Consider the following 277,718-nt stretch of genomic DNA (forward strand, 5'->3'; position numbering starts at 1 on the left):
TTTTGTGAATTCTCTTTTAAAAAAGTGACTAAATCTGTAATTCTCATTAAAAAATATATTTTTTTTTAATGATAGGACTCACTTTTTTTCAAAATGAGTATGCAAGGCTTGTACATATTAAATTGTATCTAGCATTACTCGTGTAAAATATATGACCTTATATATATTATTCTGATATGAAATATATATTATTCATTTATCATGTCTAATTTCAATAGACCCACATTTTTTCCTTAAAAGGACATGCATAAACTCAATGTATATTTTGACCTTATATTTTGCTTGCAAGGATTCTTAAAATCGAAAACAAAGTTATTATATATTTTTAAGACATGGACGACTTGGTATTTTCATTCTATCATCAAATCTAATATCATTGAGATTTTTATACAAACAAAAATTTTTATAATATGACATCCTTGACCATATAGTGGGATTACCAAATAATTCATCTAATTAGAGGCATCTTATGTTTGTAAATGATTAAAGGCATTGTTGGGTATTACCAGGATTCTCAAAATTTATCATAATTTCACTTACAAAAATCACTCAAGCACAAAATATTTTTTAATTTCAAAATTTTTAATTTTTTTATCTAATTATTTCTTAATTATTATTCAAGCATAAAAATCAATACAATTTTACAAACTTCAAAATAAAAATAATATTTAATTAATTTTTTAATTTTATGATACATTTATTTAATTTTTTCTGTTTTTTTTTTTAAATCATATAAATATTTTTACTTAAAATATTTCACTATTATTAACAAGAATTAAACATGGCGTAATTGAATTTTGAGGAGAAATATTAGAAAACGAAATTATTATTCTTCTTGGGCCGGGCTGAGCAGGACCCCGGCTGTCGATCTTTGTTAGGCGTGGGTTTTAGCCGAAAAACAATTAGGGTTTCTTCGCATACTGCAGTCTCTTTCCCATTCCCTGCCGCCGGCTGCTGTGAAACTGTCACTCTTTCTCTCTCGCACAGAAAGGTGAGGTTCGGTGTTTCTCTATTATTTGCTTCTGTGAGATATATCTACGAAGCTGTTTCTGAATTCTAGGCTGTATTTTGACGTGTATTGAAGGCACAAGAATGGAAAGTGCGGTGGTTACTCCTCAGGATCCAACCCTGCTTTCCAACGAAGTCAAGCTCTTCAATCGCTGGACCTTTGAGGACGTTCAGGTTTTTCCCTTCTTCCTTTATATTTTTGGTTTTAATGTTGATTTTTTTTCAATACTACCCTTCTTACATTCCCAGATTAGTCTGCCAGTCTATTTTTTCTAATAGATTCTGCTTTCCCTATTTATTAATTTTGAGCCTACTTTGGTTGCTCAGAGGCAACTGGAATATGAAAAAACTTCAAACCTCTTACACTTTGTAAAAAATCTCCACTTCCGTTGTTGTCTGTATATGTGGTTCATGTCTTATATTTTTTTTTACTGTTGTATGAACTACGTATACATTTTTTTTTATTCTGTTCCAAATAAGTCCAAAACAGAGGACAATGTACGGCAAACCTAGCGAAACTAGACTTGTAATTGCAAAAAACTTCCACTGACAACTGAAGTGAGTGTAGTTGGTGAAATCTAATGCCTCTGCAGTTTCAAAAGGTTCATGAATGAAATATGTAAGGAGCGACGTTTCAATCTGTTGTATTTGGAGATTACTTATAACCAATGCAGTCCTGTGATTCAATATAATATATTCCACTTAAGAGAGACTGCTTTTTCTCTTTATTTTCTAGTTTTTGACCAAATCTACCAAGGTATATGGGTGTTGAGACTTCAATATCATGAAGTTTTGAGCTTCTTATATTAGTTTTATTTTATAAGCATAGCTTCTTTCTTGTCTCTTGTATACATCATGTGTCCCTCGGTTGCACCTTTTGCGCTTTTCAATAAAACTGATTACTAATAAAAGAGTACCTTTTCTCTCTTTGCCATCAGCTCCCGTAAAGAGTTAAGGATCTTTGATTAAGGAGTCAATACTTGATAAATCTTTCCTTGTACCATTTCTTTCCATTATGAGATACAAAAACCTGCCATTTTTATGAAAATTTTTCTTTCATAATTCATGATGGAGCCCTCAGGAGAACTATTATGATTGAAAATTTGGCAGATGGATATGTATCGTGATACTTTTAGGGGCATACTTATCCACTCTGCCTGAAGCATGACATTCTAAAACCCATGTTCTTCTCTTCTCATTGAAGTATTTGCTAGAGAAAAGAGGGAAACAAGTAGGGTATTTTCCTCCGAGGTTTTTGAAGTTTCAATTTTATCTAGGTTGCCTGTCAATTTGGATGTTGTTTCTGTTTTTCACAGCGCTCAGCTTGTAATTAGGTTCATCTCCTGTATACTTCCTGTGTACTTGGGCCTTGCCTAATTATGTGGTTTAATAGATTCTTCTTACTTGTAAAAGAAACAAAAAAGGATGTTGTTTCCTTCTGGTTGTATCAAAATTTGTTACAGACAAGTTAACAAATTTGTTCTTACATCAGTCACATGGCCAACTTATTGCAAAATAGTGACGTCATTCATAATTAGAATTGCTCATCTGAATCATATTGCCTAAATTTTGATGACATGTTTAATATGCTCTGTAGGTTAGCGACATATCTTTGAGTGATTACATAGGTGTTGTTCCAGCCAAGCATGCAACCTTTGTCCCACATACAGCTGGAAGGTACTCGGTCAAGCGTTTTCGTAAGGCTCAGTGCCCAATTGTGGAGAGACTTACAAACTCTCTGATGATGCATGGTCGAAATAATGGGAAAAAGTTGATGGCCGTGAGGATTATAAAGCATGCAATGGAAATCATTCACTTGTTGACAGACCTAAATCCCATCCAAGTTATAGTTGATGCTGTGGTCAATAGGTATACAAATGAGAAAGTATCAATTTGTATGGGTCTCTCAAGTGTAACCTTTCATGGTTGAATCATATTTATATTTACTCTTTCATATTGTTACGACAGTGGGCCAAGGGAAGATGCTACACGTATTGGCTCTGCAGGAGTTGTCAGGCGTCAGGCTGTGGATATTTCTCCACTGCGACGTGTTAATCAAGCTATTTATCTCATTACAACTGGAGCGAGGGAATCTGCTTTTAGGAACATCAAAACTATAGCAGAATGTTTGGCTGATGAGCTTATTAACGCTGCAAAGGGTTCATCAAACAGGTAACTGCAGCCTCGATTTTCTGCACTTCACCCATACATCTAGTAATATTTTGCTTGAAATTTTAGTTTGTAGTGTTAACAGAATAGGTTTGATTTTGTTGCTTCTATGATGTTCCTTGCCATATTTATTTTTTAGTAATCACTAATGGTATCCACTGATGTATCTCAGTTATGCCATCAAGAAGAAGGACGAGATTGAGAGAGTTGCCAAGGCAAACCGTTAGAAAACTCCTTTACACAAGAGGACGGTTTACATGTCATTACTAGAACTTTGTATCCTCTTTTCTTTTGTTACTCTGGAGCGCATTCACAATATGGATGTTGTTGTTTGGTGATTTTTGTGCCGAGTCTTTGTTTTATTTCGAGTTGCAGTTAGTTCTCCAGATTGTCTTCTATAAGCTTTTGTTGAAGTTTCTGAACTGTTCTATAAAAGAGAAGAAAACAACAGAAAAAGAAATAATGGAATATATTTGTGGGAATTTCGTAGTTTGTTTTATAGCAAAAAAGCCTATTTATTAGTTCATAATTTCTGGTTGGTGTCTTCAACCATACGCGTTAGAGCAAGAGACTGCAAAGTGCTAAGCACTTGCTGCCTGCTTGGTTATTTTTTTCCATATTTAAGAGGATTTTAATGGCTTCTTTATCCTATTTTTAAAAATATATTATTAAAATTCATTTTTTTATTATATATATTAACTTTTATAATACGTTATACATCAATTTATCTTTTTTTTTTTATATCATTTAAGTATTATATTTTTAATATTTTTTTATTTATTACAAATATTATATTTTCTACACAACGTATATTTTAAATATTATTCTATACATCATATATTTTGATATTTACAATATTTCTTTACGTATAACGTAATATTTTAAATTACTTAAAAGAAAAAGTAAAACGATAAAAACATATTATTATTAACAATATCAAAACTTCTTCATGCATAAAAGTTGAATGTACTATAATGGAGTACTAGAGAGTAGATGAGAGATAAGAACATTAGTATTGGATTGTGCATATGCAAATGTAAAATTTGTATAATATGACATGATTTTACATTTAGCTATTTCACTCAAAATTTATTTTTACATTGGATTATCCATCTATTAGTTAAAATAATAATAAAATACTATAAATTTAATAATATTTTTTTTTCCAATTTTTTTGTTCTATTAATTTATTTATTTTTCTAAATTAAGATCTACATGAAAATATTAATATTTTACAATATTAATTTTTCCGTTCTATGTCAATACTTGTTCTACTGGACTTGATGCACTTTGTATAAAGGTTGGACTGGGAAAACAACTACTTCACATTGAAAAAATCGAGGGAAGAGAGAGAGGAAAAAAATATTAAACAAACATTTAGTTGAACTAAAGGAGTTGAATCACTGGAGTTAAGAGTCATTTGGTTTTACACTTGAATAATCCAATGCAACCCGTTTTCATGTTTTATTAGTCATTTGAGTTTTGCATTGCAAATGCAATGCTCTAAGAGATTGGGGTTTGTACACAAGTAATAAAATGGTTAAAATGAAAATAAGATAAAAAGGAAAGATGATGAAATGAGAGAAATAATAAAAAATTATTTAAATGAATGAATAGTTATCTCTACATGTAGAAGATTTACTTTACTGTAACTAAATATAAAATAAAAATAAAATAGATAAGATAGCTATCCTCTTTTATATTTTAAAGAAAAATGCATTTTACAATAACATTAGGAGTGCTATGCTGATTTGCCGTTATAACTTCTTCATACTAAATATTATTTGTTCACCGGTGGCGTTTTCTATTTATTTATAAACAAATAAAAATTCAGTTCATACGATTATTAATCCATTAATTAGTTTTGATTGGTAAGGCTAAGCTGGCATTACAGCTTTCCTGCTAATAACTCTCGTTTACAGCCTCAGCTATTACTAAAGTAAAAGCCAAGGCTGACTGCCCAACCATCTGTATGACTTTTCTGCCGATGTAGAATTGGGAGCAAGTTCTCGTGTGAGATCAAAGTTGTCACGACTGAAGGATTTTGAGTCTTGACAGCATAAAATCGTTTCAGCTATTAGTTACTCTTTCGATGGAAATATAAAAATAGCAATAAATAATAATAATAATAATAATAACAACAATTCCAACTATTCGAGGCTGCAATTATGGTAACGAATCTGCCACACGTGATACCAATTGACCTAATATTCTTTTCTGAAAAATTGCAATTGGTTAAGGGTTGGTTTGTTATATAAAATTAAACTATTTTATCTTATTTTATATAATTATTATAATTTTTTTAAATTTTTACATAAGATATAATGAATAAAAAATAAAAATAATATTTTATTTAATTATTTAAAAAATATCTCATCCCTTCTTATCTAAATTACATAACTAAATAAGTACTTCTTTCTTGAGAGAATAAAACCAATTAATTTATAAATTATATTATATACAATCACTTTTATTTATATATTGACAATCATTTACATTATAAAAAATAAGCACAAAATCTTTTGGTTAATTTATTAAATCGGTTGAAGATTGTCAACGGTGGCGCCCGTGTGGTATTTTTCCCTTCCCTAATAAACAAGAAAGAAAAGCATTCCAAAACTAACGGCCCTGCCCTTGATTATCGCTTAGTGGAGTTTCCCACGGCACTGCATTAAATGTAAATATAAAGGATACCTTTCACGCTTTGAGAAATAGAGCGAGCCGTGACCTGAGCCAGGGGGAGAGTGACCGCAGAAGAAGCGCCGATATTCGAAACGAAGATCGGCATATCTGGAATGATGGGGACCAGAGGCGAGCAAAAGAAGGATCAGATTACTTCCAATACCGATGCCCTCACCGTTTCCGCACAAGGAGAAGCAGCTGCCGAGGACAAGGAACTATTGTCTGTTGAGAAAATATTCTCGAGCATGGAGGTGCCTCCATGGCAAAAGCAGCTGACGTTGAGGGCCTTTGTGGTGAGCTTCGTGTTAGGGGTTCTCTTCACCTTCATCGTGATGAAGCTCAACCTGACCACTGGGATTATACCATCCCTCAACGTGTCTGCGGGGCTGCTGGGCTTCTTCTTCGTCAAGACTTGGACCAAGTTGCTAGAGAAGTCCGGGATGCTGAGGCAACCTTTCACCAGGCAAGAGAACACCGTTATACAGACCTGCGTTGTTGCCTCCTCCGGCATTGCTTTCAGCGGTATGTGCATCTCTTTTCGTTTCATTGCTTTTTGGCTTCCGTGATGCGTTTATTACTATTGGGTTGATTTTTGTCGATGTCACGCTTTGGCGTTGGTTGAAGCTACAGAACTGAAATTCCATTTCACGGTTCTCCTAGAGAGTGTCACAGAATCTGGGGTGACGTGAGGGATGTTTTCTTTAAGAATTAGGGGTTGAAATCTAATTTGCAAAACGCTGATCAAAGATAAATCTATGTGCATCTAATTTGATATAAGTTAATTTGTTACGTGTGAACTCCCAAGTTGGCGGACCAATTTGTCGAGACGTTTGCACGAGGCGTTCTTTTCCTTTTCTTCTTCTCCCTCTCTCTTTTTTTTGGTTGTGGTTGTGATGGGTGGGTGTGGACTGTGGAGACAGCAGTCCACCAAACAATCATGATGCAGTGCCACAGCAGTCCACCAACAACTGCTCCAAAGATATGCTATTGTTATTCAAACTCAAACAGAGCATCCGGAAACCAAGTCAATCAGAGTCATCATCAACAAGTCACTTACCAAAAAATCAACAAGAAGTCTGGAGATGATGTATTTGAAACTGAAACCAAATGTAATCGTGTCTCATATTCAAATGATAGAGATAAGGATAGATAATATCCATTTGCATAGCATTTATTATAACAGATCTCTCTTTTTTGGTTGTGGTTGTGGTAGGTAGGGGTTTTCAGTTTTCATAAGAGTCCTTTATTGGCCTGTCCTATTGATCCCTCCCTTCTGGGTCTTTTTTCGGGACTCTATCCTCCGAAATATGTATCCAAATTGACCTGACGATTCGTTGCTTTTACAAGTCGATTGTCTTCTTTTCGCCGTATGATGTGACTGCATCTTTTATTTGACGGGGCGGAGAACTATATTCTTCGTTTTAAATTTCAAGTCAAATATTAACACAGTTGCGGCTATCCCACTTTCTTTGACCATGAAGTTATTTATTTTCTATCGGACTTCTGGGCTTGGAAAGTGACGCATACCGAAGCCTGATAACAGTTATTGTCATTCATACAAATCTTCTTTCGTCCTTTTTTTTTTTGTTTGTTTGTCATTATACTCTTTAGATTTCAAACAGAAATTATTAAGGATCTAAACATGTCTTTTTCACTTTCTCTCAACTTCTCCATGATCCTATCAATCTTAATTTCATCTCTCATCTTCATTTTGGCCCTCTAAGATTGTTGATCTGTTCCTGGCGAAGGTTACTGCCAAAGACAACTGTCCCTACTTTCGTTCTCTAGAGTATCCATCAAATTGTTTTATATGTTTCAATATATATATATATAAAAAAATTGTTTTACATGTATAAACTATTACATCTCCATATCCCTGTTACATGTTCAAACTATTTTGGACCTCGTGGTGTGTCCAGCAACGTGTTGCAGCTTATTTTTACCTAATAAGACAATGGATGTCAAGTGCATCATAGTGTGATGGAATGAGAGGACCAGCACATTTGATATTCCTTTTCTACTAACAAACTGGCCATATGTTTTCTTGCCTCCCCTCTTTTATTATACACATATAAACCTAACATCCAAGAGCTAGAATTATTGTCAAAGAAGTATGATGTATAAAAACAACCCAAAAGAGAACTATAATTGTTTTCAAAGAAGAATGAACAATAAAAACAACCCCCCAAAAGATCCATATATAATTGCCCTCTTATGTCATATACATAAGCTCTTGCCCTATGACTGTCACATTCTAGGATTTTTGCGTATTTGATGGCATTATTTGCACACTTTTTTTTTTTTTTATGCACTCCTTTACCACCATAATTAATACCATATGATGCTAGCACATACCTATTATAAACTTTGACTCAAAATGAAATATTCATTTGCCAAAATAGATAAGGAGATAATTAAAAAATAAGTGATAAAGGAGTTTATGTTAAAATTTTACAAAACGAATCAAATTAGCAGGCACCTGTCAACCTCTTAAATATTTTTCCAATGTCATATTGTTGTATATCTTATCTTTTGTTTGATTGAGCAGGTGGCTTTGGCAGTTACCTCTTTGGAATGAGTGAAGTTGTTGCCAAACAATCTACAGAGGCTAACAATGCACAAAATATTAAGAATCCAACATTGGGATGGATGATTGGGTTTCTTTTTGTTGTTAGCTTTCTCGGTCTGTTTTCAGTGGTGCCTCTTCGAAAGGTAACATACTAACAACCCCAACGCTTGTCAAGGGCCCTTTGTTGACCTATATACAGTCTACGACATAAACTTCTCTTCATCTATGTACAGATTCTTCAAGTACATATAGACTTTCACAATTTTTTTTTTTTTTTTTGGTGGCGTACAGAGTACATACGTATGCGCCATTAATGTATGTATACTATATATGATTGTGGCCAATTTATTGTATATTTCACCTCTCGTCATCTACCCAGTAAGGTTTTTAGTGAACAAAACGGAAAACTCCATAAAATTTTGACATTCTTATATGTGGTAGGGGGTGACTGGTGCAATGCATGTGGAACAGTGAATATGTGGAATAAAACAACATTAACATTCAATCAATCTCTTCTTTCCAACTTCTAAATCTTATGTCCATTTATGTTTTTTGATTTATCGAAAAATGTCCATATTGTTTTTTTAATACACTCACGTGTGATTTGGTACAGATTATGATTATAGACTTCAAGTTGATATATCCAAGTGGTACCGCAACTGCCCACCTTATCAACAGCTTCCACACTCCACAGGGTGCCAAGCTAGCAAAGTGAGGCCTTGACCCTTCTACACAATGCACTTTCCTTATTAGGATCACTGACACATTTTATCTTTGGTTCTCATAATTTTTCTATGATCCTTTCTTAACAGGAAACAAGTGAGAGCATTGGGGAAGTTCTTCTCCTTTAGCTTTCTTTGGGGCTTCTTCCAATGGTTTTTTACTGCAGGTGATGGCTGTGGATTTGCCAACTTCCCGACATTTGGTCTCAAAGCCTTTGATAACAGGTACATAACTCACCCTTAATGCATATATATTTAATATAAATCTATTTTTTATAGTTATATTTTGAATAAATCTAGAGCAAGGATATTTAATTATAGTTGTTTATTTTAAATATGTGGTAAATTGTTTCTACTGCCGAGTCAGCACCCCATCCAACCTTCTCTTTTGAATTATAAATATCAGCAATTAGCTATCTTTATTTAGCTAGATCGTTGGTTACTGATCAACAAGGTGTTCAAATATATGCTAAAGACTTGTGGTTACTGGGCAAAAAACCAGGTTTTACTTTGATTTTTCAGCTACTTATGTTGGCGTTGGAATGATCTGTCCATATCTAATCAACATATCTCTTCTTGTTGGAGCCGTTCTTTCATGGGGTATTATGTGGCCACTGATAGATGCAAGGAAGGGCTCTTGGTACTCTGCAGAGCTTAGCCCAAGCAGCCTACATGGCCTTCAAGGTTACAGGGTAACTCATCTTTTCATGCTCAAAACCCTAAGGTACTGTTGAACTTGAAAGGTTTATAATTTATGAACTTCTGCTTCTTTCCTTTTGTCGTAGGTGTTCATAGCTATAGCCATGATCCTTGGTGATGGCCTCTATAACTTTTTTAAGGTCCTCAGTCACACTTTATATGGTTTGTATCGCCAACTATCAAACAAAGACCCGGGCACAGTTATTCCCTTATCAGGTCGATCCCCCCCTGAATTGCCTCCATCTCTGTCTTATGATGACCAACGTCGGACAGCACTATTTCTCAAGGACCAGATTCCAACATGGCTTGCTGTTGCCGGTTATGTCACCATAGCAATTATATCTGTTGTCACACTTCCGCACATCTTTAGCCAGCTCAAGTGGTACTATATTGTGGTAATTTACATAATAGCGCCAACACTAGCCTTTTGTAATGCTTATGGTTGCGGGCTGACAGATTGGTCATTAGCATCCACGTATGGAAAGCTTGCCATATTTACGATTGGGGCATGGGCAGGGGCCTCTCATGGTGGGGTTCTTGCAGGTTTGGCAGCATGTGGAGTCATGATGAACATTGTATCCACAGCATCTGATTTGACGCAGGACTTTAAGACAGGCTATATGACGTTGGCTTCACCCAGGTCCATGTTCGTGAGTCAAATTATTGGAACCGCAATGGGTTGCGTTATCTCTCCTTGTGTCTTTTGGCTCTTCTACAAGGCATTCAATGATCTTGGAGTTCCTGGTTCACAGTACCCGGCTCCTTATGCGCTCGTTTACCGCAATATGTCAATCCTAGGGGTTGAGGGGTTCTCGGCTTTGCCGAAGCATTGCCTCACACTTTGTTATGTTTTCTTTTTTGCAGCCATAGTAATCAACGGGATCAGGGATTTAGTTGGAAAGAAGAAGGCTGGGTTTATTCCACTTCCCATGGCAATGGCAATACCCTTTTATCTTGGATCATACTTTGCCATTGACATGTGTGTAGGGAGCTTGATCCTATTTGTGTGGGGGAAGGTAAACAAGGCAAAGGCCGATGCATTTGGACCAGCAGTAGCGTCTGGGTTGATTTGTGGTGATGGAATTTGGACTCTGCCAAGCTCAATACTCGCTTTGGCTGGTGTTAATCCACCCATTTGCATGAAGTTTTTGTCTAGGGGAACGAATGCTAAGGTGGATGCTTTCTTAGGTTCTTAACTACGTTAAAAAGTCTCTTTATTTCCTTGTTCAGCAGTTCTTCAAACTTCAGCCGTGCCTCGCTCGTATGCGTAGCCGAGGCCTTTAACTGTATATGTATTTCCGTTTCCGTACTAAGATTTGATCCACATATTTTCTTTCAATCTCAGCCAACCAAGTATTACAGATATGTCGATTACAGCCACGATATTTGCATGATCAGTGGGCTTTCCTTGCGAGCGAAGCATGGGCAATATTACGTTATCATTAGTCTGTCTAGCTAGAAGACTTGGTAATCACGAAATTATGTTAAAACAAGAGAATCTTTCTTCATCTCCCGCTTAATTAGCCAATGAAGAACCCCGAATGAACGAACACCCAAGCTCTTAATAATTAATAGATATATAATTGTCTCAATTTCATGGGATATTTTGATCAAATCTACGGCGCAAGGTACACATGAACTTTTAATTAGTCAAGGATTATTTATTTATTCAACCAAATTAACTTTTATTCTATCTATAGATAGGAGTGCTTTTATTTTCGCTTGACTAATCTTTGTCTAAGCATCGTAAGAAAGATTGAAGTCTATTATTAAAAAAATTAATTTTTTCATAAAATTTTTTATATGTAATAACTTTTGCGTATTTTTTATACATTCTATTAATATGATTGGCCGCGATATTTTTTTAATATAAAATAATTATTTTAGTCTATTTTATTAATAAAATATATAAAAATTATATAAAAATAAATGTACGTAACATAATTCAATTATTTCTCTTGATATTAACAATGTGGTAGGTGGATCAATAATTGGTTTTTAAAAAAACATTTACTTTTTCTAAAAGAGGATAACGAATTATGGATTATATGCAAAAAACCGGGGGGAACGTAGAGCGGGCCGGACCCAATAAATTAAACTGCAAGCCCAACGGAGCCGTATAAGCTGTCTTGTTGAGTTCGTGCAGGAAAGACGTACGTTGGCTTTCCAAGCTCTCTTGCTCGCGGTGATTCAATTCCACTAGCGGTGGAAGAAGCAGTTTCAACGAAGTATGGTTTGGGGCCTTTTTCCCGTCGATCCTCTCTCAGGTAGGTTTCGTTTCGCATCTTAGAAACAGCGTTTATTTACTTGTTTCTGGATGACCTTATTGAAGGTTTTTGGAAACATGCTTTGGGTTTATGTCAGCGACACTGCGACAGGAAACACGTGGGCTAGCGGAGGAAAGGGTGGTATTCTTTTTTTAAAGGCAATGGCTGTAAAGAAGAGTGTGTATTTTGTGATTAGAAAGAGGATACTTTCTGTCACTAGACGTGAGACTGGAGGGATGACAGAGAAGATTAGTAGGAGTGTTTTATACACCTTTTGTGGATTGGTTTTCTCTTGATGCCATTATCAGTACTGATGGGGGTACTTCTGATGTGGGATAAAAATTGTTCTGGCGAAAGTAGATTTTGCCGTGGCTACTTTTTCTGCGTCAGGCTTGTTTTAAAATGTGGAGGCACTGACTTATGGAGACTGACTCAATTCATGGTTTTCTATAATCTACATATTTGGCATTATTTGGTTTTAGATAACATTGAGTACAAAAGTTTGCATTGTTATCGCTTATTTCACTGCTTTATACACTTTGATGGATTCTATGTCTTCTATATATAGTACTCATATGTTGTTCTATTGGCTAGGATCTGGTTTATATTGATGTCTAACTTAGTCTGATTTGTATGACAGGGGAAGATAAGTACTATATCTTTGCTTCAGGAACCTACAAAGTAGGTCGCAAAGGTATTCTAGAACTTGACCTGTAATAGATTTCCATATATCTGAAATTTGTATATATTTCAATAAAGATAACATACCTTGGCGAAACTGTAATGTTAAGGTCTGTTAACTACAAAAATGTTCTTAAATTGTATGCCTGACGCCCAGATGTCTAAATACCACTCAAAAGCATGCTGTCTCATAAATTGATCTATATCTGCCATATTTTTCATCGACCATAGCCATTGTCAACATTTTCTTGGCAGTGACCAAGCTATTCCCAGTCAAGGTAATGAAAAAAAAAAAAAAATTAGTTTTCACATCCGAATCATACTATCCAAAATTATGTTTTCCTTGTATGCATTAGTTTTAATTGTTTCCTACATTATACCTATCAAAAAATTTTTTTTTTCTAGATTATAGTTATCTTTCCAAGTCTCGTTCTCTCTTTTAACATCTGACTCATACTATCCAAAATCATGTCTTCCTTGTTGCAGGTTGTGAAGTAATTATTACCAAAGACAAAGGCGTATCTCGGATCCATGCAGAAATAGTTGTTGATGCCATGACTTCTAGTATTTTGTCCAAAGTCCGGATTAGAGATTGCTCCAAGTATGGAACAATTATTGACAAGAATCTTGGGCAAACGGAAAAAGTTCATGAGCTCCCAAACAAGGAAGCAACTTTAGGAGATGGGGACCTGGTGCGTTTTGGAACTGGTAATGCAAACTACAGGTAAGTTAATTCTTCCTAGTTAGCTACTGCAATTGTACATTTTGTGGAATCTTTTCACTTATTGAAATCTTCGAGAACTGCATCATGTCTATCTCTATGTTACTTATGTAATGTCTGTCTGGAGAAAAATATCTAGATTATAACTTGATGCTATGTAGTGCACCGGTGTGGCCTACTCTGTAGTCATTCCTCTGTAATTTTACTCTAAGCAGGTTTTCTTTCGTCCCAATCATATTTTTTGTGTGCTTGGAGTCCTTCCTTTCGAATCAACCCCTTCAAGACAAAATTTCATCAATTGGTAAGTGAGAAGCACTTCTTAGCTGACAAGGGATACGAGCTTGCTTTAATGTTGTAAAGTATCTCATGGTAATTTGATCTAAAATGTCCAAGTATATTTACTTATAAAAAAAAAAAATCTAAGTATATTTTGTTTGAATATGTTATTCCTTACATGATATCATGACTTTTATTGACATTACTTGTATAAAAAAAGTCATTACTTCTATTCACATTGCAAGAAAGGGAAAAAAAGAGTAGAAATGAAATGCTTTCTCGTTTATAGGTTTACTTTTTGCCATCAACAAATTGAGTCAGATAGGGTACAGTTTCACCTTCCCTTTGTTAGAGCAGCTATCACCTCTGTCTTATATGGTTCGGGTGTAGAGGGAATATGAGGCAGTAACTATGATGTCACTACATGATCAAATGCCTTTCTCCATGTGCTATGAATACTGTTGGTGGGGCGAATGTAATGCCTCAGTTATCCTGCATGTCAATTACTTGAATAATTGTTCACTGATGTTATTATTTTGGATTTATTATGAAGATTAAAAATATTTGGCCGTTATTATTTGCAAGGAATTATGGGTCTTAATATGCATCCAGATTTTTGTTTTTTTGTGCCTGGGTGGGGGGGGGGGGGAATCCAATAAGCTGTTTGCACACCTAACCATTGCGAGCAGTTATTCAAGTAATTCCCAATTTAGAAATGTAGGATAACCGGGATGTTGTACTTAACATTATTGTTCCAACATAGAACATCTCAATGACCTCTCTAAATTGAAGTTTGTCGGACCCTTTATCATCTTTTTATAATATTTTTTCCCTAATATTAATATATCTGGAAACATCATAGGTTTTTCTCAAGGCTGCATCTGACTCTTGTTGAATGGTTCTATCTCCTGCTTACAAAGGGATGTCTTCTTTTGATAATATTGTACATGCGTTTTATGATTAATATCCTGCTTTCTTTACAGGAGCTCGTGTTACTCAGAGTCTGACTCAAGAATGCACCCATGTGCTTGTTGATCAACTCATGCTGGTGAATGACGATATCATTGATGCCGTTGTATCGAAGAAACCTATTGTTCTTGATAGTTGGGTTGAGGTAAACTAACATAAAACATTCTGCCTTTCTTGTCTGGGGTATAATCATGTTGCTACCTTATATTTTGAAGTTATTTGTTTTTGTGGAGTATGCATAAAAAGTACTTCTCATTAAATGCAAACTAAATCAAGGGGTTTGCGGTGCCAAGAATTGGTGTGCTGTAGACAGTAATCTATAATGCCAACTAAGTTTTGCCTCCCCCAATTTTTTTTATACCAGTTTCAAGCGCATGGGTGAATGAGTGAATATGTGTGATACGCCTATAAACTCCATGATTGGACTCAAATGGGGTTCCGATTTTGGAATGCGACCCATAATTGGATTAGCATTTATGCAATTCAAATGTATTGGGCATAAATAAATTATGCATATGGGTCGCGTGGCTTTTTACTGGCATTTTTGTGTTCATATGATTATTGGCCAATAAACTCAACGCCATATTCTCCTATGTATGCACAGTAATTAGATGAAATGAAGAATCTGAGCGATAAGGTGTCTTTATATAAAACTCCAGCACACTTTGCCTCAATGATCTTGCCAGTAGGATGATGGTGTTCTCAGAAGGAATTGATGTTTCCTATGTATTTGGCACTTTTCCCATTTGGTTCTTCTCTTTCTCTTTTAGATTATATGCGACCATTAGTTCAATTAAGTAACATAGTACAAGTGATCATAAAATATGCTTTATAATCATTATATACTTAATTGTGTCCGTTCAATATTTATATCTGGAACCATGAGTAATTAATACTCATGGAATCATGTAGAGGCACCAATTCGTTATCTGTTTTTTTGGGCACTAGTGTGCTATTCTACGTGCATAACTAACTTGTGAAACATACCTGATTGTGCATTTTATCTAGTTTGTTGCAGAAAAGAAAATTCGCTCTGAAATTCCTAGCTTCAGTTTGTAAGTATTGTGTTTGATCTTGCTTCTCTCCAATCAGCTTTCTATGATGTTTTATGGAGACTAGCTTGGGTTTAGGTGATTAAAATGTGTTTTTTTCTTTTCAGATATGCCCCAATGCTGACAGTAGGAGGAGTATCAGTCAAAGTTGCAGACCCTAAATCTCGTGAAAACTGTTTGGAAGGATACACTTTTTTGTTGGGGTCAACTCACATGGTGATATTTGGAGTCCTTCAATCTCATTCTTTCTCTCATGCACACACAAGCATTCCCTCATTTGTGGTTCTGTTGCAAAATGAAATTATTGATAAATATTTTAATGTATATCTCCTGGATTTTTAGTTGGATATTTGCACTTACACGTGCATGTGAGCACATGAAATAAGTGTCTGTTATGGAATGAAAGCATTATATCATGAGACTAAAAGCTTTGCTAGATGTAATGGATAATCCAGTTGTTTCTTACAACGAGTTGTATTCATTTTTTAGAGAATGCAAAATGCTGAGAGCATTTGAAATTTCTCGGGTTTATTCCTTTTTTATCTGCACACAGTACAAGTTCAGGGATCGATTGCAATCCTTATTGGAAGTGGGTGGCGCGAAGATTGTTTCTATAAAAGGATTTTGTTTGAGTAGCCAGGTATGCAACTCATATTCTCTGTGTATGGATTTTTGCTTTTTTTTTTTTTTTCCCATATGATTTAAATGTTTTTATGTGAACCCTTTCTTCCTCCAAACTATTCTTGAATAGTTTGTCAGGTTTATAGATTAGAAAACAGTAATAATATTGATATTGTGCAAGTCTGCTTATGATATACTTGGGTCTTCCGTTGGGGGCGCCTTTTAAGGCTGGTGTTATTTGGGATGGGGTTATTGAGAAAGTTGAGAAGAAGGTTGGTTGGTTGGTTGGTTGGAAGCGGCTATATTTATCTAAAGGGGACAGGGTTACTCTTATTAAGAGTACCATCTCCAATCTTCCCACTTATTTTCTTTCATTGTTTCCATTGACCTATTTTTTTTTTAAATTTAGTTTTACTTATCAGAAAGAAAAATGAATGACCTGATCAAACACTAGCTAAAGAATGCAATACCCATAATCAGCTCAATATCCAATCTCTTTAAGTTGGTGATTGTTTCTTACAAGATTATTATGTCCTGGGTGGCCTATGTACTAAAATGATTCAATTGAATAATTTATTGCAGGACACGGAGCATGGAGACAATGATCGTATGGTTTGTGTTGTCCCTGGAGGATCAACAGAGGAGTATGATCAATTCCAAAATCTCAGTTCACTGTCGAGAGTAAATGAGATGGATTTAGTATGTGCTGTTTTATCCGGAGGGATGGATCCATCCATATTGATATCACCACGAAGTAAGTACTGGTAACACTACGGAATAGGTGTACCTTGTGGATCACTTCTAATAAGGATGCGCACATATCATTTGGAATTCTACACATGATTTTTCTATGTATGTAACCCGTCCAATGGGCTAGTTAATTTGCATTTAAAAAAAATAGAGAGCATATTGTCTTACATAATGACAATAATTAAGGCAAATCCAAAATGCTCTTACTTAATAGGTCCAAAAATCCTTGCCAGAAATTAGCATTATGGCCTTTTTGTTTTCACTTTTTTATGGGTACGCAATCATTTTATTAATAAAGGCAAGGCATAGCCCAAGTACAGGGATTGATACTTGTTTTCACTTACTGTGGCCTTTTATATATTTCTTATTATACCAAAGTGATGTAGCTGAATCTCTGTCATTTTGTAGTTCTTGTTTCATCTTCCTGCTCCACAGACGAAACAGTGGTAGCAGATTCTGACGTAGAGGAGGAAACAGCCACATCAATTCATGCAAATGCCACAGTCTGCGATGATGAAGCCATTAAATTTGTGAGCAAAGCTGAAACATCCATGGATCATGCTGCTGCCAAATCAGTGGATGCCCGTGTTATGAGCTGCATAGATGGTAGTTATGGCATGACAGTGGAAAGAGACAAGGTTGATGAGCCCGAATGTGGGAATGCAGATATAATTTACAGCCAAGATTTAGTTGTGCAGTATATGGACTTACCTTCTCGTGCCAATACTACTGCCAACAATGGAGTTCTAAATTTCAAACACTTCAGGAAGGTAATGGCCGTGATATTTCTATCTGAATAGAACAATCACTTTTGGCTTGTTGGAGGAAACAACCAATTTGTCCTGTCCTCTTCATTTTGTTACATGGCATTAGAAAAATGATATGTTAACTCTTAGATTGTGGTTCTTATTCATTATGATGGGTAACACAACTGATTAAACTCAAATTTTTCGGCTGGACTTCACATTGAAATATGTGAGTGCCATGAATTGCAACAAAACTTATCAACTCATTTCTAATATTGTAACCGGTTGTATGAAATGCCTAATTTTGTTTTGTATTTTTGGAATGGAATTGCAGACAAATACCCAATCTGGGAATAGCTTCAACAATTTAATCCCGTTTTCGAAGTACCCGTTCAAGTAAGAACTCAATGTCCTTAAACCTACTTCTAATTCTGTTTGGTTTGGACCATTCAATGGGCATAGGACAATCATTTTATTTTTGTTTCTTGATGTAGAGATTCTGACTACGGGAGTGAGGAAGTGGTTGAGTCCGTTATGGCTGAGAAAAAGCGAAAGCAAATGGAAGCCATTGCAGAAGACTTATTTAACAATGAGAAGGTGAGAAATGTATGGTATTCTAACAAAACTCGAAAAACTGAAGGATATGCCTTAAAAGTCACTCTTTCATCATATAGGGGAGGCGGCGCGGCGTTGCTGGTTCTCTCCGTGGGCTTCTTACTCAAGTTTAGCAAAGGTAATCTCTCTTGACTTCTTATTTTCTGTTATGGCTAAAGCATAAAGCATCATAGTTACAAATTGTGCTGAACTTCCATGCCTACAAGTGATCTAATAACTTTATTGGTTAACAGTAAGACGGGTTACCAATGGTAAATGGTGCTAACTGGTAAATATTCAAAGCATTGAGGTGAAAGGGTTGAAAAAGAAAAGAGAACATTGGGTTGCATATTTCACACTGAAAAATGTAACAGAGGAAATTTTGTCAGTTGCTTCTGTTATACTTGTGTTTTCGGTTTTTGTGGGGTTTGGTACGCATATTTCAATTGTCTATTCTCTGCCTTAGTTTTGTCAAATCTTCTGGTTCTTGTTTGGTGACCTTTGTGTTGAATTCAGTGACTGACGTTCATTTTGTTCAGACTAATGTTTCATCTTCTGTGAAGAAACCTCAAGAACTTGACATGGCTATCTTCTCTATTTTCCTTTTTTTCTTGGCATCTGCTTTCTCTTCCATGCTTCTGCTTGCCTTGTCACCATCTATTATCAGCAATTTAATTAGTTCTGAAAATGAATGCTATGAAGCTACAGGAACTGGTAACGACAAACATGAGGGCAGAAGCAAGCAGGGAGACTCACAGTCTCACATGCATATAAAGTATTGGATTTTGTTGACTTTTTCCTGCCTGCACCTTCATGTTTTGTTGTCTTTTACCATCTTCCATGGTTGATTGTAAACTATATATATATGACTAAACATACATTTCTAGCGCTTCCTCCAGTCTTCTAAAAGATGATTTGGAAAGAAATGGATGTTGGTCTATAATGGATGTTAGAAAGTAACGGTCTGTCTTTGTTCTCATTCGAGTCAGCTATGGATTCACTCTAACAGGTTGCAACTTGTAGCACATTTAGGGTAGGTTTGGGGAGTGAGATGAGAATTTTGTATTTTGTTTTAGTGTTTAAAATATTATGTTTTAGTATTATTATTGTATTGGGATTTGAAAAAATTGAATTGGGATTTGAAAAAGTTGAATTATTTATTATATTTTGTATGGAGATTTGAAAAAGGTGTAATGATGAGATGAGATGAGAATTTTATGTCTCATCCCACCCCCCAAACCTGCCCTTAATCCTCAAGCTTATGAGCACAATGTTTCCATATGTAAGCGACCCTCACCCTAACTTGTACTAATCGATACTGGGAAATCTGGAGTGGACAAAGATGGGTAGCATTGCCTTACAATGTCCTCGTCTGTATGCATGCGGCTCGCAATGTGCTTATAAGAGAAAATTTTATGGACATACCTACATATATATATATATATGTGTGTGTATAAACTGTGCAAGTATGGTGTTTCTGGTTTCAAGTGTAACTTGAACCTGCTTGTTAGGTCTTAAATTACTTGGTTTGCTATAAAATATGAGCGTAATAAGGCGTGAAACATGGTGATATGAGCGCTGCTTGCATGATCTAAAGCCATGCCACGACAGCTCCCTTCCAAAGTGGCATAACACTTCTATCCAACCGTTGCCAGGATCTCAAGTTTCGCGACTGAATTAGTAATACATCTTTGTGTTTTGGCTGATGAATGTCAAAACATAATTAAATATAATTAAATACAAATAAGCGGTCAAATAATAAGCGGTCCCGATCCAAAACTTCAATGGAGCGACACCCACATGCATGGTTCTTACTTTCTTCTTCTTCTTGTTTGTTTTTGGTTATTTTCGTGGTTGTTACTTTTTCTTGTTTGTGTCAAATAAAAGAAAGTTCATTTAATAACATCAACAAACTTTGGGACATTAATTTTCTGTAATTCTCTTTATTATGCATTAGAGATCCCAGTTCTTTCTTACTCGATCGTATTATATTCATAGCAATTTGTTTGAGAGAGACAGAGAGAGAGAGCTTGCATCTTATTAACAATCTATGAATACTGAGTTCGACAGAAAATATTATAGTAAAATGATCTGATGGATAGAATACAGGACGTATAATCTCAAAAAAAAAAAAGAATTACAGGACAAATATATATATATATATATATAGAAGTGTATGAGAATATTAGAACCTAAGTATATAATCATCCTCCACTTCTTTTAGGGAAAAGGGAAAAAATAAAACAAAATGAAGAATGAAAGAAGTGTGTGTGTATATATATATATATAGAAAATCAAATGGTCAGAATGATCTAAAGCCTAAGCCTGAACTTACAGCTACTGTTCCGAATAGTAATAGCATTATTAGCAGAAAGGCTATCCACCTGCAGCCTGCACCTTACCCTGAACTTTATCTTAAACAGCTTCAACTTTCCTAGCTTTATTCTCACTGGCTGATTGACCCTAAGAGTGAGCGGAATACTTCCCGTCTCTTGCTGCAGCTGTTGGAGCGTGGTCAGCAGCCCACTCGCGTTCTGCGTCTGTCCCGTCAACGGCACGTTCAGCACCGTCGTGTTCCGGTGGCCCTGATAGAACTTTGGCAAAGCCCCTTGGCATAGCTTTCTGTCCGTATACCACACGCCTATGCTGCTCCCGCCCTCATAGTATATCCCGATCTTCTTGTTTGGGTTTCTTGCAGTGATCGTCACATCGAACGCTGCATATAAGCTATCATCGCCGCTGAGATTGAATTGGGTAATTTGCATTTTGTCCACAGAGTACTTGGGAAGCTTTGGTTGGAACGCAAGGAATATTATTCCGACAATAATACCGATGATGATCAGTTGGAGCAATAGGAGGCATACTGTCCAACACAGGCACTTGCACCAGCAGCTTCTCTTCTTTGGTGGTTTGGAGTACGTCACCGGGATGGTACGCTGGAATGGTGGGTACCGCTGCCCCAAGGCCGTCGGATCGCCTCTATCGGATTTGGACGTTCCCCGTGGCACCAACGGAGCTGTCGATGCATGTGGTGCTTCAACATCGTGGACAGGATGGATTTTCTGAGGATCGGCCATTGATTAATGGCTTAATTAATTCGACAAATTTTGTGTTGAGTGATCAGAAGGAACAATCTTTGGTGATCACGAGTACTGAGATTGAACAAGAATAACTAATGAAGAATGAAATGCATCGTTCCTCTGTCTTGTATTATTAATAAGGGAATTTATTATAATAAACAAAGTCATTTTCAGCTATATATATAAATAAGTTTCATTCGTAGAGTCATGGACGGCTGAAGCATCCTTCTTTTGACTTTTGGAGCTTGGTTGATGTGCCGCTTTCATGGAAGTTTTCTACCCGCGTACGTTGGATTCTCAGTTCTCACTTGCTTCTGAATTTGTAGGCCAAAAGAAATAAAAAGTAGGAGCAGTCGACTAGAAACTAGACATGAGCAATAATTACTTTTCCTTTCTCTTTTTTTTAATTTAGATGAACACAACTTATAATTAATTAAGTCGCCACAGCATTGCCATATGATGTATTTTCAATAGAGCATGCATTAAATGATAGATATCTGTAATCGATTTGCGTGTAACGTGAGAATGATACTCTTGCTTTTCAAATAATGCGACTTTATATGTAGTCACGAGAACGTTGCGCCTACGGAGTTTATCATGACTTGCAAGCAATCATAAATCTTGCTTATATATGCAGATTTGCATGAAACCTGTTCAGATATTCAAAACTAGGCATTTATTTTTTTTCAAGCACTTGTTTGAAAAACTCAAAGGACCAAGTCAAGCACCAAAGCAAAGTGGGCGCTCCAAAGTTGCGAAAGTTTCATTACTTTTTATATATAAATTGATAATTACAGACAGTACTGGGTCTTCTTTATTTGTATTTCCAACTCTTGAGTTTGAAAGAGGAACGTTGGAATTCGAAAGATCAGGTGGAGGTACTGTAGGTGGAGGTTCAGTCAAGTCGTTCATCTACTCTTAACTAAACAATTAGGCATAGTTTGGATTTGAAAGTCATCTCATTTCATCGTTATAAATTTTTACACAAAATATAATAAATCATTTAATTTTTTTAAATCTCAAAATAATAATAATATTAAGAAATAATATTTTATTCAATCTTTCATCTAAAATCATTTCATTTCATCTCTAAATCCAAACCAATGCTTAATTTTGTCTTTTGGCAAAATGGCCGTCTAACATCAACATGATCATGATCATGGGTATGGACAAGGAATCATCTCAAAACAAAACTAAACTCTTGATGGAGATGCTGCTGATCATGCTTATCTCATCCATGCAGCATGCCACTGTGATAGAAGCTTCCGCCCCATGGATTTCATCCACGCGTTTTTCTTTTTTGATAATATATATTTATATTTTCTGCATTGATTCTAGAAATTGTAGTAGTACTGGAAGCGTGTGAATACCTAATATTTTTGACTTTAGTGTGGCCTCATTGACAATGCCCGCCATCGCTATCTTATTTTTCCTTTTTTGTTATTAAATTCTTTGTTTTCAAAAGAAAAAGTCTGCTGTTTATCATATGTTCTTCTTCTCTTCGGCTACCTCCTACCTTGAATCTTCCAAAGGCCTTCCTGTTGATTGAGCCCTGGGACAGGGTTAACATTTATTTGGCACTGTTTTACGTATCTATCACGACCTTTTCTGATGACCAGATCATGAGACTTTTTAGTGTATCTAGATGATAGATATTCAAGGAGCAATTAGGGATCATATGATCTTGCAAAGATCTGTATTTATATGTATATATTAACATTAATATTGGTGTAAGCTTTTGCACAATTGCATTTTATTTATTGGGTAAGTGAATTTATTACTATTCCCTTCTTCTATAAGGTTATTGGCACACAAATAGATAGAAGATTTGAACTATTTAAGAGGACCGACTGAAGAAATCAAAGATTTTATTTTGTTGCATAACACAACATACTGAAAAGAACTTGATTGATCCCCGGATATTGCATCTATTGATACCCACCCGATAATCTTTGGATTTGAGCATGAATTTGCACAAAACAACAAAAGGCTAAATCTGTTGCGAATGGAAGAATCACACGAAAAAAAAAGTTAAAAAGTAGACAAACTGAAAGACAAAGGAATAGATCTTTTGATTCAGTGATATTGGTTTAATTAATAATAGAACACGAGAAATGGTTGCAAAGTATGCAACCCACAAACACAAACTGGTGAAATCCTTTTCTATACAATCAAAGGGGTAAGTCATCCATAACATTTACGTGGATGCAGCAGCTGCAACCACAGGAATCCAGTGCAGATCTCTACTAGTGACGCCACCAAGCCTGCCACGCCCAATCCCTCGACTCTGCTGGCGATCACAATCTCTCTTTTTCCCGCTAAATCCCTTTCTTGCTTCATCCATGTTGCCGCTTGATTCAGATAAAACACTCCCCTCAATGCCCAGTGACATCTTTTGATCTTCCTCTCTGATCTTTAATCTTGAAGTCCAGCAGCTGGTTGAAGAATCAGTCGACTCGGGTTCCCATGAAGAAGAAGAAAAACCCCAATGCTGTTGACCACCGCTAACAAAACTGTTGCTACCCGAGGACTCTTGGTCCTCCGTATCTTCCCCACAACCCCTCCTCTCATCGTTACATACTTGTGAAAGCTCGGCTCCATCACATCGTCAGCAACGGCTATCTCAGATTCTATAAAAGGTTCTTTGGTGTCTGTTACCGTGTTCCCAACAATACTAGCAGCCAAGGAAAAATTGTAGGCAGTCCTGTTAGATTGATGCGTTGGGGGGCTTCTTCTGTCCTCAGAGAAAGCACAGGACAGATTAGAACTTCTAGTGGAGTTAAGGTCAGCAACAGCTTCCAGGATAGAGCAGGCCTTGCTGACGCAAGGTGGAAGGTAAACAGAAGTTGTATTGGTGTTCTTTTGGTGGAAATGCTGGATGTCTTCAAGCAACAGCGTAGCATAAGACGGATTTGGATTCAACAAAGTCTCCGGATTCAGGTCTAGGTCTCGCAATCTCCTAGAGGACCTGGTTTTTGTTGATGGTGTCTGTGGGTTCTGGCTTTCAGCGCCTGAGACCACCACGGTTTTAGTGGTGACATGTCTAGTCATTGATAGTTGTGGTTCTTCACCCTCTTCCACAGTCGATTGTCGCTTTTCCTTCGGTATGCAATTTACAGTCACAACCTGGTTGTCCAGAGTACCTCTGCTGCTGGTTTGGTAGTTTGCCCCTTGAACACCGGTTCTGTTGTTGATAGCAGTTTTTTTTATCTCAGCACTTGGTTTCTGCATTCGAGAATACAAGATGATGTACTTTGGCTCAATAAAAAAGAAAAAATAATGGCCCTTCTCAAGATGATGTAATATGGGTATGCAAATATTTTAGCCCAAGAAATGCATAAACGGATACATTACATGGAGCAAGTGCCTACCGGATTCAGAATATTTGTGGAATCCTTGACATCAATCCCTTGTTCTTCAGTTTCTTTTTTGTTCTTATTCTGTACCTTGCTGCTGCTGCTGCTGTTGCTGCTAATTGGTTGTGAATATGAGAGAGAGATTGGATTAATCTCACTCAATGGGTTTCTCCTGTAAGGAGATTGCTCTCCTTTCTTTGAAGAGCTGCGGCTAAGAGACGGCTGCAGCTGCTGATTATCATTGGAAATCTTAGCATGCACATTTGCTCTTGCTGGGGACTTGGACCGTGGCGATGCAGCATACCTTAAACCCGCCGTCACTGCCTCGTTTCCAACATTTTTCTTCTTGGCATCACTGGCTGTTGCAGATTCTCCTCCTCCACCACCATTGTTGCTTTTATCCATCACCAAGGATGAAACAGTAGCAGGGACTGAGACCATCTTTCCCTGCCTATTACCATTCTTAATAGCGTTGGCTCCAGCAGGTGCACTCCCTGCTGTAGTCCCAGCAGGAGTGGTGTTCTCAGATGATCTCCGACCAGGGGATCGACTCACTCGTCTCTCCCTGCTGCTCGAGCGCTGTTGTTGGTCTCTGTCTCTTTCTCTGCTGGGTGTTCTTCTCCTTCCTTGCGAAGATGAAGAAGGCTTAGATGATTGGCGATGACGTTGTCGGTGTTGACTCCTTTCATCCACCTCACACAAGTTATTGCTCTCAATGACATTGGCTTTCTTTTGATCATCATCAGCTGCAACAACTTCGTCGAAGTCATAGCTCCGCTTGGAACCCGAGTACTTTCTGTTACGGTCACAAGAAGCGGAAGAGGAAGCAGCCTTGCTGGATGGGCTTTGGCTAAGCCTTCCGCAACGAATTAGAATGGCATCCACCTCTTCTTTCGTGCAGCTCGATGCCCTTAGACCAACACCTACTGCTGCTGCTTGTGTAACCAGCTTGTCAACCATCGATTCAGCTGCCGATTCAATTGAAGATGTGGTACAAGTAGCCGCAGCTGTAGTAGAGGCAAGCCCGTGTGGTGCCAATGGAGCATCTTGTTGAGGAGGTGGGTTTCGAGAATCTCTACCTCTACCTCTATCTTCATGGCTCTTCTGGTTCTTGACGACGCTTATCTCCTTCACTAGGTCGCCTTCATCCTCTTCCACCTTTTGATCTTCTTGTGTTGCCGGCAATGTCTTGTCCCTCTTCAGCTTCATCATTGGCTCATTACTGTCCACTGTCACTTCGTGGGTAATACTATTTCCACATCCTGTATCACCATGGGTATGAGACTTGTTTGGATCTGCCATTGCTACTGAAGCAACAGCAGCAACAGAGGGAGAAAAAGAAGAAGATCCTCTCTTCTTGCTGAAACAACTACCCATGATGTTTTGTAGTAATTCAGCCCAACATGCCAAAGAAAGAGAGAGGTGTTTGTAGATGAATGGCAGTGACAACAGGGAAGTTGGGAACGATAATGACCGAGCAGTTGTAAGGGAAACAAAGAAGAAAGGTAAAAGGGAATGGCACAGAGAGACAGAATTTGAATTAGAGTGGTGCTACTCTGCCTTCTCAGAGCGAACTCCATCTTACCATTAGTTGAATTTTTTATTTTTTATTTTTTTATTATTTTAAAATATTTTTAAAATATCACTTTTTTAACTATTAAATAAAAAAATTTAAATATATGAAATGTCAAAATAAGAGGACAAATTAAATGAGCAAAGTAGTATTTTTCTTTGAATTATTGTAAAATTAACGGTACATAATATCCGAGCGAGAGAGAGAGAGGGTATTTTAAAATTTTGACAAAGGGGCGGGCTGGTAATCTCTGATTCTCTGCAAAGAAAGAGCCGTTAAGAGAGACAGGAGTCGTTGGATCATTGTTCTGTCCCTACTGTACTGTACTGACGCCCCACTTCCCCACACAAACTACAGTTCGTGTTCCTCCATTTCTGTTAAAACTATTATTATTATTTTGCCATTCAAATTTGTACAACGGCTATGGTGCATCCTGTTTGGGTTCCGATCAAGCCTGCGAATCCTGACAAGAATCTTGAATCCCCAACCCAACTCCAATTTTGATAGGTTTTACTTGCTTGATCTCTAAAATATACACATCTATGGCCTCAACTTCGCTTGCCAAAGAATATCAAAATAATAGAGTCGCGACCACCTGCTTCAAAACTCAATGTAAGCATATTGCTTCTCAGAGACAGTTCAATGTTTGTCTTGAACTATAAATCAGGCATCCATGGTAGCTTGGTGGGTTTGGCAATAACAGCAGCCGACAGCGCCGAATCAGATGAACTATAATAAACAAACCGACAAATTAACCTTCGGTAACAGAATCACTTTCAAAACACACCAATTTCCCAACTCTTGGAAGAAGTTGAAGCAACTGGCCATCCATAATCTAAGAGGATTCGAGGTTGTCTGTCTCTAAACTACTAAGTTATATTACTTAAATTGTAATATTTAAAGCTAGGATGCATCAAGCAAAGTACATATTCATATATATATATATATAAATTCTGATAAATGGTAAATATATTCGACAGAATATATCCCATAACCGAAATAGATAGCATACAGTTTCAGCAAAACAAAAACCATAACTAGAGTTGTAGAAAGTTTATGCAAGTGGCCTTGATCATCTTGATATTCCCAAAGTTGATAGAAGCAACTTTACACGACCCTTTCAAAGCAACAGCATAACTAGTACAGCATATTATTTATCATCCGGATGATCCACCCAGCTGCTCCATTCCCGTATCCGAATGAAATCACCATGCTAAGCTTGTCAGGCTCAAAACATTCCAATCCCCTTCAGGGAAGAAAATTTCACAAACAAAATTGACATTAGGTGAGCTACAGAAGAGGAAAAATAAAATAGTCCTACAGAAAGATGTTAGATTCAGAGAGAATAACTCAAGGAACGAAAATGAAACCTTGATTTAGACCTTGCAAAGTTTCTTGAAAGAACTCAGGAGCGGTAGAACCAAGCGCAATATCGCGCACACTGGTGCAGGCCTTTTTACCCCCATTCTCCTGCACCAGGATTGAGAAACAGTTGATTGATTGCTATTCAGAGTCATCATAAACTTCTTCATCAGAAAGCTCATCAAATGATCTTATGTCGAGCTGGTAACGCAGGATTCCGCCGATACCACCAAAACCTCTGCAGAACTGAGATCCCTCTTGAGATTTGTTGGTCACAAACTCAAGCGTGCAACCAAACTTCCTGTATTCATTAGCAAACCACTCAAGCAAAGATAACTTCTCCTGAACCTCCAATTCAGCAGAGCTGACAGAATCTCGAAAGTTGCTCTGATCTGCCTCCTGTTCCTTGTTCAAGTGCTTTATGATAATCTCCCCAGTTGTGCTATTCTTCAGCACGTACCTATTTATATCCAGATTTTCCCATACAATAAGCAACTCAACAGCACCCATCTCCAAAGCTTTCAATGTGTCATCTACACCAAAAACGTACTTCCCAGTGTCCTGACTAATCTCCTCGAAGTATTTTCCTATTAAACGCTTCTCCTGAATAAACTTCACATTAGACAGGATCTCGGATGACAGCTCAATAGCTTGATTGAAACCATTCTCCCCTCCATAAGAAACATCTACCACGTTTAATATTTTGGCTTGAAGGCGGGGATCAAACATGTCTGACTGACTGAGCTCAGTTTTGAAGTCAGCTGACCCAGCCAGTATCAATCCTGCAACATTGGGCTGGCTGGTGGCAGGATTGATAAAAAACTGAGTAGCAAGCTCCGCTGTCTTCCTAACGTAGTTGTGGCGCTTCTCCATTCGAAGACGAGCAAATCGCAGAGCTGATTGCCCTCCTCTTCCATGCTTCTTTGGGAGGTCAACGCTAAATTTATGAAGTACTTCTCTGGTATTACCACTTAAAGTACCAAAAAGGGTCCCATTACCATCCATGACAATAAAACCAAACTTGTCATCAGATTCTAGAAGTTCGTTCAGCGCTTCTGTGTGAAATTTGTTATCACAGAGATAAAGAGACGCATTAATGGGCCTGAATGGCTCAAAATCAATTGTGACCTTCTTCTCCTTTCCATCTTCAGTTACAATTGTTCCAGTATAAAGCACAAGCCCATTGGGAGGAACCTTGTTGTAAAGCTTAAGCCTTTGCTGAGCAGAAGTAATTGCACCAAGCACAGACTGACGATTAACCCTGCTTTTAATGTTTGAAGCAGTTCCATATTCGTCACCCAGCATCTTGGTAACACGAGATACTTGATCACGTGGAGGCATGATAAGAGAAATCATGCTGGTGCCATTGCCCCTAGCAGCTTCCAGTGCTTTTATCAATTTCTTGATCTTCCATATCTCAATGTTTCTATCAGTCTCGTGAGCATCTGCCATTGTAGATTTATTATAACCTGCAAAAGAGAGAAAAAAACAAACTAGCAGAGTTCAGAAGATAAAGCTGAAGATAATAGGTAATAGCACTTTACACTAGGACAAAGACTAACAAAACTAAAAGATAGTGCAGTGCAAGAAAAGGTAACATCTGCACAGGCATCAGTTCGGTCAAAAGCAGCATCACGAAACTCAATTATAGATTACACAGGGAACTCCAGTATATTCTAAGCAACAAGAATAGACAATCAGGTGAAACTATTATGAATTTCCTATGCCATGTGAAGCTTAAACATTCCAACAATAACATGTTTAATATAGAACATCTTTCAGTTAAGCTAGTGGCTGAATCAGGTATTATTGCCCATTACAAATTACTACGGCATATGGATGGATATGTAAAGAACACGTTCACCAATTCAGTTTCAATGATATCAGATATCTAAATCATATTAGAAATTTGTAGACCAAACTAAGGGCTTGTTTGGATTCACAAGTCATCTCAGCTCATCTCAACTCATCTCAACTCATCTCACTACTATTCATTACTATTCAGCAACTTTAACTCACAAATCTCACTACTATTCACAACTCATCTCATTACTATTCACAATCCATCTCAACTCATCTCAGCTCATCTCAAGTCATCTCAAGTCATCTTCGAATCCAAACATCTCCTAAGTAAAAGATGTCCACTGAATATTCTCAATTATTAGGAAGAAGAAATGTGACATATAATCAACATCCATAGCCATCAACACAATCCATATGGCCACTCTAGCAAAAATATGACCTAAATTTCTTACAATAAATAATTCTGATTAGTCGATTTGCAATACAAACAACGAAAGATGAAGTTATTGATGGTGATTGTACTCTATAATTTATTTTATAAGTAAACGATTATATTAATATTAATATGAATAGGCATAGCCCTACTCTATAATTTTGATATAACCACTTTTCTGACGGAGGGAATAAACACATATATGTTCTATATGCTGCTTAAATTTTACGGAAATTTAAAGCTCATCTTTCGAATAAAGGTGTCAAAAAAAAAAACTTTCTATTACTCATAAAAAAAAGGTGTACAAAAATCGTCCATAGGCCTTGTTTGTCACCATCAATATACTTATTATTATTGGAGGTTAATTTATTCTTTTCTAAATGAATAATATGGGCTAAGCTGCAAGTCGGAAGTCTAGGTTACAGAGGAAAAAAAAAGACTCCGAGGCAGTCGAATCAGTTAATTACTTAACTCTGATCAGATCAATCCAACAGCAGAACAGCATCAGGTAATATATATAAATCGAATCAAGAAAAGAAGAAGAAAGAAGCAAAAAATACAGGAATCTGCAAACAGATATCAAACAAAATAAAGATAGAAAACAAAGACAACACAAGCAAGGACAAAATCAAAGAAATCTGCAAAGAAATACCAGAGAAAATATTGGAAACGAAGATCTTCAGATCACAGAATCCGCCAAACAAGCAAAGGTATAAACAAATCAAGAGATTGAAATTGAAAAGAGAAATATGAATCGAGGAGAAAGACCTACAGGAGGAGATGGTAAGGGTTAGCGTGTTCTGGACTCTGGATGTGTGCGCGCCTCCAGGCTGGGACTAGGGGTCAAAAACTAGAGGTTGTGGTTGTGGACCTTCCGCGTTAAAAGACTTCCTTGGGGTTCTGTTTCATCTCCACTGCCCATTAAATATTTATATTTATATTTTTCTAATTTATTTTCTCTCTTAGTAAGATATATATTCCGAATAATATCAATTAATGTGAATAATTTTATGTGACATTTTATTTTATAATTCATGTTTATTTGCAAATATTTTCTTTCTCACACTTCCTTTAATTACGCAGTTCGATGATATGAGATAAAATATTTTATTAAAAATTAAATAAAAAATTATTATAATATAATTTTTATTTTAAAATTTTAAAAAATTAAATTATTTATCATATTTTATTTAGAAAAGTATTAATTTTTTAATTTTTTTCATAATTATTAACTCAATTTTTTAATTTTTCCTTTTAATGAGAAAAATAAGCAAAACGGTTTTGGGCTCGGTTAGTGAGCCTTGTACGAGTTAAACTTCGTGGGCTAAGGTTTGTGGCTTGGGCCGCCTACCCGCCCACGGAAAAATGGATTGCAGGCTTTTGCAGCAGCCTCTTCGAAAACGACGTCTCCTCTATATCGAGATTTGGAGGTTGCTCGTCTACTTTTGCAGTTTCCAGGATTGGTTTTTTCGGGAAAAAAGAAGAAAAAAAAGTTTCCAGTATGGGTGCGAATGGTATAGATAATACCAAAATCTAAGATGGAAATTCCGAAATAGTGCAATTGATCCTATTATTAATGATACATTGATTGATAGTAATTATAATAAATCCCAAGATTTGTACGTACAAGAATCGAACTAGCAAAGTCTGTTGCCTAATTTGGTATAACCATATTATATATAAGATCATAATGAACATCCTTCAAAGATGACAGATGATAAGTCTGAAAAGATCAAGGAAATTAATTACAAATTCAAAGCTAGCAGCCAAGCACACGGATCTTGTTAATAAGAATAATAATAATTAACGATCATAATGTAATTAGTATTTGATAATTATTTTAGATTATAGACATCATGATGTAATTAATTTTTTGTAACTAAACCGAACTCTCCTTAATCCTTATTGCATGCAAATTATATGCCCATACAATATCCAAGTTTGAGTTTTAAGGAGATGCATGCCATGCATTGAATTAGAAAGTACGAATTAGATCAAATAGAATAATAATAACAAAAACTCTGTACGCATTGTGCACTATATATACTAATGTGATTAGCTGCGTCATTTTTTTTAATATAAAATAATTGATTTGACCAATCATATTAATAAAGTGTAAAAAGAATACGTAAAAATAACTGTATATAATAGAACTCAAACAGCTTTTAATTACCAATTGCATGCAACATGTGAAGATGTAACAGATCACGTTGTATGAGTAATTTAAATTATATGTATGTGGTTAAAATTAGAACATCGTTCAAGAAAGTTAACTTCTTTTATTAAATTTCTATAACACACGTACATGATCCTCAATAATAGTTTTAGAGTTCAGAGTACGAACTGGATCGAACAAAAAATGATGAGAATATATTTAGTCAATCATTGCATGCAGATGATCAAAGCTAGCTAGCGTGCAGTTTAATCAAGCGAATTTCTCAAGGTCATCCTTACACGTGCATGCATGCCCAAGCTAGCTATGGCGACTGCATCTCAGGCTGGCCAACTGTATATTATCAGGAGGAGGCCAGACCCAAAGTCCCTAAATTAATTATTAGAGTTAACAAATGGCTATAAAAGTCCATACAATATTTCCGCCGCCCAATCAATTAGGAAAATCCCAAGAAAGTTTGATAGCTATTCTTTTCTCCAGATCATCCTTGCTTTCGGAACAATCAAACATCTCAACTCTTTTATTATCTTTTAGTTTCTCGGGATCGTTTTTAGAGCATAAAATAGTTCCATCATATTAATTTACTAGGTAGTCAGAACAATCACCCCCACAGCTTTATGCACAGAGCGTGGATATAGAATACCATCAACCGAGCCCAGAAATTATATTAATCTAAAAGAATTGCTGTTGGCATCGAACAGTTTGTTCGACACGCTCCATATCGGCATGTAGAAGAAGCATTTCCTCCATGGGAAACTATATTAATCTAGACTTTCATCCCGGTCTCATTCCTACCTTAGGCTTGCTTTTTACGATAGCTTTATCCATTCCCGCCGGCGTAGTGACCGGCCGTCAACTTTTTTCACATCAGCCATGCCCCCCCGTTGACACTTCACGGTGGTATATAAGTCTAATGACGGCACACAATATCGTAGAAACAACTTTTAGAGATAAAAATTAAGTTTGAGAGAGATCCATCTATCGATCGAAGTGAATTGAAGCTAGCTAGCTAGAGCTAGTTAATTGGCGTTCCTGTACGTTGTTGCCGGATCGTAGTACATAGTTGGGGTTCTTGGTAATGGCTTCATCCAGTGGCGGCGGTGTGCCTCCAGGGTTCCGATTCCACCCAACGGACGAAGAGCTGCTTCACTACTACTTGAAGAAGAAGGTATCGTTTCAGAAGTTTGATATGGAGGTCATTAGAGAGGTGGACTTGAATAAGATGGAGCCTTGGGACTTGCAAGGTGAAATTTATTAAGCTCTACGTACGTACGTCCATATATATGATGTTTTGATGATCATGTACGTGAATCGTGATATAGTACTTAATTAAATTGTGTATGTTGCTAGAATAATATTCCCGACGATTCTATTAAGTATTAATGCATTTACGAAAAAAAAAAAAAAAAGGAAAAAGAACAAGATCAGATAGTGCAATATGCGTGGCAGTCTGCAAATTAATTAATTAGAGTCTTGAATGTTATTAGTCTTAAGGTTGTAATTAACCAGCAGCTAGGCTTAAAGATTTATCTCAGAGGTATATCTCAATTTAAATTATATAATATTGGAATTAAATTATAAGGCGAGTCTAATATTATTAATTCATTGATCATCTTATATATAATACTTTGTTAATTAACCTACAAACTAAATATGAATCGAGCCATTAATTATTCTTTACCAGTCAAATTAATATCTTTCCGATCTAATAGTTTGATTATCTGTGCTCGAAGTTCTTGGCAAATTTCTTGATATACATACATACATATACATATACGTTGGAGTTATATATATATATTTATATAAGTGATGATAATTGAATCATGAAAAAGAAGCAATGGATCTAATATGCATGAATAACTTCAGGAACATATATAAAGACTTAATTTGTCGGTGGATCTCTTCCTAATTTGGAGTTACAAATTATATGGGAAAGTTTATATATTTTCTTCGAGCGAGGGATGTCATGAATCATGATCATGTGCTATTTAGATCCGAACTCTTAGATGAACAAAAGATATGATCTATAGAATTAATAAGTCGGGAATGATCACGACATTCAAGGAAATTTAGTCTTCAAACTGGAATCATGATCAAGAATACATGGCATGATTTAATTATATATATATATATATAATATATTGCTTCTTCTGATTTTTCGAGGACACTAAAACGTAAAATAAAGCGAGTTGCCCTTCCTTCAAGGGCTTTCTCATGTGGCGATCGAACTTAATTAAGTGTAATATATATATATATATAGATAAATAGAAGCCAAAGGGTAATTAAATTAATATGGTAGCTAGCTATATATAACGTATAATTAAACTACAATTATATGTATGCATGTTTCATGCATGCATGCCATATATGATCATAAAAATAGAATGGGAAATAATCATCATTCTTAATTCAAACTACAGTACAACTGCTTTTTATAAACACCCATCATACAGGTACGTACTACTACTAATTTGTTCATGGCCGCAAGCAGCTGTTAATTTTCTTATCCACAGCTTAACTTATCCCTGATTAAACATATAACAGTAGATCACTATTTAATTTGGTGTTGCTGCTTCTCTGGTTATGTTTAGAGAGATGTAAGATTGGGTCAACACCACAAAACGAGTGGTACTTCTTCAGTCACAAGGACAGGAAGTATCCAACAGGATCAAGGACGAATAGAGCGACAAATTCTGGCTTCTGGAAGGCAACAGGGAGGGACAAGTGCATTAGAAACAGCCATAAGAAGATAGGTATGAGGAAAACGCTTGTTTTCTACAGAGGTAGAGCTCCCCACGGCCAGAAGACTGACTGGATCATGCATGAATATCGACTTGAAGACAGTGATGATCCTCAAGGAAACGCCAGTACTGTACGTATCTCTCTCTCTCTCTCTGGTTGTTCATCAATCGGAACTCATAATATGGGAGTAATTTGTTAGAAAAGCATTTTCGCTTGGGTTAAAGGTGAAAATTAAAGTGAAAGAGAACAACTCAAACTAACTACTCTTTGTTTTAAGTTTTAAATGATAAGCTTATAATTCAGATTTTATATTGCATGCGTTTGTATAGGAAGATGGTTGGGTGGTTTGCAGGGTGTTCAAGAAGAAGAATCTATTCAAGGTTAATGGGAATGACGGAGGCTCTGGCATGAACTCGGGTCAACAGCTCAACAACACGTTGAACACCAATCAGCCACGCACCTTCCTGCACAGAGAGAACCAATATCTGCCACGTCAACAACACAACAGCGGTAACCAACCAATCTTTGAGCCTGAACTAGCACTCCATCAATACTCCCACATGCCATCCTCTCACTACTCGCTTTTCCAATCCCAACCCCTTCTTCCTACCCACAAGCCCCTCGGCTATGACTACTCGAGCCTCCCTTCGGAGACACCTATCATGGTCAAGCAGCTCATGACAAACCCTAGAGATTGTGAGAGTGGCAGTGACAGCCTCCGGTACCAAGCTTGTGAGCAGGGTTTAGAGGTGGGCACGTGTCAGCCGGCTCCACAATTGGTAACAGGAAGAGATCATGAGGGCATGAATGAATGGGCTATGCTCGACCGGCTTGTCACTTCTCATATTGGAAATCATGATCAAGAATCGTCCAAAGAGGCCGTGAGGTTCGAGGAGGATCCAAACACATCTTCTGCACCCCAAATTAATCAGCTTTCATTGCGAGGAGAGATGGACTTTTGGGGCTATGAGAAATAGCAGAGAACAGCTGGAAATATTGGAGTTAACCATACAATTACATGGCTCTAATTAGCCATGCGAAAACTTGAAAAACAGAACGCTTAAGTTGATGGTAATTATATATATGTTTGTTTGATTTCGTAATTACGTGACTCATTTATTATTTAAAATTATTTAATAAACATTTAAATACTGAACTTGATGCAACGAGTGTAAGATCTGATCTAATCCCCCTCCCCCACTTCAATTTTATTTTTATTTATTTATTTTTGTTTTGGGACGTGTTACGTCCACTGCTCCCAGCTGGGAGCTACCATTAGGCAATTTTTTTTTTTTTTACTTTTTTTATATGTATTTTTTAACACTTTTAAATATTTTTTAAAAAATTAAAAAAATCACAATATTATTAAAAAATACTTCTTTAATCATTAAGTAAAAAAAATTAAAAATAAAAAATCACAACGGTAGAATAGAACAGAAAAAATGAGCGATAAGAGTACATTTTCCATATTGTGAAACCCTTAATTTGTAGAGGACTTGTGATTGGCGAATTGGCCATAATCAATCTTTTGGAAAGAAGAATGTGGCATGGAGAAATAGTCTTCATGTTACAACCATATAAGGTGAACAACGCTAGGTCTGTATAAATTAATTGAAACACAACCGGACATTCAACTTTCAAGTTCAAGGATCAAGGTTAAATGCATTGAGAATATCTCAGTGGCATGTACAATTAATGCACATCTAAGCTGAGTGCAGAGCAAGAGGAAACTTTAAAATCACAGGGTTGGAGCTCTTTCGGCAGATCCAGCAATAACAGTGAGCAAGTTGTTTCCAAAAGGATCACTGAGATGCTTTGCAAGGTTTTCAACAGGGCCTTCTCCAGTGACATAAGCTTGAATAAAGAAACCCAGCATGGAAAACATTGCAAGTCTACCGTTTTTTATCTCCTTCACCTTCAGAATTGCAGCCTGGTCCGGATCCTTTGCAAGCCCCAATGGATCAAAAGGACCACCTGGGTGAAGCTTGTCCTCCAAATCCTACCAGCAAAAAAAAAAAATTATATATATATATATAACCACCTCACATTAACAGTTTTCTTTTGTCATGAATCATGGTTAAGGTAATCTACCAGAATCTTGGTGAATCTTTTTATATGAAATGGCATAACTGTTGATGGCACCAATACATATATTTGATAATAATAAAAAAAAAGGGAGGGTAGTCACAGAACAGAATCCTCACATACCAAGCCATTGATAATTCTGTAATATTCTGCACCACCAACGAGAACAACCTCAGCAGCGACAGCAAAAATAAGATTGATGGGGATGTTCTTCCCAAAGTAATTCAATGTGTTCCCATCAAGGAGTAGTGCTCCTGTCTGCATTATGCGCACAGAGTAATTCAATGTGGGGGAATCTCTTGCTAAATGGATGTCTCTGTTTAAAGTATAGAAGGGCAATTAAAAGAAACCTTGAACCAGACAGCCTCAGGGCCGCAGTTAGCACCAAATTTGTTGAAGGCCTCTGGGATAATGAATCCAGCAGCTCCAAGCATGGCCCAACGGGCGTGAATCAACTCGTATGCCTGATATCTGCAATCAAAGTGTCCCCATTAGTACCATACGACATTTATATTATTGATGGATTTGTTTACTTTGATTAAAGGAAAAGTATCTGGGAAGTTTTAACATACTTGCTGAAGTTCTCTGGATTCTTGCTAAGCCCAAAAGGATCGTAACCATAACTGCATCGAAATGAATAAGCAAGATTATTCACCCAAACGAAATTGCAATCTATGACTTTAAAGGCCAAACTTAGCACCATCCAATATATTTCTGAAAGAGACAAGTTTTAGAGGAAGAAACGTCATACTCTCCAGGAACTTCTCCGGTCAAATACTCTGGGATCTCGGATCGATCCAAGAGGCCTTCCGGCAAAAAAATCCTTCTGTCAGGACCTGACCAAACCGCCAAGCAGAATGTTGACAAGGACAAAAAAAACCAACTCGATCTCCATGCATTGCAAGCCAGCAGCACAGAGCACTGCGTGCATGAGTTAATTAGTAAGGAAATGAGATCAGGTTTCAGTTGGTCAACTTACCATACCACTTGGCGAGCTCCTCGTCGGAAGGAGAAACAGCAGCAGGCTTTGACTTAGGCGGTGCCGCCTTCTTCTTGGAGAAGAGAGCAACAGTCTTAAATGTGGCGGGGCTGGAGGCCGTTGGAGCTGATGTCCTGGCGGCACCGCTGAAGTTGAGAGGGTTTCCGAGCATTTCCGACACGCCAAGAGAGGCAGCCGCAGTGGATGCAGCCAGAGAAGCCATTTTCTGGGTCGCCGGAAATGAAACCTTTTGTGGCTAGCTAGAAGTAGGATTGGCGTGGTAGTGGAGAATGCAAATGATCGAGAAATGAGATACTATAAGCTTGAGTTGGTGGACGTGGGCATTCCATGTAGGATTAGTGTTCATGGGTTTTGATTGGTTGATTTGCATTGTGAAAATGCGCAATCCATTGCAGCGATATGATAGGGCGGGTTGAGATAATATGGCAGACGATTGTGATGACGTGGAATGCTCCTGATCCTGAACTTGTAGATTGCATCGATTTGGATAACATGTCCCATCCAATGTTCCGTGGAAATTTGCTCTCGTCCACAGCTGCTAATCGTACATAACGGGGTGACTTTTGTTTTTCTTGAGGTTGTGAGTGTAACCCCTTTTAATTTTTCACACCGATTTTTCCTTTCTTTGCTGGGCAAATTGGAGCTAGCATGTGCTTTTGCACCCACCTCCCACCATATATCCTTTTCACGGTTCACCACGGTGCCTCTGATGCATCTTCCCCTTTAAACTTTGCTTCCCCTAGAATCGGCACCAACAGTCCACATCGCATATGTGATATGTTTAAGTTCTATGCACTGCAGCTCATCTGATTCCGAACAAAATGAGTGCCATCACCCAGAGAGAAATACGTTTCGTCCGAATTGTGTTTTGCATCTTAAATATCAATACTCATTTGGGTTTTAAAGATCTAGAAACAGCTTTTGAGGATCTTTCACCCTCAAGGAACCGCGTTTCCAGTCAAGTGTGGGTGGGACAAGAGTTTCTCTCTATAATATGTATAGCAGAGTCCACCATAAGCACTCTCTTTTTTCTAGATAACCAAATTGGGAAGTAATTAATTTCACATTAACTCAAAGAGGGGGTACATAATATGCATGCATAGAAAAAGGTTTTTATATTTCCTTGTGGAAATGCATGTGTACAGAATCTATCTAGAAACCATCATGGTTCGTTTGATTATACAGCAGGAGCTTGACCTCATCTTCTCCACTTGTCAACCTCTCTGGAAGTTGCTCGGATAAGTTTCTTGGTATTAATGACAATCTCATCAACAAGTGCACCAATCTCATCCCTGGCAGCACCAGGCTAAATGAGCAAACAATCTATAGACCGAAACTCGAAGGAAAAATAATGGCCAAAAATAATAGCAAGTCATAATTATGAAACTTTTAGCAGTCTCGATGCGACAAAATTCATATATAGATTCTCTGTTCGAATGCAGTAGATATATACCGAACAATAGAACAAAGCAAATTGGAGTATCTCAGACTCTCGTAGTTGCAAGATTTGTATCTCACGACATCCATGAGGTTTATCCGACCTTTGAATATAAGGAATGGACCTTGAAAGTTTCTGAGCAATATTCACACTCCTGTGGAATTTTATGAGATGCGAGCTTGGAATTTTGTTCAAGGGGTTTGGGAAGTTTAGCTTTCATTCTTTTGCTTGAATTTGAAACTTTTTAACTTGTTTTCACAATAATAATAAACTTCTATATTCCTCCTATGTCATTGAACCACACAGTTCTCCAGTGAATATTATAATTTGATTTTAAAGATCTTTACATTGCCCAATCAAGATTCTTGACTCTTAAAACCATGAAATGAAAGTGAAGTAAGGCAGTTCAGATCAGTAATCATGAATAGGTCATGATATGTTAAAGACTGATACCAATTACCATCATTTATATCTATAACTTGTCTGCCTTTTGTGAAAGAGAAGACATCAAAGACAATTCTCCCAGTTATTCTTTTCTTTTTTGGTTCTGTCCTCTCCTCATTCCTTTTTCCTTTTTTCTTTCTTTCTTTTTCTCGCCATTTTGGTTTTCTTTCTGGAAGTGAGTTTAATGCATTTTAAATGGAAACACGCCAAGTATAACTAAAGAATAAACTTACTGAGAGGGAAAATTCATAGAACCATGAGAAAGATGCCCAACATTAGAGTATCTCCCGTTTTCATCCAAAGCAATGCCCCTCCCCATACCATAGCCAAAACCTAAGCCAATCCCACATCCAGCACCAAATCCAATGCCAACTTGTAAGCCGGGAATCCCAGGACCAAATCCTGCACCTGGTGAGAGGAAAACCATCTTACACCAAAAAAGAATATTTGAGTTTTATTTTTCTTCTTTGAGCCAAAAAAATATCTAAGTTTTATTGTTCATTTACATTTTATTAATCAGCAACATATGCAACATAAGGATTGATAAGCCTAATACCAAATGATAAAAAAATTTGGCAAGGTGGACGGGGATAAGAAAGCAAGAATGACACCTCACTCCCCCGCTATTATATATAATGAGAATGGGAGCTATTATATATATAACACTTTCCAAACGAAATGTAACACACATAATGTATCTTAAAAGGCTGACACAATGAAATTTGGTGCATCCAACATCTTCCTTAACACCGTCTTCCTAGTTATCGCAAATCTTCTAGATAAACTGGATAAAGGACTAGAATACTGCCAGGTGTGAAAATCCTCAATCAAATTTAAAACTCTATTCTTTTTCAATTCCAATGACGCCTTCTGAACATTTTTTGGTCAAAAATTGAAAGTATGTTGGCGTACCCAAACTGCTGAAGATCAAGCTCCTTACATCAACCTATAATAAAATCCAACCACGAGGACTGTATAAATAAAAAGGCCACTTTACAGTAATATTCACATCTCATTAAAATCCGACCCCTCTCTGAACTGAAATGATAAATTATACGCACAACATTTTGTTCGCAGTGGCTTCTGACAATTTAGCATGTAATATTGTAGTCCCTGCTAAATTCTAGATAATTGTTCAAATAGCTATCGTAATTCGAGAGAATCCCATATAGCATCATTGACAGAAACAATAGCCGAGGGCGGAGTTGATCATGGACAGAGGTTGAAAGTGAAGGGCATATGTGGGTAAGTGTTTACAGAACTAGGTCCCCAAGAATAAAAACCTCATATAGATTAATGATAAATGATTTATACAAGCTTCAAATATCCGGTAAAAAAGACCTCACCTTGAAAAAAAGAGTAAAAAAAAAACAATTCTTCATTAGTGAGATCATTTTTTAAAAAACTAGTATAACTTGTCTGTCTATTTGAGCTTCTACCTATCATTACTCTAAATTAATAGAGATCTGTGGGCAAAAAGGCAACAAGGAAAACGGTGAAGTACCACCGAGAAGACCGATGCCGAAACCAAAACCGCAGCCAGCGCCGAGGCCGAAAGCGGGACCCAGCTTACCCAGTTGCTTCGAGTTGACATGCGGAAGCTTCCAGGCCAAACCCTTAAGCTCTCCTCCCTGATTTTTCATGCCTTTCTCCTCGACACTCTTCCTGGGTTCTTCTATTCTTTTCGTTTATACGAATCTCGACGGTGTATTTGGTGCAGGCTATTGCTAAATAGGCTCGTGGGCTGTGGCCGACAACTTAAAAGCCCCTCCGGATTGGACTGGACTTGGCTTGTCAGCTTCCAACTTTCATAATTAAAGTCGATAAATCTCATGTTATATTATTTTATTTTATTATTAAAATTTTTTAAATTTTTTATATAAAATATAATAAATAATTTATTTTTTAAAATTTTAAAATAATAATATTAAAATTAATATTTTATTTAACTTTTAATTTTTATTTCTTCAAATCTCATCATCCAAATCGCATCAATTGAACCTTTTCGTTTTTATTTTTGATTTTCTGGACAATTCAGCTATCAGCCAAAAACCACTTCAATAACCTGTATATGTCCAAAATGAAAAACTTTAATATCACAAATTATATTTTATGATGTAATTTTTATATTATAAATTGTTATAATTAATATAATACATTAAATTATAAAATAGATTTGACGTTTTAATTTTATTTTATAAAATATCTTTCTTAAACATTAAAAAGAGAGAGAGAGAGAAATCTTCAAATAGGACGTTTTGTTTATTTGTGTTTTACACGAGCCAATAAAAATTTGACGCTTATGCAATTTATAGAACCAACTATAGATGCCCCGTCCGTAACCTTAACCTCTCCCTTTCTCTGGTTGTCTTGATGCTTGAATTGCTTTCATTACACATGAAATCAAATGAGATATTCTTTTCTTAAAGAGGAATTAATTTCCTACACGCTAGTATTTTTACACTTTTAAAAAAATACACGTCATATCGAAGGGTGTAAATTTACCGTAATCACCGCGTCCGGTCCTTAGCTGCATTAAAAAGAAAAAAACTACAAACCCAATTACTTACAATGTTTGTTTGTTAATATGGAGTTTAGGACTTTGTTATGGACATTAAAGAGAGAAAGCAAAGTCAAAGGTTCCTTATTTGCTCACTATCTCGTGGGATATTTGGAAGTATAGGACTTTGCGGACCGGATGCTCTCTTTGAAACGTCCACCCGTGGGTAAGGTTCAATTGAACTTTGATGGAGCTTTATTTCAATATTCGTTATCTCGAGGTTATTTTAAGGGATGCTAAAGGTAAAGTGTTAATGGCATTGAATACGAGGGAAGTGGATGAATTTGCAGTGAATGAGATTGAAGCCTTAGCTGCCCTAAGGGATTTGTAAATGACTCTTCATCTTAGTATAACTAGTTTAATATTGGAAGGTGACTCTTCCTCTATTATTAAAGTTGTAAATTCTAAATAAACGAACCTCATTATTCTGGCCCTTTGATTATTGAAATTCAGATTTTGGTTAGAAGATTTCAGGATTAATTATGCAGTTCTAAGACGAGGTAAAATGTTTTATTTTATTGAATAAAATATTATTAAAATATAATTTTTATTTTAAAATTTAAAAAAATTAAATTTTTTATTATATTTTATATAAAAATTTAAAAAACTAATAAAAAAATGAGAGATATTTTGTGGATTGATTTCTACTTTTGCAACGGGAATGAAAAGATATTCGTATCAGTCGGAAGCCGCAGCCGCACACTTAACATAATGAATGAAACAAATAAATATATATATATATAGAGAGAAAATATAAATCTCACTCTACTGTATATAACAATCGCTGCACATTAAGTATATTGAATAAAAAATAAAAAAAACACAATACGGATGTACTGCAGCTATAGGCTAATGTCCATAATAACTCATATATATATATATATATATATATATATATATATATATCCGTGAGGTGCGACTTCCGGCTGATGCGCAGCAAACCTCAACGGGAATAGTCTCACTCCCGACCTCAAAAGCTTTCCATAGCTTGAAACTCCGAAACCTTTCCAACCCGGCAAATGCGCTTGCAATGGTGATGTCACATTTTCAATGGAATCGAACGGTTATACTGCTACTGGTAGCGGTACTCCCTCTTTTTCTTCCCATTATTATTACAAAATCCAAACTGAAGGAAATAATTTTCGCTCGATCTGATCAAGAACAATCTCCCATGGCCATTGAAATATGTGGAGTGAAGATTGAGAGGAATCCTCCCCAGTCCAGACTCGTTGAACTTGGTGTTACGGCATGGCGCACGTATGACTCCCAAACCTTTACCTTTACCTTTCACTTTTGGATTTGTTTTGTCTGATCTCCTTTTGTTGTTCACCACACGTTCAATTTTCTTCGCCTCAAGTTTTGTGGGTTTTTAAAATCTTGAATACATAGCGAATGTTGTGATGAATCTGGTGGGGTTCTGTGATATGCATACTGGGAAACCTTGTTGGGTGAGAAGTGAGAAGTGACGGGGATCTGCTTTAGGAAGTGAGAAGTCCTTTTTTAAGCTCCAAAAAATTAAAGGATATCGTATCATTCGGTCTAATCAGTATCAGTATAAATTGATCAACAGGTCAGAGCCAAGTTAGATGAAACACATGTTTTACTTTATGTATTGGTTAACTACGGGAGAATGTTAGACAATCTCACTATCAAAGATTGGAGTGAACTACTAAGTTTTTACTTATATAAAAAAAAGTGAACTGCTAAGTTTTTAGAATTGAGCGAGCATTAAACGTCTTGGAAACCCTGTTAGAATAGAAAAGGGGGTAAAGAATGGATTTTGTTAACAATAAGGAACAGAGGGATGATCTAATATCTTAAAGCAAGCCATTGGACAGGGGGATTTTTCCTTTGAATTAACTGAGGTGCACTTGCGGGAAATTCCTTACCGAGGGCCTATGCACCCCCGGGATTAGTCAGGACGCTGTTCCGGACACCCGGTGCCAATAAAAAAATATATATATATATATCTTGAAGCAAGATCTGAACACACCCTGAAGCTTTATTACGTAGATTATCAAGTTCAATGGCTAAAATTGGTTTGGTAGCACCATCATCCAAGTTAACTCCAAACCTCCCTCGGGATGATTGTGTTTGGTGAACATGCTTGCTTGATCATTTTGGATTTCTTTAAGAATAAAAAAAACTATTTCCAATTTCAGTATATTGGCCAATTGACTTAAGGGCTAATCCTTTTAAAGTGATATATTACCTGTCTTTCTTCAATATATTGTTAAAGATCCAACCATTAATCTAAAAGCTCTAGGACTGTTGGATACTAATTTGGTTAAACATTTAACTCTCAGGATCATAACATTCCACCACACTTCTGAATATGATGTCCATGACAGCCCACTTATAGACTCTGACCCGGTGGTAGCCCTTTCCCTTTTGGCGGCTTCACTCATCTATATGTATTCAATGACTTAACACTATGTCCATACATAACTCCAAGGCATTTTAATCCAGTCTATGTAGGTCGTCCCTCCGTGACTTGAACTCGTGATGTGGTCCCTGGATTAATACCAATTATTAAAGACGCAACCATTGATCCAAAAGCCCTAGGCCTGTTGGATACTAATTTGATTAAACCTTTAACCCTTAGGATCATAACATAGATAAAGCTCCATTGGACAGAATATAATCAAGAAAGAAAGGCACAGGGGCAAAAAGGACTTTAGGGTTCCCCATGAATGTGACCCTTTGTGTGCCATCTTGATTACAAAGCTTGGTATACGGGACTTATACTTGGAACACACTTGACTTCGAAATTTTCGGCTACATTCAAATACGTCAAGCTCTTTTGTCTTACAGTTCATGCTAAACCTGCTCCCTCCAAATAACTCTCCTGACTATCTAATATGAGCTTTTTTAACAAGCTCTGGACTGGTGAGTATGATGAGCCTATAATCTACACCAACACTGCAGTAAGATTGCTGTCACCAACACTACAACTCTACCAATTACCTAGCATCCCAACTCCTAAAGGGACACCCTATTTCAGTGTTTCTCCACCCTTGCTCCCAATTTATATGAAAATCTACTGAGCCGCTTAAGTTTGGTTTTATTTATTTTTATATATTTATTGTTGTTCTTATTGTTATTTTGGTAAGCTATAGATATTTTCTTTACCTAAAAAAAGTTATAGATATCGCTCTTGGTTCTTGAACCGACAAGTTCTAATAACTGGAGGATGTGCCAGCAAGATTTCATTGGCATACCGAATTTTCCACTTGATTATGTTTAATGGGAAATTCATTTATCGGATGGCGAGATTGCCACTTATTCCAAACTTCAAGTTTGACATACAGTCACTTGTGATGTGGATAGGTGGGAAGGCGGTCCAAGCAAATTTCCATGGGAATTCACTGCCACGGAGACTATGTATCTGCTGGAGGGGAAAGTCAAGGTTTATGTTGATGGACATGACGAATCGTTTGAAATTGGTGCTGGCGATTTGGTCGTGTTCACTAAAGGAATGAAGGTTACTTGGGATGTTACTGAAGCCGTGAAGAAGCACTATAGCTTACAAAAGTAATGCATCTTTTTGTTGTTTTGGCATAGGAAAGCAATGTATCTATCTAAACGTTCAAGCAATGTTGCTTTAGAATGTCTTTTGTGGACCGGATATTACGGTGCCAAGATAGTTTTTACTACCCAAGGTTTCAACTCAATAACTGGATGTGTTGGATATTAAAATGTTTCCAATTATTTTCATGTCTTTCAGTGTGGGGTTTAAAAGAGCCATTAGAAGCATAGGATTTGACTGCTGAGAGCTAAAAATCATCCTTGTAAAATTCTCCCTCGCATGCACCACACTGAATATTCCCTTGTTTCACCCCTGGATGCCTGCCGTTCGGGCTGAATCTTTCTGGGTTAATTTGACTGTTCATGACAGCTTATTTACCAATATAATAGATATCTGCAACAGTTTTTTACAAGAAGCTTCATAAATTAGCAATGCTGCATTTTTCTTTCATTATTTCCCTCAAATGCAATGTACATGAACCACAATTTATTTTGTTTTACAAGGGGTTAATTACACCAAACTATTGAGTGTGGTTTTTACAAATCTTTGCTGCATCCTAACAATAACTATGTTTGTAATGATGTCACATGCTCATGGCTCTTGATGACAGCTCTGATTCACCTTCCTGCGACTCTCCCTCAGCCGCCTCAACATTATCCTGCAAACATGCAAAGACCGGTCATGTAATTACCAAACTCACTCTAAGACTGCTACTGATCCTAAGTTGGGTACGGGCCCAAAACAACCAGATTAAAATTGGCCGTGAGGCTATTATTACGTTTTGATTTATAAGTCACATATCCGAGTCCTGAATCCTGTACTATACCCCTCCCCACCGTTCTTATAATGGAGGAAGTGCCATGTTATTTAAAGCTCGCTGGCACCATCAACCGATGCTAATAGGAATCATCATTAGAAATCATCTACTGTTCCATGGGAGGGGATGCTATTCTCATGGAAAACATTGATCTGGTGACAAAATAATCAGAATTGGGTTATCCTGAAAACCAATTTCGAAAATGCAAGTCCAGAGATATGGACTATCACACCTTTGATAAAAAAAAAAATTTTATATATGTGGGTGTCCGGGCCAGCTTGCGCGCACCTCGACTAATCCTATGGGACCCTGAAGTTAACTACCAGGTAAACCTCCAGTGGCCCTAAGGGGACTCGAACTAGTGACCATTGGGGAGCAAACCTAAGGCCGGACCAGCTGAGCTACCCCTTGGGGTTATCACACCTTTGATAATTTAGAAAAGAGTCCTAGAAACTAGGCAAATGCATAGGTGGGAATATGCCCCCACACAAAAATAATAGGAGTGCCCATACCACTGAATCCTTCAACTTTGTTTCTCCTATGTAATGCTCCAAGGCACCATCTCCACGAAGAACTTTCCCTCCACATCCAGGGGTATTTGCTGAACCCACCGACTCCTCATCAACCACAACAGCATCTATTCTATCATTGCCTGTCTTCACATCTGGAATCTGAAGAGTACATGCATTCATTTGATTCTATAAGTCAATAAAAGAGTTATATAACAGTAAATCCAAGTAATTAAAACAGACAAGTCATTCAGCTTCAGCAACAGAGAAAAGAGACAATTGCATACCTCATACATGGCTTCTGTAAGAATGCTTTCCAGTATGGACCTTAAGCCCCTGGCACCAGTATTCTTTGCCATTGCTTTCTTGGCAATCAATCTCAAGGCTTTCTCAGTAAAATGTAGCTTCACCTGAAATTGGGAGAAAGATCATTCATACTATTAGCATAGAGGTCAAACTCCAATTCTGTAAAACAAGCTGAGAGAGGGAGAGAGAGAGAGAGAGAACATATGTAGGAAAAAAAGAAATAGATACTTGCATTGTTCATGCTGAACAATTTCTTGTACTGTTTACCAAGAGCATTTTTTGGTTCAGTGAGGACCTGTACAACCACAGTAGAACACAGAACTCTTTGAGATTCAAACTAGGAGGAATATACTATCCATTAACTGAAATCGTGCCGATTATAGCCCTAAGCTTGGCCTGCCATCTCCATTTAAAACTAAGCATATAATTCCACAACATGCAGAAGGAAAGCAGAGCACTAACTTGAGTGGTGAGCTTAGGAGCTTAACTTCCTGTTCTCAATACCAAATGTGATAACATACCATAATTAAAAAAACGAAGCTTTTTTCCAATTCACAGCTAGGATTGAAGTCTTGTATATCATATTAGTTTTGTTTTGGGATTTGAAAAAGTTGAATTGTTTTTTGTGTTTTGTTTAGAAGTTTGAGAAAGTTGTAATGAATCAATGATTAGGTAATGATTAGATGAAAAAGTTGAAGATTTGAAATTGAAAAGTGTTTGTGGTGTTTGGATGGGATGAGAGCATCTTGCAATCCAAACGGGGTCTAAAGTTCATATGCACAGAACAGATTTTTTTTTTTTTTTTTATCACAAAAAACCAAGAATAGGCCTGCCAAGACAAAAGGGGGGTCACACCTCTTAATCCTAAAAATGAATGACTACATTTCTATTAGTCTTTCCATGTATAAAAGCCCGCCAAGACAATCACAGTACCAGTCCCAACTATGCACCTACAAAGCTTTAAACCGGAAAGAAAAAACATAAATAAGTGTAATGAAGCATTACCTGAACAAGTTGGTCCTCAGTTAAAGCTGACAAACTAACTAAAATAGGAAAACGTCCAATAAACTCTGGTATGAGACCATATGCAATAAGATCAGCACTTTCAACCTGAGATTGAAAAAGCAACTTTCATACTCATCTGGACAAGACGAATTTAACAACAGACAACAAGAAAAAAAAAATAACATAAAAGAGAAAAATACAAACTTTAAATTCCCATGTCAATGACTTTAAAGGGTCTTGCTTCTCACCGACTCAAGTAAGGATGATGTCACTGCAGCATTGGTTACTCCACCAGTTCTCATGTTTGCACGAACAGGCGCCCCAAAACCAATTGAGGAGTCTTGCCGCCTGTTTAGTTTTGTGATTTCATGGTTACACTCTCAAACACCAAAAGAAAAACAAAGGGAAGAGGTATTCAGCAAGAGAAAACTTATATAAGGAACTACCTCTCTGAAATTGTTTTCTCAAGATCAACAAATGCTCCACCACATATAAAAAGGATATCTTTTGTATCTATCTGCAAATCATGTAAATGAATTTGGATGATGATATAACCAATGCAATAGCTAAACTAAAAAAATATACAAACAAGGTGGTCCTACGGATGAAAACAGAAGATGAAAGCCAAAAGATATCATTTTGGCTTGAAAGGAAGGAATGGAGTTTTGAAGATCGGGAGTGCACTTTGGATGAGCTAAGAAATTTCTTTTTCCACACCTTATTTCTTTGGGCTTCTGTTGGTGTATTCAATGGATCTAGCTTTCATGACTTTCCTATATCATTTTTTAGCTCCTAACTTGTAACACTAAGTGTTCTTTTATGTATACTTCTTGTGCACTTGGTCTACGCCTATTTACTTGATTCAAAAAACTTTATCTTACCTATAAAAAAAAATTTCGCTTCTAGCAACTAATAGTCATTTTGGTTCTCATTATATAGCTTTGCATGATGAGGAAAGGATTATATCTACGCATTGCCATTCCTAGTTCTCAAGGAAAAGGCATGACATAGGGATCCTAACAAAAATCTGTAAATAACAGTTGAACTTTCACTAGTTGCAAAACAGTTTTACAGCTGTGGCAAAAAACATTCGCAAACATGTGCTCTGTAGACCATCTCCCTGGTTAATTGAAGTTTGACATATAATTTTGACCTCATCCATCCTGCAACGACCGTGCTCTCTTCTATGTTCATTTCCCTATCACGTTTTCCTTGGGGAGTACATCGGCTAAAATACAAGTGATACATAGGTATCAGCATAATCAAACCATAATCCTCATATTTGTAATTTTAGCCCATTGGTAAGCTCGCATCAATCTCTGTATCCTCGTTGCATGGGTCTTTAGCTTCCGAAAAATGAAAAAGACAAATCTTTACCTCCAAAAAGAGCTTAGAGACAATCATCTGGGATTTGTATACTGAAACCCTACAACTACACAATCTCTTCCTCTTTTGATAAAATTACCAGGACCACAATATCTCAAAACAAAAATCTTCTACCTTGTCTCTCAACATGAATTTTAAAATTATTGAGGGAAAATAAAATGCTTTTAGATAGCTAAACACAAATAATGTACCAAAATGGCACTGAAACAATGCCAAAATGGTCAATCTTCTATGAAATATCTGTAACAAAGCACACAATCTGGAATGATGAAACATAAAAGAATATATTTAGGCCTATTATACCTGTATGTTATCACCCCGAGGATGCTTCCTTGCCCCCTTCTCAGGTACATTAACTATCTAGACAAGAAAAAAATGTAATCTGTGTTTAGACCACTAACAAAGATAGTGCTAATACTTGCCCAAAAAATAAAATGCTAACAACTGTACAAAACATAAATTGAAGGAAATTGGGTAAATTAAAATGAAAACTCGGTATGAACGAAAAGACATTAATTTTTTTTATAAGTAAGAAGATATTTATTAATATTGAAATAGGCATAGCCCAAGTACACATGAAGTATACAAGAGAGAACGAAAAGACATTAATTACAAGGGACCTCTAATACAATGTAAAAACATATATAATCAATGCTTATAATAAACGATGAGATCATGGGGACAGGAAATGCCTGGGATCCTTACTTATCTGGTAAACTTAAAATCGATTGTTTTTTTGTGTCTTTACTCTAACATGCAGCTTATTTGCTACATTCAATACTTCCACTGGGTTTTAGGGCCACCACTTCATATTTTATGATTATATGTACACTGCAAGATTTGCCTAATGAACTCAAGCTGTTCTACAAGGCTCTTCAACTCCCACCCCACCCCCTTTTTCTCACCTCACTTGCATTATCATCCCTCTCAATAAACATATTGTTGGGTTTGTGGCAAGCAAGGCTTTTTTTTCTAGCTTCACCTTCTCCAAGGAATCCCTTAAGATTTACTCAGTCCTCAAAGTGTAACTTGAAAGTCTCTCTGAACAGGTTCCTCCGACCCTTTTGGATGCCAAAGAACATGGGTTCCATTGTATCAATGAATGTTTCTAGTCCTCTATTTAGCTGTGTCTTAAAGCAAAACTAGCATAACCACATGGATTTCTTACTTATCAAAAAAGAAAAAAAAAAAAAATCCTTGCACAGACCATATTATTCAAAACTTAGTGATCTATGATAACTTGATACAGTCATAAGCATCATAAGAAAGAATCTCAATATTGTGTATATAGTTTGTGTCATAAACATCACAAGAAAAAAGCTCAAAAATGTGCATATAGTTTGAGAAGCCTATACGGGGCCAGGGTGCATATTAGATACCTTCTGTGTCATTAGAACCAGAGTAGAAAAACCAAAACCGAAATTCCTTAAAAGTTTCAGAAAGATATTTTTTTAAGTAATAAGGAAGAACAAAAATGCATGGATAAGTAAAAAAGATTTTAAAAGTGCATAATAAATAAACTGAAGAGAATGACAGCAGTGGAGAAATAATTGACTTACTGTTCCTTCTAGCATTTTCAATAAAGCCTGTTGGACGCCCTCACCAGAAACATCTCTGCTAATGTTTAAGCTCTCAGCCTGAAAAAAAAAATGAAATAAGAATATTCGAGCATAAAAATATGTGCACATTAAATAAATTAAGATAAAGCCTAAACATCGTAGAACCTTCTTAGTTATCTTGTCCACTTCATCTATGTAAACCATCCCTTGTTGAGCTGCTTGTACATTGAACTCAGCTGCCTAAATGCCAATAGATAAGCACAAAAAGGTTAGTCAAGTGATAATGAAACGCCAAGCAGATAGAGACGGGCCACATAAAAAACATACAGCCAAGAAGCATTCAAAAGAATGTCAGTCTGCAATCTAAAGAAGAAAAATAGAAATATACCGCAAGTAATTTGTACAAGATTGATTCAACATCTTCTCCAACATAACCTGCCTGCAAGATTAGAACAGAACATAAACTAATGCATTAGTTGCCTCCTTCAGTTTATTGTAGTAAGTAAATAAAGGAATAATCCACACAGGAAAAATTTAGCCAAAAAAAAACATCAATACAATACTAGAGCAGGCAAACTTTTTCCTTTTTCCAAAATACAATTCACTCACAATTGAGCAGTTAGTTATAGATAACAAGCATGGTAAAAAAGCACTAATTACCGTTGCTGAAAGAAAATAACTACTAGTGTGTAAAGGGGGAAAAAGTCACAAACAAACTCAACCTGATGCCCATATTATAAGTTCAGGAAACTGATGTTCCAAGTTGCATATTTTCAGTAATTTCTAATGATGCATCAGTAAGAAACAGACTTACCTGTGTCAAAGTTGTTGCATCAGCTATGACAAAGGGCACATTCACAAATCGAGCTAGTGTTTTAGCAAGTAGAGTCTTCCCTGATATACAACATGCAGATCAGAATGGCAGCTTGATATTAAAATTCAGAGGCTCCATACACAGCTTTCAAATAAATAATGCGGAGCCCAGAGGTTTTCAGAGAATGTCACAGAAGAAACAGCTTTCAGTTGTACCTGAGCCAGTCGGGCCCATCAAAAGGACGTTGCTCTTTTCTAGCTCCACACTATCGTCATCATCTATTCTCTCTGGAATTCCTGATTCTGCTCCAGACCTAACATGAATTAAAATCAGAAGTTCAGTTCTCTTAGTTAAATCCCAAACGACTATAAAAGGCTAGAAAACCATTCCCTCAGCGGTGAAATAAGAATAGGGGTCACGAAAAGAGTAAATAAAATATCATTATGAAAAACTAACCCTTTTTGCAGGGATGCATGATATATTCTTTTATAGTGGTTATGAACAGCGACTGCAAGCACCTGCAGTATAGACATGAAGCAACCATGTCATATGCTTCGGAGAAAGTGATCGAGATAAAACACAAAATTGCTCGAATACGCATTGTATATCTCACAAATGCCAAGGATGAAAAAGTACCGCGGACACTGAAATTCAAGGAATAATCTTCTCCGTGCAGAAGATGCGAATAACAACCAAAGAAAGGAAACATGATAGCAAAAGAAAAAGCTCAGCGGACCATCAATGTGAAAACAAAGCCTCAACATCTTTCTTGCATTTGATGAACATTTTATGCATTGGGAGGAACTCAATTACCGAAAGAACAAGCGGATGTGAATTGGTATGATTATACGCAGAAAGGGTAAGGAGAAGAAACAAGACCTTTTTGGCTCTATCTTGGCCAATAACAAACTTGTCGAGACCCTTGCAGATCTCCTTTGGCGTGGGCAAGTTCTTGCCTAAATTCGACCCGCCCCATCCGCTTCTGTCTCCGTCACTTCTACCATCACCGCCACCACCGGGCCCTGACGCCCGAACCACATTAACCCCAGGCGTAAAAGGCGGTCCAGGAGGAGTATGCACGGCCAAGTCATTTCCCGAAGGCGGGGGCGCCCAATTCTCTGGCGGGTCCCCACCAACATCAGAACTGTAGGATCTTAAAGTGTCCCAGAACGAGGCTATAAACCTACTATTTGTGTTAGCAATAGTGTTATTATTTCGATTATGCTCGTCTCCTCCGCCGTTGCCATTTTCATCAGCTCCGTTGCTGTTCCTAGGTCTTGTAGGAGTGTTATTGAGCCTGCCAATCTCGACGAAGCTGCCCTGGAGAGGGACAATCCTGTCGGGGCGGAAGTAGTAAGCCCTTTTGCAATTGGGGCAGAGATTGGCGGAAGCTCCGGTGTTAGCATGAGCATCATCGGGAACATCAAGGGCACCTAGAGGAACCGGAGGAGCTAAATTGTGGCGATTGGGGAAGGAAAAGAGAAGATCCATGTGCTTGAAGCAGCGGGGGCAATTGGCATCCGCACGAATCTTACGGATATTATGATGGTTGAGGCCATCGGAGTCGGAGCCACTGCGGCCCCACTTGTAACGCTCTTGGACTCCGATGAGGGATTCGCGCCGGCGGTGAGGGCCGAAATGGAGGTGGTTAAGATGGGTCGAGATGGAGGACAACTGAGTTAAGCGGTGGGGGTGGTGGTGGGATAGGAAGGTATCTGAGGTCAGCAGCAGCGTCATTCGCTCCACCTTGTTCCTCCATCGCAAAATTCCAGACATTCGCTTCGCTTCGCTTCGAGAGAGAGAGATGAAACAGTGTTTATGTTTATTGGTTTTATTTTGCTTTTCTGGAAGGGATACTGCTTTTATTATTTATTATTTATTATTATATTGTTAGTAATGAGGGAGAGAGTCGAAGAGTGTGAAAGACAGAACCAGATAAAACAGTTTAGATGTTATCTATGTATATACGGGAGAGAGAGAGAGAGTCTTGAAGGGAAGGAAAGGCCGAGGAAAAGAATGAGAATGGGAAGGTAGGGAGATAATTAAGGAACAAGTAATAAGATAAAAGGAAAATGATTAATACATAATATATTTTATAATTATATTTTAAATGAGAAATATTTTTATAAAATATTTTAAATGAGAAATATTTTTATAAAATATTTTATAAAAATAATATTATTTTATAATAATATTATATAATGTATTGTGTATATATGATTACTCTAAAATAAAAACTGGTAAATCCGTGCGTTTATGAGATTTCCCTTTAATAAAAGAAACAAATTTTGTTTAGATACAAAAGAAACGATTTTTTTCTATCTCATTTTGTAATTATAATTTTTTTAAAATCTCACATAAAATATAATAAATAATTTAATTTTTTTAAATATTAAAATAATATTAATATTAAAAAATAATATTTTTTTAAATTTTAATTTTATTTAAAATTATTTTATCTCATTTCATCTCACTCTTAATAAAAACTTATTTCCTAACGTACAATCTTTGTACTTTTCCTCGTATCTTAACCAGGTTTTGTTTCGGGTTGGCTTCGTAACTGTATCAGTCTGTGTTCCTCTTTGGTCAAAAGTATTCCGTGGAGTCTTTACCTAACAGTATAAGGAACTTGGCAGACTTGAGAAATCTGGTGCATCTGCCCAAAGTTTCAGATAAAGGACCCCCCAACCCACGCCTCTCTCTGTTGCGTGAGTGAACCAACATGAATTATTAGGCGCAAGCGACGGACCTTATAACAAATAGAAAGTACATAGGCCTAAACCATTCATTCTCTCACGCCCATTCAGTTTACCTATTCACCATCACCATCGCATCACGCCCATTCAATTTTACTTTACCACTCTTCTCGTCCGGTTCTCGTACAAGTTCTGTGTAAAAAAATGACTTTTACTGATAAATTTTTTTTTTATTTTCTTAAATAAAATCTTTTTTTTATAAAAATTTATATAAAATTTATCTACTTAAAATTTAGACGAATAATTTCTCCCATATATATAAAATTTTTAATTTCCCAACTGCAAATGGTGAAAGATTTATAAAAAAATTTCTATATTTAATCCGAGATATTTTTCTCATGACTGCGAGTTTGCATTTGGAAAGACTTCTCTCATCCCAAATATTTGCAAATGGCAATTTATCTAGTCTAAAAGTATTAGCAATGGCCTAACCAAAATTAAATTTTGATCAAATTATAGTTAAGTTGCTTAAAAAACTTTCTACACCATATTCAACAAATGTATAGTAAATTTAGCCCTTTTCTTTTTTAGTAGCCAAATTTGACCAGCCCAAACGGCTAGTCAAATAATTTTTCTTGAATAAAAAATTGTTGATTTTGCTTGTAATAATTAATCATGTCACAACAATTGATTGATTTTCCTTCTAATAAATAGATCACTACCTTTCAAAACGGTCTTATACCAGACCTGGCTAGTTATCTCGAAAGTAAGATTGAAGAGGTATTTGGATGTTAAAGTGAATTGAGTTAAATTGAATTGAGATGATAAAATATTGTTAGAATATTATTTTTTAATATTATTATTATTTAAAAATTTTAAAAAATTGAATTGTTTATTTTATTTTGTATTGAAATTTGAAAAAATTGTAATAATGAATTGATATGAATTGAGATAAATTTGAGATCCAAACTCACCCTGAATGTTTTTCCATAATGAGGTTCATTAATTAGCCTTTTTAAAAAATTAAAACAAAAATAAAAAATTATTCAAACTCTTTCAAGTGGATCTTTTTATGTCAAATATTTCCTCTATATTGCATTTTTGATTAATACATCCAATAATTAATAATTAGGAGATAGTCGTTAAAAATATAATTGTTGGAAAAAATAAGCCTGAAAAAAAAAATCCATTAGTAAGATATGACTGTTAAAAAAATATATCAGTTAGAAGAATATGACCGTTAGAAAATTATATTCGATGGAATAATATGATCCTTAGAAAATTAATGTGTACTTTTTCAATAACAAATAAATATTCAAATTACAATTAGAATTAAAATAACTAAAAAGTCCAAAATAAATATTTTAATAAAATAGTAATAGATTTTAAGAGTTTGTTATTTGATATTGAAAAGTGATCAACTAAATCTATAAAAGTGTATTAGTCAAATTTTAATACTCTAAGACAACAAAAGTCATTCTTGATAATTGAACGAAAAAACTAAACATTATCGGATTATTCAATTGCATCATTTTTTTCGAAAAATGAGGCAATACTAAGGGTGGGTAGCGGGACCAGCCCTCTCTCCGCCCCGCCCCACCCCTGCATGGAGGATCACAAGTGTTGGGGCTAAACCCAGCGAGGCCCCGCCCGGCAGCTCTCCCATATTTATAGTAAAAAATATTATTTATATGAATAATTATATAAATATATTGTATATATATACAATTTGTTAAAAACTTGAAGTTAAATTCAAGTTAATGGTGTTAAATCTCATATTACTTAAATATGACTATTGTATTGTTTTGACCTCCTATATAAAAGTTGGCCTAAGAGGTAAAGGAAATCCAAAATACAACTCTAATGAATTTATATTCATTTGAATGTAAAAATTTTAATTTATAATTTGGATCAAAACAAAATTTAGACCCAAAAAAAATTTATAGACCCAATAGAGCAGGGGGGCAGGGCTCAGTTTCAACCCACCCCCAGGTATCGAGGCGGGCGTCGGGTTGGAAACCCACCCTTCGCATGGCGCAGTGAGGTATGGTGCGTGTAGCACCCTAGAAAGCCAAACTTACCACCAACTGCAAGAGTACAATTTTGCTGCAGAAGACTGGCTTTGTTTGGATACACATTATTTAATATTTTATTATTATTTTTAACTACTTTTTACCACTATTCAATATTTTATCATTATTTTTTTATCAATTTTTTACTACTATTTACAGATCATTTGAGATAATCTACTATCCAAACATAGCCTTTTATAAGGCATCTTTCATCATACAACTATAATATATATATATATATATATATATATATGCAATATGTCAAAACCATGCCAGCATATTTGATCCAATTATCAACATGGTGCCGCCTCCCAATCAACCTTAATACCGAATTTGAGAGCCCCACTGTGTTAAGAACATCTAGTGCTTTCCGGTGTGCTTTCTGAACCAAGAAAAAGTGAACAGAATTAGCATCAGCTGCAACATTCATCTCAATGCATCATTGCCATTATTTGTTAAGGAAATGAGCTGTTCCAAACAGTTTAGACATCGGTTTACCTTTTCAGATTTCTACTCAATCCAAAAGAATAAAATAACGTAGTACTTTATATCGAATCATGCATAATGATAAAAAGAACCCTCATACAAAATCTCAATGATGCCCAATTAATAATTAAAATCTCAAACCTACTGAAACCACAACATTACATAATCATATACCAAATGACAATGCAGATATACGAAACTGGCATACCACATATTTTGAAGCCAACTGAAGGCTTCTTTCTGAGGAGTGCTTAAAAAAAAAACATATCTCTGAAGACACCTTCACGAAACCATTGATTAGTACAAGAGAAACTTAAGTTAAGAATTGAAGGTTTTGTTTGGTAAATGTTTTCAAGAAATTTCTTGGTGTTTTGGGGTCATAGAATCTTAAAAAGTGTTTTGAGGATATTTCTGAACTGTAGGCTCAAAGAGAGTTTGGTAAGTGCTTTGTGAAATGTTTTTAATAGGGCTCCACCCACCGTGCGTGGCAGCAAAGGGATCCCTTCCGTGCAAGGCAGCTGAAGGAGACACCTCCATGCTACACACCGCCGGAGGGGATACCCCCTCAACCATGGAGGCACACTGCTCCCTCATCCCTGCCTTTTTTTGACATGTAGGGTGCAGGAGTCTGTTTTAATGAGTTCGAAAAATTTTGGAATTGTTGTTTGCATATTTGGCAAAAAAGTAATCGGGAACCATTCTCAAGAACAATTTCTTTTTTTATGTTCTTGAGAATGGTTGCTAAGCAGAGCCTAAAAATCTTAATTCGATGGTAAAAAAACAAAGCAGAACTGCTATCACCACCAAATCTCAAAGCAGCTGCAGTAGCAACTACCAGATTTATCACCACCAGAACATTGAGAACCTTTTTTTTTATCGGTCACCAGAGCATTCAGAAGTGAAAATAGAATTATTTTACCTAATGACCTAAACCTAAAATGTCAAGCTAGCCTGTAATGATCATAGATATCATCTTGATAAATTTTGTTTTTCTTTATATAAGTAGATACCATCTTTGTTTACCGATAAAAAAAAAAAGAAGTAGATATCATCTTGATAAATTCGAAGCAGAACCCAATGATAAAGCTGGTACGCAAATTGTCTTGCTTATATTGCAACTTCACAGGCACATTTTTCGTCAGCAATAGCTTATTGTATGAACTATATGTGCACATTATGTGTATGTATGAGCACATGTGGGTACATGGGGGCTTGAGTTACAGATACCTTTAGACGTTCCCTTGACCCTGACATTGCAGACAGGATGGCCTCTCCAGTTGAACTAGCTTCTTCCAACATCCGGGTAGAATTAAGACATGACTGCATTGCTTGTGCTTCCTCATCAAATATTCTCAAAACGTGAGATTGCCCGTTCTATAAGATAAAAGTATTTCTGTAAGATACTGAAGCAAAAATAATTCAATTACCAAACCATAAGGGATTTCATTGCAGGCTTACTGCACTAGATACAGAAAGAACTACATACAGCTCTTCCAAGCAATTCTGCCCTCTCTTTGGCTTCCATCAACCTCTTCTGATTTCTTAAAGAATGCTTATCCAAACTTTGTTTCAACGATTCAGCCTCTTCTGCTACTTGTTCAACTTTTCTGCATGAGACATGACCATTAAATTGTATCAACACTACAATAGTTATCGTGTATACACAAGCTATGGATCCTATCATCAGATTGGCCCAAGCAATCATGGTATACAATAAAGTTCCTTACAAACTACAGATGTACTGTTCGTAGAAGTACAACTAGCACATAAATTTTTGAAGGATCTGACCTGAAGCTCAATCACATAAAAAAATGATTCCTTTACATGGAATTTTAGTCACCCAATAAAAAATGACTTAGAATGAGTCTTTCGGATGGTACTAAAAAGTGAATCGATTTCCAAAATAATGGATTAGGATAAAACCAAACAAAAAAGAAGAAGAAGAAGAAGAAACCCAAGCCCTAGCGATAATAACAAGTAAATCCCCGTCCCCAAAATGAAGGGAATCGGAACACGTTTTCATTGGAGAAATAGAAAAGAAACGTTACCGTTTCCAGAGATCACGGTGGGACTTGGAGGGAAGGGAGCGGCAGAGGCGGTCCACCTCGACGCAGAGGGATTGGATTTGGGTAATGTCCCTGGTGATCGAGGATGAGAGTTCGGGAGAGTCCATCCCAGCTTTACCGCTCGGGTACTCGAGGCGCTCCAGGCGTTCCACCGCGTCCCTTGTCCTCAACACCACCTTCTTCGCATTCTGGTATATTTCCGACACGTACTCCCCACTCCACCTCCTCCTCCTGCTTCCATTTCCATTTTCCACAGTAGTATTTCCTGTTTTCTGGGATTGTTCTGTTTTCATTTCACCGTCGCTTCGTCGTCTGATTTTATATGGAGAAATGATACTTGCAGTCGTGAGCGTGCAGTCGTCGTGCAGTCGCTTTGAAAAAAGTGAATAAATAAGAGACCCATCTGAAAAGAAATTAATTTTTTAATAGTGAACCTCACTTTTTTTCAAAACGACTGCACAGCGTTTACACATTCCACGACTGTATGTAGCATTACTCTTTTACATGTATACACGTTGGATTTCACTTTCCTCCTAATTCTTTTTTTAACAATCTTCAATTACATTTAATTTTATTATTATTATACAACACATTTTAAATTACTTAAATGTCACTAAACAGGATGATCAATTTTTTTCACAGTCTCGATTTAAATTGAAAATTCACCTTAATTCATTTCAATTTATTATTATAATTTTTTAAAATTTTTATATAAAATATAATAAATAATTTAATTTTTTTATAATAAAAATATAATAAGATTTTATTCTACAAGATCGATAGACAAGTTAAAATTTAAGAAAAATTGTCTATTTTCTTCTTTTCTTGGCTTTAAACAAGGATGATCAGTAGGTACATTTTTCTCACAGTTCCAACTGGCGCTCAACTTGTGCATAGCATTAGCGACCCTAGAATTTTCTGGTTACTTGACTTCTCATAATTGAGCATGCAGTATATGTAGTTTATCATTTGAGGGGGAAAAAAAAAGCATGCAGTATATGAATTGAAGAATTAATATCAATTCTGTGCAATTCTGCTACTATTGAGTCTTGAATTGATTCGCTCGACCCAAAACTCAATCGTTTCTAATGTAATATTGATCTAGCATTTCTTTTTCATTCAATATATATATATATATATATATATATATATCGCCTGAAACTAAGCGCAATGCTGAAGAAATTAAGGACTAGAGAGGAAGGGAGAGGTGAAATTCACACGAGAAAATATTAGGATATTTAACTATAAGATATTACATCATAAGATGTTGCAACAACACACAACAAAAAGAAGAAACACACAGTCAAAACTCAAACCATTACACACACTACTAGTGACAACCATATATAGTTTGGTCACTCAGAACTTGTCCAAGACTCCAAAAGGTTTAAAGCTCCTGCTTGGCCTCATTACCGTTCTTGATGAGCTTGGGAGGCTCATTCTCTTCTGCAATATCAATGCTGACCACCCTGGGACCCTTGATCTTGTCAGGGGACAACTTAGGCAATTCCAATGTGAGCACCCCGTTCTCCAACTTTGCCCTCACAGAATCCAAGTCCACGTTCTCAGGCAACCGGAACTGCCTCCAAAATTTGCCATACGATCTCTCCACCCGGTGCCAATGATCCCCTTTCTTTTCCTCCTCCCTCTTCCTCTCTCCGCTTACTCTCAGCACCCGGTTCTCCACCTCGATCTTCACGTCTTCCTTCTTCAATCCCGGCACGTCCATCTCTATAACGTGACCTTCCGGCGTCTCTTTCCAGTCTACCCTTGCTGGAGAGCGTGTCACGGCGTTGCCGTCCTTTTCAAGGCCAACTGGGATTTGTTCCAACACTCGGAACGGGTCTGCCCATATATCACTCAACATACTCCCCGGACGCTCTACGAGCGGCAGCAAATACCCATTGGAAAACTGAACAAGACAAAGGGAGACAAACAAAGCTAGGACAACGTCTTTTAGGCTTGCTCCCATTGTTCTTCTTCCTGCGAATATACTACGTGCGTTTGGTTCTTTTACTGATGTTGATGGATGGACGGTACGTACTTGGTAGCGTGCTCTTTGTTTATCTTACTTTCGGATGGGGAAGATAATGGGGATGTATGCTATTTATGCAATGCGGGGAAGGGACAAGCAATTAGACATTATGGGGATCGGTTGGTGAAACTTTAGAAAGGTATAGAGAAGTAGGGAAGGTTCCAGCTTTTGATTTTCAGTGTGGAAATGAAGCTGCCTCTGACAGTAGGCGAGGGTGCAAGATCTTTCCAACATGTTCCAGACGCTTGCGGAAACTGAGCGGGCTCAAAGCTCTTCTACGGGACTTTGGGCCCTTCCATAGCAATTTTCCGGCCCGGGCCCTATCCTCCAACTTGGGAAAAGACCATCGTATGAATTGCACAAGCTGGGACTGGTTATGCTCTGGGAGAGCGTCATGCCTGGCTGAAAATTGAACTCATCCAGCACTCCGAAATTAAAAAAAAATATATGGATAGGGGGAGAAAAGGAGGAATGTATTGGTTTCAAAATCGGATGTTTTAGAGTAGAGTTATTCCTTACAACTCGTGGATGGGATGGGTTTTTTTTTTTTTTTTTTGGGAGTTGGAGAGGGAGATTTTGAACTCCGGACCTCTCTTTTAGAAGTTGAGAATTATGTCAATCAGGCTACATACATTTGGCATAGGATGGTGTTACTATATTGATTATGCAAATAAAATATGATGGTATAAATGCTATCTGCCACTTGGCATCATTAATTATGAATTATTATTTATTATTTATTATTCACTATCCCATTTAGCAATTGATCACTATATATGTCTAATTATGAATTATTTTTCGTTAAGTTGCATCGATCTTCATCTACTACATATGATCATGTAAAGTTGTTTAGATAACTTCACAATGCATTTATTAATTAATTGCTAGTCAAATATGCATGCCACCTATCTAAGCGCCATGATCTCTTCCTAGCTAGTCATGATTATTAATTAAAGAGGCGATTCCTTTTGAGCAACTGACATTATCTGTTTTCCAAGCCATTGACAATGAATGCATAGCCCAAATCAACCAAGCATGGAGAAGATCCTGAGGATTATTCCAATTTATGGTTCAAATGGGAATACTTTATCATTTGCGCTGTTGTCTTCATCATCATCTGGTTGTCATTCTTTCTTTATCGTTTTTTTTTTTATTAATTTTCGATTTGTTTTGCAAATATTTAAGATTAGTGGATGACTCTCAAGTCTTATCCTCAAACTCTCCTCTCCCACTGATTGAATCGGAATGTTCCCACTTATAATTAACATTGGCCCACAAAGTCTGGTGTTGACATCTTCAGTTATCATTATGCCTACTTTTTATTTGCGGTAGTATTAAGCAGCTGTTCGACAGTGAAATGAGATGAAATAAAATAATTTTAAATAAAAGTTAAAAATTATATAAAATATTATTAAAATATTATTTTTTAATATTATTATTATTTTAAAATTTAATAAAATTAAATTATTTATTATATTTTATGTAAAAATTTAAAAAATATATAATAATAAAATAAGATGGATTGAGAGTGTTTCTCAATCTAAACTTCTCCTAATTCCTTTTTCTTTTTCTTTTTTTCATCTTTTTCTTCTAAAACTAGGCGACCACTATGTTACTAGGTCTAAATTAGATTCTCTTCATGACCACTATGTTACTAGGCGACCACTATGTTCATTGCTCAAACATGCACCCTCAAATTCCCCCTTTGAATCGAGAAGCTAGCAAGTACCGTGCAAGAACGTACTCCGATTAAAAGTACAAGAACGGAAAATTAATTGAGTTGAATGCACCAAACCAGTAAGGTCACTCCTATTATGAACAATAACTTCTTGGTTGATCGGAGTTCATATATAGCTCGGGCACCATGCTTGTAACTAGACGTGCACGTTGTAAACGGGTTTAGAAAAACCAAGGCCGACAGTCATGTTCATTAATCTCATTAATATGCACATCCCCTAGATTACATCCCCTAGATTAATATGCTTGTAACTGATCCTTGTGATTGGTTGGGATCATCTTCATCAAACACAACCCATACCATGCTTATTTTGGTCTCCAGTGCGCATGAGAAAAGAGTACTTGAAGAAGAACTGATATCGTTGTTGTTGTTCTCATTCATTTTGCCTTCTTTCGCTGCTGTTGCCACTTGGGTTTTGGTTGATTTTGATAGACAGCCCAAGACATGAGCAGCTGAATCACCAGTAGTCTTGTAGAATACAGAGCCATGGGAGATAGCCGGACGTTGGAGGTTTTGTGAACAGGGCAAGCATTGTTCCAATGCCATAACATGCTCCATGGTGATAATTTGAACAGAAGGGTACTCCAAGTTCTTGTTTTCAATAATCCTTTTGGAATTCTCGTACAAATCATGAAGCTTTTGACTTTGCTGGGAAGCCCTCTTGAGTATGTCACAGGCTAAAGCTCTCGCCGGCCTTGTTAAATCAAAGAACATGTTAACAAGAGCCGCAACGCCTTCACAAAGTGTCAAGCATAGTTGAAAGCTCTCTTTCAAGGTGTTGCTCATAGCTGCTTGAGCCAGGTTATCAGAAGGCAAGATATCCAATGGTGAACAATCTAGGACCCTATCTAGAAGTAGTTGACATTTTGGCAATTTACGAAATACCATGCCGATTGACTTCTCTTCATAATATCGAAACTCCAAGCCTTTAGGCATAACGGGTTCAAGTTTCCCTGCTTGGTTGATGAGCCAGCCCATCCTTTCTTCCAGGTATGCCGCATATTTGTGTAGGAAACACACCGAAGGGTCAGGATTCTTGGTAAAACAACGGGTACTCATTTGGAGATGGCCCGATACATGTGCGCCGCGTAGCTGTTTCTCGAAGCTACGGTTGCCTCCGCGCAGGAGGCGATGGATCAGAACAAGGGTTTTCAGGGCCACCATGCGGTCTCTGGTTTTGCAAAGACGACGAGAAATTCGTTCAGCAAGAAAAGGAATGGATCCGGGAGAGTTAGAGACAAGGAAGAGGATTTCATGCATGTGCTGGTCGTCGACGGGGCAATTATCATGGCCAGTGGCTCGCAGGACTGCAATTTCTATGTCGGAAAAGCCATCGTGGTGATTGTGTATCATGGCCTTTCCGATTGATGCATGATCCTTTACGGAGCCAAGAGCCAGCCGGAGCTTTTCCTGAATGTCTACCCTCATCTTCTTTCGCTAGCTAGAAATGCAGCGATAGGAGCAATTTGTGTGTGTAGAGAGCAGCTGGGCCAGGAGTGCACATATATAAAGGGGTTAGAGACAGATACAGAGACACTGAAAACGGACAAGAGATGAAGAATCAAATCTTAACATTTTAATATGATAAGAGTGTCTCGTCTCGTCTCGTCTCCCCAAAAACACAGAGACAATATGTGGAAGAATGTTCGTTTCAAAATAAAATTTCCTAGTTTTGAGGCCCTACAGGCTACAACTCTATCATTATTATATCCTAGAAAGAATACAAGTCAACGAGGACAGTAGAAATGAACAGATATATACGGTTTAAGAGAAATGTTTAGGCATTAATGTTAAACTATTTTTATTATAAAATAAATCTAAAGTATTACATTAAACCACGTGTATATAAATTATTTTGCATGAAAATTTATTTATAGACCCAACAATTATCTATCGTTAATCAATGAGCATTTTTTAGATATGCAAGAGTGATTGGGATTATTAAGTACTGGAGGGATCTAACAGACCTCTTAAAAGGGTCCATTCACTCTCCCGAACCTGCCCGCCTCCCTTAGCGCCTCGAACCCGTCTCTCTCGAGGGGGTGGGAGTTTCGGCTCCTTCCCCCTCTCCCTCCTCCGTCCGCTCTGTGCACACAGCCGCTCCGTTTTTGTATTTTTTTGTTTTGTTGGCTAAATAAGGGGGAACACCGGATCTGGTCTTTTCGGCGACAATAGATCAGCACGCGCCTCTCCATGGTGTTGCCCAGCCGCCGATCTTCAAGTCTACCGAAGGCGATGCCATCCGGAGTGGCGAGTTGCTTGCACGCGCGGCCAAAAAACTCGTAGGCGTTCGGCGAGTGGCCTTCTCGCGACGTCGAGAGGCCCTCTACCGTCGCGACGTGCGGCGCCGCTGGGGTCTGTGAGCTCAGAACTTCCAAGATCGGTCGACGGTTTTCTCCCAGGGTGGCGCGTGTTCTGCAAGCGCCTCCGCAGCCGTTCGGAGCTTTTTTTCTGCTGTTGGTTTTAATTGTGTTCCAATGTATTTTCTTGTGTTCTGTTTTTTTTTTTTAAAAAAAAAAAACAAAAACAAAAATTTAGTCCCCGCGGACCGTGGTCCGAACTGGTGGTATGTCCCCATCTCCGCTTTGGCGGTGTATGGGATTGGTGTACCCTACCTCGCGTAGTCGGGGTATGGGGTTTGTTTACTCTGTCGGGGACAGAGATGTGTACGACGAATCTCTTAGACTTCGGTCTTTAGAGTTCTGTCGTCTGAGCTAGACCATGTCAGCCACGAAAGTGTGCTGAGGTGCTATTAACGTTTGTAACTGACTTTTTAAGTCAAAGTTGTATGTCCTTTTTTATAAATGGAATGTGATCCTTTATTATCAAAAAAAAAAAAAAAAGTGTCCATTCACAGATCCGATCACTGATAGCACAGCACAATTAGCTTTTGCTAAAAAAGAAAAAAAAAAAAAAGGAAAAAACAATGATTGTACTGAGTTTGATGAAAATGTACTGCATGCAGTTGTTTTGTACGATGAAGGGATGAAGCATATGCTTCCATGAGAGAAAAATGACAGCCCCTGGCCAACAAGCTCAACGAGAATTGATGGATAAAGAGACAGTTTTATTTTATACAGAGAAAGAAGAAAAGGTACACTTTATAAATTTGCTCACTGGCCACGTACATGTACACCACTAAAAAAGCCTTGGATTCTCTTTGTACAATGTACTCAATCTAATTAATTGTGTTCATCCACATTTCCACTTCTAAAAGGGCGACTTGGATGGTTATGAATGTGGAAATCAAACAAAAAGCAAGTGTAAAGAGAGGGAATAACAAAGAGTGCCTTACAAGGCTTTCTTTCTAAACTTTCTTGGATATGAATAAATCAACAAGCAAAGAGTCAACGAGGCAAAAGTACTTAATAGTGGTGGGGAGAATTAAAGAACCTCGTTCTTCAGGAATAGGATTCTTCTGCATCCAACTCTCTTCCCATTCGCAACATCACGGCATAGACAACATTTTTTTCACCCTGAAAGTTCTTCTTCTTTTTAAAATCATCCACAGGTTCTTTCATCATGATACTTTTTCTTTCCTCCTGTAAGAGGAGGTTGGAAGCCCCAGTACTTAACTTGCATAGAAGGGAGAAAAAAAAAACAAAGAATAAATGCTTTTCCATATTATATTCTAGCAATTATCCAAACAGGTGCTGTATAACTAGTACTTGAGTCGGTATTAGCAGCACAGTCTCACTATAATGTCCCTAAAATGCACAAACAGATCAAACAATGATGCCTTATATATATATTTTGAGAATTTTAATTACTAGAATGACTGATGTAAAGACTCTTGACTCTGATATGGCACCATCTTTAAAACAAAGCCAGCTAGCTACCTGTGTCGTAGTTTATTAGCATATGCAGCTTTGCCTGGGCAGTAACAAAATCGCCAAGTCATTCGGCCAACTACCTTGTAAATCAATCGAATGCATAGTTGCTCACATCTGTCAGATTCTGATAGTTGGAGATGAATGTTGTGGTTGATATTCTCTTGCTCTAACCGGACAATTCGTTGTGTGATCAAACCCCAAGAGGTTGCGCAGCCCTTTAAAAGTATACTTTTGGCTTTGGATATAGGCTAATTTCAATAGGGCAAGTGCAAGAGACTGGAGGCAAAACGAGTACCCGTATGTAGCCTCTCGCTGGTTGTACAGGCTGAGTGTCAATGCGCACGCGGGTAATTAGAGTAAAATAGAGGCTTGCATTTTTTTTTTATTTTTTTTATTAGCACCAGGTGTCCAGGAACAGCATCCCGACTAGTCTTGGGGGCGCATTGGTCCTCAGCAAGGAATTTTCTGCAAGTGCACATCGGATAATTCAAAAGAAAAATCCTCCAATTCAATAATCCCTAGAGATTATTTGCACCCAAGGAAATTAAACCTTAGACATGGGAGAAACATACCCCCAAACCCAAGACCTTTACCACTTGAGCCAACCCCTAGGGGTTAGGCTTGCATTTTTTTAAGCCAATAACAAAAAAAATATACCTGCATGATCTAATTATAATTTTTTTCAAAAAATTAAAAGAGGAAAGAATAAGTAAAATATCTTGCACGAATGCTTTTTTAAACGCTGCCTTATGATTCTTGAAATACAGACAGAAAAACTTAGTAAAATAAATAAAATATAGCATAGTATGACACGGACAATACTCATCACATATAATTTAAATTCGGAATATATGGAATATAGCATAACCTCCGGCAACCGAACAAAATCTGAGAGGGAATAGAATAAATATGCATTGAATCAATTTCGAGATTTTTTGTAATAGAGTTTCAAAAGGGAATTGCTGTTGGCAGCCTAACAAAAATATTCTATATCATTCAAATTTGACTTTACAATACAGAATAAGCTATAACTGAACCCGCCATTGTTCAATTTCAATCACACGCATTCACCCATTCACCACCCATGCTCCACCGCTTTGAACCCGATCACCATCACTGACATTGTCACTGATACTGATGGAAAAATAACCTTCCTCTAGCTTGACACATTTAACTAAATCTGAATGGCATCCTACCATGTCTGCCTCTCTAATTTCGAAGTGTTAGTAGCAATGCAGAACATCAGAGTCAGACAGGTAAGAATTCCACCATATACGATTTCCCCGTAGTATACGTGCTCTGACTGCCGCACACAAGTTTTTTCAATTTGGAGTCAAACCATATATAAGACGATGCCATAGCAACCTCTTTCAAAGTCCTGCATTAGATGGAAGCTCCCACCAAGAAGAGAGACTTTACATACATTTAAGGAATGAAAGGAAAACTACACAATAAGGGGTCAAAGGGGGTTGAAGCAAAATCGACAAATCCTGCATCTGTTCTATTTTCAGTAATTAACCTAGATGTAAATGAGGAGCTTAAAAGCAGCTTTCGAATTCCACATTCATGTAATGTAAACAGTAAAGCTGATATGGGGTTTTAAGCAACAAGACCAATTTCCGTGCAGAGAGTTTGTCTTAGCATGAAAAGATCAAAAATAGAGAATTGCACCTGACATGTGCAATTAGCATCCAAGAACTCCTACTTGAGAGGCTTCATACCCTGCACAAGTACGATAATAACTTCGATTATTGCACTCAGAACATTTTTTTTTCATCTTCCTTGTAATTGAAAAGTAGATTCTTTTCTGCATGTATAAGAACAAAACAGAAGCACAATAGTAGAATGATGTATTCCTTCAGTAGAAAAATGAAATTTACTGAATTCAAGAAGATATACATACTTTGATCAACTAGAATGAATGACGAGGCAGTAGACAAGTGATGGAAGCACACAACCATAAAATGTAAGCAACAGTGAAGACAGATTTCACAGAAACTTCTCAGTTCCCTTTTCATTCTTTTTAATACTTCTGTACCCAGCTTACACATTCAATCGAAAATTGATGATAAGAAGAGAGACCAGCCATTCTTCTTAGTACTTTGGACACATTCATCGATTTCTTTTAACTGTTCCCGTACCCAGCTTACACATTCAATCAAAAATAGATGATAAGAAGAGAAACCAGCACAAGACTTCATTTGTCACAAGGAGAAAAACAACCATGCCTTGATTTTAGAGGAATACTAGTAATCAGGAATATTTGAGGTCAACTTCAGAACAATTTTCAATATTTCACCGTCCAAGGAAGATATACCATGGTTAAATTAAAGATTCCATCTTTAAAACCTTTCTTAGCAATTTTTTAATTCTAATTCATTTGGTATGGCAATGGTAGGTAATGTTCAGCAGATGATGTACCTTCGAAGTCCTCAGTTCATTGATGGCCATTCGAAGAGAATCATTGGAGAGTATTAAGCGTGATAGTGCACCGGTGCTTAAGCTGCGAAATATGGTAGAAAGGCCAGACCCGATGTGCCAGGCCAGTGTTAGCAAGGAATCATCCATATTTATGCCTCTATCAAGTTATTCATAAAAAAGGAAAGAGCCTTCTAAAAATTTAAGCCTAACCATATACATCAACAGGGCAGTGATGGAGGTTGGAGAAGAAAGTTGGATGGATATACCATTTTTATAGCACAAAATAAAATGAAGAATAGTCGTAGGACAAGATGTCATATACCCAAGAAACTTGGCCGCTTCTGCTACAGAACCCTCAACTGCAAAAACTACATCCAAGAGAGCTTGCATTCCCTGCGAACAAATATGGTTATTGCCGATCAAATTCCTCTAATTGCAATTTAAAAAACAAAGAAGGAAGCAGAATTAGAATATATACCAAAAGGTATTTGGGGTTGTTTGGTCCAATTTGGGGACCAGAGTCGGAGGGTCTGACGGTGGACTTAGGAGGAAGAATCCGAAGGAGTTCCGGAGGTGGTGAATAAGCCTCAAGGTCCACACTGCTCCTCACTAAAATGTATTTGAAAAATAAAATGCTTAGCGATCAGTAGCCATTGGGAACGAATGAATGTAATCTCCGCCAGTGTTGGCCTACATACCATTAAGTGCCAAGAGAGTACGGAGGCGCGCTAAAGCTGAAGCGCGGTTCATGTGCTGCGATCGATCCTCAACAGCCTTCATTGCAAACAAAAAACGAACTTTTTCAAATACCGATAAAATTATTAAATAATTGAGATATAAATTTAATAAAAAAATATAGGGAGGAAACCTGAGCAATAAGACCGGTGGGGAGGTGCTTGAGACGGACGGCGGACTCTCGCTTGTTGCGGTGCTGACCACCGGGGCCCGATGACTTGAAGGTGTCCATTTCGCACTGCCTCATCAGCTCCTGGTCCGTCATTTCCAGGTATTCTTTCCCCTTCCAATTCCCATACACCTTCTTATCACCATCATCATCATTGTTCAGGTTATTATTAGCTGTCGCATATGTATATCGTTGCTCTTGCTGCGAGCACACCCACGTAGTTCCTCTTCCTCTTCCCGTTCCTAAAATTCTCAGTGGTGGGGTTGGGCAAGAAGCTTTATGAAAGACTAAGCTTGGAGATGACGAAGAAAAAGGATAATTATAAAAGGAAGAACATGAACGAACCAAATGATATCCCAAACCGATATGCCATTTCCAGAGCAATTGGCTCCCCATCTCACCTTCTCTCTCGGGTTTCTTTCTTCCCCTCAGCCTTTCACTAATATCTGCGCTGCGGCTGCATTAACTGGCACTGCACTGCATTGCATTTGGGACAGACCCGGTCTAGGCTTCGAGCCCAGCCCCAAAATTATTGGGTACGATCACCAACATAAGCCCATTAACCCGGACCAGTTACCATATTACAATATTAGTTTAAACAAAATATTGGTCGGTAAAGAAATCTTATAAAAAAAATCAATTTTTTTTTTTTTAAATGTGGATTGGGGGAGGGTCTAACCCATGATCTCCATCTTGGAGATGTGGATTTTGGCCGTTGACACTAGATTAAATTGATTTAATAAAATATATTAGATTATAAAATTATTTTTATTATAAAATAAATTTAACATATAATTTTATCAATTTGTGAATTTTATTTTATATTAAAAGACTTGAAGAGTTTCTAACTTTTTTTGTGTAAAGAAATTACACATTTAGGCCATTTGGTTCACCCTTCATTGTCATGGTGTTAGAGATAGACATAAATATACCTTGAATAATATTGTTTTGATAGAGAAAAAAAAAAATCAACATTTTCTATCAAGAAGGTTATATTATTTCTAATCATGACGTATTGTTATTTTTTTATTTATTTTTAGAAAATATTTTATCTCATCTAATCATTATAATTTTTTTAACTTTTAATATAAAATAAAATAAACAATTCAACTTCTTTAAATTTTAAAATAAAAATAATATTAAAAAATATATTTTAATAATATTTTATTCAATTTTTAATTTTAATCTTATCTCATCTTTAAAAATAAACAATCCTTTAAGATTTCGTTGAGAAACTTGGCAGATACATAAAGGAAATGATATATTTTCTTTGACACGCGACATTTATTTATTTTTGGGAAGAATTTTTCAAATCATACTTTATTAATTTATTGTATAAAATTGATAAAAAAGAGAACTTATGAAAACAAAATCATATTTTCATTTTGATCATTGATCCACACGCCGCCTTTGGAAATCGGGTGGTCTGCAAGAACGTACTCTCCACCAGAAAAAATAAAGACGATTCACATTGGTCAACATGCCAACTTTGAATACTTCAGAGTCAGGGGGACAAATTAATGGCATGGATAATGCCCGTTCCACCAAAATCAAGTAACGATTGGCTATGGATACTTTTCAAGATATTTAAAGGAACAATTGACAGAAAATAAAATATAATATAAAAAAATAAAGAAGAGAATGAAGACAAGAAACTTTTGAAAGCTACATTTTACTTTTTCAATTATTACTAAATACAAGATTTACATTCTAATTTATAAAAAAATTATATTGAGATAAGATAAATATTTTAAATATTATAAAAATTAGATTAAGATAATATTTTCTAATTTGAGGGCTACATCTTTATATTTTTCAATTATTACTTGATAGAAGATATATATTTCAATTTATAGAAAAATTATATTAAGATAAAATAAGATAAATATCTTAAATAATATAAAAATCAAATCAAAATATTACCGTCGATAGCAGGATGGCCCTCTCCTCTTAAACGTCTGTGCAAGTTGCAACCCGGTTTGTAAGAACTAAGAAGAGAGATACAGAGAATTATCATTGACGGAGAAAACAGAGGAAGGAAAGATCTTATGGACGCAGTTGAAGATATAGAGATCGTAATAGTCGGCGGTGGCCTCTGTGGGCTTGCTACTGCACTTGCTCTTCACAAAAAGGGAATTAAAAGTGTAGTTTTGGAAAGATCAGAGTCTCTGAGAGCAACGGGAGCAGGTATTGCCGTTCACGCTAATGGTTGGCGTGCCTATGATCAACTGGGTATTGGTTCAGACCTCAGAAAAACTGCCCTCCCTCTTCAAGTGTAAGCCCCCAGCTCAGCCTCATCTCCCTTTTCTGATACCGCAAATCTGTACATCTTTCATTTACTGTTTCTACTGATGAACGCAGGGCACGGACTGCATGGCTTGACAGTGGGAAGCAACGAGAAACACCCATCTCGTATTTACTTTATAAGCTTTTCATTTTCATTATTCGTGTGTGTTGAACCATGGTTAGTAACAAAGATATATTGTTCAAAAAAGAGGGAGGAAGCATAGACCTTACATTTGGAAGTGATTACAAGGTTCTATTTTTTTTTTAATGGTTTTTGGCAGGGAAGGAGAAGCTCGCTGTGTTATACGGAGTGAATTGATTGAAGCACTAGCCGCTCATCTGCCGCCTGGCACTGTTCGCTTTGGATGCCAAATAGTTTCAGTAAAATTGGACACACTGGCTTCAAGTCCAATACTTCAGATGCATGATGGAAAAATAATTAAGGCTGAGGTAGTTCTTTAATTAATTTAATTTCCAGGATAACTTCTCTTTAATGGGTATGATCATTCGCTATTGTCCATTTTAATATTCAAATTACTGATGGGTCGTATAGATTGTGATTGGATGTGATGGAGCCAACTCTGTCATTGCGGATTTTCTTGAGCTAAAGCCCCCGAAGCTTTTATCTGCATGTGCACTGAGAGGTTTTACAAATTATCCAAATGGTCATGGACTTGCCCCTGAATTCATCCGCCAAAAAAAAGGGCAAGCCCTGCTTGGGAGAGCTCCTGTTACTGATACGCTGGTTTTTTGGTTCGTAGTTCTGCAAGCTTACCCTGAAGGTACTGTTCATAGATTTTCTCCCTCTCCTCTAAAAACTCAATCATTTCCAACCTTGATGTTGCGCTTGGCGGCTTGAGGTTGGAACTGTACTTCTTCCGTAGCACTGTAATGCTATTTCATAGGTTTTTCTCCCACAAGCTCTCATCTCCAACCTTAATATTGTAATGTTGGAGGACCAAAATTGTACTTCTTCCATGGCAGTGCTGGTAAGTTGTGCCGTTCGCACCTACGTCAATTTAATGGGTAGCTAATGTGGCTGAAGACCATTTCTTTTCTTATGTAGCAGAAGATCTACATTTGTTTCATGATACATATGGTTATTATTTATTATTTATATCAACAGATTCAAATGTCTGGAAAGATCCAGAGCTCATTAGGCAACTTGCTCTGGAGTCAGTCAAGGGCTTCCCTACTGAGATGATAGAAATGATCGATGGCAGTGACCTAAAGTCATTGTCCCTCACGCACATGAGATATCGAGCACCTTGGGACATCCTATTCGGAAAGTTTCGGAAAGGAACTGTGACAGTGGCAGGAGATGCAATGCATGTTATGGGTCCGTTCCTTGGTCAGGGTGGCTCAGCAGGTGTTGAAGATTCCATTGTGCTTGCTAGATGCCTAGCACCAACGTTGCTGGAGGTAAATTTGGAAAAGGGTGACAGGAGCAGGATGGTGCAGAAAGTTGGAGAGGCACTGGATGCATATGCAAAGGAGAGGAGGATGAGACTAGTGCGGTTGTCTACACAAACTTATCTTATGGGAACGCTTCTAATAGACTCTTCGCCGATGGTGGTGAAGTTAGGTGTTATCATCGCCATGGTGGCTCTATTTAGGGACCCAATCGGCCACAGTCGATATGACTGTGGCCGCCTTTAAAACCTACCGTTATAGAGCTCAAGTTTTAGAGAATAGAGATATCTCTGGTTGAATTGAATAAATCCTACATATGTTGTTGATACTTTTATTGCCAGTGTCGTCAAATGTTCTTCTCTAGTATTGATCAATTTTATTGGTGTTGTTATATGTACTAATTTCTACCAGGATTGCATCATTCCTGCTTTTCCAGATGAGAGATCTTTGTGTGATATTTCACTTGGGTTCTTGCTTTTTACTAGGTTGTGAGGGGTAGAAACAAGAGATGTTCTGAAGAAAATTCTGTAACCTCGTGGGGTAGAAACAGAAATGCTGTAAAGAAATGAAAAAACTTGTTTAAAGAAATTGTGTAGAAACCTGCAAACTTTAAGCAGACATTAAATGAAATTTAAGGGTTTCTTTTGCCATGAATATAATAATAAATAGGGACTGTGGAAAGACAGAGTTACCTACTTTTGAGTAAAAGCGAGCAGAGTTTCAACTAACAATGTGCAAATTCATCACCAATCAATGAGTTTATCAATTGTCTTGGGTCGCGGTGGACCCAATGGGAAAAGCATTATTGTGGAGAGAAGTTTATTGCCGATCCAATTTCTGACTGCTCAAAATTAAAGAACGAAACTTTTTTCTGTGACTCATCAAGGAGACGTTAATCCGTTCAACGTTGTCTGTGTAAAACACTAACAAGGTAGGGTAATGTGGACCCGAAAGTGGACAGTTCTAATGAATACATTCATCGCCTATCTATCAAAGCACAAGGGAGATTTCAAAAATCAAATGACGAATGGTGTACAGTAGCATAACTTTATGTAAGGCGATGGCGGACTCTTGGTTCAAATTCTTGCTAAAGGTTGGAAAGCATGGGAAAAAAACACCGAGGGTTGTTGTGTACCGAAAGTTAATTCTGTCCACCCAAAACAAGTACCTCACTTCGATCTTTATAACGTGGCAAAGTTCATTCACTCTCAGGTTTTCAAGAGTGCTCTCTGTTTATCTATCTCTTCTGTTTCTCTCTCTCTCTCTCTCTCTCTCTCTCTCTCTCTCTCTCTCACGATGTCAATGATTAATGACACTACCATTAGTAACCTTGCTAGTGGAAGCACTCTGTGGCAATATGGTAGTGAATTCCAATTCCATCAAGCAGTGGCCACTGCGGATGATTATCACAGATGGAGGTCAGTGGCATCAAGGCTTGCATTTGACAATGAATTGAGAATGGCAGAAAGATATGCAAACACAGATGATGATGGTCATTGTAGAAAGAATCATTTTCCCGACATGTTACTCAAGTTTTCTGACATGAAAATCCAGCATCCTTTTCATGTGCAGCAGCCTGATAAGTGGCACAAGACGCTGCCCCCTGCAGAAGTGCTGCCGAGGAATGAGGTCTTGGGAGGCTTCATTTTTGTATGCAACAATGAAACAATGCAAGAGGATCTCCGTCGCCAACTCTTTGGTAAGCTCACTAGTCTTGGTGTCATTGTTCTGTAAGACTTCATGAAGCCTACCTCGGTCACCAAATCTTAGAACTTTTTGACATGTTTTCTATCGATTCGGCTCAAACTGTAGACATTAAGCTGATTTAGCTACCATGTCATCCGAAACAAATCTGAATTGAACTCGACCAAAACAAAGCTGTCCAATTTAAATTTGATACTTCGACAGTTATACCTCATAGATCATAGTAGCAAATGACAATTTTAGAGATCATACTGACCGTATAATAATTTGATCTAATCTTCTGACTAGTCTAATTTTGTTTGCAGGGCTGCCTCAGAAATATAAGGACTCTGTTAGGGCAATAACCCCTGGCCTACCCCTTTTCCTTTACAACTACACAGCACACCAGCTGCATGGATTGTTCCAGGTTTGCATGCTACAAATCTATTTCAATGCCTAGTTTATTTTCCACTCTCAATCATTTGCTTGGGCCTTGAAAATCCAAAATTATGAACTTTTTCTTTCATCCTTCTTTTTAATTTTTTGAAATGAAAAAGGCTGTGAGTTTTGGAGGGTCAAACATTGACCCAACAGCATGGGAAGACAAGAAGTGCAAAGGAGAATCAAGATTTCCAGCACAGGTAAGAAAAAAAATCGAAAAAAAATCAGGCAAAATGATCAATAGATTGATTATCTTAACAACTCTCTGTGAAAATAAGTTTCAAACAAATGAGATCGTTAACAATTCTAATTCCAGGTTAGAATTCGAATCAAGAAGAAATGCAAACCATTAGAAGAAGATGCATTTAGGCCAATTTTGCACCACTACGATGGCCCAAAGTTCCGGTTGCAGCTCACGGTGCCGGAGGTAAGCTTCTATGCTGAAATCCTCAGTACCCACAAAACGTTATCTATCAGTTTATACATAAGTTCTGACAGTAATACTTATTAAATTTGAGATCTCATCTGTGGCAGGCACTTGGATTGTTAGACTTGTTTACAGAAGAGGATCTTTACAAGGATACATAGCAGAATTGCTGCAAACTGGAGCTCCTTAAAGATCACTTGACATCTATATATATATAGGAATAGACAAGGATCCTCAAGGACTTGTTAAAGAACTACTACACATTGAGTACCGGATCATGATGTTCAGAACTAAAGACTGAAGCAAAGTCAGCTATCTGTCAGACTTGTAGAATTGAAATTTTGAATTGAATTAGTGTATTATTGATGTTATCATGTGCTGCCACAAAGTCAACAAAGTAGTTTTTACTTTCACTGCCATACATAGCAAGAGATTATTGGGCGAAAGAGTGCTTCAAAATCTCAACCATCCAACTTAAAAAAACAAGACAAAAAGAAATTGCAGTTTGACGAAGAGACCGAGGCTTTGTAAAGCCGAACCAATGTCATGTACGAGGCCCAAGCAAAGCTACTCTTCTAAAATTTGGGGTATCTATTTCAATTTCATGCCGGTAGAATAGAAAGAAAATATCATTTATTTACAAGTTTTATTATTGGCATACCAATCATGAAAAATTATACTTATCATTTCCTACACCACACATCAATAGACGATTTATCATTTTAACCTTTCTATTTAAATAAATACATATTAATATATAAATATGCATGTTTAAATAAAAAGATAAAAATCTTAAATCACATGTTGAAATGTGATGTAGTGTGGTGTAAGGATGATAAATAGCATTTCTCTACCTATCATACTTCTATTGTAAAAGCTTGCAATATCAATCTATAATATTTGTAAGCTGACGTGTTAAATATTAAATTTGTAAATAGGATAATTCAAGAAAGAAATGTGAGAGCATATAAACCATTTTTCGAAAAATACTATAAGGAAGTCTTACACTATATATTTTCACTTAATCAACATGTAATTTTTTATTTTTATTATTCTATTTAAATATACACATATTTAAGTATTAAGATAGATGGACAAAAATAAAAAATCACGTATTGATTAGATAAAAATATATGATATAAAACTTCTATATAAAATTTATGTTTGACTGGAATTTTGTCATAGTTGATAATGTTTCGAAATACAAATGATCAAGTATTATAGTCAATTTAAATAATCTTTTAATTACTATTTTTTATATAATTATTTTTTACAATAAATTTTATTATTAATAATTTTATAAATCTTAGTAAGTTATATTTTATATTAAGTGACATTTTATATAAATGGTTAATTTCTAAAATTACATAAAACGTGTTTGTGATATCGATTAATGAGTCGAGAAATTAAAATGAAGAGGAAGTTGTAAATATATGAACGTAGTAAAATATATTTAATGTATTTGATGGATGATCATTAGAATTCTTACACATTCATGTATTCTTATTTCTCATGTTCATGTATCTCATTGATTCATATATTTTCATTCCCTAAATTCATGTATTCATTTAATATCATGTATCTTCTCATGCCTATAAAATGATGTCTTGATGAGCATTTGTTGGAGACACAAAACAAGGAAGTCGAGAGAAATAATATTTAATTCCTGAAGAACTAGTTTAAGATATTGTGGTCTTTTAATTGATCTCTTGATACTTTTTTTTTTAAAATTTTACAATACATTATCAGCACGAAATTCTAGCCATTGTCGCGTTCTTTTTATCTTTGACGTTGAAAGTTATTTGTGAGATTTCTCCGATCACTGTAAGTCTTTCTACAATTTTATAAGGTCACTTTCTAATCATCATGTCAGCATGATGTGTTTATAAATATTGATATTATTATGAATGATCTTATAACATATGTTCTATGCAATACTCTTTTGAGTAAAATATTATAGTATCAATGCAATTCATATGGCTTCATAGAGTATATAAGTCTTGTATATTCTTTTTTTCATTTCATAATATCTACTTATTCGATTTTTAATATATTTTTTTATAGATAATGTCAAATCTTATAAAATTAGAATTTGTTGCTCTTGACGTTTCTGGCAACAATTACTTTATCTCGGATCTTGGACGCTGAAATTCATCTTGATGTAATGAACATTGAAAATACTATCCAAGAAGAGAATGAAACGTCCTTACTAGATCACATCAAAGAATTTATTTTTATTCCCCATCATTTACATGAATAATTGAAAACTGACTACATCACTATAAAAGATCTCTTATGCTATGGAATAGTTAGATGGAGAGATACAAGCACAAAAGACTGTAATCATTCCAAAGGCTTGCTATGATAAGATGTACTTGAGGTAACAAGATTTTCAAACAGTGTCTAAATACAACTTTGCACTTTTCAAAATAAGCTCACAGTTGAAATTATGTGGAGAGAAAGTCACTGATGAGAATATGTTAGAAAAAACATGTACCTCATTTTATGCCTCGAATGTGCTCCTGCAGCAGCAATATTAAGAGCGCAAATTCATAAAATATTCTAAACTAATATATTTTTTGTTAGTGGTTGAACAAAACAATGAGCTTTTAATGAAAAATTACCAATCTCATCCAACCGTTTCTACTACATTCTCTGAAGAGAATTTGAACCTCATTTTATAATCATAAAAGAAATCGTTGACGTGACCATGATAGAAAAAGTTATAAAAATCAAGGAGACATTACTCAAAATTACTCAAAGAGTAACTTAGTATATCACCATAAGTGGAACAACACTAAGACAAAAAATGATGAAAATAAAGGCTTCTAGAATAAGTATGCAAAGAACTGTGAGGATAAATATTATAGGTGTGGTATGAATGGACATTGATCACATATTTGTTGTACACTAAAACATTTGGTAGACCTATATCAGGCCTCCATTAAAGAAAATGAAAAGACGGTCGAAATGAATTTTGCTGATCACAAGAATCTAGTAAATCCAACTTATACCCCAGATAGAATGGATCTCACCCATAGGGGTGTACAAAATTTGGTCCGGACCGAATACTATACTGGTCGGTCTCTATAATGAACTCATTCTATATAAGTTAATGATGTAATTTTTATCTAATATATTATCATTGACTATATGAAATATTAAATAATATATGCTATCAATTAATAATAAATCATAAATAATGTGATAATTTATGTCATTATATGTAAATAGTTAATACATTATACATTCATACATACTCTACTATTTACAATTAATTAAAGTAATTAGGTTTTTTTTAAAATACTTAAGTTGCAATTAACCATGAATAATATATGTACAATGAAATATATATAAAATATATGACATTATTAATAATTATGCATACTAAAAAATAAAGTCAAGTTAGCAAGCAGTAACTATCAACATCATAAATATAATTATAATTAAATATTTTTTTATTGAGTTAGTTACATAATCTATATTAATAATTCATTTAATTCTAATTTAAATAATTTTTTATTACTTTATTTACAAGAAAAAGGATAAAATAAAATAATAAAATAATTAAGTCGGTCGGACCGATAATTATCCTAAATGAAATCTCTAATTTAGTGATCAGGACAGACGATTATGGAAGTGGATGGTACTACTCTTAGCACAGCCAGAAGGAATAAATACAAAAACTGTAAGGTAAGCGTCCCCTTTTTGTTTTGTTGAAATTTGAATTATTTTTTATATTTGGTTTAAAAGCTTGAAAAAATTATAACATTAGATGAAAAAATTGAATATTTAAAATTAAAAAACGTGTATTTATAATATTTAGATATTGAGATAAGATATGAAAAATCTTGCAATCCAAATGTGGCCTTACTTACATCTATGAACAGGCACGCAAAAATTTTGCTTCTTTTAAAGCTTTTATAAATTGGTCAAAACTGTTAAATAGCATGTCATCGAAAAGAGAAACTGTACATATACAAGTTGAACCACTAGTACACTACACTGTCAACCTACACTAGTGTCAAAGTTATGGAGGCAATGGCAGGGCCATCTGTCGCCACAACTTCCTCCTTACAAGATGTACTGGGTAACAAATCCCCATTAGTTTCACAACAAAAATTAGTGACCTCTTTATATTCCTTGCTGTATAATTTAAAGCAACTCAGGCAAACAAACTTTGTTGGGATTGCATCTGAGTTGTCAATTCCAGCACACCTAGTGTGCTGCCAAACACCACAAGTATCACAAGCCAGCATTCTCTCCCCATCATCGTCCTTAGCCCCACATGTGCAATCAACCGTCCATTTCTCCATTCCCCTCTCCATCCGAAAGCGGTGTAGCCCTTGTTTAGCACGGCATCCTCCTTGAACTCGAATTGATGCACTCAATCCAACCAAGAATTTCAAAGTAATTGAATCTTCTATGAAGCCAAACTCGGGTAGTTTCTCAGCCTGAAACCTTCTAAACATGGCATACACTTCTTGGAAAGCTTTAGTTGTTTCACTTTTAAGGTCTGCAACAGTTGCATTCAAGGGCAAGACCACTAGCTCTGGAGGTAGTGCTAGGTCATCTTTAGGCCGATCAGAGAGCTCAACATGACACCAGAGCTGTATGGCAGAAGGGTTCTCGGCTGCAATTCTATCAGTCTCATAGTCCTTCATAAATTGCTTGCAGTCAAGAAGCTTAGTTGCAGAGTCAAAGAGACGATCCCACATTGCTTGGGGTTTAAAGTTCACCATGGTATCTGGGTGTAGAATTGATTCATATAAAAATTTCAGATCACAAACAATTTGCTCCTCCGATGGATGGTTTGAATTCAAATCAAATCCATTGTGCACAAGACTAGAAGGCTCAAGCCTGTTTGTCAAATTCAGGTCAGAATACAATTTAGTGCATGCATGGAAATATTGAAGCAACTCAAACCAAACAATCTTTGCCCTCTTTACCTGAACTCCACGGCACTGGAAATGGGATTGTACCGAGACAAAACCACCATGCCATTGGCTGCCAGCTTCCCTCCCAAGTGCTTAAGGCAATAATCAAGAAGCCCCGGAGATGCCGACTTGCACATTGCACCCTTAAGAGCACGACTTGTCACCCAGTTGGCCTCACCAGCTGCTGCAAGTAGCACCTTAATAATAGCTTCTTGCACACGTACAACATCATTACTTGTCCATGCAACCAACACATTTGAGGTGCTGAACTCAGGCTTCTCAGATGTACTTGGCTTCAGTTGCTTACGAACTTTATGGATCAAACTCAGCAAAAAAGAGAAAAGATCCTTGACTGTTTGTAGTGGGGTGTCCGATAGGGACTGGTAAAAAGCAATAATGGCCTGCAGATGAGTTCGAGCTCCCCTCCCCTGGAACAAAAACGAGGACAAGGGCATGCACGATATTGTATCTACAGCTTTCTGGTAAGCCTCCTCTGTGAGAGCATAGCTCCCTGCACCAAATTTGTAACCCCATTCACCATACCAAGGATGACCTTTGGTAATTGCATGAAGTACTCGGTACTCCATCCCATATTTTTTTGATACGTCCATAACGCTAACCTTCCTGATCAACAAATGAATTTCATTTGTGCTAGTCAGTTAAAATGTCAATCATGCAACAATTGCGAGGAAAGAATGAGGTTGTCATGAAAGAAACACGTGGAAAAGTTTTCCTCCTGTTCTGGAGTGTTGATTATTTTTTATTACATTTTGTTTCTTACTTTTTTCTACAGTTTGAATAGCAGTGGCAACGTTATTAAGTGTTAATTTTGTTTCTTTTTGGTTGTCTACTAAGGCCAAAGAAAAGTTTTGCATGTTTATAGCAACCAACCAAGGGTTGAAACAAATGCATGAGCATTACGTCCCAGACTAATTTTGCCTGTAATACAAAAGTTAAAAGTGCCCCGCTGCCCATAATAAAGACAGTCCTTGTCTCTGTCTTAGAGCACACCCTCGCCACATTGTGTTAGTTTTTTATATTTATTTCTAGATTTTTTATTTTTATTTTTATTTTTTTGTTTCTCTTGGCAGCATCTCGAAAGCTTTAGTTATATATAAATATATATATATATATATATATATATATATATATATATATATATATGAATGTGGGTATCAATTTGGTCGCTCAAACTCTCCCTGAACAGGTGGAAATTTTTATGATGAAGTATTGATGGTGGTGTTGACAATGAATCCAACACGTAGAACGCATTCCAGAAAATTGGGTGCAATGGGCAATGAATCCAAAACCAAGAGAAAGTATTAGGCATGAAATAGAAATAGAATGCCACCTGACGGCAAGTGACGTACAGAGCCTGCCCCAGAAGTCCATAATGTCACGCCCGGATAGGAACTTGGAGCCTCCTTCTTTGCCATTGAGTGTAAGAAGGTGGGCATAGCCATTGGAGTGAACAACACCATGCAGAAGATGAGTAAGATCTTCAAGTTGACGATGCACCCAGTCTTCAGAATCATCATCCACTGTAATCGCAGAGCTCCAACATTTACATATACTCTTTGATTCAGAGAGCTGGTTTCCGCATCTCGAACACGACCTTTGGTATCCATCCATCGCAAGCCCACTCTCTTCACTTCTTACTATGAAATGGTATCGCTTTCGGCACACTGGATGCCCACTCCATCCTTTGGAAAAAGCAATCCAGCAGAAAATAATTTTAACTCGAATTAAAAACAAAATACTAGATAATAATTAAATAGTTACTGTTACGTTATCCTCTCGATAAATATATATATTTAATATTTTGAAGAATCACATGCGAGTCGACTCACCAACGACTCGGCACTGGTCACAGTAGACGGATCTCCGAGTAGATCCGGTGACGTCCTCCTCCACCACGTAGAGGACCACGACAACCGGATCCGGACAGTCGGTTACTCGAAGAAGGACCTGCCACGTCAGCAGGCACGGTAGCACTGACGGCGTAAGCATGAGCCGCGCGTGCTTCTCCAGAAACGCCCGCACGCTGTCCCTGAAGGGCTGCTGGTGGTGGTGGACTCCGACGGTCGACTCCGACTCCTCCGCGGCCGGGAAACTGAAAAAGTCATTTAGATCTGCGAATATTCTTCTTTTCATCCTCTTCAACGGCCTTTCGTTCACAACCATCGCTTGGCGGCTCGCCCGTTCGCTGTTAACCTACGGATGGATCTATAAGGTTCAAGACGAGATGGGAGAAGAGTCAAAAGGGTTTTCCAAAGCGAGTATTGAGGAACGTAGACTGTAGGGTGGTTCTTTTATCGAGGGCTCTCAATGGCGGTTTGGGTCTCTCTGCACTTTCCTTATACTCTGCTTTTTCCTTTTTTTTGTTTTAATTATAATTCCTTTGTTAATAAGAGTTACCCAGTGGCACTATTTCTGTTCTTACTTATTACCGTTCCCAGCTTGAGACCACCTCTTATTCTATTATATTTTGAGACACAAAATTATATTTCAATTTCTAAAGAGAAACAGATTCTATAAAAATATATTTCTTTAGATAATTTATTATTGAGGGAGACATTTTTTTATTTTGTTATATATATTTTCTAAATCTAAAACTTGGAATTAAGGGGAAAAAAAAAATAATGATCTTTGACCCTATCTGCTTTGACTCACAAATTACAATCACATCTTTTGGGTTTGGATAAATCTACACTCACCGAGGATCGGGATGGGTCCCGACTCCCGATGCATTCTTTTTTATTTAGCGATTAAAAATAGACTGCTTCCTGTTCCGGTTTCGGTCTCGGTCTCGATCTCGATCCTCTTATATATTTTTTTAATTTTTTAATAATTTTTTTTACTTAATAATTAAGTAAATATTTTTTAATAATAGTATAATTTTTTTTAAAAATATTTTATAATATTAAAAAATATATGTATTAAAAAGTAAAATAAAAAAACATAATATTTTATACTACGGTGGCTTCTAGCGGAATTGGGAGCTATAGCGGTAGCCACCTATAAAAATATATTTTTTAAAAATTTTTGTGAATTATTTTTTAAAAAAAATATTTAAGAATATAAAAAATAATAAAAAATAAATAAATTATAACTTGTCGTAGCGATCCTCGTGGTAGCACGGGCCACGGCTTTTGGTTTTTTTCTTTTGTCTTTTATGAATCGGTAAAAATCAAATCCAGATTCCACTTTTGCCTTTTCTTTCTTGAAAAGACTTCGCCTAGTGCCAACGGATTAACGTGGAGAGACTCGAGGAGAGAGATTGAGTTGATAAAGTTGATGGGAGAGAAAAATCAAATTGATGAAAGAGAAAGATCGAATTTATGAGAATGAGAGACCGCTGATAAAGGGAATATGTATATTTAAAAAAATAGTAAATAATTTATTTTAAATTTAATATGGCAAATAAACATATCGCTGGGTCAGTATTTATTCAAGCAATTATTCAAGCAATGCTACCAATGCTATGAATGTTTTCTAATTGCCAAAATATCTGTGTAAGAGTATTAGTATTGGTCTATATATATACATATGTAAAGCTCTATAAATCATATTTAAATAATTATTTCTCTCTCCTTCAACTATCTTTCACATAATTTTTTCATTTTCTCACTCCTTCAACAACAAAACAAATATTCATTTACACATTCATTTTATTATTATAATATATTATATATTTTTTTTTTCATTTTATTATATTTTTAATATATTATTATTAAAAAATTATATTTTTTATTATTATATTTATATTATTAATATCAAATGTATGTAGTGGATGATAATTGTAAAATATATATAAAAAATTAATTTTAGCAAAAAAGTAATATTTTGTGTCAAATATGTATAAACTAATGTAAAAATTTTATTTAAATGATAAAATAAATATATAAAAGAAGTAGTTTTACATATGCATGCGTATATAATGCTCTGACGACTTGTTGTTGTCCACACAAATATATTATAAAAAATATTATATCTATCATTACTTATCATGTTTTCCGCCTACACAAATATTGAAAAGATGTAAAGTCGTTGTCCACGTTGACTCTTAAGTTCTGTATTGGATAGGAGTTGTTGGTGATTTAATTACCAGTTTCATTCAACTAATTTTGGGATCTTTAAAGTTTTTATCAATAATGAGAGAGATGTAGAGTCTGCAGGCAATAAATAGATGATAAAATATTTATTAAACAATTAATATTATTTTATTGACACGAATAACAATAAATATTCTAATTTCAGCTCTATGTATTTATCATTTTTTATTATTACAGGTCAGTTGATATTAAATTTTATTACAGGACTTTTATAATCATAAAGAGATTATATAAAAATAATCATATAAATTAATATAATTTTATGTAATATGTTAGATCTATTTTACAATAAAAATAATTTTATAATCTGACGAATCACGTGAAGCCACATCAGTATATAAGATTACTTTTATATAATTCATTTATGGCTAAAATATTTCTCATCAACTAAATGAATTGTTTGATTTTTTGTCAAGGCTAATTTCTTTTCACAACTACTCTCAATTAAATTAATCTCATTTTATTTTATATAATTATTATAATTTTTTTAAAATTTCACACAAAATAAAATAATAATTCAAATTTTTCAAATTTTAAAATAAAAATAATATTAACAAATATTTTATAATAATATTTTATTCAAATTTTAACTTTAATCTCAATTAATCTCATCTCATATCCGAAAACGAACTAGAGATTAGTTTTATTAGGTTTAAATTTTTGTGTCTAAACACATCACTTATTGTAAAATATGTTTTGATCATTGTAGAACGCCCTTGATGTTGATTTTGTAAGAAATTAAGACTTTTTTTTTTTTTTGGTACAAAAAGTAATTGTTTGGACATTTAAGAGGGGCTGTTAAACAATTCAATTATTTTAAATTTTAAAATAATAATAATACTAAAAAATAAAATTTTATTCAATTTATTTAAAATCATTTCATCTCATTTTATTGCACTATTCAATTGAAACCATAAACAACGAGGTAGATATCCTCTCGCTCATCAAGTTTCAATGAGGAAATTAAGGCGGGTTTGAAAGTTGGACGAAAAATAAGGCGGGAGGCCTCTGCCTCTCAACCAAAATTTTTAAAATTAGAATATTACATCCCATTGAAAGTGTGTGAGTGCGAACCCCACCCCGGTCGGCTTTTCGTCTTTTCTCGAACTCTTTTGGATTGGCCTCAGGCTTATAATGGACAAGCCGATTGTTTCCGTACAATCAATTTGTGCGTTATTTATTAGAATAACGATAGAGTCACTGCCAGTTGTTGGGACTTGGGAGGTACTACTGGCTATATAATATATATTTTATATTTTTTTTTTTAACTTTATTTTTATAACAATGTTAAATATTTTTAAAAAATTATAATATTATTAAAATATACTTCCTTAATCATGAAATAAATTTTTTTTTATTACTTTATTATTAAGGAAATATTTTTTAATAATTTTTTTTACTTCATGATTAAAGAAGTGTTTTTTCATAATATTATAAATTTATTTTATTTTTTAAAATATTTAAAAATATTTAAAAAATTTCTATAAAAAATAATTATAAAAAAAACAAATAAAAAAACACATACTATAGCCAGCGGTGGCTCTAGGCTCTAGCAATACTCTATTTATTATTACTTGGCCCTGTGATCAATAAATAAAAAAATATTTTTTTATTAATAATTTTTTATTATATCATCATAGAAAATAATAAGAAAATTTTGGATTATAGTGACAACATTATTTTCTATGATAAGAATTATTAGGAATACTTTTTTTAATGTTATTTGCTTGGGTGAATTGGTGAATGCCAAATCCTGAAAATTGCTTGAATCTTCAGATGTTTGGGGAATTTTTTTGGCGAAATTTTCACCACATGTCCTTATCCATTTCCTCATACGTTAAATCATAAATGTTTATTTTAAAATACATAAACCATGATTAGATGATAATGTATGTGTTGGACTTCTTTGCGTGGAGCTTGATTGTGTTTGTTACCGTCTGATTTGATGAGCTATGAAGTTTAAGTTTGGGTCTATCACTTCAAGTATGAGCGCTCATAAACAAGTCTAATGAAGATCCACTAGTTTTGCTTTAATGACAAAATGGTGATCTTATATATATATATATATGCATAAACTAATGTTAATGCTCTAAAAATTATAAAACATACAAAAATTCAATTGCAAATAGTTCAAAATACTATACATCATTTATAATTTGCAACTCTTTTATGATGCACAAGTTCCTCTCCCAATAAAATAAAATAAATAAAATTCCAAAAATTAAGTTGAGGATACAAATAAGAACTCCACAAAGTTAGGAGGCCCGTTAAGCACTTCAAATGTGGGTTTTTTTAAAAATATAATACTAGTTTTTGACATAGTTAGTTAGGTTTAAGGTATGTTTGCATTGTTGGGATAATAAGATGAGATGAGAATTATATAAATAATAATGAAGTGATTTGTGAATAATAATAAAATGATTTGAGTTAAGATGTTTTATTGAGTTTTAAAAAATAAAAGAGAAAAAAATGAATATAAATATTATAAAGTCGAAATATTATTTGAATATGATTTGTTAATCTAGTTTTTGTTTTAAAGTTTTAAAAGGTTGTAATGTTTTTTATATTTTGTTTGAAAGATTTATAATAATTAAATAATTATTAGATAAAAAAATTTAAAATTTAAAATTTAAAATTTAAAAGTATTTTATATTTAAATGATTTTTGAAAAAGAACTTACAAAAAATGTATGCCACCGCACATGGAACAGTGGTCATCCACGTGCTTGACTTCCAATCCGAGAAATCAAGAGTCCTAAGGGTGCTACTCGCACCAAACGATGCGGGGTAGCCGCCTTCCCGCCCTGCATGTTGGACTAGGACATGCTTAGATTTTGAATTAGATTTTAAATCTTGTAAACTTTGATAGTATTACTTAGTCACTATTCAATGTCAATATTTTTTTATTCTTGATTATTTGCTTGGAATTTTTACTCGATTTCTTAGTCTACTGCTTGTGCTTTCGACATGTTTATATTACATTCATCAAGTTGATTTTGTCACCAATCCGACAAATGGGGAGATTATAGATGCAAAAGTTTGGTCAGGACTAGATAACTAAGTTGATAAGTGTGGATATGACTATGTGACTAAGATAATTGACTTCATCTTATTTTTTGGTTTTGTAATTTGGATAAATGTAAAATATTTTGACTTTATCTATAACTACTTTGAGTTTATCTATAAGTTATTATGAAGTGTTTTAGATAAGTCAAGAGTGTGAAAATGAAGTTTCAAGGGTTTTATAATTATCTAGAGAAGAGTTTGAATGAGAAATTGCTATTGTTGAGAAGTTTAGAGTTATGTATTAGCATCCTATCAGAAGAGTCTCTCGCGATAGAGTCGCTCCGTCAACAGAGTCCTACTGCAATTCAAACTATTTTCAAATTGTTTATTTAAGGAATCATATTGGTTAGTTTCTGTAGAGATTCAATTTTGGAAAATTTTGTAGAGCATTGGAATTTGGTGAAAAAATTCATTAAAAAATTTTCATACTGTTTCTCTCAAAGATTGTGATCGTTGATCTAAGATTGAGATTGAGTGATCATCATTCAGCCACTGGAGTTATAGGAGAAAAGTCAATATTTGAAGATCGTCAGAGGTTTTGACTGCTATTGCGGTAGAGACAAATGAGTCATTTGTCTGATCAAGTAAGAATGTCAATTGACAAAGATTTTGTAATTGAAACTTGCTAGTAATTGATTTTCAAATAATAAAATTGACTTTTATGAATTTGGCTGCTCCGTAGAGTTTTACCTTTAAAAATTTTTTTAAAGGGTTTCCCTTCGATACTAAAATTGATGTTATGCAATTTATTTATTTTGTATTATTATTTTATTATTAAATAATTACATGATTGAAGACTAATAAATTTATCTAGTGAATTATTAAAACGTTGTGTTAGCACACATCTCCTCACTAGACTTAAGGTGACCCACATGCCACATCTTGGTGTTTTAAATTATAATATTATTAGCATTACTATTTATTTTATTAAAAAACCATATCTAGGAGTTGAGATTTTTAAGTAACGGCTTGCAACCACTAAGTCAACAAATGTTAACGTAGGAAATCATGTTAACGTAAAGTGGTCTCCTCACTTCCTTAATGGTAGGAACGTGAGAGAGAATACGCCAAGTAGACATGGGTCTTGGTCAGTCTATAAATTGCCTGTGATTAGCCATTAATTTATATGCACACGGTGAAAGAGACTTGGCTGAAAATCATGTTCTTTTACTCTTCATACAGACAGTGATCAGAGCATAGAGAGTTTATGAAATTTCTCTACCTAGTCTCATAAATCTCTCTGTCTTTGGTTTTCAGATTTCTTGGTTGGATTCTTAAGCAACCATGACTGGAGGTTAGATCATCGTTTTCTTCCGCCTACAATAAAATATATAATATGTTCTTTCTCCCATTTATGATTACATTATTGATATCAGAACCAGGTTTCCATGCCATATTGCTTAGTATAACATTGTTTTCCGTCTTCATGCTCAGTTTAGATTTTTTATTTACGCATGAAATTTTATCTTCAGTATTTCATCTTGCTGTGATGTTTGGATTTTGATGGAGGGTGAGATGAAAATTGGGGGGTGACATGAAAATTTTGTGTTTTATTTTAAAGTTTAAAATATTGTGTTTTAATATTATTATTGTTTTGGAATTTGAAAAATATGTATTGAGATTTAAAAAAATTAAATTGTTTATTATATTTTATATAGAAATTTAAAAAATATATAATAATGAGATAAAATGAGATGAAAATTTTATATTTTATCCTGTATTCCAAACCTACCCAAATGATCTTTTGAAAAATCTTCTCTTTCTAACTTTGGAGGTTTTGAAATCTTTTGAGCATTTAAAGGACTTCATTTGTCCGCATCTGCATCTATTTAGTTTAAGTTTTACGATTTACATTTCAAGTGTAATGATGATTTTTATTCCATGTGCTATGGGCCCTAAAGTGTTTCTAAACAATGTTTTGAATATTATTTCAATAGTCCTCTCGATAAAGTTACAAAATATTTTAATATTAATATCGTTTTGAAATAATTTATATATAATAAATAAATTATATATATATTAATTATATTTTAAAATAACATTAATATAAGTCTTAAAAAGTTAAAATATATATTTATAAAAATCAATAGTACTTCTAAATTCTCAATCAAACTATTTAAAAAAATAACTACTCATCATAATCACAAAAAGAGAAGTAGGGATTTGATTTTCAGTCCTCGAGAAAATAAAATTAAAAAAAGTTAAAAAAATAATATTTAGATGTGAAAAATTAGAATAAAAATTATGAAAAAATCAGAATTTTTACATTAATTATAAAAAATAATAATTTCGGCTAGTATATTGAAAATCAGCCGGTATTCATCGAAATGCACCAGTTCGGCTGATATTTGACTCAATATAAAATATATATATTTCATGTACTAATCACTATTCTAATACGATAAATACTGGCCGTACCAATTAGTATGATACGAAATTTAAAACCTGTTTCTAAATCTAATTTTCTTTTGAATTTGTATGACGGGATAAACAAGTTTGACATAAATTTTACTTGTTGAAATAGTCAAACGTAAATGACCAGTTTTCTGGGACAATGCTTTTGTTGAGTATTGAGATTCCGAATTTTAAGTACTTGAGATTAATCTTTAAAAAAAAAAAGTACTTGATTAATCGGAATCGTAATTTACACACAACGACAACACAAATAACGGAGAAAGAGATTTGCTTTTCAGAAACGAGGCTGTTGTGTTTTGGGTCGTGTCTGTAAAATGGCCGATTTTTATGTAAACAAAATCTGATAAAATTTGTTTAATTTGCCGTGTGTTCAGTTTTGCAATCATTTCTGTATGAATTAATTTGTGGGTAATACGCGGTCTGTGAGTAATGAATCTCATATTCCACTTTTGAATTGTGAAAATTTTTCGGATTGGAAGGACAAAATGCTCATGACATTAGGGTGCATAGATCTTGATTTAGCACTCCATGTGGACGAGCCGGCAATGCCTATAGAATCAAGTTCTGCTGCAGAAAAATTGACCCATGAACGATGAGAGAAATCCAATCGTCTAAGCCTAATGCTCATCAAGCCGCACGTTAGCAAGAGCATTAGAGGGTCAATTCCTGAGTGTGAGAAAGTCAAGGACTACATAAAGGCCATAGAAGAGCAATTTGCTAGTTCTGACAAGGCATTTGCAAGCACTCTTATGAACAAGTTAATGGGGATCTTAAAGAAAAGGTATACATGAAAGAGCTAGAAGGATTTTGTTCTGATCAAGGTGATATTTGGTTTGCAAATTAAAGAAGTCGATGGTGGTATTTAAAGTTTCATGATATTATTACTTCATTTGGTTTTATGGAGAACATTGTGGATAATTGCATATACCTCAAGGTCAGTGGGAGTAAGTTTATTTTCTTAATTCTATTTGTTAATGACGTCCTACTTGCAACCAGTGATTGGGCGTTACTGTATGACACGTAACAATTTCTCTCCAAGAATTTTGAAATGAAGGATTTGGGTGAAGCCTCTTATGTCATTGGCATGAAGATTCACAGAGACAAATCTCGAAAGATATTGGAAGTCTCATAAAGCCTACATTGAAAGAGTTAATTTAGGATGAATGAATGCAAGCTGAATGTGGAGGGTGACAAATTCAGTTTAAGACAGTGTCCAAAAAATTCCTTGGAAAAGAAAGAAATGGAAAACATTCCTTATGTATCTGCGATTGATAGTTTGATGCATGCACAAGTTTGTGTAAAGACCTGACGTAGCATTTGCGGTGGGAATGCTTGGTAGATATCAAAATAATATTGGAATGGATCATTGAAAGGCTACCAAAAAGGTTATGAGATATTTACAAGGAAACAAGGATTACATGCTCACTTATATGCATGTAGACAATCTGGAAGTGGTTGGATATACAGATTTAGATTTTGCCGGATGTCAAGGTTCTAAAAAATCCACTTTAGAATATGTCTTTATGCTAGCAAGAGGTGCTATATCTTGGAAGAGCACCAAGCAGATGATAGTTGCATTGTCCACTATGGAAGCAGAGTTCATAGCATGCTTTGAAGCAACTTCACATGTGAAATGGTTAAGGAATTTCATCACAGGGTTTCAAGTTGTGAACACAATATTGAAACCATTGAGGATTTATTGTGATAACTTAGCATCAATGTTCTATTCGAAGAACAACAATAGTAGGAGTCGAAGTAAACATATCGACATAAAGTAGCTTGCTGTTAGAGAAAGGACCAAAGAACAAGAAGTGACCATTGAGCACATAAGTACTGATTTAATGGTGGCTGATCTTATGATAAAAGGGCTCTCAATTAAGGTAGTGTTTGCAAAACATGTGGAGGGCATGAGATTTTTAAGTAATTGCTTAATTGTAACCACTAAGTCAACAAATGTTAACGTTGGAAATCATGTTAACGTAAAGTGGTCTTCCCAATTCCTTGATGGTAGGAAGGTGGGAGAGAATATGCCAAGTGGACATGGGTCTTTGGCCAGTCTATAAATTACATGTGATTAGCCATTTAGTTATACGCATACGGTGAAAGAGACGAGACTGAAAATCATGTTCTTTTACTCTTCATACAGACAGTGATGAGAGTATAGAGAGTTTATGAAAATTTTCTACCTAGTCTCGTAAATCTGTGTCTTTGGTTTTTAGATTTCTTGGTTAATTGGAGACTTAAGCAACTATGACTGGGATTAAATGGACATGAATTATAGTCATGAAGGTTTAATAATTGGCAGATATGTAGCTAGCATGGCGAGAGAACTCCAATCTAATCTACTACCTTGTATATATTCTATGCGTTGCATGCGTATATTAAACTCTATCATTGTTGAGATTGACGGCCTAAGAGCATTAGCATTGGTCTATGCATATGCATATGCAAAGTCATATTTGCATAATATGACCCTAAAATCTTCCATATTGGCTTATGCATATCTAAATATTTAGCTACCTATGAATAGTGCTTATCCAAATTTGGATAACCACTATTCACCCTACAAATCATATTTAAATAATTATTTCTCTCTCCTCCCACTCTCTCTCACACAATCCTTTCATTTTCTCCCTCCTTCAACACCAAAACAAACTTTCATTTGCACATTCATTTTATTATTATAATATATTATATATTTTTTTTTCATTTTATTATATTATTATTAAAAAATTATATTTTTTATTATTACATTTGTATTATTAATGTCAAATATATGTAGTGGATGTTAATTACAAAATATATATAAAAAATTGATTTTAGCAAAAAGGTAATAATAATAAAATAATAATATTTTATTATTATTTTGTCTCAAATATGCATAAGCCAATGTGGGAATTTTGCTTGAATGGTAAAGTGGATATGCAAAAGAGGTAATTTTGCATATGCATCTGCATAAACCAATACTAATGCTCTAAATAAGCAGGTTATTACATGCAACTGATCCACTTAACTTGTCCAAAAACATAAAGAATTATAAGATCAGGAAACAATTTAATAACTATTGAAATATTTTTAGTTTCTATGTATGTTTTCCTATGTTATACTACTTATTGAACTTAATTGAGGGTCTCAATTAGTAGGCTTTACAACATTATTATTGTTTATAGAAATATTTTTTATATCATTAATTAAATGAATAATAAATAAATAGTGTAGCACTTTACTTGACGTATCTCTCTTTTTTTTACAAACTGATTTCTTCCTTTATTTATTTAATGATTGATATGTAGTTAGAAAGAATATTTCGAAATGATAATTTCACTCGATATCGTGGTAATTTTACATGATCATCCGGTAAATAAATACCAAACGAAGGGAAATATCCAACAGGGATCTAGGGAGACCGATTATAAATTTATGAACAGTTATTTTTTATTCTATTTTATTTTCATAAACTTGCACTTGGAAAGAGGATGCCAGTAAAAGCTCATCGTCCATAACTTGTAATTAACGACTCTTCAATGGCTGCGTCGTCAAACCCCAGTAGTGGAGTTAGCAGAGGAGCTTCTTTCACTTCTACAAACGGCGTCGTACCCAAGTCAAAATCAACATCAATATCAAACTCGCACCAAAAGTCTTCTGAACCCGAGATTTCTGGTTCAGCTTGGGTCATCATACTAGGAGGATCGTCCGCAACCTTAAAAAGAGCCGCTTTAGCGGCCGCCGATTGTATATCTCTTCTCGAACACGATTCGGGCCGAGGCAACCATTCTGCCAAGTCCGGGAAGTTCAGACACGCCGAGTTTCCTTTCAAGAAGAAGGCGGCCGAGTCGTAAGCTCTAGCTGCCATCTCCGGTGAGCCGAAGGACCCTAGCCAGATACGGGTCTTTTGTCGGGGCAACCGTATCTCCGAGACGTAGCGGCCCCAGCTCCTTTTACGGACCCCACGAAACCGGGTGTCCGTTCGGCGTTGTCGAATTGGCTTCTTGTCGTTGGAGCCCCGTGAGGAGGACAAATCGGAATCGAAGCGGCTGGTTGGTTTGAACTGATGAGTAGGTTCTGGTTCTTCTTCAATGGTTGACATAGTGAATGTGCGCGTATGTCATCTGTTTGAGGGAATGAATGAACGAGAACGGACTGCGAGAGGGAGGGTTTAAGTAGAGATGCTGGCTAGGTGGGCTGATAATGAGGGGGATGGGAATAGCTGGCAAAATTTGTATCTTCTGGATTTGAAAAGGACGTGTCAAAGAGTAAACACACTGACGTTACATTTAACTACACAATGACCGTAATGACCTACCTACCAAGTTTTATTTTCTTTCATATTTTTCGCCTTTATCTTTTTTTTTTTTTTTTTTACAAAGCCTTTATCTCTTTATTAAATGTAGAATGAACACAATTTTTTTTCCCCCTGTAAATAATATTAATAGAAGAAAGGACAAATCATTCATCCCAATGTATCTATCTCTTTTTATTTTTCTTTGAACTGAAAGCATATAGGTTGTTTCTTAATGTATCATTCAAATTAAAAGGAGCAGCCCCATTTAGGATCCGAGGACTTACTTTTTTTTGTATTATTTCGTGAACAGACTAATAGGTGTTGAAGATCCTCTTAAATATCACTAATTAAATTTTTGTTGGATAGAGGAGTATATGTGAAAAGGGCAAAAAAGTTGGGGCCTTACAAGTTAAATTTAGAGCATCATTAATATTGTGCGACAAAAAAGAAAGTGCATGCATAATCGGCGCCAGTCATGAAATGCGTAAAACCAGCTGTAAATGGGGTAAGGTGGCATGCAATATACATATAAGCCATTCATGGCATGCAGTGCAAGTACTAATTTATATGTGCAAAGTGATCTAATGCTTCTACCATTGGACGCGCACATTGACTCTTTTCACTCGCCCATTGTATTTGACGCCCCCGCAGCGTGACTATATGCTTAGCTGGTCCAACTTTTAACAACTTTCTGTTCTCTCTGTAATCAGTTTCTTCTCCAAGCAAAATTGTTCATAGAAATATTAATAGGAATCGAGAACAAAGTATTATAAGTAATTATATATGTATTGATTTTACTATGGAATGGCTCCTAATAATTGGTTCCACTGTGATCAAATATATTTGGGTTTCTCTCGTTAGAAGCTATCTCAATATATATGCACGCACGTATGTGCGTATGTGTCACACGTTTGTGACTATGATAATAGGGATCAAATTCATAGTGGACTTGGTTTGGATAATGAGAAATGTTACTTATCATCTTACTGTACATTGCACTCTCCACACACCTCACATAATTTTTTTTTTTCAACCCAGCACGTTGAGTGTGCTGGGGCTTCTCCCAACAGTAGACTGCAAAGAAGATTTTTTCTTGAATAATAGGAGTTTAGTAGTTAGATTCAGCCTATAGCCAGAGTACTCGTCTCTTTTATTTGTAGGACTTTTGTTGAAGTAGGGTCATGACCCATTTACTTGCTGTCTATTTGGCCTTTTGTTTGAGAAATTGATCATGTGTTTTGACCTTTGTTATAATTGTTATTTTAGATGTGGGCTATGGCCGTTGATTAGTGAAGGAGTATATGTAGTAGAATGATAGAACTGTATGGGTTTCAGAACCTTAATATCATATTTTTCTATTATGCTTTCTATCTCTCTTCTCTTGGAGGCTAGGTTAACCTTGAATTTGATCAATTTTCTTGTATTTTCTCTCATATCTTCTAGTCATCCAAACACCAACTATCAAGTGTTATAGCATGTATGCTTAATGTTACTGCATCTAATTCATTTGTGTTGCATCTCGATAATCCTTCAAGTCTAGTCATATGAGAAGAGATAGCTTTAAATATCATTCAATTAAGATTTTAACACTCTCTCTCATGAATAAGTAACTACTTTCTTTAATTAATAGACTCAACAAGTCAAATATTTAATTTACCGCAATCACAGTGAAGAATGAAGTATGAATTTGAACGTGGAATTACTATAATGACATCATGGTCAGGAAGTACTCCCTCCTCAAAGATTTGGTACCATACATAAGCACCTCATGAGCAACCCATTAAAGAAAGGTGAGGATAGTAAGCCTTGGATTCTTTGTTGGAGGCTTGGAGCATCATTTCATTTTCCTCATAAATGCACATGAATAACAAGTTTCAGTGAATATAATGGATAAATTATAGAAAACATTTGGATTAGAAAACAATCTTGATTAAAAACTTGTATCATCACACAACGGGACAAGGAAAATTCTGTAAGATTGGTATTTCTTGATGGGTTAATGAAATAGAACTGGACTAGATATTGTCCAATAAGGCCCAACTCATTTCGGCAATTGTAGTTAGGCCCACTGACTGACCCAAGTACTGTTAAAATAAGTGGCGCTATTGCCCTAACTCAGACAGTGCTGTAATGAAATTAAAAGAGGGATTTTGAACTCTCTCTCTCTCTCTCTCTCGTACAGAGTCCTTGGTATCAGACATAAAATGGCATTTTCTATTTGTAGGGGAAAATCAGCACTTCCCTTTGGTTCTTCCTCTTCTTCTCCGTTGAAATCACTTCTGCTGGTGTTCTTACGATCACAAAGTCCTTGCAAACATCGCTCATGGTCCAGTTCCAGTTCGAGGTCCTCGTCTTCTTTTTCTAATGAAGCGGCGGAAACGGACGACGACGTCGTAGCGGCTGGGAGTTCGGGAATCAGCAGGCCGCTCTCTGAAATCCTCAAAGAACTGAACAAGAAAGTCCCTGAATCCGTCGTCAAAACGCGCTTGGAAGATGGCTTCGCCATGAAATACATTCCCTGGTACCACTACTTCTACTACACTTTTTTTGTTCTGTTTTTTTTTTGTTCCCTTCTTTTTGCGTTTTTAATTTCAAATTTTTTTAATGTCATTGACTGCAGGCATATTGTGAATCGTATAATGAATTTGCATGCTCCGGGTATGTTAGTTTTACTTGTATATACAAATTGATCATGGTTTTAATTCATCTTGAAAAAAAAAAAGTCTACGACCACATTATTTATAGTGCTGGATCAAGAAACCCTCTGTTGATTTTGTCGCCACCTGCTGTAGAATGGTCGGGCGAGGTCCGAAGCATTACGTATTCAGCGGACGGCAAGACTGTTTCTGTTGTTTACCGTGTGACTCTCTATGGGACTGATGCTGAGGTATATTATTAATTACCATCCCATTCATTGCATGCCTGCTTGGTCTGTTACCCTTCATGTTCTTGCATTCGCATTTAAATAGCTACTCTAGTTTGGTTTGGTTAATTTTGTCATTTTGAAATAATCCAGTTGCACATTTGAGCTTTAAAAGGCGTTGGGATCTACAAGTTTTTAGTAGCAGAGGAACTAGAGTATTCCATAAACGGGAACTTAAAGACCCGGGAGGTTATATCTTCTCGGGAATTTCAAAATGTTCATGAAGCATCAAATTAATAAGATTTTCATTAGAAATTGATTTGCTATGTGATATTATTTTGGGTGATGAAACCTTAAGGATCTGTTTGGGAACACAATTGTTCAGATATTTTAAGATTAGTTCACTACTATTTCAATACTATTCACTATTATTTACAAACTATCCACTACTATTTCAATACTATTCACAAGATCATCTTAGATACTCTTTGTTGAAGATGTATTGGGTAGTTAGTGACTATGATGTTGACAAAGACCGCTTGCAAGTTTTGATTGACGACTTTCAGACCAATGACTTGTTCGGACTTCTCTATCCTGAGGTTTTAGAGGCTACGTTTGGCATAAAAGGCTCACATTTCATTCAGAGATGCACAGTATTATCCGTACAATTTATTGAAAATAATAACTTAGAGACAATCATGATTTGTATTCAGTTGGTACATTGTGGTTGTGGTAGAGTGAGTGAGGGTAATGAAACAAAAGAGAAGCTGACTTTTGTTTTTTCCTTTTGCTTTCTTTCTTCCATAAGTTATATAGGGAGTCGACGGGAACTGCTTCGGTAGCTGACACAAATTATGGGGATCCTATTCAGAAGGCAGAAGCAATGGCATTTCGTCGAGCTTGTGCACGCTTTGGGCTTGGACTTCATCTTTACCATGAGGATATGTCGTAACAGGATATTCAACTTGTGCCTTGAAGGTTCGAATCACGTCTTTCTTTTTGTTGGGGAAGTCCTGCTCAATGTCGCTCGATTGTTTTAGTTATCAGGGTAGTTGTTTTGTATCATGCAGGATAACGGTTTCCATGGAAACAAGAAGAAAAAGCCCCCTTTCTTCCCTTTTCAGACTGACAATTGGCATGGAAGAATTAGCCCCTTGTATAAGTATTGAAGCCGGCATTATCAAGTACGTTTTGGTTGATAAAATTATCTTTTGGATAGCTATTCAAATCCCAAATAGATATCTCTGGAATTTTTCTGGTCATTAAAGCATATTGTTCTTTCTGTTAACATGCTCGCTCCCGAATGGATTTTGAGTTGTTCGGATCCTTCCCAATAATTTTGCCGGACCTTCATTATCTGAAGTATAGTCCAATCTTGGCCCGCTTAAAACATGGACTGGGCAGTAAGGTTTCAAATGGGCAAGCCATAAGTACTGACTGTTTGGGAAGTAGCCCAAAGTCAGCCCACACATGAAGACCGATGATCCGTAAATCAATGGGCCATGTCTTCATTGATGTCTTATCTGAAAACATAAAATCTTGATGAAGAAACCTTCTTTCAACATCCCTCGGTACTATAATATAAACAAGACGTGGCTCTTTATCATTCCAAACACCCAGCTCTATTAGGGATCTTATTTCCATATATCTTCAGTATATATGGTTGATAATCATATTATTTTCCTTATCTTTTTTTTTCCTTTTTCGTTCAATCACATATATATCTTCCGTCTATTTTTCAACAAATAAAAAATATAAAATAAGGGATTTTCCGGAAAATCACTAAAGTTTTTTATTTTTTATTTGGTTGATAATCATGTTATAGTATACAGTACGGAATATTTATTCATACCAAAACAGTGAAAAGCTGGACAGAATTCACAATTTCTGGTAGACTACCTAAGTTTTTGGCCCGAAAAGGAAAACTTCCCGACAGAAACTAAAAAAAAAAAAAGAGAAAAAAAGAAAGGAAGAAGCAGAACAATTATGGTAGAAACTGAAAGAGCAAGTGGGTGTGAGCGAAACCGAGCTGGCAGTGGGCTCCACAGAAGTGTGAGAAGAGATAAAGCTGATAGACAGGCATGTGGTATGAGTTGGTTACACTTACAAAACACAGGCACAACTGTACCTCTTTCTCTCTCCCCTTACGGACATAAAAATGGAGAGAGAGAGAGAGTGAGAATGTGCGATGTTGCATTGTCGTATGGATAATTGTCGCTTTCTTTGGTCAAAGAAGTTGGAGACAGCTGCCCCAACTGCCAGATACAGTCCCCACAGTCCCCCCCTCCCCCTGGCCCTCCTCCTCTTCTCCTCTCTCATTCCCTGCTCTCTCACGTGCAGTTCCTCTTTTCGCATACGCATTAAACACATTAATTGATATTAATAAAAGAAATATAAATATTTTAAATTTCTTATAATTATAATTAAGACAAACTAATGTGCTTAATTAGAATTTAATTATAAATATAAAATAAAGAATTATAGAAATTTTACTTACAAAATTCATGGTCCTGTGTCTTGAATCATCTGAGAATAGCTACGAAAAATATGAAGGAATGTGGAGTGTAGATATCCTTGGATGTGTAAGCTTTGATTGTTACCGTAATATTGAAGGGACGTCTGGTAGGCATGTCTCCACTGTGAATGGAAGGAGGGTACCCCCATAAAGCTCCAATCAACTTTTCCTTTTAGCTAAAACGCACTTATTTGTTTCTTTTATTTCGATACTGCCATTCTCGTTCGCTTTCCTGTCCAAAGCACGTGGCTCTCTAGTATTGGACCCTTCCGACCAAAATCATCACCCAAAACCTTAACGTCCTCGATGAAACCGACAACGTAATGGTTCCACTGTATATTCGAATTATTGTTGTTACAAGTCGTTCTAACTTTATGAAATATGTAAGTTTTTTTTTTTTTTTATATAAATCTTCAATCCTTAATTATATATAAAACTTTTTAACACAATTTACAGGGTTTTATTATGTTCTCATTGTTTCATTTTATATTTATATATATAATAAGGAGCGCATGAAAGTTACTAAAAGATGAGATCCTTGATCGATCTCCATGAATATGGCCTTCCATTAATTCATGTAAACCAGCTCCAACATGTAAACTTTGAAATGGGCACTAAAAAACTCATTTTGTTTGGGTTCACATGATGAGTTGGCATGGGTTAAACCTCATGTCATCTACGACAAGTACTGCCCACCAACTTTTTCTCAAAACAATTGGAAAATATATTTTCGTCTCTTTTTATTATTATTTTTAAAGAAATGGCCCGCCCAGTAATGGACGTCGAGTTTATTCACTGTCGGCCACATTCAGTAATTTCCAACATAGTATATAATTTGTTCCATTTCCGTACTCAATAAAATTAAAAATTAAAGAAGTTGATTATCATGTTTGAACTTTGCTTATCGATGTATACATGAATTGATGGCGAACTCAGCAGTGTTAATGTTTGCAAGATCAAAAGTGATAATAAAAAACATATATAAAATAGATGTGCGATCGTCCTTACGGGACATGACTGATCATGATCAGAATTAGAAATCCTGATGGCGCATGCATGATGCTATCCAATATCTATCGATCTCTTTTGATGGGCAGTGGACAAAAGGACGGGATACATGACTTTGTAGTCAGTACCCAACATGATGGGCAAAGAGAGCTAGCGATCATCGATACTCCGGTCCTAGCTACTTGTTATAACCTATTATATTTCAGGCGCACATTAATTAATAAGAGAAATTCTATTTGCAGTCTTCAAGTGGGGACTGTATGTGCAAGCACATTGTTAAATGAGAGAAAACATCATTTTAAGAAGGATAATTTTGTAATTTTAAAAAATTTTAAAGTTAAAATAGCCTAGGCTTGCATTGCAGTCCTCAAATAGGGACTGTATCTAACATTGCTCAATTAATAATATTGTTAGTGAGTCATGTGCGCGCGATTATTATATATGTATATACATATTTAAATATATACATATATATATAGCCTGGAAGAGTACTGATCTTCATGTGGCTCAATCATGCATGCAGCTGGAGGAACTATATTATATATATCAGAAAGGCCGGGAGATTTGGCAGAATTTTCATGAGAAGGTAACATGAAAAGGATAAGTTAATGCATGATCAGAACAAAGGCTGCTTGATGTATGAAACTGATGGTGCCGATGGATTTGAAACAAAAATTTAAGAAAAATATTAAAAGGATATTTGAGATAAGAGTACTACTAATTAATTAGCCGCACATAGCTATCCCATACGTTAAAAAGTGAAATAAAAACACCTATATATATATATATATATATTACTCTTATTAGGGATTCTCATGATCTGATGGCTAGGATTGCTTACGCCTACACAAGTACTTGTAAATTGATCAAGGTTATGATCAGGAGTCGATCAACAGCTAGACAAGAAAAAAGCTATATGTTTTAAATTTCTTAGGTGGGTTTGAATTCTTAAATAATTTGGTTGATTGATGTCATGAGGTGCATGTGGTGGTTGATTTTCAGATAACAGTAACAAACTAGATAAGAGTAAACTTTATGAATAAAAAAGTGAAAGGTGACATGTCCTTTTTACGCTTTCTGAATCTTTAATTACCAGATCAACCACCTTATATATATATATATATCATATATGTGTATGTAACTACTATGTATGCCCGGTTTAATTATAAACAAGACGATAATAAATTAATGATAATGTATTACACAACAAAGGGACATCTTTGGGACGCGACATATTCCTGCCCCGACTTAGGATAACCCTGACCCCATAGAAACATGTACAAGCACTGATCGATCGACTGCTAGCTAGCAAACAATATTATAATATTTAACCATTGAAATGAATAGGATGAAATAAATGTATGCTGCAGAGATAGAGAAATGAAAGTTTCCCACGTTCGTACGTACCACGAGGCTATATTAGTAGTACTGTTGCTATCAATATATGTGACATGCAAAATCCAATAGATAAGAGGGTGATCAGGACCATAAATCGATCATATTAATGGCTAGCTCCTTAATTAATGAGTAATAAATTAATTAGGTTTCGAATTAATTATTAACTAATTGGAATAGTTAGCTATATATATATATGTACGTTAATTAGTTCTTGTTTTGTAGTACTATAATTATGACAAAGGAGATCAGATAGAACTGACAAATGGCTCTCCAGTCCCCCACAGCCTAATAACAATACCTATATATATTAGATATATGCATGATCATGACATGCAGGACGATAACTTCCCATGTTCATGTTCATTTATCGTCTATTTGGCGAATTTAATAGTAATTTGTCTAATCTACTTGCGATTTTCCAGCATCTCTGCAACCGCATTTATAACTTTGATTCACATGTGTTTTCTTTTTTTATTATTATTGTTGTTGCTGTTGCTGTGGACGTGTTTCGTATCTCTGTTAACGGCTTCCTATAACCTGCAATTAGAAGATAGACGGGGCTCGATCGGTGCAACGGATATCATGCTAGATATTATTTGTCCGTTCTGTTATTAATTCGTGGTTAATATTTGTTGGTCCTTTCATCATTGGATCGCGGGCTGATCTTGACCTTTGATCCATGGGCTTTTAGGGTAGTGGGCTCAGCCCACTCTTTTATTATTATTATTATTTTAATTATACACTTAAGTTGATAAAGTAAAACTACTTTACTTTAGGCATGCATCCATCGTCATCTAGGATATATCGCGACCGCATGCAGAACACGTACGTAGTAGTAGGCCGCCTAGCTTAAACCAGATCGTTATATTTATGTAATTCTGAAAAATCGACTAAATAAACCGTCAAATTAATAGTACTGTAGTTGTACGAATGTGCTCTATGATGGATGGATAAATAGTACTACTTGTATAGTTTTTCCTCCATTTTCCCACAAAAATCCCTCTATATAATACCATAAAGTGGCTGCTAACGTAACGTATATATGATTTAAATAAACCCGTATATGCTACTTTTCCAACGTATATAAGTAGTCATGTTTATAATTGATTTGTAATTAATTAACAAGGCACAAGTTTTATGGTCCCCTACTCGAAGGTCATGTCGAACCAATTAATTAGGTGATAAAAAAATGCGTCTTCACAAGTTTCTAATTGTATCTGCTACAGTTCCGAATCGAGTGGTTGACCATTGACTTTCCTCCGTTGCCAACTTTTCCCGTTCCGTTTCTGCCACTAACCCCAACAGGGTGGCTCTGACCATGATCACAGTTCTGTATGTTGAGTTACGTAGTTGTTACAAAATTGGGAGGGGCTAATTGGTCATCGAAGTAATATACATATATATATATTTTCCTTAAAATAACCAAACATACAGCTAGCTAAAGCCTATGAGGGACATAATAATACTATGAAGCCCACTCCCACGCTCATCATTGAGCGTGTCTCCTTACACTTTGCTAAATAATATCAGTCAATCATATTCACGTTTCCAACACACGTTATAATGGCGCGTGAGTTGGTAATATTTTTTAAGGAAAATAATGCGACGAGGTGGGGGCTGGTGTGTATATAATTCATGTCCGTATTATGAGAGAGGGCCTTTCCTCTTTTTTTCCTGCTTTTGCTTTCTCTTCCCTCCCATTTTCTCTCTCTCTCTCTCTCTCTCACTTGATCTCTGACCTAATTGTCTCTCTGATCAAATATCAAAAACAAACCACACACCACCAAATTCACTGGCCTCTGGCTCTATCTAAAAATCCTCGAGAGATCCATTCATCTAGGTTTAGTGGGTCTTCCTCTTCATCGTCCAGCTTGTACCACACACCTGGCTATTCCTCCATCCTTCTAATTTTTGTGCCTCGCACACTGATTGAGTGCTTCTTCCTAGGACTCTTTAATTAACACAAAGCACACACGCACGCACGTACATATACACAGAAGTTTTTGCCGGCTCTGGAGCTAGCTAGGCCGGGCGAAAGATCGAGGAAGTATATATAGAGAGAAGAGAAGAGAGTTCTAGCTAGCCTAGCTGTATAAAGAGAGAGCTCTCGATCGAGGGTAGTGAGAGTTTTTTTATTTTATTTCGAGAAGTGACGCGGGCTGATCGATAGAGATGACTCCGGCTAATTTGGCAGGACAGTTCGGTGATACCACTTACACCAAGGTGTTTGTTGGAGGGCTGGCTTGGGAGACCCAGAAGGAAACCATGAAGAAGTACTTTGAACAGTTTGGTGAGATCTTGGAGGCTGTTGTTATTACTGACAAGGCCACTGGGAGATCTAAAGGCTATGGATTTGTATGATATTATTGCTTCCTTTTTATCTTTAATTTGTCATTCTTTTTTTCACTTTCTATTCACATTCTCTTGCTATATATATAAATTGTAGGAACTTATAATAATCTCAATATTCTTCCTTGCTGTATTGTATCGGTACTAGATCTTAAAACAAATGAAAGATCTAGTTATGGGTTTCTCAAAGAAATGGAAATACTAAAGAAACGTGAAACTAGATATTGCCAATTGGTAATTACATGTTTTTCGATAGTATTCATGTGATGTGATGGAGATCAATTCTTGCAATTTCTGTTTTAGGTTACTTTTCGTGAACCCGAAGCCGCCATGAGAGCTTGTGTTGATGCTGCTCCTGTGATAGATGGTCGGAGGGCTAATTGCAATCTCGCTTCTTTGGGTGTTCAGAGATCCAAACCTTCCACACCAAAGAATGGTATACCGCTCTTTTTGTTTTCCTTAATTTCTTCTTCTCTCTCTCTCTGAGAAACTATTCCTCACTATTGGGGTTTTATCATATATAATATTGATTTGATATATCAGATCTGGAAAAAGCTTCACGAAATCTTCCTTAGCTTTTTACTAGTTGATATGTTGAGATGAATTGATATCTGTAATATTTTCCACAATTATTCGTCTACGCTGCGACCACGCTTTGTTGTTATGGATATTCCTTACTAATTATCTGGACTGAATTAAAAGCGATCTCATGTGTAGTGATCTGTCATCCGAAAATATTCTGTTTTGAGAACGCATGCCTATAAATTAATATCAAATGCAGTATGAATATTCTTCCAAACAGAAAGGTGATATTCTGCGTTTCCATGCAAGAGTTCCACCATACATTTCACCCAAATACATTGCAGAAATTGTCTTCCACACGAACATCCGAAAAACCCAGTCTCTTCATCAAAATGATATTTTCCTGAAGCTATGATCTCTCATATATATGGTGTATTCAAATGCACATTCATGGTAACATATATACGCGCGTTCTCGGCCATGATCATGCATTTTCTTTTTGTTTTCTTGATCTTCTTCTTTCGAAATACATACAGGTTTCTTCTTTTATTTTTTATCACTGATAATTTTAGCATAAAAGAAAAGATGATATAAAATTTGTTATAATGAATTGAGCAGGAGGAGCAGGCAGGAACTTTAGGGTAATGGGCTCTTTTCAGACAGGGTTTGGAGGGGGAGTGGGAACAGCTTTTCCTTCAGCAGCAACCTTCCCTCATTATGCCATCCAACAAGGAATACCTTACAATCTTTATGGGTATGAATATGCTTTTTATTTTACACCTCTTTCTTCTCTTCTGTGTACGTATACATGGGAAGCAGCACGTGCATTGCCAACTTATGCACACCAACCCTAAGTCATTAAACTTAGCTTACTATATATCAAGCATGCTCATCCATCATGCTAGCCACTCTTTCATGAATCTCTCTCTCTCTCTCTCTCTACACACACACACACATTCATGTTCGCATGTTCATTCTAATTTTCCATTATCATGGTCCCTCCCTCCCTCTCTCTCTCTTTCTCTCTCTTCTTGAACCCACTTGTAAAGACTAAAGCGTGTTGTAACTACGATAGCATTCATGCATGCACATAAGCGACATCCAATATTTGCACTGTCATGACAGCACGCACCATCACATGTCATGTATCATGTACTTTAATTGCAAGAAACACGTCGAGAACACATGCATGTGCCTCGACTGTTCATGAATGCAAGCCCGGCCAAGCCCATAAAAAATTTTTAAAAAAATAAAATAAAACAAAAACAAAGCATATATGCATGTGCCTCGACTGTTCATTCTATGAATGCATGCAATGCATAACCCTAACCCATTTAAAAAAAAAAAAAAAAACCTCCCCCGACATGCATACGATGATGGTGGGTATGCCTCTCTCATCAGCTCTTGTTTTAATTATGTGCTTCGAAAATTTGAACTGCTTCGTTTGGAAGCTGTTTGAGTACTTACTTATTACAAAGTGATCTTTAGATTCCAGCAAGCTAACCTCTGCCTTTGGTTATTTATTTGATCGCTATTTCAGGTACTCTCCATACTCTCCAGATTACAGTTACCCCACGGTTTGTACAAACTTCACCCTTTTCTTCTATTTCTTTACCCGCACAGCACTTTTTAGTTAATTCTTAGGATCGATGCGTCTGGAAGCAGCGTACTACTTTTAGGATAGGAGACATGATTTACAGACACATGGGTACTTTTTCTTTATCAAAAGAAAATTAATCTGGCATTCTAACACCTAAAATAACCCTTCGGATCCTATTGGTGATATATATGAAGGAAGTATATATGATGACGAGACACATGATCATGACCTGCTTTGATGAACAGTCTAGAAAAAAGGATCGAGGACCATTCCCCCTGTAAAAGCTATAACGACTCTTAATTGGACAAATTAAAGCATCATGATTAATGTTCTTATCATTTTCTAATTAGAAGCCGTCTTCCCTTAAAATTCTAAGAATGCAAATTGATCCCGTGGTTCAAGAGATCATCACTATACTCTCTGACCAAAATGGTCAGACCGTTTTCGACCATCTTTCTTTTGATCTATTTTTTTTATTTATATTAATCTTTTTTTTAAAAAAAAAATTTCCGGCCGATTCATTTATAGTAATATAAATAGTTAGTAGCTATATAGGTCTTTAATTTCAACAGTATATTCATTAGAACTAGTACCTTTTTTATTTAATCTTTCAAAATTAGTGAAAATCATTAACGTACAGCGCATTGATCATTTAGGACGGCTATGAGTTAGGTTCAACATCCAATTAATTAATTCCACTTCATGAGTGACCCATGGTTTTATCTGCCAACCACTATTTCCACCCATAGATTTGAATTTTATTTAAGACCAACACCACAGCAACCTAGATCGATGTCTGGCCGGTAGCCAAACTGATCAGCAAGGGTCCACTTAGCATTTCTTTTAAAATCTCTCTTTTTTAAATCTCTGTTTTTTTTAAAAAAAAATATATATAAAAAATATCCTATTTAAAATATAATTTATTAATCTCCTATATATATATTTCCCATTTTTTACATGATAATTTGAAGTATAAAAGAAAATATGAAAATGTGAGAAAATGAGTCACTAACAAGCATAAACGCGGCAGTAGTATATGATGATTTATATAGAGCTAATTGAGTCCTTAATTATATGTAATAATAGTTAGCGGATTATAAATCAATGTGGTGACCCATGAATAAACTATATATACAAGTAACAAAGAATGAAGGAGAGATCAAAGATGTCTGTCTTTTTCTCTCTTCTTTATACATATTCATTATTTGAAAAATGATACGTCACTTTTTACAATATATTATATAATTATATTTAAAAATAAAAAATAATTTAATAAAATAATTTATAAAAATAGTATTATTATATAAAAATATTTTTATTTTTAAATATATATTATAAAATATATTGTGAAATAAGTTGTGCGTATGTTATTGCTTTTATTATTTACCTGTGGTCCAGTCTCTCAGTACGTAGCACTTTCACGATCTTCCAAAAATCCACTGAGCAGTGAACTCCATGATTGTTTTCCTCGATGCTGTGTACGTTGACTGGCAAGAAAACATAAGCGAACAAATTAAACTTTGGATTTTCTTCTAATTCTTACGTACGACGTAGCTGCCAACCAGACATATAAATAATTATCTCCAAGATGGTACAACCTAAAAAAAATATAAAATCACATGTGAAACTTGGTTAATTATAATCTTAATTAGTATTTTTTTCAATGTGACTCATCATGATCTTAATTAATTTGGACCCATAATTTATGGCGCCATGAAATAAATGACCAATAACGGCGGATCATCATCACATTTCATGACAACACTACACTAGTTAATATGTCAAAAGCGGAAAATGGAATATTATTGCTATATAATTATATATATGCTTAATTATATGTGAGAAAAACTAAGTAGCTGGCTTGAATTTTTGTTATCACGGGACAGAGCTACTATAGCGTGTATGGAGGTACAACAGCCCAATTTCCCATGTACGGAACCGGGCCTGGCGGAATGATCACCGGCGCAGCTGCATCGGGGGGCTTCTACCCGTATCTCCAGTTCGGAGAAGGAAGTGGTGGATCTGCCAATGGCTACGCTTCTGGACAGGGTTATGGTGTCAATTACCCACACCACTTGTTTCAGTACTCGGCCATCAACTCAAGTGGGGGTTACCCACAGCATTATGGTGCACCCATGTCTCTTGCACCTACGCCAGCCTCGCAATCAGGTTTTCACTCCATAAACATGATCACGCTTTTGTTTTGGTAATTAGTATTTTTCAAACTGGATATCATGCAAGCAGTCGATCTCCGTTGTGAAAATAAGCACTAGATGAAAAATTTAGCATTTTGCATGCATGTTAGTGATCAGAATTCCAAAACTTCAAAATTTTTTGTAAAAAATGTGTAAAAAAAATAATTTTTTTTTACTGAGATATACTTTTTTACAAAGGACATATGCAAAGTTTGTTTATTTGAAACTTGTAGTAACTAACTAGCGGACTAGATCTCCTGGACAATTCCCGGACCCTTTTTTTTTTTTTTGGTTTTTTAAAGTAGTTCATGTTAAAAGTTGTTTCAAATATATATATATTGTTAATTTTGTGCGTCTTTTTAATTCAAAAGAGTTTTTTTTTTTTGAAAGAAAATTCGAAAGAGTTACTAACATCTTTGACAGTGTGTTTTGCTGTGCCTCAGGCGTGACCATGGCACTTCCTGCACCAATACCTCATCGCTAGAGATTCATCATCTCAGTACTACATGCATCAGCTACATGTATCAAAATTCCCAGTTGCTCCTTGAAGTCTGAACTCAACCTTCGGCCTAACCATGGTTCTCTGTCACTCTGTCAGTGTCTAACATGCACAAGCCCATTGTTGTCCTTTGGGCTTTTGCACACATCAATGGCCCCCAATAGGGGCTATAAAAATCACCTCCAGAATTGGAGGGTGTCATGCATTTTTCCCCCTTCTGCATCTTTTTTGAAAAAAGGGTTCCATGAAGAGAACCAAAAGCATTTGTGTAATTACCACCAACTCAAGCTATTTGGAATTAGCTAAGTTGGGATATAGTTTTTGAATCCTTGGCCCTGGAAAGGCTGAGTAGAAAGAAAACTACTTTGTAACTTTAGCCCAGGAAAGGCTAAACAAAAATCACAGTATGGTTTGCAAAAACTGTAAATTTGAACAACTTATACTGCGAACCTTTCACTCTGAAAATTTTAAGTTTTGGAATGGCTAATCCCTCCAACTTCAGCTAATCGCCTCTGATGATCAAAGAGGCAGTTTTAGCAAAATCAGGGGCGCATGGAATGGCGCCCCGGTTTTTTTGTCTGTTAACATAGCTAGTGATCTCTTAAGAATTTAGTGCTAGGACCAGTGATCATGTCTTTAAAATTAGTGTTTTTATCAACTTCACTTCAACTTTTAAGTAGTGCGTCTAATCAACTATCTTCCCTTTGGGTAAGGGGAGGCAATCATTAACTCTAGTTTTTTCTTTTTCTTTTTTGTTGGTACTTGGTAAATTCATTGTGGCTAAACAAGGGAGTTTTAGCCCCATTTTAACTGAAAAAAAAAAAAGAAACTTTAGGAGGGATAGTGTTTGTTTTTATGCATTTAGGTTTTAATGTCATCCTTTTGAGAACTCCATCTATGGATGTGGAGCTAGCTCAAAGCATCTGCATGAAACCCGGGGAGATATTTGGGTTCCCTTGGGTTCTTCTCCACTGACCCACCAACCATGGTTAGGACTTAGGTCGACCTCCTCAATCTCTCCCATCTTTCGTCATTACCATCACCACCAGAGCATCACCATCCTCTCTCTCTCTCTCTCTCTCTCTCTCTCTCTCACTTGGAACGGAACTTGCTACTCTTTAATTATATGTATAAGCCTATGGATTGGATTGTAACTAGGGATGCTACTTAGGACGACTAAGGTTCATTCTCCATCCATTGCTGGTTGAGAGTGGATATGATACTTAATTCTACTATGCTTTTAATTTGAGACTGTAATGCTTACTTTTGCCAGGTGCTTATTCCGTCCATGATATTATAAAAAAAAACTTAATGTTCCTGAAAATGATCAAAATCTTGTCGTGGTTTTCAACTGAGAAAATGTTTTGTCTAGTCAAGTTGTTATGAAAATATGTATGAGAAATTCTTCAAGTTCTATATATTGATGTTTGCAAAAACCCAATTTATTAGTGCCCGATTTCTTGTCTTTTACTCTCCCCCAAAAAAATAAATACTATACGGGGTGGGGTGTGCAGAAGACAATATATATTCCTAAGATCTTTTAGACTAATGGTAAAAGGTCTTGGCTCCAAATGGGATAACCAGATTCGAACCCCACCCACGCCCCTATATATAATATCTGAAAAGATATTTGTAATCGTAAATTATGTAATCACCGTATAATCATTTTGAAAAAATTGAATAAAACATGAAATTCATATAAAAAAAATTAATTTTTTAATAATAAACTTCATTTTTTTTCAAAACGATTATGCGATATTTACACAAGTTACGATTGTATGTAGAATTATTCATTCATTTTTTTACAAGCTATTCAATAGAAACATTCTCTCTCAGCAGTTTCAGATTATAAAAAATAAGAGTGATCAATCTCAGCCACGCAGACTTTACATACTGTAAATTGGAATTTTCATTTTAATATGTAATAGGAGATCATGAAGTTCAAAGAATGCATGCAGCATGAGGTTTCTTAAAACAACATGAGTTTACGTACAGTATCCTACTCATGCAAATCTATACAATTATATTTAAAAAGATTTTAAAATTAAAATAATATATTTTTAAAAATGATATTTTTTTTTCCTTTTACCTATATTCATCAATGAAACTGCACACACAATCTCCCACTCAAGACTGTAAATAAATTTTCTCAAACATACCACTAAATGGTAAACGGCATCTTATGAGTAAAACTAAATATAATACATAAGATGTGGAATGCATGGTAGTAAATAGTGACTGATAATAAGAATTTTTATAATATAATATAGTGACTTTTGGTCCGATGACAACTACTGATGATCTCCACGTTAGTGTGGAAAGGTCATGTGAAATACCCAAATATTGCTTAATAGTTATTTGCGCGCGCACGCGCATGTCATGTGTGTTTCAGTACAAATATCAAACTACGTACGAATCCATCCCAAGGCTACATGACAAGATGTTCTACATTAATACATGACAAACATCTGCGGTCGTCACACGGACAAAATACAATTGACGTAATCAGAAGGGCTGGTAATTTTCCTTTACACAATGCCTCGTTTGCTCTAGCCGAATACATAAGAGTCCAAACCAGAGTTATATCTGTTTGCTTTACATGCACGAGTGTGTGCTTCTTTGCGCGCGCGCGCGAGAGAGAGAGAGAACCTTCTGAAACGGGATTGGAAAATTCAAAATGTAAGGCTTCCTATCCCATGTGTATATAAATACATGTACTTTTTTTTTCATAAAAAAAAAAGAGGGCCCGTACGTACCATCTCATTTATATAGTATTTGTTGCAGATCAGAAGAAATATTAACCCAAATTTAAATATTTTTAATCCTAAAAAATTGACCATCCAAATTCGATGGGATTATCAAAACACGTACAGCCAGAACAATGGGGAATTAGAAGGTCCTGGAGTATTTCCTAATTTCATACATGATTGAAGATATGGACACCAGATCCTTGTTCAGCGAGGACCCACCAACAATCCTCTTTATGCAGTCCGTGAGCCTCGTATAATAGAGCAGCAGCTGAGTCAACGCAGCCCTCAAAATCTCCATGCCACACAGTAAGTTGCTGAAAGAAGTTATGACATCTTTATGCATCAGCTCTATTGCAGCTTTCCATCTACTTCCAAAGTCCTTTGCAAGTAGCTCAACTTCCCCCACAGCTATGGCTTTCTCAGAACCAGAACTTGGGTCCTCCGCTGATGACAAGTTAACAACTTGCAAAATTAGTCCATTTCCTTTAAATGAACATTTTTTTTTTTACAAGTAAAAATTATATTGATATAAATAGGCAAAAGCACAGGTGCACAGGACGTTTGCAAGAGAAACACCTAGTTCATTTCCTTTAAATAGACATAATAAGCTATAGATACATTGCATCAGTTCATTCTATAAATACTTACAGGCTCGGGTCTTTACAAACTTTATTAAATCACTGAAATGCTCTAGTAGCAGCTCTTCCTGCAAGGAGAAACACAAATAAAAAAACAATTGCGAACCAAAAAAAGGCGGAAGGCAGAAAAAGGCATAAGGGCAGAAAGGCCTAAACAAAAGAGAGCTCCAGAATAGGCATTTTATTGTTTTCAAACTTTATGTCAGCTGTCAGCACATTTTGCACATATCAACTAGTTCCCACTTCCCAAGGAGCTTCCTGAGGGGATCAGTCAAGGAAGCAGTTCTTGCCACTGATGCAACACATCAATTTTGTTTTTAGTGTTTCAAGCAATACAATATTCTAAAAGAGGATTATGTTGAAAATATCAACCGTCTGTTGAGACAGGAATCAAGACAAAGGTTGCAAGGAGATGGGGACACTCCCTACTGTCTTAGAACACTACAAACAGTACATAGGCAGTCATCATTGAATTAGAAAAAATATTTAGTTTCTAAAAGTAATTATATCAACAGCATGGCTTCCCAATGTGTTTTAATAATAACCATACACAACAAAAACAAAAAAGGAAGTTTCGCTGGCTATCTTAATTAAAATTCTTTCAAGATCAATAACGAAGTTTTCCTTTTGCATCTAAACATTGTCTAAAAGCTATTGGTAAACAATTACCACAAATAACGCAGTGTTGCTCTTCAGCAGTTCCTCAAAGTGCATTTGAATTTTCCCAACATCTGGACTAGCTTCCTGAAATCCAACCAACATAATAAAATTCACAGTGACTTACAGCCCGACGACATTGCAAATTTATTGAGAAACATATAGGAGCGAATATGCTGTCCATCCAAAAGGAATTATAATGGAAGCAAACTTGCCCAAGAACATTATTGGAAAGAAAATTTGTCATAGGAAGAAAAGAAAATTTTCTTCCTATGACACGCCCAAACCACCACCTTTACCATTATGTAGATTTCATTTCCCAGTACAGAATGAGATGGTAATACTTACCTTCAAAACAGAAATTATCATATCGTAGTTGTTAATCAGAAACACAATTTGTAGTTTTGTTTTTGGGAAAATTTTTGCAAGCTTGATAAGCAAGTCATCAACTGCCATTCTCAGTCTTTCCAAATTCAATTCAAGCTGCAATGTTGAGGAATAACATGTTTTAGTAGCCGATCTCATCAGAAAACTAAACATGTATATATATTTCACAACTTCAGTTCTCAGTGCTAACCTGCCCATCTCCATATTCAACATTGAGGCGGATTAGTGAAGCTGTAAATTCAGCGTAACGCCTCATGACATAGTGAGGGTGAACATCATCTTCCCATAACGTCCTAACATTTGCATTGCGCAGGCTATTGAGATGCATGTCAAATACCATCTTGAAACGGGGCCATAGGGAAATATTGACCTGCTCAAGTTTAGTTCAGAATAGGTCAGCATTTTAATTTGTGGTGAGGAAAGTTCCAAGACACAAACCAAAAGAATTTCAACAATTTTCTACTCCCGTCCCATTTTGCAGGACCTCCTTTCCTTTCTTGGTGTCCCCTTATGCTTGTCCATATTGAAGACTTAACATTAAAGAATCTTAGATTTAGTAAATAGCCATTCTAGACAATGGATAATAGAATCAACACGAAAAACATTGAGGAAAATTGGCAAGTCAAAAGTCACAGAGAGCAACAAGAATACTCCCCAAATGGTTGGAACCAAACTAAAAAGTATTATGCAAGTATGACAACATCATACTGCCAATTCCATGAAGAACTCCCTGTTTTTGAATCCAAAATTTGGTGGCCGGAAAAATCTGAAGTGAGCCATTAGATCCAAATGGCCTAAAGTGGTACGAGAAAGGATATAGACCAATAAGGTCACCTGGTAGTGCAGCGATAGGAAGAGATGTTTTTTTGAGCTGGCTATGGAAAGGAGGTTTTCTAACTTGTTTAGAAGCATTGCCAGGACAAATAAAGGTAGACAAGGAGGCAAAGAAGACATTGGTTCTCATTTATACCTCTGTCAGTGTAGTTTATAAATGCAGCCAATAGGTCTTCACCCTACAACATTAGATCCTTAGGTAGAGTTCATTGGCAAAGAAAATGTCAATTCAAGAACCATATTTTCTTCCTCTTCTTTCATATCTGGTATGCTCTTTTACGTGCACAGGAGAATTTATCTAATTTATCTCTGATGGGAAAAAAATAAAATAAAAGCTAATGACCATAAAAATGGAGAAACTAACTGGAGAGAAGAAAAAATTATTTCAATGTTTTGGTCCTTGACCACTTTCCTAGTTATATTGCTCCTTTTCAAGTATCAGGGGCAGCCTCTTCCTAGTTACAAATATTGTGCAAATGTATCTATAGGCCGAACTGTGTAGCATCACAAGGAAGCTCAAAAGATAAACATGATATTCATATTAAAAGACAGTGACCTTGTCTAGATATAAATCCAAGCATGGAATCCGTCGCCGTGACATAATGAGCTGAGAAGGAAAACAATGTCAGTAAGCAAATTAACCACAAACAGTATCACTATTCAACACAGTTTGAGTAATGATAATGATAATTGTATTGGACACTCCGCTAAAATCAAAAGTACCATTTCTAAGACTGGCAGAAATATGTTTGAATAGGATAGTATGCAGAAAAAAATCACTTAAAAATATATTTGCCTTTCCAATATTTGAGTCCACACTCTGAAATCAATCACAGCCCACACTTATTTCAAGCATCATTTCCCACAGGATTTGTAAGTTTTTTGCAAAAACAAGTGCTTGAACGAGGATAAGGGATTCAATCCCCCCTGTAATCCACATACCAACATCAGATGGATGCTTAAAAGGATTTTTGTTTCCTTGGATAGAAGCATTAACGTGTATATGAAAATTTCTTAAAGATATTCTAATGTTATACGTGATTTGAAATTTCAGTGTAGCATATAATCCAATTATTATACAAGCAAATAATAACTCAATCGGATGAAGAATAGCAATGCCATGGCGATGCAGACACCTATATAATTGACTGGCAAGCAACTGAAACATCAGATAGAGCAGCAATGAAAATCAACTAGTCAACTTCTGAGGTACACCATACAGAATGCACATATACAGATGTGCCTAGGCCTCTACAGTACAAAAGGCAAATATCATACAATGACACAGCACCGGTAAAGAACAAGTACATTAGGCAACAAATTCAGAATCCCTTAAACATCTTGATACTTATTCTTCACTTAATAATAATAATAAGAAGAAGAAGGAGAAGGAGAAGGAGAAGGAGAAGAAAAAGTAGAAGAAGAACTCAGCATCAACCGTACAGAAGGCATGACACAGCACCGGTAACGAACAAGTACAATAGGCAACAAATTCTGAATCCCTTAAACATCTTGATAATTGTTCTTGACTTAAGAAGGAGAAGAACAACAACAACAGCAACAACAATAACAACAGCAACAACAACAACAACAATAATACTAATAATAATAATTAGAGTTTGGATCACTACCTGGTGTTGATGTGTTATCCGAATCATTAGCATTAAGCCAATAGCATCATAACAATTTGAAAGTATTGAATTGAAATGCTCATCAATGACAGCGAATGGACCTGATAATCTCAAAGACAATGTGAAAAATCACCAATCTATCTTATTTGCTTTCGGACAACAAATATAAGAAAAATGCCTTCAATGCATGTTCTTTTTTAACTATGGTTTTTTTTAATTAAACACATACACGTCATGGTCTCCAGTGTTTTTTAATAAATAATTCTAATAGAACGTGATAAGAACCACTGGAATTCATTTCATAAATTACCTGCAAAAATCTCATAAAACATGGATTCCTCAACAAAGAAATCATCACAGAAATGATACCTGTAGACGAGAGACAAAAATGTCAAAATGTTTATCATGAGAGGATTAGAATTCGTGATCATTTGGAAAACAGTATAAATGGGATGAGCAAACTCCACGGTACTCAGAAGTAGCAGTATCCATAAGCAGCTTGTGCAAACTCCTGAAGAGCACCTCATGAGGATACTTGCTGGAGCTGGCTTCCGCTATATGAGGAATTAAAGCAGGTTCATCAATTTCCTGATAATTTCAAGCCATGGCATCAGAAAGCAATTAAGTAACAGTGTCTACCACAACTGTCTTAGATGCATTTTTAAAATTGAAAATTATAACAAAAACAAAAAAAAACAAAAAGAAACAAATGAGAGTATGAAATATATGAAAAAGGATAAGATGCAAGTTCCAAAAATGTACCCCAAAATTGAACCATATAAACTAGTTCTTTTAGAACACAAGTTATACTATAAATTATTCTTTTAACAAAACTAATCAAGAAGTGCAGAGACTTAGTAAGTTTCTACATGTTTTTAATCCTCTGATGATTTTAATCCTCTTTTACAATTTTTCATCCTCTGATGTTTTTAATTAACTGCATTAAGGAAAAATGAAATTCATCATCTGATCACTAAGGTCCAAGAATCCAGCAGCTGAGGAGGAGGAATATTTGTCCAAAATAGTCCAATCTCCAACCAACCTCAAATTCCTAAGATGCTCAATGAAGAAATCGCTAACGTACACATATCTCTAGATCCAATTGAGCACTAAATATTTCACCAGATAAAAATAGTTCAATTCTTTAGATACAAGATCCATATATATGCAATCTATACCAATAAAAATAAAATAAAACCAAAAAATACTAGAAATCTAGTGAAAAAGGTCCAACTCAAAAAATCTCTATATAGAAGACAATTGGTTGAATAAGTGAAAAGTTACAGGTACACTAGAGCACGACTGACTTTTCCACAACTCATGTAAAGAATATAATGCATCTGTCTAAGAGTTTTGAACAAGTCACTAGAAACTGTAATGCTAATAAAAAAATTGAACTTGAGTTGAATTCACTTGCACTGAATACTGATATAAATCTTTTAATAAATAAAGGAATTTTTTGGAAAAAGAAGGAAACTTATATACGCTGGAAGTATGTTTGAATCATTCCCTTAAGCATTACAATGTAAAATTTAGCTACTAGGAATTTTAATGTGTGGATGAAATTACATTATATAAAGGAAGCAACTAATTATTGTCAATCTACAGAATAAAATTTTCATAAAGGAAAGAGATCAATGCCCAAAGAGTTGAAATTGAAATATAAGTGTGGGGTTGCCAAGAGAAGCTACATGCATTACTTCCACAGGAATTAACAAATCAAACCCTTTTCACAGCTGCCAGGGAAAAGAATTAAAAGTATATATTGAAAAAAAAAACCTTCAAAATTTTTATCCTCTCCCCCAAAGCAAAAATCGCAGACCGGTTCTTTAGGGGTTCCCTTCCTCTTAAAAAAAGACCAGTGCTTCTTGCCTCCACACCAATCAAATCACTTGATGTTGCTATATCCAACTGTAGTTTCTCCAGAGCCAGAATATAAGCACGGAAATGTGCACTTAAGACCTGAAAAGAATGAAGCTGCACTCAATACTCTACAAAAATATCAATGCCAAGGCATCTGCATGAAAAAATTACCGTGATCCTTTTAAGACATGCACAACTGGATTAGCTATCAAAATGTGCTAGAAAAGTTGAGAGTGATTAGGAGAGCTTAGGTGTAATATAGTAAAAATTCCGTAGAAAAAATTGAATATCCGAAGTACATCCACCACTAGGAACTTCCAAGGTAACAAACAGTTTAAAGCAAATGACCACTGCCAAGTCCTCATAAAGATAGAATTGGGTAAGTGAGCATTTAAGTCCTCATCTGAACAATGCTAGTTTAAAAGAGAGATGATTCATTAGCATTAACCTTGTTCATTGTGTCAATGTATGCTCCTCGGACCTCGGTATATACTTCATTGCCATGTTCTTTGAGAAAGGAAACAACATACCTACATAGAATATATAAAGGTAGAATAGTACACAGCAAACCATCATTGCCACGTTTCATATAATACTATGAAACGCCCATGATTAAACCCCCTTCCCTACCCAAAAAAAAAAAAAAAACCAGTGATTATATAATATAAAGTATATAAAGGTAGAAAAGAAAATGTGGGCTAAATTGGTCAGAATCTTGCCTAGGGCAGCTGTCCAAGTGAAGAAGAGTGCTTTGGGGGACACCTTATTCTCCAAAGTCTTCTCCATGGGAATTGAGTATTCGGTAAATGTGTAAGGGACTTATAGAAGGATCAAACCGAGAATGCCCCTTACCTGCAGGTGTCCACCACAGCTTATTGGCTCGTAGTCCATTCAGCTTCACGGAATACACTAGGCTGAAAAAAGCATCAAAACTGTCTACTTTCCAATCTTGGAAGGTGATGTTCCACTGGACTTGGTCCCCCGATCAAACCATGAGGTCCACCACTGAAGCTTCTTAATCACATGCCACCCGGAAAATAGATGGAAAAGAATCCTTTAGAGCCTCCTCCCCACACCATATGTCCCTCCAAGATTTTATCCGAGTACCCGCACCCAACACAAATTTAGTATGGCGAGTAAACACCCCCACCCTCATCTAATGTGCTTCCGAACCCCCACTCCATAGGCCTCGTTCACCTCTCTAGTACACCAACCTCCCCACAAGCTTTCGTGTTTGCAATCAACCATCAATTTCCATAGGGCTTCCGGTTCCATATTATATCTCCATAGCCATTTCTCAAGTAGGGCCCGATTGAAAGTTCTCGTATTTTTTTTATCCCCAACCCAACTGATTAGATGAAATTTGAATTCGTATCCCATCTCGCTCTATAAGAAATCACGATGGAGTTCTTCAACCCGTGCCGCCGCACAAGGTGAAATTGGAAATAAAGACAGAAAATAAGTTGGCAAGTTAGAGAATACTCTTGATTAGAGTCACCCGGCCTCCTTTCGACAAGTACAATCTCTTCCACCCTACTAATCTTCGTTCTATTTTCTCGATAACTGTATCCCAAATTGATAAAGCCAGTGAGGCAGCCCCCAACGGCAATCCCAAATATTATGCTGCTTCGAAGCATAATAAAAGTGCCTTCAGTGCCCTTAGCTGGTTTTGATTTGCCTCGTAGAAAATTAGTGTGTCATCTACTAATAATAAATGAGAAATAGTAATAAGGCTCCGATTAGGATCACCTACCGAAAATCCAACCACAAAACCATTACTAACCACGGCCAATAGCATCCTACCAAGGGCCTCCATGATAATAACAAAGAGAAGTGAGGACAACGGATCTCCTTGTCTTAGGCCACGAGAACTACTGAAGAAGCCAGATGAGTTGCCATTAATCAAAACTGAGAACCTTGCCGTTGAGATGCACCATCCGATCCACGTACACCATCTCACCCCAAAATCACATCTCTCCAACAAATAAAGAAGTACTCCCAGTTTACATGATCATATGCATTTTCCATATCTAGCTTACATATAATTCCTACGATACTAGACTTTAATCTGCTATCCAGACATTCAATAGCTATAAGAACTGAATCCAGGATTTGTTGACCCCTTACAAATGCACTTTGTGGCTTCATAATTATCTTACCCAAGGCCTCCCTTAACCTGTTTGTGAGCACCGTGGAAATAATTTTGTATACCCCAATAATGAGGCTAATGGGCTTATAATCTTTCACCTCCGATGCTCCAATCTTTTTTGGGGTCAATGCAATAAAAGTAACATTTAGGCATTTCTCAAACTTCCCATCCGAGAAAAATTCCTAAAACATGTTCATTATATCATCTTTCACTACCTCCCAACATGTTTGAAAAAATCTCATCGAAAAGCCGTCTGGACCTAGTGCTTTGTCTTTAACCATTCTTCTTACTACATGATAAACCTCCACTTCCTCAAAAGATTTCTCCAACCAAGATGATGTATGTGGCTCAATAGAATCAAAACCAAGTCCAACAAGCTTTGGCCTCCACCCCTCTCATTCTGTAAACAACTATTCAAAGAAATCCACCACATGATCCCGAATCACAGAAGCCTCCATGCAGTCTATACTATTGATATTCAACATCTCAATAGTATTATTTCTCCTATGAGAATTAGCCACTCTGTAGAAGAATTTTGTGTTTCGCTCCCCTTCTTTCAACCATAATGCTCTTGACTTCTGACGCCAAGAGATCTCCTCTAGAGAAATTACTCTTTTTTTTTTTTTTCTTTTGATAAGTAAGAGATAAACTTTATTGATGTGAATGAAATAGGCAAGTACCAAGTACACAGGAAGTATACAATAGAACACCTAAATACATTATAAGAGCGATGAACTAAGGATAAGAATTCATGAAATTACTCTTTCCAAAGCTGAAGCTAGCTCTACCTTTCGCGATAATTCTTTTGGGCAGAGGACTCTATCCTTAAGCATCATTTCAAAGTCCTGTAGCTCCTCCACCATGGTTTTCTTTCTCTCCCCTATGTCTCCAAAAGATTGAGAGTTCCAAAGCTTTAAATAATTCTTTAAAGCTTTTAGTTTGCCTACAAGTATGTAGGAGGGGGTACCATGAAATTGATAAGATGACTACCATTGCTTTACCCTGTCCACAAAGCTTTCACTTTTAAGTCACATGTTTTCGAACTTAAAATATCAGTGTCCGCCTTGGATACCACCACCATCCAACAAGATGGAAAAATGATCCGAGCAAAGGTGAGACAACCTCTTTTGACACACCTCCGGATAATGCATTTTCCAATTCGGTGAGATTAGGAATCTGTCTAGCCGAGACCACGTTTAATTATTGGACCAAGTAAAGGGGCCCCCTATTAGAGGAAGATCTACCAGGTTCAAGTCAAAAATACATGCTGAAAATTCTGTCATGGCTGGGCGCAACCGCCTGTCTCTGGATCTTTCACTAGGGAACCTTATGACGTTAAAATCTCCATCTATGCACCAGGGGAGGTCCCACCAGCTATGTATTCCAGCAAGTTCTTCCCATAATATTCTTCTGATACTGTCAACATTCGGCCCATATATAATTGCAAAAGCCCACAAGAAATTATCTTCCACAGTTTTAAAGTAACAAGCCACAGTGTAGTACCCTAAAAAATCTTCTATTTTCTCGACCACCCTTCTATCACACATCACTAAGATTTCACCCAAACCCACATTCGATGCCAGATAGACCCAAGCTGCATAAGGACAACTCCAAACACTTCGCACTATTTTCCTGGACACCAATTTTAGCTTGGTTTCTTGTAAACATACTATGTCCGCCTTCCATTCCCGAAGCAAGTTTTTATGCGAAGACGCTAATTTGCCTCATTCAATCTGAGGACGTTCCAAGACACAATTTTCAGCTTCATAAAGGAGATACAATCCCCTTCCCTTTAGATCTATCATGGCTTGAGCTGCCTTCATAGTTCAACGACCATTTAAGTCTCTTAAGCTCCCACTGTTTCTTGGTTCTAGATTTCTTAGACTGAGAGTGACCCACCTCTATGGCAGTGAGAAGAGCCATAAACTGTTCCTCAAAATCCACACACTCCATTCTCACATAGTGTTGAATTTCCTTTACTTTTCGGAGTACCCAGTCAAACACATTGAACTCGTTTGGTAACATACAATTCAGAGGAATGGGCTTCCATTCTCTAGAAACCCACTGCGAATTCGATGACATCCCTTCCTCCCCCCCCCCTTAAAAAAAAATATTTCTACCCTCCTATTCGACCACAGTACCCATATTGAACTCCACATCGTTGCCAGAGATTGGAGTTATTATTTGTGTTTCAGGAACCAGAACCACATCACTACCACCAATGGGGTTAAGCATTTGAGATAGCCCCTCTACAACAACCTTGACACTATCCTCAGTGAAATCCATCCTCATCTCGTCCCCTCCTTCCGACAGCAACTCAAAATGCTCCTCAGGTTGATGTAGGGCCTCCGCCTGAGAAAGTGGTTCTTCCAGGGTGTTTATTGGCGTTTTCTGGCCACAATAAACAGGGAATGCGAATGTCGGGGCTTTCTGGACCACCATCTATGGTAACGCAGCTGGTCGCGATGCACTTGATGGTTTCTTCGGCAAGGTTGCGAGGTTTCCGTTGGTGGTGGGCCGACGGTCACCCCCCTTACGAATCCTCCAAACTGGAAGAGGCCCGACGGGTTGAGGCCTTGAGCTAATGGCCTCAAGCCCAACTAATTGGGGCCTTACAGCAGTTGAGGTTTCCCCTTTTTTCCCCACTGGACGAGGCCTTGAGCTAACAGGCTCAAGCCCAACTAACTGGGGCCTTACAGCGCCCAATTGGCTAGGGCCCTGAGTTAACAGGCCCAGGCCCTTGTTACACTGATCTGATCCCACACTCAAACCCACACAAGGCACACTTCTTTCCAAGCCCACCTCCTCCCTTATAAGCCAATCCGCCTTATTTTGTAAAGTGTTCAACTAAGCCTTTATGTCCAACAGTGTACTAAGGACTTCCCCCTCAGCCACGCCACCTGCAAGTCTGCCACCGCCACCCTGCCACTGTACTAGACAAAAATCTCTGTCAGAGCCATGTCCGTTACCCTTCCTAGTAGCAGTACCTCTCTGCCCTTCCATGCTGTTGTCCCCTTTTCAAAATTCATTGGGTTGCTCCACCATCAGCACCTCCCTATATGAGTGAGGTTGTGGCTGGACCTTTGCCACCTATGATCTCTTCATTGCTCCATCACTATAAGTGATCCTCCCGTCGTGAATAAACTCCCACAAGCCTCCCCCATCCTTTTCCACCCTCTACCTTCCTCCTCAAGAACGAATATAAAGTTCCTCCTACCACCACCACCATATTCCACCACCGCGATATAGCGGCCTCGACCATTCGAACAGCGTTGCGCTATAAAACTGCGATTGCCTTCATTGACTATGGTGAAGAAATCTCTATTTTCTTACTTCATGCAAGCTTCCAAGGCCTTTGCCAGCCATTGCACCGTTGAGAGTCTCATAACCAACTTTGATACCACCCTTCAGCTTCTCTCTGTAATAACCAAGAGACCCCCCTCCTTCACAAGTGAAAAAAATTTTGATTCTATTGCAACGTCTTTTGAAAAACCCATTCTAAGCACACCAACACCCAGAACTCAGTCGTGTAACGTCGTCACAGACCACCCAAACTCAGTTGAGAGAACAAGTGTTTGTTTTCCATCGTTGAGAGAAAATGTACGGAGAGAAAATGTAAGAACTAAGAAAGTGATTTAGACACTACTTACTTGTACTTTAGAAGAACACTCTGTTGAAGGATCTGGATATTTGTTTTGGGCTTTCTCAATGCATAAAGCTTCTGAACAATGAAGTCAAAGACCTGCGGAAAGATCGGTACAGTATAAAGATTTCATATGTGATCATTAATCCACTGATAATATGGCAGAAAATGGAAACTGTAAAAATTTGATTCATTAAGCATTCGGCCCCAATACTTTACAATTTATATGTCTAATCCCCATTAAATGTGTGAAATTTTTCCTAGGTTTACCGACACCTGCAACTAAACAGGAGAAAAGGTGTTCAAGAGAGTCCTTAATTCCTGTCCTCATGGCAATCTTTGGTCTTAGCACATTACCTCAGTCTTCAACTTCTGTGCTAGAGGACAAAATAAAATGCTAGATTAAAAGTTGATGCAATTGTACTCTTTTTCGATGTAATTATGCTCGAGTATCAAACCTACATACCAATAACCAAAATGTCAAATTGTAGTATTTTCCAACATATGTTAGTATGATTGAAATAGACAACATGATAGGGTCAAACTCTACATGTCAACAAAGCTTTGGGTTCGCCAAGGACTCTAAGCTTCAAGACTTTGTTACTAAGGACGGTTGTTCTATTTATCTCCTCTTGAAGTTACAATGACTAGCTATTAGAAATTAATACTAACCAGTATAAACAAGGTATCATCCATATATAAATATCTCCATGGGTGAAAACAGCAAAGCAATTACAGATTCGTGTATATGATATGCATGATGTTGTAAAGGGCATCAAACTAGTCTTAGTAATATTGTAGAGATGTACAGTGTATATAATAAAGGGAAATAATTAATTATCATCAGCCTATGCATCAGGAAATCCTAGTCAATAACCTTTGAAACTGCTTTCTGCCGTAGTTTTTCTAGCTCAGGTTGAACATCTTTTAGAGCTTTTGAAGCCTTGACCATAGGATCCACTTCTACAAACTTCAGCTTCTTGCTTAGAATCTCAAGAGTTCTCATGAATTCATCATTGACCTGGACAAAAATTCCATTGCAAGTATGTTAACAGCAACAAAATGGACAGCACAGGTGTAGAATGCTCACAAATCACCTTCATCAATATTTGTTCCATAATTCACTTCCTACACATTAATAGTAACCAAGTCCTGATAATCGTTTTTGATAGGTTAATCAATGAAACTTCTTGATTTGAGAAAAGACAAGGACGGTTAAACAAGAGAGTTTTTGGATGACTACGAGAAGTCCCAAAACTAACACTAAGAAGGAACAATATCAATTATAACAAGAACGGAAAAAAAATTTTCATACAGAAACCAGTGATACCTCTCCATCAACAATTATGTCAACCATCCGTGGAGGAACTATAATGTCTTCAACAAATTTTGCCAATTTTGATTCAGCTACCTGTTCAAAGAACAGAAAACAATCCTTTTACTTATAGCACATGAGAAAAAAAGAATGGTTTATATATACTAACTTCAAAGATGCCACTTCGGAATTTTTTAATGACCCACCTCCAGGAAAATTGCTCAGACAAAAACTTCAAAACTGTTTTTGTCCTCAATTTTTACACTTTTTTCAGTTATGCACATGGTGACTACAAGAAACAGAGACCGTTATCAAGTACAATGACAAGCTGACAAAAAATAACTCAAAATAAATCCTAGAGTCCTGCCTCCCCATCCCATCCAAAATAGAAAAGAAAGTGAATGCAATCCAAACAGGTTATAAAACAATGCACCAATTGAAGAATCATTATTATGCCCGCTTCATTACCAAGATTCGGGATTTGAGTATCTAAGAAAAAGCACAAATTATACCTAAATGGAACTTTACATGAGTAGAGTTTTTTTTCTACTCTCGCGTTTATTGTCTAACTAAATTGGTTCACTTTCCTTCCACACAAGATATCTTGGATCAAACGGTTTACATGGACAAGTAACAAGATGAAAGCATCACTAAGATCTGATATGATCCACAAGCCATGTTCTTGTGATTCTCAAAATTGAAACTCCAACTAAACAATAAGTCATAGCTTCACATATAAACAATAATACCTTACGATTCTTAAGCTTCAGACCCATATCCATAGACTTCTCCTGGAGGGTTTTTATGTCTGAACTTATGGAACCGATTTCAGCCTAGAAAATAAAACGTCCATGAACACCACCATTGAAAAGTGAAAGAAACAAACCCAAGTGCTCAGGATTCAATGAAATAAATATAATGCAAGAATAGCAATGGATATGAAACAAAACATTATAATAACAAATCATGCTGAAAGAATCAATCCAAAACAACGTGTAAACAGAGAGTGTATATTATTTGAAATACATCAAAAGCTTTTTCATGGCATTTTAGTTACACATCTTACAGCTAAAACAAAACAACTATCATTGTTCACAATGGTTGTAGGAAACAAATGACCACGCCCTCCAACATATCCTTTAAGCAACAGCAAAATGAAGCTGGTGCCTACTATCCATGTTTTCTTTTTCACAGCCTGTGAATAGTCCACTTGCAAAAAGCAATCAGAGTTTCTAAAATGTATATTTTGTATATTCCACCAATTACTAATTATTAGTTCTTTACTCATATCTAACCCCAAGGTGTTGGCCCAAGTGGTGAAGGCCTTGGTCTTGAGGTATCACTCCTTTCAAGGTCCAAGGTTCAACACCTCATAGGTGCAAACAATCCTTTGGGACCACACCCCTGGTGAAAAGCCAGCGATTTAACTAGTTCCGTGTAGGAAAACTTCCGAGGGTGCTGTGCAAGGGATTGGGTTTATTCTGCAAGGGTGGGTCTGAAGGGCCCTACCTTGAAGAGGTTCCTCGACATAAAAAATAATTAAAAAAAAAAATTCTTTACTCATACAAGATGCTGGGTGTGGGATCCAAGTAGTGCTATCTAAATATTTAGGATATCCATAGACTATTGTGGGAAGGAACCTAGAGAAATAAACAGCTCATGCACTAGTCTGCTCTTGGACTTCATGGGCATAGTACGACTGTAAAAGAAGTTGGGTCTTATCCCCATTGATAAGGCAATGGGTTACAAGCATTTACCATGAAGATTAACTCTGCACATAAATAATAAGTTGATTGGTACCTCATATGCCTAATTATTGTTTGGAATACATTTTGGGTATAAGTCAAATGAGTCTTCGATCAAAAGCACCCATCTCCTTTATTGCTTGAAATATATGATTTTAAGTGGATGACAATGGTGAGATGTAAAATCAAGAAAAACCCCGAGCTTGAAAAATGATAGTTCTTTTTCTGGCAACGGTTTGGTGATTACATCAGTGAGAGTGTGATTGTTGTTAGAGGTTATAGGTGGTCAGGATGGAATTCCTTAAACATGTGGTGATAGAATCCAAGGTTTTTTCAATATCAAAGGTAGGAAGTTCTCTGTGTATTACTGAGAAAAGCTTGGAGGTGGTGAAGGAGTTGAAGTTGGGGCTGCCCATGGAGCAATGGGTTGCTAAATCCTTGGAGCAGTGTCAAAAGGAAGGAAGAAAGGACTTTTACACCATGGCAAGGGAAGGACATCCTAGCTTCATTGCACAGAGATGTTCAAATATTCGCGGTTGATAGATGGCGATTGTAGAGTATGGTAGTGGTAGCCGGCGCAGTTTTATATTTATACCTGAGGAGAAGGAGGGTCAGGGATGGAGGTTGGTAGAGGCACTGTGGGAGGCTGTGTTTGAAGGGAGAGGTTTTAATCAGGACAATGGAGGAACATCTCTATTTCCAATTCTAGCAAGTGTGGCAATCCGGATTGAGAAACTGTACAGGAACTTCCTTTGGAGTGGCATGGGGGATGACTTTAAATTCCATCTAGTCAAATGAACTAAGGTATGTATGTTCCTCACTTCCCATAGGAGGGTTGGGTATTAGAAATCTAAAGACTTTCAATAGGGCATTACTTGGAAAATGGTTGTGGCGATATAACACTGAACCAGAAGCTCCATGGAAGTCGGTGATTGATTATAGATATGGAAGTGGGGTAAGTGTAGTAAAAAGGTAAATGGGCCTCATGGAGTGGGGATTTGGAAGCATATTAGTCGGGGATGGGAGGTGTTCTCTCGTCACACTAGACTTGTGTTGGGAGATGGTTTTAGAATAAAATTCTGGAGCAACGTATGGTGTAGAAATAATACACTAAAAGATTTATTCCCTTCAGTATTCAGGATGGCATATGAGAAAAAAGCTTTAGTGGCTGATTTGATGGTGATAGTTGGGGATCAAATACAGTGAAACATAATCTTTAGCAGGGCGGCTCAAGATTGAGAAGTTGGTAATTTTGAGGAGTTCTTTCGATTTCTGTATTCTGTGAAACCGAGCATCCAAGGAAATGATAAGTTGTGGGTACCGGCAAGTAAAGGCACATTCTCGGTTCGATTGTTTTATAAGTTTCTCATACAGGTGCAGAACACTCAATTTCCATGGAAGAGGATCTGGCGTAATAAGGCGCCTCCCAAAGCGACTTTCTTTGCATGGATAGCTTCACTGGGAAAGATCTTGACGACGGATAATATGTGAAGACGTAGGGTGATCATAATAGACTAGTGCTACATGTGCAAGAAGAGCGGCGAAACTATTGATCATCTTCTATTGCATTGTGATGTTGCTAGAGCGTTATGGGTTGAGGTGTTCAACAGATTAGAGGTAGTGTGGGTTATGCCAGCCACAGTGGAGGCGCTCTTGGCTTGTTGGACAAATCTAGGAGGTATTCCACAAATCAAAGCCGAGTGGAAGATGGTTCCTATTTGTATTCAAAGACAAGGAGCGATCATTTGAGGATCTTAGATCTTTTTTTGTTAGAACGTTTTTCCTATGGGCCATATCTATAGATTTAATGGTTTAGACCTGCATGATTTTCTTATTTCCTTTTCTCCTTCCTAAATAGGTGTTTTCTCTTGTATATCATCTTGTGTACTTGGGTTATGCCTATTCTATTAATACAATCGCTTATTTATATAAAAAAATATATATAGTAGCACTGCAAACAAAATCATAATAAGGAAAGTTTTGCATAGCAATGTTATAATCTTGTTGAAATAGGCAGGATAGCCAATGAGTTCTTTTTTTTTTTTTTGTTTGATAAGTAGGATAGCCAATGAGTTCTTTTCTTCCCTTTTATGATTGGTAAGTTACATGCTAAGACAATGTGTCTTGAACTCACAATCTCACCTTCAGACAAATATGCTTAACAAGCCTTTTCATTAGTTTTAAAAAATATCTAACATATATTATATAAAAACAGTCTCACTGAAGAAGCTGCATGCAAGTTTTCATTAGCTCACTGCCAAGAAAGGGCCAACATACTTGAAATCCACCAAGGAGAGTTTCCATCTGTGACAAGATGCTGTCACATTCACGAATTTGATCATGAAGAGACACTAAATTATTGCTTTCTTGTATATAATCCTGCAATGGAGGAAATATAGAAGGACCAGAGCAGTCAAGAAAAGTGAACCTTCTAATCATCTAATTTGTCTCTTCATGATAAAAAAGGAATAGTATCTCTGCTACACAAAACTTTACAATGATTGAAAACAAATCACACTACATGTTTAAAGTCTAATCATCTAATTTGTATAGTGTTGTGATGGCAATACAGTAAGGATGACAACCATTCCAACAGGTAAAAAATATTTTACTCTTCATTGATGTGCATATACATGCTTGTTCGCAGTTCCAAATATACATAATACGAGATAGCCTGCAACATCAACAATGTGTCTGCAACTATAACTTAGGAGCTCTGAAAATGCAAGTGTAATGGCCAAAGCTTCACGAACGATAAATGAAGTACATTTTTTTTTTTAAGTAATGCAAATTTTATTAAGATCGAGGAGGGGCACAACTCAAGTGCACAAAACGATACTCCCAACTAGCAAGAAGAACAAAAAACAGCAAAATTCTTTGAAGTCTAATTGGCTGCAGAATCGAGAGCATTTGTGACATCCAAGCAAAATTCTCAAAGGATAAACCCAACTAAAGTCCATGTTTTTTTATAATCAAAATGTACATGTTATGAACGCTATCCTCTTGAAAAGTATTTAACATTGAAGCTATGCTCCGTGGCCCATAGGAACCAAGTTCCCCCACCCAATTATTATCACCTTACATTCAGGCTAGTTAAAAACTCTTCTTGTCTGTCATATAAGTAGCTCAAGTAGAGCCGACATAAAAGGTAAGGCTTATTTTGTAAACTCTAATGAAATGAGAAAGTGTCTCATGTACAATGATTGAAAGATGGGGGGACTAGGTTGAGTTATGGACTTGGACACCCAATGTTCGGTTCTGCACTAGGAGTTCCCTTGTGTTACCTTGACTTGGAAAGTGCATTAATTAGCCATCCAATAAGAAAGTGCCTTAAGAAGAAAATCTATATAGGGATGTAATGCTACACTACCAAAGTCTTTGAACAAAATTATCTGATAAAGAAGTGGAAATCAGACTATTTTGAAGGAGCTGACCTCCTAAGATAAAAGAGAATACTCTTTGCACCATATTTAGTAAACAAAGAATTAAAGGATTTATTGCAACAAAGCATCCGCTTTATGCTGTGAACACCATGGTAGTATGTGCTATATAAGGCAATTGTCAGACTGCCGTCAAGCAAAGCCCAGAAGATACAAATTTATAAATCAAATAATGATGAGGTGAAAGTATTTCTTTCAGTAAGCACAAACCTGAATAGAATCAAATTCGACTTGCCGTAAATTGTTCTCGACTCCCTTTGTATACTCCCTTAATTTCGCACCTTTTGATAGTATGTTTGCAACTACCTATGATGTTAAAGAGACCAAATACATGGGGAGGGAACAAGATTACATAAACCTATAAAAAGAACATAAGAAAACATTTTCTAGTAAACAAAACAAAATCAAGTTAAACAACAAAACAAGATGAAAAAGTACAAGGAGAAAAAATAAATAAATACAATTAAAAAATAGTTGCATCTTAAAGAAACATTGGTAAATGCATTGCTATTTGAGAAGGGACATCCAAAGTCCAAAAAAAAAAATGATAATGAAATTACTTACATCATCATTTTTACATTCTTCTAGCTCTTGTTGTAGGCCTTCCAATGATATGTCATCACTACATAACATGGCAACCAAATGTCTTCTCAAGATTCCATATTTCATATTTCGACTAGAAGCTCATGAAAACTGACATTGTATAAAAATAAAATAATGCACATAATCTATTTGTAAACTCATCAATGTGCTGAGACAAGATATCTGATCAATCATTTCCAAATAATGCACAAGTAACAATAATTCATGCAACCGATTATACCTGCTCACATCCTCCTCAATAGTCAAGTCCCCAACAAAAGCTCCTAAATCAAATACATTTTTCTGAGCATCATTCGTTTCTCCATAAGACTGCTCCTACAAGCATAAGACAGATAAAGAGAAAGCTGAAAATAGGCGAGTACATACTGGTTGCACAAAAATTGGTTAAGAAGGATAGCGGTGTACTGCTAGGCGCATAATCAAAGTTGATCCAACAAAAGGTTAGGACCCTGTGATATTCTATTTCCTGACTGCTCGTTCCTAATCCTAGTATTCGTGTACTTGTTGAATGGGTTAAAAGCTTGTATAACTTCTCTCTCAATTACCCAGTCGCTTTGGAATCTGGTGGAATGTTTTGAAGGAAGTATAGGCCTAAGACACGAAGATCCTCTGCCTTCTAATCTCTATACTGTGGCTATGTTGAATGGCAAAACATGCCATCGAAAATAACTTTGGTTTCCATTCAAAATGTAAAAGATTGAGATTATCAAATGAACCAATCGGTGTTTTCGGCTCTTCAATTCAGACTGTCAAGCTAGTGTTCGATGGGTACAAGGTGCTGCCCGGTCTGGAAACAAATGCTAGCAAACATAACTGGGGTTTCTTGAGAACTAATAAGAAGAACAATATATACTGGCTTCAGAAGGAGCACACAAATCTATTGGATCATACAACCAGTAAAAAATTTGGTTTCATGCGCATCCGAAAAGCTATGAATTAGTGTCAAACGATCAATCACTGAAAATTTTTAAATGTGAAGCCTAACCACATTGCTCATCGTGACATCGGCCATAATCATGAAGTGCCTCAGAGAATGAATACAAATGAGAGAGCTTCTTCAGTAGCAAATGTTCAGATTCTAGGCATTGAAGCCTTGAAGGTAAAGAGAATTTCAGATTCAGATCGGATAATTTGTTTTGTTCTTAACACTAGATTTAGATGGATTGCGTTTATACTTCCACGGCCATTTCACAGGCACTTTCTTACGCGCCGACGTGACTCTGCCACGTCATTAGACCAGTAAAAAGGGGTTAATTTTTTAAAAAGAAAAAATGAATCCCGATGCTTGTAAGTTTAGACCAGTCCATTTCAGCTCCCCCAACTCCCGTGGTTACGTCCTCCGGCGTCTTCCATTGGCGCCTGTTCTGAAGCCCCCGTTGTCTTCTCCGTTGAAGTGCCGAAATAACACGGTCGTTTGTTCAAGCTGAAACTGAGACTATATTCTCACAAAGTACTCTTCGGGAATATTTATATCGTTTACTTCGGATTCGACTTGGTTTGTTGGTAAAAGCAAGCATCTTCTCCGTTGAAGTGCCGGAATAACACGGTCGTTTGTTCAAGCTGAAACTGAGACTCTATTCTCACAAAGTACTCTTCGGGAATATTTATATTGTTTACTTCGGATTCGACTTGGTTTGTAGGTAAAAGCAACCATCTTTTTGCATTCTACAGGGATAACCAATAGAACACACTTCAAGAACCAGGTGTGTACGAACCCTTTATGTTCCCTGGGCTCATATTGATGACTATTTGTAATGTGGAGATATCTCTTGCAAAGCTTCATGCATGACAAATATGGTCGGGGTCACTATCTGTTTGTTTAAACGTCTATTAGAAATTAGTTTCCCACTCTGAGGGAGTAGGGTTCAAGCAGATTTCAGCGATTGTTTCCTGTCTTTGCAGGAGGAAATGTAATGACTCTGCTTCTTGGGTTTGTAAATGGCTGGGTGAGATTGTAAATAGATGCAGGTAATGAAGTGCAAATGCGCAGAAACTGTTTGTGAAAATGGCAGAGCCAATTTGATTGAAAATAAAAGATAAAAGGGTTCTTTCGAGGATCCCTCGACCTGACCTCCAACGTTCCAGTACGATTTTAGTTACAATGATCAGATAATTTCTTTTCCTTCCGTTTTACCACATATCCACGCAGGAATAAAAACTAAACATATAAAAAGATGACACGTGTCTTTTAAAATAACAGACTCAGACATAAAATAACAATTCATTAAGAAATGAAATGTTCTAAAAATAAAGTAGTTACTCGGAACGGTGTGTTGCGGTTAACTCCAATTGATGAAACGGTGTGCTTCATCCTCAGCAAAACGGTGCGTCTTCAATCGGTCTTCCTTCTTCTTCAAACGGTGCGTTCCCAGTTGAGTTATAGTCAAACACTTCATTGCTTCTGTTGGCTTCGAGTTCATCACTTCCACTCTCAGCCACCAGCCCTAGCCTCCATGCCGTGTTATCTCCTTCTTCTACAGTGAGGCCATGACAGGAAAACCTTGATACCTATTAGGCCGTGTAAGTTGTGTTGGTACGAGTTTATCGGTTTCTTTCTTCTTCTTCAGGTTCTCAACAAACACCTACACGGGTCACGAAGTGCGACGACCGTCACGACCCTGCATGAAACGACACCGCTCCATTATCATCAACTTTTCCATACTTTGGTCTCGGGCTTGACTGAAATTTCGGCTCGGGCTCACTCGATTACACATTAAGCCCAGCACGAACCTCAAAGACACTGACCGCACAGTTGGGCTTGTTGGGCTAGTGAGGCCACCCATTTGAGGTCCACATCAATATTTGACCCAAGCCCCGAATCTTGAGCCCATGAAGATCGTCGCAACCAACGGTCGTTGAGAAGGGCAGCAATGAAGGTTGCCTGGAGTTGGAGTGCCGCCACTGGACTGTGTCTCTGCAAACTGCAATACTAACTCAGAATCAGTGGAGCCGCAAAGTGTTTTGAGGGGTTACGCAACAGAGCCAATGAATAAGCACACTGATGCGTGGCAAATCCTTCACGTCCCAGACAAGCCTCCAATCCCGCCCGGCCAACAACCCACGGGTTGTTTCTCAAATCTACAACCCCCCCCCCCCCCCTCTTCCACGCTTTTATGCAGTTTCCGATTCTTTTGTTCCACAAACTTCTATAACGTCTTCTTTTCTTTTTCCTTTTTTATTTTTTGGTTCTCTTGTGTATGTACAGTTAATGTTTTAGCTTCAGTCATTGAGCCAAAGATCGCCAACACTCTGGTAAGGTTAGCTTCAATTTCCTTCTTCTTCTTCTTTTTTTTTTTTGTTGGAAAGATGGTGTGGCTTTCTTAATTGATTTCCGAATTTCTGATTGTATTTTTTGTTACTAATCCAAACATTTCGTGTATAATGGTATTTAGATAACCTTTCTTATTTCTTTGGCGTCTTCTTAATTTGGCACTCAGTGTCCATTTATTTGTATGTGGACATGGAGCCATTCGCATGGACATGCATAAACTGATATCATGTAGTTATATATTATTGTAATATTGTTAAGTAACGTCTTGTTCTTTGTCAGGCGTTTAAATCAAATAGCGCCTCTGGAGAATCTCCGCCATGTGAAGCGTGTGCAGAAGAAATATCTTGAAGGAGGTATGAGTTGCACAGGATTCTTCTTCTTTTTATATATAAATTTTTAGCATATCTCCAATATCTGCAGTTTATAATGGCAAATTTTAAATTTTTTGATAGGGAAAACTCAGTTAGCAGTAATCCTGTGTCTAGCATGTGAAAATGACAATCAGTTGGACAGCATGCAACATGATGTACGAGAGATAGTCAATGCCTACCGGCTTAGTGCTTTTATTACAAAAGTGGGTCGTGCTTTTGATATCTTAATTTGCAAGTGAATTCTTGTTGAAAACTATTTTCAAGCTTAGGGAAGAACTAGTAAAATATATTTTCTGATTAGTGCCATAGCTACATCGGTGGTGACCTGCGCAAAACACTTGCATTTAAAATACATGCAAGAGAAACATCATAAGCTCAAATTAGTGATTTGATTCTTAAACTTTCTCAAGAGAAACAAGTTATCCATCCATCGTCAAAGTGAAATTTTCTTAATCATTATCTTACCAATCAAAGATAGTTCCTATTATTCATCTTGTATGTTCTGCTGTGGGAGTAAGCATCTAGTTAAGACTCATAAGTTTTTCTCATGGGTTTATTCTTTTTTAGGTTAGCAAATCCGCTGCATCATCAAAAGAAGAGTGGGAAGAACAATGCAAACTTTGGCCAACATCATATCATCCACCAACCTAGTATGCTCTTTGCCATCATTTTAATTTATCGGTGTTTTCTCATATTATCCATCATCTCTTCATGGTTTTTTTTATTTTATTTTATCGTAAAAGGCTAATTGATATACATCCAGTGGTCTTTAACATTTTTTTTTTTTTTTAAAAGGGGGATATTTGATGTCTAGGGGTCTTACAGATGAAAATGACTAGTTATCCACTCTTATTGAAAGAAAACAAGTAATCACATCCTTGTTACATTGTTTTGTGTAATAAATTTATTTGGTTAAAGAAAATAAACTTGTTTTGCCAAGTGGTTTTCTAGCTTTACACATCTTTGAATCTTTAAGGAATTTAGAATTGTTTATATAATTCTTTTTAGGTTTAGGGTGTAGTCTTCTTGAGTTTGTAATAAAGAAATACAGCTTCAAACAAGCTGCTCTGAGCAAAGCTGAAGATTTGGCTCTTTGAGCGTTCTAAAAACAAATTGGTCTGCTGCACTAGCCAAACCTGGATGGAAACTTGTGAATGACTTGGCTTATTTGCAGCCTTAGAGGTAAATTGGCTATTCCACTGCCAATGATTCTACTGCTGAATGGGTATGCGGTGCATTGTATCTGTTGCAATGTACTTCGGGAGATTTACACTGAGAGGAGTACAAGACAATATGCATGTGGGTGTTTCCTACTAGTTTACTTTACTTGCTTCTGAAATGACATATATTTAGAATTTCTTTCCACATTTGGGTGGCAAGGATACTTACAACAACAAAAATGTGTGGCAAGGATATGTTGTTTCAGATCATATATTAACTTCAACTCGAACATCTATTGTTCTTTTCCTAAAAATGAGCTTTGATACATATTTGAATGCTGTTTGGAATTGGTAATCATTTTCTCTTTTTTCTTTAGGTAAAAAGAAATTTATTAAACCACGTAATTAGGCATAGCCCAAGTACAAAGGGAATATACAAGAGAGAATACCTAATTACAAGCTAGGAATTGGTAATCATTTTCTAGTTTTATTGTTCAGTATAGGCTCAATCGGTTGTTTTGATTTTCTTCTTTAGGACAATCCTAGGATATTTGTCAAGATTATTATTTGTTTTATACTATACTGAATTTTTGTGCCATTTATTATTTTCTTTCAATTACAGCAATATTGATGGTATTACTGGATTTAGTGAAGAGGACTCACAGTTAGTGTTCAGCTTCATGAGATTCGCTGTGGAGTTGGCAAAGTCTGATGATGGTTTGGTACTATTACTTGTCTTTTCCCAAACTAGTTTTTTCTATTTGGGATGATGAACTTTACTAGATTGGATTACTTGATTGAAGCCCATTCTCATGATTGGAGTGTTTCATCTGTTGGACTACTTGACGAAGCTTCTGCTCATGCCACTTAAGTCAAAAGCTAATTTTTTATTTGGTTTTCTCTAGCTAAGTTCAACTGCAGTAGATTTATTTGTTTGAGTTGGGGCTAACTGGTCAGTTAATCTAGAATAGGAGTATGATTCTTCTTTGTCAGCTGAGAAGCAAAATTGTTTCCACCGTAAAACTTGTATGCAAATCTCAACTTCCTTGAGTGGTGCTGGTGCCAACTGGTGGTACTAGGCTAATAACACTGGGTAACATATAAGGATGTTCATGTCCATAAAAAAATATAAGTATACAAGACAGTTATGTCAAAGAATAAAATAGATCACAGCAAAATTGGTGTTGGTTTGTGCAAGGTCTCAACCTATGAAGCTTGGGATAAGGTGTGCAGATCAATTCCTTCAGGTGGGTTGGGGATAAAGAATTTGAGGAACTTTTAATCGGGCATTGCTTGGAAAATGGCTTTGCAGAAAACAATTTGGAACCAGAAGTTCTATGGAAATTAGTGGTTGATTGCAAACATTTTAGGATTTGGGGGGGGGGAGGGGGGGGGTTTTCTCGACATACTAAATTTATGGTGGGGGAGGGCACTCGTATAAAATTTTGGAGGGACATATGGTGTGGGAAGGAGGCTCTAGCAGACGCCTTCCCATCCGTTTTTCGTGTGGCATGTGATCAAGAGGCTTCAATGGCGGATCTCATGGTTCGTTCAGGGGATCAAGTCCATTGGAATGTCAACTTTAGTAGAGCAGCTCAAGACTGGGAACTAAACAGTTTTGAGGCATTTTTCAGTCAAAGTGTACTCTTCGAGGATGTCTGGATTGCGTGAAGATAAGTTGTGGTGGAATCCGGCAGGTAAGGGTCTTTTTACGGTTTGCTCCTTCTATAAGTCCCTTACTTTGCTTCCAATCACTCATTTCCCTTGGAGAGGATTGTGGAGGAATAAGACGCCTCCTAAAGCACTATTTTTTACTTGGACAGTAGCTCTGGGCAAGATTTTGACCACTGATAATCTGCGGAAGCGCCGGATTATTATTCCAAATTGGTGTTGTATGTGCAAGAAAGCTAACGAGACAGTGAATCATCTTTTGCTACAATGCAAGATAGCTAGAACCCTGTGGAGCGACGTGTTCATTCGAATAGGGTTAATTCGGTGATGCTTGCTACAGTGGTAGAGTTATTGGCTAGCTGGGTAATGCTAGGTAGTGACAAATCAAAACTGTGTGGAAGATGGTTCCTATTTGCATTATGTGGTGCATATGGCGAGATGGACATTTGAAGATAAGGAGCAGACAATAAAGGATCTTAGAATTTTATTTTTCCGCACCTTATTTGTTTGGGCTATTGCTGTAGATTTTAATGGCCTAAATGTACATGATTTTCTTATTTCTTTTTTAGCAAACTAAATAGGTTTTATCTCTTGTATACCATCTTGTGTACCTGGGCTTTGCCTATTCTTATTTATACTACTGTTTACTTATAAAAAAAAAAAGATTATTTGAAACATGCATACCTTCAATCTTGGGTTACCCAATTGATGCATCGGATGGGTTTGGTGGTGAAGGTTTCTATGTTGGGCATTCTTTTCCCAGTTAGAAATAGAGATGAGCTTTTTCATTATTGTTATTAGTCTGGTCTAAAATTGATTGTGTATTTGGACTGTAGGACACCCTGATGTTTAGTCCCAGAGACTTTGCAGTGTATTAGTATTACTAAGTAAACTAATTGAGGTTATCTTGGAAGTGAAGCTATGATGTTAATTGAAGCACATATGAAGCACGCTCTTAGCACTACTGAAGTTGTGACCACTTCTTTTAGTTTTGCCTGCCTATTCTCTCCTCTGCTTTTTCAGATGGTGAATGCTGCAGTGATTGTGGATCCTTCAGTTAAGCAAGTAATTGCAAGTGCACGTGATGAAATCTGCTCTTGGAATACTTGTAATAACAAAAGCAGCATTCAAACTAGCTCCTCTCAACAGCTAGAAGTCTGCATTACCCGTTCCATTTCCAATGTCGTAACAGATGACTCTCTACTTTCAAAGGCTTCCACCAATGAACTCGGGCGATTTACTGGTGTTTCTTGTTTATACCCCTGGCGGTGGGCTGAGCAACAATTGTCTTCACCAAATTCTTGTTACTGGCACCCTTTACGACATGCTGCACTTGTGGCCATTGAATCCTCTGCTGCTAGGGACAGACTACTTTTCCATGGTTCGAGAGAGATTGAAGATAAGTCCTTTGACATGGAACATAAGTCTCCTTCCACAGGCTCTCCAGCAAAAAGACAAAAACTAAATATGAAAAATGTGAGTTACTATTATCTTTGTCAGGACTGGAGAACTTCATATAGGGCCTATTTTGGGATCCGCTAGTTTCTGTGCAGGTTGCACAGACAATGAAGCAGCTCAAAAGGTTCTCTTTTGTTTTTCAAAATTTCAAAAGCACAGTTATGTTTTAACCTGATATAGTTAAAAGAAAATTTCTTTTGTATAAAAGAATCCAAAAAACCACAGATCTTTTTGGCCTGTCTTTGACTCATTTATTGGAACCATATTTTTTGTTGCCACAGCAACAAAAAAATGTCCAAAATAATCATATCCCTTGAATAAATTGTTTGAACCTTCTTTTGGAAGATTCATACTGTTGAAAGGTATAAGTCGGTACTTTATTTCAGGTTGAGGATCATGCGAAACTGGATACTCTTGCTGAAGGTAATAGTTCTGTATCAGCCAGACCTTATCTATGCACTGGGTACGACATATACCTTGTTTGGGAGCCATGCACAATGTAAGCTGTAGTTCTAAACGTGTCTTTCCTGTCAAAAAATGCTTCTCTACTTCGCTCAACCTTTCTATGATTCTATCCTGTTATCAAGTCTTTTTTTTTTTTAAAAAAAATTTGAATGATATCTATTTTTCTGATTGTAGGTGTGCAATGGCACTTGTCCATCAAAGAATTAGGCGCATATTTTATGCTTTCACAAATCCCAATGCTGGTGCCTTGGGTAGTGTTCACAGATTACAGGGGGAGAAGAGCTTAAACCATCACTACGCTGTTTTCAGGGTCTTGTTGCCCGAAGAAGTGATGGTCTGAAATAAAGACGGGTAATGCCAAAAACCATTATTCAAGTTCCTCATTTGTAATAGCTCAAGGAGAGTGTGATCTTTTTGCTTGTGCTTTATAATTGAATCTTAATTAAATATTAACTAGAACGAAGGCCCTTGGATATTAACTAGAACGAAGGCCCTTGGATACTGAAATGCATTCTTTCATTGTATACGGTCGGTTTGTTACAGCCTTTTGCCTTTTTCCTTTGCAGAAAACCATTACTTTTTTGTTCCTCTTCAAGGATTGTGTTGATATCTTTTATTGATATTTCGATTAAGATTGGTACGTACCCCATTTATTCACGTCAAGTTAGAGACATTTTAAATGATGCTGCTGCTTCTTTGCATCCAAGCATATGTCTTCAAAGCGGTGTTCGTTGATTTTAATATGCATTAGGTGTTGCGTGGTATGGTGTCTGACTAAATTGAGCCGGTTGGGAGATTACTGAGGTAAAAATAAAAAATAGTCCATAACTGGCTGAATAATAGCTTCTTTAAAGTTGAAGATCACACGATGTACCAAACTTTACCAATGCAAATTTACTAACACACACGTGTGTGATGTTTGGTATATCAATAAACTGGCTTGTTAAGTATACTCTTCTCATCAATTACTTCATTTGGGTGGTGTTTTCCTTGTGAATTACTGAGAGTCTATTTAAAGGCCATGAATTCCTTCACACAATTTGAGATCAGAAGTTTCATTCAAACAATCAAGACCCGGTTCTCTCTATATTATCTCACTGAGGCTTGGCTGAAATGCTTCTGCTGCGATTTTCGAAAGAAATTGCTCCTACTCCTTCACACATAAACTGAAAGACACACTCCAATTAGGATGACAATGCAATGGTAGAACCAAGAGCCTCATGAAGCCAGTTGAACCAAAACAAAGATGAAAAAAAAAAAAAAAGCTCCTCTTTCGCACCCTAAATTGAATGCAAAGACTTGGCATATAGACAACAAACTCAGACGTCATAGACCCTTGCTGATGGATCATGTTGAAAATAGACAGTTAACAAGGCACTGCAAGAAGAAGAAATTTAATAGAACACACACACACACACCATAAATGAAGATGAACTTGTTACTGGGCCCCCGAAGGACATATTTCAAGCATACTGGCAATAAAACTTATAAAGCTCTGCTGTCAAGGAAATCTATTCGATGCCTCAATATAAAATTCAGAAAGGAAAGAGATAAACCTCTATGCTTCCCCAGCTCCTATCTAAGGGGGAAACAAAAGACAACAACAACAATTGGACCACCATTGATTTGGAAAAGGTATAAAAGATCATTCTCAATACACTTCTCCGGACCGCATCCAAAACAAAAACAAAAAATAAACTGCTTTGCCATGCCTGCCTGATTTTAATGAAGGCATACACCGTAACTAGGAATGAGGGGCGAACTGGTTGGCAGGCAGGCACATGAAAATTACCATCATAGTCAGGCTTGAATGCAGATCTTGCCACATGAATAATTTGTGTGCGCACGTGTGTGCTTTGACTATCGAATTCATGGTTCTACTTCTCAACAAAAGCTGTTAGTATGTCCTGTGCGCGCGCGCACACATTCTTAACTCGATGTCTTCGGTTCACAAGGAAAACACACTATCCTTAAAAAAAATAAAGAATGTCCTGTACAATGAATTTCATAAATAATTCTTTAGCCATCTAGCCCAAATAGATTTAAAAATTATTGAATATAATCAATAATAGACAAAACTAGATTAAATATTTAACATGAGAATTAACAGATTCATGATGATTGAAGAGAAGAACGAAAAAATGAAAGCATTATTAAGCCCCAAAATAAGTACGATGCTTCACTACAAGAAATAAATAGAAAGAACGTAGCAAAGATTGGAGGTTAAAGAACATCTCTCACTGTCTTAGCAATCAAAATATAGAATCATTAAAACCAACAACTTCATAATCTTACAAATAATTCACATACATATACAAAAACTATGAAGACACTGTGAGTTTCCCAGATCATACCTTCAGTTATACATTAAAATCTGATCAACAAGATTAGCACGTGGCTTTCCCTCATTCACTTTCTGCACGAGCCTATTATTCTTCAAAGAATTTGAAATTTGAATGGTTGTCTTCCAAATCATGATGGTGCCAATTTCGAACTTAACTTTGAAACTTCAACTAATCTTTAAAATCTGACAGAAACGACAAACCTTTTAATGATCGCAAGAAATACCGCGACAGATTGATAGCCAGATCACGAACAGTATTATACAGACAGCTGCGTCAATGGCAAGAACAATCCGTATTTGACGCCAATACTTCTTTCGAATGCTTTGAGAGCCTGATCTAATCCTCATAGAACCTAAATCCCTCTGTAGTGAGACCGAGGAACCTACCCCACCTTGATTATGAGAATCCAGACTGTCCAAATCAACCTTGACGACTCTATCTGTAGATCTTCGGTTCTCCTCCAACTCAATGTCTCTTATTGCAACCACACTATCCTTTGCCTTCTTATCTTGCTTGCTACATTTTCCCAACAAAGGGGATTTTGTAGAACTACCAGGTTCAATTTGTCCATTTACATTACTTGGTAATTGAGACAGACCTACATGAAGTGATGAGGTTGTTTCACCAGTCCAATCACTGCCACCATGAGAAACATTCTCCAATGTAGTGATCAAGCGCCTGATGATAGGCACTAACTGCTCCTGTAAGCCAATTGAGCTCGTACTTGAAAAACTTCCCCTTGAACCTTTTCTAGCAATCTTCTTAAATTCATCTCTCACACGTTCTAGAAATCTAAGTACACCTGAGTTACCTAGACCCTCATCAACAATTGTGAAATACACATACCCATCTTCCATAAAAAACCCAAAAGTTCTTTTACACACAGTCTCAAAATACCACCTGTGGAACGGGGGAGTCTTTTCCAAGCACAAAACAGCCAAGTTCTCAACTTCATGGTCTCCACCACTATAGGTGTACAAAACTCTGTTACCCCTTGAAACGCAACAATAATAAACTGTGTTCTGAATTGTATCCATTAATATAGCGATTAAAAACTCCCTCAGTTTGGTCGGCAGCCAACTCTACTTGGAAACCAAGTTTGACTGTGGATTATCCTGGTATCTTTCTTTCTGGGTTCTAGAACTTCAACAGCAACTTAAGTTTACAATGGACCAATCATTCTCATCATCATAAAAATTTGAGAGTCACCACTTCTGATATAAAGCTCTGTAATAACTAAAAAGCTATTACCTTTCCTGGATAATAAACAATCTAAGCAGCCAAGATTTTGCAAAAGAAAAAGACCAATAAACTCCTCAGCCAAAGAGGCAATAACCAAACAAAGTGCAAGTAATTCCTCTGCAACAAACGCAAAAGCCTCCTTAATGCCCACCCAGTTCCTCGGCAAAATATTCAAATCAGGAATCAAGTCCCTCGTGCCTGCATAGGGTTCTTCGCACACCCAAATAACAAAAACACTACACTGCCATGGCATGCACTCTGTAATCAGCAGAACAAAAAATACAGAAAATCAGCGAAAATATATCGTAGATTTGAACAAGCCCAATTGAGTTTTAATCGAAAATCAATTTCAAAAATTTTAATAAAAACGACACCCTGGGCTTTTCACAACCCAATACACGTACTGAATCCAACAGTGCCCACGACTGTAATCTATGAAACAAGCTGAAAACAATTCGACACAAACAATTACCAAAAACATCAACTTTTGAGGGAAACCGATCAAAATCTCTAAAGATCCAAAGGCAAGAATTTTATCTAAAGGAACGACTAAACAACAATCAACCTCTGATTGCCGAGAAATGTTGAGAGAGATAGAGAGAGAGAGAGAGAGAGAGGACTTAAAACTTCTGAAGTTGAGATACAAATTCATATATAAAATAATACTTCAGCCATGATCGGGGTTGCCAAGCAGATAATCTTAAGTTTCTCTAAGCACTTACCTTTGCAGAATCCTCCAAAGAGAATTGCATTAGAAGCTCAGCAGAAGAATAATAGCAGTATCCGAGCTTGGAGAGAGAGAGAGAGAGAGAGTCTTGACTCTTGATCATCAGTATTAGAAAGGTCATGCGATAAATGTTAAGCGTTGTCATGAAATAACGTGTTTTCGAAGGACAGTATTTGACTTGTTGACTTCCTCCTTGGTCCTTTCGTTTGTTTTTGGCACTTGCAATATCTAAGCTCTATAATTATTTTATAAATAATTTTTATTTAAGATTGAATTTATAAAAATATTGTTAAAGTGTGTTTTGTAACCACCGGCCTCGACTCCGAATGCCTGCAAAAGAGAAGAGTGCAGTGGTCCGGTTTGTCAGTGATGCTGAGAATACCAATGTCAAAAGATATTAGATGTTGGGAAAAAGAAAGTAAGAGCATTAATATTGAATTGATTATTTTATTTTTTAAATTTTGATTAATATATAATTTTTTATTTTTAATTAATTATTAAAAATTTAAAATCTATATTAGATTAATTATTACATTTTTTATAATAATAAAATATTATTATTATTTATTATTTATATTTTTTAATTAATTTTTATTTTATTTTTATAATCTTTAATAATTTTCAACAAATCATATTTATTTTTATTTTTACAATCTAATAATATATAATATAATAATGTCATATGTATATAGATGGTAAAATCTAATATGAATAAAAATCTCATATTTATAATATAATAATTTTAAAAAATATTTTTAGACTTGCTATAGTTTTTTTTATATTTGAAAAGAAGAATGGATTTACTGTAACTTATAATTTAGATGAAAACAATTTAACTAATTCAATGTGGAGCAAATATGGATGATATTTGCTAATTTGAAGAAGAAAATGTATTTGACTAATCCAATTACAATGCTCTAAGAGTAGAGAGTTTAGAATGATTAACCTCATTTTCTTATTGGCTCTCTTATTTATACATAGTTTCTCGAGGGTAGGGATGTTACTCGTCCCCTAGGAGGCGGGGGCATCCCTTTCCCTCACCCCACCCCGCATAGGGCAGGGGGTGGGGTTTTCACCCCCGTCCCCCACCTCCTTTTACTTAAAAAAATATATTATATTTTATTTAATTTAAAATTTATTTCTAAGTACAAAAGTAATTAAAAATACATTTTTAGACCTAAATTATAAATTTAAATTTTGTAAATATAACTATAATTTAAAAACTATGTAATTTTTAAATTTGCTAATGCATATTTTGTGTAAATTGTAGTGTATTAATTTTTAAACTATGTTGTTTTTAAATTTGCCAATACATATTTTGTGAACAAGTCTAATAAATTGTAATATATATTTATATATACACAATTTATAAAATATAAATATATATTTATGTTTATATTTATGTTTATATATATGTTTATAATATAATATATATATATATAATGTAAGCGGGGGTGGGGGTGGGGGCGGGGTTGGGCCCTCCTTGCCACAATCCTTGAGCGGTGCTGGCGAGTGGGGGGGCAAAAGTAATCAGGGGGGGCGGGGGACGGCCCACCCCTACTCGAGTGATCTCTGCATTTAATGTACTCTTGTTAGTAACAGGAACTAGACCCTAGTGTCGACCGTGTGACATTGCATTTAGTACGACTGACTCTGTCAGGATTAGGATCTAGATCGATCTTTTCTTTATTAATGCACCGAATTTGAGAGATGCTACTTGTTTCTCCCTTCTTGGGCCAACCTGAGCTTCCCTCTTTAATTCCATCACCTGCCAAGTCATGGGTCACAAGCTTTGGTGTTGCTTGGGCTCAACCCAGCTGGTTACAGAAACCCCCTTCCAAATAAAAAAGTGATTGTAAGAGTTAGTGACAAGCATTTCGCCTAAGTAAGAGCATGCGCAAATGCGAATAACTTAAGATGTTTGGTTAATAGAATTGAAAAATAGGCTGCATTGGATTATGCAAGTTTAAAATAAGATGATTTCTAACTACAGTAAACTACATCCTTTAGTTATATTTGATTGTAATTGTAGCTCGAACAAAATTAATAAAAAATTATTTCTTCCTCCAGAAATAGTCTCTCTCTTCCCTCAATTCTTCCTTTGTGTTTACCAAACTCCTTTTTTTTTTCCCTCGGTTTCTTCCTCCCCCATGAACTATCTCTTCGTTTTTCCCTTGTGCCTTTTCTCTTTTGTCAGGATTTCATTTCGTGCCTTTTCTCTCCCTTTCTTCGCACGAAAATGAGAAAAAAACCTCTGTCTGAATTTTAGACAGACCTTCATCGCAACAACAGCAGTCCTTCATTCGGTTAGTCTCCCATGGCTCTGCTTTTCTGTAAAAAGTAGAACTTTTGTTTTCTTTGACAGTTTTAACTCAAGATTTACATGAATTTATTGACTTTTTATTTTTTATTTTCATTTTGGTTTATGTCTCAGATGTTTTCATAGAGGATCTAGGATTGAGGAATTTTCTCATCGTCATCTGTGAAAAGTGGAGAGAGAGAGAGAGAGAGAGAGAGAATCTTCCACTTCGCAGTACGAATTAGAAAATAATGTTTCTCTATAGTATGATATAATTGTTAAATATCAACCCAAGTGTGAACAGTAACTCCTTAAAAGTCTTAGATAGCTGCTCCAAATATCAAGCTTGTCTCCAAAATATCAAATTTGTCTCTTACAACCCCTTTAATTTTCTGTTTGTCTTCTCCTATAAAAGGAGATCATCTTGTAAACGAAATAGTGTATGTCTATGTGGGAATTACATAGAAGAGGTCATTTATAGAGATAGATAATCTTATTAGAATTTGTATATTTTGTACAAACACTTTGAAATCTATTATTTCCGCTACAGTAGACATAGGCAAATTACCGAATCACTTATATATTATCTCTATCTTGTGTTTGAGTGTGTTTCTAGGTGGTTTTGGTACAACAAGAATTCCTTGTTCATACCAATCTTCCATCTTTGCCAATTTCTTACTTCTCTCTGAAATACTTCCTCTCCTCAACCTTTGTAAGCATCTCTCTTTTGTTGTATTTTTGTTCTTTGACATGCTACGGCGTCAGGAATCCTAGACTGCATGGGTTTGTTATTTTTTTTTTTAGCCTCTTGGTGTAATAGGGTTCTTGAGTGCCTTACAATCCGGCTGTAATGGTTGCCTGTATTTGCTGTGAAACTTGTCCGTTTGACTTGATTTTAGTTCCTTTGCCTTGATCTCTGAAGTATAAACTACATAATTATCATACCCTTTTGTTGGATTGTCTTCTTCTCATCAATTTTGACTCCATGCACAGATTGATTTGTGTTACCACATAGTTGTTCATAATTTTTTTTTTTCTAATATCTCAAATTTTTGTTTGAAAAAAAAAAACCATTCAGTCATGAACTCTGTAGAATTTTAAATGATCTAGATTTTTCTGTTCACTTGTACTAGCATAATTCGCTGCATATGAGCTACAAGGAGGGTGACTATTTTGTGGATTGATGTCATATTGATTCTAATTAAGCTTGTTGAAAGCATGACTCTCACTGAAGGTCAGATTGTATTTGTGAAAAATAAACCAATCTGAATTTTGGTATTCATTTCGTTCTTATGTTTCTAGAATAGAGTTATTAAACTTGTTGAAAGAATGGCTCTCTCCGGGGCTTGTCACGATAGAGGGTAGGGGTAGGTGAGGATCCATGAAAGTTTGGATGAGCTTAGCATTGATTTTTATAGTTTTATGACTTTGGTACTTCGTTTAACGACATGATTTCAGAAGCCACGCAAAATACAACCTGGCCTTTGTCTCATATTTGGTTACACTTCTCTAATCTATAAAAAAAAATTAAATTGCTCAATATTGAATTGAATCAATCATTTAAAGTGGATTTGCATGGTTGAAATGCAATGCCTACTGTGGCCCTTGGAAAATCATGATCTAGGTAGTCCTGTTTGTTTAATTTCATTTTGAACCGTTATATAATTCTCTGTTATTGAGTTTATAAAGATAGTACTGCATCTGAAGAAGTAATTCAAATGCAGAGCTATGAATTTGATGTAGAGATCTCCAGAGGGGTAGAGATTCTTGATCAGAAACCACTTGATGAGGCTCGACCCCAAGAGGTTCTTCCTTCATATGAACATAGGCAATAAAATTCTTCCAGATCTTAACAATGCTGTGAATTGTGGAATTGTAACACTGCTACATCCGAGTGTTTTAATTACCTCTTGTTGTTGTCTTGGAATTGTTTGGCAGTATTTTAATTGTGGAATGATGCAATGTTTTACTTATTGGTGCAATTAGATGTTGTAATTTTATTGTCTCTACTGTAGAAGAGTTGTTTTGTTATAATTTTTAGATTTTCTCTGCCAATCATACGTTAATTATAATTTGATTATTAATTAATATATGATTGATATAATTATAAAATATGACAAAAATAAATTAGAAAAAAATATTGTTATTAAATTAATAATATTTTTTTATTATTTTAGCTAATAAATAGATAATCTAACGTGTGAATAGGTTTTGAATGAAATAACCAAATGTAAAATTATGTGATATTATGCAAATTATAACTTTGCTGTCTCGTTTGCATTCAAAATTTACCTCAACTCATCTCATCTCATCTCATCTCATCTCATCATTACAACTTTTTTAAATTTTTACATAAAATATAATAAATAATTTAACTTTTATTCTACTATTTATAAATCATCTCAATTCATTTCTGAATCCAAACAACTTAAGTCAACGGTATAACGAGTGTGACATCTCTAAAAGAACTTGTATGTATCCTTTTCACGTGACATGGGGTGTCGATAGGGTTTAAAGGCACGAACTTGTATCCTTTTGACCTTTCATGGTTTTAATATTACATGAGTATTTTTTTATAAGAAAAAATTTATTCATCATTTAAATTCTCATTATTCTCTCATCATCTCATGATATGGTATTAGAGAATAAATTTACAAATAAAATATAATAAATAATTTATAATCATCTAATATTATATCATGAAATGATGAGAGAATGATATGAATTTAAATAATGAGTAGAATTACTCTTTTGACAAATTAAAAAACTAAAAACAAAAAAATGAACCTGACTGGTAAATTCCTAAGGAGGGTAAACAATACGGATCTAAAATATCCAACAGCCTTAAGGGGGCAAAAGATTGTTTTGTTTTATATTTTTCTGCTTCCTTGAGGAAAACTGACAAAGAACTCCTGGGACAGAGTTGTTCTTAACATGCATGCCACGTGGCACAATCCAGTTTCTTATTCATGACAGCCTAGTCAGTTTTACTGGCTCTCGGTCCATGAGATAGGTCAACCTGTTCAAAACAACCAAATGAGACAACGAAAAAAAAAAAAAACCTCTTAACAATATAATAATCATTACAATTTATTTCAATTAATCATTATAATTTTTTTAAATTTTTATATAAAAATATAATAAAAATTTTAAATTTTTTAAATTTTAAAATAATAATAATATTAAAAAATAATATTTTAACAATATTTTATTTAACTTTTAATTTTCATCTCATCTCACCTCTTTATTTAAATCTCATATTAAAAGAATACGCATTCAGACCTTTTGACATGCAAAAGAGGTTAGCATTTGTGGGAAATGCACATGAAATTATTTGTTTTGGCCCATTCTCTCCATGCATGCTTAACAATACCTACACACCAATTGACATCATCGAAAGGCACACGACAAATAATGTTCTCGAAAGCAGGGGAAGAATAAATTGTATATGCAATACTAATGCCCTTGATGTATGGTTAAGCGCTGTACGTACCGCGCGTGCTTCTTTCTAAATTCTAAATTGAATTAAAAATATAAAAATGTTGTGAGAAAGTAAACTAGACTAGTGTGGAAGAAGTTGGGAATTACCAGGAAATTATTCATCATTAGTGAAGCTTATAATGTCTTTCAGTGTCGACATTCCTTGAACGCGGCGGGCTCCCTAAATTCTTTCTCATGATTAACACAACCAGAGCTTGATCTTGCATCTTCTACGGATCGGAGTTGTTTTTGTAGAATAATTCTCACATGATCTCCATATATATACCTTCACTCAGTAACAATATTTCAAGTACAAGTCAGTCCATTTAGTTGAGTTGTTATGAGTAGATCGAAGTCAAGCTGGTCAATTTAATTCTGTTGAGTCCTAATTAAAGTCAAGACACAAATATTGTTTATTTATTTGTTAGTAATTATATTCCGGCCTAGAGTTAATTTACGTGTAGTCATAGTCAAGTCTTGATCAGTAGCTGTATTTCAGTCCTACTAGTTAGTGTCTAGTAATTGAAGTAGTAGTTTTACGAGGGATATATCGATTGAGTTTCATTAGAAGTTGTGTTCTTGTATTAATGATCTCATATTATATATATATATATATATATATATATATATATATATATATACACGAGCAATACTACACAACCTCCTCAATCTCCACACATCATATTTTTTAAAATTTTTAAATTTTTAAATTTTTTTTGAGTTTATTCTTTTTAAACTAATTCAATTCTTCTATTCATTGTTCATATATTAAATATTTAATAAAAGAAAAAAAATTAAATTAAAAAAAATATGATGTGTGGAAGTTGTGTGAATAGTAAGAAGTTGTGAAGATTTTTTCTATATATATTATATATATAGCTCACTATAACTCAGTTTTCATTTCGCCCTTTCACCAAATTAACACCCATCACGCAATATTCCATGATACGATGGAGCCTATACCAGAGTATCATGGTATGGCTCGTACGTGTTTCTTCACGAGCATGGAACCAGCTCCAATATATTGAATTCATGATGTACTTACACTCCTTAAAATATAATAATTTTACTTATGAATCTCAGTTTGAAGTAATTTTTATAGTTGATCATGTACATAAACTTCAGATATTTATAAATATATTCTTGGAAATATTAAGGAGTGGTTTGAATTCAGAGATAAGTTAAGATGGTTTGTAAATAATAGAATAAAAGTTGAATTATTTATTATATTTTATGTAAAAATTTAAGAAAATTATAATGATAAGATGAAATAAATTGAAGTAGATTGAGATGAATTAAGAATATAAACTAGACCTAAATCATAATAAAGTAAGATTTATTCCACACCGACATTAATTAACGTAGTTGGATTCGAACCTGAGATTATTGGATTTTTTATTATAATGCTAAACAGACATGCCAGGGTACGACCCGGCCTCATTAGTGCCCTCTAACATGAACAAGGTCCGTCTATCTTATGATCTCTTTCTTATTCCGTAACGTTAGTACCAAGAAAACGATAATGAAAGAGCCACAGATCATCATCATCGTTCACAAGTACGTACACCAATGCAGATTACACCTTTTCTTTGGCCATCTGCATCTCCATGAAATCCTTCACTTCCCGCAAGAACAAACAAGATTCGGGTATCTCCTTGAAACCTGAAAAACCATGCACAGCATTCGGATACTCCACCACATGCACTTGTTTCCCAGATTTCTTCAGCCCTTCGTAATACCTTACATTCCGATCACGTAACGGGTCACACCCTCCGATGAAAAGAAGCGTGGGAGGGAATCTCAATCCTGTGATGTCAACCGCATTAGGTCCGAATACATTTACCGCCGCATGGTCCCTGTCCGTCCCCTCCGGCAAGAAAGCCCTCCAATACCAGTCTATCGCATCCAATGTCAGAAAAGGACCCCGGGAAAATTGTTTCTCCGATTCAACTCGCTCCTCCCCTCCAAAAAATGGTTGTATGGCTATGAGCCCGAGGAGGTTCACCCTCTTGAAGTCGTGCTCGGCAGCTCTAACCGCCACTTGGTGGGCCAGGTTCCCTCCGGCACTCTCTCCTGCTAGGAAACAACGGCTAAGATCAGCATTGGCTGGTAAACCTTCGGTGTCCATTTCGTCGATGAATCTCAGCACGTCGAACCCGTCGTCGTACTGGCACGGAAGCCGATGTTTCGGCGCGAGTCTGTAGTTTACGGAGACAATGATGGCTCGAAGTTCTCGCGAGAGTCGGCGTGCCGCAGTGTCAACAATCATCGAGTTGGCGTGGCCAATGGCGAAGCCGCCGCCGTGGTAAAAGACGATGATGGGCATGCCGGATACGCCGTTGCCACTGCCAGTACTACCGGTAGTGGGGCTTGGGTTGAAGAGGCGGAACCAGAGATTGCGAGAATGGTCAACAGTGATGTCGGAGGAAGCAACGCTATCAGAACCGCGTCGGGGATTGGGAGAGGGAGGAATTTTAGGGTCGAAGAAGTTGATGAGGCGGCGGTTGACGGTCATATTGGGGCGGAGAGAGCGCTCGATGACCCAAGAAATTGCTCCTAAAAAGAGCTTCAGCTTCCATGGCAGGTTTGGTTTGGGCTTTGCGGTTTCTTCGTCCGTTTCACCCATGAATGACCTCTCGCTCTCTCTCCCCGCCTCTCTCTCTCGCGCGCACAAGAGTATACCAATGAATTGGTCATGATCCATTGCACAACTTAAATAAAATAATTTAATTAATGAAACCTTGGACGAAAGTGCCAGCAGGCCGGAGTGCTAGGGAACGTTTGGTCCAATATCAATCCAAACTCATTAAACTACAAAACAAATAAATAAAAGAATAACCGTCTCTTTGAACGAAACGAAGTACAGAACCCATTGATCTGAACGATAATGGAGTCCGGTCCCCGGAGTCCTGTACAAATCTGTTGATCATCTTGTAGATATCAGTGTCTTGATCACATGAATAATTATATATAGGCCATGATCTTGATCATCACAACAATTCTATATATCTCCAATGACGACAGCCAGGCGCCGTTCAATCATGTCTTGGCATGTTAGGCAATTGCTTGAAGCCCTCGAGGACTCGAGGCGCGCCTCTTGTGAAAATAAATATTAATGGCCTCTATTAAGAGAATTAAAAACCCTTAGATTCCGTAAGAAATTATACTGATCTTAAAATTACTAATTTAGGAAAGAAAAAATCTATTCATCATCTCAACTTCTATCATCTTCCTATCATCCAATGATGTGGCATTAAATGATAGGTTTACAAGTAAAATATAATAAATAATCTCCAATCATTTAATGACACATCATAAGATGATGAGAGGATAATGGAAGCTGTTGAGATGATGAGTAGCATTACTCTTCTAAAAAACGCCTAAAGCTAAAAGTAAATGTATGAAAATATAATTTTATGGACTCCAAACTTCTTGATTGTATTGTAATAAGTTTCTTAATATAGAATTCAAAGTAAAATAAATACTAGAATAATCATTTAAGATTGACATTAGTTGACAACTTTTAATTTTTAGATTTCATTAAGCAAGAAATAATTTATTTGAGGCCTCAATTGTAGCATTATATAATAAATGTGGCACCGAAACATCCATATTTAAAATAAATAAAACTTGTATAAACTAATTTACGAATGAAAAATGATTTTATAAAAAATCACTTGTTAGTTTTTATTGAGAACAAAATTTATAAAAATATATTTATAAAAATGATAATTGATGAATATTATTGCATGAAATACTATAATAGGAAATGTAAACGAGATTCTAAGTTGTGTTTTTTAGAATCTTATTTCTAAATATATATGAAAAACTATATATTTTTTTCTTCAAAATGAAAGCTCGTTTTAAAGATGACTTTACCCAGATGTAATTTTTATATATAATTATGATTTTAAGATTTACTGTGAAATTGAACTTCAAATTTATTTCTTTTCACGTTAAAAGATGCCGCCATGCACACAGAACAATGCGTATTCCGTCACTGGCCAACACATAGAATGCTTAATTAAATTGATGAAGCATAGAGTCAGCTCTCACATCATAGATCACCGCTCGTACTGTTTAAATTAATGTAATACATAAATTTAATTTTCTAAATTATATCTTAACTTTATGTTCCCGTTAATCCTATCGATGCTCATATGGTTTCCCGTCCAAGCATTTTTAGAGTTGCACTAATATTTTAATGAGACCAATATTGGTGCATCCACTTCTCTTTTTCCCGCCGGTGTTTTCTCCGAAAAAATTCACGCCTACGACCTACCTTTTTCTTAACGAGGAAAATAATGATTCAAGTCCCGTTTAGATTTAGAGATGTATTGATATAGTTTTATATTAGTTGAATAAATGTTATTTTTAATATTATTATTATTATTTTAAAATTTTAAAAAATTAAATTATTTATTATATTTTATTTAAAAATTTTAAAAAATTATAATGATAAGATAAGATAGTCTCGAATCCAAACAGTTATCCTTAATTCATCCTTACAACAAGTCAGCGTAGCTTGCCGTTGTTGTCCAGCTATTTGATGCATATTTTCAAGTCAGATTAGCTATCATCGTTTTTGTTTCAACACGTACAGTAAGATGTTGCATTGACTTCTTTTGTGTCATCTAGCAAATGCATCGACACTCTAAACAAATTTTATTTACTTTTTTTAAGTGGGTAAGTTCGAAATCATCGCTTGTCATGTAATTTGATGGTAAATTTAGATTGTATTTAGATGTTGAATTGAGTTTAATTAATTTTTTTATGAATAGTAGTAAATAGAGATAGTTGAATGAATTTTACAGAGTCTACTTGAAATGAATTTAAATGTGTTTGGATATTAATATGAATTTAGATATATTTATAGAAAGTTTTAAAATAAATTGGTGCCACATTACATTCAACTATTCATCTGACATATTAAAAATATTATCGGCGTCAAATTAACTAGGGACAAAATGGACAAAATATTACTTTATATTTTTTCCGGCCACCGGTTTGTAGGCATTATGTGCCCACGGCATAATTTCTGCCATTGGTTAGGGCGGTTACATCAAATAGTATAAACTCATTCAAGTTCTTTTCAGATGCAATTTAAATGGATGTTTGGATGGTAGAAGAGGTTTAAAATTGAACTATACTGAGTTGAGTTGGAGAACCGAATGGAGTCTTAATTATCTGTATTTTATCTTAAAACCCTTTTAATTATTCTTATATATGGATTAGACATTCTCTCAATAAATGAGCTAGAATTCAAATTCAAGAATTTTAGAAGTTGGGAAGATGATAGAAGTTGGGATGATGAATAGATTTTTTCATAGTAAATACATGATCTATATGAATTAAGTAAAATTTTGGACTATATAAAAAAATGGAAGAGAGGCAAATTCTATGTATATAATTTTTTTGGGGAGCCAATTTTCATATAAATAAAGTTTTGAGAAAAAATAGAAAAAAAATTTAAATTATGAAAAAACAACTTTGGGCCGAACCTAGCTCGGCCGCCATTGGTGTTGGGATCCACATATGAGATTAAGGCAGTGTTTGGATGTTGAGTCGAGCTCAATTTTTTATGAATAATAGTGAATTGAGTAGTGAATAGAGTTATGTGGGTCCCATATAAACTGAGTTTAAAGTGTGTTTAGATGTTAATATGAGTTTAATACTTTTTATGGGAATTTGAAAAAGGTTGTGAACTCTACGTATAAAAATGTGTTAAGTTAAAAAAAGTTGTAAGTCTCACATGTAAGGAAGTTTTGAGTTGAGTTGAGTTGAGATGAGTTTACTAATTTGAGAGTTGAGTGTTTATATTTTAGATTCAGTTTAAAATTAGTCTGAATTTAGCTGAGTCTTGCAATCAAACGCAGCCAAAATTTAACACTTCTTATTAGCTTGGCTTAGGGGTGGGCATCTAGCCCCTCAATGGGGGGCGGGTTGGGCCCAATCTTGGCCTGCATTTTTCCCTCACTACCCCCTGCTTATTGAGCCACACATTGATCAAGGATTCAAGTAAGACTCTTGTAATACATTAGCCTCTTATATAAAGGTTGGCCTAGGAGGTCAAGACAATGCAATCTTGTGAATACAAATCTAATCAATTTAAAAATTAGGTTATTATTTTTTAAATTATGGTTATATATATTTACAAATTTTAATTATATAATAGTCTGGGTCCAAAAACCATAAATAAGTTTTAGGTCCAATGGGCTATCGGTACCATTGGAGTGGGCGGGGGCAAGGCAGATGAGATGTCCACCCCTGCCCAACCCCTTGCATATGCGAGTAGCACCCATATCCTGATCTAACCTTACAACCTTTTTGGTGCGGTTTTGAAGTAGTTGATCAGGCCGTTGGAATAGAAGTATAGAACCATGAGATTAAGGGTGAAAGCCAAACCGACAACTATTATACATGGACAAAATCTACTGAAACCAACCGGTAAAGGAGGAGAAAATCGGTGACGTCAGTTTCGACGTAATCCCGATCAGTCGTCAATGTCGTGAATGTTTCAAAATTCAAAAATAGAGGTGCGAGACTGCGAGTCGCAATCGTGCGATGAGAGAGAGAGAGAGAGAGAAGAAGAAGAAGAATGGAAGAGGGGGTATTAAATCTTAAATTGAAACGACGCTGCTTGGTGTATTAAACCAAACGGCATTGTTTCATTCATTTTTTTTTTCTAAACAATACATGTAAAAATACGTCGTTTTATTTAATATATATATAATATAAATATATAATCGGCCAGTTCAGCGGTTTTAATCAGGTTCAAATCAAAACTGAACCAGCCGACATCAGTTTAAACTTATATATACTGCCAGCCGATTGGTTCTCTACCCATTTTGGCCGGTTCCGTACTCCAATGACTGGTCCGCATCGGTCCCGACTGGTTTAAATAGATGTTGTACACCCTTACATGATATGCTTGTGCCGTACGATTTTGAGAATGAAAGTGTTAGGCTTGAGAAGAGATCAAGCTGAGAAGAGAATCTTATTGGTGGTCTGCCAATTTGGTTTGAGGCTGAGTAGATTTGTTCCGGTCGAGATAAATATAAACGATAATGAGAATTAGTAGCAGAATTTTGGTGATCGAGGAGAAATAGCAAGAAAAAGGGAAGATTACGTATTGATCATAATTTAGGCTTTATTTGAATTCACAAATCAGCTCAATTCATTTTATCTTCATCATTATAATTTTTTTAATTTTTTACATAAAATATAATAAACAATTCAACTTTTTTAAATCTAAAAATAATTTTATTAAATTCTCATACAAAATATAATAAATAATTTAATTTTTTAAAATTTTTAAATAATAATAATATTAAAATATAATATTTTAAAAATATTTTATTTTATTATTTACAATTCATTAACTTAGCAAAATGAGCCGTCACCTTTTTTTTTCTCCACTGAAGGCATCACCAATTCCCCATAACCTAACTCTCCACCTCTCCTTGCTCCAAAAAGAGCAACATTTTGTCAGTTACAGAGATTTTATTGACAGATCTACGTTCTTAGCCAATGCATTGGTGCTTTACATCCATTTTAGGAAACGTATGAAAATAATTTCCGCCTTATCTTGTTTCGTCTCATTCTATCTCATTTTTTTTTTTATACATCATGCAAATATAAATATTTTTAAATTAATCATTATAATATTTTTAAGTTAATTAATCATTACCATTTTTTTTAATTTTCAAACAAAAAACAAAAAATAATTTAATTTATATGATAACAAGATTTTAACTTTATAATATAACTTTTTCTCTCTCATTTTTAAAATCTAATAAATACTTAACTCAAATTATCTCACTACTATTTATAAATTATCTTATTACTATTCAAAATTATAATCCTATCTCATTTCCGAGCATTCCCTAATCAACACTACGATACAAACTTGGTTAGAGCAATATTGACTTTTTCATGCGGTCCAAAATATGCGCGCTTCTTGAATTAACGGACCAAATGGTCAACGAAAATTACTTGTCCAATTCAGACCAACCACTTGACACAAAAGTAGTGATTAATTTAATTTAATTGGGGGATAGAATCAATTAATTCGTTGCCAAAAATCCTGATATGAAATGAAAATTAATGTGCATTGGCCCGGCAAAACAAATAGTCTTCCATGACATTCCAAATGGCCATTTGACCACTTACATTATGAGTTATGCTACATGTAAGCCTCACACTCTGCACACCACTTAAAAAATATGTGATTTTACTATTTTATCCTCATATTTCATATTTCATATTTCATGAAACATGAGGGTAAAAGAATAAATTCACATACTTTTAAGTAGTGTGCAGGAGTGTGAGGCTTATGTATATAATTTTTCTTACATTATATATGTTAGTTCATTTAACATTAATTTAGAGTCAAATACTTCCAACGGTCGTGAAAACCACGTTGCCACCCAAACCCACGTACGCTTTTAAACGACATGCATGCCCCGCACCCCCGCAATATTCAATATAATTAACAACCCTATATTCGTGATTTTCTAATTCAACTTGCATTATAGTTAGTTCGAGAGAACACGTCTCTAGGTAGCAACTGGGCTTTATTATATCATTTTATTTTGTGTGCATTGACAACGTGCATGTTTCAACAGAAGTTTTCAAATGTGAGATACGGCGTGATCGCTGCGTGCGTGTTTTGTTGACGGGATCTTGGAGACTCGCTCAGGATCACCTCCCTTTGTTGTAACTTATGGAAGCTTTTGACATTCTTCATGCGAAGAAGTATAACTTGCCGTGGTTGCATGGAAATCTGGAGTTTGGATAATCGATCTAGAACTTTAATGGGAATTTAATTTGCAGTATCTGCTAGCTGCAGCTGTCTATACTATTTTGCAGAATGCAGATAATCTTTCATGTTAATCTGATTAAACTCAACATATGAAATACTTCATCAAGCTAATTGATAGGCATAACAATATACTCAAAAAGATTCCTAGGTTTAAAGTGACTAAAATTTTATTGAAGTCCAACTGAATACGAGCAATCGATTTAAACTGACAAATCATGCATTCATCTAATGAGCAATGATGATGATACTATTTTGAGCACCCAGAAAACTTAAGAGCAACCATCGAAGGAAGCTTGCAGAGAAAGATAAGAAAATTGCTTCAAGGAGATCTGCTTGTTTAAAGATTTCAACCCCCTCGACTGTGAATCCACCATAAAAGATTGGCAAGGGAATTTCCATCGTCATGTACCTTCAACTTCCTGATACTGTTTATCGCACTGCCATAGTTGTATATTCCTTTCAAAGCATAGACAAAGTCCTTCCAGCTTTCTCCCACTCCACTCAAGCTCAAAGATGGGGATGCCCACTCAACAACATCTCTCGCAAAATCAGCATCAGAGAATAATACCTCTGTGATTGGTGATATGGGAAGGACCTGAATTCCCAATCTGCAAGCTTTCAACTCAGCTGGAGCAAACCAAAGTTTGGAGTCCCTCATGTTAGCCCACAAAATGCCTACCAACCTATTCTTCTTGGTGAATTCTTTCCCATACATATCGTCTCCCTTTCTCACATGCCACCATGTTTGAGCAGACAGAATCTCCAATGCGGCAAGTGTTGATCCAATACCCTTAAGATGGTTGTCTTTATAGGCTAATCCCAACAGTGCGGCTGAATAATATGCATTTACTGCTTCACTTGTGCTCTCCTGATTTCGTCCATCCGAAAAATTATACAGCCCTGCAGCCCAAGAGTGTAATTTCCACAGATCAAAGCATCTAACCTGAGGATAAAAAGAATAGGAAAATGAGCCGAGGCCTATGTTCATGTAGTCCGCCATGAGTGAATAAGCTAGCGGCCTATACTGCCTCCCCCATTCTGGGTCAATCTTTGCAAGCACTGCAATTGCATAAGCAAAGTAGCCCAAATGGAAATGATGATCATTATATATTCCAAACCCAAAGTCCTCGGAGGAATTTGAGGATCCTAATTTAGTGACAAGACCGCTCCATTGCCTTTCATACAAAAACCCATTCCTGCCATAGTTTCCATCTAACCAAGGTTGAATCGAATCTCTCAAGAACTTGGCCACCAGCGGAATTGCCTTGGGAAACCTCACTTCTTCTGCAATCAGGGCCAACCTTGCAGCTCTTGCAATTGATTTTCCATAGAAATAAGATGATGATGTTGATATTGTTGTTGAATTCAGCGCGTCAACGTCGTCTTGTAGTGCAGAAACAATTTCAGGGAAGTGTTTCCCCCTAATTCCTCCAATGGAATGCCAAGTAACTGGAACGGGTTTCAGTTTCAACACCCATGAATATCCTATAACACCCACAAGATCACCATCAATACTTTTGTACTTGAAACCCGCTAAGACATTGTTGCCTGACAACAGGCGGCGATGGAGAGGGTGTGCCAGCAGCAGCAGCTTTCCTCTCCCCTTTTTCTTCCATGTGTACTCCAAACGAAAAGGCATAGTCAATTCCACATGACCTGAAATTGGATAGCACGGGCTGTACTTATCAAGTATTGCCTCATATTTTGCGTTGGAATCAGGTAAGATAGCAATTCGTATAACTCCAGAGAAGTCCGAGGAAGTAATCTGAGATGTGCTATGAGTCAAAGGTAAAGGCACTGAAGTATGGAATAGCCATGTCTGGCCATTGTTGAGCTTGACAGTGTGTTTGGTGAGAGAATCAGTGGAAGAGAACGAGAGGATGGGATGGGTGGTTGAAATGGAAAGACCTGTGGTGCTGCGACTGATAGTACGAAAGGTCAAGAAAGGGCTTCCCCGAACGAGGAAGAAGCGGAGATTACTGGAAGTTAGATCCAAAGTGACGCTGAGATCACTAAAAGAAGAGATTCTATGCCGTGTGTTCCGAATAGATCGTGGGCTAGTTTTGTTCAAGGAAGTGATGGTGAGGTCAGGAACAAAGACCTGGCGAACGAGGGAGGAGTTGGACAAGCGAGATGGGTAGGACAGAGAAAGAGAGGAGGTTGTGGTTTTAACGAGATATGGATGAATGTATTCGGGTTCCTCACCTTTTCCGACCACAAAGTTTTGGAAAAACGAGTTGGTGGGAAGAGGAGCCGAGAGGAGATGGGGAGAGAAGAAACGTCGAGGATTTGGAACTACAGTTGCTTTGGTTTCAGGGAAGAGAAATGGAGCGGTTGGCGATGCATGAGATGTTGCTAGTGCATTGAACCAAAAGGAAAAGGACAAGAAAAGAAGGAATGATGTTGCTAATGCCATGATGCAGGTTGGTAACTGATTGAAGGACGTATTGAACCTGTGATATATTGTTATCATTCAGCGTTCTTAACCTCAGAGAGAGGAAAGAGAGAAAGGTGCAGTTTGACTATTCGAAAAACTGTGATTAGGTTGCCATTAGCAATAAAACACTCCCGTGTGGACAACCTACTAGTCGCGAGACTGGAAACCTACCAAGTCTTGACTTTGTTATCCTTTTTGAGCACCCAGAAAACCAGTCAACCACCTTTCATCTTTGGACAGTGGAACCAAGAAATTATTAAGGTTTTCCATCCGGGGTGGCAAGTTGAGCTGGGCATTTCGTCGAGCAACTCCTGTTCGGAAAATGAGCCAGAAAGACAATAGACCACCTGGATGGATTGGGATTTGGGAGTTCCTAGAGTCGGGAGTTCCACTATCCCAAAATATAAGTTGGGGAGTTCCGGTACCCGCACGAAGTTTTGGACTTTATAGGATTGGAGTGGAGAATCGAGATACAGAGCACAGAGATTGGGCAGTACTGTACTGATCCAAATTGGAAGAATGGAAACGAAGGGTGTAGACGGCACCTTCTTCTTGAAGAACTATCGTGTCAGTTCTTTCGTTTAAGCGACGGTTTCAATCTAAGCGAACTTGCAATTGTCAATTTGAGAGAATAGGATCACGCTTGTTGCTCAAGGGCCCCGTCCATTATTGGGCGCGAACAGAGCAATACTCAATTTGAGAACCTTTGGCGATTACCGAAGAAGGTTTTTCGTTGAGATGTATGTAACCCGAGAACATGGCAGCAATCAACGCTCAATCAATTGAATATTGCATACTCGTGAGAAAAATTCTCCGGTCCGTATACAGACTACTGAATTTACCTATAAAATATTTATAGGATATAATTTAATTTAAAAAATAAATTTTAAATTTTATCATTTAAATAATAAATTTAACACATCTATTTAAGAATAACCTCTCACTTATCATATAAGAACGCCCTTAATTTACATATAAACTATGAGGTGACAAGGAGTCCAAAACCAAACTTCTTGTCAAAAGAGAAGAGTTTCGTAAGAAAAATAATATTTATAGTTTTAAAGTAAACAAATCTCACGTCTTTTAAAAAATATGTATAAATCTGATATATATATATATAATTATTTTTTTAAAAGTACAAAATTTACACAATTTATTACCATATCTTATATCTACCATTGCCCTTGCTCGTTTCTTTGGCCTTGCTCGTTTACGAGCAATCCGCTTAAAGCATTTTCATTGGCTTAGACAAATACATCTTTAAAATTTAGTCAATATCACACTTTTTTACATTTACCTATTCTATTTAAATTCAATCCCCACATTGGATTAGCCATTCACATTCTATATAATACTAAAATATTATTATTTTAATAATTAATTAATTATTTTTATTTTTATCACATTTTATAGTTCTACCAATTAAATGTTAATAATAATTATATTCTAGTTAAATTAATATTAAAAAAAGTATTATTAAATGTTAATAATAATTATATTCTAATTAAATTAATATTAAAAAAAGTTTTATTAAATGTTAATAATAATTATATTCTAATTAAATTAATATTAAAAAAGTATTATTAAATGTTAATAATAATTATATTCTAATTAAATTAATATTAAAAAAGTATTATCAAATGTTAATAATAATTATATTCTAAATGTTAAATGTTAATTATATTCTAATTAATTTAATTTGTTTGCTTGGAGTGAGAAATTAGTATTTTAATATTTAGAGAACCAATTATGGTTCTCTATATTTGGCCAATGACTGCAGCAAAAATGTAAATTATTTTGAAGATAACCAATCCAATGTAGAGTTTTTTTATACAAGTTATCTAAATTTTAGATAATTTTCTTATTTGGCCAAGCTAATGAGAATGCTCTTACTAGGGACTCGCCCTGTGTAAACCTGTCACGTGAACCTCAATGTGTACGAGGCTCTTACTTTCCAACCACACTGGTGCGAAGGAAATCGATCTGATATGAATAATCTTGTTTGCTTTTAAGGGAGGTTTGAATAGAAAGTTGAATTGAGATAGTTTTAGAATTTGAATAAAATATTATTTTTTAATATTATTATTTTTATTTAAAAAAATTAAATTATTTATTATATTTTATATAAGAATTTAAAAAAATTATAAGGATTAAATTAGATGAGATGAGATTATTTTTGTATTCAAACGAGATCTAAATAAAATGAGAAAAAAATATTTTTTTTTTATCCAAGCTAGTATTAGTAAACTGGTTTAATTTTGTATCCAAAACTGCACAAATATAACTCAGTATGGCAATTTTGTTAATTTTGTTCTTCCATGCTGCGACTAGTGTCTGTGTCTTGCAATTTTTGGTGGTCCGATTCAAAAAAAATTTAAAACAAAAAACGAACCCTTTATTGATACGAGTGATGGAATGATGAGAAGGAAGAAAATTCTTGCTCCATTAATGTTGTCCCACCAAAGGTAGGCAAGACATGAATGGTCCAAATATGAGCAGTGTACCCCACAAATTGTAGCAAGCAAAAAAGATAGTATAGAAGGGACTTGGAATCTTAAGAGTTGCTGCATGAACGGTACATTCATGCCTTTCTACATTTTTTATTTTATTTTAACCAGCAGACACTTTATTCGTCAATCACTATAGCAAAGATCGAATACAACGAGGAATTTCCTCCAATACAATAAACTAATTCTGTTGCTTAAGAGCATCTTTGCTAAGGACATGGGCAAGTGTATTGTTATTCCTACCGGAATGAACTACTGACCAAGAATCAAAATTGTTCAGAACTGATCGTGTATCATACCAACATTGGTTCCAATCTCTTCATTGCAGTTAATGCTTTTAACAACTTGCAAAATATCACCTTCTAGGATAATATTTTTGAAACCCAAATCTTGACAAAACAGAGATTCTTGGAGAGCAGTTGCCGCTTCGGCTAAAAAGGAATCAGGGTAATTTGACACTTCCTTCTCAGTCACGAACGATGGCACCAATTCCTACCAAACAATGAGTTTGTCCATTGCTACATCCCCAATAAGAGCTTTGCCTCCTGAACTAGTTTTAGAGGATGTTGGAAAATGTCTTTAAAAATAAACTCATTTCTCCTCTTCCAAATTTTCCAGCACACTACAGCAAATTCTTCCATATAGTCTTGAGTTAAAAATAGCCAATAACTTCTCTATTTGCTCCTTAAATGCCTGACTTATTTGATCCACTCTTCTGAATGCTTCTTGCACATAGCCCCCATACATCACTAGCCGAAGGGTGTTTTAATAGTGCATGCTCCACTGTCTCAGCCCTTTGCTTACAGATGACACAATCAGGATTATCAACAACATTCCTTCTGTATAGGTTGACTCTCGTAGGAAGACCATCAAGATATGCTCTCTAGAGAAAAACTTTGCAGGCATTAGGTACTTGCAGATGCCAAAGTTTGGTCCACTCTTCTTGCTTAGTGTGTGAAGTTGAGGACTGCCCTTTCATCCGATCATGTATCTCCCCACTGAGGTGATATGCACTCTCAACTGTAAATGTTCTTGAAGTAGTGCATCTCCAGATTAATTTATCAGGCTTATTGCAAGCACTAATTGGAATGGCTTTGGTGAGAGCAGCTTCTTCAGCATTAAAAGTGATATTCGCAAGAGCCTCCTTCCACTAGTGTGTATCATGGTCTATTAGATTAGACACCTTGGTATCTGCATGTAAAAATTTGATGGAACTTTGGGGTTTAAAAGTTGTTGATGTAGAAGCCGCTTATCAATCCATACACTTACTTCTTTACCAATTTCCAATATGCCATATAAGTCCTTCTTCAAGAAGAGGTCGAGTCTTGAGAATGCTTTGCCAAATATAAGAGGGATTACTCCCCAATTTGGCTTTGAGGAAATCTGTTGCTGGGAAGTATTTGGCCTTAAGTACCTGTGTAGCAATGGAGGATGGATCCCTCTACCCTTGTTTGGCTAGCATAGCAATGTTGAATAGTTCAAAATCTCTAAACCCCAGCCATCCCTTCTTTTTAGCTTTCCCTATTTAATGCCAGCTTACCCAATGTATCTTGTGCTCTTGAGCTTGCTGTCCCCACTGGTAGTTTCTCATGCATCTGTTGAGCTCATCACATAACAACTGCTTGGAAATTTTGAAGAGACGCATGCTGTAAGTGAGAATAGCTTGCACCGCTGCCTTGATAAGGATTTCCTTGTCTGCCTGAAAGAGGAACTTGGTTTTCCAATTCCTCAACCTGTCCTTCACCTTGTCTATTAAGCTCCTGAAAGTGATGGCTCTTGATTTCCCCACTAGTGCTGGGAGGCCCAAATACTTCTTATACGAGGTTATGGCCTTTACACTTTCTATGTTGATGATGACCTCTTTTGTAGCCTCTCGAGTGTTCTTATTGAAAAAGATGGAACTTTTGTCCTTATTCAATTTTTGTCCCGATGCTTTCTCATAAGAATCCAACAGCATGAACAACCTATTCCATTCCATAGAGTTTGCCTTACAAAACAGTAATCTATCATCTGCAAAAAAAAAAAAGATGGTCAATAGAGATTCGACCTCTGGCCAAGAGAAAACCAGTGATCAAACCTACTCCTTTTGCTGAGTTTAATAAGCTATTGAGAACTTCTGAGCAAATAATAAAAATGTAAGGTGATAGTGGATCACCCAGACTTAACCCCCGAGATGGATAGAACTGCTCCTATGGGGCACCATTGATAATCAGAGAATAAGAAACTGAGCTGACACATCTCATCACCAGTGTTATCCATCTTTTCCATTACATGTTTTAGAAAATATCATTCAATTCGGTCATAAGCTTTACTCATAAGCTTTACTCATGTCAAGCTTAAGGGTCATGAAGCCTTCCTTCGCTTTCATTCGAGCCTTCATCCTTCGCAATTCACGCCATTCACATGAAAGCCCATCATACAACAAACTCTTTTCAAATTGCTTGACAGAATTAATTTGATGATATAATATAAGAGAAACGATACTTGCAATCGTGAGTGTACAAGCAATGTGCATTCACTTTGAAAAAAGTGAATAAATATGAGACTCACATGAAAAGAAATTAATTTTTTAATAGTGGATTCCATTCTTTTTCAAAGCGACTATACGACACTTACACATTTCACGACTGTATGTAGCATTACTTGTATCGTTTTCCATTGATATTCAAATTCAAAAGATTCTCTCTCTCCTAAAGAAAAGCTCTGATCGACGACCTGACGTTAGAGATTAACGAGGCAGATGCAACTCAAATACCCTAGCCTTAATGCAGACGTGAAACTTTGTAAATTGTCATGATTGTGAACGCCCAGATCCACTCGCTACTTCGTGTTTGTGGATACTGGGCTTGAGCCTGCCTGATCTTTTGAAGTTGGAAGTGGACATATTTAATGTATATAACCTCTTTCTTCCAATTGGAGACGTCATTTTCCAACGAAGCAGGACAACCAACTTACTTTTATTGAGTCACCCCATTACATACACCGACCATATTGAAAGCCAGTACTGCGAAGAAATCATTTTCATTGTTATTTACATCACGCCATCCAACGACGCCCACATACCTATTTCTTTTTTTTTGTTATTTTTTTCGCTTTGGAAACGCCCAACTAACTCCTCTGATGGATTCACATTTAACATTAATATTCAAGTTAATTTTGAAGATTGTAGAATCATTACAGGATGGACAAAGTAGCAATATGCCAATATATATGTGGAGGGCCTGGGGCTCCACCATTATGGATACCACTAACAACATCTTGACTTTTCATTTTTCACCTCTTTTTGGTCACTTTTCGCATAATTCTCAATTCAACTAATGCGAATGGCCTCTTGCACAATGCACGCATCTCTTTTATTTTCCAATCAGGGAAGAAAATTGAGTTATTGTGTCCGGTCACAGTAGCTTAATTAAAGATGTAACTTAATTAATTACTGTGTTCATATTCAGTAGCTTAATTAAAGATGTATTATATATTACGAGCTACTTGCATGTGTTTAGGGTACATACGTTTCGTTGAGTATCCAATAGCTAGATTGCCTAGTACTTGCGTGGAACCAGGAAATGTTGCTCTCGCAATGTGAGATGCTTGCATGGGGCTTGAGAAAATGCATGTATGAAGTAGTAACGGTCGTGATAGAGGTTGCGTTTAGATGTTGAGTTGAATTGAGTTATTTATGAATAGTAGTGAGTTGAGATGATAAGATGAATTTTATAGAATTCACCTAAAATGAGTTTAAATGTATTTGAATGTTAAGATAAATTTATACGTATTAATGAGAAGTTGAAAAAGGTTGCGAGTCCCACATGTAAAGATATTTTGAGTTAAAATGAGTTTAATAATTTAAGAGTTTGGTATAATTTAGACGTTAGACTTAACCTAAATTTAGACTGATAAATTTAACAACCAAATGTGACTTGTTTTCATGAAGTAACGGGCGCATGCATGCATGCATGACTCAACGGAATCAAAATACGTTTCTAATATTCGTTAATTAGCGTTTGGCAGGAGATAGTATAGGTACATCATCATATCACAATGATCATTCTTGCTTTATCTTCAATTGTTATACGGATGAGAGATTTTGGGTATGCTTTCTTATCTGATATTTGAGTTATGATATATTTTTTGTCTTGAGGGGAAAACTTGTAGCATGTGGGGTGTATTACATTAAAGTAATTAGTATATTTTTTTACCAAGGAATAATAATTGCATTTAAGAGTGAATTGGGTCGATGCATGGAAATGATCGAGTAGCTTCACAACTTTATAATAGAGCTATGCGTTGACGAAATGGAAGTTCCTTTTAAAAAAAAAAAAAAAATAGTTAACAATGTTTTTACAAGATTTTATTTTTTGGATTTGTAACGGCTGATATTTTCTTACTATACTAGGGAGGTTATATCAATAAATTTTGAGTTACTGTCTTATTTATATATAAAAAAAAATAATAATGAAAGGTTTTTGTGAGCCACTTAATTATTTATATTCTTGTGGATACAGTTCCTTTAATATATAGATTAGACAGGAATTTTCTTTATTAAATTGGATTGGGAAGGAGAAAGCTGGCTTGTCAGTAGTAAATGCTAATGCAGTGGGGGGTCTCTTTGGACGCTGATATGGCAGCACCCGATCCCAACCGCAAGAGTGAATTTTTAATGAAGGCTGAGAAAAATTAGGAAAACGTAAAGGAAAAAAAAGGGAGACAAAAAGGTTAAAGAAAGAGAAAAGAGAAAGAAAATCTAAAAATACAAAAAGACGGATCCAGATTACGAGTAAAATAAAACCGTAAAGAAAGAAAACAACAGAGTTCGGCAGACAGATTTAAAATTGAAAAAAAAAGAGGACCGACTGCAGAGTTAAAACAAGATTCAAAATTTAGAGAGAGAGAGAGAGAGAGGCAGTGGAGAGAGAGAGAGGGGGGTTATTCTTTCTTGAGCATTTCCTCTCGTCCTTCTTTTTTGCCTTCGATTCATCGAAATTCAAGCCCTAAATCTTCTAATCAAGTCACGAATAGATCTAATTCCCACAGATCTCTCTGATTCCGTTCCCTTCTGTTCGGGTTTCACTCGATCGATCGCCCTCGCACCTCGTTCTTACTTTTTATTGTCTGAAGGGGTTATATCTGTTGGAATCAGATCGTTGATCTCTGAAATATCGGGTCTATGGAGGCGATCGAAGAGTTGGCTCAGCTATCGGAGTCGATGCGGCAAGCTGCGGCTCTGCTTGCCGACGAAGACGTTGACGAAAACCCCGGGTCCTCATCCGGTTCTTCTAGAAGGGCATCTACTTTCCTCAATGTCGTAGCTCTTGGCAATGTTGTAAGTCCACCCGTTCATGTCTCTACTTCTGGTTCTGTTTTCGTGTCTCTGTGTGTGTATATATATTATATACTATATAAATGCGTAATAGTTGTTTTCTCTTCGAGAGAGGGAGATCGCATCGATTTTTCTTCGCCTAAGTTTGTAGATTTCGAGCTCTCTTATGTAAAGGAAGATATGTTTAATCTCTTGTTATATGTCTTAGTAGCACTGTCGTCTGCACGCTGACTGAATTCTCGTGGATGCTCTTACTAAGAAAAACTATAGTTTCATTACTCGAAAGCGTTGCTGGGGCTTTAAAAAATTATGGAGAGATAATTTACCTTTGTGATTGTTTAGTTGTGTTTAGCTAACTACTTTCAATCTCATCATGATGTTTTTTTATTTTTTATATATATATTTGCTTGAAATAACGGAGTTTATTTAATTCGGATTGGTGTAAGCTTATTTCATACTTTCACACTCGGTGGTTAATGCTGATGCCTACCAAATTTCGCGCTTGAATGCTCTGTGAAGTATTATACTCTGATTTAATTTAAGCTTCAAGTGTAATGTCCAAGTTGTGTTTCATTGATGATTATAAACTGTAAGAAACCATTGATTACTTATTACAAAAAAAGAAAAGAAACTGTTTGAAGATCAATTCAGACTCTCTGTGTTTTTTATAACCATCATTGCTGTGAGGTACTGCTTTTTTTTTTGTATGGAGATCCTGATGTATTTTCTTGTTATCTTTTGGTGCGCCACAACTTCTGTAGGGTGCTGGTAAATCTGCAGTTTTGAACAGTTTAATAGGGCATCCCGTTTTGGTAAGTGTGGAGTATAAGGTTTTTTTTTTAATTATTACTTCTTATAAAGCATAGAACCCAGTTGAGCTTTATCTTCGTTATTAAGCTTCCTTCCTCTTCTTTGTCCAGCCAACTGGTGAAAACGGTGCCACTCGAGCTCCCATAAGTATTGATTTACAGAGGGATGGTTCTTTGAGCAGCAAATCGATTATTTTGCAGATTGACAATAAGTCTCAACAAGTTTCTGCAAGTCAGTAACTTCAATTAGTAGTCATTACCATTAATTCATAAAGTCCACGCTAGGCAGATTTCATTGGTCATTCTAGAACTGCAGGGTCAGGTCAGGGTGACCAATGAAACCTACAATCTTCATGTTATATGGTGTTTAGTGAAAATATAACAAATAATGGTTTTTTTTAAATGAGCTTTTAAGTCTTTTTTGTGTTTATTTGATTATTGTGGTTCTTCTGCAGGTGCATTACGTCATTCTCTACAGGATAGATTGAGTAAGGGTTCCTCGGGCAAGAGTCGAGATGAAATATATTTGAAGCTACGCACAAGTACAGGTTGGTCTATGATTGATTGTCTTCGATCTATCTTTACTTATGTGCTTAAATGTTTAATTAGAAATGTTTGTCTTTTGGATGATTTCATACTTTTCAAAATGAGGAATTGTTCCTAAAATGATTGTATTGGTACTGAAAGAGGTTCGGAATATGCATAAAATTATGGAGCACCAGTCAACATTTTGATATTTAAAAGATATTAGTGTCCGGATATGCAATGGCTAAATTCTATCCTTTTGTTTTCATTTCCGTGATAGATGCATGAAATTTAATTAGCTTTGATATTGACATGTATTGACAATTTGACATGTCATTTCACATTAAAAGAATGTCATATATATGTTTGGTTGTTCTCAGTTACAAATTTTGTAAGGTACTCTGTATGCTCTGTTACCCTTTCTCCCTTTATGATTAGAAGAAGAATCTTATCTATGACATGTGACTCAATTCTTTTAACGTCATATTACAGTTTTTGGGGTAGATTATCTATTTGAAGAAAAATTCTTGAATTGGAAAATTTTGCATTGGACCTTCTATGATTGTGAAAAAGATATTTTTTAGTAAGAAAAATGGTCCCATCTATTTTCTTAGCAAGTGGGACTAAGACTCACTGCATTAAATAAAGGTTGCCCATATTACTTGTGCTTCATATAATTATATATGATTCTATGAAGTTTGGTTAATTTATTTTGATATTAAACTCATGCAACTGTGACAACTTGAAGACAAGAGCTTTAGGTGCTTCTGTGCATGGTTGTTACATTTCAACTTTGGGGTAAATCTTAACGCATTACATGTTAGATGCATATCTTGAAATATGGCCATTGGCTGATATTGTCTGTAGATGGTAAAACTGGATGTTACCTCACGTGGAGTTTATATTTGCATGAATCTATTTGCTATTCTTATGATCCACCATCAGAAGATTTCTTAAAGTTCACTCCATGTTATACAGACATCTGTCTTGGGTTCGTGCTTGGTTCATCTGATTCCCTGCTATCATATATAATTTATTAGTTGGTTCCTGTTATTTTATTTCATGAATTTCTATCTAATATGAATTTTCCTCAGCTCCTCCCTTGAAGTTGGTTGATTTACCCGGGCTGGATCAACGGATCATGGATGACTCGCTGGTGAGTAGTAGGAAGCATGTATAGACCTTTTTTTTAAAAATAGTTTTTAATATATTTTTTAAATTCAAGGATTTATGTGGCCTAGACTCTGGAGCTCATCATTTTGGAAATAAATTCTTTCCGATCTGTGTAATTTATTTGTATATATACTTTAGATAGTTTCTCAATTAGTCATTCTGTCATAGCGCTAGGGCATATAAATTTATATTAAAAACAGAGTAGTTTTTATTAATAATGTTTCAATGGTCCTTGCGTAGGTTAGTGAATATGCTGAGCACAACGACGCCATTCTGCTAGTTATAGTACCTGCCTCACAGGCACCTGAAATCGCTTCATCTCGAGCCATCAGAGTTGCCAAGGAATATGATGGAGATGGTAACTTGCTTTTTTATCCATGATCCTTTCCTGGGGGAAAGGAGGTTAAATTTGGTCTTGTTCCCTACTATGAATGCATGAGGCATTGCTGTTTAAATGTTTAATGCCCTTTGGTGTCTGATGCATTCGTCCTCTTCCTTTCCCATCCTATTTTATTTAATAATCATGTGATTAAATGTTGATTACAGGTACCAGAACCATTGGTGTGATTAGTAAAATAGATCAAGCTGCATCGGATCAGAAATCTCTGGCTGCAGTTCAGGCTCTCCTGTTAAATCAGGGGCCATCAAGGGCATCCGATATCCCGTGGGTTGCTTTGATAGGTCAATCAGTGTCAATAGCCTCTTCACAATCTGGTTCAGTTGGCTCAGAGAGTTCTTTGGAAACTGCATGGAGGGCAGAGAGTGAAAGTCTCAAGTCCATACTAACTGGAGCCCCACAAAGTAAGCTTGGGAGAATAGCTTTGGTGGATGCTCTGGCACAGCAGATTCGGAATCGCATGAAAGTTCGGCTTCCAAATCTCCTCTCTGGGTGAGAATTTTCCTGATGCTATATTGTCATTTTTTGTTGTGTTTTTTATGCATCTATTAGTTTTTTTTAAATAATAAGTTTAATTATTGGAAGGAATACGTTTTTAGTTAGGCGACTTTGTTTCCTCTATATTGTTAAAACTCCAGAAATTTGAGCTTTGGAGTTAAAAGATGCAAAGAAAAAAACTTGGCCAAGGAAGTTTTCAGATGCTATTATAATATTAAAATCAATTGATGTAAATCTCGCTCAAATTTCAAGCTGTCTACTTTGGCCAGAGTGGACACTTCCGAGTAACTACCAGCATGGAGGCTACATTGAACTGATGAATCCAGTTTATCAAGTGCTTTGCTTGTAGATATATGGATTCGATGCATATAATCACCAGACCACTTGCCTTTTTTTGAAACTACTCCTTTTGAGTGGATGCATATACTGTTTCTTCCATCAAGGATGATACATTGAGTTCCTATCAATGCCTGTCCTTTACATTTATGCAGGTTACAAGGGAAGTCTCAAATAGTTCAGGATGAGCTGGTAAGGCTTGGTGAGCAAATGGTCCAAAGTTCCGAGGGCACCCGAGCTCTAGCATTGGAACTTTGCCGTGAATTTGAGGATAGGTTTCTCCTGCATGTTACATCTGGAGAGGTGAGTATATATGTATTGATCAAATTTTAAATTTCGATTTGAGCATGCAGTTTTGCAGATTACTAATAAGGTCTATGAGTGATATTACACTAAGGCCATGTTTGGGAAGTGTGCAACTCATCTCATCTCATCTTAAAATTTCTCATAATTTCATTCTCAAACACAAAACACTTCTCAATTTGAAATTTTCAACTTTTTATCTAATCATTACAATTTTCTCAAACTTTCAAACAAAACACAAAAAACAATACAATTTTTTCAAATTTCAAAAATAAAAATTATATTCAAATAATTTTTAACTTTATAATATTTTTATTCAACTCTCCTTCCCAAAACTCAATAAAACATCTTAATTCAAACCATTTAATTGCTATTCACCGAATTCTCATCTCATCCCATCTCATTATCCAAACATGCCCTAAGATATTACATGAAATGGAAATAAAGAGTGATAAGGAGTTGAAGGCGAAAGATAAAGGAAACTGATGTCGCAGAGAGAAATAAACATTTTCCCTCCAAGGTGGATATAAGTGTGCTCTAAAACCTTTGTATGAAATATACCTTCTTATATTGTAGAAGCTCTCGTTACCATCAGTCAGGAAGTTTTTCCTCTCTTAAGGTTAAAGATCTTTGAAGTTGCGCCACACCCTTCACTATTTAAGAACCAAGCTTATCAACTTCAAATGGGTAGATCCCTGAAGAGAACCTTTGAGAAATGGAACAAATGCCACTCTCGTAAATTCTCGAAGCTGTTTGGTTTGGAAGGTGAATGTGAGAGGCATACATTTGAAAACTGCTAAAGAATTCCTCTAATTTAGGATTTGTTTGGACACTTAGAATATCTCGGAATATATGTGAATAGTAGTGAAATTGTTTGAGTTAAGAATTTTTATCGGGTTTTGAGAAAAGAGAGAAAAAGTTGAATAAAAATATTATAAAGTTAAAAAGTTGTTTGAATATAATTTTTGTTTTGAAATTTGAAAAAATTGTATTTTTTTTCTTGTGTTTTGTTTGGAAGTTTAGGAAAGTTGTAATGATTAGATAATTGATTAGATGAAAAAGTTGAAAATTTGAAATTGAAAATTGTTGTGTACGAGTGATGTTTGGGATGGAAATATCTAAGAATATATGAGAATACTTGAGATATTCTCAGTGTCCAAACTAGCCCTTAGTTAGGTGCACAGCAAGCAGTGATAAACACAATAAAGGTCCTTATAAGGCACTGAGTGAGTCAAGAATTGTTAGATGCAGCTTGTTTGAACTTTATTTGAAGACTTTTTTTATTAGTAAACAAGAATTTTATTGATGATATAGGCTAGTGCATGCGACAAATTTTATTGGAAGAATATTATGAAGAAAATTTTGTAATACTTGGGTATGCCTCTATTTTCTTTTTTAATCAGTTTTTAAAAAATTTAGACTGAGTGAAAATTACTTGGGTATGCCTCTGTTGATGAGTGGATTATCATGGAAATTATTACTGTTTGATTGTGTTAAATTCCTCCTGTTTTTCCTTTGTTTTTTTCTTCATGAAGCTGTGTATGATATGACAGTTCACTTCAAATATTGTAATTGTATTTATTGAAAGTAATTTTTCTGTTAAATTATCTGGTGACTCTGGTCTTGCATTCGTGACTCTGGTCTTGCACTTGGATAGCCTTTGGCAGTAAAACTTTCCTCATATTCTAAGTTGCTGAAGCTAGTTGTGGCATTCCATTAATTGTCATTGAGTTTCTTGAATACAAGTCTTAGCTGGTGCTAAAATTATTTTTTTGAAGGGTGCTGGTTGGAAAATTGTTGCCAGTTTTGAGGGGACCTTTCCAAATAGAATGAAGCAGCTTCCTTTAGACAGGCATTTCGATATTAACAATGTCAAGAGGGTATATTTTGGCCTTCCTCTTTTTCTCAAATTTTGTTATTGTAGCATACATTGTATTGATTTCAAGGGTTTTTTGGGTCTTATGAGCTTTTATTTTTTAAAAATGTTGTACTAGATTGTGTTGGAAGCGGATGGCTATCAGCCATATCTCATTTCCCCTGAAAAGGGTTTAAGATCTTTGATTAAAGGTGTCTTGGAGCTTGCGAAAGAACCGTCAAGGCTTTGTGTTGATGAGGTAAACTTGGGCTTTTGCTGCTTTTTGCTGTAGTATGATTTGAATCTCTTGTAGCTTTGGTATTGTTTATAATGGTGGACCATCTGGATTCTAACTTATGATCTTTAGTGGTTTCCCATACTCTCTTCTTCTACTGTATGTATGGTGTTGTGTCAACCCATTATGTTAATAGGTCGTGTTCATGTCGTGTCAAGGCATGTATATTATACTATATGGGTTAACCCGAACACGACCTGTTAAGCTTATCGTGTCAAAATTTCAAATCCTAACATGACACATTAGCATAACGGATTGACACGACATGACCCGTTTTGACCCATTAGTGAATACTAAGAAATAGGTTGACCCGACCTGTTTCGACAAGTTTATGTAAATGGGTGAACAGACCCGAAATTAATCCGTTTGACCTGATTAAGTTTAGCATAATTTTACATAAATGTTAAAATCACAATATCTATAAAAAAATATAAAATTAACTACAAGTCTAAAATTGCAATCCAAACAATAAAAATATCGAAATTAAAATCCCAATAATTTTTCTTTAGGTATAAGGGTATAATTGTAACTTTAACTTTCTTAACGGGTCAAAACAGTTTGACCTGTTAAGCAATTGTGTCTTAGCATGTCAATTCGTTTTGACCCGAACATGTTAAGACTAAACCCATATCCGCTATTATCATGTCGTGTTCGTATTGGGTTAACGGGTCGTGTCATATATTGCCACTCCTAACTGTATGTTTAGTTTTGCATGGATTGGGCTGTAGAAAGATGCTTCATTTCATGAGCTTCTCAATCTCTCTTCTGATACTTAAGATGATTAAACTTTTGGATCAACTAGTGTTTTTAATTATTTGATTTAGAATAGCTTGTCTACGGTTGATTCATGTCATCTATGCTTTTCTATATAATATTTATTTAGATTAGTCTGTACAAACTGTCTAATAAAGTCCTTGTCTACATCGATTACTGACTGATAAATTAGGTGCATCGCGTCCTGGTAGATATAGTTTCTGCTTCTGCAAATGCTACCCCAGGTCTTGGAAGATACCCTCCTTTCAAGAGAGAGGTATGGTGCCTTACTTTCTCGGTTCAAGTTTTCCTGTTTGTTAATTTGCTTTTTATAAATTACACTCTGTTCAATAGTATGACTATAAGTCTGTGCAGTTTTCAATTCACTTATTTATTTATTTATTCTTGGATTTGTGGATTAAACTATGCTAATGTTATACAAGGTTGTGGCCATTGCAAGTGCTGCCTTAGATGGGTTTAAGAATGATGCAAAGAAAATGGTTGTTGCGCTTGTGGATATGGAGCGAGCTTTTGTACCCCCCCAACACTTCATACGTTTAGTGCAAAGGAGGTATTCTTAAAATGTTTTTTTGCACAAAAATAATTTTTTAGCATTTGGTTTCATATTGTAACATTTTATTTAGTATCTGGTTTTAGATTATAACATAACTTGACATTGGTGAAATGCTTGCAAGTTATTCAAGTGGTTGAGTTAAACTGTAAACATTTGTAACATGATGGCATGCCTTGCATCATTTCTCCATGAATATGCTTTAACTGATATGTCGTTACTACCTAGACTGGTAGAATTTATTTTCTCTCTCTACCCCCTTTCACAAGTATGTCTTGCTCCTGAGTGTGTTATATGTCGCTGTGAGTTCAATATTTACCTGCAACAATGTAGCAATGAAGTTGTATCTACCCTTTTCCAATATTTACCTGCAGCTTACCAGGGTGATCTGTAAATTTCTTCTTTAGGATGGAGAGACAGCGCCGAGAGGAGGAGCTTAAAACTCGATCTTCAAAAAAGGGGCAAGAGGCAGAGCAGGCAACACTAAACAGGGTAGGAGATCTCCTTCTCTTTGTCAATTTGAATACAAGTTTTTGAAGGAATACGTTGAGTGGGTTTGGTTGTCCATGTTTTCCTTAAACTGTATATCTCATTAATTCAGTTGTTTTGTCCTTTGTATGCCTTGCTCGTTATATGTTTCTTTTTTGTCCTAGGCAACTAGTCCTCAAACAGGTGGTCAGCAGGCTGGTGGAAGTTTGAAAACAATGAAGGACAAATCTGGTCAGGCAGAGAAAGACGTTCAAGAGAATTCAGGTTTAAAGACTGCAGGTCCTGAAGGAGAAATAACAGCAGGTTTGTCTTCAAATTACAAGCACATTATTCTACAATTCATATGAGAATATGGATGCCACTATTTCAAAATGCAACATTTAGATCTTTCTTTAATGGAGATACTCTATGCCTAATTCTCTATCATAAGAAACACTACAACAGAGTATGCAGAAAATATAAATCTCCCTATAGAAGAATGCGAGGAAAATCTCGGGGGTAGTTTTCTTTTCATTATAGGTACAACATTTTGGTTGTGGAAATTGATGCTGGTTTGGTCACTTGTTTATATTAGATCATTGAAATGTGTCACTTTATGAAGATACTTTTTTATTTAGGAAAATGACTTCTACGTAAAACGATTTTTGTTTGCATAGTTCTGCCCTAGGTCGTTTTTATTAAATGTTTGCATAATAAAAAATATTTTATTATGCCAAATTAGAATTTATGATGCAATTAGCATGGACAGTTCTTGGGTTCATCTCGGTTTTTGGGGCATATATGCATGACAAAATATCCTGAGTGAATTCAAAGACTTGAGCTGTAGGCTACCTTTCTCTGGAGAGTTGCATTCTATTAAATGTTCATTTTTTTTCAGGTTTTATGTTAAAGAAAAGTGCAAAAACTAATGGATGGAGCCGTCGGTGGTTTGTTTTGAATGAGAAGACTGGAAAGGTATGTGACATTACTTTCAAGCCTGCCAAATTCAAGCTTAGATTTTTAAGTTATGAGGTCTCTTATTTTGAGACAAGAGAATTTTTGCAATATGATGTTTACTAGTAGCTGATGTGACTCTTATGATCTTATCATTATGATACTTATGATCTTATCATTATTATACTTATGATTAGGATTGACCTCTCATTTATTCTACAGCTTGGTTACACCAAAAAGCAGGAGGAAAGAAATTTTCGAGGAGTCATCACTTTGGAGGTAAGGACAGCTGTTGATATTTTTCTACTCAGATACAGGTTTTCTAATTGTGCTGTTCACAAGTTTTAGAAAGACTTCTACCATTTAGAATTCTATCATGGTCAGTAGTGCTGGACAGGATGCATCTATGGTTCTTGGGTAATAAACTGTGCATTCAGATATGCAAAGTTCATCCTAGCAACTGTGTTTTTACTGTGTTAATTTGGAACCCTAGGTTTGATATTTGTTTTTCCCTTTTCATGCCTCAATATCAACAGGGAAGGAGGAAAAATCTCTTGCTGACTATCTTGCTTAGAGTTTAGACACTGTGATTGTGGAGCGAATTTGGTCTCCGGAAACTCTTCATTTTATGTAAATGTTAAGAGTTGTTTCTAACTTTTTAGAAAATTAATTGCTCTTAGCAATACAAGCTATTGCACATATGGTTTTGTAGATCTGGACATATATCATTAGGCATGCATGTCTTTTTGGTTTGGGAGAACCCTATGCCATAGTAGCCTTTCCATTTTCATACTGGATGCATTTATGAATGAACTATATACAGACGCACAGCTTATACATGTGTGCCCTTGCCAATGAAGGGTAGTCTAAACTTCAGAGAATCACTATTAGAGTACTTCATGCTAATAGGGATCACCCATTCTATAAAAAAAAATAAAGAATTAAACCTTCAAAGCATATCATGCAGGAATGTAATATTGAAGAGGTATCGGATGAGGAAGAACCTTCATCAAAGAGTTCAAAGGATAAGAAGGCTAATGGGCCAGATTCTGGAAAAGCACCAAGTCTTTTGTTCAAGATCACTAGCAAGGTTCCATATAAAACCGTTTTGAAAGGCACGTCCTTTCCTTTCATCAGTCAATTACTTAGATGTGGATACTGCCTCACACCCTCCATTTATTGTTTTGACTTACAAGATTATCTTGAATCCATTCTCGATTTATTTTTCAGCCCATAGTGCTGTTGTATTGAAGGCTGAGAGTGTGGCCGATAAGAGTGAATGGATGAATAAGATAAGAAATGTTATTCAACCTTCTAAAGGAGGACAGATGAAGAGTGAAGGTGGTATGCGACAAAGCCATTCTGATGGTTATCTGGTAAGTAACTTTGTTTTTATGGAAATTTTCGATAAATGCCATTTTCTCATTCAGTTTATGGTAGCTTTTATGTTCTATTTGCACTCAATTTCTCGTGGTGAATGATTTAGTTCTGTGTAATTTTGGATCTGCTAAGACTGCTAACCTCTATTTTGCTTTAAGCAACTCATACATGTTATTGCACTAAGTTATGAAGTTTAGGAGTGGTTTGGATTCAGAGATGAGTTGAGATGGGTTGAGATAGTTTGTAAATAGTAGAATAAAAGTTGAATTATTTATTATATTTTATATGGAAATTTGGGAAAGTTGTTTTGAAATTTGAAAAAGTTGAATTGTTTATTATATTTTGTGTGGGAATTTGAGAAAGTTGTAATGATGAGATGAGATGAGTTAAGGTGGGTTGAGATGAGTTATGAATACAAACCAGGCGTTAATCAAGTATTATTCTCCTTGCTGTCCCTCCCCTCTTTAAGGATATGATGGCTCGAAAACCTGCTGATCCTGAAGAAGAGCTTCGGTGGATGTCTCAAGAAGTACGTGGTTATGTTGAAGCAGTTTTGAACAGTTTGGCTGCAAATGTTCCCAAAGTAAGCTTATATTATGAACTTTACATTTTTCATGCTTAGAATCAATATTGAATTGATTGAAAACATTTGGGTTTGACTGGTTGAGCAGGCAGTTGTTCTTTGCCAAGTCGAGAAAGCAAAGGAAGACATGTTAAATCAGTTGTATAGCTCCGTCAGGTTGAAAACTTCTCTATTTGCTCTGAATTTGTTGCCTGCATTTGCACTAGATGTTTTTTTTGTCCAAGCATGTGCTTGTCCAATGGGCCCTTGCAGGCTGCCTTTCTTGTTGTTTAGCTCCATCCGGTGATGTGCCTCATATTTTCCTGCAATTTTTGGCTCTTGAATGTACTGTTATTAAAATGACCACTAGAATACAAAATTCTTATATATTCATATGAGAATGAAATAATTTTAATCATGATGTATTTGTTACATAACAATAATCATGTTATATATTTGTTGGTGGGTAGTGCACAAAGCACAGGAAGGATTGAAGAGTTGCTTCAGGAGGACCAGAATGTAAAAGGTAGGAGGGAGCGCTACCAAAAGCAGTCTTCTGTTCTTTCAAAATTAACTCGCCAACTTAGCATTCATGACAACCGGGCCGCTGCTGCCTCCAACTGGTCTAATGGTGGTGGAACAGGTATCTATTTAAAGGCTGTGGTCTAAATGCAAAAGGTCTTTGGTCTATGTTATTTACCTTCTCAAAACACTTGCAATGCCAAATCATTAATTAAAACCAAGGCTCGAAAAATTCGAATTGGAATTAAAATTGGGAACCGATGCATTGAACCGGGCAACTCATGACAAGATTGAATCACCTATTTCAATTTTACTTAAATGCAATTTAAGTATATAAAAACATGTAATAGTTACAATAAGAATTTAAGTAGTTCTAATAAGAATGCAATTTATGTTGCGTGGCAAGGCCTAGATGTTGTTTAGTAGATTTATTATTGTTGTGTTTTATTGTTTCTTTTCTGTTTCCAATAATGATGCTATTCTAAGTTTACGCTTAAATATTGATGCGTGGTTGATTATGTAGTAAATCTGAACGTTTTATTATTCTTCATTATCAATTGTAATACATTGAATATAGAGAAAAGAAAACAAGGGTTACATAGGAAATATGGGGGAGTGTCAAAGACCTTTAAAATTTTGAATTGCATAAATTTATTGACATGATATTTCAAATTATTTAAAATTTAATTAAAAAATTTATTGATATGCAATAATTAAAGTTAAAAAAGAATAAAATTAATTAGGTAAATATATATATATATTTATATATTTTGGAGACGTGGGTATTGTGCCAGGCAAATAGGTAAAAATATTGAGGTGACTCAATAGAAGCAAAAGGACATGTTAAAAAAAAATATATAGGAAATTGATAGTAAGTACATGTTTCTTAAATCTCTGTTACCTTTGCAGAAAGCAGCCCAAGGACCAATGGTCCATCTGGAGATGACTGGAGATCTGCTTTTGATGCAGCTGCTAATGGCTCTGTTGATTATAATTCCTATGGCGATACTTCTAGATCTGGATCCAATGGTCACAGCCGACATCACAGCGACCCAGCCCAAAATGGGGATGTGAACTCCGGTTCAAACTCCAGCAGCCGACGTACTCCTAATCGGTTGCCCCCGGCACCACCACAGTCTGGTTCTTCGAGTTACAAATATTATTAAAATATGGACGTATATCGGTTGACGACTCGTATTTTCATCGCATTTTTGGTGGGTGAGACCATTCAGCCCGACTGCATTCTCTATTCCTGTGTTAGAATCATGAGAAGGGAGGGACAAGGGAGAAAGAGAGAGAGTTCGTGTACATAAAAGACTACAGCTCGTCGGTTTCAAGTTCTCATGGCTTGGGCCGGTGTCACATGGATGGATTCAAGGTTCACTCGAAATCCACTTATTATATTCTATTCAATTTTTCCTCTTCTTTTTAAAGTTTTATGTTCTTTTTTCTCTGCTCATTTTTGGATGCTATAGATGTATTTGCATGTATTGATTCAGATTACGTGTACGTTCCATTTCTGATGGCTTTGTAACACGTGGAACATCTTTTCAATTGAAGGCTATATTCTGTCGTCAATTATGGATATATATATTTCTTAACCTTTTCTCACCTCACCTTCAATTCGCTCCAATTAATAGACTCCAACGAGTCCATATGCACCTGTCTTTGGAGGGTGAGAGTCACTATTTCTGCCTCCGGTGCCAACCGCTCTCTAAACCAAATAAAAATAAGAGAAATGATATTTGAAGTTGTATAGTGTATAAGTGGTGTAATTTTTTTTGTAAAAATTGAGTAAATATAAGATTTGTATGAAAAAAAATAATTAATTTTTTAATAGTAAATTTTATTTTTTTTTAAAGCGATTTTGTGATGTTTAAACATTTTACGATTGTAAGTAATATTATTTTATCTAATATATTTATATGGACAACGATAAGCATTGAAGGAACCATTGTTTTTAATTTCGTACCGTACCGGCCGGTACGGCCGAAATTTTTCGTTTCGGCCGTCCGGCCGGTACAGGTACTAGATATATACCGTACCGGCCAAAATACCGGCCGTTTCGGCCGGTACCAGCCGTTTCGGCCTAAATTTCGGCCTGTACCGGCCTGTACCGGCCTATATTTCGGCCGGTACCGGCCGATATTTCGGCCTGTGTTTTTTTTTTTTTTTTTTTCGTTTTTTCAAACTACAAATTTATTTTTTGACCCCCAATTTTGGATTAGACTATTTATAATTTATATGTATGTATGTATTTATATATAATTTATTCATATATAAACTATTATTTTAGAATATAATTGTTATATATATTTATATATATAATTTATTCATATATCGACTATCCCGAAACGGTACACGAAACGGTACCGGTACCGAAATATTTCGTTCCAGTGTCTTGACCGGTACGCCATCCGGTACGGTATTCAAAACATTGGAAGGAACCTTGAAAGGGAAAGCAACGCCATATATTTGTGCCGAGTGCTGCTATAGAGAAGCATCTTGTACTGTACGAAACGAACTAATGGTGCCGGGATGGATGGAGTAATTTTCATAACCTCTTTACACACTATATTTTTTTAAATTTTTATTATTTTTTTCTTTTATCAAATATTTATTATATAAATAATAAATAGAAAATTTGAAATAATTTAAAAAGAATAAACTCAAAAAAAATATTAAAAAATTTAAAAATTTAAAAAAATATGGAGTGTAGAGTGTAGAGTTGTGTGGTGGAAGTTGTGTAGCAAAACTCGAGATGGATAAGTACAGAAAAAATAAAATAAAAAATAAAACAAAATAATAAAAAGTCAAAACGGAAGCTTCTTTATGGCTTTTTGCTTTTCCCTCCTCTGTATCGCTCTTTCATCCTCCCGTCCAAGTTCATGAAACGTTGAAAACAAATAAATAAAACTTCTCCTGCACTAATGAATCGTCCATCCTCCGCAGCAGGCTTGTGAAGCAAAGCAACAGGCTTGTTTTGCTTCTTCGTCTTGGTTGTAGCAAGCAACATTGATCGGTCTTTGCCTTCAGGTTGAATGGTAACTGTTTTCTTGTTTGCTAGACCTGATACATCCCAATACACAAGCACATTTCATAACACCTTTTTTTTACAAGTCCCTTTTTATAACACGCATAAAAGACCCTGAATTACTCCTACCCACAAAATGGATGGTTCAAGTCCTGATTTCTCTTCTTTTTCTTAAGAAATAGTTCAAGCCAGGCTAAGAAACATAAGATAAAAAGTAAATTAGAACCTTCATACATTTTAACTTAAGTGCTAAAACTTCGACAAGAATTTTAATACAGAGCAACAAAAATTTAAATAAAGAGAAAATTCTGCGATATTTTTCTGCATTTTTCTAGCACATCTTTAAAATAAGACACTTTAAGAGAGGACATGCAAAAAAATGCATCTTCAATTCACTCCAAAGACCAAAAAATGTGTCTATTTGGACTCCAGGAACAAAAATATTCCTATATAACAGGTATCAGAGAGTAAGGGTGTTCAACCGGATCGGTTTTTTTCCGGATCCGGTCTGAAACCCGGAAACCCGGGTGCATCCGGGCGGTTAAAAAGCTTCCGGATCCGGTTAAGGATCCAAAGGATCCGGTTATGTGACCCGGTTATCCGTAACCGGGTCCTTTAAAATGAAAAAAAATCCGCATCTCTCTCGTTCTCGATCCCTTTCTTCTCCTTGTGCTCGTTGCACTTTTCCGGAAAGCTGATTTCGTTCTCGTACTGGGCCTTCTTTTCTGGGTCGGAGAGCACAGACCAAGCTTCCCAGACGAGTCCGAGGGCGTCCTGGGAGAAAGCAAACTTGTTAACGTTGGGGTTAAGGAGAGCCGCGAGCTTCTCGTACTGGCTCTGAACGAGGTGACGGTTCCTAGAGTCGGCCCGGCGGATCTGGAGGATGGAAAAGTAGTCAAGACGTCAGTTACAATGGCGGTTCTCGACGGCGAGTAGGACGTGGGCGACGACGAGGATCTGCTTAGAGACAGAGTGCTTGTCGGTGCCAGATTCTCTGACTCGGAGGGCGTATTGCCAGCACATGGGTAGGTTACGGAGGGTCAAGAAGTGCGCGGATAGTCCGAGAAGATATTCGGATGTTTGTCGGGTTGGTGCTCGCTCCATGGGGTTTCTTTATCCCGCAGAGGAGAGAGATCGAAAGAGATCCGAGCGAAGGGGGAGGCAATGGTCTTTTTAATTCAATGGGATGGCTGGATTTAACGAGTGGACGAAAATGGCCATGAGGAAATGAAGTGGTATCTCATATCTGGACCTTACAATGCCGATGGACGAGCATTTAAATCCGGATTAAATCCGGTTATCCGCCCGGATTAAATCCGGATTAATCCGGGCGGATAACAGCCCGGATTTTAGCATCCGGATCCGGTTATAGCCGGATATCCGGATCCGGATCCGGATGAACACCCCTAGTTTCCTCCATGAGCATATAAATTAAACCACCCAGTTCAAACGTTAATTAATTGGAAAATGATTTATATATAATATATTTTACAACACTTTATACAACTGTGTTTTAAATGAAGGATATTTTTATAAAATATCTTATAAAAGTAATATCATTTTACAAAAATATCCTCATTTAATAACATTGTTGTATAATGTGTTGTGTAATGTGTTTTGTGTATATCTAGTCTTTTAATTTATGCATGGGAGTTTTATGTTAGACTTAGGCTTGTTAAGGAATACTAGCTAGCGTTTTCTCAGATGATAGTCATGTTATTCAAATAATTAAAGAATAAAAGGATGATTAACTATTAGAGTTTCCATGAAATAACTTTTTTTCCTAGCTCATTAATGATCGTTATCATGTACGTGCATGAAGTCCGTATGAGTTTACTCAATCTATCCAAATTAAATGAATGCCATAACTATATATATATATATATATATATTAGCTGCCATCCAGCTCTTTGATTCTCATTCTTTTCTTTTCTGAGTATTCTCCATGTTTGCGTAAGCGGCAAAGCTCATTGAATAAGAAAATATTTCACTCATAAATCCTATATATGAAATGAACCTCCATTCAAATTGGCTTAATTCCAAGAAATAGACCGGTTGAATGGACGCTAGCTTTCATGTAGTGCACTTTTTCCATATATATTGTTCGTATAATTCTGCGTGAATGTGTGTGTGTGTGTATATATTTATATATATATATATATATATATATATTTATATATGTTTGATTTAATGCAATCATTATCCCGTCAAGAAAAAAAAAATATATTATACAATACAATCGTTGGTGCTTAAGAAAGAGACCCCTGAATAAAGCAAGACATGATGTTTTTTAGTTAGCTAGAATCCATCTTTTTTTTTAAATGTTATCTATATAACTTACGATATTACTTACATAATCATACGTATTACTGATTCGATGTGTCAGCTATTTAAATTAAATGGTGAAGATTTTAAAATTTTGAAATTTGAAATTCAAATTAAAACCACAACAACAATAAATTGCATGTTCCCATCCTCATTTTCTGTTTAGGAATTAATATAATGCATGCATGGCCATTAAACCGATCGAACCATATATACATCATGTCATCCTAATTAAAATCTTTGCATGGGGGGTGCAAAATCAAATTCAAAATATAAAAAGGATCAAACCTCTAGAACGAAAGTGGTAAGAAATCTCCTAAATAATTTTAAAATGAAATGGTTACCAAGCATTAAGAAAAAAAAAATCGTAAAAATAAATGCTAAATTAAAAATATTTACTGCATACATGTATACCAAAATTGATTTGTTTGGTTTTAAAAGCATCAACTAAAAACAACAACAACAAAAAAAAAGCTCTCATAACATTTATTTAGAATGTGTATATTTTCATTAAAATTAAAAAAGTGAAAACAAGAAAGAAAAGCTCATGCGGAATCTATGAAGATCTTAAACCCACCACAGATCATATCTATCCCGACCAATTAATCAGGGACATTTGCATAGTTAACAACAACTATAACTACTAACAAGTTTCCACATATAGATTAAATTATGATCTTGCATTATTCTTGAACACTGTACGTTTACATATTCACTGTACTAAAAATTAGATGGACAAGTGCTGTACGTACTTCAGTCCCTATAAATAGAGGGTTGTCATGATCATGTTTAATCAACAACAGCATAAGTAGTACCTAAAGTAAAATATTTCGAGAGTCTGAGTTAAGAAAATTAAAGGAGCCATGGAGGGAGCAATTGGTGCAACAAAAAGGGTGTTGGTGGTGATGATGCTTTTGCTTGCTATTATTGTTGTACAAGCACAAGAAGTCTCTCCTCCTCCCTCTCCTGGATCCCCTATACATGGAAAAGGATTTGTTTCATGCTCTCTAAAATGTGGTATCCAATGCTTGCCGAGCATTAAATTCGGTTATGTAAAATATGGATTTTGCATAGGTCTATGCATGATAGGATGCATATACTCTCCGAATGAAGTCGTCTATGATTGTACTGAAAAGTGCGTTGTATTCAAGACCACCATGTTTAAACCTGGTATGATATTCCATTTAATTTTTCTAATAAATTTACTCATGATCTCTCTCTTTTTCTATTTTATACTATTTGGTTGAAGAGAATATATAAAAGTTTTACGTATTTGTTTCTTTGTGATAGATTCACATTATGAAGTGGGACGTTATGTGGAATCCTGCTACGAGGGCTGCTTGAACAAAAGTAGTACTGTTGGACATGGATTTTAATCATTCGGCCTCGATCTCCAGCCGTAGCACCTTAATAAGCATCTCTATATCAATCGGCATGACCGAATGATTATATATATCTCAGGATTAATTATGTGTAATATTTTAATTAATGCATGAAAGTTTTATCTTAGACTCAGGCTTGTAAAGGAATATTAGCGTTTTTTCAGATGATAGTCTTGTTATTCAAATTTAATTAAAGAATAAAAGGATGATTAAAGATTAGTGTTTCCATGAAAGAACTTTTTTTCCTTGCTCATTTATAATGATTGTTATCATGAACGTGCATGCTGGAGTCCGTACGAGTTTACTCAATCTATCCAAAATGAATGCCAATATTATATATTAATGTTACTTACATAATCATACGTATTACTGATGTGTTAGCTATTTAAAATGGTGAAGATTTTAAAAATCCAAAATTTGAAATTCAAATTAAAAAAAAAAAACAAGGATAAAATAGATCAGCTTACTCATGATCAGTAAGTATAGTACTGTATATATAATGTCACTATTCTTTTTTAATCAAACATCTCTTTAATTTGAGTACGGAATAATACAAAAAATAATCAAACGTGCAAGCAGTTTTTTGTCATCTAAAATCTAATTAACCAAAAAAATCACTCCCCGGCCCATAAGCTGTAAACAATCGATCTTCATGAAGCCCAAATGAATTAAACTTCCCAATATCTTCCTTTTGGGTCAATGAAACATTCAATGTTGAATACTCCTAAATTCCAATTGACTCAATTTTAATTGTAATTCCCAATAATTAGTAATATTTTAAAAAGAAAAGTGAGATACAAATGAATTCACGACTACTTCACAGCTGATCCATAAGAAACTAATATTTTTTAAGAATTAAAAAACATCAAGTCAAAGGAGTAGAAAAAATAAAAAATAAAAGAATAAAAATTTCATATATTAATATATATACACACTCAGCCACGTAGGCATCGCGTGGATGCATGGCTAGTTAATTAGTATTAAAGCGCAGACTTAGCATAACATCATTATCGATGGGAAATAGAAAATAAACAACAATAATAGTTTATGGCAAAATAACAATTGATAGAACAATAATTATAATTTCTTGTTTTTAAAAAAATAATAAGAGTCCAGTTTAATTTCAACAACAAAGTGATGAATTCCTTCAATCGAAATAAACAAATTTATAATGTCTTTTTAATTATTTGATATAATTAAAATGACATTGTGGCTAGCTTTGGCATGTGATTTTTGGGTTTGTCATGAACAGCAATATAGTCATTAGACTGTATGATGGCTTTAGGCATGCGCTTGCCCCTGCATGGTCCTCATGAATGGATGATGTTAGCCCCTTCTGTTGTGTTATATGAAGTACCTACATTTCTATTGTTATATATATGAGCTAAGTTATTTTTTTTTTAAACCGATGCATTGAGTAAACATCTTAGCATGCTAAATCAATAGGGGGAAAATAAAATTTAACAAATGCAAATTGCATACTACACACTCTCATCTGCGGTAATAAAAAAGTATAATTAAAAAAAAAGCCGCACTATTTCTAGCGATCTAAAGTTGCCAGAGAACGAAATTAAGTCTTTGCGTGACGACCAAAATTGTCGCCAAAAATACTATTTCTGGCGATTACAATATCGCCAGAAAAGGGTTTGCATCAACCGTTCAATTGTGGCGATAGCGTGTGGCAGCATTTGTTTTTTTGCGTCAACCAACAACATTTTTCTCTTCTAAATAATATCCTGCAACAACTTATAGCAGCGACTTTGTGTCGCAACAATACTTATTCACAACGATAAATTTATCGTTGGTAATGCAGACTAGTACTTCAGATCATTAGTGGCGGAAAATAACCGCCGTAATAGATTTATGCGTTGCAGCGAGGACTCCGGCTTCTTAAACCACTTTTGCGACAGTAATTAAATCTTTTTACGTTAGCATCAGGTGCCGCAAAAAATCAATTTGTTGCGTCTCAGTTGATTTCACACGGCAACTTCTCAATTAAGTCAGCTTGATTGCCGCGATATGGTGGCAGTCTAATTTAGACACAATTGGTTATTTACGACTGAAAGTCTGAAACTTGATGTTTTTGGGGCGATTGAGTTCGCCGGAAATGACAATATTCCATGCAGTGCCATTTTTTTGTTATAGTCCCAAAATTTTGTATAATTTCTATATATTATCTATTTTCAAGGATTTGGCTTCTCCAAAATTAAAATTAAAACTAAGTTTAGGAGAAATAATAAACTTATTAATACAGATAAAAAAGTTTTTGTTGTACAATATTGGATTTCTTAATATGGAATACAAAGTGAAATTACAAGAAAAATTATTTAAGCTCAATGATTTATATGAAAAATAGTTTGTAGGTATGTTTTTATGATTTTTCAATCTCTTTTTAGTTTACATAAAAGAAATGATGTTTGCAGCAGTGTTGTGAATTTCGTACCGTATCGGCCGGTACGGTCAAAATTTTTCGTACCGGTCGTCCGGCCCGTACAGGTACTATATATGTTTCGTACCAGCCAAAATATCGGCCAATACCGGACGTATCAGCCTCAATTTCAGCCAGTCTTTTTTTTTTTCAAACTACAAGCTTATTTTTTAACCCTCAATTAAGACTAGACTATTTATAATTTATATATATGTATTTATATATAATTTATTTATATATAGACTATTATTTTATGATATAATTTATTTATATATCAATTATCCCGAAATGTTATCCCGAAACGTTATCCCGAAACTGTACCGATACCGAAATATTTCGTTCCAGTGCCTTGACCGTTACGGCGTCTGGTACGGTATTCAAAACATTGGTTTGTAGTCCTAGGATCATGTGCAAGCCCCGCCCACTTCCTTTGAAAAAAGTAGGTAAATCGAGGATCCACATGAAAAAAATAATTTATTAATTGTGAACCCCACTTTTTTTTTTCAAAGGAAGTGTGTAGAGCTTGCACACCTTAAGACTGTATTTAATATTACTCTTTACATAAATGTGTCACACAGTAGAAAAATTGGCCAATCTTGACACAATTGCTAGTTTCGCTACAAACAAACCATCTGAGAGACAGTACGCTGTCCTAAGACAGATTTAACAAACCCCACAATCTGTACGTCCTAAGATGGAATTAAACAACTCCACGCTCTGTTTAAGATAGAGTAAATGACATACTCTATGGACAAAAACCCAAGAGACTGTGATTTTTTTAAACTTAAAATAACATAATTAACCGAAAACGTAAAAGATACATGGGAAAATAATGAATTACAGCTTGGAAAGCTATAGATCCGCGTGTTCAACCTTAGAGGAAATAAAAAATGCAAACATCGAGACTGTGGTAGCGTGTGAGGGCCACCCTGGAAGTACGGAGGAATGTTAGGTCTGAAGAATCGGATGCCCTGGTCTCAGAAAAGCAGAGCGTGGCGGCGATAGAGCTCTCCTTGCAGTGGCGCGTGGTTGTTGCGCGCAGACTTTGGGTCACGCGTGTGGCTCACGCATTGCTTTGTTCGATGATATTATTCGTTGTTCTGAAGGATCGGCACCTTGGGAATTTTGCAGTGGGGCGCGTGGTGGTCGCTTGGTTCCGGAGAACAACAGATCTACATTTCGCCCTACTGTAAATGAAAAACAAAACCAAAAAAATAAAAGAAAAACTAGAGAGATGAGGGAGGATGGATGAGGGAGGGAGGGAGGAGCCAAAGTTCCAAGCCTCCTCTAGTTTGAGGTTTTTTTTTTTCGGAGGCTGCTGTGTAGAGAGAAAATGAAGAGAGTGAGAATATGATTTTTTTAGAGAGAGAGTTGGTGTAAATAAATGTCTATATTTGTGTATCCAAAAGCTAGCTATTGCATTAACAATTTGGTTTGTGAAATATTTGAGTGTTGTTATATTTCACCATACTCATACATATTCCCTATCAGGGGCAGGTGGTAATTCATGTTTGCATGTCGTGTTCGTATAATGCCAAGTCATGATTATTGGACTATATAAATTAATCCGAACTTGATCCGTTAAGCTAATCGTGTCAATTTTTCAAACCATAACCCGACTCATTTAAATAATTGATCGTAACGTGTCACCCGTTTTGACATGTTTAATAATTAATTAGAAATAGATCAACATGACACTATTCATTTCAACCCGTTTCATGTAAATAGGTTGACCCGAACTTATTTATATCAAACTCATATCTGTTAATTTTGTGTCGTGGTCATGTTGAGTTCGTGGATTATGTCATATATTGTCACCATTATTTCCTACTTCGTATTATTATTAGTATCTTTCTCGATGTTATTTTCATTCTTTATCTACGTATTTTGTGGCTAATATTTATTGAAACAGGTTTGAGAATGCACATTTTGAAAAGAAGTAACACACATAACATGGTATACAGCTTCTATTATTGACACTCATGAGCAGCGTGAAAAAATAATTATGAAATTAAAAAGAAAAATAGTTCTAATGATAATGATAAAACGACAACAACAATAAATTGCATGTTCGCATCATCATTTTCTGTTTAGGAATATGATGCATGCATGGCCATATTTAAACCGAACCATATATACATCATGTCACGATCCAAATTAAAATCTTTGCATGGGGGGTGAAAAATCAAATTCAAAATATAAAAAGGATCAAACCTCTAGAACGAAAGTGGTAAGAAATCTCCTAAAGAATTTTAAATGGAAATGGTTACCTGCAAGCATTAAGAAAAAAAAAAATCGTAAAAATAAATGCTAAATTAAAAAGATTTACTGCATACATGTATACCAAAATTGATTTGTTTGGTTTTAAAAGCATCCAATAAAAACAACAACAAAAAAAAAAAAAGCTCTCATAACATTTATTTAGAATGTCTATATTTTCATAAAAATTAAAAAAGTGAAAACAAGAAAGAAAAGCTCATGTGGAATCTATGAAGATCTTAAACCCACCACAGATCATATCTATCCCGACCAATTAATCAGCGACATTTGCATAGGTAACAACAACTATAACTACTAACAAGTTTCCACATATAATTAAATTATGATCTTGCATTATTTTAGAACACTGTACGTGTACATATTCACTGTACGTGTACATATTCACTGTACTAAAAATTAGATGGACAAGTGCTGTACGTACTTCAGTCCTTATAAATAGAGGGTTGTCATGATCATGTTTAATCAACAACAGCATAAGTGGTACCTAAAGTAAAATATTTCGAGAGTCTGAGTTAAGAAAATTAAAGGAGCCATGGAGGGAGCAATTGGTGCAACAAAAAGGATGTTGGTGGTGATGATGCTTTTGCTTGCTATTATTGTTGTACAAGCACAAGAAGTCTCTCCTCCTCCCTCTCCTGGGTCCCCTATACATGGAAAAGGATTTGTTTCATGCTCTCTAAAATGTGGTATCCAATGCTTGCCGAGCATTAAATTCGGTTCTGTAAAATATGGATTTTGCATAGGTCTATGCATGATAGGATGCATACACTCTCCGAATGAAGTCGTCTATGATTGTACTGAAAAGTGCGTTGTATTCAAGACCACCACGTTTAAACCTGGTATGATATTTCATTTAATTTTTCTAATAAATTTACTCATGATCTCTCTCTTTTTCTATTTTATACTATTTGGTTGAAGAGAATATATAAAAGTTTTACGTATTTGTTTCTTTGTGATAGATTCACATTATGAAGTGGGACGTTATGTGGAATCCTGCTACGAGGGCTGCTCGAACAAAAGTAGTACTGTTGGACATGGATTTTAATTATTCGGCCTCGATCTCAAGCCGTAGCACCTAAATAAGCATATATATATATATATATATATATCAATCGGCATGACCGAATGATATATATCTCAGGATTAATTATGTAATATTTTAATTAAGGTATGAAAGTTTTATTTTAGACTCAGGCTTGTAAAGGAATGTTAGCGTTTTTTCAAATGATAGTCATGTTATTCAAATTTAATTAAAGAATAAAAAGGATGATTAAAGATTAGTCATGTTTCCAAGAAAGAACTTTTTTTCCTTGCTCGTTTATAATGATTGTTATCATGAACGTGGATGCAGGAGTCCGTACGAGTTTACTCAATCTATCCAAAATGCATGAATGCCAATATTATATATTAATGTTACTTACATAATCATACGTATTACTGATGTGTTAACTATTTAAAATGGTGAAGATTTTAAAAATCCAAAATTTGAAATTCAAATTAAGAAAAAAAAAAACAAGAATAAAATAGATAAGCTTACACATGATCAGTAAGTATAGTATTGTGTATATGTGTAGCACTATTCTTTTTTAATCAAACATCTCTTTAATTTGACGGAAGAATACAAAAAATAATCAAACGTGCAAGCAGTCTTTTGTCATCTAAAAACTAATTAACCAAAAAAATCACTCCCCCATAAGCTGTAAACAATCGATCTTCATGAAGCCCAAGTGAATTAAACTTCCCAATATCTTCCGTTTGGGTCAATGAAACATTCAATGTTGAATACTCGTGAATTCCAATTGACTCAATTTTAATTGTAATTCCCAATAATTAGTAATATTTTAAAAAGAAAAGTGAGATACAAATGAATTCACGACTACTTCACAGCTGATCCATAAGAAAATAATATTTTTTAAGAATTAAAAAACATCAAGTCAAAAGAGTAGAAAAAATAAAAAATAAAAGAATAAAAATTTCATATATTAATATATATACACACTCAGCCACGTAGGCATCGCGTGGATGCATGGCTAGTTAATTAGTATTAAAGCGCAGACTTAGCATAACATCATTATCGATGGGAAATAGAAAATAAACAACAATAATAGTTTATGGCAAAATAACAATTGATAGAACAATAATTATAATTTCTTGTTTTTAAAAAAATAATAAGAGTCCAGTTTAATTTCAACAACAAAGTGATGAATTCCTTCAATCGAAATAAACAAATTTATATTGTCTTTTTAATTATTTGATATATATATATATATATATATATATATATATATATATATAGATCGAAGCTTGTAGGTGGAGCGTAGTAGAAGTAAAAGCAATATTAAAAAGTAAAATAAACAAGTTGGATGGGAGATAGCCTCATCGATCAGTTCCATCGATCACAAGTTGGATGGACGAATATTATTAGGCCAGTACTAGTTAGACAGGTTGTTGCATCTTTAGTTATGTATGATCAATGACATTGTGGCCTTTGGCATGTGATTTTTGGGTTTGTCATGAACGGCAATATAGTCAGTAGACTGTATGATGGCTTTAGGCATGCGCTTGTCCCTGCATGGTCTTCATGTATGGATGATGTCAGCCCCTTCTGTTGTGTTATATGAAGTACCTACGTTTCTATTGTGTTATATATATGAGCTAAGTTATATTTTTTTTAAAACCGATGCATTGAGTAAACATCTTAGCATGCTAAATCAATAGGGGGAAAATAAAATTTAACAAATGCAAATTGCATACTACACACTCTCATCTACGGTAATAAAAAAGTATAATTAAAAAAAAAGCCACACAATTTCTAGCGATCTAAGGTTGCCAGAGAATGAAATTAAGTCTTTGCCTTTGGTGGCGACCAAAATTGTCGCAAAAAATACTATTTCTGGCAATTACAATATCGCCAGAAAAGGGTTTGCATCAACCGTTCAATTGTGGCGATAGCGTGAGGCAGCATTTGTTTTTTTGCGTCAACCAACAACATTTTTATCTTCTAAATAATATCGCTGCAACAACTTATAGCGGCGACTTTGTGTCGCGACAATATCTTATTCACAATGATAAATTTATCGTTGGTAATGCAGACCAGTACTCCAGATCATTAGTGGTGGACAATAATCGCCGTAATAGATTTATGCATTGCAGCGAGGACTCCGGCTTCTTAAACCACTTTTGCGGCGGTAATTAAATCTTTTTACGTTAGCATTAGGTGCCGCAAAAAAATCAATTTGTTGCGTCTCGGTTGATTTCTCACAGCAACTTCTCAATTAAGTCAGCTTGATTGCCGCGATATGGTGGCAGTCTAATTTAGACACAATTGGTTATTTGCGACTGAAACTTGATGTTTTTGGGGCGATTGAGTTCGCCCGAAATGACAATATTCCATGTAGTGCCATTTTTTTATAGTCCCAAAATTTTGTTTAATTTCTATATATTATCTATTTTCAAGGATTTGGCTTCTCCAAAATTAAAATTAAAACTAAGTTTAGGAGAAATGATAAACTTATTAATACAAATCAAAAATTTTTTGTTATACAATATTGGTTTCTTAATATGGAATACAAAGTGAAATTACAAGAAAAATTATTTAAGGTCAATGATTTATATGAAAAATAGTTTCTAGGTATGCTTTTATGATTTTTCAATATCTTTTTAGTTTACATAAAAGAAATGATGCTTGCAGTCATAGGATCATGTGCAAGCCCCGCCCACTTCTTTTGAAAAAAGTAGGTAAATGTAGGACCCACATGAAAAAAATCATTTATTAATGGTGAACCCCACTTTTTGTTTTTCAAAGGAAGTGTGTAGAGCTTGCACACCTTAAGACTGTATTTAACATTACTCTTTACATAAATGTGTCAAACAGTAGAAAAATTGGCCCCTTTTGACACAATTGCTGGTTTCGCTACAGACAAACCATTTGAGAGACAGTACTTTGTCCTAAGATAGATTTAACAAACCCCACAATATTGACGTCCTAAGATAGAATTAAACAACACCACACTCTGTATAAGATAGAGTAAATGGCATACTCTATGGACAAAAACCCAAGAGACCATGTGATTTTTTAAAACTTAAAATAACAGAATTAACCGAAAACGTAAAAGATACATGAGAAAATAATGAATTACAGCTTGTAAAGCTATAGATCCGCGTTTTCAACTTTAGAGGAAATAAAAAATGCAAACATCGAGACTGTGGTAGCGTGTGAGGGCCACCCTTGAAGTATGGCGGAATGTTAGGTCTGAAGAATCGGATGGCCCTGGTCCCAAAAAAGCAGAGTGTGGCGGCGATAGAGCTCTCCTTGCAGTGGCGCGTGGATGTCGCGCGCGGACTTTGGGTCACGCGTGTGGCTCATGCATTGCTTTGTTTGATGATATTATTCGTTGTTCTGAAGGATCGGCACCTTGGAAATCTTGCGGTGGGGCGCGTGGTGGTCGCCTGGTTCTGGAGAACAACAGATCTACATTTTGCCCTACTGTGAATGAAAAAAAAAACCAAAAAAATAAAAGAAAAACTAGAGAAAGGAGGGACGATGGATGAGGGAGGGAGGGAGGAGCCAAAGTTCCAAGCCTCCTCTAGTTTGAGGTTTTTTTTTTGGGGAGGGGGGGGCTGCTGTGTAGAGAGAAAAGGGAGAGAGCGAGAATATGATTTTTTTAGAGAGAGAGTTGGTGTAAATAAAAATCTATATTTGTGTATCCAAAAGCTAGCAATTGCATTAACAATTTGGTTTGTAAAATATTTGAGTGTTGTTATATTTCACCATACTCATACATATTTCCTATCAGGGGCAGGTGGTAATTCATGTTTGCAAGTCGTGTTTGTATAATGTCAAGTCATGATCATTCGGCTATATAAATTAATCCGAACTTGATCCGTTACGCTAATCGTGTCAATTTTTCAAACCATAGCCCTACTCATTTAAATAACTGATCATATCGTGTCACCCGTTTTGACATATTTAATAATTAATTAGAAATAGATCAACATGACACGACTCATTTCAACCCGTTTCATGTAAATAGGTTGACCCGAACCCATTTATATCAAACTCAAACCTATTAATTTTGTGTCGTGGTCATGTTGAGTTCATAGATTATGTCATATATTGTCACCCTATTTCCTACTTCGTATTATTATTAGTATATTTCTCGATGTTATTTTCATTCTTTATCTACGTATTTTGTGGCTAATATTTATTGAAACAGGTTTGAGAATGCACATTTTGAAAAGAAGTAACACACATAACATGGTATACAGCTTCTATTATTGACAGTACTCATGAGCAGCGTGAAAAAATAATTATGAAATTAAAAAGAAAAATAGTTCTAATGATAATGATAAAACCACAACAACAATAAATTGCATGTTCGCATCATCATTTTCTGTTTAGGAATATAATGCATGCATGGCCATATTTAAACCGAACGTCCATATATACATCATGTCATCCAAATTAAAATCTTTGCATGGGGGGTGAAAAATCAAATTCAAAATATAAAAAGGATCAAACCTCTAGAACGAAAGTGGTAAGAAATCTCCTAAATAATTTTAAATGGAAATGGTTACCAAGCATTAAGAAAAAAAAAATCGTAAAAATAAATGCTAAATTAAAAAATTTTTACTGCAAACATGTATACCAAATTAAATTGATTTGTTTGGTTTTAAAAGCATCCAGTAAAAACAACAAAAAAAACAAATGCTCTCATAATATTTATATAGAATGTGTATATTTTCATTAAAATTAAAAAAGTGAAAACAAGAAAGAAAAGCTCATGTGGAATCTATGAAGATCTTAAACCCACCACAGATCATATCTATCCCGACCAATTGAGCGACATTTTCATAGGCAACAACAACTATAACTACTAACAAATTTCCACATATAGATTAAATTATGATCTTGCATTATTCTAGAACACTGTACGTGTCCATATTCACTGTACTAAAAATTAGATGGACAAGTACTGTACATACTTCAGTCCCTATAAATAGAGGGTTGTCATGATCATGTTTAATCAGCAACAGCATAAGTAGTACCTAAAGTAAAATATTTCGAGAGTCTGAGTTAAGTAAGAAAATTAAAGGAGCCATGGAGGGAGCAATTGGTGCAACAAAAAGGATGTTGGTGGTGATGATGCTGTTGCTTACTATTATTGTTGTACAAGCACAAGAAGTCTCTCCTCCTCCCTCTCCTGGGTCCCCTATACATGGAAAAGGATTTATTTCATGCTCTCTAAAATGTGCTATCAAATGCTTGCCGAGCATTAAATTCGGTTCTGTAAAGTATGGATTTTGCTTAGGTCTATGCATGATAGGATGCAAACACTCTCCGAATGAAGTCGTCTATGATTGTACTGAAAAGTGCGTTGTATTGAAGTCCACCACGTTTAAACCAGGTATGATATTCCACTTAATTTTTCTAATAAATTTACTCATGATCTCTCTCTATTTCTATTTTATACTATTTGGTTGAAGAGAATATATAAAAGTTTTACGTATTTGTTTCTTTGTGATAGATTCATATGATGAAGTGGGAAGTTATGTGGAATCCTGCTACGAGGGCTGCTCGAACAAAAGTAGTACTGTTGGACATGGAATTTAATTCTTCGGCCTCGATCTCCAGCCGTAGCACCTTAATAAACATATATATCAATCGGCATGACCGAATGATACATATGATCTCAGGATTAATTATGTGTATTTAAATTAATGCATGGAAGTTTTATCTTAGACTCAGGCTTGTCAAGGAATACTAGCGTTTTTTCAGATGATAGTCATGTTATTCAAATTTAATTAAGGAATAAAAGGATTATTAAAGATTAGTGTTTCCATAAAAGAACTTTTTTTCATAGCTCATTAATGATCGTACGTTATCATGAACGTGCATGAAGTCCGTACATATGAGTTTACTCAATCTATCCAAAATGAATGCCAATATTATATATTAATGTTACTCATAATGTATTACTGATGTATCAGCTATCGGACATGCATGGTGAAGATTTTAAAAATCCAAAATTTGAAATTCAAATTTAAAAAAAAAAACAAGGATAAAATAGATCAGCTTGCTCATCAGTAAGTATAGTACTATTGTATATATGTGTAGCACTATTCTTTTTTTAATCAAACATCTTATCTTTACTTTGACGGAAGAGTACAAAAAAAAAAATTCAGAAGTGCTAGCAGTCTTTTGTCATCTAGTCAACAACCGATCTTCATATATAAAGCCCAATTAATTAAACTTCCCAATATTTTCCTTTAGGGTCAATGAAACATTCATTAATGTTGAATAGTACTCCTAAATTTATTTCAAAAAAAAAAAATAGTACTCCTAAATTCCAGTTGACTCATTTTTTTGTTCCCAATTGACTCAATTTACAAATGAATTCACAACTAGTACGTACTTCACAGCTCCATACGAAAATAATATTTTAAGAATTCAAAAAAGGAGTAGAAAAAATAAAAAAAATAAAAGAATAAAAATTTCATATATTAGATCATAGTTAATGTGTAACAGTTGCATGGATTTTTATATTTTATCGTTTTTGCTATAAAAATTGAGTAAAGTACTTACACAGGTAAAAAAATAATCTACGTGTAATAATCATGTGCAGATATATATTTAGCTAATTTTGTTAGAAATTTAGTGCGTACGTACTTGTTTCTTAGCTTCTATGCAACTTGGTTGGTGATTATGGGTTCCATTTTTCTTTCTAGGGTTTGTTGAAAGGAAATGGTTGTGATCGATGGAACTGATCGATGAGGCTATCTCCCATCCAACTTGTTTATTTTACTTTTTAATATTGCTTTTACCTCTACTACGCTCCACCTACAAGCTTCGATATATATATATATATCAAATAATTAAAAAGACGTTATAAATTTGTTTATTTCGATTGAAGGAATTCATCACTTTGTTGTTGAAATTAAACTGGATTCTTATTATTTTTTAAAAAACAAGAAATAATAATTATTGTTCTATCAAATGTCATTTTGCCATAAACACTATTATTTTTGTTTATTTTCTATTTCCCATCGATAATGATGTTATGCTAAGTCTGCGCTTTAATATATACTAATTAACTAGCCATGCATCCACGCGATGCGTACGTGGCTGAGTATATATATATATAAGTTCATTATTAATTGTACTTATATTAAATATAGAGAAAAGAAAACAAGGGTGAAGAGAGAGAGAGAGTTTTTTTTTTGGTAGAACAAACTCCATTAATTTATAACGAGACATTATAAGTACTTTGACTCGAGACATACAGAATATAAGTCAACTACTGCTTTTAAGTTTTCCCTATACACAAATTTTTTTATGACTGACATGGTCTAGTCCATTATCCGCCGCCCCCTCCCGCGCGCGAGTTGAGACATACAAAATACAAGGCAATTACTGCTTTTAAGTTTTTCCAATTTTTTCATGAATGACATGGTCTAGTCCATTGTTGTAATTCTCTACACAGTAGCGTGTTGTACTAAGGGGGCCATGCCCCCCACTCCAAAAACTTTTTGAAATCATAAAATACACCCTAGATTTTATACATAATTCTACAGAAAATGCCCCCACCCCAAAAAAAAAAAAAAAAAACAAATTATAATCTCCATATGCTTAAAATTTTTTAAAATTTCAATATACCTAGAAATGTCTCTCTCCAATTTTTTTTATAGATCCAAAATTTTGTTTAATTTCTATATATTATCTATTTTCAAGGATGTGACTTCTCCAAAATTAAAACTAAAACTAAGTTTAGGAGAAATAATAAACTTCTTAATATGAATCACAAAAATTTTGTTGTTATACAATATTGGGTTTCTTAATATGGAATACAAAGTGAAATTACAAGAAAAATTATTTAAGGTCAATGATTTATATGAAAAATAGTTTGTAGTTATGTTTTTATAATTTTTCAATCTCTTTTTAATTTACATAAAAGAAATGATGTTTAGAGTCCTAGGATCATGTGCAAGCCCTGCCCACTCTCTTTGAAAAAAGTAGGTAAATCTAGGACCTACATGAAAAAAATCATTTATTAATGGTGGACCCCACTTTTTTCTTTTCAAAGGAAGTGCGTAGAGGTTGCACACCTTAAGACTGTATTTAACATTACTATTTACATAAATGTATCACACAGTAGAAAAATTGGCCCCCCTCGACACAATTGCTAGTTCTGCCACTGTCTCTACAAACAAACCATCTTAGAGACAGCACTCTGTCCTAAGACAGATTTAACAAACCCCACATTCTGTCCTAAGACAGAATTAAACAACCCCACACTTTATCAAAGATAGAGTAGAGGACACACTCTATAGACAAAAACCCAAGAGACTATGTGATTTTTTTTTTAAATTAAAAACAAAGAAAATAACAGAAAATGTAAAAGATACACGGGAAAAAGAGTTACAAATTGAAAAGTTGTAGATCCGCATTTTCAACCTTAGAGGAAATAAAAAATGCAAACACTAAGACTGTGGTAGCGTATGAGGGTCACCCTGGAAGTGTGACAGAATGCTAGGTCTGAAGAAACTGATGGAACTGGTCCCAGAAAAGCTGTGCGTGGCAATGATAGAGCTCTCCTTGCAGTGATGTGTGGATGTCACGTGTGCACTTTGGGTCACGTGTGTGGCTCACGCACTGCTCCGTTTGATGAGATTATTCGTCCGTCTTACAGATCGTCACCTTGGGAATCTTGCGGTGAGGCGCGTGGTGGTTGTCTGGCTCTGAAGAACAACAGATCTACATTTCACCCTACTTTGAATGAAAAATAAAACAAAACCAGAAAAATAAAAGAAAAACTAGAGAGAGGAGGGAGGAGGGATAAAGGAGGGAGGTGCCAAATTCTCCAAGCCCCCTCTAGTCTAAGGTTTTTGTTGGGGGCTGCTCTGTAGAGAGAAAAGGAAAAGAGCGAGAATATGATTTTTTTAGAGAGAGAGTTGGTGTAAATAAATGACTATATTTGCGTATCCAAAAGCTAGCTATTGCATTAACAATAAATCTGGCATGTGAAATATTTGAGTGTGGTTATATTTCACCATTCCCATACATATTTCCTACTAGGGGCCGGTGGCAATTCATGTTTGCAAGTCGTGTTCGTATAATGTCAAGCCTTGATACTTTGACTATATAAGTTAATCCGAACCTAATCCGTCAAGCTAATCGTATCAATTTTTCAAACCCTAACCCGACTCATTTAAATAATTGGTCGTGTCGTGTCACCCACTTTGACCCGTTTAATAATTAATTAGAAAAAAAGTCAACATGACACGACTTATTTAAATCCATTTCATGTAAATGGGTTGACCCGAACCCATTTATATCAAACTCAAACCTGTTAATTTTGTGTCATGGTCATGTTGAGTTCATAGATTATGTCATATATTGTCATTCCTATTTCCTACTTCGTATTATTATTAGTATCTTGCTCGATGTTATTTTCATTCTTTATCTACGTGCAATTTTTGGCTAATATTTATTGAAACAGGTTTAAGAATGCGTATTTTGAAAAGAAATAACACAACATGGTATACAGCTTCTATTATTGACACTAATGTGCAGCGTAAAAAAATAATTAGGAAATTAACAGGAAAAATAATAGTTCTAATGATAATGATAAAACCACAACAACAATAAATTGCATGTTCGCATCATCTTTTTCTGTTTAGGAATATAATGCATGCATGGCCATATTTAAACCGAACCATATATACATCATTTACGTCATCCTAAAATATTCTTTGCATGCATGGGGGGTGCAAAATCAGATTAATTAAAAATATAAGAAGGATCAAATCTCTAGAACGAAAGTGGTAAGAAATCTCCTAGATGATATTAATTAATTGAAATGGTTACCTGCACGCATTAAGAAAAAAAAAATCGTAAAAATAAATGCTAAATTAAAAAAATTTACTGCATACATGTATACGTACCAAAATTGATTTGTTTGGTTTTAAAAGCATCCACTAAAAACAACAAAAAAACAAATGCTCTCATAATATTTATATAGAATGTGTATTTTCATTAAAATTAAAAAAGTGAAAACAAGAAAGAAAAGCTCATGTGGAATCTATGAAGATCTTAAACCCACCACAGATCATATCTATCCCGACCAATTGATCAGCAACATTTGCATAGGTAACAACAATTATAACCATTAACAAGTTTCCACATATAGATTAAATTATGATCTTGCATTATTCTAGAACACTGTAAGCGTACAAATTCACTGTACTAAAAATTAGATGGACAAGTACTGTACGTAGTACTTCAGTCCCTATAAATAGAGGGTTGTCATGATCATGTTTAATCAACAACAGCATAAGTAGTACCTAAAGTAAAATATTTCGAGAGTCTGAGTTAAGTAAGAAAATTAAAGGAGCCATGGAGGGAGCAATTGGTGCAACAAAAAGGATGTTGGTGGTGATGATGCTTTTGCTTGCTATTATTGTTGTACAAGCACAAGAAGTCTCTCCTCCTCCCTCTCCTCGGTCCCCTATACATGGAAAAGGATTTGTTTCATGCTCTCTAAAATGTGCTATCAAATGCTTGCCGAGCATTAAATTCGGTTCTGTAAAATATGGATTTTGCATAGGTCTTTGCATGATAGGATGCATACACTCTCCGAATGAAGTCGTCTATGATTGTACTGAAAAGTGCGTTGTATTCAAGACCACCACGTTTAAACCTGGTATGATATTCCATTTAATTTTTCTAATAAATTTACTCATGATCTCTCTCTATTTCTATTTTATTCTATTTGGTTGAAGAGAATATATATAAAAGTTTTACGTATTTGTTTCTTTGTGATAGATTCATATGATGAAGTGGGAAGTTATGTGGAATCCTGCTACGAGGGCTGCTCGAACAAAAGTAGTACTGTTGGACATGGATTTTAATTCTTCGACCTCGATGATCTCCAGCCGTAGCACCTTAATAAACATATATATATATATATATCAGTCGGCATGACCGAATGATATATATCTCAGGATTAATTATGTGTATTTTAATTAATGCATGAAAGTTTTATCTTAGACTCAGGCAGCTTGTAAAGGAATATTATTAGTGTTTTTTCAGATGATAGTCATGTTATTCAAATTTTATTAAAGAATAAAAGGATGATTAAAGATTAGTCATGTTTCCATGAAAGAACTTTTTTTCCTTGCTCATTTATAATGATTGTTATCATGAACGTGCACGCAGGCCGAGTCCGTACGAGTTTACTCAATCTATCCAAAATGAATGTCAATATTATATATTAATGTTACTCATAATGTATTACTGATCATGTATCAGCTCTCGAAAATGGTGAAGATTTTAAATTTGAAATTCAAATTTAATAAAAAAAAAAAAGGATAAAATTGATCATGAGCTTACTCATCAGTAAGTATAGTATTGTATATATGTGTAGCACTATTCTTTTTTAATCAAACATCTCTTTAATTTGACGGAAGAGTACAAAAAAAATCAAAAGTGCTAGTAGTCTTTTCTCATCTAAAAACTAATTAACCAAAAAAATCACTGATCTCCATAAGTCAACAACCGATCTTCATATATAAAGCGCCCCAATTAATTAAACTTCCCAATATTTTCCTTTAGGGTCAATGAAACATTCATTAATGTTGAATAGTACTCCTAAATTCCAATTGACTTAATTTTGTTCCCAATTGACTCAATTTACAAATGAATTCACAACTAGTACGCTTCACAGCTCCATACGAAAATAATATTTTTTAAGAATTCAAAAACATCAAGTCAAAGGAGTAAAAAAAATAAAAAAATAAAAGAATAAAAATTTCATAAATATATATTAGATCATAGTTAATGTGTAACAGTTGGATATGGATTTTTATATTTTATCGTTTTAGTTATAAAAATTGAGTAAAGTACTGACACAGGTAAAAAAATAATCTACGTGTAATCTTGTGCAGATATATATATTTTGCTAATTTTGTTAGAAATTTAGTGCGTACGTAGTACTTGTTTCTTAGCTTCTATGCAACTTGGTTGGTGATTATGGGTTCCATTTTTCGTTTCTAGGGTTTGTTGAAAGGAAATGGTTGTGATCGATGGAACTGATCGATGAGGCTATCTCCCATCCAACTTGTTTATTTTACTTTTTAATATTGCTTTTACTTCTACTACGCTCCACCTACAAGCTTCGATATATATATATATATATATATATATATATATATATATTATATATCAAATAATTAAAAAGACATTATAAATTTGTTTATTTCGATTGAAGGAATTCATCACTTTGTTGTTGAAATTAAACTGGATTCTTATTATTTTTTAAAAAACAATAAATAATAATTATTGTTCTATCAAATGTTATTTTGCCATAAACTATTATTGTTGTTTATTTTCTATTTCCCATCGATAATGATGTTATGCTAAGTCTGCGCTTTAATATATACTAATTAACTAGCCATGCATCCACGCGATGCGTACGTGGCTGAGTATATATATATATAAGTTCATTATTATTAATTGTACTTATATTAAATATAGAGAAAAGAAAACAAGGGTGAAGAGAGAGAGAGAGTTTTTTTTTGGTAGAACAAACTCCATTAATTTATAACGAGACATTATAAGTACTTTGACTCGAGACATACAGAATATAAGTCAACTACTGCTTTTAAGTTTTCCCTATACACAAATTTTTTTATGACTGACATGGTCTAGTCCATTGTCCGCCGCCCCCTCCCGCGCGCGACTTGAGACATACAAAATACAAGGCAATTACTGCTTTTAAGTTTTTCCAATTTTTTCATGAATGACATGGTCTAGTCCATTGTTGTAATTCTCTACACAGTAGCGTGTTGTACTAAGGGGGCCATGCCCCCCACTCCAAAAACTTTTTGAAATCATAAAATACACCCTAGATTTTATACATAATTCTACAGAAAATGCCCCCACCCCAAAAAAAAAAAAAAAAAACAAATTATAATCTCCATATGCTTAAAATTTTTTAAAATTTCAATATACCTAGAAATGTCTCTCTCCAATTTTTTTTATAGATCCAAAATTTTGTTTAATTTCTATATATTATCTATTTTCAAGGATGTGACTTCTCCAAAATTAAAACTAAAACTAAGTTTAGGAGAAATAATAAACTTCTTAATATGAATCACAAAAATTTTGTTGTTATACAATATTGGGTTTCTTAATATGGAATACAAAGTGAAATTACAAGAAAAATTATTTAAGGTCAATGATTTATATGAAAAATAGTTTGTAGTTATGTTTTTATAATTTTTCAATCTCTTTTTAATTTACATAAAAGAAATGATGTTTAGAGTCCTAGGATCATGTGCAAGCCCTGCCCACTCTCTTTGAAAAAAGTAGGTAAATCTAGGACCTACATGAAAAAAATCATTTATTAATGGTGGACCCCACTTTTTTCTTTTCAAAGGAAGTGCGTAGAGGTTGCACACCTTAAGACTGTATTTAACATTACTATTTACATAAATGTATCACACAGTAGAAAAATTGGCCCCCCTAGACACAATTGCTAGTTCTGCCACTGTCTCTACAAACAAACCATCTTAGAGACAGCACTCTGTCCTAAGACAGATTTAACAAACCCCACATTTTGTCCTAAGACAGAATTAAACAACCCCACACTTTATCAAAGATAGAGTAGAGGACACACTCTATAGACAAAAACCCAAGAGACTATGTGATTTTTTTTTTAAAATTAAAAACAAAGAAAATAACAGAAAATGTAAAAGATACACGGGAAAAAGAGTTACAAATTGAAAAGTTGTAGATCCGCATTTTCAACCTTAGAGGAAATAAAAAATGCAAACACTAAGACTGTGGTAGCGTATGAGGGTCACCCTGGAAGTGTGACAGAATGCTAGGTCTGAAGAAACTGATGGAACTGGTCCCAGAAAAGCTGTGCGTGGCAATGATAGAGCTCTCCTTGCAGTGATGTGTGGATGTCACATGTGCACTTTGGGAGCGCATGTGGCTCACGCACAGCTCCGTTTGATGAGATTATTTGTCCTTCTGCCAGATCGTCACCTTGGGAATCTTACGGTGAGGCGCGTGGTGGTTGCTTGGCTCTAAAGAACAAGAGATCTACATTTCACCCTACTTTGAACGAAAAATAAAACAAAACCAGAAAAATAAAAGAAAAACTAGAGAGAGGAGGGAGGAGGGATGTGCCAAATCTCCAAGCCCCCTCTAGTCTAAGTTTTTTGTTGGGGGCTGCTGTGTAGAGAGAAGAGGAAAAGAGCGAGAATATGATTTTTTTAGAGAGGGAGTTGGTGTAAATAAATGACTATATTTGCGTATCCAAAAGCTAGCTATTGCATTAACAATAAATCTGGCATGTGAAATATTTGAGTGTGGTTATATTTCACCATTCCCATACATATTTCCTACTAGGGGCCGGTGGTAATTCATGTTTGCATATCGTGTTCGTATAATATCATGTCTTGATCCTTTGACTATATAAGTTAATCCGAACCTAATCCGTCAAGCTAATCGTGTCAATTTCTAAAACCCTAACCCGACTCATTTAAATAATTGGTCGTGTCGTATCACCCACTTTGACCCATTTAATAATTAATTAGAAATAAGTCAACATGACACGACTTATTTCAATCCATTTCATGTAAATGGGTTGACCCGAATCCATTTATATCAAACTCAAACCTGTTAATTTTTTGTCGTGGTCATGTTGAGTTCATGGATTATGTCATATATTGTTACTCCTATTTCCTACTTCGTATTATTATTAGTATCTTGCTCGATGTTATTTTCATTCTTTATCTACCCGCATTTTGTGGCTAATATTTATTGAAACAGGTTTGAGAATGCGCATTTTGAAAAGAAATAACACAACATGGTATACAGCTTCTATTATTGACACTAATGTGCAGCGTAAAAAAATAATTAGGAAATTAAAAGGAAAAATAGTTCTAATGACAATGATAAAACCACAACAACAATAAATTGCATGTTCGCATCATCTTTTTCTGTTTAGGAATATAATGCATGCATGCGTGGCCATATTTAAACCGAACCATATATATACATCATGTACGTCATCCTAAAATATTATTTGCATGCATGGGGGTTGCAAAATCAAATTAATTAAAAATATAAGAAGGATCAAATCTCTAGAACGAAAGTGGTAAGAAATCTCCTAGATGATATTAATTAATTGAAATGGTTACCTGCAGGCATTAAGAAAAACAAATCGTAAAAAATAAATGTTAAATTAACAAAACTTACTGCATACATGTATACCAAAATTGATTTGTTTGGTTTTAAAAGCATCCACTAAAAGCAACAAAAAAACAAATGCTCTCATAATATTTATATAGAATGTGTATTTTCATTAAAATTAAAAAAGTGAAAACAAGAAAGAAAAGCTTATGTGGAATCTATGAAGATTTTAAACCCACCACAGATCATATCTATCCCGACCAATTGATCAGCAACATTTGCATAGGTAACAACAACTATAGCCATTAACAAGTTTCCACATATAGATTAAATTATGATCTTGCATTATTCTAGAACACTACTCATGTACATGTACATATTCACTGGACTAAAATTAGATGGACAAGTACTGTACGTACTTCAGTCCCTATAAATAGAGGGTTGTCATGATCATGTTTAATCAACAACAGCATAAGTAGTACATAAAGCTGTAAAATATTTCGAGAGTCTGAGTTAAGAAAATTAAAGGAGCCATGGAGGGAGCAATTGGTGCAACAAAAAGGATGTTGGTGGTGATGATGCTTTTGCTTGCTATTATTGTTGTACAAGCACAAGAAGTCTCTCCTCCTCCCTCTCCTGGGTCCCCTATACATGGAAAAGGATTTGTTTCATGCTCTCTAAAATGTGGTATCAAATGCTTGCCGAGCATTAAATTCGGTTCTGTAAAATATGGATTTTGCATAGGTCTATGCATGATAGGATGCATACACTCTCCGAATGAAGTCGTCTATGATTGTACTGAAAAGTGCGTTGTATTCAAGACCACCACGTTTAAACCAGGTATGATATTCCATTTAATTTTTCTAATAAATTTACTCATGATCTCTCTCTTTTTCTATTTTATACTATTTGGTTGAAGAGAATATATAAAAGTTTTACGTATTTGTTTCTTTGTGATAGATTCATATGATGAAGTGGGAAGTTACGTGGAATCCTGCTACGAGGGCTGCTCGAACAAAAGTAGTACTGTTGGACATGGATTTTAATTCTTCGGCCTCGATCTCCAGCCGTAGCACCTTAATAAACATATATATATCAATCGGCATGACCGAATGATATATATCTCAGGATTAAATATGTGTATTTTAATTAATGCATGAAAGTTTTATCTTAGACTCAGGCTTGTCAAGGAATATTAGCGTTTTTTCAGATGATAGTCATGTTATTCAAATTTATTAATTAAAGAATAAAAGGATGATTAAAGATTAGTGTTTCCATGAAGGAACTTTTTTTCCTGCTCATTTATAATGATTGTTATCATGAACGTGCATGCAGGAGTCCGTACGAGTTTACTCAGTCTCTCCAAAATGAATGCCAATATTATATTTTAATGTTACTTACATAATCATACGTATTACTGATGTGTTAGCTATTTAAAATGGTGAAGATTTTGAAAATCCAAAATTTGAAATTCAAATTAAGAAAAAAAAAACAAGGATAAAATAGATCAGTTTACTCATGATCAGTAAGTATAGTATTGTATATATGTGTAGCACTATTCTTTTTTAATCAAACATCTCTTTAATTTGAGCACGGAATAATACAAAAAATAATCAAACGTGCTAGCAGTCTTTTGTCATCTAAAATCTAATTAACCAAAAAAATCAATCTCCATAATTAGCTGTCAACAATCGATCTTCATAAAGCCCAAATTAATTAAACTTCCCAATATCTTCCTTTTGGGTCAATGAAACATTCATTAATGTTGAATAGTACTCCTAAATTCCAATTGACTCAATTTTGTTCCCAATTAGTAATATTTTAAAGGAATTCACAGCTACTTCACAGCTCCATAAGAAAATAATATTTTTTATGAATTCAAACACATCAAGTCAAAGGAGTAAAAAAAATAAAAAATAAAAAATAAAAGAATAAAAACTTCATATATTAGATCATAGTTAATGCGTAACACGTTGCATGGATTTTCATATTTTATTATTTTTGTTTTAAAAATTGAGTGTAATCATGGGCAGATATATATATATAGCTAATTTTGTTAGTAATTTACTAATTTGTGCGTGCTTACTTCATGTTTCTTAGCTTCTATGCAAAGTCTTGGTTGGTGATTATCGGTTTCTGAAGAAATTTATGGACTTAATTCATCTCATAAAATCGATTTAATAAGAAATGATTGTTTATTCCTTATAAGCATGCCTAAGAACTTGTCCACAAATAATGTGAAATTATTCTTAAATCCCTCCCTCACGTGCAGGCTAGTATTTTTTTTTTCCTTGTCATGGGATAAGTAGTGTAGGTTCTCATACGCCATGTGACAGACTCTGATACTATGAAGAAATTAATGGGCTTAACTCATCTCATAAAACTAGTTCAACAAGAGAGAATTATTCATTTCTTATAAACATATTCAAGACTTTATCCACAGATAATGTGGGATTATTCCTCAACTTTTTTGTTTCTAGGGTTTGTTGAAAGGAAATGGTTGTGATCAATGGAACTGATGATGAGGCTATCTCCCATCCAACTTGTTTATTTTACTTTTTATTGCTTGTACTTCTACGCTCCACCTACAAGCTTCGATATATATAATTTATAGGTCAAATAATTAAAAAGACATTATAATTAATTTGTGCATTTCGATTGAAGGAATTCGCTTTGTTGTTGAAATTAAATTGGATTCTCATTTTTATTAAAACAACAAGAATTAATATTAATTATTATTGTTCTATCAAATGTTATTTTGCCATAAACAATTATTGTTGTTTATTTTTCTATTTCTGATCGATAATGATGTTATGCAGTGCTTTGGATTCAGAGATGAGTTAATATAGTTTGTAAATAGTAGAATAAAATATTTTTTTAAACATTATTTTTTAATATTATTATTGTTTTGAGATTTGAAAAAGTTAAATTGCTTATTATATTTTGTATTGGAATTTGAAAATTTTGTTTTGGGATTTGAAAAAAGTTGAATTATTTATTATATTTGTATTAGAATTTAGGAAAATTGTAATGATGAAATTGATATGAATTGAGGTGGATTTTGAATTCAAACAGCCCCCAAAATCTGCGCTTTAATACTAGCTAGCCTTGCATCCACGCGATGCGTACGTGGCTGATTGAGTATATATAAGTAATATGAATGTGGTCTAGTTCATTGCTAATTAATGTAGTTATATTAAATATAGAGAAAATAAAACAAGGGTAGAGAGAGAGAGACAGAGAGAGTATGTTGGTGTAAATAAAAGACTATATATGTGTATCCAAAAGTTAGATGTTGCATTAACAGTAAATTTGGTTTGTGAAATATTTGAGTGTTGTTATATTTCACCATTCCCATACATATTTCCTATTATGGGATGGTGGTAATTCATGTTTTCAAATTGTGTTCGTATCGTGTCAAGTCATGATTATTTGACTATATATATAAGTTAATTTGAACTTGATCCGTTAAGTTAATCGTGTTAATTTTTCTGACTTTAACTCGACTCATTTAAATAACTGGTTGTGCCGTGTCACCCGTTTTGACGCGTTTAATAATTAATTAAAAATAGGTTAACAATATATGACACGACTCATTTCAATCCGTTTCATATAAATGGGTTGACCAGAACTCATTTATATCAAACTCAAATCCATTAATTTTGTGTCGTGATCATGTTGGGTTCATGCATGGATTGTGTCATATATTGTCATCCCTATTAATTTCCTACTTCGTATTATTATTAGTATCTTGCTCAATGTTATTTTCATTCTTTATCTACACATTTTGTGGCTAATATTTATATATTGAAATAGGTTTGAGAATGCACATTTTGAAAAGAAGTAACACACAACAGTATATATACATACAGCTTCTATTATTGACACTCATGAGCAACGTAAAAAACATAATCAGGAAATTAAAAAAAAAAAGTTCTAATGATAATGATAAAACCGCAACAACAATAAATTGCATGTTCCCATCCTCATTTTCTGTTTAGGAATATAATGCACGCATGGTCATTAAACCGAACCATATATACATCATGTCATACTAATTAAATCTTTGGTGAAAAATCAAATTCAAAATATAAAAAGGATCAAATCTCTAGAACGAAAGTGGTAAGAAATCTCCTAAATGATATTAAATTGAAACGGTTACCAAAGCATTAAGAAAAAAAAATCGTAAAAAGAAATGCTAAATTAACAAAATTACTGCATACATCATGTATACCAAAATTGATTTGTTTGGTTTTAAAAGCAACCACTAAAAACAACAACAAAAAAATGCTCTCATAACATTTATTTAGAATGTGTATATTTTCATTAAAATTAAAAAAGTGAAAACAAGAAAGAAAAGCTCATGTGGAATCTATGAAGATTTTAAACCCACCACAGAAATCTATCCCGACCAATTAATCAGCGACATTTGCATAGGTAACAACAACTATAACTACTAACAAGTTTCCACATATAGATTAAATTATGATCTTGCATTATTCTTGAACACTGTACGTGTACATATTCACTGTACTAAAAATTAGATGGACAAGTACTGTATGTACTTCAGTCCCTATAAATAAAGGGTTGTCATGATCATGTTTAATCAACAGCAGCATAAGTAGTACCTAAAGCAAAATATTTCGAGAGTCTGAGAGTAAGAAAATTAAAGGAGCCATGGAGGGAGCAATTGGTGCAACAGAAAGGGTGTTGGTGGTGATGATGCTTTTGCTTGCTATTATTGTTGTACAGGCACAAGAAGTCTCTCCTCCTCCCTCTCCTGGGTTCCCTGAGCATGAACAGGGATTTGTTTCATGCCCTCTAAAATGTGGTATCAAATGCTTGCCGAGCGTTAGATTCGGTTATGTAAAGTATGGACTTTGCTTAAGTCTATGCTTGATCGAATGCATACACTCTCCGAATGAAGTCGTCTATGATTGTACTGAAAAGTGCGTTGTATTCAAGACCACCATGTTTAAACCTGGTATGATATTCCACTTATTTTTTCTAATAAATTTACTCATGATCTCTCTCTATTTCTATTTTATACTATTTGGTGATTGATAAGATCAATATATAAAAGGTTTACGTATTTGTTTCTTTGTGACAGATTCATATTATGAGGTGGGAAGTTATGTGGAATCCTGCTATGAGGGCTGCTCGAACAAAAGTAGTACTGTTGGACATGGATTTTAATTCTTCGGCATCGATCTCCAGCCGTAGCACCTTAATAAACATATATATATATATATATATATATATCAATCGGCATGACCGAATGATATATCTCAGGATTAATTATGTGTACGTATTTTAATTAATGCATGGAAGTTTTATCTTAGACTCAGGCTTGTCACGGAATACTAGCGTTTTTTCAGATGATAGTCATGATCATGTTATTCAAATTTAATTAAAGAATGAAAGGATGATTAAAGATTAGTCATGTTTCCATTAAAGAACTTTTTTTCCTAACTCATTTATAATGATCGTTATCATGTACGTGCATGAAGTCGGCCGTATGAGTTTACTAAATCTATCCAAAATGAATGCCAATATTTATTATATATTAATGTTACTTACATAATCATACGTATTATTGATGTGTTTGCTATTTAAAATGGTGAAGATCTTGTAAGGACTTTTCTATTTGAAATGAATAAACCGTTGGTTATCACGCAACCAGGATTTTGGTCTTTAATTTACAGCGCTTCAACTTCGCCGCTAAAAGTCCCCCAAAAAAATGGTGAAGATTTTACTAATTTGTGCGTACGTACTTCATGTTTCTTAGTTTCTATGCAACTTGGTTGGTGATAATTAATCGGTTCCATTTTTCGTTTTTAGGGTTTGTTGAAAGGAAATGGTAGTGATCGATGGAACTGATGAGGCTATCTCCCATCCAACTTGTTTATTTTACTTTTTAATATTGCTTCTACTTCAACGCTCCACCTACAAGCTTCGATATTATATATATATATATATATATATATATATATCAAATAATTAAAAAGATCACATTATAATTAATTTTCTTATTTCGATTGAAGGAATTCACTTTGTTGTTGAAAATTAAACAGGATTCTTAAGTTTTTTAAAAAAACAAGAATTAATAATTATTGTTCTATCAAATGTTATTTTGCCATAGACAATTATTGTTGTTTATTTTTCCATATATTTCCGATCGATAATGATGTTATGCTAAGTCTGCGCTTTAATTCTAACTAGCCATACATTCACGCGATGCGTACGTACGTGGCTGATCGAGTATATATATATATATATATATATATGAATGTGGTTTAGTTCATTAATTACTAATTAATGTAGTTATATTAAATATAGAGAAAAGAAAACAAGGGTAGAGAGAAAGAGGGAGAGAGACAGAGAGAGTACGTTGGTGTAAATAAAAGACTATATATATGCGTATCGAAAAGTGTAACACCCGGCCCATCGAAGCTCAATTTGTTTTTATTTATTTATTTAGTTATTTTGTTTTATTTTATTTTATTATTTTTTTTTTCACATGTTAACTTCCGCACGTTTCATTCTTTCCATTTATTTTCTTTTTTCTCTTAAGTTTTCCTCTCGTCCACGGCATGCATGATCACACACGTCTCTAATGTTTTTTTTATCCACTCCATACACACGCACGACTCAATTTTCATCTGTACGCACGTCTCTCTCAACCCTCTAAGGTTTTCTCATCACATATATATATACACACAGATACACTTATCCCTCGTGCATGATGAAGCCAAGCCGTCGTTGCCCTCCCACGCGAAACTATAGCCCAGCAATTCCTCATCTTTGCAAACAGCGCACTCCTTTCTTTCTTGTCTCTCCTTTGCATTTCCTCTTGTTTTTCAATCACGTATACATACACATACATTTATACCTCCTGCATGTAGAAACTCTCATAATAGGACTGCCGCAGACTGTCTTACTTGCACCTCCACACCACTTTAACTCCCTCTCTCCACTGCCATCAGCACCTTCACATCCAACCGCCAACCTTGGGCTTCCTAGCTGTGACCACCAAGTTGTCGTTCAACTCCAGGCCGCATCCTCGCCACGAAGGAAGCCTCTGGCATTTGCCCAGCCCCTTGTGGAACCATAAGCCACCGTGTCCAGCCACACGAAGCCTCTGCCCAACGCCTCCCGTAGTCTCCGTTGCAAACCATAGAATTTTCCTGTTTTAGACAACCGAAACAGAGCAGTCATGGCTCAACCAACTCACCGCCCGTAAGCCACCACCCCACCTGTTGCTGTAGCTACAAGCGACGCCAATGCCCCAGCCACTCGTGATTGGATGCTGTCCTAGTCGACGCCCAGCCCCAGACTGTCGCACGTCTCGCTGCATCACGGTGAGCCTTCGTTCTCTCTTTCTCCGTCTCTCCCTCACTCTCCGTCTACCTCACCATGTTACTCTCTCTCTCTCTCTCAATCTCAATGCTCTGCCGCCGCGTGGACCACCTTCGACCTCCACCACCCAGCACTGCCGTTGCGTCGCTCGTTCTCTTCTCGGTGAGTATCTCGCACCCCGCCTCACTGACTGTTGCACCGTATACTCATTCAATGTTTTCTCAAAGAATTTCCGTAAAGTTAGTTTTTCATATTTTTGGATATGAAATTACAATATTCCCTCATTATTAGGTGGTTTCAATTTGATATTATGTTTATATTAAATCTGTTTTTTTTTTTTTTTTTTTACATGGTCTTTGTAGGAAGTATAAGAATTTTGCAGAAAATCACTTAAGTATTTTATCATGTTATTAAGTAAAGTTTTATTTTTTTTAGAGTAAACAATATTGGAGTAATATTATTATTTTACACTTTAGTTATGATTTAGGCGTGGTTTGGATTCGAAGATCACTTCAGAACATTTCAACTCTTCCCAGCAAACTCTCTCCAAACTTTTTATTTGTTTTCATATAGGACAAAATAGCTTATGTTGCTTTTTACTTTTCTATGCAACTATGTAATGAATGCAAATGAAGACCCACGCCTTCACCCAGCCCTCCTTCACACGGGCGTAAAATAAAAAATTATTTTATATATAATAGTCAAAATTATTATTTAACGATTTTGGAAACAATTTAAAAATCATTTTTAAAACAATTTTTTGTAATCAATTTGTATTTAATATTTTACAAACAAATTCCGTTAGAAAAAAAATATTGTAATCCAGAAAATATTATTATAAAATATATTATAAAAAATAAAAAATTGGGTAGATAATTTATAAATTATTATTACTTAAGGAATAAATATATTCATAAATAAAACAAATTTATTCAAAACACTATGCAATAATTTGTGGGACCCACATCTATCTCATCTCCAAAAAGTTAAAACCATCTCAAGTCACTTTTAATCCAAAAACTATCTCACCTCAACTCATCTCAACAATTTCACTACTATTCACAACCCATCTCAACTCATCTCAACTCATCTCAACAATTTCACTACTATTCACAATATATCTCAACTCATCTCAACTCATCTTTGAATCCAAACGACTTAGTCTTTTTAAAAATAGTTATGATTTATTTTAAAATATTTTGGGATAATTATATTATCTAGTATTAAACTTTATAAGTTGTTTTCATTAATAAATAAGTTAGACTTTTAAATATTTCTTTTAGTCGAAGTTATCAAATGGACATTGGCGATTTTAGAAAGGGATGATATATTTTGGGATTATGAAAATTTTAGGTTTTGAGAAATTAAATAGGTTATTTTAGAAGCTTAGGATTAAATATCAAAATATGAGATTAATTGGAAATTTACGAGAATTATGTGATTATTTTTATAGGTGACGATTAATTATTGTTCGACATTTTTGAGGAATTTCGAAAAAGCTAAGAAGTTCAGGTAAGCGGGGTTCCTATGCTAGACTTTGCATTAAAATAAAATGAGCTGAGATTGTTTTTGGAAAATATACATAATTGATTTTGAAAAAAAATTTGAACTACCTCAGTTATTTGTTCTGCATTACTCATGAGATTCTGTTAAGAAGAAAATATTTTCTATCAGGACTGGTGTAGACATGAGCTTATTTTTAACATTCTGTTTCTAAACTTTGAAAAAAATAGCGAATATGAAATTTGTGCATAAATTATGTTGTGATATGATTTTGTTTTGTTCTGAAGATTTTGTTCAGTACTCTGTTTGGATAAGACGTGATTTCTGAAAACCTTTGGCATGACTCTCTAATTCTAAATTTGATTTTATTTCTGCTCTGTTCAGTTACGGCCCTGCCACGGGTGATAATAGTGGCATACGGTCCAACCACGAGTTACAATAGTGCATACGGCCCAACCACGGTTATAACAATGGATACGGCCCTGCCACAGGTTATAGTAGTGGTCTCTGCTTTGAGTGCACACCTTGGTGACAGAGTGATTTATGTTCTGTTTGGCTATCCGCAGGTGCACAGCCCTACCACGGGGGTTATACATGGCCTCTGTTCTGATATGATGTTCTGATGATGATGATGATCATTTATACTATGTCAAAGAATATTTTTGAATGCAATTATTTCTAAATCTTTGTTCTGATATTTTGATAACATGTTTTACTTCCGCACTCTGAAAATGAAAATATTTTATTATGCATTCTGATTTCTGTAAATGCTCATGTTTACACACTGGTATATATTCTCTGCTTACTGAGTTGTTGATAACTCACCCCTTATCTCCATATATTTTTCAGATAATTTTGATGGTTCAGCTAGAGAACAAGAGTAAGAAGTTTTAGCATGTGTGATGATCAGAGTGAAATAAGTGTCCGATGGTACAAGTGCTTATTTGAGAGTCGTAGTTAGTAAACTGATTTTATTTTTCGAGTATTTTTATTTGATGAGTTAAGGATAATTTCGAGTTTTAAAAAGTTTTGTAATTTATGTTATTGAGATTTTATTTATTGTCCTATGGAGGAACTTAGATATTTGGATTGATTAATATTTTATTGAATTTTTCAGATTTTATAGTTGTACTATTTAAGTTGATTTGAGGTATTAAGAGTTAACTCTCCAGACCTACGGAAACGGAGCGTTACAAAAAGCTAGCTATTGCATTAACAATAAATTTGGTTTGTGAAATATTTGAGTGTTGTTATATTTCACCATTCCCATACATATTTCCTATTAGTGGCTGGTGGGAATTCATGTTTGGTGCAGGTCGTGTTCATATCATGTCAAGTAATGATTATTTGACTATATAGGTTAATCCGAACTTGATTCGTTAAGCTAATCATGTCAATTTTTCAAACATGAACCTTACTCATTTCAATAATTGGTTGTATCGTGTCATCCATTTTGACTCGTTTAATAATTAATTAAAAATAAGTTAACATGACATGACTCATTTCAACCAATTTTATGTAAAGGGTTGACCCGAACTCATTCATATCAAACTCAAACCCATTAATTTTGTATTGTGTTCATATGGGTTTATCGATTGTGTCATATATTGCATGTCACCCATATTTCCTACTTCGTATTATTATTAGTATCTTGCTCGATGTTATTTTCATTCTTTATCTTCGCATTTTGTGGCTAATATTTATTGAAACAAGTTTGAAAATGCACATTTTGAAAAGAAGTAAGCCACACAACAGTATACAGCTTCTATTATTGACACTCATGAACAGCGTTAAAAAATAATTAGGAAATTAAAAAGAAAGTTATAATGATAATGATAAAACCGCAACAACAATAAATTGCATGTTCCCATCCTCATTTACTGTTTAGGAAATAGGAATATAATGCATTCATGGCCATTAAACCGAACAAATATACATCATGTCATCCTAATTAAAATCTTTGCATGGGGGGTGAAAAATCAAATTCAAAATATAAAAAGGATCAAATCTCTACAACGAAAGTGGTAAAAAATCTCCTAATTAATGATATTAAATTGATTGGTTACCTGCAAGCATTAAGAAAAAAAATCGTAAAAAATAAATGCTATATTAACAAAATTTACTGCATATATCATGTATACCAAAATTGATTTGGTTGGTTTTAAAAGCATCCACTAAAAAAAAAAAAAAAATGCTCTCATAACATTTATTTAGAATGTGTATTTTCATTAAAATTAAAAAAGTAAAAACAAGAAAGAACAGCTCATGTGGAATCAATGAAGATTTTAAACCCACCACAGATATCTATCTCGACCATTAATTAAGCGACATTTGCATATAAGGTAACAACAACTATAACAACTAAGAAGTTTCAAAATATAGGTTAAATTAATTATGATCTTGGCATTAATATTCTAGCTAGAACACTGTGTACATATTCATTGGACTAAAAATTAAATGGACAAGTTCTGTATGTACTTCAGTCCCTATAAATAGAGGGTTGCCATGATCATGTTTAATCAACAGCAGCAATATAAGTAGTACTTAAATTAGCAAAATATTTCGAAGAGTCTGAGTTAAGTAAGAAAATTAAAGGAGCAATGGAGGGAGCAATTGGTGCAACAAAAAGGGTGTTGATGGTGATGATGCTTTTGCTTGCTATTATTGTTGTACAAGCACAAGAAGTCTCTCCTCCTCCCTCTCCTGGATCCCCTAGTCTTTTATCATGCCCTGTAAAATGTGCTCTCAAATGCTTGCCGAGCATTGAATTCGGTCATGTAAAGTACGGACTTTGCGTAAGTCTATGCTTGATAGAATGCATGTACTCTCCTCTTAATGCAGTTGTCTATGATTGTACTGAAAAGTGCGCTGTATTCAAGACAATCACGTTTAAACCTGGTATGATATTCTACTTAATTTTTCTAATAATATTTTTTACTCATGATCTCTCTCTATAATTTCTATTTTATACTATTTGGTTGAAGAATATATAAACGTTTTACATATATTTGTTTCTTTGTGATAGATTCATATGATGAAGTGGGAAGTTATGTGGAATCCTGCTACGAGGGCTGCTCGAACAAAAGTAGTACTGTTGGACATGGATTTTAAGTGATCTTCGGCCTCGATCTCCAGCCGTAGCACCTAATTAATATAAACATTAATTCGGCATGACTGAATGGTATCTCAACCTATCATTCAACGTGACCGAATATATAATATTGGTATTTTAAGATTATCCAGATTTAACTAATGCATTGAAGATCGAGTTAATGTCGTCTTAGACTTGTTTTTTGAAGGAATATATAGTAATTTTCTTTTTCTCTTTAATTTGTGTTATTGTTCAAATTAAGAATGAAGGATAATTAATTATTGAAGTCGTCTTTTTTCCTAGCTTAGCTAGCTCATTAATGAGCGTTATATATTAATGCAATTTATTAGTGTACGTACTCAATCTATCTGAAATGAATGCTATATTATATATAGCAGTCGCCACCCTCTTTGATTCTAATTCTTTGCTCCACTTTTCGCGTTAGCTTCGTTGATTAAGAATATACTAATTCACCAGTAAATGATCTTATGGCATGGACCATTCAAGTTGGCCTTAGTTTCAATAAATAAACATGTTGAATAAGCGCTACTTTGTAGTACACTTTTTCTATATATTATTTGTCTAATTATGTGTATCCATATAGTTTAATGCAATTATTATCAGAAAATAGATGTGATATGTTAAATTTACTTTATTATAAAAATAGTTTTACCATTTAGTGTACAACAATGAATCTCATCAGTTTGTGAATTTTATTTTATGAGATTTCTTTGTAAATAGAAAATTACTTATGAAATGGATGATATATCTTTCAAAATAATCACCCATTCTTGAGTTAGAGACATGAGGATTTAAAAAAAAAAAAAAAAGACAAGTAATACATGGTTTTTTTTTAATCAAGAGAATGAGACTCCCATTTGATTAAGAAGAGTGCTACTATCATAAATGGATTACATAAAAATAATCTTACAAATTGACGTGATTTTATGTGATCTTTTAAATCTACTTTATAATAAAATTAACTTTACAATCTGATAAATCACATCCAGCTACATTAATTTGTAAGAATTTTTTTTATATAATCACTTTAAGGTTAGAATATCTCTCTTTTATTAATCAACCATCTCTTGATCTAGAGAAATATAAAGAGCGAAATCTTTTCATTATCTGAAAATTGATTAACTTTTAAGTAGAAATAACCCTCCATAAGTCCGATATTCATGAGAGCCCGAAACTTCCCAATTTCTTCCTTCGGGCAAGGGGAACGTTCAAGGCTGATCACTCCTAAATTCCAATCGACCCAAGTTTGTTGTAAATTAGGGCGTTCGGTGTTCACTTTGTTTTGAAATCGAGGGACCGAGCCGGATCAAGAAGCAGACAACATGGGCCCAAACTCAACCCAGCCCACCTCTTGGTTAGACCTGCCCCCACCATGGTTGGCTACACTGTTTACTGACAAACTGAGAGCGAAACGAACGTGAAGCACTCTGAATTTCATTCTTTCTTGTCCTCCATTTGGTTTCCTAAAAGCGTAAAAAGAAACTACTAGTAATGCACTGATAGTCTCTGCTTTGGTTAGTAATTTACTATCTAAATTTTCTTCTTTGCTTCTCTGCAACTTGCTTGGTGATTAACGGTTCCATCTTTCATTTCTAGGGTTTTTTGAAATGGTTCAGACGGAACCGAGGCTATCAGCCATGCAACTTGTGTTGCTTTTGATTGTTTGTTCTATGTTCCACATACAAGCTTCGGTAAATCGGATAAAAGTAGTATTTTGGTATTTATATTGAAGTAATTCATATTGTTTTAAAAGCTGAGTCGATGCTTCTATTCTTTGATTTTTAGGGATTTAATGGGTTGGATACTGGGAACATGTCTGCTTCAAAGAGTGGAGCCGGTAAAAGTATGTGTGAAAGTGTGGCTTACTGCTTTCTCGCTCTTTTTTTTTTTTTTTTCCTCAAATAATTTCATTGAGTTAATTATCGTTGTTTGTACTTGATAATTTTAAAGAATAATTATTTTTCCTTTTCCCCGAAAAATGTAAGATTCCCACTTAAAATTGAAACGGGTCTTCTTCTTCTTCTTCTCTTCTTCTTCTGTCTTAACAACGAAGCTCTTTTACGTGACTGAAGTCCTGAGGATAACATATGATGTTTCGTACATGGAATTATCTACGATTTTTTTTTTTTTTTTTTTAAAAGAGTGCGGAACCTCCGTATACTATATAGAAACCTGGCAGAGGAAAACTGTCCAACACAATTTAAAAAGAAAAACTATCTTTTCCTGCCTACAATGTTCCACTCCTATACTATATTCCAAAAAACTGGCCAGAAACTATACAAAAAATTATCGTCTGCTTCTAACGTAAGCTGTGCACAATGTATCCAATCTCACTAATCCTCTCGTCAACCTTGGAAGCTGTGACCAATGCAAGCAGGTTTTGGTCTTGCCCAATGCCCCCCGTCTCGCCAATGAATCTGCCACTTGGTTTCCTTCTCTGTATTGATGTGCTCTGGAGTAATCAAAATCCTGTAATAACATCTGTAATTGATCCCAGTATTCCCAAAGGTACCATACCGTACATTTGTGGGTGAGGACCCAGTTTACTACCACTGAGGAATCACACTCTATGTCTATAGCCGAGTAGCCAAGTTGCTTACAGAGTTTTACACCTTCTAACACCCCCCTTAGCTCAGCTTCTGAACTTGAACAGGACCCAAAGAATTTTGAGAAGCCAAACACTATGTGACCCCTCTCATCCCGTAGTATTCACCCCTCCTGCGTGACCTGGGTTACCTAAGCTGCAGAATTATCTCCGATGTTACATACAAAGACATACGCTTTTGTCAAACCTTTAATATGGATAACTGGGTATTTTGCAGCAGCAAAAGTTTTTATATAGGATAAACCAGTGTTGTTCTGAGAGAAAAATCGTGTTTGTGTAAAATAAGCTGAGATATGCAAGACATTAAAAGATACATTACTATTTATCATTATTTACCAAAAAAAAACTATCATGTTTTGCGTAAATGCTTTAATAATATCATTTATAGATCGGCTGAATTGAGAGAATAGTTGTCTTTTCTCCATGTGCCCTTCTTGTGCTTTTTTATGTTCTTCAAAGTAAGACCCGAATTCCCAATAGCATGCAACCTGTTGCTTCTGCAGTTGATCACTTATTACATTCCGAAATAGTGGTATCTGAGTAAGTTTCAGACATAGAAATATGCTATTGTTGTTCTGTATTTGTCTTCTGATTATGGTTCCTCTCAATTTTGTGCTAGCTATTATATTGAAGTGCTTTTCTCTGTTGACAGCACTATGTCCTACTGGTTGGGTTATTCACCCTGATAAGAGTAAATGCTTTGGTTATGTGAGAAGTCCCAAGCCATGGAGTGAGTCAGAGGTCATCTGTAAAGGCTATGGTGGGCATCTGGCAGCATTAACATCATTTCAAGAACTGAACTTTGTTCGTAACCAATGTGGTGAAGTTGTTCGTGGCTGTTGGGTTGGAGGAAGAGTCATCAACTCTACTGTTGGCTTTGGTTGGAAGTGGTCAGATAATACTTCATATTGGAACGAGACCATCTATCCTGGGTCACCTGTTCAATCAACTTGCACCAGTTTGTCCTGCCACACCAACAATTCATTTGATCTATGTTCATTGGTCACTAACGGATCAACATCTCTCATCAGTGAGAGATGCAACGTGTCTCGTGCTTTCATATGCATGCTTGATATAGGTGTGTACTTTTCGTCTCTTCAAGTTAATTGCTCGTGTCGTGATTCTACTTATTAGTTATGATTTTTTGGTTTCTGTGCATATATGCTAACTGTGTGGAGAAACCTTATTTTCCATTTCTTACAGGGAGCATATGCCACCACATGCACTGCCACGAGGAATATCTTATCATCCTTGCAGTTGTAAGTGGGTTGATCCTCTGCACTACGTTAGTTGTAGTAGTTTGGCTTCTTGCATACAAGCGGAGCAAGAAGCGCAGGCGGTCGCGCAAACTATCTAATCCAGCAGCTTCTGCATTAGTCCCCCCATCATGGAAAGTCTTTACCAAGGAGGAACTGAAGTCAGTTACGAAGAACTTTAGTGAAGGAAACCGTCTAGTTGGAGATGCCAAGACGGGTGGCACATATGGTGGCCTTCTATCTGATGGATCGAAAGTCGCAATTAAGAGGTTGACAAGATCTAGCTTTCAGAGGAGAAAGGAGTTCTATTCTGAAATCGGAAGGGTGGCAAGGCTTCACCATCCAAATTTGGTTGCTGTGAAAGGATGCTGCTATGATCATGGTGACCGCTACATTGTTTATGAGTTCATAGTTAATGGGCCCTTGGATAAATGGCTACACCACATACCAAGGGGGGGTCGGAGCTTAGATTGGGCTATGAGAATGAACATTGCCACTACTCTTGCTCAAGGAATTGCGTAAGTATAAATTCTAAACTATTTCTTTGGTAGAAGACAACTTTTTTTTTATCAAATAAAAAGATAACTTTTTACACTGCCATTCTGATTAAACATGTCAGATAACTACTATTTAAGAGGATAATCATTTTCAATGATGTCTTAGATAGCCTGAAATGTGCTGCCAATATGTTACATCTTTTCCGTACTCTCTACAAACAAATTATGCAATGTGTATTTGATGTATGCTTTTTTATTGTTGTTTTAGTATCTAAAAGAATCAATGCCATGCACCTCGACTCAGCAGCATCCATCAATAATATTAAATATGACCGACCATAGTAAGAACAAGAATAACATCAATAATGTTTTTTTTTCCTGTCATAGGTCCTCATGTGGATATTCTTTATATGAAATTGTTGAAATATGACCAAATAATTTTTTTGTATGGTAGTACAGATGGTGTGTACTCGTGTTTTAATTGGAGTCTCGCTTTCTTATATTTGGAACAGGTTCCTGCACGATAAGGTTAAACCACATGTTGTGCATCGAGATATCCGTGCCAGTAATGTACTACTTGATGAAGAGTTTGGAGCACATTTAATGGGGGTTGGCCTTTCAAAGTTTGTTCCATATGAAGTGATGCAGGAGCGGACTGTGATGGCTGGTGGCACGTATGGATACCTAGCACCAGAATTTGTGTACAGAAATGAGCTTACAACAAAGAGTGATGTTTATAGCTTTGGCGTGCTGCTGCTTGAAATTGTGAGTGGCCGCAGGCCTACACAGGCCGTTGATTCGGTTGGTTGGCAGAGTATATTTGAATGGGCCACACCTCTGGTTCAGGCTCATCGCTACCCTGATCTCTTGGATCCTCACATATCTTCTTCCTCTGATATTCCCGAGGCTGGTGTCATTCAGAAGGTGGTGGATCTTGTCTATGCTTGCACACAGCATGTCCCATCTATGCGCCCCAGAATGTCTCATGTTGTTCATCAGCTCCAACAGTTGGCCTTGCCAGCTATTGTAAAGTAAGTTCAACGTATCTTTTGCATTCCATAGGAAACTATGAATTAGGGATTATTTTTCCCCCAATTTTTGTATGCCCAAGTAATTTTTGTAGAACCATATTAGCACCAGTGTAGTTATGTTATGAAAGACACCCTTTCTGCAGTGTCATCGGTAACGTAATTGTGACAATTATGTATTTCATCTAATTAACGGATATGTCTGTTCCAGTGATATTGCATTTAATTAGCAAGAATCCGAGCGGATAGCTATGAGTATTGGAAACAAACTGCCCAATGTTAGTCCATCTTTGCCCCCACGGTGCGGGTTGTACTATAATTCTGACTCATTGTTAATTTCCTATGATAGGCATATGATAGTCATCGGAGTTCTTACTGTATTTATGCTAGCCAGTTGGACTTGAGGGCCTGAGGCCGAGTACAGAATTTAATATTTCAATAGAGTTAATAATCTTAAGTTTTCGGATATATATAAAAATGGAAAATACTCTAGTCATAAAAGAATTATATAAAAATAATCTCGTAAACTAACAGTTTGATGTGGTTCATTAAATTATAAAATTATTTTTATTATAAAATAGATATAATAGATTAGATGAAATCATATTAGTTTGTGAGATTGTTTTTTATTTAAGGAAATAACTCCACTGTAGATATGATTAAGAGAAGAAAAAATAAAGACGGCTACCAAATGCCTGCCCAACGCTACATTCAACCATTTGCATGCTTTTTTATTTTAAAAAAAAAAAATAAGATGTTGAGGTTGGAAATTAGAAAGGGTAATGATATCTTACACCTCCCTATTACTGTTTTATTATTCAGTTTTTTTTTTTTTTTTTTCGTTTGCTATTTGAATCTAGATTAAAAAATTCTAAAATATGACCTTCTTGCATAATTTAAAAAAAAATAAATTTAATCAATCAACGTAATCATATAAATTAATTAAAAATAAATTTAATTTTATTAAAAGAAATCAAAGAGCAAAAGGTCAATTTTTATAAAATTAAATTTATTTTTAATTAAATTATACGAATACGTTAGTTGATTGAATTTAATTTCATCTAAATTATGCAATGTCATATTTAGAGATTTTTAATTCAGATTCAAAAAGTGAAAAAAAAAAAAAAAATAAAAGACTGTAGTAAAGTAATAGTAAATGAAATATAAGGAAATCATTACCCAATTAGAAATCTATCCACTCATGTATGTTTGTGTGCACGCGCACTATTTGTTTTTTGCGACCAAAGTTCTCACACAATTGGCAGATGAAAGAACTCTAATGTAGCTAAACACCAAAGTGGCAATCGAGTTTTGTTACTTATCATTCTTATACACTATATGTCATATTTATTTATTTTTTTTACTTTATTATTCATAAATTAATTAAGTTCTTTTACTCATTATTCATACACTATATATTTGATAAGAAAAAAAAATTAAAAAATTATATATGATATGTAGTGTGAGGATAATTAATAGAATTTTTCTTATTCATTTTATCATTTTCTCCGCCAGATAAAACATAACAGGAAGTTATGTATAAGACAGGATCCTTTCTGCCTAAACAAAGGGTCGACAAAGATATAAAACTTTGGACGGGCTTTTTTTTTCTTTCTTTTTTCTATTGTACGTCTCGTTGGAGATAAATGACAGTATTCTGAGTTGGATATTGGCATGCAACTCCAAACAAGCCACTGACAGCATCTTACAAAAGAGTTGGATGCAAATTTGAGCATCATGAAACGGGGAAACGAAACATGCGTGCACCAAAGAAATAATAGTAGCTTGCACTTGTACTCGAATTGATGCAGGAATGTCTAAATAACTTCAGGGATATTACATAAAAGGAAAGTGGATTCACATTGTTTCATACATAGCAATATATAAATCTTATGTATCATCATGGTCGATGCTGGGTTCTTTTCCTGTCTATTTTACAAGAGTTCATCTCAAACTCATCACAGGCCAAGGAGTCACGCCACCGGCTGGCAGCGACGGTCGTATAATGGGGACCCGCCTCACCACAGAAAAGGCTTCATTAAGACGAGCTGCACGGGTCATGAACTGCGACACCTTCTGCAAAGATTGTTACAGTAAAATATGCAAGTTTGACGATCTACGTTCCATTAAATCTCATAAGATTATCTTGGAAAAAAAATCACATTTGCTATATAAGCAGATGAAGCAACATCCACTCAATAGAAACTAATTCACTAAAGAAAATTAAAACGCACTTATCCTGCCAACTGGCTTTGCTCCAAGTCCCCAATTCAAGAAATATTATATATCTCCCTTCAGTGATGTTTATTTTAATATAGTTATCAATATATCACAAGATTACCGGAAGGGACCTACTCTTTTTGGATTTCCACCACTCAAAGCTTCCACCATTCATAATTTCTTATTTATACATGTAAAGAGGAAGATGAGTCTTCAGAAACATAGAAAATAAGATTTAAGGCATACTTCAGGCATCAGACATCAGACATCAAATAGCCAAAATGAGTCTAGTCTGAAGTATTCCGGCTGAAAACTCATTCCAACACAACTATCTTTTTTTCCCAAACTAAGTTGGTATATTTCACCTTCCCGTTCATGTTAACAAATTCTCGTACCAAAAAAAAAAATTTTGTGCATTCATCTATCAGCCTAGATTCCATGGACCTTGAATTCCAAAAATGTTGTATCGTTCTATGTTATTGATTGAAACTAGTATCATTCGGCGTCATCAATCTGATAACCATCTTATAAAACTTCACTCTCGACTTGCTAGAATTTGTTAACTATCCCAATCCCTTTATGCAAACAGTATGTACCTGAAACCTGATATACAACTCTGAGCAGGCTTCTCAACTAACATATGTCTCACCAACAGCACAATCAACTTCTCATGAGAAAATAACACATGGTGTTTAGCAACATGCTAGCATACTATCTAGATTTCCTCAAGAGCAGAATGTGATATAATAAACAACTAATATGCCACGCAATCATCCATATATTCCCTCAATCTTGCCAGCCAGGAGGGTGCAAAAATTTCTGCCCAAAATACTTCAGCTTGGCTTCACTACAGGATTTGCGAATGAATGCTGGGTTGGGCCACCTCGAATGGCATGAGCAGCATATGGGGAGACTACATGCATGGTTTTTAGAGGGATCTGGACAAAAGACCAGCCAGTGTCCACCCAACTAGAGGGAATGAGAAATTAATAGGCTACGAAACTTATCTTTAAGGTTTACTTTATTCTGATCATTCAGAGGGCGATGCGGAGTCGCTAAATGAAGTCCTCCATTTCTTTTGGAGGTGCTGACATACATTACGCTCCAAACTATACAGCCCGAGTGCAAGTGAGCCCAATATATTTGTTACAAAACTAAAACACATCCTTTTTTTCTTTCTACGCAAAAAAGGCAATGGATGAGGTGAAAGGGTCCTAGAAAGTGGGAACCGCCCTTAAGTGGCCAAACCCAAACCCCATCAAGGACATAATGGTACACAGTCGGCAAACAAGGATCGTGGATATAAGTCTCATCGTCTTGTCAAGTGTCCATATTATGAAAACCTATCTCTACACATCTGAACAGGAACTAAATCATATCCATAAAACAACATCAAGAGCCCCGCTATATCTGTACACAAACTAAGCTTTAAAATATCCTTAAAACAACACGAATGCTTGTTTGATCCACAACTTCAATTCAACTTTTGCCTATTTCTCACCCCAGACTACCAGTCGATCACGGCCAATAAAATTTCTCCCAGAGTTCGACATTGAGAACCAGAGGTTTAAGATGTCTAACTACACGAGAACTCTCAGTGGCAAGAAAATTAACCAACCAAAAGATGCTTGAATAGTTTCCAATGATTTCGAAGCGTTGGCACTTCAATTTCTTGTGCCGATAAAAAGTCACCACAATAACAATAAAAAAGAGTCAAATATATGCAAAAACTGACCTTATCATCAACAGTGACCTTCAGCTGCAAGGTCTGGCTCTTCCTCTTCATCTTATACAGTCTCCGTCCCAAGAACACGAACCCCATCACTGCTGCCGCCACGGAGAAGGACCAGACGGGGCTAACTCTAAAAGCATAATACTTCAAGATCTCAAGAGGAACCTTCCACCAAACTATCCTCCTCCTCTCTCCCTCACCGCTCAATTTCGCGTCCGATTTTATTTCTGCAACCGCATCAGCTTTGTTCTCGATCGAGCTATGTCCACCTCCCAGATCACCCGAAATCTCCGACTCGTCTCGTTTATCCTCACTATCATCCCCGAATTTTATCGACACCAAAGCCTCTCCGCCAGAATCCGACCAGAAGTTGCTAGAATACTTATCCTGGGTTTGAATTTCTCCGAATTCTTCAAAACCCAGTTGGGGTTTGATGTTTTCCGCTGAACCCAATTCATGTTTCACATCAAAGTTATTAAATTTACTCTCATCGGTGCCCAACTTACCCAAGTTTTCATTCTTGGCTTTCATTTCTTCAATTCCTTCTAAACCCACTTGGCTTTTCGCAGTTTCTGCCAAGCCCAGTTCATGTTTAGCATCGAAATCACCAAGCTTACGTTCATCGGAACGATCGCTGCTCGAATCAGACCAGAACTCGCCAGAGTTTTTAATCGCGTATCGTGTCTCAGACCCGGGATCAATCCAACTCGGATTGTCCGATTCAACCTCGCTTGAATCAACCTCTGAAGCGTTCTTGGCATACCTCTCCTGATTCTCAAGGGAGAAGTAATCGGACCTGATCATGCCCTCCGAGTCACCCTCGATTCCCTCAAAATTCCTCAGAATCTCATCCGACTCGGTCGAATCAATCAGACCAGCACCGTCAGGGTTAACGAGTACAGTCTCCGAGTTGTGGAGCACCTCCCAGTCTTGAAACTCGCCAGCCTCGCCTTCCATCTTTTCTGTTCGTTTGTTTAGGAGGATCAACGTGGAGAAACAAAAAAAAAAAAAAATCTAACCCTTAACCCTAACAATGAGAAGCCGACTCCACTTTCTCTCTAGATTTTACACCATAGGATCTCCACCTATAGCAGGGAGTAATAACAAGAGATCCGCTATAGGATTTCCCAAGTATAATACAGTTTAGAGAAGGTCGGACATAAATTCGCCGATGTGATTGGATGGAGCCCAATCAACTGGAGACACGCGATGTGGAAGAGTGAGATCGGCAGTGGTTGAGATTTACCCGGGAAGGACTGGGATAGCCCTTTCTTCGACAGAGAGTCGAGAAGGCATTGAAGGGCATGCGGAACAAAAGGATAAAGCAAAAAGGTTTTGATAAGATTACAGTGGTTATTCGGAAATTGCGGAGACTGCCCAGTTGAAATTATTTTTGCACCTATACCAAAGTACCAAACTCTTGAACCTTGTCGACCTTCTTCGTCTTTGGTCTTCACCCAACTCAACGGCAAGTGTTGATTATATTCTTCTGTACAAAAGCTACTTCATTTCAGCCAAATTTAGTTAAGAGAGATGTTTGTGAATGGGATTTTGCAGTTTTTGTAATCAATTCTTTACAATTAATGTGCCGTTTTGTTTGATGGCAGTTAACCGTTTTGTTTGATGGCAGTTTTTGTAATCAGTCCATTACTATTAATATGCTGTTTTGTTAGAAGGCAGTTTCCTCTGCAGTTGGTTAGTTGGTACTTCCGTCAATCCGTTCTTAAAAATCAACAAAATCTACTATAATCTACTATCAATAATAATTTTAATTTTTCATAACTGTCCTTCGATTAAAGTTGAGTGATAAAACAGTTGTAGAGTTATGGTAGGTTTACCATTTTCCAATACCTATAATGCAAAAGTTGCTAAGTTCATGCGGTTTGACGCTGATATAACTTTTTTATTAAAAAAAAAATGAAAGAAATTTTTTTTTGAGAGAACAAGAAGATCATCTATTTTATAAAAATTATTTTCGCCTTAATTCTCATCATTTATTAAACAGATACTTTACATGTCAGCATCGGTGCGCGAATTTGCTTGCAAGAAGACTTTTCATAATTATAATGATATGTTTTGAGGGATTTTAGTGTTAAGATATAAAATAAATAATAAAATATATATCTTCACATTGGTGTAAGCCTTTGAGATAAGTAGTGATTATATATAGTATAAGTCTTGAGTTTTAACTCTGACTCTACACTCTATCTTAATTAATTAAATATTTCACGTGTTGGATCACCTATTGAAAGAGAGTTTGACCCACATGTGTTAAAGACTGTTAATATATAAAATAAATAATAAAGTCTAACTCTTTTTATCAGTTTAAACTTTTAGAACAAATATTAATTTTACAGTTAGAGAATGTCAAAAGTCTCGTCATCCAACTTATTGCATACCTTCCCCTCTCCCACAAAGTATCGATGTAAAATAGGCTTTTTAATTTCTGCCTCCGAAAGAGTTAACTTTAGCAAGGCAATTAATTGAGGGCAGTTCCATCTTAATTGGGAGGAATGGGACCTTACACATGTGAGGGCTTTTAATATGATCGTGATGTGGATGCTGATTCGCTGAAGCCTCCAATCTTCTCATTAAATAGAGTAATACTATATACAAGTTTAAAATAGATAAATTCATGTAAATTTTTTACAAAAAAATAGAATATTCTTTTACACTTTTTTAAGGTGATATATATTTTTTTATAAAAGTTTGTGTGAAATTTTTCTATTTAAAATTTGTACATTAAATATTATCCTTCTTTCCCATAATATGAAATGACTAGAATAACCTTCCCACTAAAGATAAAACGACTAATCTGGAAATGTCTCAATAATATCCTTCTCACTAAAGGTAATCTTTTCAAGAAGAATATTATAGAAAGCAACCCTTGTCCAATATGTGAAAGAGAGATGGAGACATAAGTGCATGTGTTATGTGATTGTGCTGCAGCAGTTGATGTTTGGGATGGAGAGACATGCATTTTCATAAATGGAAAATGCTTTTTCCTAATTTTCAATTGTTATGGTCATAAATGATTATGAAATTAAATCAGGAAAACCTTGAATTGGCTTCAGTTATTTTTTTATCACTTATGGGGTAGGAGGAATGCTTTTGTTTTTCAAAACCATTTTAAGAAACATGCTACAGTTGTTGCAATGGCTTAGGCTGATCTCTTTTTGTTCAAAGAAGTCAATAAGAAAAGTAGCAATAGTGCTGAAGGGTGTCATGGGAGAGGATCTATTTAGAAATGGATGCCACCTGATTGGCCTTATTTTAAAGTCAATTTTGATGTAGCTTTTGACAAAGTTAGTGGCAGAATAGGAATTATCATCAGGGACTCTAAATGTGGTTTGCAAGCTTGTTTGACAGCATTTAAGGAGTATGTGTCCTCAGTTTTTCAAGTAGAAAGCTCTACTCTTTACAGAGCTATGGAACTGTGTATTGAGTTGGGATTGAATCAAGTGAGTTTTGAAGGAGATGCCAAGGTTGTTGTAGATGCTGTCAATTCTAGAAATGAAGATAATTCTTGACTTGGTCAAGTGACAGAGGATTTGCAGCAGCTGATGAACCACAATCCAGCATGACAATTATCTTTTGCAGACAAGTCTGCTAATAAAGTTGCTCACATAGCAGCTAAATTGGCAATGAGTGGTGTTGGTGAAAAAGCTTGGTTAGAGGATGGTCCCTGGAGGTTTTAAATTCTATTATGGACGATTTAGCTTGTATAATTTAAGTTTATCATCAATGAAATTGTTTTCCTTTAAAAAAAATGACTAGAATGACCGCTACTTTATACTAACTAGATGAAGGAATCCAATTCCCACAAGGTTATATAAGAAATGCTTCCAATTCCTGCCTTTCGGCATCTGTATTTCAATATTTCAAGGCAAGACATCTAATTTACTTAAATTTATCTATTTTTTTCTCATTTTAAATAAAGTTATGCTATATTATACGCTCTTATTTTAATTTTAATATATTGTATAAACGTAGTCTTGACTCCAAAACTTGACTGTAGACTTGGATTCGTTTTGGTTTGTATGAAGTTGTATAGAATCACGCACATTGCGGATAAAACTTTTTTTTTTTTCCTCATCGAGCATTCATTATATATATTAATAGAAAGGGAGTTACTACAAAGTTTAGGGAGGATCATTCCCACTATCTATATATAAAATACAATTAGGAATACTAATAAGGAGTATTTGACCAAAAATATTTTCAGTCGCTGCCCATTGCGCTACAGACAATGTGCACATTGATTTTTAGATCGGTATATTTTCCTGATCCTCCAGTTTACTCGGGATGGAGATTTCTGCAGATGTGTTCTAATATCGGTGCTAATTGCCACTCAGGTGAAGAAGATTCTTTTGTTATAACATCTCTTTCCAGAATTGACTGACTTTTTTGTAAATGATTTGTCATTTGTGTCGCAAGGAGAGCTGCTGAGACCTCTGCAAAGGAGGGGTTGATGCTTTGGATTTTAAAGGTCCATACCTCTATAATTCTTCCTTCTGAATCTCTACATATGACTGAGATGGTTGAAAAGGAGTCTCGGATCACTGCGTCAAAAGAGAAGCTCCAATGATTAGGCGGAGGTTTGATCCAACTTTCCTTAAGGATATTCTTTGTCTTCTGTTCCCATGCTTTCTTGTAATCTTGATATGTAACATTTAGCTAGAGGGAATCCTTTTCTAACGTTGAGGATGCATCATTGTGAACAATATCATTCTTTTTTCTCTAAATGAAATCCATAACAATTATTGCAAAGAGTTAAAAAGGGTGAAGTTCTGATTCAGTTAAACCAAGTTTGGGAACTGGATTTATTATCAACTTTATCCATTCTCGCATGGATGTAATGGGGAGTGATGCCAGATGTAGAGGCCAGATGTTATATTTTCACAAAATTCTAACTACAGGGCATTCCACAAAGGAATGGAGCAATATTTCTTCTGCTTGATTGCATATTGGACAGTGTTCTTATTGTAGATTCGGGATTATTCTATGTAGCTGATCCCTGATAGGAAGGATGTCCCATACAACTTTTCAGAGTACAAGTTTGTGGCGATCATGTATTAACTTCAAATCATGTCCAAACCTTCAGCCCTTTCAAGTAAAATCAAAACGATTCATTTCATTAAATCAATCCATGTCAACATTTCGATACATTTTGGTAGATATTTGAGTTAGAGAAATACTACTTTTCCTTTCCATTTGTACCACTCCATTAGATTGCATGGTAATTTTTTTTTTTGATTAAAAAAGTGATTTTAAGTATAGCACCGCCCCACATGTTAAGAGTTTTCCTTTGGCAGATTCTCAAAATCTATTATAGGCAAACTAGCTCAACCCTTTTTCAAGCACGGAATGCAAGGGCACGTGGCGGAATGCAAACTAAAACCGGCTTATGACTTTTCATAAGATGGAAGCAAGGAAATGACATGTCCTATTAAAAAACAATACCGATTAGGAAGAAAAATGAAAAATAGCTAAAAGTAAATTACATTTAATTTATAATAAAAATAATTTTATAATTTATAATACAATATAAAATCACGTCAAATCACTTACCTATTTTCATACTCAAGAGCACTGCATCCGTATGCTAACTTAGGTGACAAAGTCATTATTAATCTAAGCGTTATAATATTTTTGTTTATGCTAAGTGTTGAGTGTTACTTATTTACATCGAGTGACGTGACATTATTATATTTTATGTGTAAATTTTAAAAAAAATATATTAATTAAATGAAATAAATTGAGAGATTTTTATATCCACCTAAGTTGGTCTAAACTTGTTTTACTTATTAAGAAAAAAATTATAAATAATATATATTAAGATTGTGAAATTTGATTTGTTTGGTTAAAGACAAAATAGAAATAACATTAGAATTTGGCTTTACTGATAAAGTATATGAGAAATTATGTAAAAAAATATTAGTTAATTAGAAATAAATTATGATAAGTCCACTTAAGTTCAGTCATTCACAATTTCACTCACAAGTACTCACAACCATCAACATCGTCATAACCAAAGGCCGCCAGATACAGACTCTAAAGTTGCTCACCAGCAGACAAAAGCCCCTCTCTCTCCCTCTCCCTCTCTCGCAACGCAGCCATGGCTTCGATCTCAGCTGCAATCTTTCACACTCCGCTAATTCTCTCTCCGAACTCATTGCCTCACGACGCGAATCAGAAGAAGATCTGTCAATCGCAATGCCGCACATTCCCCCTTCTTCGCCGCTTTGCTATTTGCCGGTATACTCACTTTTCTTTTACCTTCATTTATCATTTTCCAGCTTTACATTCTGTTTGTTTCGCGTGGAAGTGAAGGACGAATGAACGGATAGTTCAAAATAGTCCCGTCTATCGTTTTTCTGTTCCTTATGGCACTTAGTTCTTTTTTGTTAGCCTCTGTAGTACTTGGGCTCGCGTGCCGAAGAAATAAATGTCTTCAGAGAACTAGTTTTTTAAAACTCGTTTCCAAAAAGTTTCAGGAAATGAGAAAGAAAACTCTCAAATGTTGAAATGTCTATAAGATCTCGAGTTTCGGTATGGTTTCCTTCCCTGCATTTTCTCCGAGACCAAACGGTATTAAAGTTTTGTTGGTTCTTTGATTCAATTTTGACTATAAGCATTGGTATTGGATGCATTGGCTGTGGTTCTTTATTGTTATTTTACTGTGCCTCATCCAATCACTTTATCAAAGTATGTAATCGGACCCTAGTTTTTATTGGACGAACTAATGATGCGAGGGTGTGATTCTTGTGCTGTGAAGGGCAAGTCCACAAGGAGTGAAAAGAGAGACATCAAATACCCGCATCTTTGCTTCAGTTACAGGTTCAATATTTGTCTCCTGTTACACTATGTTTGAACACATGCTTATGATTTTGTAGAACATAATCCTATTTTTTTTTTCTATTTATCGGCAGATGTATTACTGGATGAAACAGAGGAAAAATTTCAGCTTCCCAAAGGTGACACATGGTCTGTTCATAAATTTGGCGGTACCTGTGTTGGAAGCTCAGAAAGAATTAAGAATGTTGCGGATATTATTGTTAAGGACAATTCAGAAAGGAAGTTGGTGGTTGTCTCTGCAATGTCAAAGGTCACAGATATGATGTATGACCTCATTGAAAAAGCTCAATCAAGAGATGATTCCTTTGTGTCTGCATTGGATGCTGTTTTAGAAAAGCATAGATCAACTGCTTTTGACCTACTAGACGGGGATGATCTTAATAGTTTCTTGTCACGGTTGCATAATGACATCAGAAACCTTAAAGCGATGCTTCGTGCAATATATATAGGTATCAGCCTATTCGCTATCTCTCTCTCTCTTGCTATATAACTGCACACATGCGCTGTGCCCACACATATCTGTGCTTGCGTTTCCATGTGTGGCTGAAAAGGTTTAATTGTGGTGCTGGGCTTGCCGGCCCATAATTGTTTTAGTAATTTACTATATTTTTTTTCTTTGGCTTAAAGATAACAACCATAGCCTGTTTCATGATCTCTATTCTGGCTGTACATGGCATGTTTCTTGATATTCCTAAAGTGCTTTGTTTATTTTTTATTTCTTATCTATCGTCTGGAAGTATTGAAATTGGTGGCTTAAAGAACCACTTGATAATACTCGTTTGCTTGCGACTTTTGCTGCTTGTGATTGATTCCTTTTATATCCTTATCTGATTTCTTTTTTTGACCGGTATGCATACTCATACTGAATTCACTGATTTTTCTGTTGATTTTCGGTAAATTAGTGTTTACTCAAATGACATTTACTCACAAGCTTCATGCCTTACAGCCGGTCATGCAACAGAATCTTTTATGGATTTTGTTGTTGGGCATGGAGAGCTGTGGTCTGCTCAGATATTGTCGTCTGCTGTTAGAAAGGTCTGGAGATAGTTTGCTCATCATTTGAACAATCTGCTAAATGTCACTCGTTGAACTATCTTCTTTATACCTGTTGTATTTTGTGTTGGCTACTGCAGAAGGGAATGAACAGCAAATGGATGGATACCAGGGAAGTCCTTATTGTAAATCCCAGTGGTTCTGATCAAGTTGATCCTGATTACGTGGAATCTGAGAAAAGACTTGAGAAATGGTATTCCCAAAATCCATCTAAGATTATCATTGCGACTGGTTTCATTGCAAGCACACCGAAAAATATCCCTACTACCTTGAAGAGGGATGGAAGTGACTTCTCTGCAGCTATCATGGGTGCTCTATTTAGGGCTCGTCAAGTCACAATTTGGACAGATGTTGATGGTGTGTACACTGCAGATCCCAGAAAAGGTTTGTACTGTCCTCATTTGATGCTTGCACACTATAGTACCCATCACCTTAGATTTGAATATATGCTTGAAGACTTTATTAGTTGTAAAAACTAGTTCAAGGGATCTACCTCGATGTGCGCTGGTTGGAAAATCATTCTAATAATGGGATCATGCCTTTCTGGGATGCTCTGAAGCAATATTAATGTGGGTTTAATTCAATGCTGATAATAATCTCTTTCTGCAGTTAGTGAGGCAGTGATTCTGCAGACGCTGTCTTATCAAGAGGCCTGGGAAATGGTGAGCTTGACCATGCATCTCTCAAATCAAAAAAATTTCCATGCACATTTTTAACATAAACTTTAAAAAATGTGCAGTCATATTTCGGAGCGAATGTATTACACCCCCGTACCATAATTCCAGTGATGCAATATGGCATTCCAATTGTAATAAGGAATATTTTCAACCTCTCTGCTCCTGGAACAAGGATTTGCCACTCTTTAGTCAATGACAAAGAAGAGGGCCAAAGTTTGGAGTCTCTTGTCAAAGGATTTGCAACGATTGACAACTTGGCCCTTGTAAATGTTGAGGGGTGAGCCATGGATTCCAGTGATTGTAAATGTTGCTGCCCATTTCTCTGTATATATGAATTTATTGTATTTACACTTAAGAAAAAGTATTGCATTTGGTTGTTACCCTGATCTGTAACATTCCTTCTATGTTTCTAACTCTTCATTTTTTCTTTTTCCAGAACTGGAATGGCCGGTGTTCCAGGTACAGCAAATGCTATTTTTGGTGCTGTAAAAGATGTGGGAGCTAATGTTACTATGATATCTCAGGTTCCTTAATCTTCACTTTTAATTTAATTTAATTTTATTATTATTATTTTTTTATGGTACAACATTGATGATGCTCATCAATTTGGTTCCTAGGCTAGTAGCGAGCATTCTGTGTGTTTTGCTGTGCCCGAGAAGGAAGTAAAAGCAGTTGCTGCGGCATTGAATTCTAGATTTCGTCAAGCTTTGGATGCTGGGCGTCTTTCTCAGGTGCTTTTTTCATAACTAAAATAAGTTTTATTATCGATCAGGAAAGAACAAAGGCATTATTGAGGTACGTAAGGAGTATGCCTCAAAAACAAGAGATTTATTGAACTTCTTGACTTAATTACAAGAGATTTAACTTAAAAAACGTACTATTTCAATTTACTGAAATCAACATCATTATCTTAATTATGATATCGTGATTGGCTCTCTCATGCTTGTTGGACTCACTATCATAGGATAATTCTTTCTCGATGCAGGCCCCTTTTATAATTGAGTCTCAAAGCCATGTTTTTTATGTTTTCTAAATTTCTTTGATATAATATGCATGCTTATATTTTTTTTTTATTGTGTTTGTTTCTAATTTTTTTTGTTCCCATTTCTCTTCTTCAATTTCATTGCTCAGATTGCAGTTATTCCAAACTGTAGCATTTTGGCAGCTGTTGGCCAGAAAATGGCAAGTACTCCTGGTGTTAGCGCCAGCCTTTTCAATGCACTGGCAAAGGTTAGGATATTATCTATGTTTGCATTAGTTAACAATCATCTTGATCAACAACTTTTGTTTTAAAATTTTAATTTGATTATTTTTGTCAAATTAATTTTAATTTTAATGGACACTCCAATGTTCGGATTTTCTCTTTTTCATTTCTTGTTTACTTGCTCTCATCAGTGGCAAGGCATAGTCATTATTTGAATTTTCTTATTATTCTTGTCATTTTCCATCTATTTCTATAATGTTAAAATGCAGGCATTTATTAATGTTCGTACTATAGCTGATTATTTCTATTCTCTTATGACTCTTGCCGTTATCCATCTATTTTCTTAATCCATCTACTTATACAAAAATACATCTACTTTCTTAATGTAAAAAAATGCAGGCAAATATTAATGTTCGTGCTATAGCTCAAGGTTGTTCTGAGTACAATATTACTGTAGTAATCAAGCGAGAAGATTGTATAAAGGCCCTAAGAGCTATCCACTCTAGATTTTATCTTTCAAGAACCACCATAGCGATGGGAGTTATTGGGCCTGGATTGATTGGTCAGACATTACTTGAGCAGCTAAGGGATCAGGTGCTTTTTTTGGGTGAAATTTCTTTCAATTTTCCTACTATATTTCACTTATATGTTAGCATGCCTCCTCAATGTCATATTTTGCACATCAAGTTACTTGATTCTTCAGAATTATTCCACCAGAAACATCTGACACCACTAATTAGGGGTCAATTACTGACATAATAATGCTTTCTCTTTTCTTTATTTATCTCTTGGCTAGTACCTTAAGGTATATGTTGTTGACATTTCTTAACTGGTTTGGGTTTTAAAGTTTTAAATATTTATTTATTCAGTTATTTATTTTATTCTGTTAATGCAGGCTGCTGTCCTCAAGGAAGAATTTAATATTGATCTGCGTGTTATGGGAATCACTGGCTCAAGGACAATGCTTTTGAGTGATGTGTAAGTTAAAAGCTTTCAATTAAATTAAACGTTCTTATCTTCAAAATCTTGGTATCATTTAAATTTGAAAATTGGAATGGTTTTTAGAACAGAGCATGGCCTCTTTGCTTTTCCAGTTCTTCAAAAATGTCATCCATTTTGAAAAGTTAATCCCAAGCAGCTTATAATATGAAAAATCACACCATATGTTTTCCTTGGCCTTGCTCTCTCTTGAAATCCCTATTCTTTTCACCTACAATCTCATGGCATTACCCTGATACAAAGACTGAAGGAAACAACTTTCAAGTTAAACTAATAATACATAAGTTGTTCAATCGGACATAGTGTATCATGTTGGATGGCCTATATTGGACCAAAGCAATGATGACTTGGTAATTGACCAGATTCCTTATGTTTGTTCCATCAATCATAGTGATTCAGTAATTTCTCATCTTAAGACGATTAATCTTGAATCTTCATCACTATGGTTGTAGGGGTATTGACTTGTCAAGATGGAGAGAACTTCAAATAGAGAATGGAGAAGTGACTAATTTGGAAAAACTTGTTCAACATGTGCATGGAAATCACTTTATTCCAAATACTGTTTTGGTAGACTGCACGGCTGACTCTGGTGTTGCAAGCCATTATTATGATTGGTTGCGGAAAGGAATTCACGTAATCACCCCCAACAAAAAGGCAAATTCAGGACCACTTGATCAGGTAATATTGGTACCTGATGTCAGACTTTCAAGATTAGCAGGCTCATAATTCCAAACTACTATTTGATTCCCCTTGGGATCAAACTGTGATTTAAGTGGGAGGCCATGGCGATAGGTTGCTGTGCTAGTCTCCCCGGAGGTTTAGGTTCCAAGGGTGAGTCCTAAAGGCTTTGCCGTGGGGTGGTTCCCCCATCATCAAAATTAAAAAAAAAAATTGCAAACTATGAGTTGTGTGCATTAGGGAATCAGCCATAAATGCTCAGCACATCTCCTCATACATGGTAAAGAACCAGTTTCCAATTGATATGAAACCACAAGGCTAAATCCAAGTGACTAATGGGGATTTTTAATACTACAAAAGAGAAGATGATAATTACTAGAATCACAAATGTCATCTATTTACTTACAATTTTTCATGTTGGGTATTATTATATCTTTGCTTTCCCATTCCAGTACTTGAAGTTGAGATCTCTTCAACGGCAATCCTATACCCATTACTTCTATGAAGCTACTGTTGGAGCGGGTCTTCCAATCATTAGCACTTTACGAGGTCTCCTCGAAACGGGGGACAAAATATTGAAAATAGAAGGCATCTTCAGGTTTTGTTATGCAAAACCCATTTTTCTCCTCTCTCTCTCTCTCTCTCTCTCTTTTTTTTTCCCTTTTAGTATTTTAAGGGTGGTGATTCAATACAAACAAGATCGAGCATACCCCACCCTTCTCTGGGCCAAGGAAAAGAAAAGTGAAACCAAAATCTAATGCATTTTTAAAAGACAGTTTTCATCTTTACATGTGTACCATATACTTATCTTTTATTTTTATTGCAGTGGGACTTTGAGTTACATCTTCAACAACTTTATAGGTAAACGAGCTTTCAGTGAGGTGGTGGCTGAAGCAAAACAAGCCGGTTACACCGAACCAGATCCTAGAGATGATCTATCAGGAACAGATGTTGCTAGAAAGGTATTTACATGCTGAATTTGTTGTCAGCCGCAATTGAGTGGAATGGAATGATATAATATTCTGTCTGCCACCGCTCATTACCAAATTTTAAAAAGGGGCGTATCTCACTACAATCTCTTGAAGCCCATTTGAAAAGAGTTTGATTATTATGTGTTGAGATACCTAAGAAAATTGATTTTGTTATTTTTACTTATATAAAAAAATTGACTTTGTTCCAGGTGGAGCCACTTTGCTTACATAACAATTCAAAATTAACATTTTTCTTTTTTGCAACTATTATTTCAATCTGTTTCCATGGGTAAGCTCTAGCCAGGTGGCTGGAATGTCAACATTGTAGTGAATATGAAGTTATGGCTGCTGATTGGATAAGCTGGGTTGCTGATTACATATGCTGTTTTTGGCTGCTTGATAATGTTCACTAAAAACCCACACAAAAACCTTAAATATCTCATTTATTTTCATGTTGAAGGTGATAATCCTTGCTCGGGAGTCTGGTTTAAAGCTAGAACTATCGGATATTCCCATTGAAAACCTTGTGCCTGAACCATTAAGAGTAAGAGCTCATTTTGCCGATCATAGAGTTGATTTACTGATGGCATAAATACACCTTCAATATCTATATATCTATGATTGCTGCAGGATAGTGCTTCACCTGAGGAATTTATGCAACAACTGCCACAATTCGATCAGGATATGGCTAACAACCGACAGGATGCTGAGGACGCAGGGGAAGTGAGTATATCTAAGACGTTATGCTTGTTTGAACCTATTTGAAATTGTAGTGTAACTTTACTAATTTAACCAGCCATTTTAAATGATAAATTGACAGCACGATTTATAGCTGTAATTAGCCTCTCAAAATGCATAATGGTGCCATATGTGATGAGGTGTTGGTGAGTATGTATTTGTGTTAGTGTGATGTGGGGAAGCATATGGAAGCATGCCAGGGATATTTAAATTTAACATGATTAGTTGTGCGAATTTTTCTTCAAGTTTCCAGAGTTCTTTGAGTAGGTTTCATTCCGCAATTTGCTATAGTGGCCATAGTCATTTATAGGACATGGGACTCTGTATTTTGATGTGTTTTTTCTTTTTCTTTTTTTTCACCAAATTCTGGTTTGGTATTTTCCCTGTTTCTGAAAAGCTTGTGATGTATGAAGGTCTTGAGATATGTGGGGGTTGTGGATGTGGCTAATAAGAAAGGTGTAGTGGAGCTACGAAGATACAAGAAAGATCATCCCTTTGCACAACTCTCTGGATCAGATAACATCATCGCTTTCACGACAACGAGATACAAAAACCAGCCTTTAATAGTCCGAGGACCGGGTGCCGGGGCCCAAGTCACTGCTGGTGGAGTATTTAGTGATATATTGAGGCTTGCCTCTTACCTTGGTGCCCCATCATAGTACCATCATTTACAAGCCATGTTCCATCTGTAGCATCTCTGTCCTTCCGGCCTTAATTTTTGTTTTTTTTTGTTTTGCCTGTTGGGCTTCTTGTGGTAGTTAGTTGTTAGTTTGTATGGTTCTGCTACAATTGTAGGTTCATTTACCAAGCGGCTTTAAGACCGGATAGGTTGTAACCGTATGATGCATTTTCCCAATTGGAAAGTGTAGTTTCTACTTTCTAAGAAAATAGTTTCAGCTGTTTTTTCTTATTTTTTATGCCCTTTTTTTTATATACTTTCTGCTGACATGCCATGTTAATCGGACGTTTTTTAATTTTTTAAATGTGAACTTTGTTTTTCTGGCACGTGTCTTCCTGTAATTAATCATGACGTGACAAGTGAGTAATTTCCATTAATTAATTAACAAAACTTAGACAATAGATCATTTGATATATGATTACTCAAAATCCTTATGAAACTATCAGTTAGAAAAATGAAAATTCCAATGACCGCCCTTGTAATTTTTCTAATTCAACAAGGCTCTGATTTGTATGAAATTATAATATTCTCTTCTACCTGTTTCATGAGAGTGTGAGAGAGAGAGAGAGAGTGAAGCATTCTCCTAACATCATGATAGAAGACAAAGGTGAAAATATCCTATCAAGAGCGTTTTTTAGCAATTAAATCTTGGTACATGGAACTGTTGTAGGTGTCTCTAATCAATCTTATCCTGACATTCCAGTGTACTCACTAGAATTTTAAGTTGGAAAGGCTTTTATAACACACCTCGGGCCTGCTTAACAAAATATTTCAGGATTTCATTTAAATCAACTGTTTCTCTGATCTATTGATCTTGGGGCTAAGGTAAAACTTCGGATCCCTGAAAAACCTAGAAATTATTTCTGCCTTGTCAGCTGAAAGGTCTGTGTTTTCCAGAATGTACGCCTTCGATGCCTTGGCAATTGCTTCAACCGAGCCAATTGCTTGATTAAGCTGAAGAGAAAATTCTGAATATAAAAAAATGTTTTAAACGCCTCAAAGATCACATCATGACCAAATCAAAGCCATGTGAAAGAAATGAGCAGAAAGGTGGGCTTTAGTTTCTAAAACCCCGGTGAAAAATCTGGAACCATTAGGTTAGAAAAGGTCTGTATTGAAAATGACTCGATAAAAACTCGAGTGCCAGTGCTTATGATAAGCAATTAGCAAGAATGTGTAATTAGAGGTTTAAATCTTGCCTACCCTCACCCACCTGGCAACAATATAGACTACTAGTGGTGAAATTGCAAGTACGAGGGTATGAAATTGACAGGATTGAGCAGGCTCAGTTTCAATATATTGGTTAGTGGGTTAAATTACCGCATTTGCATCATGATTGTCAAGGCCTGGTATGGATGTGACCACTTTCAGAAATAAGTCCATCCGCTGCACAGAATGTTTCTTCTTTGCAAACAATACAAGTGAATGCACATGTTAGGCGCATCTTGAAAAACAATGATTTCAAACAATATTGTTTAATATTCATACTTAATTTTAAGCACAAAATTGAAGCAAGAGAACAGTTCTAATAAACTGACCTCAACTTTTAATCTTGTTACGGCATCCTGTCGTTTGCATACTGCAATTTTCATGTTTATTCAAGTGAATTACTTGGAAGAGTCCTTTGAAGTGAACCTCAGAGAATAAACACTTCTTCTTCTTCTTCTTCTTCTTTTTTTTTTTTTTTTTTTTTTTTTTGTGGAAAAACTCATGAAACTTTAAGAGAATAAGCACTTACCCCCACGGGAGTGAGCTATCTTGACAATCTTCTCAAAGCCCATCTCTAGGTCTTGTACTGGCACAAAGGTTGGCTTACCAAGCTCCATCCCATATCTTTCAGAGCGCCAGACAATCCCAAGTTCTTCAAAATCAGTTACATGCTCGAAAAATAATTAGGATGCAAAGTTTCACATGACTCACTTGAAGTAAGAGCGAGCAAACAAATCATTTTGTTCCTTGGTTGGGAGGATGATAACAACATAGAGATTTGCAAATTGCCCCTTCAGTTTCTGAACTCTGTAGAGAACCGATCAGATTAAGCATTATGCTAAGTTAGAAGGTCAAAAAGGACAGCAGCCTGGTTACCTGCTGAACATTAGTGAAAGGTATTTGGAATCCAAGTTCGTGAGAAATATGAATGCCACGGAAACGCCTCCACAATTGAAAATAAAGTCCTACCGATAAAACCACCCAATTGAGTGAGAAGCCTATTATACAAAGAAGACAAGCAAATCAATTCATATATACCGGGGCAATTGGAACGAAGTTAAGACGGATAGAGTTAGCACTGAGGAAGGAAGAGATAAAATCGATAAAAGATGGGTGTTGTTCATCTCTCCATGCGGTTCTCATCATACACACTCCACCACCTGCATAAAGAAAACGTGATCACACATTACAACTGCAGAAGGACATGTAAGTGAATGCTGCCTCAATTGTTTAACGCACAGTGATTGGCTTCAAATCCACAGAGCCTCCACTAGTACGTACAACTCTAGATGAAATTCACTCTAATGATACTTTAATGGCGAGGACAATAAGCTTTAGAGATTTACCTAACTCCACCTTGGAGCTAGAAGTCAGTGAACAACTAGCATGAGGTGAATATCATGATCTTGAACACGGACGAAATTAAGTAAAAAATAAAAACTGAACACGGAGGAGTTGAAGTTTCTCCAACTCAGCTAAAATTGTAAGATTCAAATTATAGTATAAGATACTATAATCAGGTGATCACTAGGTAATCAGGTGGAAAACGATAATAACATTTCTGGCAAAAGGTCATTGGTGAGGGATTTTGAGCCATGGAATCTAATGAACCTGGATTCCCGAGAGTCGAGGGAAATGAAACCGAATTCGCCAATTAGAATGGAATGAAGCAAAACGAAAATACAAGTAACAACTGTGAGGGAAACGGACCTGAATTTGTAAGAGTTGAGTGATTTTGAGCCGTCGAATCTTTATAGGTTGCTTCCAAATTCGCCATTGGTGAAGCTGATGAGAAGTTTCAAGTGAGAGAGATGGAGCCGGGGTCTGGCAGATTTTGAGTGAAGCGGGAAAATATGTATCGCTGTCTTCGGGCTTTGAATTCGGTTATATTAACGGTTTGAGATGAAAATTTAAATTTAAATAAAATATTATTAAAATATAATTTTTTTAGAATTTAGAAAAGTTGAGTTGTTTTTTATATTTTATTTGAAATTTTAAAAAATTGTAATGGTAAGATCGTTTGTGAAAATAAACTAGGTCTGAATTGAATTAAAATAGAATTTTCTAAATCAAATTATGTAATATAAATCTACATTATTTTCAAAATAAAAATTTTCTTTTAGAAATATATACACTCACTTAGAGCATCCTCATTGGCTTGGCCAAATGAGGAGGTTGGCTAAAATTTATATAATTGATGTCAAAAAATTCCACATTGAATTGGACAAATCTAAAATAATTTAGACTTTTGTTACAGTGGTTGACCAAATATGGAGAATCACAATTGATTCACCAAACATTAAAATACTAATTTCTCACTCCAAATAAATATTAAAATATTAGTTTCTCACTCTAAATAAAAATACTATTTGGTTTGTAATTAATAAATTTAGATAGAATTTTAAATGTGTTTAATCAAATATTTTTTATTATTAGCATTAAATGACTTTTGAAAATATGATTTTTTTAATATTAATTTAATTAGAATATAATTATTATTAACATTTACTTGGTAGAGATACAAAATGTGATAAAAATAAATTAAATAAAAAAACTATTAAATTAATAATATTTTATTATTATATAGAGAGTGAATGGATAATAATCTAATGTGGGGGTTGAATTTAAATGGAATAGGCAAATGTAAAAAAGTGTGATATTGACTAAATTTTGAAGATGAATTTAGTCAAGCCAATAAGAATGCTCTAATAGGGCCGGGCCCGCCCCAATCCGCCTCTCTACATATAAAAAATTAAATTTTATATATTTATTAAATAAATATATTCTATATAAATATATACAATTTATTGAAAGCAGGACTAGTTTGGATTCCAAATCTATCTCAACTTATCATTACAATTTTTTCAAATTCTAACATAAAATATAATAAACAATTTAATTTTTTCAAATATCAAAATAATAATAATATTTTAACAATATTTTATCATCTCAACTCAACTCAACTTAATTAAATTAAACTCAGTTCAACATCCAGACGTAGCCTTAAAGTAGACCAACCTTTATATACAATATTTACTGGATTGTCTTAGCCTCTTAAACTAACTTTTATATAAGAGGTCAAGACAATACAATAATCATATTTAAGTAATGTGAGACTTAATTACAAAATAGAATTCTAATGAATTTAAATTTTTTTTTTGTATTTATAAATTTTAATTATATTATAATTTGAATCTAAAAAATAATTTTTAGATCTAATGAGTCGTGTGGTTTGGGCGGGGTTAGTTTCGATCCCACCCCCGACACCGAGGTAGAGGACAGGGTTGATAACCCATACCCTACATGGTGCGGGACGGGGTGCGAAGAAGGGTTCACCCCACCCGGCAACATGCGGATATCGCCCCTACATTTAAATAAAGTATTTATTATTAATTTAAATATAGTATTTGTATGTATTTGATTTTTTGTTTAAAGACAAGGAATACTTGGTGAAAAAGGGCGGACTGAAAAAGCCCATTGAACGTCAAGCTCAGATAGAAAAGAGAAGAAAGAGCACTTCCTGAGGTTATAATTTATATCTTTCCATTGGTACCGTGACTGTGAGAGAGCAGGGAACCTCCTGACGATAATAATAGATTCCAAAATTTCCATGGCAGACTCCTCAAAGCGGCTCTCGAAGCGCCTTCTTTTCGACCGTCGTTACGGCTGGATGTAAATCTCTCTGTCCCTCTGTCTCTATACAATATTACATATATGTATATTTATGTAATTTAGATTATAACATAACATGATGAATTTTCACTTTGCAGAATTGATGAATGGAAAGACCCATCAGAAGAAGCTCTATCCGGAGGCCGGGGAATGTGAGTTTTTATTCTTTAGTCATCTTTTCGTTCATAACAATCCCTTTGGTTACTGAGAAAACAAAGGAAAATGGAAAAGGAAACGGGATAAATTTTTCGAATTTTAAGCTTTATATAGTTTGATTTCTGAAAGAAAAAAAAAATCCTCGACTAAGCCTAATAGTTTTATTGGGGCGTAGTGAACTGGGGATTTCCACTTCTTCTCACTTTTATGCAATTTCTCAGCAACCAAACGGAGAAGAATATGTTTGCTCATTTTTTTTCTTTCTTCCTTTCTTTTTCTCCATCCCTTGAAGGTTTTGCGTAGTGCCTCTGACAAAAGCTTTGACGAGGACGATTTCTCAGTCGGTATGGTGATTTTCCTATTATTTTTTTACATTCTTATCCACTTTCCCCAATTTCCTATATTCTTATTTTTATTCATTGTTGTATTTGATTGTGAACTTGATGTGATGTACTTTTTCCAATTATGAGTGGAGTTTTAAGCATTGCATATGTTGAAAGCTTAATGATTCAGTTGCTTTTGCAAACGTGAGCTTCTATATTTCTGATTTGATTTGTACTCAAATCTGCTTCTATAGCATTGTATTAAATGTGTGAATGCTGTGTTTCTATTCAATTACTACATGTAATTCAGCATTTAGGTTATGATTTTAATGAAATCAATAAGAGTGAAAATTCATATTAGCAGCAATCATAGTCGTTCTTTGTCTCCCCATCAGAAAATGGAGTGGTGCATATTCTATTTTCATATTGTCTAGACAACATTCGTATTTGCTAGCTATTGGAGGGTGAAGTTTCCTTCTCTGAAAGACATTCATTGGGACACCTCTTCCACTCATCCATTCCCTATCCTTCTATTATTTATTTATTCCATGTAGATATCTTATTGATCAAAGAAAAAGGACAGATATTTGAGAATAGAAGATGTCCTAAAGTAGGAAGCAGCATGAATAGAAGCAGCAAAAATTTTAAACCTCGTGAAGAAGACCTGAAGTATTTTGAAATAGATTTCCCCTAGCAGCTCTTAAGTCTCTCCTTTTTGTTGACATATCAGCAAGAGGCCAAAGATTTTTGATAGTAGAGGCCAAAGATTTTGGTTTTATCAGTTTTACTTGTGAAAAAATGAAATAACATGAAATTGCATATGAGTGCAGTTTTGAGTATGACAAGAGCTAGAAGGGCGGAATCTCGCAGAAGTTAGGAGACTGAAAATTAGAAAATATGAAAAAACTAACTAGGAATGTTGCCATTATAGTATAAAAATATAAGACATGTGCAAAATATATGATGTTTGTACTGGCATCTGCTTTACCTTAATTAAATTCATCTATAACATATCATCCATGTTTCAGAATCATAGTTGCTATTTAACTGGGGCCATATCATATTCTAACTGCATAACTCTAATCAAGATGTAGTCGCAATTGTTCAAATCCTGGTAGAGGACTCTCATCACCTTTTCTGGAGCTGCTCGCTGAAGGATAACTTTTGAACGTGTACTAACAAGGTCATAGAACTAACTTTTTTGTAATTCAGTGTTATACCGTTGCACTTTGTTAGTATTGGTTTTCACTTGTTTTTAACTTATAAATAACTACCAGTAGCTTATAATATCCCCTCCCCCCTAACGTTCCAGTGTTATTTGCCTTGCTCCCCTTTCCCCCTTTTCCCCCTTTCATGGGACATGTAGAATCTCGAATTCGTTCGTTATAAGGAACAAAGCATATGTTACAGCCAAAGGTGGTTAATGCAGTAAGAAGTCATACAATGCATATCGTGGATATAAGATCCGATGGTTCTTTGATGCGGCAAAAGAATAAACTTTTCAGTTTACTCATGTTTCCTCCTGTTTTCTCACAGATTAGTCTTGCAGCGAGCTCTGCGGTGAAAGCTCTTGAGAGGACAGAGCAGATATTGCCTCACGTAGTGCAAGATGGTCTAAATGATCATCTTCACAAGTTCACGTCTTCTTTGCAGAATCTGGAACTCAACTCTTTCTTCCTAAAAGGAAATTTGCAATCACATGCTACCGGTTGCTCTTCCGATCCAGATACGGAAAGCAGTGAATCACAAAAGGGTTGAAGGAATTAAATTTGACCATCCCCTTTCACATTCATATCTATCCTTCCTTACTTTAGGCCTATGTAGATGGACTTTGAGGTTCCTGCAAATGAATTTTACAGCAAATTAGACGACCTCCTCAATGATGATTATGATTGCAATGAATTATTTACTGTTTTGAACCGATCTATGTACTTGGAATATGAAATATGAAGCTTCTTTAAGAAAATGATTGTCGAAGTATCGAGTACCATATCTATCTTCTGCTAAATGACCTTCAGAAGTCAAATATGTAGAATTGCTGCTGAGCAGTCTAGCCGCTTTGTGAAACATTTCTGTTCATTGTGGCTAGCTTTTGATGTGCTTGTGTGAAATTCAAATGGCCGGTTCTTTTGGATTGAGTATTTTATTTCATCTCATTACATTATTACAATTTTTTAAAATTTTTACACAAAATATAAAAAAAAATTTAATTTTTTTAAATCTCAATTTAATTTTTTTAAATTTTAAACTAATAATAATATTAAAAAATAATATTTTATTTTATTTTTAATTTTCATCTAAAACTATCTCCTCTCATTATTGCCCTAATTGTTTACGGGTGGCTGGACCGTAGCCGGGGGGGTCTCTCTCGTGTTTTGACTTTTGATACTTGCATATGCACAATCGGGTTCTTCTGACCAGGATAGGCGCGCGCCTGCGTTTTATGCATTTATCTCAACACCATACGGTTCTTATGACCAGGCTATCATGAACAGTCAAACATTCGCTTCTCAATATAAACCCAACTTCAAGATCTTCTAAACTTTGGAAATGGCATATTTACAGAGCCATTATTGAGCGTTGAATTTTTCAGTTTTGCCCCATTTTGTATTACGGTTCCCCGTGCTGCTAAACGCTGCCAAAACCATGAAAATCCAATGCATTCCACAGTAATTGAAACTCGACAGAAGTCGGAAGTTCTGGTTGCGCACCCTCCAAATCTAAACCAACCAAACGAGGTAAAAACAAGAAGACATTTATGATCATGGCACTGCTTCATCAACTCCCAGTACAAAGAGAAAGCCTTTATACCGCACCCATCTCTCTCCTTGGAATGCGCACCCTCCTCACTCTCAGGCCACCACCACCGCCATGCCTCTTCAGCCTCTATCCTCCTCCTCCTGCTTCTTCTTATAATTCTTCGTCATTCCTCTCCAGCTTCAGACCCGACAAGCGCTTTCACTTCCTCGCTCCGTGCTATGCTTTGAAACAGACCAAGAGGCAGAGGAGTGGTACTGCTCCCCGCACTGCCCCACAGAGCATCAGGTGGTTCTTTAGCAATTCAAATAGCGAAGAGGAAGGCGGTGGCGGTGATAAGCGAGGAAGAGATGACGAGGAGGGTGAGTTGGAATTGGAGGATGACACTGCTTTTAAGGGTACCCTTTTGGCTGGTGTATTGCTGGTGGGATTGGTTGGCGGGTTTGCCACTGCTGGTTATGTCTATAAGGACCAGATCAATGCGTTCTTGAGTCGGTTCTCGACTTTTATCGAAGGTAGTTCCGTGAGAAACCTTTACCTTTTTTAGGTTTACTGTTAATTTAGGTTGGATTTTGTTCGTTTCTGTTCGAGTCATGGGTATCTGTTTCTCTGGATCTTGCCAAGATCCTCCTTTGAGGTTTTGTGAGTCTGGTGTGGATTCTGCTGATTGGATAGAAATTCTTTGCCTTGCTCAGGCTTATGTGAAAATTGGGACGAATTTTGTTGTGTTTTTATACGTACGTATTTTATTAGAATATGGATTTTGTTGTAGGTGGTTTTGTCAAAATTCAAGACCTATTTGAGGACGCTAGTAGGTCAAAGCAGTATCTAATCCCGCTGATCATGATAGCTACCTCCTTATTATGTATGGAAGTGCAGTCTATCGAGATTGTTGGCATGCATGAAGTTCAGAATTTCAAAGGATCCATATCTATGGGGATCGCTTGAATGTGTCCGTCTACATGTGCCTTCATCTGTATCCCCCCTTCCCTAGATAGGTAGAGTACATAGAAAGAGACAGAAAGAGGATTAAAACTGGGAGCCTGCACACGTTATTGCTTTCCCTTGCCAATACAGTATGGCTCAAAGGACACCTCCTTCTTCTATAAGAATTTATTTGAAAAGTGAGGTCGTGAGTTGAAGACCATTTGGTGTATGCGCAAATTATCTAGCAGGAAAAAGAAAAAAGAAAAGGAAAAGGAAAAGGAATTTTGCTTTCCCTTGAAAAGTTGCCCTTGGGGGTGCATTAAGACTGAAACTTATCCTACTGAAAATATCTCTGCATGCTTTTAGACTGAATTTTGCTTTCCATTGAAGACCCGCTCTCGCCTGATTGTATGCTTTTCCTCCAATTTTCCTTTAAGTGGTGAGACACTTGATTTCAGACTAGTACTGCTGATGCTTCCCATTACCAGCTATATTCACCTGATCATCATGTTCCATGTATCTTCTTCCTTGATAATATTGCATAATGCAATCTAATTTGGAGTTCATGTAGTCATACAATGTGTAAATTGGGTATAATTTTCCATGAATGGTGTTTGTTTTGTTTTATTGTTTCCAACATATCTCAAAACGAAGATGTTTGCTTTATATCGATATAAATAGATCTTCTCTACGAATTGGAGCTACCCTCTTCTGCACACGATGCCATTGAACTCCTAAACTGTGTTTTTTTCTCAGCATTTTCAGCTAGTATCTGGGAAGGAATCTAACTATTTGCTCATCTTTATAAAAGAATGCGCTTCTTTTTTAAATCTTATGAAGTTCTTTTGCTGAACAGGTTATGGCCCAGCTGGATATGCTTTATTTGTAGCGGCTTATGCAGGATTGGAAGTATGCAATTGAAACTCTTTCTTGAGTATAATACCCAATACTGTCACCAGACATAGATTTGATACTATATGGATACGGTGATATGATAATTCTTGAAAAACAAGGATTTTCTAATTGATGGACACATTGTACATGTATTCAAAGGATTTACATTAACACTGTAACAATGTCCAACAATTTCCATTGCCGCACACACACACACCTGTTATCTTCTAAAACTGACTTTGAATGTTTTATGTTCCTAGATACTTGCGATTCCAGCTATTCCTTTGACCATGTCCGCTGGTCTTCTTTTTGGCTCTCTTATTGGCACTATCCTTGTCTCTATCAGTGGCACAGTGAGTTAGTTTCTTTTGTAAGTTGCAAAAAAAACAAAAAAAGAAGAAAAAAGATAACCATGTCTACAATAAATTTTTCGTAATATCTTGAACTTGTTTCAGGTGGCAGCAAGTGTGGCATTTTTAATTGCTAGATATTTTGCTCGTGACCGCATTCTTAAACTTGTTGAAGGAAATAAAAAATTTCTAGCAATTGACAAAGCAATTGGGGAAAATGGCTTCAGAGTCGTTACCCTCCTTCGTTTGAGCCCTTTACTTCCATTTTCATTGGGGAATTATTTATACGGATTAACATCTGTGAAGTTTGTACCATATGTGTTGGGAAGGTCTGCCTCTTTTTGACCCAATTATAATGCTTCTGACTACCTTTTTTTTTGGAGTGGGGTGGGGGTTGCTCTAAATGTTGTCACTGGATTTTGTCATGACTTAATTTGAATGCCATGCTAATGGACATATGAATTCCTCAATGATTTCACTTTAGAACCTAGAAATAATTTCTCCTCTAGCTTGAAATCTGCAGAGATCTTATTTTTCCAATTTTTGCTAGCAAGTAAAGATTTAAAATGTCACTGTTTATGCATGGGCTAGCTGATTATTGTTTGCTGAATCATGCCTCCAGTTGTCAATTTAGTTGTCACTTCTTTTTCTATCAAGTAATAATTAGTACATATGGGGTGATGTTTGAGTTTATCTATTTATTAAACCCTGCCTATTAAATTAGAATGAGCTTCATACTTGTGAGATTGTGATTCTGTCATAATGTTGAAATTAGGTTTGTGACATAGCCAAAACTGTTTTTTGATAAGTAACCTAGTCAGGACTCAGAACTGGAGGGATTTTGCACTATAGAAAGAAATCTATTGACTTGCTAGTTACTTCCTGCTAAAGAGGCATAAATTTCTAAATAATGGAAAACGTGAAATCTTGGAAGATCTGCAGTGAAGAGAAAAGAGAGAAATAATAAGGATATCAAATAAAAAGCTAACATTTTAATGGCATTCAGGAACTTGCTGTCAGAAAACATAATGAGTTATGATGTTATAAGTTTCATATGAGTTTGTAGAGCCCTTGTCATCTTCTGCTTTCTGATAAAAATTTGAACAATAATTTTTGTGCAGTTGGTTGGGGATGCTTCCAGGAACATGGGCTTATGTGAGTGCTGGTGCACTTGGTCGAGCCATTATTGTGAGATTTTAGCTGGTTTTTCCTCCTTTTGAAATTCAGATATTTATTTATCCTACTTGTAGGAATATTGTGTATAATGTATCCTAATTAAAAATTATAATAATAAAAACAAGCAAGCACACAATATTGATGCGATGGGCCAAACATCTCTTAGATGATAGATAATTGAATGAAAATTATAGGCTGAAGACTTAATTTTACTCCAACATAAAGGTTATTTTTTGTCTCGTATACTGTTCACTGTACAAATAGAGTTAAAATATATAGATTACGCTACTTAATCTGATCGTCTGCCTTCTCATTTTTTGGGTGATGTTTCAGCAAGAAGAATCTGGTGTGAGTTTACCCGGAAGAAATGGTCAGATATTAACACTTGGGCTGGGACTATTGGCCACAGCACTGGCTGCTGCTTATGTGGCACGGCTTGCCAAGGTAATTAATTTCCCCATCGGATGGTGTTTTCTATTTAACGAGCACCATGTTTGTGGTTTGCTCCCGAAAAAAAAAAAAAAAAAAAAATTGTTTGTGGTTCTAGTTCTGATTGCTCATTGCCAACTGGGTTAATATCAGTGAAGAATCTAATCAAGTTTATTAACAAACAAATTGGCAAATTCCATGCCTGTCTAATTATTAGTGAATTTTTGACTACTCAAGTCTCCATGCTAGTGAACCTCCTTATCTAACGGCTAATATTCTTGTTTTCATGACCTGTTAATTGAGCAGTCCCAACACCTAATTCTTATTGAACCTATGTTTGGGGGATATCTGGTGTTACATACCTTCTTCATGTTGCTGACCCTGAAAAGTGGGAAGTGAGACATGTTTTGGTTGAATTAATGTGGTGTTATAATTTTCTCTACAACTGTGATGTCTAAATGGGGTGGGAGAAATAAAATGAGTTTCCTTAATAGTGTGATATTTTGATTCCAAAATAAAATGAATTTCTGTGGTACTTAAAAATCAGTTTTCCACCATGCTGACTCGTTCCATGTTTGTGCTTATAATGCAGGATGCTGTGAAAGACACTGAGTAGACGCAAATATTGCAATTAGACATTAACAACTTAAATTGGAGTATTAACCGTTGATGCATCATTCGTGCAAATGGTAGTAGGTTAATCAAATCGAACCGGAACCTTCGATTTTTTCAAGTGTATGGCCTATGATATGCTACATAAAATAAGCAAGTCTAATAATGCCTTATTATGTTTCTCCACCATTTCATTTTTTCTCATTCTCTTTTGCGTTGGATTTAATTTGCACTTGTTTCATTTGAAAGATTGAACATTTGTGAGAAAACCGAGCACGGCTTGCCTCAAATTTAAGCTATGCATATTTGATCTTTGGAGATACGATATAAAACCCAGCCTGCTGAAAGAAAATCTTTTAGAAAATAGAAGTGTTACGGTTATAAAATTATATTATAAAAATAAACTCACAAATTGACGTGGTTTTATATGATATGTTAGATATATTTTATAATAAAATTAATTTTATAATCTAACATATCATATCATCTCACGTAAGTTTGTGAAATTATTTTTATAAAATTTTTTTATGATTAAAATATTTCTTTTTAGAAAATTCTCCCTCTCAACAATAATGCTGAGAGAAAAACAGTTACGGGAAATTTAAGGGAATGGGTTACGAGGAACTCAACTAGAAATGCAGGCCCGCCATGACTCTTCTTGCGAAATCGGATGTAAAGCTTGCCATGGCTTTTGCATGAACGTATAGGTAAAACCCCTTCAATGTCTGCCGAGAGACCAACGGTTAGGTTCGTACAGTTCTCCAGGCCTTTTGCTGGTTTTCATACTTTAAACAAACATATTTCTTTAATTTTTATTTGGAATATTAATTTTTTTAGGCTGGAGGGGTTCCGCTCAGGATATAGTAAATTACATTTATTCCACGAGAATTCTTTTGATCTCAATGTATGCATAAACAAGAGCACAATCGAACTTTTTTCAAATTTTGTTAAAAGAGATCACTACGACCGAACTAACATAATTTTGTATAATTCGTTAACTCTACTTTATATAAAAATAATTTTATAATTTAACGTATCATATTAAATCATGTCATTTATGAGTTTATTTTTATGATATCTTTAACTAAAATATATATTCCGGTTCGAAACAGATATCTTAAGAATTGAATGATTTTTCTTTTTAAATCAATCTTAAAAATAGAAAAGGAAGTCTACTCAAAAAGATTCTAAAGCCCAATCTCTAGGCTTATATTCTTTTTTATAATTTAATGTATCATATTAAATCATATCATTTTGTGAGTTTATTTTTATGATATTTCTAAATAAAATATATCTATGTTAGAAACTGACATTTTAAAATTGAATGATTTTTTTTTTTTTTGTTGTTTTTAAATCAAGTTTGAAAATAGAAAAGGAAGAGAAAGGATCCAAAAGCCCAACCTCCAGGCCCATATCCCTCTTTACAAAAGCCTTGAACCTCTCCACCCTCAGCCACTAACCACACCCTCTCTCTGCTCGTCATCTCAGTGATCTCACTACCACGAACTACAGAACCCCGGTTCTCGATTTGGTGATAGTTCGGAGCTTCCGTGAACTCTATGGCCGAGGAAGAGGTTGTAGCAGCTGAGGTGAGCCCCGCTGCGCCGTCGGATCACAAGCGCAAGCTCGAGGACTCGGAGCCCCAAGCCCCTGAACCCACCAAGCCGAGCGCCGACCACGTAACCGATCTGAATGCGGACCCTGATGATGATTCACCGGCCGAAGAAGTTGACGTCTCAGACCCCTTAGATGGACCCGAGGTGAAGCGAGCCCGCGTCGATGACAAACCCGATGACTCAGGTATCTTCAAAGGAACTTGTTTTATTTTCAAACTAGGGTTTCTTGTGCCTATATAAATGAGCGTATATGTGTTTGTGTACACACGCACGTATACATTTGTGTGTCCGCCATCCGATGAAAGGATAATAAAAATGGGAAATTGAAGCCTCTGAATATTCAGTTGGGTGGAAGCGAAAGAATTCATTCTTTCCTAAAGTTTTGTAAGTTACTTTTCTTGACGAAACAAACGGGGTCTATAGGTGTTTGTTTTCATGGCCACTGACTCACTGCGTTTAATTTGGTGAGAAATTATTTTTGGTGAAAAGCGAAAACCAGATTTGTATTGGAAAAAACGCCTGTTATGTCCATGGACATCTTTTGATGAAAGTTGAGCGTAACTTCTGAGCTCTTCAGAACTAGCTACAGAGGGGGAAAAGGTCGTCCTTTTTTTGGTTTCATGGGTATGATTGCGGGGTGAAGGAGTTTGATTCAGAAGGGAATGAAAATTTGTATATAGCATTTTTCTGTCATTGTAGACTGTTCATAGATTTGGTGCCGCACTTGATGATAACTTGTAGAATTTATCCTGGTTGTGTGCCTCAGATAGATTGAAACGCTTTTATTCTGTATTAGTGAAAGAAAATGTGTCGTAATGCAACATACTTGCTTTTTATACACATGCTTCCATGTTTTAATTAGTAATCTGTATTTTTTTCCACTTTTGCTGTTACAGCTAATGAAAATGGGCACCAAGAAAAAGAAGAGAAAGATGATGGGCCCATTGGAGAGAACAATGAACAACTTACTGTGGAGGGTTTCCAGTTAGGAGAGGCTCAAACTCCCACGGAAGAAGTTCTGCAGACAGTGACCGACGGCAATGAAGGATCCTCGGTGGAAAATCCTGGGACAGGTGACATTCAACAGCCATCTGTTGAGGATTCTTTGATAGAGACTGCTCAGGAACCAACTAAAGAGGAAAATCAGCAGCCCTCTACAGAGTTTTCATCTAAAGAGGAAAATCAGCAACCCTACACTGAAGTTTCTCAGCAAGAAGATGTTTCTCAAACTATGACGCGGAAAATGGAGGTGCCTAACAATAAGGTGGGTTGACTAATTTCTTTTAGCTCTGTTGTTGTGGCTTAAGTCCCTGAAGATGAGATACCTGATGGAGGTTGGCTGGGTGGGAAAAGATAGAGCTGCCATTCATCGACATGTCTTGAAGATGAGATGACCACTTTAGGAAACTGGTTACATCTTACTGTGTGTTGCCAAATCAAAACGAGCAAGCAACTGCACAAGGTTGAAAAAGGAGGACTCCCCTATCCTAAGCTGCCCATGCATTTTTGCTTGCCCATTTCTAGGAGCTTTATCAAAATTAGGAGTCATTATTGTATTTCACCTTTTATAAAGTCGAATGGGTTTCTGACACATATATTTGCATAAATTCTGTGCAGGTTGGCGTTCTTATTGGCAAGGCTGGGGATACCATTCGCTACTTACAGTACAATTCAGGAGCAAAGATTCAAATCACAAGGGATGCTGATGCTGAGCCTTATTCTGCAACAAGGCCTGTGGAAATAATAGGAAGCTTGGAGAATATAAATAAGGCCGAGAAGCTTATAAATGCTGTCATTGCAGAGGTTTCATTCTGACTGAACCTAGCTTTACTTTCTGATCACTACACTGCTTATGACAACGTGCATTCCTGACAAATATGAAACTGCTTGTCTGGTTTTTGCTTCACTTTGATGAAATTTTTCTGCAGGCTGATGCCGGGGGCTCTCCTTCCCTTATAGCCAAGGGTCTCACTACAGCACAGGCTGCTGCAGCTTCTGAACAAATCCAGATACAAGTTCCAAATGAGAAGGTTAATAGTTTCTTTGTATTTTGCTGACCAATATTTATCAATGATTTGAACTATGATTTACGTATATAAACTTTTTTGATCCAGGTTGGTTTAATAATAGGCAAGGGTGGGGAGACCATTAAAGGTCTGCAGACCAGGACAGGAGCTCGCATCCAGGTAGTTGACATCTTACCCCTTGCCTTGAGGTCGTGGATTTTTTTTTTCTTTGTTTAGTTATAATGTTACATCATGTGTGCTTACTTTCTCTTTTTTCTCCCCTTTAGTTGATACCGCAACACCTTCCAGAAGAAGATGAATCTAAAGAAAGGACTGTACGAGTGACTGGTGACAAGAAGCAAATTGAAATGGCCAGAGAGTTGATAAAAGAAGTCATGAATCAGGTTTGTTTTCCACCTAATGCTTTTTTCTATGATGAAAAATGTAGCTAAATTCTTGAATGATTTATTTAGTATATGTTTGCAATGGTTTTATTTTAATAGTCTTTTACCAAAAGCTCTTGTCATGTTGACAACTTTGCATGCACCGAGGGAGGAGTATGCTTGTAAATGCCTGTTAATCAGTATTATAATCTATCTATTGTAAGACTACTCACAAGACTGTCTAGTGTAGCCAGGATTACTCGACCTTCTATACTGAAGGGTTCCATATGTTAGATCTGTGCAGTTTTAGATATAAAATAGGTTAGATGTTAGCCAGAGACGTATGAATTGGATGGAAATCTTTTTTGAGAATAATTCTACACATTAAATTCGAGTTCTGTGACTGCTCTGGTTTATTTGTATTATTTTTAAGCAGTTGGAGATTGGTAGAATTGAACGAGTATGCTTAATATGTTGCTGTTATTATTATCTTTTCACTGAGTAGGATTATATTGATATTCCCATTATACTTGTTGATGTCTTGATTGAGTTAGTGTGGAACTGTTCTTCTTCCTGGACTGGTTGAGCAGCATTTTGGCATCATCTCATCTGGAAAAGCAGCATATAGTCTGGTCATGACATGATTATATATCCAAACAACTGAATTTGTATGTCCGATTATTAAGTTAGAAATGTGTGATTTTTTTGATATGGGAGTGTGAGAGTGGCCACTGTTCATAAGAGTATGTGATATTGATGAATGATCCATTCCAAGGTCACTTGAATGCTGTTAGGAAGATCATATATTCAATCCAAGATGTCGGTTGCCATGATTTATTTATCTTGAAGGTGCCGATTTCGAATTGGTTCGCTTTAAAAATGCAGATTTCGCTATTGCCTTTTCCATGGGGTCAGCATTGCTTTCTTCTTGTGGCAATAGACAACCATTCTTCACTCTCATCCACGAAAGAGAGGTATCAGGGCTTTAAATCTCGCGATTGCTGGATTTTAATAGTTGGTAAGATTGCTTTGAGACTTGAAAGTTAAAAGAAAATCATAATGTTGTAAAACTACTTTATATTAACCTTAGTGCTCATTAGTGCCACCCATGTTATGTGATTGAGATGTGTTGGAAGAAAGTGTAATGTTTGGTGAAGCCATAATATTTAGATCCGTGGGGATTACTTCAAAAATTGTGTCCAATTCTATGTATGAAGAATGCCACCATACATGTCATCTGATGTATATTAAGGTCTAGCATAGAACCTATAGCATGGCTACTTGAGATCTAGGCGAGACTGTTTGATTGCGTTATGCAATCTAGCATATAACATGCCATGCCACCCTCGATGGTCTAAGCTCTTATGCAATGTTGAAGCATGTAGCATGTAGCATGGGACATATGATTGTTTTTTAGTCATTATGCAGGTGTCTAAAGCATTTGTATCGATAAACTGGGAATTTAAAACATGCGTCAAATGCAACTGGCTTTCTTTCATGATTAACATTTTAATGACTGTTCTGTATTAGTTCCATCATTTTAGGTCATTTGAATGACTAGCAGTTCCCCTGAATGATTTGATGCATAGTTATGACGGGTGAGGTGTACCCAAGGTTAACTCCCCAGAGGTGGTTCCAAAGGGCCCTACCTAGGTGTGGTTCCATGCCATTAAAAGATATATATTATTTCCTATACGTATTTATCAGGATATTATGGAAGCGAATCATGAAATGATACTTCTTTTTTTCAATTTTTGTTGTAGAACAACTTGAAGTATGTAACATAAAGAAGTCTTTCATTTGCATCAATTAAAAGCATCATAGGGCACCTAAAACCTGGGAAGTCTAATTGGATATCTTGACTGACCATGCACTTGAATGCATTTAGGTATAGTACATATGACTTTCTTTTTTGTGAAACCTACTTTCTTTTTTCTTATAAACTTGACATTCACATCCCAATGAACCATTGCCATGGTATCGTCCTCAGTCACTCTTCAGATGAAGGTAAATATATTTGCACTTCTATTTTATCATATACATCTATGCTTGACTACTGGATTTATAACTTCCTCTTAATTAAAAATGGCTTGAATTGAATAAAAAAGGAGATCAAAAGAAGAAAAAGAATGAAATGCTTAAAGAATTTGAAATTTTGAGGTCATTATCATGGGATTTGTTTAGAAGCATGATACGTGGGCTATACCAAATTACATGGTTTAATAAATTTCTTTTTACCTATAAAAAAAATTAGAAGCATGATGGTCCGTTTAGCACCAAGCTGAGTGATGGCTATTGTTGTATGCACGTTTGCATATTTGAAGAAATGGAGCATGGTTTTGCTTTTCTAAGTATGGGTCCAGAACCAGCTAGTTTGGTGCTTGAAACATAGTCTCAAATTCCTCTAGATGAATTGGTGTTGAACAATCTAAAATGTGTTGTGTTCTTTCATGATTTGTACTTTCTACTGTATCTCTTAAGTTTTTTCTTTCTACTATCATTGACATTGTTGTGCCCGTTATTCTTCCTGTTTTCATAAAACCTAAACTGCTATTATAGTATCATTACAAGTACGATCTCTCTCTTCACTTTGTTGTGATCTCAGCTTTATTTTTTTCTCCTGATTTTGCCAACACTTTTTCCTTATATTTGTTCTTCACATTAGATCAAAATGATGCCCTGTAGCGTCTCAAAAGATTTGAACTGGATTTGTGGTTTACCAAGCTCCAGTAGCAATTTCTGGTCCTCTCTACATTACTAATGTTTTTAATTTAATTGTGAATGGATCTGCTTCTGCTTATAACTTATTTTTTCTATGTGCAATTGCTTGGAGTAGCCTGTGAGGCCTTCATCTTTCTCCGGGGGTTTTAACCAGCAGGCCTATCGACCCCGTGGATCTGCTGGTCCGACTCAGTGGGGTCCTCGCCCTTCAGCATATGATTATCAGCATCGTGGATCATATCCACCTCATAATTCACATTATCCACCTCCAGCATATGGGAATTATCCTCAACAAATGGGTCCAAGAGGTGGCTATGTTGCCGGTTGGGAGCAAAGGCATCCTAGCATGCGGGGTCCACCCCCACATAATGGCGGTTACGATTACTATGGTGGACCAGGAGGGCATTTATCTGATGTCCCAGTCTCTGCCCAACTTTCAACTTCCATTCCTTCGCATGCTGGCCCTTCTGCTGCTGCTATGGGTTCAGTTCCGTCCCATGCAAATTATAACTATGGACAGCCACAGGGTCCAGATTATGGACATTCTGGGCATGGATACGATGATCCAAGATATGAAAATCATGCTCCAACACAGCATCCCTATGGAGGACATGGAAGTTCTCAGCCAGTTTACCCACAGGTAGGCACTCAACTAGGTTATGCTGCACAACAGCAGTATGGTAAACCACAATCATATGGCGTGCAATCACAGGGACCTACTCCCCAGCCGTATGGTCCTCCCAGGGCTGCTCAAACAGGGGACATGCCTTATCAAGGTTCTGCTCCTGCCCAATTATATGGATCAAATGCACCCCCTCAACAGCCTTATCCTTATGCATCCAGCGCTCAGGTGCAGCAAACATATCCTCCATATGGTTCCACACCAGCTGCTGATGGGTATAGTCAGCTGCCACAGGCATCTGGACCTGTTTATCCACAGCAGGGAGTGCAGCAAGGTTATGGTCAGCCTGCTGCACAGCAAGTACCAGGCTATGCACAAGTGGCTCCTGGTGGGGTTTATGGATCATATGCACCCTCGCAACAAGGTTACCCTGAACAGCCAGCTGCTAACAATGCAGCTTATGGTTACCAAGGGCCTCAAGATCCTGCTGCATACAGTGGTGGTCCTTCAGCAGCGTATGGTGGGCAGCCTGGCTATACTCAATCAGCACCGACTCAACCAAGTTATGATCAGTCTATCCCACAATCAGGTGGTTATGGAGTTGTACCATCAAGTGCTCCAGCGTCAGCAGCTTATGGGAAAACTTTGTCACCCCAGCCCGGTTATGCTCAGTATGACTCAACGCAAACATATGGTGCACCCCGCTGATCAAGGTAGTGTTTCATTGAGTTTGGATGCCACATATTGTATTAGATCTCGAAGTATTAGTTTGTTCATTTAGAGGCCTTTCTGACTGTTGATGGAACTTTGGGCACTGTTTTTCTGATGTAATCGTAATATTTGCTTGAACTGTGAACTTAACGAAGAATTGTTAGAATCTCGTGATTTGGCATTTTGTATGGTATCCAAGAAAATATGGAGTTGCAGCAACTGGGACCAGCATTGTTAATTTTTTTTTTTTTTGGTAATATGTAAAGGTCCCTCTACAGGAACCGACGGTTTCGACCGAAGAAATGCACCGTTTCCCCTTAATCATTTTCCCAATAAAAAATGAGAGAGTCAGAGAGATCCTCTCCCTGTGCTGCCTGCCACCCACTAGCCCACTAGGAGGGGAGACCCAACCCTCGAGCTGGCAGCAGTGTGGTTTGCGTGCCAACCGGTTGGCCGAGGGGAACAATGTCCATTACAAGATGGCCGTGAGTCTCATCAGAAGGGATCAAGCCATGATCTACCACACACGACCACCTAGCCAGACGATTCCCTCCTTGTGGGCGGGCAATATTCACTCGTGGGAGGGGGAACTCATTTAATTTTTTTTTTTTTTTTAAAAATGCTACCCATATTGTCCCCAATGGGGGGTAATGTCCCATACTCTACCCCTACGACGGAGACATACTCCACCCCACGATGTTCATTCTTCTCAGTAGTTAGCCAAACCTATAGTGAAACATGTGGAGACATCATCCTCAAGAAACCAATCAAAATTATCATTTAGCAAAATGCTTCTCCATCCAAATATTCATGATATTGTCACGAACAGCTAATTGAATTGCTGTTGCATTTGCAAAATTACGGCAACCTCTTGAGATGCAATGGTCAATTAACAAAAGATCATTGCAGACCTAGTTGGTCTAATTTATTGGTAAAAAAATATTACTTCATCCGCACTGTGTGAAACAATCTCCAACAACTGCAAAATGGAACTGTCCAACTAAAGTCGGGGAAGTATTTAGGATGCAGTTGATGCCTTCAAATATGAAATGAGGTCTGCACGTTCCTGTGGCTTCTTCAGTCCGGGGAATACCATCTTAGTCCCAGGAATGTACTGCACAAGAAACAGCCCCAACAATCAGTAGTGAAACCTAAAAAATACTATCTTGCAAATTGTCCAAACCAATGACCACCCGAAACTTTATAACATTTGAATGAAATACAAAACATCATTCTCTGTGTGTGCTTGTATATAACCATATGGAACAATTGTTTTTCGTTAAGACTGCAAATATAGACAATGCTACATGGAAAACTTCATACTACCCCGATCCCACATTGTTTTTCATGATTTCAAGAATCCAACAAAAACGTATCCAATTGACTGATTTCATTAGCTTTTCAAAGTGACCAATAACATCATATGCACATTAGATCATCACATTTTGGTCCATGATGGTAGTAACTTTTATTTCATGATTCATACCTTCTTGGGGTTCAGCAAGTAATCATATAACGTCTTTTCCTCCCAAATCACGGCCATGTTCTTGTTGGCAGTAGAGTAAGAGTACCCAGCAGTTGTACCAGACTGCCGTCCAAACAGGCCATTCAGATTGGGCCCTGGAAATTCAAGAAGCGATGACACCAAATCTTAGGAATAAAAAAAAAAAGTGCATAAAATCTGAACTTGAAAAACTGGCAGAAACACACTGAAGCATTATATCCCAATTTGGTAAAGAAACTGCAAAGTCCATCAGCAAGAGATCTCACGATCATAACAAAATGACAAAAATTGAGAGGGCAGTATACTTTAAACAGTAAATCTTTAGTGAAACAAAGAATCCATTTCAACAGAAACACAACATCATGTAAATGAGCGAATAGATCTTGCAATTATAAGACTATGACCTATCAACGGACCCAAAAGTGAAAGGGCAGTTTATTGCTTCAGACTTTAAATCCCTATCAACCAAAATTGAAGTAAAATTTAAGGTACCTTCTTCAATTACACAAACAAAATGGAAAAGGTAAAAAAAACATATATATATACACGTTTTGAATGTGTGAAAAATCATCAAAAGGACACGAAGCCTATGCCACATGACAGTAAATATGGAAAAGGAATCTATAACCTACACACACACGCACAAATGCATAAAAACAGAGGAGAGCTGTGATGGGCGTCAGTAAAACGTAACTGGATGCCAAAATCTCTTACGTCCTAAAAAACATGGTTTTGTAAAACCAGAAACACATTGATTTCAACTTCCAAGGCGTCTCATATACGATAAATCATATTCCAGGGGAAAAAATAAACGGGAACGGAATTCTAAATGTAGAATCCTTTCATCAGATCATAGATGAATAAACGAGAAACAATATTTATATTCTAGAATCCACTAAACCTAATTCAGCATATTTCAAATTTTTTTGTAAGCCTAATTCAGCATATTTAAGAATAAATTCTTTTTTAGTTTCTTTTAAGTTCAGAACTAAGACTTCTCATTTTCACATTTCTTTCCCTCAAGCATATTAGACCTTAAGAATCAGTCGGATCTGAGCACATTCTTTCGCCTAAATCCTCGAAACAAAATACAGGATATTGAAACTAACCCTAAGAAACAACGGATCGAACGGGACACAACCACCGTTGGAAGAAATAGAAGATTGTATGCGATAAAAAGCTAATAGAAGGTAATAGTGACCGAATCCATCAGATCCAAACACATCCCAACCAAATCAAACGCGGTTCATATATCTTAATAAAGTCACAGAATATATAAAATAAACACGCGGCCGCGCGCACACACACAGATGAAAGAGTTACCTTGCTTGTGGCCAGCGCCTTTCTCGACGGTGTGGCACTGAGCGCACTTGGTCCTGAAGATCTTCTCCCCTACCTTAGGATCGCCTGGCGGAGCTTGATCGAACGACGCCATATCTCAACCGATTAGCTTTCAGCCTTTGTACTCAATTTTCTTTCCAAGGCGTAGAAAGTTGAAGAGAGAATAGGGAGGGAGGGAGGGAGGTGTTTGGCTCAAAGCGTGTGTTCAAGGTGAGACGCCGAAGTTTCTAGGCGGCTACTATGCGTAAGAATATTCGAGAAAAATAAGGGGCGTTGGCGTGCCACAGCCACAGCCAAAGGCCCCTAGTTCTGTCCCCTCCTTTGAATAATAAAAGGCTGACTTCCAGGTTATCGTTTGGAAAGTATATTCATTCTAATTTATTATTATAATTTTTTAAAATTTTAATATAAAATATAATAAATAATTTATTTTTAAAAATTTTAAAATAATAATAATAATAATAATAAATAATATTTTAATAATATTTTATCATCTCAACTCAATTTAATTCAATTTAACATTTAAATGCACAAATTCAAGCACTTTAAAACGTTTATTAAGCACCACTGTCATGTTTCAGTTTATCCCAACCATGTAAGGGATCTAAATCGTATCGTGTCAAGTTACAAAGATTTAACTATATAGATTAATTTAAATTTAATCTATTAAGTTAAACGTATCAAACTTTTAAATCTTAATTCAATTCATTTAGATAACGAATCGTGTCGTGTCACTAATTCTAACCAATTTAATAATTAATTAGAAATTTGTTAACACGATACAACTCATTTAAACCTGCTTGTTTTATATAAATGGATTAAATTAAAACACATAACTCATTTGACCTAATTAATATAATTTTATATAAAGTTAAAGTCTATATTTATTAATAATTAAAGTACCTTAAAAAATATATAATTATTTTTTAAGATTTTAACATATAATAAAACCAATATTACAACCTATACAATAATAAATATGTGTATATGTCTAAAACTACAATCTCAATAATAAAAAACATAAGCATACTGAGAAATATCAATATTATAACTTAACAATAATAAAATTTTAATTTCAAAATAAATTCTAAACGGATTGATTTCGTGTTAAGCATGTTGATTCGTTATTGACCCGTTTATAAATCGTGTGTTAATGGATCAACTTGTTTTGACCCTGATCCATTAACATCAAATCTAAATCCGTTAATTTTGTACCGTATTCATGTTACATATTGTCACCTCTACTATTATGTATTGCTCGTAGTTTCAGCAATTTCAGTTCTTTTTTTTTTTTAATTTTATCTCTTCATATACTGAAATTCGAAAAGCTTGTAGAGTTGACCTGTCTTGAACAACATAAGGTGGATTTATGTACAACGTGGAGAAGGTATGTAATAGGAAGGTTATCAAGATGGGGCCTTAGACAAGCCCCAAGTCATCAGGGCCGTTTGACAATGGATAATGATCATCAACAGTGAGTAGCAGTATCAATGTATCATGATCTACAAATTTATGGTCATTACATAGCTCCTTCCACGTACAAATAATCTTTTCTTATTTAAAGACTACATTTATGCATGCGAGATTGGACTTTGGGGCTTGTTCAATCTTTTTTAGGTTTTAAACTGCAAGAGAGATTGAGTGATAATGGCACAAACTAAATCGCCATTGGGCATCTATTTGAGAGTTTTGGCCCAAAAGGTTGCTTGGTGCAATTAAAAATTAAAGTCCATCTTTGGGGTGGGATAAGATAATGCTGAATAGAGTTTACTTGTAATTTGCAATTTGCATCCATTAAACCACAAAATGTGACTTTATTGGTTAGAGGTTTGGTTGACAGCTCTTGCTACGCCATGCAAAAGTATTCATCAAATTCCATCATACAATTTGAATAACGATTGGTGGAAAAAGTCCAAGCTTGTGTTTTTTGGGTTTGTCGGCTTGAATTTTAGTCTTTGCTTAAGTAGATTAGGTGAGACGAGACCAATTAATGACTTGTAAATTCACCTAAAAGGCATGCCCTGTAGCTGTAGGCCCAACTCCAAGCTAGATTGGGGCGGCGATTCTAAGTCCAAAATTAATATAATTTGTATTAAGAAAGTAAAATCGAAGTTTTGGTGTAAAGAATTAAAGATTATGGGTTTTGCTTCTCAAAAGTCTCGATTCCTTCCCTAATTCAATCTGAATCCACCTTATTCTGTGAGCTGCAGCTGCTTTGCTTTCTAGGAAGGAAACTGCCTAGAAGCTACACATATTCTCTTGTACGTGCTATATAATCACATATGACATGCTTCTAGTATCATGCAATGCATGGAGAGCCTTGACAATCGAAAACTAAACCTGTCCTGACCATACCAGCTCTGCATCTCCGTCAAACTGAGAGTAGGTGATTGATTTTATTCTTATTTCTATCGAGTTAACCGTGATTAAGCAGCCGGGGGGGCGAGGTTTGAATTTTCACATCATTAATGATTCTTTCTCTTTATTACACTCCACGACAGATTCGAATCTCTAAAATTCTTGACCACACTCTAAAACTTAAGATGGAATAGAGATCAACATATAAAATAGACTCCACTTTATAAGATGTTAAGAGTACTATAAAAAACTCTAAAGAATCTATTTCGCTCCACAACCATGATCGTCTAGCATGATGTGGTTTATGATCCTAGCTCGTTGCAAATCTCGATATGGCTTTCAATCATCTCAACCGCTACCATTTCAATCGCATTGCCGTAGTTAAAGTTGACTCGGGATCCTATATAACTTGTTTAGTTTGGTTAGTTTTATTTTATTAAGGTAGCATATTGTTTTCTGTTTTGTTCTAATGCTTATTTTATTATCTTGTATAGTGCTTAATTATTTATATAGTTGTTTTTTATGCCTAGGTTTGAATTTTATGATTTATTATAATCACCGGATATTTAGTTGTAACCATGGTATTCCTTTGCCATAAATGAAAATTATTAATAAAATTAGGATGCGGTCATGATTGCAACTTTCTGCTGCACCCAACATTTTCAATAAGGATGGAAACAAAAATAAGGCTATTGTATGGGTTGTTGTTACTTCTTAAAAAATGTTAGCTTATGATTCTTATTTCTTAATGGATGAGAAGCTTGCAGATGAACTGTGCCATATGCAAATGGGAAGTGGAAATGGTCTATAAGAACTAATGTTGAAGGTTGGTTCAATTAATAAACAACTTTTACATAACATAAGTGAAGCAAATTGCACAACTTTTTCAGCATTTGCCACAAATTACACGTACAGGACTGAGATGGGGACAAAACAAAAAGTCCCTATATAGATCATTGACATGGACTACCTACTGAGCAACCAAAAAAAAAAAAACAAATCCCCCAGCTACTCTGATGCTTGAGCAGAGCAAAATATACCCTTCATTCTCTCTCTCTCTCTCTCTCTCTCTCTCTCTCTCTCAAGCACAAAGATTCTCCGTATCTAAAAAACTTACCCATCAGGAGCTTTAACTTGAACCAGCCTCCTCCAATAATTGAATAAATAATCTATATGGAAATAACATAAAATCTTTAACATAATCCATACTGAATTAATTAAAGAGTTAGTGAAAAGTTACTACAACTATACGTACAATTTTTTTTTTTTTTTTTTTTTAAATTTGTTGAACCTGTTTTTTCACGAATATTAATCAGCTTCTATCTTTGCTAATTACTCGTGATTATTTGTTGTGTTCCTCCTAGTCCTAGGAGTCCCAAATAGACTCATACTGTAATCCTTGCCATTCAAATGAGTCATGATCGTTATCATACAATACCATATTATTCTCTTCCAACAAAAGAGCCCCTGCCAACTCCATCCACATCTTCGGGGAATCCAAGGGTGACTCGTTTATGGCCTGAATTTGGCTCGGCGACAGCCCCACCCTAGCCGGCACGGCATTAGAACCTGCGCTTCCCACCTCTACCGTCATCTGTACAGGCCTCCGTAGCCGCAATGCCGCCTTTTGAGCAGCCAATTGCACGTCCTCAGCACTCGAGCTCGCCGGCCGTGGCAAACTATCAACTAGTTCCGGGAAGTTGAGGGGCGTGCCACGTCCTCTTAGGTGCAGCGCAGCAACATCATAGGCCGCGGCCGCCATTTCCGGTGCCTCGTAGCTTCCCAGCCATATTCGGGTTTTCTTACCCGGCGCACGAATTTCAGACACCCATTTCCCCCACTTTCGCTTTCTAACACCTCTGTATGCTGGACTAGCCACATTTTGCTCACTTGGTTCTTCCATTTTTGTTAGAGCTGGAGTCTTTCTAACAGAGAAGAGTGCGATTCACAATCATGAACAAATATATGCATATATATACAGAGAGAGACAGAGAGTGAGATACTGAACGGTGAAATTATTTGTGTGAATGTAAAAAGACATGGACTTATTGTCATGGAAGTGAGCTTCCAAGTAGTTACGTGAGTGGGCAGCTGCTGTCAATGGGAGCTTGCGCACGTTTCTTTGGGTTTTGCAATATTGTGGAATGAAACCACACCATGCTGTTAGATTGTATTGATTTGATTCTAGTTATTTTGATGTCCACCGATGACGTCGATGATGAGATTGAGATTGTTTTCCTATTTCATAACGCGGTTTTGTGTATAGGTGAGAAGTGAATTGGTCCCACTGGTCTCATCCACTCTTGAATTTCCACGATCTCTTCCTAGACTATGTAGCCGGTAGCTATCGAACTTGAGGTGGAGTTTTTTACTTTGCCCGCCTGCATGTTTCTGCACATATCGATCCACAAGAAATATATATATATATATATATATATATATTTGAAAAATCAAAGATTCATCGATATAGAGTAATGACTATATATTGTGCTAGATAGATTTCAACATGGTTTAGTAGGAGCTAATTCTAAGAGAGTTTAATTGGCTTTATATATATATATATATATATTATATATATATAATATATATGCATTGATCTAGTCATAAAAACGTGAAATTCCATGGAAAAAGGGAAAAGTTTGTCGGTTTTTTTTTTATTAAATTGCGACCCATTCAACCGATCCAAAATATTTGTAGCAAAATCGCCGCCCCATATGTGTTAATTAGGGGGAATATTGGTCAAAAGCAAAATGACTCGAAAGAGACCTTTTTCTTCTTGAATTTCGCCTTTTTCTTTTAAAACGACTCGAAAGCCACGTACGTTCTAGAGGATGAATTGGGATTTTAGATATCTCTGTATATATAGAGTTTTGTAGTTTATACTGGCCTTAAGTAAAAGAATCATACGAACTTATAAGTTTCATCACTAATTCAAAAATCATTGTATTGATCTGTTGAGAGGGATCAGTACGTAGAAGAAGCTGATCCTGATCCATCGAGGCGCAGCTAACTAATGTTGGCCATTCAAAGAAATGTAGGAAGCACTTGAAAATGTTTTCTCATTTTCCAAGATTTCCACACATTCACACTTGAAATAATTTGTTTATCTGCTTGGGTTGAAGTGAGGCAATCGGACGGTGATAATAATATCTTTCATAAAACGTGACTTAAAGTTTATATACGTGTATGTATATTTAATAATAAAAATTGGTTGAATTTAAAGATGAGTTGAATAAAATATTATTAGAATATTATTTAAAAATTTAAAAATATTAGATTATTTATTATATTTTATATATAAATTTAAAAAAATAATGATGAGATCAACTAAATTGAGACGAGTTGAAGAGACCTCTGAATCAAAACAAATCCTAAATTTCACTCACACACGACACCACACACACAAATATATAGATCGAGCTTAATAATTAAGGTCAAACACTTGACTATTTCAGTCAAGGTAGGGTCGAATCGAAACAGCTGGATCAAGCTAATCATTCAATTAATGGTAGCGTCCTTTCTCACCAACAACCTTGATAAATTCGTAACTTTCTATTTTGATCGCACTGCAGGAGGCAGGCACCGCCCAACACCGTCATGTAGACAAGTACTCTTTAGTCTATACCCTTTTTTACAGGCACCAGTGGTCCAGTGGGTTGACCCTTGCAAATTAGAGAGTCGAGTCGAGTCGAGTCGAGTACCCGCACGACCTCCCAGATCGATCTTTCCATCTATCTATATATCTTTCTCAAAAAGTTCGTGGCCAAGGGCCCGTTTCAGACCTCCATAGTCAATGTTGAATGATGCCTATATATGCTCTCTCTCGAGTCCGATTTGAGTTTAATATATGTAATTAATGTTAATATGAGCATGTACTTTAAATATTAATAATTTCTCTAAGGACAATGCATTTAATTGACTCTCGCCTAAAGAATACAACGTTTCGTCCTTTCTTTTGGATTTTTATCAAATTATTCATATATAATATGTTGATAGTATATTCTTGTACCCCCCTCCAAAACCCCCAAACTCCCAATTCCCACCCAAGTTTATTTTCAGTTGAATCCTTAATTTGGTTAATAGAGATTAAATTCATTTTCAGAGAGTTTTGTATATATATTTTTTACAAGTCCTTTTATCAGATATGGAAAGCCATGTCCAAGGGACGGACGAAATCAAAATGCATGCCAGCCCTGCAACTGATCTAAGAGGATTAGTTTCTTGCTTGCAATGTTGAGGGAACATTTTTAAAAAAAAAAACGCACGATTCAATGGCACGATCTATGAGTCTCCATCAAATAGCCTCTCTCTTGTTTTTGATGCCTGTGAGATTCAAAAGTAGTTCAGATTTACTGATCAAACAAGCCTAGAAATGATGGAAAGCAACGTACAATATATATCCATGTAGAGAGGAAGAGTTTTTTTTATTTAAAAACCTGTTTTTGCCAATTTGTGAAACTTGTTCTTAGAGCTAGCAGAATTGCTTGTACAGAAGATCCTGTCAACAATCCGATCCAAAGGCCTTTCCCCCTGAAGTGTAGAGCGAAAGTCAACACAGCACCTACCGGCGTCCCAACCAAATAATATGCACCAAGATTCACATAAGCTCCTAAATGTTGCCACCCACTTCCTCTAGCAACCCCTGTTGCATTTTTCCCAGTAAAAAATGTATAACTTACAGCAACTACATTAGAGAAATGTGAGGAAGTTACCTGAAAGAACAACTTGTAAGCCATCCGTAATGATGGAGAGACTAATAAAAGGCCCCATATCTGCAACATTACCCACAATTTCCTTCTCTTTGCTGAAAGCATAGCCCAAAAAATTGCGGCAGAAGAATAGCATCATGCTTACAATCACCATCTCTGCAACTGCAATTACCATTATGGCCTTCACAGCCACTTTAGCTGCCTGTGGATTCCCAGCTCCCAACTCATTTGAAACCCTAGTGCTACAAAATGATTCATTATTTTCAAGACATTAATTGTTCACCATGCATTGAGGAATATGCTAGCTTTAGAAACACTAGGTTATATATATATAGATCAGCAAACCTTGCTGTGGCTCCAAATGCATATGGAACGTAGTAGTGCAAACAAGTAATTGTAGAGCTGCATGTATAGTACGCTGAGAAATTAGAAGCATTCTGCAGAAAAATATTCTAGGGTAGGTAAATGCAGAAGAAATATACCATATTGAGAGCACTGAAGTCTCCATTTTCGGATTTGGCAAAAGCCCGGAAAGCAAAATAAGAACCTCATATGACCACCACTCTAGGCTATATTGATCATGATAGGCATGATACCGATGTTAATATATTAGAGGCTGAATACAGTGAAGTAACTAATGATGATTAAATGAAGTTAGAACAAGACAGAAAATTACCAAACCATTCCGGCAGAAGGAATAGCAAAGCGAAAGAACTCCCTCATGCCCAAAAAGACATCCTTTGACAACTCGGCACGAGTTTTTTCACAAGCGGAAGAGTACTTCATGTAGAACCCAAGCAATAGCACATTGAACCAGGATGATAAACAAATGGCTAATGCAGCTCCAATACTTCCCAATTTTACTCTAAAAACCAGAGCCCAACAAATTGGTACATGGAAGCATAGCGTTGCGAACGAACTAAAGAGCATTGGAAGGATCATGCTTTGAGTCAGGAGGTAGCGAACTATTGATTGAAGTATCCCGTACGAAAACAGGCCAGGGATGAGCCATACTGAGTATTTGCGCGCTACAAGTGATATTGAATGATCTTGGCCTGCGAGTATTAGTAGCTTGTCTGTGAACAGCCATAGCAGGGATATTGGGATACAAATCAGAACAAGAGAGATGATGGCCGTGTGAGTATATATTCCAAGCTTTTGATATTGCTCTGCCCCATAAGCTTGCCCACATAAAGTCTCCAATGCACCAGCCATCCCAAACTGCTTAGCAGTCATGAAATCCGGTCATATAATGCTAGAATTATTTCCATATCTCAAATCTAAGATGCTCAAACTGGTTATATAACAACAACAACTCAACAATAATGATAATTATCATTATTATTATTATTATTATTATTATTATTATTGTGAAGGGCGCAATATTCAATTGTGCCGATCGCGAACTCGTTTGCAGCCTACTATATATGGATACCACATGTGTGTGTGTGTGTTGTTGTTAGTGGTGGTTGGCTAATCAGTGCCATGCATTTCTATCAAGTACTAGAGAAGATGCATGAAGTACTCCACCTAGAGGGAAAAAAAAAAGGATAGAATTAGAATTTACAAGGAGACTGAAGCCGGTTACATTGGTAAAAGAGGTGGCGATAGAGACACCGGAGAGCGAGAGGTCATCAAGGTGTCCAACCATAATAACGGAGACAACCTGCAACAGATACTGCAAGACCGTGACCACAACCATTGGTGCTGCTACGTAGCTCACTATCTTTAGCTCTTTCACAACCGCCCTCCACTTCCCCCACATTTTCCTACCTAAAAGGCTAAATTTACGATCGAGTTCCTTCTGATTACTACAGAAAAACAGCGTCTAGATCTCAAATTTCTTCCTAAAACGTACATACGGTGTCAGTTTTGATCGCGCGCAGCGAGCAGCTGATCGATGCTGCTTCAACAGGAACATGAAGATATACATGAACGGCATTCAGAACCGATTAGAAAGAAAGGAAGGCTGAAGTTGCATGCATCTGAAGGCACGTATGGCTTGTCTGAACGATCAAGCGCGACAAGTTGCGGCCCAAGATCAACAAGTGGTTGGTGATCTGATCACTGGGTGAAGCATATATATTAGTGATCGAGAGTGACATAAAATAGTAATAAATATTTGGGGGATGCATATATTACATGTTGGACCCAATTTTTGTCCGAAATCATCTTTGACACAACAAAGATATAAATAAATAGAATTGATAGTTGTGAGTAAGTAAATGTTACGTAATTATTTTTAAAAAAATAAATAAATATGAAATTGATATGAAAAAAAATTATTTTTTAATAATAAATTTTATATTTTTTTAAAATGACTGAATATATAATATTTATACACTCTAAAACTGTAAATAACATTACTAGAATATACGTTAATTGAAGTAGTATAACGGGTCATGCGTAATATAACTTTTTGATAGGCCTGCCGTTTTGTAATGTATTTTAAAAAATATTGTAACGAGATCTGTCCGATTGGTAAAATATTCGAACCATGCCATGACGTGCTAGTGTTCCAATTAGCCCCCTTTCGATAAGAATTTAGGTTTAAGAAATGTTACTATACTGATTACTGTTCCAGTTATACCGCTTATTAATTTTAAGTTTTTTTTTTTTTGGTTTTATCGGGCAATCATTTATGTTTGTATATTTATTTATTTTTAATAAATTACGTGACACTAAGCAGTAGTCATGTCATGTCAATTCATTAAGTAAAGCGAACTGTAAAACTAAGGCTTCGTTTGGAATATTAATTACTCTCAATTCATTTCAACTCATCATTACAATTTTTTTAAATCCCAACACAAAATATAATAAACAATTCAATTTTTTCAAATCCCAAAATAATAATAATATTAAAAAATAATATTCTAACAATATTTTATCATCTCAACTCAACTCAACTCAACTCACTTCAACATCCAAACTCACCCTAAAGCAACACAATAGCAATTCTCTTTAGGTCTAGGATAACGATCTGCAAAACGAGGTTACAATATATAATTATAGATTAAAACATCACT

General features: G+C 35.6%; 38 protein-coding genes and 1 pseudogene across 59 annotated transcripts; 16 read left to right on the top strand and 23 right to left on the bottom strand.

Annotated features, from left to right (window-relative positions):
* The first annotated feature begins 807 nt into the window (after positions 1 to 807).
* LOC109001900 (40S ribosomal protein S5-like) lies at positions 808 to 3,669 on the top strand. Its single transcript, XM_018979396.2, has 5 exons — positions 808 to 991; positions 1,085 to 1,182; positions 2,606 to 2,877; positions 2,977 to 3,180; positions 3,350 to 3,669. The coding sequence occupies exons 2-5, from the start codon at positions 1,093 to 1,095 to the stop codon at positions 3,402 to 3,404; spliced, it is 621 nt and encodes a 206-aa protein (XP_018834941.1). The 5' UTR covers positions 808 to 991; positions 1,085 to 1,092; the 3' UTR covers positions 3,405 to 3,669.
* Positions 3,670 to 5,682: 2,013 nt separating this feature from the next.
* On the top strand, positions 5,683 to 11,188 carry LOC109001901 (probable metal-nicotianamine transporter YSL7). The gene is made up of 6 exons (XM_018979397.2): positions 5,683 to 6,381; positions 8,408 to 8,571; positions 9,042 to 9,139; positions 9,241 to 9,375; positions 9,653 to 9,842; positions 9,936 to 11,188. The coding sequence occupies exons 1-6, from the start codon at positions 5,973 to 5,975 to the stop codon at positions 11,043 to 11,045; spliced, it is 2,106 nt and encodes a 701-aa protein (XP_018834942.1). The 5' UTR covers positions 5,683 to 5,972; the 3' UTR covers positions 11,046 to 11,188.
* A 775-nt stretch (positions 11,189 to 11,963) lies between these two features.
* On the top strand, positions 11,964 to 19,491 carry LOC109001902 (nijmegen breakage syndrome 1 protein). Of its 6 annotated transcripts, none has more exons than XM_018979402.2 (14): positions 11,965 to 12,116; positions 12,757 to 12,810; positions 13,284 to 13,521; positions 13,734 to 13,819; positions 14,778 to 14,908; positions 15,772 to 15,818; positions 15,923 to 16,031; positions 16,369 to 16,455; positions 17,019 to 17,190; positions 17,595 to 17,956; positions 18,267 to 18,328; positions 18,427 to 18,529; positions 18,607 to 18,665; positions 18,781 to 19,491. In XM_018979402.2, exons 1-13 carry the CDS (start codon positions 12,080 to 12,082, stop codon positions 18,658 to 18,660), a joined length of 1,542 nt encoding a protein of 513 aa, XP_018834947.1. In that variant the 5' UTR covers positions 11,965 to 12,079; the 3' UTR covers positions 18,661 to 18,665; positions 18,781 to 19,491. The 6 variants fall into 6 exon arrangements, with proteins under 6 accessions (XP_035551171.1, XP_018834947.1, XP_035551170.1 ...); XM_035695277.1 differs by having other exon boundaries at positions 19,066 to 19,491; XM_018979398.2 differs by having other exon boundaries at positions 19,229 to 19,491.
* Positions 19,492 to 20,593: 1,102 nt separating this feature from the next.
* Positions 20,594 to 21,779, bottom strand: LOC109001903 (NDR1/HIN1-like protein 6). The gene has a single exon (XM_018979405.2). The coding sequence runs from the start codon at positions 21,601 to 21,603 to the stop codon at positions 20,839 to 20,841; it is 765 nt and encodes a 254-aa protein (XP_018834950.1). The 5' UTR covers positions 21,604 to 21,779; the 3' UTR covers positions 20,594 to 20,838.
* A 1,875-nt stretch (positions 21,780 to 23,654) lies between these two features.
* LOC109001904 lies at positions 23,655 to 26,531 on the bottom strand (annotated as a pseudogene).
* A 915-nt stretch (positions 26,532 to 27,446) lies between these two features.
* On the bottom strand, positions 27,447 to 31,040 carry LOC109001905 (eukaryotic peptide chain release factor subunit 1-3-like). 4 transcript variants are annotated; one of them, XM_018979406.2, is made up of 3 exons: positions 30,906 to 31,040; positions 27,906 to 29,366; positions 27,447 to 27,781 (listed from the first exon to the last, which is right to left on the bottom strand). In XM_018979406.2, exon 2 carries the CDS (start codon positions 29,347 to 29,349, stop codon positions 28,039 to 28,041), a length of 1,311 nt encoding a protein of 436 aa, XP_018834951.1. In that variant the 5' UTR covers positions 29,350 to 29,366; positions 30,906 to 31,040; the 3' UTR covers positions 27,447 to 27,781; positions 27,906 to 28,038. The 4 variants fall into 4 exon arrangements, with proteins under 4 accessions (XP_018834951.1, XP_018834953.1, XP_035550475.1 ...); XM_018979408.2 differs by having other exon boundaries at positions 27,918 to 29,366; positions 30,906 to 31,030; XM_035694582.1 differs by having other exon boundaries at positions 27,918 to 29,366; positions 30,786 to 31,030.
* Positions 31,041 to 33,293: 2,253 nt separating this feature from the next.
* Positions 33,294 to 36,128, top strand: LOC109001907 (protein BEARSKIN2). Its single transcript, XM_018979409.2, has 3 exons — positions 33,294 to 33,550; positions 34,898 to 35,178; positions 35,378 to 36,128. Exons 1-3 carry the CDS (start codon positions 33,385 to 33,387, stop codon positions 36,023 to 36,025), a joined length of 1,095 nt encoding a protein of 364 aa, XP_018834954.1. The 5' UTR covers positions 33,294 to 33,384; the 3' UTR covers positions 36,026 to 36,128.
* A 463-nt stretch (positions 36,129 to 36,591) lies between these two features.
* LOC109001908 (chlorophyll a-b binding protein CP26, chloroplastic) lies at positions 36,592 to 38,501 on the bottom strand. Its single transcript, XM_018979410.2, has 6 exons — positions 38,113 to 38,501; positions 37,885 to 37,969; positions 37,706 to 37,756; positions 37,484 to 37,604; positions 37,257 to 37,391; positions 36,592 to 37,047 (listed from the first exon to the last, which is right to left on the bottom strand). The coding sequence occupies exons 1-6, from the start codon at positions 38,333 to 38,335 to the stop codon at positions 36,787 to 36,789; spliced, it is 876 nt and encodes a 291-aa protein (XP_018834955.1). The 5' UTR covers positions 38,336 to 38,501; the 3' UTR covers positions 36,592 to 36,786.
* LOC109001909 (keratin, type II cytoskeletal 3) lies at positions 36,632 to 41,716 on the bottom strand. The gene is made up of 7 exons (XM_035694847.1): positions 41,520 to 41,716; positions 40,249 to 40,423; positions 38,113 to 39,425; positions 37,706 to 37,969; positions 37,484 to 37,604; positions 37,257 to 37,391; positions 36,632 to 37,047 (listed from the first exon to the last, which is right to left on the bottom strand). The coding sequence occupies exons 1-3, from the start codon at positions 41,656 to 41,658 to the stop codon at positions 39,332 to 39,334; spliced, it is 408 nt and encodes a 135-aa protein (XP_035550740.1). The 5' UTR covers positions 41,659 to 41,716; the 3' UTR covers positions 36,632 to 37,047; positions 37,257 to 37,391; positions 37,484 to 37,604; positions 37,706 to 37,969; positions 38,113 to 39,331.
* Positions 41,717 to 43,485: 1,769 nt separating this feature from the next.
* LOC109001911 lies at positions 43,486 to 46,372 on the top strand. The gene is made up of 2 exons (XM_018979415.2): positions 43,486 to 43,832; positions 45,906 to 46,372. Exons 1-2 carry the CDS (start codon positions 43,606 to 43,608, stop codon positions 46,111 to 46,113), a joined length of 435 nt encoding a protein of 144 aa, XP_018834960.1. The 5' UTR covers positions 43,486 to 43,605; the 3' UTR covers positions 46,114 to 46,372.
* Positions 46,373 to 46,506: 134 nt separating this feature from the next.
* Positions 46,507 to 54,428, bottom strand: LOC109001910 (CLP protease regulatory subunit CLPX1, mitochondrial-like). The gene is made up of 15 exons (XM_018979413.2): positions 53,380 to 54,428; positions 52,957 to 53,018; positions 52,716 to 52,813; positions 52,501 to 52,580; positions 52,075 to 52,125; positions 51,852 to 51,926; positions 51,687 to 51,764; positions 50,431 to 50,487; positions 49,188 to 49,258; positions 48,990 to 49,089; positions 48,742 to 48,846; positions 47,969 to 48,031; positions 47,718 to 47,840; positions 47,434 to 47,592; positions 46,507 to 46,762 (listed from the first exon to the last, which is right to left on the bottom strand). Exons 1-15 carry the CDS (start codon positions 54,274 to 54,276, stop codon positions 46,688 to 46,690), a joined length of 2,094 nt encoding a protein of 697 aa, XP_018834958.2. The 5' UTR covers positions 54,277 to 54,428; the 3' UTR covers positions 46,507 to 46,687.
* Positions 54,429 to 57,375: 2,947 nt separating this feature from the next.
* Positions 57,376 to 60,113, bottom strand: LOC109005288 (membrin-11-like). The gene is made up of 4 exons (XM_018984138.2): positions 59,803 to 60,113; positions 59,241 to 59,361; positions 58,982 to 59,128; positions 57,376 to 57,650 (listed from the first exon to the last, which is right to left on the bottom strand). The coding sequence occupies exons 1-4, from the start codon at positions 60,111 to 60,113 to the stop codon at positions 57,489 to 57,491; spliced, it is 741 nt and encodes a 246-aa protein (XP_018839683.2). The 3' UTR covers positions 57,376 to 57,488.
* A 911-nt stretch (positions 60,114 to 61,024) lies between these two features.
* Positions 61,025 to 62,011, bottom strand: LOC109005295 (22.0 kDa class IV heat shock protein-like). The gene has a single exon (XM_018984149.2). It carries the CDS (start codon positions 61,790 to 61,792, stop codon positions 61,208 to 61,210), a length of 585 nt encoding a protein of 194 aa, XP_018839694.1. The 5' UTR covers positions 61,793 to 62,011; the 3' UTR covers positions 61,025 to 61,207.
* A 1,768-nt stretch (positions 62,012 to 63,779) lies between these two features.
* On the bottom strand, positions 63,780 to 65,219 carry LOC109005294 (putative clathrin assembly protein At1g33340). Its single transcript, XM_018984148.2, has one exon. It carries the CDS (start codon positions 65,019 to 65,021, stop codon positions 63,825 to 63,827), a length of 1,197 nt encoding a protein of 398 aa, XP_018839693.1. The 5' UTR covers positions 65,022 to 65,219; the 3' UTR covers positions 63,780 to 63,824.
* A 3,096-nt stretch (positions 65,220 to 68,315) lies between these two features.
* Positions 68,316 to 71,196, bottom strand: LOC109005293. The gene is made up of 7 exons (XM_018984144.2): positions 70,716 to 71,196; positions 70,546 to 70,621; positions 70,326 to 70,456; positions 70,170 to 70,240; positions 69,848 to 69,929; positions 69,098 to 69,148; positions 68,316 to 68,804 (listed from the first exon to the last, which is right to left on the bottom strand). The coding sequence occupies exons 1-6, from the start codon at positions 71,145 to 71,147 to the stop codon at positions 69,128 to 69,130; spliced, it is 813 nt and encodes a 270-aa protein (XP_018839689.1). The 5' UTR covers positions 71,148 to 71,196; the 3' UTR covers positions 68,316 to 68,804; positions 69,098 to 69,127.
* A 1,485-nt stretch (positions 71,197 to 72,681) lies between these two features.
* Positions 72,682 to 74,892, top strand: LOC109005291 (monooxygenase 1-like). 2 transcript variants are annotated; one of them, XM_018984141.2, is made up of 5 exons: positions 72,682 to 73,026; positions 73,113 to 73,163; positions 73,319 to 73,487; positions 73,591 to 73,819; positions 74,164 to 74,892. In XM_018984141.2, the coding sequence occupies exons 1-5, from the start codon at positions 72,800 to 72,802 to the stop codon at positions 74,694 to 74,696; spliced, it is 1,209 nt and encodes a 402-aa protein (XP_018839686.1). In that variant the 5' UTR covers positions 72,682 to 72,799; the 3' UTR covers positions 74,697 to 74,892. The 2 variants fall into 2 exon arrangements, with proteins under 2 accessions (XP_018839686.1, XP_018839687.2); XM_018984142.2 differs by having other exon boundaries at positions 72,843 to 73,026; positions 73,113 to 73,215.
* Positions 74,893 to 75,474: 582 nt separating this feature from the next.
* LOC109005292 (B2 protein-like) lies at positions 75,475 to 77,412 on the top strand. Its single transcript, XM_018984143.2, has 5 exons — positions 75,475 to 76,149; positions 76,460 to 76,560; positions 76,691 to 76,774; positions 76,891 to 77,001; positions 77,109 to 77,412. Exons 1-5 carry the CDS (start codon positions 75,747 to 75,749, stop codon positions 77,160 to 77,162), a joined length of 753 nt encoding a protein of 250 aa, XP_018839688.2. The 5' UTR covers positions 75,475 to 75,746; the 3' UTR covers positions 77,163 to 77,412.
* Positions 77,413 to 80,890: 3,478 nt separating this feature from the next.
* Positions 80,891 to 84,341, bottom strand: LOC109005290 (PHD finger protein At1g33420). Its single transcript, XM_018984140.2, has 4 exons — positions 83,789 to 84,341; positions 83,290 to 83,641; positions 81,951 to 82,562; positions 80,891 to 81,861 (listed from the first exon to the last, which is right to left on the bottom strand). Exons 1-4 carry the CDS (start codon positions 84,120 to 84,122, stop codon positions 81,015 to 81,017), a joined length of 2,145 nt encoding a protein of 714 aa, XP_018839685.1. The 5' UTR covers positions 84,123 to 84,341; the 3' UTR covers positions 80,891 to 81,014.
* A 10,501-nt stretch (positions 84,342 to 94,842) lies between these two features.
* LOC108998815 (ethylene-responsive transcription factor ERF039-like) lies at positions 94,843 to 95,722 on the bottom strand. The gene has a single exon (XM_018975517.2). The coding sequence runs from the start codon at positions 95,618 to 95,620 to the stop codon at positions 95,024 to 95,026; it is 597 nt and encodes a 198-aa protein (XP_018831062.1). The 5' UTR covers positions 95,621 to 95,722; the 3' UTR covers positions 94,843 to 95,023.
* A 2,216-nt stretch (positions 95,723 to 97,938) lies between these two features.
* Positions 97,939 to 99,966, top strand: LOC108998861 (DNA repair RAD52-like protein 1, mitochondrial). The gene is made up of 5 exons (XM_018975595.2): positions 97,939 to 98,336; positions 98,436 to 98,473; positions 98,608 to 98,702; positions 99,487 to 99,656; positions 99,749 to 99,966. Exons 1-4 carry the CDS (start codon positions 98,020 to 98,022, stop codon positions 99,628 to 99,630), a joined length of 594 nt encoding a protein of 197 aa, XP_018831140.2. The 5' UTR covers positions 97,939 to 98,019; the 3' UTR covers positions 99,631 to 99,656; positions 99,749 to 99,966.
* Positions 99,967 to 105,255: 5,289 nt separating this feature from the next.
* Positions 105,256 to 112,100, top strand: LOC108998860 (RNA-binding protein 24-A-like). Of its 2 annotated transcripts, none has more exons than XM_018975592.2 (6): positions 105,256 to 105,954; positions 106,252 to 106,384; positions 107,089 to 107,224; positions 108,011 to 108,047; positions 109,957 to 110,239; positions 110,709 to 112,100. In XM_018975592.2, the coding sequence occupies exons 1-6, from the start codon at positions 105,772 to 105,774 to the stop codon at positions 110,747 to 110,749; spliced, it is 813 nt and encodes a 270-aa protein (XP_018831137.1). In that variant the 5' UTR covers positions 105,256 to 105,771; the 3' UTR covers positions 110,750 to 112,100. The 2 variants fall into 2 exon arrangements, with proteins under 2 accessions (XP_018831137.1, XP_018831138.1); XM_018975593.2 differs by having other exon boundaries at positions 105,271 to 105,954; positions 110,689 to 112,100.
* A 1,096-nt stretch (positions 112,101 to 113,196) lies between these two features.
* Positions 113,197 to 134,938, bottom strand: LOC108998843 (vacuolar protein sorting-associated protein 52 A-like). 5 transcript variants are annotated; one of them, XM_035694848.1, is made up of 21 exons: positions 134,680 to 134,938; positions 132,640 to 132,734; positions 132,381 to 132,438; positions 132,027 to 132,122; positions 130,654 to 130,755; positions 127,381 to 127,464; positions 126,647 to 126,727; positions 126,194 to 126,337; positions 125,324 to 125,415; positions 119,973 to 120,054; positions 119,441 to 119,623; positions 118,134 to 118,249; positions 117,972 to 118,030; positions 117,662 to 117,762; positions 116,587 to 116,637; positions 115,387 to 115,566; positions 115,158 to 115,292; positions 114,822 to 114,896; positions 114,163 to 114,220; positions 113,688 to 113,958; positions 113,197 to 113,416 (listed from the first exon to the last, which is right to left on the bottom strand). In XM_035694848.1, the coding sequence occupies exons 1-21, from the start codon at positions 134,728 to 134,730 to the stop codon at positions 113,314 to 113,316; spliced, it is 2,217 nt and encodes a 738-aa protein (XP_035550741.1). In that variant the 5' UTR covers positions 134,731 to 134,938; the 3' UTR covers positions 113,197 to 113,313. The 5 variants fall into 5 exon arrangements, 4 of the variants coding, with proteins under 4 accessions (XP_035550741.1, XP_018831107.2, XP_018831105.2 ...); XM_018975562.2 differs by lacking the exon at positions 134,680 to 134,938 and adding an exon at positions 133,405 to 134,494 and having other exon boundaries at positions 132,640 to 132,728; XM_018975560.2 differs by lacking the exon at positions 134,680 to 134,938 and adding an exon at positions 133,405 to 134,494.
* A 347-nt stretch (positions 134,939 to 135,285) lies between these two features.
* On the top strand, positions 135,286 to 141,408 carry LOC108998844 (tRNA-specific adenosine deaminase TAD3). The gene is made up of 9 exons (XM_018975564.2): positions 135,286 to 135,483; positions 135,625 to 135,676; positions 135,970 to 136,043; positions 136,143 to 136,264; positions 136,629 to 136,711; positions 137,844 to 137,943; positions 139,916 to 140,368; positions 140,737 to 140,849; positions 140,990 to 141,408. Exons 1-9 carry the CDS (start codon positions 135,405 to 135,407, stop codon positions 141,153 to 141,155), a joined length of 1,242 nt encoding a protein of 413 aa, XP_018831109.1. The 5' UTR covers positions 135,286 to 135,404; the 3' UTR covers positions 141,156 to 141,408.
* A 353-nt stretch (positions 141,409 to 141,761) lies between these two features.
* On the bottom strand, positions 141,762 to 145,263 carry LOC108998845 (phytolongin Phyl1.1-like). 3 transcript variants are annotated; one of them, XR_001997393.2, is made up of 3 exons: positions 145,125 to 145,263; positions 143,170 to 144,660; positions 141,762 to 141,981 (listed from the first exon to the last, which is right to left on the bottom strand). XR_001997393.2 is itself a non-coding variant. In XM_018975566.2 (2 exons), exon 2 carries the CDS (start codon positions 144,195 to 144,197, stop codon positions 143,364 to 143,366), a length of 834 nt encoding a protein of 277 aa, XP_018831111.1. In that variant the 5' UTR covers positions 144,198 to 144,660; positions 145,125 to 145,263; the 3' UTR covers positions 143,076 to 143,363. The 3 variants fall into 3 exon arrangements, 1 of the variants encoding a protein (XP_018831111.1); XR_001997392.2 differs by lacking the exon at positions 141,762 to 141,981 and adding an exon at positions 142,068 to 142,806; XM_018975566.2 differs by lacking the exon at positions 141,762 to 141,981 and having other exon boundaries at positions 143,076 to 144,660.
* A 7,221-nt stretch (positions 145,264 to 152,484) lies between these two features.
* Positions 152,485 to 153,534, bottom strand: LOC108998800 (probable carboxylesterase 18). Its single transcript, XM_018975501.1, has one exon. It carries the CDS (start codon positions 153,532 to 153,534, stop codon positions 152,485 to 152,487), a length of 1,050 nt encoding a protein of 349 aa, XP_018831046.1.
* Positions 153,535 to 159,798: 6,264 nt separating this feature from the next.
* Positions 159,799 to 162,991, bottom strand: LOC108998780 (endo-1,3(4)-beta-glucanase 1-like). Its single transcript, XM_018975478.2, has one exon. The coding sequence runs from the start codon at positions 162,203 to 162,205 to the stop codon at positions 160,079 to 160,081; it is 2,127 nt and encodes a 708-aa protein (XP_018831023.2). The 5' UTR covers positions 162,206 to 162,991; the 3' UTR covers positions 159,799 to 160,078.
* Positions 162,992 to 164,952: 1,961 nt separating this feature from the next.
* LOC118349577 lies at positions 164,953 to 166,654 on the bottom strand. Its single transcript, XM_035694768.1, has 4 exons — positions 166,217 to 166,654; positions 165,946 to 166,131; positions 165,590 to 165,826; positions 164,953 to 165,168 (listed from the first exon to the last, which is right to left on the bottom strand). Exons 1-4 carry the CDS (start codon positions 166,652 to 166,654, stop codon positions 164,953 to 164,955), a joined length of 1,077 nt encoding a protein of 358 aa, XP_035550661.1.
* Positions 166,655 to 169,532: 2,878 nt separating this feature from the next.
* On the top strand, positions 169,533 to 182,995 carry LOC108998866 (dynamin-2A-like). Its single transcript, XM_018975602.2, has 22 exons — positions 169,533 to 169,996; positions 170,755 to 170,805; positions 170,914 to 171,034; positions 171,258 to 171,350; positions 172,422 to 172,483; positions 172,741 to 172,858; positions 173,047 to 173,389; positions 173,887 to 174,034; positions 175,813 to 175,914; positions 176,029 to 176,148; positions 177,131 to 177,214; positions 177,381 to 177,508; positions 177,916 to 178,000; positions 178,162 to 178,300; positions 178,875 to 178,951; positions 179,153 to 179,209; positions 179,898 to 180,045; positions 180,161 to 180,306; positions 180,780 to 180,893; positions 180,982 to 181,049; positions 181,343 to 181,515; positions 182,304 to 182,995. The coding sequence occupies exons 1-22, from the start codon at positions 169,841 to 169,843 to the stop codon at positions 182,558 to 182,560; spliced, it is 2,790 nt and encodes a 929-aa protein (XP_018831147.1). The 5' UTR covers positions 169,533 to 169,840; the 3' UTR covers positions 182,561 to 182,995.
* Positions 182,996 to 185,043: 2,048 nt separating this feature from the next.
* On the bottom strand, positions 185,044 to 185,532 carry LOC108998801. Its single transcript, XM_018975502.2, has 2 exons — positions 185,398 to 185,532; positions 185,044 to 185,304 (listed from the first exon to the last, which is right to left on the bottom strand). The coding sequence occupies exons 1-2, from the start codon at positions 185,530 to 185,532 to the stop codon at positions 185,044 to 185,046; spliced, it is 396 nt and encodes a 131-aa protein (XP_018831047.2).
* Positions 185,533 to 222,301: 36,769 nt separating this feature from the next.
* On the top strand, positions 222,302 to 226,621 carry LOC108998908 (C-type lectin receptor-like tyrosine-protein kinase At1g52310). Its single transcript, XM_035694850.1, has 6 exons — positions 222,302 to 222,535; positions 222,618 to 222,712; positions 222,807 to 222,864; positions 224,279 to 224,704; positions 224,830 to 225,400; positions 225,892 to 226,621. Exons 2-6 carry the CDS (start codon positions 222,629 to 222,631, stop codon positions 226,412 to 226,414), a joined length of 1,662 nt encoding a protein of 553 aa, XP_035550743.1. The 5' UTR covers positions 222,302 to 222,535; positions 222,618 to 222,628; the 3' UTR covers positions 226,415 to 226,621.
* Positions 226,622 to 228,176: 1,555 nt separating this feature from the next.
* On the bottom strand, positions 228,177 to 231,824 carry LOC108998863. Of its 2 annotated transcripts, none has more exons than XM_018975598.2 (2): positions 230,363 to 231,824; positions 228,177 to 228,480 (listed from the first exon to the last, which is right to left on the bottom strand). In XM_018975598.2, the coding sequence occupies exons 1-2, from the start codon at positions 231,314 to 231,316 to the stop codon at positions 228,352 to 228,354; spliced, it is 1,083 nt and encodes a 360-aa protein (XP_018831143.1). In that variant the 5' UTR covers positions 231,317 to 231,824; the 3' UTR covers positions 228,177 to 228,351. The 2 variants fall into 2 exon arrangements, with proteins under 2 accessions (XP_018831143.1, XP_018831142.1); XM_018975597.2 differs by having other exon boundaries at positions 228,183 to 228,483; positions 230,363 to 231,815.
* Positions 231,825 to 236,375: 4,551 nt separating this feature from the next.
* LOC108998779 (bifunctional aspartokinase/homoserine dehydrogenase 1, chloroplastic-like) lies at positions 236,376 to 244,447 on the top strand. Its single transcript, XM_035694851.1, has 18 exons — positions 236,376 to 236,617; positions 237,138 to 237,199; positions 237,292 to 237,666; positions 238,164 to 238,252; positions 238,351 to 238,654; positions 238,880 to 238,932; positions 239,010 to 239,224; positions 239,384 to 239,471; positions 239,565 to 239,678; positions 240,079 to 240,177; positions 240,551 to 240,745; positions 241,047 to 241,129; positions 241,603 to 241,828; positions 242,281 to 242,426; positions 242,655 to 242,790; positions 243,260 to 243,343; positions 243,430 to 243,522; positions 243,951 to 244,447. The coding sequence occupies exons 1-18, from the start codon at positions 236,478 to 236,480 to the stop codon at positions 244,194 to 244,196; spliced, it is 2,748 nt and encodes a 915-aa protein (XP_035550744.1). The 5' UTR covers positions 236,376 to 236,477; the 3' UTR covers positions 244,197 to 244,447.
* Positions 244,448 to 244,999: 552 nt separating this feature from the next.
* LOC108998832 (protein PARTING DANCERS homolog) lies at positions 245,000 to 247,202 on the bottom strand. The gene is made up of 8 exons (XM_018975540.2): positions 247,136 to 247,202; positions 246,464 to 246,585; positions 246,302 to 246,390; positions 246,137 to 246,232; positions 245,955 to 246,049; positions 245,755 to 245,795; positions 245,537 to 245,620; positions 245,000 to 245,170 (listed from the first exon to the last, which is right to left on the bottom strand). Exons 1-8 carry the CDS (start codon positions 247,200 to 247,202, stop codon positions 245,000 to 245,002), a joined length of 765 nt encoding a protein of 254 aa, XP_018831085.1.
* A 1,714-nt stretch (positions 247,203 to 248,916) lies between these two features.
* On the top strand, positions 248,917 to 251,542 carry LOC108998785. The gene is made up of 4 exons (XM_035694852.1): positions 248,917 to 249,097; positions 249,196 to 249,249; positions 249,546 to 249,597; positions 251,113 to 251,542. The coding sequence occupies exons 1-4, from the start codon at positions 249,036 to 249,038 to the stop codon at positions 251,332 to 251,334; spliced, it is 390 nt and encodes a 129-aa protein (XP_035550745.1). The 5' UTR covers positions 248,917 to 249,035; the 3' UTR covers positions 251,335 to 251,542.
* Positions 251,543 to 251,986: 444 nt separating this feature from the next.
* On the top strand, positions 251,987 to 256,910 carry LOC108998905 (TVP38/TMEM64 family membrane protein slr0305-like). Its single transcript, XM_018975665.2, has 7 exons — positions 251,987 to 252,848; positions 254,117 to 254,169; positions 254,415 to 254,507; positions 254,610 to 254,833; positions 255,626 to 255,692; positions 256,014 to 256,124; positions 256,702 to 256,910. The coding sequence occupies exons 1-7, from the start codon at positions 252,335 to 252,337 to the stop codon at positions 256,723 to 256,725; spliced, it is 1,086 nt and encodes a 361-aa protein (XP_018831210.1). The 5' UTR covers positions 251,987 to 252,334; the 3' UTR covers positions 256,726 to 256,910.
* Positions 256,911 to 258,166: 1,256 nt separating this feature from the next.
* On the top strand, positions 258,167 to 264,999 carry LOC108998848 (far upstream element-binding protein 2-like). Of its 2 annotated transcripts, none has more exons than XM_018975577.2 (7): positions 258,167 to 258,521; positions 259,234 to 259,601; positions 259,955 to 260,140; positions 260,266 to 260,367; positions 260,452 to 260,526; positions 260,631 to 260,747; positions 263,563 to 264,999. In XM_018975577.2, exons 1-7 carry the CDS (start codon positions 258,281 to 258,283, stop codon positions 264,775 to 264,777), a joined length of 2,304 nt encoding a protein of 767 aa, XP_018831122.2. In that variant the 5' UTR covers positions 258,167 to 258,280; the 3' UTR covers positions 264,778 to 264,999. The 2 variants fall into 2 exon arrangements, with proteins under 2 accessions (XP_018831122.2, XP_018831123.2); XM_018975578.2 differs by having other exon boundaries at positions 260,452 to 260,523.
* Positions 265,000 to 265,534: 535 nt separating this feature from the next.
* Positions 265,535 to 267,978, bottom strand: LOC108998904 (cytochrome c-like). Its single transcript, XM_018975664.2, has 3 exons — positions 267,608 to 267,978; positions 266,267 to 266,400; positions 265,535 to 265,894 (listed from the first exon to the last, which is right to left on the bottom strand). Exons 1-3 carry the CDS (start codon positions 267,717 to 267,719, stop codon positions 265,799 to 265,801), a joined length of 342 nt encoding a protein of 113 aa, XP_018831209.1. The 5' UTR covers positions 267,720 to 267,978; the 3' UTR covers positions 265,535 to 265,798.
* Positions 267,979 to 271,276: 3,298 nt separating this feature from the next.
* Positions 271,277 to 271,907, bottom strand: LOC108998823 (ethylene-responsive transcription factor ERF022-like). Its single transcript, XM_018975528.2, has one exon. It carries the CDS (start codon positions 271,884 to 271,886, stop codon positions 271,350 to 271,352), a length of 537 nt encoding a protein of 178 aa, XP_018831073.1. The 5' UTR covers positions 271,887 to 271,907; the 3' UTR covers positions 271,277 to 271,349.
* A 2,189-nt stretch (positions 271,908 to 274,096) lies between these two features.
* LOC108998816 (protein DETOXIFICATION 2-like) lies at positions 274,097 to 276,633 on the bottom strand. Of its 4 annotated transcripts, none has more exons than XM_018975521.2 (7): positions 276,281 to 276,632; positions 275,369 to 275,913; positions 275,175 to 275,261; positions 275,038 to 275,094; positions 274,696 to 274,934; positions 274,420 to 274,625; positions 274,097 to 274,306 (listed from the first exon to the last, which is right to left on the bottom strand). In XM_018975521.2, the coding sequence occupies exons 1-7, from the start codon at positions 276,455 to 276,457 to the stop codon at positions 274,265 to 274,267; spliced, it is 1,353 nt and encodes a 450-aa protein (XP_018831066.1). In that variant the 5' UTR covers positions 276,458 to 276,632; the 3' UTR covers positions 274,097 to 274,264. The 4 variants fall into 4 exon arrangements, with proteins under 4 accessions (XP_018831066.1, XP_018831065.1, XP_018831064.1 ...); XM_018975520.2 differs by having other exon boundaries at positions 274,696 to 274,928; positions 276,260 to 276,632; XM_018975519.2 differs by having other exon boundaries at positions 276,260 to 276,631.
* Between the last annotated feature and the right edge of the window lie 1,085 nt (positions 276,634 to 277,718).

This window comes from Juglans regia, chromosome 10 (assembly GCF_001411555.2).
Source record: "Juglans regia cultivar Chandler chromosome 10, Walnut 2.0, whole genome shotgun sequence".
NCBI classification, from domain to species: Eukaryota; Viridiplantae; Streptophyta; class Magnoliopsida; order Fagales; family Juglandaceae; genus Juglans; species Juglans regia.

What these genes read in the sequence shown, in the direction of transcription:
- LOC109001900 (XM_018979396.2), top strand. Translation starts at nt 1,093, where the DNA reads ATGGAAAGTGCGGTGGTTACTCCTCAGGATCCAACCCTGCTTTCCAAC. An exon ending in GGACCTTTGAGGACGTTCAG is followed by an intron (nt 1,183 to 2,605) that starts GTTTTTCCCTTC and finishes TATGCTCTGTAG; the next exon opens with GTTAGCGACATATCTTTGAG. An exon ending in GTTGATGCTGTGGTCAATAG is followed by an intron (nt 2,878 to 2,976) that starts GTATACAAATGA and finishes TTGTTACGACAG; the next exon opens with TGGGCCAAGGGAAGATGCTA.
- LOC109001901 (XM_018979397.2), top strand. Translation starts at nt 5,973, where the DNA reads ATGATGGGGACCAGAGGCGAGCAAAAGAAGGATCAGATTACTTCCAAT. An exon ending in CAGTGGTGCCTCTTCGAAAG is followed by an intron (nt 8,572 to 9,041) that starts GTAACATACTAA and finishes GATTTGGTACAG; the next exon opens with ATTATGATTATAGACTTCAA. An exon ending in CAGGGTGCCAAGCTAGCAAA is followed by an intron (nt 9,140 to 9,240) that starts GTGAGGCCTTGA and finishes CTTTCTTAACAG; the next exon opens with GAAACAAGTGAGAGCATTGG.
- LOC109001902 (XM_035695276.1), top strand. Translation starts at nt 12,080, where the DNA reads ATGGTTTGGGGCCTTTTTCCCGTCGATCCTCTCTCAG. An exon ending in AGACAAAATTTCATCAATTG is followed by an intron (nt 13,820 to 14,777) that starts GTAAGTGAGAAG and finishes CTTTCTTTACAG; the next exon opens with GAGCTCGTGTTACTCAGAGT. An exon ending in ATTTCAAACACTTCAGGAAG is followed by an intron (nt 17,957 to 18,266) that starts GTAATGGCCGTG and finishes ATGGAATTGCAG; the next exon opens with ACAAATACCCAATCTGGGAA.
- LOC109001903 (XM_018979405.2), bottom strand. Translation starts at nt 21,603, where the DNA reads ATGGCCGATCCTCAGAAAATCCATCCTGTCCACGATGTTGAAGCACCA.
- LOC109001905 (XM_018979406.2), bottom strand. Translation starts at nt 29,349, where the DNA reads ATGGCAGATGCTCACGAGACTGATAGAAACATTGAGATATGGAAGATC.
- LOC109001907 (XM_018979409.2), top strand. Translation starts at nt 33,385, where the DNA reads ATGGCTTCATCCAGTGGCGGCGGTGTGCCTCCAGGGTTCCGATTCCAC. An exon ending in GGAGCCTTGGGACTTGCAAG is followed by an intron (nt 33,551 to 34,897) that starts GTGAAATTTATT and finishes GGTTATGTTTAG; the next exon opens with AGAGATGTAAGATTGGGTCA. An exon ending in CTCAAGGAAACGCCAGTACT is followed by an intron (nt 35,179 to 35,377) that starts GTACGTATCTCT and finishes GCGTTTGTATAG; the next exon opens with GAAGATGGTTGGGTGGTTTG.
- LOC109001908 (XM_018979410.2), bottom strand. Translation starts at nt 38,335, where the DNA reads ATGGCTTCTCTGGCTGCATCCACTGCGGCTGCCTCTCTTGGCGTGTCG. An exon ending in ACCGGAGAAGTTCCTGGAGA is followed by an intron (nt 37,757 to 37,884) that starts GTATGACGTTTC and finishes ATTTCGATGCAG; the next exon opens with TTATGGTTACGATCCTTTTG. An exon ending in ACAGAATTATCAATGGCTTG is followed by an intron (nt 37,048 to 37,256) that starts GTATGTGAGGAT and finishes TTTTGCTGGTAG; the next exon opens with GATTTGGAGGACAAGCTTCA.
- LOC109001909 (XM_035694847.1), bottom strand. Translation starts at nt 41,658, where the DNA reads ATGAAAAATCAGGGAGGAGAGCTTAAGGGTTTGGCCTGGAAGCTTCCG. An exon ending in CGGCATCGGTCTTCTCGGTG is followed by an intron (nt 40,424 to 41,519) that starts GTACTTCACCGT and finishes TCCTCTCACCAG; the next exon opens with GTGCAGGATTTGGTCCTGGG. An exon ending in TCTATGAATTTTCCCTCTCA is followed by an intron (nt 39,426 to 40,248) that starts GTAAGTTTATTC and finishes TGGTGCTGCCAG; the next exon opens with GGATGAGATTGGTGCACTTG.
- LOC109001911 (XM_018979415.2), top strand. Translation starts at nt 43,606, where the DNA reads ATGGTGATGTCACATTTTCAATGGAATCGAACGGTTATACTGCTACTG. An exon ending in GGTGTTACGGCATGGCGCAC is followed by an intron (nt 43,833 to 45,905) that starts GTATGACTCCCA and finishes TGATGTGGATAG; the next exon opens with GTGGGAAGGCGGTCCAAGCA.
- LOC109001910 (XM_018979413.2), bottom strand. Translation starts at nt 54,276, where the DNA reads ATGTCTGGAATTTTGCGATGGAGGAACAAGGTGGAGCGAATGACGCTG. An exon ending in CATGCATCCCTGCAAAAAGG is followed by an intron (nt 52,814 to 52,956) that starts GTTAGTTTTTCA and finishes AATTCATGTTAG; the next exon opens with GTCTGGAGCAGAATCAGGAA. An exon ending in TGAAAATGCTAGAAGGAACA is followed by an intron (nt 50,488 to 51,686) that starts GTAAGTCAATTA and finishes TTTCTTGTCTAG; the next exon opens with ATAGTTAATGTACCTGAGAA.
- LOC109005288 (XM_018984138.2), bottom strand. Translation starts at nt 60,113, where the DNA reads ATGAAAACAGAACAATCCCAGAAAACAGGAAATACTACTGTGGAAAAT. An exon ending in CACCGTGATCTCTGGAAACG is followed by an intron (nt 59,362 to 59,802) that starts GTAACGTTTCTT and finishes TGTCTCATGCAG; the next exon opens with AAAAGTTGAACAAGTAGCAG. An exon ending in GGTCAAGGGAACGTCTAAAG is followed by an intron (nt 57,651 to 58,981) that starts GTATCTGTAACT and finishes TTCTTGGTTCAG; the next exon opens with AAAGCACACCGGAAAGCACT.
- LOC109005295 (XM_018984149.2), bottom strand. Translation starts at nt 61,792, where the DNA reads ATGGGAGCAAGCCTAAAAGACGTTGTCCTAGCTTTGTTTGTCTCCCTT.
- LOC109005294 (XM_018984148.2), bottom strand. Translation starts at nt 65,021, where the DNA reads ATGAGGGTAGACATTCAGGAAAAGCTCCGGCTGGCTCTTGGCTCCGTA.
- LOC109005293 (XM_018984144.2), bottom strand. Translation starts at nt 71,147, where the DNA reads ATGGGGAGCCAATTGCTCTGGAAATGGCATATCGGTTTGGGATATCAT. An exon ending in ACAACCCCAAATACCTTTTG is followed by an intron (nt 70,241 to 70,325) that starts GTATATATTCTA and finishes ATTTGTTCGCAG; the next exon opens with GGAATGCAAGCTCTCTTGGA. An exon ending in ATGAACTGAGGACTTCGAAG is followed by an intron (nt 69,149 to 69,847) that starts GTACATCATCTG and finishes GTACTTGTGCAG; the next exon opens with GGTATGAAGCCTCTCAAGTA.
- LOC109005291 (XM_018984141.2), top strand. Translation starts at nt 72,800, where the DNA reads ATGGACGCAGTTGAAGATATAGAGATCGTAATAGTCGGCGGTGGCCTC. An exon ending in ACTGCCCTCCCTCTTCAAGT is followed by an intron (nt 73,027 to 73,112) that starts GTAAGCCCCCAG and finishes TGATGAACGCAG; the next exon opens with GGCACGGACTGCATGGCTTG. An exon ending in GAAAAATAATTAAGGCTGAG is followed by an intron (nt 73,488 to 73,590) that starts GTAGTTCTTTAA and finishes TGGGTCGTATAG; the next exon opens with ATTGTGATTGGATGTGATGG.
- LOC109005292 (XM_018984143.2), top strand. Translation starts at nt 75,747, where the DNA reads ATGTCAATGATTAATGACACTACCATTAGTAACCTTGCTAGTGGAAGC. An exon ending in AGCTGCATGGATTGTTCCAG is followed by an intron (nt 76,561 to 76,690) that starts GTTTGCATGCTA and finishes GAAATGAAAAAG; the next exon opens with GCTGTGAGTTTTGGAGGGTC. An exon ending in AATCAAGATTTCCAGCACAG is followed by an intron (nt 76,775 to 76,890) that starts GTAAGAAAAAAA and finishes TTCTAATTCCAG; the next exon opens with GTTAGAATTCGAATCAAGAA.
- LOC109005290 (XM_018984140.2), bottom strand. Translation starts at nt 84,122, where the DNA reads ATGGTTGTGAACGAAAGGCCGTTGAAGAGGATGAAAAGAAGAATATTC. An exon ending in TGTACGTCACTTGCCGTCAG is followed by an intron (nt 82,563 to 83,289) that starts GTGGCATTCTAT and finishes TTTGTTGATCAG; the next exon opens with GAAGGTTAGCGTTATGGACG. An exon ending in TCCAGTGCCGTGGAGTTCAG is followed by an intron (nt 81,862 to 81,950) that starts GTAAAGAGGGCA and finishes TTTGACAAACAG; the next exon opens with GCTTGAGCCTTCTAGTCTTG.
- LOC108998815 (XM_018975517.2), bottom strand. Translation starts at nt 95,620, where the DNA reads ATGTCAACCATTGAAGAAGAACCAGAACCTACTCATCAGTTCAAACCA.
- LOC108998861 (XM_018975595.2), top strand. Translation starts at nt 98,020, where the DNA reads ATGGCATTTTCTATTTGTAGGGGAAAATCAGCACTTCCCTTTGGTTCT. An exon ending in AATGAATTTGCATGCTCCGG is followed by an intron (nt 98,474 to 98,607) that starts GTATGTTAGTTT and finishes CACCTGCTGTAG; the next exon opens with AATGGTCGGGCGAGGTCCGA. An exon ending in TCTATGGGACTGATGCTGAG is followed by an intron (nt 98,703 to 99,486) that starts GTATATTATTAA and finishes TTCTTCCATAAG; the next exon opens with TTATATAGGGAGTCGACGGG.
- LOC108998860 (XM_018975592.2), top strand. Translation starts at nt 105,772, where the DNA reads ATGACTCCGGCTAATTTGGCAGGACAGTTCGGTGATACCACTTACACC. An exon ending in ATACCTTACAATCTTTATGG is followed by an intron (nt 107,225 to 108,010) that starts GTATGAATATGC and finishes TCGCTATTTCAG; the next exon opens with GTACTCTCCATACTCTCCAG. An exon ending in TACGCCAGCCTCGCAATCAG is followed by an intron (nt 110,240 to 110,708) that starts GTTTTCACTCCA and finishes GCTGTGCCTCAG; the next exon opens with GCGTGACCATGGCACTTCCT.
- LOC108998843 (XM_035694848.1), bottom strand. Translation starts at nt 134,730, where the DNA reads ATGAAGCACACCGTTTCATCAATTGGAGTTAACCGCAACACACCGTTC. An exon ending in ATGGATACTGCTACTTCTGA is followed by an intron (nt 118,031 to 118,133) that starts GTACCGTGGAGT and finishes TCTCGTCTACAG; the next exon opens with GTATCATTTCTGTGATGATT. An exon ending in GTTTTATGAGATTTTTGCAG is followed by an intron (nt 117,763 to 117,971) that starts GTAATTTATGAA and finishes TGAGATTATCAG; the next exon opens with GTCCATTCGCTGTCATTGAT.
- LOC108998844 (XM_018975564.2), top strand. Translation starts at nt 135,405, where the DNA reads ATGAATAAGCACACTGATGCGTGGCAAATCCTTCACGTCCCAGACAAG. An exon ending in GCCCGGCCAACAACCCACGG is followed by an intron (nt 135,484 to 135,624) that starts GTTGTTTCTCAA and finishes GTGTATGTACAG; the next exon opens with TTAATGTTTTAGCTTCAGTC. An exon ending in TCATATCATCCACCAACCTA is followed by an intron (nt 136,712 to 137,843) that starts GTATGCTCTTTG and finishes TTTCAATTACAG; the next exon opens with CAATATTGATGGTATTACTG.
- LOC108998845 (XM_018975566.2), bottom strand. Translation starts at nt 144,197, where the DNA reads ATGGATACAATTCAGAACACAGTTTATTATTGTTGCGTTTCAAGGGGT.
- LOC108998800 (XM_018975501.1), bottom strand. Translation starts at nt 153,534, where the DNA reads ATGGGTGAAACGGACGAAGAAACCGCAAAGCCCAAACCAAACCTGCCA.
- LOC108998780 (XM_018975478.2), bottom strand. Translation starts at nt 162,205, where the DNA reads ATGATAACAATATATCACAGGTTCAATACGTCCTTCAATCAGTTACCA.
- LOC118349577 (XM_035694768.1), bottom strand. Translation starts at nt 166,654, where the DNA reads ATGGAATGGAATAGGTTGTTCATGCTGTTGGATTCTTATGAGAAAGCA. An exon ending in AAGAGCACAAGATACATTGG is followed by an intron (nt 166,132 to 166,216) that starts GTAAGCTGGCAT and finishes TTGCTATGCTAG; the next exon opens with CCAAACAAGGGTAGAGGGAT. An exon ending in TATTGGAAATTGGTAAAGAA is followed by an intron (nt 165,827 to 165,945) that starts GTAAGTGTATGG and finishes GATACACACTAG; the next exon opens with TGGAAGGAGGCTCTTGCGAA.
- LOC108998866 (XM_018975602.2), top strand. Translation starts at nt 169,841, where the DNA reads ATGGAGGCGATCGAAGAGTTGGCTCAGCTATCGGAGTCGATGCGGCAA. An exon ending in TCGTAGCTCTTGGCAATGTT is followed by an intron (nt 169,997 to 170,754) that starts GTAAGTCCACCC and finishes CAACTTCTGTAG; the next exon opens with GGTGCTGGTAAATCTGCAGT. An exon ending in TGAATGAGAAGACTGGAAAG is followed by an intron (nt 178,952 to 179,152) that starts GTATGTGACATT and finishes TTTATTCTACAG; the next exon opens with CTTGGTTACACCAAAAAGCA.
- LOC108998801 (XM_018975502.2), bottom strand. Translation starts at nt 185,532, where the DNA reads ATGGAGCGAGCACCAACCCGACAAACATCCGAATATCTTCTCGGACTA. An exon ending in CTGGCACCGACAAGCACTCT is followed by an intron (nt 185,305 to 185,397) that starts GTCTCTAAGCAG and finishes TCCATCCTCCAG; the next exon opens with ATCCGCCGGGCCGACTCTAG.
- LOC108998908 (XM_035694850.1), top strand. Translation starts at nt 222,629, where the DNA reads ATGGTTCAGACGGAACCGAGGCTATCAGCCATGCAACTTGTGTTGCTT. An exon ending in CATATGCATGCTTGATATAG is followed by an intron (nt 224,705 to 224,829) that starts GTGTGTACTTTT and finishes CATTTCTTACAG; the next exon opens with GGAGCATATGCCACCACATG. An exon ending in ACTCTTGCTCAAGGAATTGC is followed by an intron (nt 225,401 to 225,891) that starts GTAAGTATAAAT and finishes TATTTGGAACAG; the next exon opens with GTTCCTGCACGATAAGGTTA.
- LOC108998863 (XM_018975597.2), bottom strand. Translation starts at nt 231,316, where the DNA reads ATGGAAGGCGAGGCTGGCGAGTTTCAAGACTGGGAGGTGCTCCACAAC. An exon ending in AGGTCACTGTTGATGATAAG is followed by an intron (nt 228,484 to 230,362) that starts GTCAGTTTTTGC and finishes CAATCTTTGCAG; the next exon opens with AAGGTGTCGCAGTTCATGAC.
- LOC108998779 (XM_035694851.1), top strand. Translation starts at nt 236,478, where the DNA reads ATGGCTTCGATCTCAGCTGCAATCTTTCACACTCCGCTAATTCTCTCT. An exon ending in ATGTTACTATGATATCTCAG is followed by an intron (nt 239,472 to 239,564) that starts GTTCCTTAATCT and finishes TTTGGTTCCTAG; the next exon opens with GCTAGTAGCGAGCATTCTGT. An exon ending in TTGAGCAGCTAAGGGATCAG is followed by an intron (nt 240,746 to 241,046) that starts GTGCTTTTTTTG and finishes CTGTTAATGCAG; the next exon opens with GCTGCTGTCCTCAAGGAAGA.
- LOC108998832 (XM_018975540.2), bottom strand. Translation starts at nt 247,202, where the DNA reads ATGGCGAATTTGGAAGCAACCTATAAAGATTCGACGGCTCAAAATCAC. An exon ending in ACTTCGTTCCAATTGCCCCG is followed by an intron (nt 246,391 to 246,463) that starts GTATATATGAAT and finishes TTTTATCGGTAG; the next exon opens with GACTTTATTTTCAATTGTGG. An exon ending in TTTGCTCGCTCTTACTTCAA is followed by an intron (nt 246,050 to 246,136) that starts GTGAGTCATGTG and finishes GCGCTCTGAAAG; the next exon opens with ATATGGGATGGAGCTTGGTA.
- LOC108998785 (XM_035694852.1), top strand. Translation starts at nt 249,036, where the DNA reads ATGGCAGACTCCTCAAAGCGGCTCTCGAAGCGCCTTCTTTTCGACCGT. An exon ending in GACCGTCGTTACGGCTGGAT is followed by an intron (nt 249,098 to 249,195) that starts GTAAATCTCTCT and finishes TTCACTTTGCAG; the next exon opens with AATTGATGAATGGAAAGACC. An exon ending in CTATCCGGAGGCCGGGGAAT is followed by an intron (nt 249,250 to 249,545) that starts GTGAGTTTTTAT and finishes CATCCCTTGAAG; the next exon opens with GTTTTGCGTAGTGCCTCTGA.
- LOC108998905 (XM_018975665.2), top strand. Translation starts at nt 252,335, where the DNA reads ATGATCATGGCACTGCTTCATCAACTCCCAGTACAAAGAGAAAGCCTT. An exon ending in CACTTGGTCGAGCCATTATT is followed by an intron (nt 255,693 to 256,013) that starts GTGAGATTTTAG and finishes GTGATGTTTCAG; the next exon opens with CAAGAAGAATCTGGTGTGAG. An exon ending in ATGTGGCACGGCTTGCCAAG is followed by an intron (nt 256,125 to 256,701) that starts GTAATTAATTTC and finishes CTTATAATGCAG; the next exon opens with GATGCTGTGAAAGACACTGA.
- LOC108998848 (XM_018975577.2), top strand. Translation starts at nt 258,281, where the DNA reads ATGGCCGAGGAAGAGGTTGTAGCAGCTGAGGTGAGCCCCGCTGCGCCG. An exon ending in CAGGAGCTCGCATCCAGGTA is followed by an intron (nt 260,527 to 260,630) that starts GTTGACATCTTA and finishes TCTCCCCTTTAG; the next exon opens with TTGATACCGCAACACCTTCC. An exon ending in TAAAAGAAGTCATGAATCAG is followed by an intron (nt 260,748 to 263,562) that starts GTTTGTTTTCCA and finishes TGCTTGGAGTAG; the next exon opens with CCTGTGAGGCCTTCATCTTT.
- LOC108998904 (XM_018975664.2), bottom strand. Translation starts at nt 267,719, where the DNA reads ATGGCGTCGTTCGATCAAGCTCCGCCAGGCGATCCTAAGGTAGGGGAG. An exon ending in AGGCGCTGGCCACAAGCAAG is followed by an intron (nt 266,401 to 267,607) that starts GTAACTCTTTCA and finishes TTGAATTTCCAG; the next exon opens with GGCCCAATCTGAATGGCCTG. An exon ending in ACTTGCTGAACCCCAAGAAG is followed by an intron (nt 265,895 to 266,266) that starts GTATGAATCATG and finishes TTTCTTGTGCAG; the next exon opens with TACATTCCTGGGACTAAGAT.
- LOC108998823 (XM_018975528.2), bottom strand. Translation starts at nt 271,886, where the DNA reads ATGGAAGAACCAAGTGAGCAAAATGTGGCTAGTCCAGCATACAGAGGT.
- LOC108998816 (XM_018975519.2), bottom strand. Translation starts at nt 276,457, where the DNA reads ATGTGGGGGAAGTGGAGGGCGGTTGTGAAAGAGCTAAAGATAGTGAGC. An exon ending in CCTTCTGCCGGAATGGTTTG is followed by an intron (nt 275,262 to 275,368) that starts GTAATTTTCTGT and finishes TGATCAATATAG; the next exon opens with CCTAGAGTGGTGGTCATATG. An exon ending in ACTTCAGTGCTCTCAATATG is followed by an intron (nt 275,095 to 275,174) that starts GTATATTTCTTC and finishes CTATACATGCAG; the next exon opens with CTCTACAATTACTTGTTTGC.